Genomic DNA, 288,358 nt, shown 5'->3' with positions numbered 1-288,358 from the left:
GAAAGTACCTGGCACAATACATAGTGGGTGCTGCCATCAGGTGGAATTCATGCTTCTGTCTCCCGCCCTCCTACTTCCCTAGATACCTTCACAATATAGCTCCAATCACACTAATTGCCCTAACTTCAGTGTGACTGTGGCATAGTTATATGCTGGGCTCCTGAGTGGTGGGCTCCAGGCAGGACCCCGTGATAGCGCCCAGTACACACATGGTGTTCAGGCAGTGCTCTTATTTTATTTTATTTATTTATTTATTTATTTGCGGTACGTGGGCCTCTCACTGTTGTGGCATCTCCCGTTGCGGAGCACAGGCTCCGGACGCGCAGGCTCAGCGGCCATGGCTCACGGGCCCAGCCGCTCCGCGGCACGTGGGATCTTCCCGGACCGGGGCACGAACCCGTGTCCCCTGCATCGGCAGGCGGACTCTCAACCACTGCGCCCCCAGGGAAGCCCAGTGCTCTTATTTTTATACCTTTGGGATGTAGGGTTGCATATCAGTTTAGAACATAACTCTGCAGCCTGAGTTCAAATCCGGTCTCTGCCACTTACTAGCTGGGCAATCTCAGGCCAGTTGCTTAACTTCTCTGTGCCTCAGCCTCCTCATTTGTAAAATGGGCATAATGATGGCACCTTCTTCCTAAGGTTGTTGTGGGATTGAAATAAGGTAAGAATTATAAAGGGCACATGATACAAGCTACAGGAGTGTTTTGTCAAATGAGATTTATTGACCACCTTCCCTGCCCAGAGAAGCTCACCATCCACCTGCTGGCCCCCGTGCAGGCCTTGTGCAGAAACTGTCCTGTTCAGGGAAGTCCCTTCTGACCCTGTATCTGTTTTCTTATAGGATGGGGAGGGAGCTGAGCTCCAGAAGAGGCCGGGTGAACGCCTTGGCTTGGTCACTGGTCCTTGCCTCCCACCCCACCCGTGAGCACTGGTCAGAAGCCAGGGCCTGCAGCTCCTTCCCTGCGCTGGTTTTCTCGCGAGTGGGGGCTGGGCTGGGCTAGACAAACTGCTTCTCATGGCTCAGGAAGAGACCGTCAGGCAGGGGACACACTGGTGACCGCCCAGTGGTCAGCACAAAGGTGGCTGCGGGAGGAGCTTCCTCTCTAGGAGGAAGGGAGAAGGTCAGTGGCCCACATCCGGCCCTGCCCATTCCTCCCAGATGCTGTGGAAAGATGTCCTAGCCACTTCGTCATTGCTGGGCGGGGTCTTTCCTTCACACTGGGGCAGGCCCCTTGGAGGACCCTGGTCTGCAGGGCTGGGCCCACACTCACAGGCACACAATGCCCCACTCGCCACACACACACATACGCACAGTCCCGGGGCTGTGGGATGAAGCGACCAGTTGTCGACTTGGCCGTCTGCTTGACATTCCACTGGGCTGTCCCAGGCTGCAAGGCCCCACTGTCCGGATGCAAAATGGGCTGTTGGGAGTGATGGCTTAGCTGTCAGTGTTCATTGCCCAAGAGGTCAAGGTCATGGGTCAATCCTCAGATAGGACCATGGATTTCCTTCTCTCCCATAGTCACAGACGTCACCCTGCACCAGAGCTTGCTCTCTCAAACATGTGTAACATGTCCAAAAGGGATCAGCTCATGACTCAGCAGAAAGAGAAAACTGTGTCTTCTTGCTGCTGCCCACTGGCTGGGGGTGGGCTATTCCAAGCATCATCTTCACAGGGGACCTTTGGATGCTGGGATGCAGGCTATCTAAGAAGGTCATCTCACTAGGACCACTGTGGTTCCCCTTTATCCAATGTAGCAACAGTGGCTTTGGGACACATAGAGACCAGCTCCAAGATTCCAGAGATGGTTCCTTTGTGGTAGGGGTGGGCATTTCCTGCTCTGCACACTGGGAGGGGACCCCCGAGGAGACATGAGTGCCTTATCTCCAGGGGAGAGGCAGTTCTGGGCAAGGGGCTCTTTCTGAGATCTTTGCTGGGAAGATCATGGTTTTCCTGGCAGGCCCAGGCACAGCTCAGCCCTGTGTTCACGTGGAGGCTTCATGCAGGTCTCCTGAGTCTGAGACTTTATGCTTCTTCAGGGCCCTCTGAACTTGATCAAGGAAAAAATGCAAACTAGAAGAGCAAATGCTAGAACAAAGATGCCGTGGGAGATGGTGAGCTCTATCCATCCGTCTGTCTATCCACCCATCCCTCTGCTCAGCACCCACGATAAGCCAGGCTTCGCGATGGGTGCTGGAGATCCAGAAGAGAGGAAGCCATGATCCTTACTTTCAAATTGTTTTCCAGTGAGGAAGACAACATTGATTAGGATAGAAGTACCTGGGAGCCCTGCCTGAAATGGCTCAAACAACAAGGAAAACTTATCTCACGTGGCAAGAGGGCCAGAGGAAGGAGGCTCTGTGATTGGTCAATTTAGGGACTCAATGGTGTCACTGAGAATTTAGATTTTTTAAAAATTTTCCACCTGCCTACCCTCCAAGTGCCTGCCAGTTCACCTCATGGTGTCAAAGTGGCTGCCACACGTCCATGTACTACAGGCCAATACTGTAAACTACTGAAGTGTAAGAGGAACAGTTTCTTCTTGCATCCCTTTTTAAGAGAGAGGAGACCTTTCCCATAAACCCCAGCAGAAATTGCCTTCAACTCTCATTGGCTGGCATTTCATCACCTGCCCAAACTCAAGTTAATCTCTGAAAAGGGTTGACCACACCAGGCTTAGGTGAATCAGGGTTTACCCCTGAAGTGGAGATCCCTTCCTTAGGGAGGATGGCTATCCCACCAGAACTGGGGTTCTCTTTACCGAGAAGAAGGAGAAGCTGGCTACACATAGTACCTGTTGGTAACCAGAAGAAAAATCCCAGCGTTTTGTGTTTCTTCCCCCACCCCGTGAGCAGCTTGGGAAACCCATCCCTGCCTTTCTCAGCCCCCTGATCTGTTTGTTTTTCCCTCTAGACTGACTGCTTGGCCACAAACTGCTCTTTGTTTGTTGTTAAAACTTGGCCATGTGAAAACTTCCTGCCATGGCGTTCTTTCTCCCCATCTCAGTCTTACAACACACACATGCGCGCGCGCACACACACACACACACACACACACACACACACACACACACAATCTAGGTGTCCACTGAATTACTCTAAATCCTACATCTACATGAGGAACATGCCTGTTCTGGTGCATTGCCCCCTCCCCAGTACAGACACCACCATTCATTTCTGACAAGGTTTGCACAAGTCGGCATCTTTGAACCTCCATTTCTTCATCAACAACTCACAGCCAAAGACTGGACTTGATCTAATGCAAAGGAGAAACGACATCTAACCTCATGTGCTCTATGGGGCCCATCCAGAAGGAAGATGATTATGGGACAGCATTCAGGGAGGGAGGCCGCTTATCCAGTTGCGTCCGTAGCAAGCACCGAAAGGAATCTCAGTGGTAAAATATTTTGCTCCATCCAGCCCAGAGACAGTGCATGGCAGCTGGACATTGCGGGGAAAACCCAAAGATTTGTTGTGAATGACTCAACCTTTACCTCATTGCCGTAAGCATAGAGAGACACCATGCTAGATACAGTCCTTGGGAGGCCACTGCTCCCTTTTGGTTCCCTGTCACAGCAAGTCTAAGAGAACCTTCCTGTGGCAGCCAAGCACACTAAATACAAAAATCAAGTCCCTGATGCAGACTTGCTCACTGTGTATAGCAGGACCTATGCCTACTCCGGGACCTCCCCTTGCTCACTCCCACTAGCTGCCTTAGCTACAGCCACCCTGGCCTTCTTGCTGTTCTTTAAATGTGCCAGGCTTGTTCCCTCTCCCTCAAATGCCCTCCTCCTAACTTAGCTCAGAAGCCAGCTTTTCAGAGAAATCTTCCTTGAACACCTAGATAAGGAAGTCCCTTCCTCCTTTGTTTGATTTACTTTAATTGCATTATAGCTGATCAGAAGATACTTTCTTTATAGATTTACTTCTTTATTATCTACCACCACCACCCCCACTAGAATAGAAGTCCTATGAGGGCCAGACCCTGGACTGTCTTGGTCCCAACCCTATCCTGGAACACAGAGCCTGGCCTGTAGATAGTGGTCAACGATGAATTAATTAATGATGTTCCAGCCCAGGCCACTTTTCTGGGATGAAATGAACAACAACAACAACAACAAAGAATAAATGTAAACCTCCTTCCAAAGTGCCTGATAGAGATTAGCTACAACGATAGTCTCCTCACCCCGCAATGCTGATCACGCAGGAGTGAGCTGACAGAAAGAAGCAGGTGGAAGACTTTCTCGTAAATGCTTCTCCTTCTCCTCTAAGGGTGATTGCACTTCAGGAGGCTTGAGAAAGAGAAAATGATGGGAGGACGTGTGAAGGAAGCATCTCTAATGATAATGATGCCTACACACTCCAGGCACTATGCTGTGTAACACACAGATCAGTGTGCCCATTTTACAGATGAGAACTCTGAGGCTCATGAAGGTCAAGAGACTTGTTCAAGGTCCTTGAACTAGTAGAAGGTGGAGTTGAGGTTGTACATTAGCAATCATTGCCATTCCCTCCTCTCCCTAGTCCTAGGCAACCACTACTCTATTTTCTGCCTCTATGGATTTTTCTGTTCTATCCATTTCATATAAATGGAATCATTCAATAGATGGTGTTTTGTGATTGGTTTCTTCTATTCAGCAGGATATTTTCAAGGCTCACCATGTTATAGCACGCATTGGTACATTTTTTTTTTAGTAAATTTATTTTTGACTGCATTGGGTCTTCGTTGCAGCGCGCGGGCTTCTCACTGTGGCTTCTCTTGTTGCGGAGCACAGGCTCTAGAGTGCAGGCTCAGTAGTTGTGGCGCACGGGCTTAGTTGCTCCGCAGCACGTGGGATCTTCCCGGACTAGGGATTGAACCCATGTCCCCTGCATTGGTAGGCAGATTCTTTACCACTGCACCACCAGGGAAGTACCACCTGGTACTTCTTTTTCTGATGGCCTAATGACCACATTCATTTATCCATTCACCAGTTGGTGGACTCTGAGTTGTTTCCAGCTTTCCACTCTTATGAATAATGCTGCTTAGAACATTCCTATGTAAGTTTCTGCATAGACATATGTTTCAGTTCTCTTGCATAAACACCCAGGAGTGTAATTGCTGAGTCATACGATAACCCTATGTTTAACATTTTGAGGAATATTCAGAGTGTTTTCCAAAGCAGCTGCACCATTTTATGTTCCCACCAGCAGTTTAGGAGGGTTACAGTGCATGAGGGATGCCAGGTGCTCTCGTATTACTGTTGAAATATATGGTTGACTAGAGTCTCCTGAATTTTGAGGTTCTACAAGGTAAGAACCCCCAGCATGACTTTTATTTTTGTTTGGTTGTCTCTCCACTCCACCTGCCTTCTTACGTTCCTCTTTGCCCTAATCGCTAACTCTCCCCCAATCCTGTTTTCCCCACGGTTCTCACCTGTGCCCTGCTCATACACCACGCGGTGACTGAAGGCCCTGGTGGACCAGAGATGAGGCCAGGTTTCATGAGAACAGCCATGGGCACAGACCATGGCCAGAGTGGGAGGAGAGAAGCTGAGAACCCCACTTCCTGGGGAACCCTTGAACTTGGCAGTGGAAACACTTGGGATAGCAGGCCAAGGCACCACATGGGAATTATTTCAAATGTACAATTTTATTTTTTATATTTTTTAATTAATTTTTATTGGAGTCTAGTTGCTTTACAATGTTGTGTTAGTTTCTGCTGTACAGCAAAGTGAATCAGCTATACGTATACATATATTCACTCTTTTTTTAGATTTCCTTCCCTTTTAGGTCACCACAGATCGTTGAGTAGAGTTCCCTGTGCTGTACAGTAGGGTCTCATTAGTCACCTATTTTATACATAGTCGTGTATATACATCAAGCCCAATCCCCCAATTCATCCCACCTCTCTCTCCCCCCACCTTGGTAACCATAAGTTTGTTCTCTATATCTGTGTCTCTATTTTTGCTTTGCCAATAAGTTCACCTGTACCATTTTTCTAGATTCCACAAACAAACGATATTTGTTTTTCTCTTTCTGACTTACTTCACTCTATATGACAATCTCTAGGTCCATCCACGTCTCTGCAATGGCATTATTTCATTCCTTTTTATGGCTGAGTAATGTTCCATTATATATATGGACCACATCTTCTTTATCCATTCCTCTGTCCATGGACATTTAGGTTGTTTCCGTGGCCTGGCTGTTCTGAATAGTGATGCAATGAACATTGGGGGTGCATGCATCCTTTTGAATTATGGTTTTCTCCGGATATATGCCTAGGAGCGGGATTAAAATGTACATTAAAATCAAAATCACTAAGATTTCAGCTAAGAGCTTGAAACTTTTTCTGTGTACATTTGTGATATTTTGAAGCTGGGTATTTGTTGGCTGGGGGTGGGTGGGGAGGTGGAAAGAGAAAAGTCCTTTCCCACATCTTCCCTGGGGTATCTCAGCAAGGTCACAGCACTGTCCAGGGCTGAAAAGTGTGGAGAAGGGCTGGCCCTGGGGTGGGTGGGATGGAGAGGGTATGATTTAGAGAGGTCCTGGTCCCAGTGACCAGTCCCCAATAATGTTCTGCTCTGTCTCTGGGGCATTAATGCTGCCTCCTCCAGGAAGTCCTTTGATCCTACTCCCCAAAGAACTTTCTGGAAAAAGAGGGGACCACGTTAGGAGGCCATGCACTCTCTCCCTTGCTGAACAGGCCCCACTCAGGGATGGACACTGGGTGTGCAGGATCCACCTATGTGACACAGGCCACCTCTTTTTTCCCCTCTGGAAAGTTCACAGTGAGAATCCAGGACCCAAGTAGGCGAGGAGCCCTTCGGTTCAGGCAGTGGAAGAAGTGGCCCAGGAGTGTCTGGGATATTTCATTGCCGAGCAGAGCCAGTGAAGGGAAATATTCCCAGAGCCTGTCTGAGGAAAACCATTCACTAAGCACCATCAGGAGCTTACTACGAAGTTCCTCGGTCCAGTATGTGTCCAAGGATGCTGACACATTGCTGACTCAACGTGATGACTCGAAAGGTCTAGTTTACGGCCGCCCTGGGTGAGCCCTTCTGGGGCTCCAGGTGCCTGTGTCCTGTGGGTCTAAGTGGCTCCAGGTGTCAGCAGCACCAGGCAAAGTTAGCCCTGGGATTCTAGGTGAAGGTGGCCCTGGCTAATGGTAACCTCTGATTCTAGGCATCGGTGGCCCTGTTTATGACCCTAGGAGGTGGTGGCTCTAGATGTTGGTAACCAGGGGCAATCTGGGTGCTGGTGACCCTGTGGCATTAGTGATGGAGACCCCATGGCTCTAGGTGCTGGCAGCCGCTGGCACTAGGTGACCAATGAGTCTGTGGGCATTAACCTGGGCTGGTTGGAGAAGAAGAGAAAAGGAGCTTGGCCAGGATCGCCCCATGCTCCTGGGGTGCAGCTCCTGAGCCTGCATGGTTAAGCCCTCGGCCGGCCGCGGCTGCTTCTGAGCTGAGCGATCTGGAAGCACTTCGTAAGGGACAGGCCCCGCGCACAAGTTAGTTATTATAAGCCACTGATGGGGCGGAGCCGGGGGGATCCCAACCAGCAGTCTCCACACTGACCGGCAGCTGAACCCAGGCTGGGCTCCCTGCCCTGGAAGCAGGGCAATGCCTGGGGACGGACGGTCCCGTGTCCTCTCGGCCTGGCCCCGTGGGAGCCTGAGGCTACCTCCCAGTGGGCTCTGTCGAGGTACAGGAAGGGGCCGCTGCTGAGGAAGGTGGGATCCAGCAGGTCTGGGCAGGTCTGTTCTGCCGAGGCCGGGCCCTCTCCCGGGTGGCTGGGACGCCCCAGAGCGGGCAGGCAAGCACGTCCGAGCGCAGGCCCCTGCCCGGGAGGCCCGGCTAATGACCCCGCGCATTCCGGCCTGCATGGGCCCGAGAATTGGCTGAGGGCAGGCCCATTAGCTGGAATTCTCCCAATGCTCACACATCAGAGTGGAAGGTGGGGGAGAAGTGAAAACTTGAAAAAGAGCTAATTATCGCTTTTATCAGAGCGGGTGGGTTGATGGGTCCTGCCCCAGGGCAGCTGGGGCTGCATTAAAGATTAAACGCCAGGTAGGGGGGAGTGGAGCTCGTCATTCCACAGGAGGGAGGCCGCCCTATGGAGACCTGGTGGCAGGCGGCAGCCTTAGATCTGTCAGCCGAGCCCTCCGTCCCAGCGCCCACCATGGCCACATTCCACCAGGGGACCCCCGCGGCGCCCGGCGCTTCCGCCCCTGCGGGGAGTGCAGCTGAGGTCCACATCTGCTTCCTCAAGGGATGAGGGGTCGGGGCCAGCCTAATTATCCAATTGGTAGGTTTCCTGGCCCCTGTCTTAGGGGGACTTAAATGATTCCTGCACATCACCCAGTGACCTTAAGTGTAGAACCTACATTGGGATTATATGAGCCTGGCAAGGACTCAGGGTCAGGGAGTCTGACCCTCCTCGTTATTACAGAGCAGGAACCCAAGGCCCAGAGAAGTAAAGGGACTCAGCACTCAGGCAGCCGTGTGGTTAGTCCCATGGGGTGGTAAGTCCCTTAAGGATGGGGGCTACATCTTTAATTCTCCTCTTTATACCTAAAGTATTGAGGCTAAGGGAACTGGGGTTATTAACTTAGAGTAATCAAGGCCAGGGTGACTTCATTATGCCACTGAACCCAACAGTGTTTCGAACACCATGGGTGTTCAATGAGCATTTGTTGCTTGTGTGGATGATAAAAAGTTTGCACCTAAGGAGCATAATGATCATTTGGAGAATTCTGCAAATCTTCAGAGCCAATTCACTGGCCATGAAGAATGGATGTAGGTGAGAACCATGGTCTGGAGTCACCAGGACAAACCAAGGCACAGTGGGGAGCGGGTTGCTGAGTGCCACAGGCAGACGGACTATAGGCAGGTGGTGTCGAGGCAGCCAGCTGTGCCAATCCAGCTGGGCTAGTCTTCACTATGTGTGTCTTGACAAAGATGTCCACTAAGCCATCTCCGCCCCCACGGAGACCCTGGAAGCATGATGTCCATTATCCGGCTCCACTAGGGATCCACAGCCCTGTTTGGCCAACTGGGCCCTGAGGAGATGCCCTTGCCCAGGAGAATGAATTAGGCTCCTTGCTTCTTTCTCTTTTCCCAGCCTCTAGAAGCCAGAGCATCTCCAGTTTGATTTCTTCAGGCTTCTAACCTCAACTTCAAATTTGATGCTGTTCTCACCTCTGCGCATGGTGAGCAAATCCCACAAATGATGTGTAGGTCAAGACGGGTCCAAGTCAAAGAGGCCCTGGCCTTCCCAGCATTTCCCATACACTGTCCCACTGACCTAGTCTAGACGGGGCTAGTAGATCCCCTAGAAATGCCAGGTGAGGGGAATGAATGAGTCTGAGCAAGAATAAATAGAAAGGATCTGGGGTTCATAAAGGACCACAAGCTGAAACTACACTGGCCACACGGATGTTCTGAGTCAAACCAACAGGACGCTGGAGTGCCAGGAAAGATTTGAAGGTAGCAACCTGCTCTTCACCATCAGGTGCTTCTTAAGAAAGCTCAGGTAGTCCTGGCCCGTATAACCCTGCATGCATCTTCAACAGACCACTTACCACAGTGCTAATCAATCTGTTGATTAATTGTATGCGTATTTGATTATCTATCTACAGCCTCCACTAAACTGTAAACTCCATGACTACTAAGACTTTTTGTTCACCTCTGAACCCCCAGCACCTGGCTTGGCACATCGCAAGACTGAAAAATATGTATCGGACAGAGGGGAAGAGAGAGGGAGAGAAGAAGAAAGGGAAGAACTTTTTCAGGAATTGAGATGGATGAGAGTCAGGCCTTGTTTACAAGGAGCTCACAGTCCAGTGGGGGAGAGAAAGAGAGAGGTGGACACACAGTTGCCCACAGTGAAGGGTGATTGGTGCAAGAAAAGAAAAAGCAGTCTGATGGTGGGGGGGGGTGGCTAAGAGGAGAGAGTGATTCACTCTGGGGAGCGTTGGAAGTTTATAATTGAGTCTTTAGGGCTGAGCAGGACTGAGTCAGGTGGACACAGGGAGGAGAGTCATTCTCAGCAGGACTGGATGGCAAAGGCACAGAGGTGGGAAAACGGGCCACATTCAGGGAGAGGTGAAGTGGCTCAGCTGAATGGGGCGTGGGGCACTTTGAGCAGGGCCCAGAGGCCTGGACCGGGAGCGCGGGAGGGCGGGGAAGGGCTGAGGAGCTCGCCTGGAGATGAATAACCAAGATTTCCAAGCAGGGGTGTGAAATGTCCACCTACCAAGAAACCCTGAGGACTGGAATGCACCTTCACTAAAAACAGAGACCATTTCATTTAGAGCCAAGAAAGCTCTGGGGTCCCTGAAGCCCCTGCAGAGAGCGGCCCTCTGGCCCACGGGAGCAGAGCACAAAGAAGGACTGGGACCTGGTGGCAGGGCGAGACGGGGCCACCTGTGAGGACGTTTCCAGTGGAAAGGCTGTTGGGATGAGTGGAATGGGAGATATTTCCTGGCAATTTTCCCCCTGGTGTTCTCTACAGGCAAGCTGAGGTCCTCCGGACTGAACTGATGGACTGGGACAGGAGAAGGTTTGAGGGCCCCAGACGAGATCCCACCCTTGCTCAGGTACCCACGGGAAGCCTCTCAGCTCTTGGGGCAGCACAGCTGGGAACTCTGCAGAGGGTGGGGAAATCAGAGCGCAGTGTCTCCACTCTGCACATTGGATTGAGTTCTGGTTCAGTCACCTTCCACCTGTGACCTTGGCAAGGTGGTCTTCACCTCTCTGAGCCTTGGTTTCCTCATCTGCAAAAGATAGATGATAAGCCTCTATCTACCCTGTGAACTACGATTGGGGGGGCGGGGTCAACAAAGGAAGAAGAGCCATGGGAGATGCTTTGTAAGTGGGAACGCCCTACACAAAAGCCAGCTGTGGGGCTTCCCTGGGGGCGCAGTGGTTGAGAGTCCGCCTGCCGATGCAGGGGACACGGGTTCGTGCCCCGGTCCGGGAAGATCCCACATGCCGCGGAGCGGCTGGGCCCGTGAGCCATGGTCGCTGAGGCTGCGCGTCCGGAGTCTGTGTTCCGCAGCGGGAGAGGCCTCAACAGTGAGAGGCCCGCGTACCGCAAAAAAAAAAAAAAAGTCAGCTGTGATCATGAACATGTCACACCTGAGTCACAGAGCAGGGACAACCCAGACCTGGAAGGTCAGGGCTCTGCACCCAGGTCTGCTAGGGGCTGGGCCTAGCCAGAGAGAGCCCCGGACTCCACTGGGGGCCCTCCTTCTGTCTCTCGTTGTCAAATGCTCTGCAACGGAGACCGACCAACCTGAGTTCCCATTCTGCTTTTCCCCTTCTAGCTGTGTGACCTTGGGCAAGGCACTTCCTATCTCTGTGCCTCGGTTTCCTCACCTGTACAGCCGTGACAGGAGTGTCTACCCCAGGGGGCGGTTGTGGGAATTAAAGGCCGTGGCCAGACTGCAGGCTCTGAAAGCACTCACCGGAGTGGTTGTTTGTCTTCTTATCCTCCTCATCGTGCTCAGCCCCCTCCCATTCCTCCGCGCCCACTTTTGTCACTTCCTGGGAGCCTCCCTAGTGTTCCCTGTGGCCGGTCAGATCCCCGGAGCTTGGGCCTGAGGAAGGCAGTGGTGAGGTCTGAGAAGATCTGAGAGGAGAAGCCGCACCAGTGGCCGAAGGAGCTGGACCCCAGAGTGAGGGCCGGGCCCAGTGGTTTTGCTGGGAACTTCCCAGGTGCAGAATTTCACAACTCTGGGACACTTCTCAGACGGAGTGACCAAGACACAGTCCTCAGTGTGGTTCTATCTGTCTCGGGACACTGGGCTGAGAGTCTCCCCCAGGGCAATGGGGCCAAGATTCTAAGACATCCGGTTCCCCGGTGTCCTGAGCGCAGCCCACAGAGGGGTTGCTCCTCCTGGGCCCCCACCCCCCACCCCTGCCAACTCCAGCCGCATCTCTGATCAGCAGGAATCCGGGAAAGCCCACCTGGGCGACTCACAGACCTGCATTCTTCCTCCCAAAGCTTCCTCCTGCTGGGCAGCCCTTGCCTCTCGTGGAGCACTTTAGGCAGAGCTGGGAAACCACAAAAATGTTAAGCCGAGATGAAGGGACGTAACGGGCTCTAATCTGAGTTGACAGTAGTGTTATTAGCCAGCCAAGGGCTGCGGGAGCAGCGGGATAGCAGCGAGGGGAGGGGAGAGAGAGGAGGAACGGGGACAAAAGACAGACAGCAGACACAGGCAGGACCTCAGGGATGGAGACTCCGGCGGGGCCGAGGTGGTGTGAGAGGGGCTGCCCAGGAGACTGGGGCACAGTCTTCTAGCAATAGCAATGGTGATGATGATGATGATAATAATAATAGCAGCTATTGCTTCTTTAGAGCTGCAATGAGCCGGACTCCGTTCCACGCTCTCATATCCACGAATGTAATCCTCACGATGTAGGTGTTAGTATTACTGCCCTGTTTTGACCGTGTAAAAATGATGGAACAGAGAGGTCCATCATCAATAAAGAACACCCATCCTAAGCGCAAGGCTGGGGTCTGGCTGCTCACAGAGGCCTTCTTCTTCCGTCTAAAGGTCAAACGTCAAAGGCCGAGCTCAGGAGTCAGTGAGATGCTAGCTGTGTGGGACCCTTCTGTCCAGGGTTTGGAACAGAAGAAAGGACACGCGCTCATAACCACCACCCAGGCCTGAATGATGCGGGCCAAGTGAGTGCCAGGGAGAGGAGGGACCAGGAACACAGAGGTCAGAGGTCTTCATTAGCCCTTAGGAGTCAGAGGTCAGAGGTCCATGTAGCCAACCAGGGGCTGGAGGCCATGACCAGTGACGGCTGGCTGAACTCTGACAAGGCCAGGTCGAAGCGGTGGGTCAAGATGTGACTCCCACTTTCTACCGTGGAGAGAGGGGACATGGTCACCAACATGGCTTCCCTGGGGTCAAGGCTCTTCCTCTCTGGCCCCCAGCCACCGGGGGAGACATGCTGAGCCCCCTCCTGAGGGACGCACTTCCTGTTGGGCTGAGGCCGTCCTGCCCCACGGGGCCTGATTCTGAAGCAAACACCTCTAAGTGAGCAGTGTACCACCCCCACCCCCACCCCCGCCATCCTGCATCTAGATGGAGTCAGCTCCTGACCATCTGGCCTCCCTGGGAATCAGATGTTCACAATTTTATTGGTGTCATCAGGGGTTCTACATCCAGGACACAAAGAAGGTTTCAGTTATGCTTAGTGGGCTCACTGAGTTGGAGGAAATGGTCTTCCTCCTGTTGCAGGGACGGGCTAAGCAGACAAGCAGAGAACATTTGAGATACGGGAGCTCTGCTTCAGGGCCTGTAAGGGGCTAAGAGGCCGCTGGGGGGGGCGGGGTCAAAGCCTGATCATGTGACCTCATGAAGGCTCCTTAACCCTTGCACGCCTCAGCGTCCTTATCTGGAAAATGGGGGTAGTGATCTTAGTACCTCGCTCCTGGGAGGATGGTTGTCAGCGCGTTATCCGTGCTCATAGCACTGGTTCTCATTTGCTATGCTATGTACCGCCTTGAGCCTGAGGCTGGGAGGGGATTCCGTCCCTTCTCTTCCCAGCCTGGGGAGGTTTCTTGGTCTGTGACGGGAAATGAAACAACCTGGGCAGCTGTCCCCTGCGTCAGACCGTCTGGACCTGTTTGGGTGCTGTGTCTTAGGCGGGGTGGATTCCAGAAGATCCAAGGCCTCCCCCTGCACAATGTGCCCTGAGTTTAGGCCTTCTCTCTGCCTTCCTGCCCCAGGGCTGGGTGCATGTAAACCGTAACATGCTGCAGCAGTGCCAGGAGTTCCTGCCACCATGGGACCCCTAGATGCCCAGGAATATGTCAGAGTCAGCGGCAGCATGAGGGCCCCCTCTCCCCAGCCCCTGCCAACGGCAGCGACTATAACCGGGGAATAATAACAGCAGTGGCTACCGCGCATCAAGCACATCCCGCGTGCCAGTCGCTTTCTAGAGACACCCTCTAACGCTCCTGATGACCCTGCAAGTTGGTTTGTATCACCCCATGCCGTAACCTTCCCGCTGACACCTGCATCCCCCTCCCTCTCAAACTCCTCACCTGGCCAAGACCCCATTAAACTTCAGGCTGGAGCTGGGCTATCACTCCTTTGGGAAGCCTTGTCTCACTTCCCCTTGGCCAGGTCTGCTCACAACCCCGACTCAGGGGTCCCATCAGCAGCCTGTTCTTACCCTTTGTTAACCCTCATTACGCTTTATTTTTATTCCGTTTTTAATTTTATTTATTTGGGGGTAAGCAATGCATTCACATGATTCGAAATCCAAAAGCCACAACAAGAGATACAGTGGAAAGTTGTCCTGCTCTCCTATCCCTGTTCCCCAGCCACTGAGTTCAGCCGCCTGAGGCCCAGGGCTGTCAGTTTCATCACACCAAACAGTGATGACTTGTTTATCTGTCTTCTGTCCTTTAGGACCAGGGACTAGGCCTGTCTTGTTAACTGCTTCGTTCCCAGGGCCCGGCACAGTGCCTGGCATATAGTAAAAGTTCTATGTATATAATCGCTCGCTCTCTCTGAGAGATATCTATACAGACTTTTCTGTTGTTTTGCTTTGTTTTCATGAATGAGGCTCAGAGAAGAAAGTTAACTTGGCTGCTTGGCTCTAACTCCCAAGACAGTGCTCACCCAGGGACTCTGTTTACCTGACTTTTGTTTTATGGCCTCACCGTGCGGCTTATGGGATTTTAGCTCCCAGACCGGGGGTTGAAGCCAGGCTCTCGGCAGTGAGAGCACGGAGTCCCTAACCACTGGACCTCCAGGGAATTCCCTGTTTATCTGACTTTTAGAGGCCACCTGTCCCTTCTTCTTGGACTTTTGACCATCCTGTGAAATGATTTCATTTTTTAAGTTCAATTTTTTAATTGGAACAGAAATAGTACCCCTCGATAAGTTATCACAGAACAAAGAGCCATGTTTCAGGAAACAGGGCATCATCATACTTCAGAAGTCTCCCTGGTCCTGCCCAATCCCGGCCCCAGTGTTGTAGCCCCAGGATGTCATTGCTGCCGTGGCTGCTTACCTTGGGCCTCAGTCTCCTCTTCTGTAAAATGGGAAGGGACCCATTAGGTCTGAAGTTCTATGGATTTTTATGTCTTCCCTGTCTTTACCCCTTCCAGCTGATGCTGTTTTATGCCAGCACTAAATGAAATGATAGCTGTGAAAGTCTTTTGATTAAAGCTAATATTTGATACCAAGGCAACACATGCATGATGTGGGTCAGGACAGTTTTCTCCTCGTCAGTCAATCTGGCCAGGTTCCTAGCTCTGGCCCCGGTCAAGGGTCAAGCACACACAGCCATAGGTCCTCTGAAGAGCTGGAGGGAGAGGCAGGAGGGAGAAATTCATCCTGGGGAAGCAGGTAGAGCTGAGTGGTGAGGACCACGTTGGGGAAGGTGGGTTGGCCCATGCACCATCTTTACCAGGGGACCAGTGGACTGCTTTCCAGCTAGATTAGCTCATCCCCTGCCTGGGGATTCAGCAAGCAGCCCGCATCTTGTGGAAACTCCAGGTTCAGGCTTCTGCAGGGCCTTGTTCCTGGTGGTTGAGGCAGTCAGGGATTCTGGGGATGGGGTAGGGGAGGAAAGAGGGAGTGAGGGGAAGGAAAGGGAGAAGAGAAGAGAGCAGGGAGCATGGCTAGAGAGGAGTCAGTGTGTCAGGGAGGGACACGGTTCCAGGAAGCCTGTTATGGTAAGGTGCTGCTGGGGAGGGAAATGGAGAAGGGGCAACAGGACAGAGAGCAAGAGTCATAAATTCATTTGTTCATCTTTTCCTTCATTCATCCAATAAAACGAAGGATGCCAGTGTTGTGATAATTGCTAATCAAGATACAGGTATATGCAAAATGCTACGAAAATTTAAAGAAGGAGCAAATAACTCTTTGGGGGGGTTGCAGGAGTGGGAAAGTTAGGGGAGCAGGCAGATTTCACTGAAGATATTTAGGTCAAGCCATGAAGCAAGCGAAGGAGAAATCAGGCCCCAAGTCCTCCCCGGCTCTGTGGCCCATTTCTTCCCAGGCCTCCAAATCCCAGTCCAGCTGTTGCCCTCACTGGGTTTGAGTCTGAGCTCTGCTACGTGCTTGTTGTGTGACCTCAGGGAAGTGATCTAACCTCTCTGAACCTCCATTTTCTCAGCTGTAAAGTAGGGACGACGCCGACTTGGAGGGTAGTCATGAGATTCAAATATGACAGTGCGTGAGAGGCACTTTGAAGGGTGCCTGGCCCCTGTACAGCACATGCTCAGAATGATCTGCTGTTGATATTGTCAGTATCAGCAGTGGCAGCAGCTTCATTCCCCCAAGTCTGGGCCTCTGTCTTTGGGCGGAGAGGAAAGCAGAGGCTGTTCCCATCATCCCCCATCCCTGGCCCCCCTGGCCCTTGGGGAAATATGAGAAGCAGAGCTTGAGGATCTAATGTGTGCCCCCCGCGCCCCTTAATCCTTCCTGAACTTGGGGGGGTTGGGTGCGGGGTGGGGGGCGGCACCACTGTAACACCTGCACAGCTCTGACATCTCCTGCCTCTGGGCAGAGAAAGCAATTTCAGAAATGACATGTTGCCAACAAGCAGAAATCAGCTTCTGAATTAAAATGTGTCGGCGTCAGGTGACCCCAGGCTTGGAGGGCTGGCTGCACGAAGACAGCTGAGATTAGGGCCTGTCAGCCAGGGGAGGGGCTGTGCGGGAAGGGGTGCGGGGACCCCAGGGGCTACCGTTGGCCGCCCGGGATTTGTTCGGACAGGGGGGCAGGAATTTGGACACTGGGTCAGGTTCTCCTGCGGCTCTGACCAGCCACCACCTCGCAACTGTCTGCTCTCCGTGGTGGGGGGCGGGGTGGGAGTGCCCGGGCTCTGCTCCCCTGGGATGGCTCCAGCGTAAACACTCTAATGGGCCCGAGAGAGCCAGGGAGGAATGTGGGCCCCACAGCCCCTGGGGACTCGAGGACGGATGGGAGTAGAGGGGATAAGACACCCAAGAGGCTGTCAGCCTCAGCTCTGCAGGTATGCAGGGAGGAGAGAGAGGGAGAGGGAAGGAGAGGAAGATGAGAAGCAGGCGGCCCGAGGGAGAGGCAGGAAGATGCCACCAGTCAGGCTGAATCCTTGCAATTCCCCCATGCCGCCTGCTCCCTGGTGTCCAGGCCTTAGCGCAAACTGTGCTCTGCAATGTGGGAGAAGACGCATGAAGAGGCCGTTTAATTTTCAGCCCTGCTATTTATTGTAGGGCTTTGGGCATGGCAGGGAGCCTCTCTGAGCTTTAGTTTCCTCCTCTATAAAATGGGGTCGCGGTTGTATGTACCCCTAGGGTTGCCACATCAGTTAAATGAGATAATACATGGAGATGGCGTGAGGGTTTCCGTGTAGTCGGGCGCCTGTCACAGTGCTTAACCACTAGGGATCTCACTCCTTGTCTGTCTCTTTGTCTGTGACTCCGTGAAGGCCAGGCCTAAGTCTTGTCACCTCGGCACCCCGGCACGTTCCTGGCATACTCTTTAGGTGGCCAGTCAGTGTTCTCTGAGTGAGCATTTCCATGAAGGGACCAGGTGTGAGATGTGTAAGTAGGGTGGGAAATGAAAGGGGAGGGTCAGGGCTTCCCTGGTGGCGCAGTGGTTAACAGTCCGCCTGCAAATGCAGGGAACACAGGTTCGATCCCTTATCGGGAAGATTCCCACATGCCGCGGAGTAACTAAGCCCGTGCGCCATAACTACTGAGCCTGCACTCTAGAGCCCGCGAGCCACAACTTCTGAAGCCCACGCGCCTAGAGCCCGTGCCCCACAGCAAGAGAAGCCTCTGCGATGAGAAGCCCGAGCGCCGCAACGAAGAGTAGCCCCCGCTCGCCACAACTAGAGAAAGCCCGCGTGCAGCAACAAAGACCCAACGCAGCCAAAAATAAAGTAAATAAACTTCTTTTTTAAAAATAAAATAAGTGAAAGGGGAGGGTTGGGGTAGGCAGGGAACCCCACTGCCACTGTCCCTCCAGAATGTCCCACTCTGATCACAGGTCATCCCTCTGGCCTTTCTTCTATAGCAGAGCTTAGGCAGGACATGCTTGCTGGCCAGACGGTGACCATATCTCCCCAATGGAAATCGGACGTAGGGGATCATTCCACGTGTCTTTAGGAGTCATTGGGCAGTCATCAACCTTGGGCCCATCTGAGGAGCTGTAGGACTTGGGGTCACCACAGTCATGTTCCACAGCTCCGGGAACCCAGCAAGGACAGAGCGGGGCTGGCAGGGGTGAGGGGCCCACAGGGGCAGCAAAGAGGGAGGCTGAGGCACTGCTGAGCCTCTAAGGTGGAAGGCGGGTCAGGGAGGCTGGAGCAAGGCTGTCTCATGATTGCAAGAATGGAAATCTCCCTTCCTGACCCCCCACGAGAGCTACTCTAAACGCCTTCCCCACCTGCTACAGGAATTCCATCAGGAGAAGGCATGGCTTCTCCCCCCTGCTCAGAGCTAAGTCATCAGAGAAGAAACCCAGGAATTGGAGAAGATTCTAGAAGGCAGTGGGTATGAGCTCAGGCATGAAAAAGGCCTGAGTTTGAACCCCAGCTCTGCCACCCACTCAGTGAATGTTTCAAGCTCCTGGAACCTCCATTTCCTCATCTGTAGAATGGGGGTGGCAATTCTTACCCTGCAGGGTGATGGTGAAAATTAAAAGGAATGGTATGGTGGTAACAGAGAAGGAAAAGCTCTTCTTTACAGAAGAATACCAACGGAAAAATAGGCAAGGAATTATGGAATCAAAAAATCACCATTTGCAATTGATTTGGACAAGGATCACCAATGGATGCTGAAACTACTGGGTAAAGCGTTGCTGGGCAACGGGATGGTCCCAGAGTCTCCAAGCATCACCCTACAGATGAGTCATGAACCACAAAGGGAAAAAGGTAACTTTACATGGGAGAGACCTGGGGGAAACCACCTAAACCAAGTGATGAAATTCAGCATCACCAGTAATGTTGACAAATGGTGGCCCCTGACAGCATGCACAGAGAACGGTGCACACCACCAAGTAGACCTCTTGCCAAAATGTTTAACCAAAATCTAATCATAAGGAAACAATCAGACAAATCTCAGTTGAGAGACATTCTACAAGCCAGCCAGCCTGAACTCTTCAAAACATCAACGTCGTGAAAACAAAGAAGGCAAGGAGACTCTGCTAGATTAGAGGGGGCTAGAGAGACATGACAGCACATTCAGTGCCCGATTCTTGAGTGGATCCTGGATCAGGAAAAAAAGCTCTGAAGGATATTTCGAGGGACAATTAGGGCAGTTTGAATAAGGAGTGTGTGGTAGATAATATTGTGTCAATGTTAAATCTCTCAGATGTGATGACAGCCTTGTGATCCTTTTGGAGAATGTTCTGGTTTTTAGGAGATTGGTGATAAATTATTTGTGTCTTGGTGTCTGCAGTGTTCTCACAAATGGATCAACAATATATACATGTATTTCCCTCTCTCTCCCCCCCCGCCCCATCTACATAGGTGTGTATATATATATATATATATGTCTGCTCCTTGTGGCACCTCTGTCACTGCTCAGAACCAGCCCGTCTCTGGGCCCAGGAACACAGGGTAGAAGGAACACGTCAGAACAGGCACGCAGGTGGAAATGCAGGTGCCCTCACGGTTGGACTGCGAATCTCCTTCTGCCTGCCTCCCCGGAGACCCCGTGTGGATCCCAGCAGGCTGAAGAACCAGGGCAGGGCAGGGACGAGGCTTCTCTGCTGACCTTTGCTCTCAAAAGAGGCCTCCTCCCTCATCAGACCCCCAGGAGCAGCAGCTGGTTGGGGACATGCACTTGCACTTCCCAAAGCATGCTGGGAGGGCAGTGGCCAGGGAGGGACTCTGAGGCTGACAAGTAAATGACCAGAACCATTGCACGGCCGTGTGTCTCATTTCTCCTACGGAACCGTAAGTCCCTGAAGGCTCCTGCTCTGCCTTAACCTGCCCCACCCCAACCTGCATGGCTGGCCATAGGATGCGGGCACTAAAACTACTTGTCATCTCCAGGAGGGGACCCAGGCTCTGGCCTGGTCCAACCAGGTATATAACCTTGGGTGGGTCACCTCTTTCCTCTGGGCCTCAGCTTCCCCAGAATCCATAGAATGGGATGACCCACCCCCGTGCTACATACTTCTGAGGGGAGGCAAGAACTCATACTTCGGAGGCCAGCAGCTCTGTGTTCTAATCCTGAGACCAAAGCTTGCCAGTGGCATTCGGGAGCCTTCACACCTCATAGCCTCCGTTTCCCTGACCATGAGATGGGCATGGTCGTGTCCAATACGCAGAGTTATTGCAATAAAGCGAGACAAAATAGGTACAAATAGCTGACACGTGGTTTATTGGTTTATTGTCTCTCTCTCTCCCGCTGGAGTGGCAGCCCCACGAGGCAGGGACTTGGTCTCCTTCACTGCTGCACCCCAGCACCGGGGGTGGTGGCTGGTCCTCAGTAGGAGCTCCCTAAACCATCGCTGACTGAATGGATGAACAGAACAGGTGCTCGATATACGATAGGTCTGGTTGTGATTCTAAAATGTGCTGAGACAAAAGCTTTTGAAGTTCATGGTTGTTGAGAAAGGAAATTCTGGGAAGCAAGCAATAATCTTCAGGGCTGGCATGGGTGTCTCTGTCGCTCTGTCAGCCAGTGGAGGACGCCAGGGAAGCTGGGCTTATCTGGACCAGGGGCAGACATGATGTGCCCACAAGAGCCAGGCGGCAGCACGCACAAGTGAGGTGGGAGGTACCTAGCAAACTGGGGAGCCCCCGTGCATCCTGTCTGATAGGGGTCCCTCTCTCTAGCTGACTGCGGCCAAGGTGGGAATGCAGGACCAATTTGCCAGTGCAGCTGATTTCACAAGAGAAGCCAGAAAGCCAATTGAAGACAAATCATGTTTAAAAGAAGAACCCAGATGAGAGCAAACAAAGCCCATCTGTGGGCTGGCAGGGGCCCTGTGTGGTAACCCAGCCCGCTCAGGCGGTGTGGGCAGAAGGAGGGAGGGCCCAGTGGTGGGGCCCCTGGAGTGGCGTCTACGGGGTCCTCATCTCTCCAGGCCTCTCAGGCAGTCCCAGCCTCTGAGACAGAGGACATGCTGACATGCTGCCGAGATCCAAAAGGCAGGGTCGCACACAGCCAGGGAAGCAGCCGCATCCCTGGGTTCTTGGACTCGGGGTGGATCCAGACTTGGGGCTCCCAGGCTCTGGGTAAGTCAGCTCCCATAATCTGGCCCAGGTTAACGTTCAATAAATATTCACTGAAAGAACCTCTTCAGTGTGACTTTGAACACAGCCCTCCATCTCTGGGCCGCATCTTGTATAATGGGCACAGTTACGTAGCCGCCCCTACCTCACAGGGATAATGGGGAAATCAAGTGAGATTAAAGGGACGAAAGTGTTTCCAAAGATCAAAAGTGCTTTACAGATGCAAAGTGTGGTCGTCCTTGTCATCATTATTACCATGAGCAAGACAAGTTTGGCCAGAGCAGAAGAGGGGGCCTGGGACCCAGAAGAGCAGAGAATTTACAACGACTTTACAAGGAGGGTCCGGATCAAGCCCATCAGAGCTCTTGTGCAGAGGGGATGCTGCTCACGAGCTCTGGGACAGTCCCGGTCAAGGGACACGGAGCCCACAAGACCTTCTCCCCGGCCACCTGGTGTCCAGCTGGGTGGGCGCCCCAGTCAGGGCAGCTGCATCTCCCCAGATAGACGGCTTCCAGCAGAATACACAAGCCCCAGAGCGGCTGCCCATAAAACATAGAAACTATATAAATAACATAAATATTTTCTCATATCTCTTAGCTATATAAATTATTCTCTTTTGCCCTAAAAACTATATATGCGAGGTAGACAAAAAAAATACCCTGTGAGTGTTTCCCTTAAAGTTGTAGAAGGAGAGGTCCGTGGTCACTGGTCCCAGGGGCCCCAGCGGGGCTGAGGTGGACCTTTGGGGGCAATTGGAAGAGAAAGGGGTGGGAACAGGGAAGCAGAAGAGGGGAGATGGCTGCACAGGGAAGACCTCACAGGCCGAGGGGCCCTCAGAGCCTGACCCGTGCCCTTGGCCTGGTCAGTGTTAGTGGCCAACTGTGGCCACAGTCCCTCAGAGGCTACCCTTTATCTTCCTGCCACCCCGACACTGCCAGCCATGGACTTGGGATGCAGACGGCATGTTGGTGGACTGGGCGCCCTCTTCCTGCTGCCTTATGCCTAGGGCTGAGCCAGGGTGGAGGCAGGGTTGGGGTCTCAGAGGAGGAGGATAGAGGGGGCTGGCAGAGAGAAAGTCCCCTTGCGATTGGGGGGCGGAAGAAACTAGGGAAACAGCCCTCTGTCCTTTTTCTCTTCCTGCCAAGATGTGGGCCAGCTGCTTGGGTCAGCAAAGTCACTCTCGGGAGGGGCCTCAGGTCAATTTGGCTTCTCATCAGAGCCTCTGCTGCCAAAGATCCTTCCAGCATCCCTCCGGAGGCTGCCTGATTCACCGAAGACGGGGCAGCCTCTCCTCACCCTTGGAGATCACGGGGAGCCGCGGGGGCTTCCTCCTGGGCCTTGCACAGATGGTGTCTCAGCATTCGGCTGATTCTGAAGAGTTTCCTGTCTCAGCAAAGGGTCAGCAACTCTGGGTTCCGGGAGAAAGGAAGCTGACAGAGGGCGCGGCAGGGCCAGCAAAGCAGCCAAGGGCATCCCGAAGGAGGTCACTTCCTCCCGGCTGGCATCGGGCTCTGCTCTGGGAAAGCACACAGCTTCCAGCAAAGTGACCCCTGCAAGGTCTTGATCCTGAACCAGAGAGGTATGTGTCCCTGAATGAGAGCCCTCAGCCTGGCAGATCCAAGGGGTGTGCATGCATGTGGGGGGGGGGTGCCTGTGTGCACCCGTGTGTATGTACCATCCTCTCTCTCCTCCCTCTCAGGGCCTCAGTAGGCAGCAATGGAAAGGTCCACAGCATCAGAGGGAATTAGCAGTCACTTCTCTTCCTCAGGTAAGAGCCAAAGTGGGGGACCATTAGTAAATGAAGGGGTCCCCCAAGGCGCCAGGCTTAGCAAAGACTTTCCCACGCCTATAACGCTAGCCCTGGTAAAAATCTGAGTTAGATGAGTAGCTGTGAGTGTACAAACGTAACCGAATCAGAACTCATAAACCAAGTCTTGTGTATCACGAATGCCAGCTGCACTGGGGCCTCACAGCACAAGTGGACCCCGGTCACACTTACAGCTGGACTGACCCATCCCAGGCAGACTCCGGCCTTTGCTTCTGACTGACCCTGCCTCCCTGAGCCTTCCTGGCCCAGAAGCTCACCTCCCAACATCTTGCTGGCTTTAGGCCACTAATCCCAGGAATCGAGATGGCGGGATGCACCTCCTCTCCTCTCCAAAACCTCAGTCCTGCCCTTCTCTTGGCCTCCCTTATTTCCCTCCACATCCTTCCCACTCTGCCCTCCCGCTCCAAGTCCTCAACAAGGCTGGGGACCCTTGGGTTCAGGGGTGGGGCTCCCACCTTTCGAGTCGAGGGAGGGGAAGGCTGATGGGGCCCAGTGGGGAGAGGAACACATGTGCACTGGCATGTACATGGGTGAGTGCATGCACGCTGCGTGCACCTGCCCAGCGGGGCTGGCTGGACATCTGGGTGGCCTCGAGGTGGCCCGGTGCCATGCGAGGTCCTGGCAGAGTCCAGCTGCCACACTGGGCAGGGGGCCTAATGCTTACAGGTGTACACAAGCTCCTCCTGCACGCACTGCTGGCACTCCACGTAGCAACACCACTGCACCTGGCAGTGGCAGGAGAAGGCCACCAGGCGGCTCTGGGTGTCATAGCCCCGCCCGCAGCACAGGCTGCTGCAGCTGGCCTCCCGGGAGCACACCCTGCCCGCTGTGCCGGGCGAGTACTTGCTGGGCCGGCAGAAGCTGGGTGAGTCCTCCATGTAGACCAGGTCCCCGGGCCGTGGGGCCGGGCCCCTGGTGGAGCTGCCTGCTCTGGCCGGTGCCCACAGCTCCAGGCGGCCCAAGGCCTCGTTGGTGGCGCTGGACACCTTGACGGCTGAGTCGTGGCGCAGCTTTAACACCTGGCCTGTCTCGCGGAACGGGGAGAGCTGCTTCCAGCAGGTGCGCACGGCGCAGGAGCCCGACACGCCGTGGCACTTACACGTGGTCCTGAGGCCACTCTTCACGGCCTGCGAGGAGAGGCGGAAGGGAGGCGTGGTCAGAGACCCGGGCCCACAGACCCCAGAGCACCAACCCTGGCTGGGAAGCAACAGGAGGATGGGAAAGAGACAGGGGAAGGTCCCCATGGGGGGCGCAGATAAGACTCTAGCTGGCCCACGTGGCACCTTAGTGAAAACTAGCTCTAGGCGCCCCTTCCTCTGGGCAGAGACGGTCCTCACATCTTGGTAAGAGCAGTGTGGGCCGGATGTTAGCCCCAGCTCCTCCCCTGGCCCAAAGTCCTTGTGGAGCAGACAGCTTGCACAACTGAACACAGCAGCCCTGGTTTACACAAACTCAGTGATAAGGAAACAGAACACAGAACTCAATTTCTTAAAGAAATGGAGGCCTAGCCTCTCCCAGCTTTCTGGTCCGAGTAGACCTAGATAGCTTTTACCCTCCCGCCCTCCCACTACTGTGTGACCTCAGCCAAGTTCCTTCCCCTCTCTGGGCCTCCTCTGTCTTCTCATCTGTAAAATGGAGAAGGGACAGGGGTTGTACCAGGTCAGTTTTCAAACTACCTTGGCTTCTAGGACCTCCAGGAAGGCCAGTGCTTGGAATGGAGACCCTTCTCCAAACACGTTTCTGCCTCACCAAGGCCCCATCCTGAGCCAAGCTCCCACCTGCTGCCCAGCCGACAGTGATGTCCAGGATCCTTCCCTACTTCTTGGTACCTGGTAATGGTCCAGAATGGATGCCCAAGGAATGTTGGTTGCAAGGATGAGGTTCATCCTGGGCCAGCTCTGTGCGTGTGCTGGGGGCAGGGCGGATAATGGCCTCCTAGAGACCTCGCTCCGCAGCCCTGCACTCTGGCTGGGAAGGGCTTGGGTCACCCGGGAACGTGCTCACCTTGATGCCCACGTGGGTGTTGTGGGCATCTACCCGTGCCCGCAGGTCTTTGCTTCCTCTCTTGGGCCCCAGGAAGTTGTTCAGGAATTTGGTGCTGTACTTGAGGTTGTCGCCGCACACGCCCCACTGCCAGGCCTGCCGGCTCTCCAGGCCCGGAGAGTCATCACAGGTGCAACGCTCCATGCGCCCGGCGCTGCAGGCCCGGGCCAGAGTGTGCGTGAGGGCGGCCGAGGACACCGCGTACAGGAAGGCCGTCTCCTTGAAACCTGGGCCGGGCCCCGGGAGGATCGGGAGGGAGGAGGAGAGTGGGCTCAGGGGCTGTCTGCTGCCCTCTGAGGATACAGTGGGTGGTGGGGCCACTGTGGCGAGCAGGATGAAGGGCCTGTGAACCTGAGGGCACAGCTCAGGGCAGCCTCCCTGTCACCTGCACTTTAAACTCAGCATGCAAGTTGCTGTTTAAATGGAACTTCCAATTCCCAAGGGAGTGTGTGCCCAGGTTCTAAGGGCAGCAGGACAGGGGCTTCTCCTTCTACTAAACAGGTGAGAACACAGATGCAGAGAGAAGTGACACGGGCATCTGGCGAGTGGCGAAGGGGGTTAAACCATTGATCTTGACTCCAAGCTGATGTGTGAGCAAGTTGGACCACCCCGTTTCTGAGCCCCTGATCCTCTGAAATATGCTTCCTGATGCCTCCCAATGTCACCCTCTGCTACCTACTGGGGAGTCGACCCAATGACTGAGTGACCTCGGGTCTCCCACCTGACTGGTCCCAAACCAACCATCCACCCACTTCCAGGACAATCACAGCGCTTGCACTATGGGGTGCAGCCCAGAGCTGCACTACCTTCTACCTGCTCTCTGATATACCCGGGGTGCTTGTGACACTGAGGTGGGGGGGGCATCAGCTCTGCCCAGACGCTCCCAGCCACGGGGAACAGTTGCCTGAAAGAGGGTGGGCTGCTCTGATGCACCATCGCTCCATTTTTTGTCAAAAGCCCATTGATGCTTGGTGATAGTCACAGGATGACCTTTTCCCCCACTTGGGCTGAATGCTTTCTGAGGGAAGATGGGGTCTTGCTCGGCTCCATATCTCCAGCATCCAGCACAGTGCCTGGCTCACTGAGAGCCTCACCAGATGCTTAGTGAAATGATGGCCAAGTGGAGACATGGGGCGGGCAGGGAGGGAGGGAGGGAGCGTGGGAATGGAAGGGAGGGAGGGAGGGAGCGTGGGAATGGAAGGGAGGGAGGGAAGCATGGACTGATGCTTATGATCAACAAAGAAGCAGGTGAGTCAATGAACAAATGAAGTCTGTTGTTGGCCTGTGTCATGTCACTTGGCCAGCTATTAACTGCCATCCCTCCTTATCTGCTCTCATACCTTTGTGAGTGTGAGTGTGTGTGAGTGTGAGTGTGTGTGTGAGTGTGAGTGAGTGTGTGAGAGTGTGAGTGTGTGTGTGTGTGTGTGTGTGTATGGAGGCTGAGGGAAGGGACTGGGGGACCACCCATCTCATCTGTGGGCCCTTCCAGGAATGGGTTGTGCTCCTCCTCTCCTCTCTTGTGTCCTCCTTGCTCCCCTGCCCCCGCCGAACAGGGAAAAGCTAGGGCTCATTAGCTCCAGGACCCTTCTTACTCAGGACCGCGCTGGGCTCGTAAGGGCAACGTGGTCTTGGGAATGTTGGAGTGGGAAAGGCATCCTCCTCCTCACCAACCCTCCTCCCTCCCAGCCCTCCTCCCCCCAGCCCTCCTCCCCCCAGCCCTCCTCCGTCCCAGCCCTCCTCCCCGCAGCCCTCCTCCTCCCAGCCCGCCTCCCTACCTCTCTTGAGCAGCCCCGTCCTCCCCTCTAGGCTGCAGTTCCAGCGCTCATGCCGGAACTGGAACTGGCACTCGAGCAGGCTGAGGTGTGCGGCATCCTGCAGGGTCTCAGCCAGGCCTGGCTCCCGCCGGCAGAGCTGCTTCTGCCGGCGGGACAGCTTCAGGAGGTCACACTGCTTCAGGTGGGCCCCACCCTGTGCTGGGGCAGGGGCGGTGCCCAGACCCGGGAAGGGTGTCAGGACCTCCCGCCCGGTTAGGCTAGAGGGAGCAAGAGAGAAGGGAGACCAGTGACCCTTGGGTCGTGACAGGGGAGGAGGAAGGATGACAGTCTCTAAGAATGTGGGGCAGGTGAGTGGAAGGGCCTTCCTGGGGGCTGCACTATTCGCCCCTCTAGGAGGGAGGCTGGCCCCATGGGGTCATGCCCCCATTTTACAGAGCAGGAAACCAAGGTGCTTATAACAAGAGCTAGTGCAAGATCTCAAACCCAAGTTTTCCAGAAGCCAAAGTCTCTGCTCTTCTTACCCACCTTATTCCCCAAACTTGCCCAATCAGAAAAATCATCTGAGGTGCTTATTAAAAATACAGATGCCCAGGATCTATACTTAGCAATTCTGCTTCTCTTGGTCTGGAATAGGACCTGGGAATCTGTATATTTTCCACATTCCCTGGGCAGCTTTGGGGATCAAACATTGTACATAGCATTGGCTGCTGCCTGGTTTGTATGTTCCTAAGAGGGGCAGGCAGAGGGATGTCGACAGTAAGAAGACGTCCAGCCAATTTCCCTGGTATTCCTCTCTCCCTTACATTAGGTTGTTGCCCAAGTAATGCCATGCCAACCTAACTTGTTTCCATAATCCCCAGAGAGATCTTTAACCATCTGGCCACTCCATGCCTGTTACAAAAAGATACTTAGGGAATACCTGAATGGATGGAACGGTGGAAGGATGGAGAGATGAAGGGAGGAAGGAAGGATGGGTGGATGGACTGACAAGTGGATGAAGTTGAAGGAAGTATATTTTCATCAGGCCACCAGCTCCAGACTCTTTGCTCTACTATATCTGAAGTCCACGGATGCTGACGTCAGGCTGCCACGTTCCAGTGGCCCGTCACTTCCTAGCTGTGTAACCTAGAAGCACTGATTTTCTCCTCTGGAAAATGGAAAGTGTGATCCTCGCTACCTCCTGGGGCTGCTGGGAGGATTATTTGAAAAGTTACTAACCACAGGGCCTGGGACTTGCTGTTTCACTTTCCTGCTAGCTGGAGTTTCTCAAAACTCTTTCCTCTTGCAAGATGTTTTACTCTCTAAGCTGGGCAGAGTCTTCCCTTTGTACAGATAAGGAAACAAAGGTTTTACAAAGAGGCAGTGACTAACTTGAGTCTTACAGCAGATCAGCAGCAAGGTGGGGACTACAGTGATTTTTTTTTTTTTTTTTTTTTTGGCTGTGCCCCGCGGCATCGTAGTTCCCCCACCATGGATCGAACCCATGCCCTCTGGACTACAAATAGAGCTCACCCTCCCTCCGCCCAGAAGCGGTCCATGAGATGTTTCTCCCAGTTCAAAATATATGCTGTCCTGTACCCTGGCGGCCCTCGGAGTGGGTGAAATATACATCATTCTGGCACCCAGGCTGGAGGAAGCAGCCCCTTTCTGGAATTTGCTGGCCTTGTGGCCGTGGTAAAAGATCAAAGGTGGAACGAGGCGATGGCTCTTAAAGCTCCTGCTTGGATGGGGCCCTTGTCACTTGTGTGGCCAGGTCTGGGCTGCACCCCATCGTGCTCAAGGGCCCCCAGCCAAGGCAAGCCCTGTGGCCAAGCCCTGAGTGGTCAGAGAGGCGCACATCCCACAGAGCCAAGGGCGCGGCTCTCCTGTTTGGAGCCACCTGCCCCAGCCAGGACATCTGGCTGGATGCCACACCTTCCCCGTCCACCCCAGGGAGGGTGTGGGTCCTGGCCGGGTCCCAGCTGCCCCCAGAAAGTGCCCGTAGATCCCAAATCCATCAGGTGCAGCCAACCCAGTGTGGAGCAAATCTCGGAAACCCCCGAGCAGAGACAGATGCTATCGGGCTCCTCCTGGCCCAGCCTGGCCCTGGGCTCCCCTCCCAGACAGGGTGAGGGCAGGGACCCGTTAATCATTAATCTGGGGGCAAATGGGTAAATTTCCAGTCCACCAGGTCTACACCCAAACCCCTCCCTGCAGTCTGGCAGGAAACCCTTAGAGCTTGACCCTTGGCAGGTCCAGAGCAGAACCCAATGTCAACTCCAGCCCAGGAGACCCCACCCTGACTGACTTCCGGTGTGGAGGGCAGCTTGGGGGCTGCAGGAGCAAAGGGTGCAGCAGCCATCTAGCCCCTCAAATGTCTTCCTCCCCACACCAGGGACTGGTGTGAGGGGCAACTTCTGTTCATGCAGTTCTTGTGTTTCCCTTGTAGTAGTGATTAACAGATGAGAGAACGAGCAGGGAATGATGGGAATTTTGGCCAACAGGACAGCAGATCCTTCAAGGATCAAATTCCATTATAAGAACAATAGCTATTATTTTTATATCATTATAGCTATATTATATAATATATAATGTATAATTTATATTCTATTATATAATATTATTTACCACGGGGTTTTTTTTGGCCATGCCATGTGGCTTGTGGGGTCTTAATCCCCTGACCAGGGATTGAACCCAGGCCCAACAGTGAAAGTGCCAAGTCTTAACCACTGGACCATCAGGGAACTCCCTTAGCTACCACATTCTGAGTGCTTATTACTAAGCCCTTTAAATTACTCTTTCAGACACCTGTTGGGTTGGCTGCCTACCTGTTCCTTCTATCTACATGGTTACCCTGTCGGCCATTTTATACCATATGATCTTGCTGCTCTGGCCTGCTGATTGGACCACTGAGGATCACATGACCCAAGCTGGGCCAATCAGTTCTTTCTCTGGAAATTTGGAATTTGACTTAAGAGAGCATACATTTGCTCTCTCTCTTTCTTTGACTTAAGACAGCATACAGTTGTTTTCTCTTTCTTTGAGCTTGTAACTCAAGAGATAGAAAGCTGGTCCAAAGAGAGAGAAAAAGAGTGAACCAAACCCATAGAGAGGAACAGAGGTGAAAATGGGAGGGAGAATTGGGGGAGCTTTTCAGCCCCTGGCCCCAGAGTCTCCCTGTGGTCATCTCTGTTCTTACTTGAGACACTCCTATCTGTAGAACAATGTCAAGGCTGAGAGTCAGTTTGTCTAATTAAGGGTGCCGTCCCTGGTCACCACCTTCTGACAGCTGTGGAGTACCAGCACACCCTACGCTGCACTTGTGAGCCAGGCTCGGCAAACACATTTTCCTCCCATCAACAGGCCACTATTTTTTTAATTTCGTGTAATAGACCCTGTGATTGATGGCCCCAGGAGTCCAGTATAAAGTCGGTTAATTTTATTAGCAGTAATGACACTTAGTAGCGATTAATGGTCAGGAAAGGCAGCCAACCGCACAGGAGCTTCAGGCCATACTGGGCCCTGGTCTGCCCAGGGCTGCTCTCCAAAAAGGCCCCCTCACACTGCCTCAGGGGCCCCCATAGGACCTAGGAAGACAACCGAGAGACATACCAGGACCCAGTTTCCCTTTCATTTGTTTTCTATGTTGCACTCTGGGACCATTTTTTCTTTGAAGAAATAGTGGCAGGACATCAAACTTAGAAAATACCTCAACTGATTTCCTTAAACAGTGCTAGTAAATGCTCTGACACATGCCCTGTGGCTGCCATGGCATCTGCTAGAGACGGTTTCTTCTTGGACCTCAGAAGAATTCTAGGTGTTGCAGGTTCCAATCGGTTCCGGGGTCCGTGGGCATGATCTGTTCCCATTGAAGAAATCATTCTATCTGGCACTCCAAGCCTGAGAACCCCACCCACCAAGCCCTTCTGCAAAAATCTCTACATGTTAGTTGCATCTTGAGGGTAAGATGTACAACCAGAGAAGATCGAGTGAGCTTTGTTGAGCCTAAGGTAATCCAGACAAAATCTGGGGTTTTAATGAAGATACCTCCCCATGGTCAGGTGGGACGCTATCAGTCAAGCAAGCGAGCGCTGTTCTGGACTGAAGAGCAGAGGACAAATAACCTGTAAACTTGCTGATTACCCTTCTGGGCTGAGGGATAAGAGCACCTGCAGGCTCCTGCCTGACTCAAGTGCCCCTGAGCCACCTGGGACCAACCCTTCCCCATCAGTTGCACCTGCTTTGGCCCAGCTGGTCTGTCTCCCCAGTTCCTGTTTCCTGTCGGGCTCTCCCAGGTTGACTTCCAGCCTCTTTTGTCCCATTAGGAAAGCAACCACCCCACGTGACCGTCTCCGTTCACCTCCCTTCTTTGCCCCCAGCCTGTGCCCCTCTGTCCTTTGCACCCTCAGCCCATGGCCCTTGGTGGTCAGGTCGATAAGACTGGAAGCCCCCACCTTCACACAATGAGATGCCTTTGGCTTTGACCCCAGAGCCTCCCCAGCCACTTCCCAGGCCACCACATCTCCCTCCAAAGTGGGAAAAGTCATGGGTGCCCCTCCGGACTTCATCTCACATCCCGCGCCCCCAGACCCCCTCTGTCCATGCCTGGTCTTCCCCGCCCATGCCTTCTTTCACCCTGCGCAAGGCTCACACCATCCAGTTTTGGCTAAAGCTGCCCCATCTGGGATGACCTTGAAGGAAGCAAAAGTAGGTTCTCCCAGGCTTTGGGGAAGCCTCCCAGGAGACTGCTTTGGTCTATGGTCAACAGGACACCAGGGACCAGCGAAGCCCTGAGCAGAACTAGAGTTCACCCTGGAATGATCACCCAGCACTTGCTAGAGTGTGGGGACCAAAGGACCTCAGGCCCCCAAGGCTGTTCTGGCCCGGGTAGTCTGGTCCCAGGTCTGCCCTCACTCACTGGTGACCCCAGGGATGTCCACTCACCCCCTGAGCTCATTCTATCTAACAAATACACCTTGACTAGTGGGAGAGCATGACTGGAGCTTCAGTTCAAATCCCACCTCCGCCTCTTACTAGCTGTTCTACCTTGGGCAAGGCACTTCACCTCTCTGTGCCTGATCTGTGAAATGCAGATAATCACAGGACCTGTTTCACATGCTTGTTGTGAGGATTAAATGAATGAACATCTGTAGAGCTCTTAGAACAGTATCTGGCACACGGTAAGCTCCAGGTAAGTGTCATTCTTAAGCATCTACTACGTGCCAGGTGCTGTGCTGGGTGCTGGGACACACACTCATAACCTCAAGGAGCTCACAGTCTGGAGGGAACTTGGCTGGATTCAGAGCACTGCAAACTCTCCCCAGACCCCAAGGGGCAGGGAAGGAGAAGGCTCTGAACCAGCCCAAGTCCCAGAGGAACAATAGCTGCTCAGGGACCTGGATCAGATCTCCTAACACCATCTGGGTAAGACCCTGACCTCAGCCAGTCCCCTCCTGCCTGCAGTGGGAGGCCCGGGGTGGAGAGGTGGCTGAAGGAAGCTCTTGGGAGCTCTCTGGAGAAGGCTCGGCAGGTGTAGAGCACTTCCCATCACCTGGGGGTGCCCAGGTTCTGTTCTCCCACCCCCACCCCCATCCCTGTTTCTGCTCGAGAGGGTCTGATGGTTCCAGAGGAGACCGCCCCTGGGATGTGGGTGGGTGAGCAGGTGGGTGGCACAGGACAAGACTGGCGGTTCCCAGGACACCAGGTAATGCCAGCCTGTCTGGACACTTAGCTGGAGGGACCAGGAGCTTTTCCTGGCACCAGGGCTGGTGCCAACTGCAGGCAGCTACCTGGGAACCAGGAAAGCCTTGCCCTGCCTGGAGCATTGGCCTTGGCCCCGCAAAACCCTATTAGATGCTCCGATAACAGGCTTCCTCCGCTGCAGGGCCATTTGCATGGTAAGTGCACCTTTTGTGCTTTCATCTCAAATATCTCAGCCCACCTCTCCCGCCCTCACTAAATCCCCCTACACACACACACACACACACACACACACACACACACACTGACACTTACACTCCCCACCCCCACCTGCCCTCTCCAGTCCCCACCTCTTCCCAGCAGGGGAGAGTTAGTGAGGACAGTGTCTGGCCCAGGAAAAGAGGGCACATGGCTCCGGGCAGTCCTTCTTCAGACAGGGGGCCCCCTCCACACCCCTGGCTCCTCTCCCCTCCTCCCGTCATCTGAGGGGCCCCGAGGTTTACTCTGCTGAGAAGCACATCCCTCTCTCCATCCTTCAGACTCCTCTCTCCTTGACAAGACTCACTGTCACCTCATACGTCCTCCATGAGGATGTCCTTACTGAGCAGCCTTAATGGCAAATTTGGCAGGTACCGTTTCCCACTTTTCCTCCAACTCCCCCTCCCCCATCCCTTCACTCACTCTTTTATTTAAATATCAATATTGAGCATCAGCTTCAGGCCACAGAAGACCAAAACAAACCAGACTGCTCACTACATCCCTGTCCGGGTCTCAGCCTTCCTTTCCTCCCCACCTCTTAGCCTCAGAACCCACCTTGAGGACTGAATCAGCACACCTCCCCGCCCCCCACCAGCCCACCCCTGGCTCAGAGAGAAAAGAGACTGGCCCAGCTGTGGGCTTTATCTCTCCCAGAACAGCTCCACTTCCTGTTTTGCAGCCGCCCACTGGGCTGCCTGCTGAGGATGGCATCGTGGAGACGGGTGCGCAGGAGCTAAGTGGGCAGCAAGCAGGCCGCCCAACAGGCTTGCTTTGCATCTCAACAATCTTGGGTATTTAGAGCCTGGCTGGTGCAACATCTGTGGAGGAAATGCTTCCCCCTTCCTCCTCCTGTCTTCCTGCCACTCCGCTCAGGCTCAGGCTGAAGCTGAGGAGGGGAAGTCTGTCCCTGGCATGGATGGATCAGGTGGCACAGTGACCATGGAGGGTACCAAAGTCACTCCTGTGCAAAGGAAGCCCTCCCCTTCACAAGTCTGGGATGATAAGCATCTCCCCCACTTCCCTGGCTGGGTCCAAATGTACACCACTTGAGTCATGATATTCTAGGGCTGGGGAAACCCTTCAGGATCACCCAGTCCAGAAATTTTGCCCTGATGGCTTCTGGGAGGTACCTCAGAGGCTTCTGCAGTGCAGGCAGGAAGGCAAGAGGTTTGCCAAGTATGCAAGTCTCTGCTTTGATCTGTCTGGTGCCCTGGAAGTTCATGTAAGATTCTTGTCCAAGATGATCCACTGAATTAGTGGCAGGGCTGGGGCTGCACCCCCGGTCTCCCGATTGCTTCCATCAAGATTGGCGGTCTCTGCTTTCAGTTTTAATGTAACACTTCAGGGAAGCAAAAGCAGCCTTCACCATGGTAAATGTCTACGGTGATCGGAACGCAAGGCTGGTAGGATTGAAGGGAAGGAAGGCTGGTCAGGACTCCTCTGGCCCCCTGAGCAGCTGAAAGGAGAGAGGACCCTGGTCTAAAACTCAGTTTCTTTTCAGCCAAGAGTCAGAAATAAAGCTTGGAGCAGTGGCCTGCCAACTCATATTGAAGTGTGAGAGTCTGATATAACAATGCCAGTACCTGAGAACATACTTTGCTAGACAGAGGAAGCTCAAAGGAGAGAGTGTGGGATCAGGAAGAGAAGAGAGAAAAGGGAAGTCTGGGGTGAGGAAAGGAAGGGGAGGAGAGGAGGGGGGCTGGAAGCCTTAAGATAAGCTTCCCCAGCTTCTTGGGTTCACAGGCCCAGCCCTGACCCAGGGGAGGAGTCGTTTAGGGGACACAGCATGGGGACGGCAGGGAAAGGCAAGTAGTCGCTGAGGCCGTATCATCTTGGGGCAGCCAACGCCCACACCCAGCTCTGCCCCGACCATGGGATCCTGGCTCATGGGCTGGCCAACTTTGGCCAAGTTTTTTTTTTTTTTTTTAGCGGTACGCGGGCCTCTCACTGTTGTGGCCTCTCCCATTGCGGAGCACAGGGTCTGGACGCGCAGGGCTCACGGGCCCAGCCACTCCGCAGCATGTGGGATCTTCCCGGACCGGGGCACGAACCCGTGTCCCCTGCATCGGCAGGCGGACTCTCAACCACTGTGCCACCAGGGAAGCACTGGCCAAGTTTTTTTAACCATGATAAGTTGACCAACTAACCAGCTTGGCAGTCTCTTGGGTGGTCATCCTTATTCCTGTGGACAGGCAGGCTCAGGCTGGGCTGTGGGCCCTGGGAGGGCCTGGCCCCTGGTGAATGCCTTGTGTGTGATCACCCTGTGATGTGGACAATTCCACTGTTTACATATGCTCTTGGAGGAGATGTCCCATGCTGCAGATTCCATTTGTCCTCCTGCAGGTCCCAGGGATGGCTCATGCCCCTCCACACCCCTCCCCTCAGTCCTAAGGATAGCAGGAACCTCCAGCCTGGTCAAGGAGCCACTCCCTGAGTATGCCTAGTGAGGGCCCGAGTGGTCAGGACAGCCCGAGGGTATAGATGGAGTTATAAATGGCTTCCCTGAGAATACAGCAGGGTCCTCCAGAGCAGGACCAGGACAACTTCCCACCTTGGAATCTCCTGGATGCAGAGCCAACCAGGGTTGGATCAAAGGGCCCCTCCCCTCATGCCAGGCCATGCTCTTCCTTGTCTTCCTGCCATGGCTAACTCAGTCCAACCTCCATGCCTTTCTTCATGTTGTAATTGCTACCTGGGTTGCCTTTCCCGGTCTAAAAGCCCTCGTGGATCCCCTGGACTCTTATAACCACAGCCTTTTTCAACACTTGACTCAAAAATGCAGGGAATGGGAAAGGTGATCCTGAGGCCCTATTCAGCTCTAGTAGCCTAAGATGCTTGTCTGCCTCTTCCAGGAAGTCCTCCTTACTTGCCAGCCCCATCCCACTCTAACCATCCAACTTCTTTGTCTTCTCCCAGTTTTTCGGATGTAGTACCATTAGTTCTGCACGGCTCACTTATTTTCTTCCTCCTCAGGGCTGTATAGACAGTCTCTCCAAATAGGCCGTAACCCCCTTGGCAGAGGTCCTGGTTTCTCATCCCCTGAGGCACCCCCATCCCCAACCCAGGCACCTGCTGACTGCATACATCCCTCAGGTGTTAACTGCCAGGCAGAGTATAGCTCCAGGCTCTCCCTCAGTCCCCTCCACTCCCAGGTCTAAACCACTGGCCTCCCTGCCGTCTCACTCCCAGGCTGCAGGGGTTACCTAATATCCCCCCAACCTCACCACCAAACCTTCCCAAGCTCAAGCCTCGAAGGCTCTGGAAGGGCGTGGCTCTGGAGGGGCGTGGCTCTGGAGAAACTTCCCTGTGGCCATGCCTGCCTCAGCCCTCAAACTGGGATCTGGACCGACCCAGATCTCAGGGCAGTCTGGCCTCGGTCAGTCAGACCCTGACTCCTCTGACCAGCTTAGCCCCTATGGGGACAGGGAGAGCCAGGCTGCTTCGCTCTGAACCCCAGTTTCCGGGGATAAGCTGTGCTTGGGCAGCCAGAGCCTCCCTCTGATACACAGTGAGAACTCGGTCCAGGTCTTTCTTTAAAACTCAATGTACCCAACCTCTCGCGATGACACGTGACAGGTTCACAAAATTTTATCCAAGATTCTGGACTCCAGAAATCTCCGACAACTACAATTTTGGGGTACAGCTGTGGCGAACTCGTATGGCAGCAAGACTTGACCTGAACCAAAGTGAGAATATTTATGGTCTATATTTATCCCAACACGTAGATGTTTTTCCTGCAAAAATAATCGTGTCCGATTACTGGGGGCCGCCCTATACCTTGCTAGGGATATGATGTTATACGTGGTATGCGTATTGTATTATCTTGCTAAAATTGAAAACTCCTGAAATCTGAAACACATCTGGCCTCAAAGGGATTGTCACTATGGGGAAAGCAGACCTTCTCTGCTCTTGCCCTAAAACTAGTCTCTTTGGAATTTCCAAGACAGACTGAACATGGTGGTTTGATTTTCTCTTGACTCTTTGAGACTCTTCACCCTCTCTCTTCAGTCTCTCCAGTGAGAGGGTCTGGGCTTGAGGTGTCTGCCCCACCCCCAGCTCATCTCTGCTGCCCCCAGGATTCCCATGGAAGGCCAGGTGTGGTTGACTTCCAGAGTCTGATGGGGGCTAGTGCCTGCTCTCTGCTTTGCTTCCCACTCCTATGCTGACAGAGGCCGGGTCGTGGCCAAGCAGCATGTGCCTGAGAGGGCCATGCAGAAAGAGCAAACATGATGGGGCAGAGAGGGAGGTTCTGGGGGCGAGGAAGGGTCAGCAAAAGGGAGAGGGGACTGCCCACCCTGACACTCACTGTGGACCAGGAAGCAATGCTAGGGACCGTGGGTGGAGTCAACCAACAACAGGGCCCCAAGACTTCCACTTAAAGGGCTCTATGCACGAATCGGAGACGTGAGCACATAAAAAATTAGGTAACAAACCAAGAGTTGAAGACATGCAGTGCGAGAGATACCTACGACGTACGCCAAGTGAGAGATGTAGGCTACGGGGTGGAGGGCTCAGAGGGTCAGAGCTGCCCAGGGGAAGGCAGGCCTCAGCTGGTAGTCAACAGGAGCAGGAGGCAGGGTTGAAGAGGTTGGCTCCGGGTTCTGACAGACTAGAATTCAAATCTAGGTGCTGCCCGCCACTGGCTCTGTGACTGTGGGCAAGGCACTTGGCCTCTCTGAGCTTCCCCCCACACCCCCACTCACCTGTAAATGAGGATAATTCCACCAGCATTTACCTCCTGGGATGTCACAATGGTTAAATGAGATTATGCACATAAAGGGCTGCATATAGGAAGGATTCAAATTATATAACGACTGGATAAAGATGAAGAGAGGAAGGAACAGATGTCAAAAAGATACTCCTTAACCTGGGATGCTCTAAGATGGGCCACTAGATTTCCTGGACTCCATACATGTGGAGAGCATTTCAGCACTTTTATATACATAAAACCCTCATAACGACCCTACAAGGTAAGGATAAGCCCATTTTATAGATGGGAAAACTGAGGTCAGAGCAGTTAACTGACTTGCTCTGGGTCACAACTAGTAAGTGGTTGGCTGGAGGATTTGAACTCGATCTGTGTGATTACAAGTCTAGCGCTCCTTACACTATAGCAGGGCATTAGGCTGGCTCCCATCCTGCTCAGGCTGATGCCAGGGTGAGGGTCTCCCTCACAGCACCTGGCCCACCTCCTCCTGAGCCCAACTTCTACCTGAGCACACAAGCCTAAAGGCACCAGGACCTCTCTTCCTTAGGAGATTCCAGCCCAGGTGTCCCCCAGACCCCTTGCTTCTCTCTCCTCTGTTTCCTCCCCACTCAGCCTCAGAAACTCCACCACCGGCCACTGAGGAGGCTGGTTTGACCCCAGCTCTAGAGCCCAGCTCCTCATGGGTTACAGCTGAGCCCAGAGACAAGCTAGCCTAAATTCCTTCCCCCAATACAATGATTCTTATCAGTGATGTTTGGCTTGCAATCTACCACCCCAAAGCAGTAAAATTTCTTTTACCCTTTCTTCCCTCCAACCGTGTTTTTCTCAGGACCCAGTCAATTCCTAAAACTGTTTTTAAAAAAACATCCAAATACATAAAACACTTAGGAATAATTTTTTAAATGTTTGCAAGACCTATACACTGAAAATTACAAAACACTGCTGAAAGAAATCTTAAAAGCCCCCAAAAGAGAGATATGGGCAGTTTATAAACCTGAAGACTCAATATTGTTAGAATGCCAATCATCTATAAGTTGATTTATAGATGCAATGCAATCCCAGTCAAAATCCCAGCAGTGCTTCCTGCAGATAGTGACAAGTTGATACTAAAATTTATGTGGAAATACAAAGGATCTAGAGTAGCCAAAACAATTTTGAAAAAGGACAGAACTTATAGCACTTGGTTTCAAGACTTACCATACAGCTACAGTATCAAGACTGTGGCATTGGCCTAAAGATACACTTATGGAATAGAGAGTCCAGAAATAAGCCCTCATATATTGGGTCAATTAATTTGCAACAAAGATGACGATGAAAAAAGGATCATCTTCTTGACAAATGGTGCTGGAACAAGTGGATATCTACATGGAAAACAATAAACTTCAACATTTACCTCACACCATCCACAAATATTAACCCCAAAAGAATCATAGATCCGAGTGTAAAAGCTAAAACTAGGAAGTTTCTAGAAGAACACATAGGAGGAAATCTTTGCAGCCTCTAATAGGCAGAGATTTCTTGGATGAGACACACAAAAAGCACAAACCATACAAGAAAAAGTTCAAAAGTTGTACTTCATCACAATTAAAATCTTCTGTTCTTCATAAGATAACAATAAGAAAATGAAAAGGCAAGCTACAGACAGGGAAAAAATATTGCCAATACTTTCTGACAAAGGACTTATATCCAAAACATGTAAAGAACTCTTACAACTCAATAAGACAAATAACCCAATGAAAAAGACATTCAAATGACCATATGATCCAAATATCCAGTCCTAGATATGTATTCAAGAGAAATAAAAACATATGTCCACAAAAAGGGATGTACATGAATGTTCATAGCAGCTTTATTTGGAATAGCCCCAAACTGGAAACGATCCAGATGTCCATCAACTGGTAAATGAATAAACAAATTGCAGTACATGCATGCAGTGGAATACTACTCAGCAGGAAAAAAGGAATGTGCTACCGATACATTCAACAACGTGGATGAATCTCAAAAAATTATTTTGAGCAAAAGAATTCATACACAAAAGGCTATATACCATATGATTCCATTTATATGAAACTCTACAACGGGGGCAGCTGGTGGGAGAGTGCTGACTGCAAAGGAGCACAAGGGATCCTTTGGGATGATGGCACTGTTCCATACAGCAATTGTGGTGGTGGTTACACAGGGTATACATTTGTTAAAACCCAAACCGTGGGGGCTTCCCTGGTGGCGCAGTGGTTGAGAGTCCACCTGCCGATGCAGGGGACATGGGTTCGTGCCCCAGTCTGGGAGGATCCCACGTGCCGTGGAGCGGCTGGGCCCCTGAGCCATGGCTGCTGAGCCTGCGCGTCCAGAGCCTGTGCTCCGTAACGGGAGAGGCCGCAACAGTGAGAGCCGCGCGTACCACAAAAAAACCCCCAAAAAAACCCAAACCGTGCACTTAGAATACATGCATTTTATTGCATGTAATGTTGATTTGGAAAAAAAATTAAGGTTGTGTTTTTCTTCTTCACAATGATGACACTTCCACAACCTAAGAAGATGGTTAGAACCCTAGCAACCACCAAGAGTGAGCCTGTACTGAGCACTTAGTATGTGCCAGGCACCCTACCAGGCCCTTTCATTCATTGTCTGAATTAAGCCTCACACCAGCCTTTAGGATGGGTATTATCATCACCCAAAGCTCAGACAGGTTAAGACATGTGCCTGGAGTCACACAGCTAGCAAGAGGCAAAACCAGGATTCAAACTAAGTTCTAGATGACTCAAAAGCCTGTGCTTTCATAAACGGATGTGTACCATCCCTAGATAGGAAAGAAACCCAAACAGGGCAGAGGTCACACATTTAAAAAGCACCATCAAAGTCAACTACGATTTTAAAAGCTGCATCCGCAGGAACTATTTCTAGATACAAAACTCACTGAGATGACTTTTGACAAGGCCTAACATACACCCAGCTCATCACATAATACAGTGAGTGTTCATTTCTAAAACACCACAGAACTTAAGATTTGCAGAATTCCCAAGCCATTTGAGCCAAGACATGAGCTCGTGAGTAATCCTAGACTTCCAAGCCAGGACCAGCTGGTTAGGGAACATTAGGACCTCCAGATGCTAAAGACCTTGAAGGCAAGTGACTCGATCGTGGACAACACTGAGAGTGGTCCAGAGCCAGGACAAACCTGGTCCACCTTCCATCCCACTGTCATCGTGCCATCCTCTGGGAGCCCACCTGATACCCGAGCAGGGCTCAGTGCATCCTATCTCACTGCTGAGGACAGAGGAGAATGCTGTGACCTCACCCATCCCACTACAGCCAAGAATCTGACAGATTTAACCAAGTAGGGGCGGGGGCAACCCTCTACCTCCTCACCCTCTGCAGCTCCTTTGCAGCTGCAGCTCTCCTGGGTGACCACACAGTATTAGCTCTAGTGGCTAATACTCTCTGTAGAACAAAGAGTCCAGATTGGCGGCAGGACCTGGTTTCTATCCTGCCTCTCCCACTAGCTTGCTGTGCGACATAGCGTGAGTCACTGAAACTTTCTCACCCTCAGTTTCCTTTCGGGAACTATTTACACCCATCCTGTATACCTCAAGAATGGGTCTGAGGATTAGATGGCAGAGGGGCTGAACAAGAAAATTATCTGTAAACTGCAATACTAGTTACGTTATTATCGGCATCACCAGAATTAGGTGCTAGGCTCAAGCAAAAGCACCAGAAGCAGTTGCTGGCTCACTGATTTGGGGATGACGGTTCCTTCATCTGAAAAATAGGAATAATAATACATGACCTGCTTGAAGCAGGGAGTTAGACCAGAGAAACTTTGGGGGTCACTTCCAACTCTAAAGCCTGACTCTATGATCTTAAAAACCCCAAGAAGATTGGCCTCACCTGCTCTCCTGATGTCTGAATTTTCTTTTATCAGGATGCCAAAACACTTGATCTTATAATCAGAAATGAGACTTCAGATGCAAATGACCTAGAGGGGGGAGAAGCACATTGCCTCACATTCTCACTACAGTGTTATAGATTCCTTCCAGAGAGCGAATTCGGATAGTACGATGGAAAACCTGGCCTAACTGAGTCGTGAAAGGGCTTCCTCAGTGAGAATTCGGGCTGCATCCTGTCTGTTCTCTGAGACCAAACACAACAGCACAAAACCCCAGTTTTAGCTTATTCTCTGAACATTTTTCCTCCTCCCCAGACTGGGGTGGTGGTGGCTTGAGTGTGTTTTGCCAGCTCTGTCCAGGGGGGCTCACGACTTGGAAGAGGTTCCCTCTCAGCCCCAACCCATGCCTGATCCACCATCTCCCTTTTCATTTCCAAGACTGCCCCCTTGCTCACGGTCCTCAAATTCTAAACCTGTGCACTGCCACAAACTCCTTTCCCTTCCAACCACACCAGGCTGGGTGATTCCAGCTTCCTGGAGCCCCTCTCCTCCCATCTCATCTGGCCCTTGCCCCATCCTCAACCTCTAAACCCAAGCAAACACAAGGATTGTGAAAATGAGCTGATATCCAAGAGGATGCAGGCACCATTTGTCCACACCCCTCTCCTGCCCCCACTCTCCATTCCAGCTCAGAAACCCCTGCTGGGGCTGGAATATCAAGACACTGTATCTCCTTAATAATTAGTAACATTAGTTGAGCATTTACTATGTGCCAGACCCTGTTCTAAGTGCTTTACATGTACTAACTCACATGATCCTCATATGAAATAAGCACTATTATTCTCATTTTAAGGATAAGAAACTGAGGTACAGAAAGGTTAAGTGACTTGGCCAAGAGCACACAGCTAGCAAGCAGATGGATTGGGGATTGAGCCCAGAGTCTGTGCCCTATAACCATTTTATCCTGTCTGCTGAGGCAGGAGCAGTGCCTTTTCAAGACTGAAATCATTGGGAAACGAACATGAATGCACAGTGCTCTTGAAGTGGATAGAGAGGCTCAGTCATATCAAGTTTAGCCCCTTCTCTGTACAAAAGGGAACAATGAGGCCAGAGACTAAGTGATCTTCCCAAGTCACCAGCAAGCTGAGCCCTGAGCTAGGGTCTGGGCTGATGCCACCTGCTATATATTTCAGGAGCGGCCACTGCCCACAGCCAAGGCATGTTTTAACCAGGGGTCATGACCTGGAAATTAGCCCACAGCCCTTATTCCAGCCTGTGCAGGACCTCTCAGACCCTCTCAGACCCTTATTCGCCCCCCCCCCCCCGCCAGGTCCTTAAGAGCAGTCTCTGGCAGGTCACTTGCTTGGTGGTTTTTGTTTTTTGGTTTTTGTTTGTTTGTTTTTGCCTTTGCTGGGGTCAGACTGTAAACCTCATCTTGATTTGGGGTGAGGATCACAAAAAGTGCCATGATTTAAAGTAAGAGACTGTATATATTTAGAACAGGCTTTGGGTGGAGGTCAGGAAAGTCCCTTCACACCCACGACCCCATCTCCCACCCCAAGTCCCTGCAATTCAGGGTCAGAGAAGGAGGGACAATTGCCCTGTAACTTGCTCTCCAAACACTGCCCACTCCCACCCATTCTCTCCCCAGTTGTCACCCCCAACTCTGACCCTCCTTTTCCAATCATGTATACCGCCTCCCCTCTTACTCTCTTCGTCATTCTCCTGAGAAGTCACCCGACGCCAGGTCTGAGATTTGGTTGGGTTTCCCCCACAGACGGTTCCCTCCCGCTCTCCAGCTGACACTCCCCACGGTCCGCAGGTTCCCCCATCCCTCTTGGATCAGCGCGATCCCCTCCCCCAGCCTCGGTAAAAACCCACCCCACCCAGCCAGCCAGCCCTCCGGGTCTCCGCTCTGCGGGGCGAAGGCAGAGGGTCGGGAGGGAGCCCCAGGCAAGGACGGGTGGCTGGACAGAGCCCAGGATGGGGGCGGACAGGGCACCGAGTGAGGATCCGAGAGGGCATCCGAGCGCGGGAGGGACGCCTTGGACAGGCAGGGACAGGGAGCCCCGGGGAGGACGGGGACAAGGTGCGAAACGCCTGCAGAGTCCGGGAGCTTGGGTGGGGGTCTGAGACCCGGCCGAGTGGGCGGGATGAGGTCTCGGACAGGACGGGGTGAGAAGAGCGGCGGTGAAGGGGACCAGAGCTCGGACGCTAGAAGGTGGGATCCGGGTCCGAGTCGGGGAAGCCAGAGAAGGAGTTCTGGGCGCGAACTCCGACCCCGAGATGGGGCTGGGTATCACCGGGGCTAAGGTCTGAGTTCGAGATCCCGCCGGGGCCAGGGCCAGCGGAAGGGAAAAGTTGGCCTTGCTGCAGCGGGAGGAGGGGAAGGCAGGCGGGCCGGGGCGCGGCGGGCACTGACCCGAAGTAGGCGGCGGCGGCGGCGGCGGGCAGCGCCAGCAGGCAGAGCGCGGCCAGGGCCAGCGCGGGCGGGGGGCGCATGATGCCGGCGGCGCGGCGCCCTGTCGCATCTCCTCGCGCCGCTCCGCGCTAGCAGCGCCGCCACCAGCCGCCCGCGGGGCTTTAAACCCCGGAGGGGCGGAGCGGGCGGGCGGACAGGAGCGGCGCTGGCTGCGCACCCCCGCAGGCGGCGAGCCCCCCGCCTCATTGGCCCCGCCGGCTTGCCCCGCCCCGTCGCGGGTGGGGCCACCGCCCCGGGTCCGCCCCCGCCCCGCCCCCAGCTCCCGCGCCCACCCTCCCCAGGTGAGAGCTCACCTGACGCTGTGCGGGCCTGGAGACGCGGCGGCTGAACGTGAAGGTCCCGCGCCTGGAGAGGCGAAGATGGGGGTACGAGCCGGGGACCAGGGAGTTTTTGCCCCTCCGGGCGGGGTGCAGGCACACGCAGGATACCTTCCCCCAAAGAACAAGGGGGCGTAGAAGGAGGGAGGCGCCTGGAGTCTGAGCAGAAGTAGTGTCTCGTCCGCTCTCTAGACGGGCCGGTGCGGGTCCCTCTGCCCAGGCTCCACGACTCCGAAGGCAGGGCCGGCTGTGGATGCAGAGCCGCTCTTCCAGAGCAGGAGGAATGCACGTCTAACGGCAAAAGGAGTCCTGGTTGGGGCGGGGGGGGGGGTCCCTTGGTCAGAGCGGAGTGGGGAAAAGGGAGCCCAGTTTCTAAACAGGAGACTGTCAGGGAGGACGTCTCAGTGAGCATTTGCTGATGTTCATGGAACAAAAGTGCAGATCCTCTGGTCAGTGGGGGCAGGCAGAGCCAGGATGGGGGTGGGAGAGGAACCTGCTTTCTTCCAAAGAGTGTAGACGCCAGAACTTCTGTCAGACAGGGTGGAGATGTCCAGTGTTGGGCCATAAAGCTCTGTCTTGCTTATTCTTTTTTAAAGTTTAACCCCAATTCCTGCAGCGAAGGTGCAGTGATCAAGGCAGTGTGTGGCACCCATCTAGGAGGGAGGCATACAACAAATGGCCCAAGCAAGATTTAATATGTTTTTGAGAGTCTTGAACTCTGGGTCAAATCAAGCAAAACAAAATAGAACTTGCACTGAATGTCAAGATCTGCATGTAAAGTTTCCAAAAAATCAACCATGCATGCAGAACATCAGGTGACAGTGACCTTGGCTTTGTGAACACAAAGGCGCTGGGAGACTGGTGGGAAGACGGGAGCTGCAATATTAACAGAGGAAGCCCCCAGCCATAGTGAGCCTCTCTGGGCTCAGTTCCCCTGTCCAATGAGGGGAGTGATTAGCTAATGAATGATCTTTAACAACTCTGACAGCGATATCGCATCTCATGGTTCTGTTTATTGAGGCACAATGTCCAGTGTGGTGGCCAGAGACATGAATTCAAATCATGTAAATTATGAACCTCAGATATGAAATGAGGATGACGATAAATATCTCACAGGATTTTTGTGCAAATAAGAGTGATGCCATGGGAGTTCCCTGGAGGTCCAGTGGTTAGGACTCCATGCTTTCACTGCCAAGGGCGCAGGTTCAATCCCTGGTCGGGGAACTAAAATCCTGCAAGCAGCGTGGTACGGCCAAAAAAGAAAAGAAAAAAAAAGAGTGATGCCAAATGCCTAGCAGGTGCTGGCACTCAATATCAGGGGTTGTTATAACTGCAGGTATGACCAGTGGTGTGCTGCATTGCGGGGTGGGTGGGAGTCTGATTTATATCATTTGCAGATTCCCGTGCTGCAAATATTGCCACCGTGGCTGATTTCAAGCTACCAATGTGGCATCATCCTTGATCTAAGGAGTTAGGAAGAGATTTGCACAGGTGGCTCCACAAGCCAGTCCAAACCAGCTCCAGCACACAACTAGTAAGACCTTGAACCAGGCTCAACGAGGCTCAGAGGAGGGGAGGCCAAGCTGGACCAGTGTGAGTCAGAGAGGAAAAAGAGCCCCACCAGGCGCCAGCCACCCCAATGGGCACCTGAGTTCAGGCAGGTGAGGAGGGAGCTGCCCCAGCTGCCCCTCCTGTCCTCATGCCCATGGGCACCCACCATACACACAAGTACACACAAGCATGCACATGCCTGGAGGGGGGGGCGAGGAGGGGGAGGCACATTCTCCCACAGTGATGCATTTTCAATGTTTCATAAAAGTTACATGTTGACATCTGACAGTTAAAGCTGTGATGCAGGGAAATTGGAGAAAACACCAAAGATTCACCGGAGACATTAGTGGTTGGATGGTGAGATACACATGGAAATATCCAGAAGGAAGTTCTTTTTAAAAACATTTTATTTTAAGTATAGTTGATTTACAATTTTGTGTTGAGTTCCACTGTACAGCGAAGTGATTCAGTTATACGTATATATGCATTCTTTTGCATATTCTTTTCCATTATGGTTTATCACAAGATATTGAAATAGTTCCCCATGCTATACAATAGGACCTTATTGTTTATCCATTCTATATGTAATAGTCTGCACCTGCTCATCCCAAACTCAGAAGGAAGTTCTTGAGCCTCCACCAGCCAATGGTGTGAACCCCACCCTTGGGTCCAGCATGTCTCACTGAAGCCTCAAGCCTCCTGAGAGGTTAGGGCAATCATTATTCCCATTGCACAGATGAGTTAAGTGAAGCTCAGGAAGATTAAGTATCTGGTGCTTGTGACCCAGCTGTAAGTAGTGGAAGCAAGAGTTAAGCCCAGCCCCAGTGGGTCGGTCACACTGCTTGTCACTCATGATTGGCCACGGCTGGCTGAGGGCCACCCAGGCATAGCCTGACTCACAGTGGCCTTTGCATAATTCTTCCTTACAGACCATCATGTACCTCCTAAGTGCCAATCATCATTAAGGGGCTCTAGTCTGGAGGAGGAGATGATGGTGAAAACAGATTATCTCCACAGTTGTGATATTGTGGGACCCCTGAGGAAAGACACAAGGATCAGCCCTCAGGACTTACAGCCTGGGCCATAATGATTTGTTCCTCACACCTCCCGCTCTGCCCCGTGAGCTCCTCAATGGGGGGTGGGGGGAGGGGGGAGGGTGAGTTTTACTTCTTTCTGTATCTCCAGGGCCTGACACAGGGCCTAGCCCTTAGTAGGTACTCAGGTAATGTGTGTTGTCGTCAGCTTGTAACTTAGGTCTAAGGCCTTTTATAGGGTTGCAGAGATAGAAAGTGTTATTCTGACAAAATGCATGCTCACAGAAACACCCCCTCCCATGCCCAGACACATGCTCCATCACATACACACACACACACACACACACCTTGACACTCTACAACACAAGTCCAGGCATTCAGTGACACACAGACTCCCCCATACCTCCCCCGTGGCTGTCTAAATTCCTAGGCAGACCCACAGCTGCTCCCGGACCTACACGTTCACACAGGTATGCAAGAGAAGCATTCTTAGACATCCACATGCAGCTACCTGTCTCCAAGAACCAGCCCAAGGCAGCCACGGCTTGGGGATGGAGTTCTCCTGGCCCCCTGCGCACGCAAGCGCACATACACACACACCATGGAGGTCACAAATGAGTGATCTGAAAGGCTTGTGTAGGCTGTATCAAATCCAGCTCCAGGCCTCTTCATCCTCCCCGCAAACCTGCCCCCAGACCAGGCCACCCTGCCTGAAGCAGACCCCCAGGAGCCATTCATCCTTGTCTGGCCCCAGGTCCCCCAGAGCTCCAAAGTCAAGCCCAGGCCCCAGGCAGAGCCCGGCACTCACACAATCCTCTGTGCTCACCACCAGGCTGTGAGCAAGTGGAAATGAGGGATTCCAGGCTGGCTATCTCTCTCTAATCACCCTCAGGGCTGCACCGGAAATGGACTCAACCCAACAGGAAGTGGGGCAAGTGATACCCAGTGGCTCGGAGGGAAGGTACCAGTGCCCAAGCCAAGCCCGAGGCATGGCTGCTCAGGGGAGCTGGTGCTGGGGAGGACCCAACCGGACAGGTGTGGGTGCGCTCACTTGTCCCTCTGCCTGGGCTCCCCCACTCCCTGTGACCTAGCTTTCTGTGCTATGGCCTCAATGTAACCAGTTCTGTTCTGACCACTCCCATCCGTCCTACCCCAGCACATCTGAACTGGCCTTAACTCTCACTCTCTCTCTGATTTGGTTCCAGGGGGCCATGAGGTATCACATGGGGCATCAGTGTCCCCCCTTTACAGATAGGACACTGGAGCTCAGAAAGGTAAGTAATTTCCTCAGCATTATGGAACTGATCGGCACTTGGTGGCTGGGTACTTGATCTTTCCAGAACATCAGACTGAAATAGGACTGAAACTAAGTGGGGAAAGTGGGCCACAGAATTCCACACGTGGGAGACACAACTATGCTTGAAAACAGCCAAAAAGATGGGAGAGAAGGATACGAAGATATTACTTTTTTGTGGGTGCCTTGGAGGTTGCGAGTGTGTGTTAAAAATGTTTTTATCCTCTTTGTATTTTCCAATTTTCTATCGCAAGCATATTTAACATTTATAATGAAATTTTTTTTTCTTAAATGTGGGAGGGAACAAAGACACAAGAATAAATCTCTAATGGTAGAACTTTTTTTTTCCCCCATTTTTTGGCCACACCATGAGGCATGTGGGATCTTAGCTCCCCAACCAGGGATCGAACCCAGGCCCCCTGCATTGGAAGCGCAGAGTCTCAACCACTGGACCGCCAGGGAAGTCCCTCTAATGGTAGAACTTTAAGCATTGGCAGGAAAAATATTTGGGAGGGGAACCGGGAAGGTATTCCTGGACATTCTCCTATGGCATCCATCTACCTATTCTTCTATAGGAAGGGCTCCTGTCCTCTCTTGGGGAGCTTGTGCTATAGCTGGCAGGGCACACCTCACCCATGGCAATTCCAATTCGAGCCCTTCTTACCTCTGTTCCTTCCTCCCTTCCTAGCCTTCTTTGCTCCTGAACTATGCTCTGAGTGGAGGTTGTGTTGTATGGAAGGTGGTATGACGCTTCCTTGCACCTCCGCCCCTGCTTCAGGCCCTTCTCCAGCCTTGATTCAACCGCATCTTTTTTTTTGGCCACACCATACAGCATGCAGGGTTTTAGTTCCCCGACCAAGGATAGAACCCGTGCCCCCTGCATTGGGAGCATGGAGTCTTAACCACTGGACCACCAGGGAAGTCCCATAACAGCATCTTTGAGCTTGACCGAGGAAGACTGAATGCGGAGGTAGGTAGAGAAATGGCTATCTGGATGGACAACCCCAATTTCAAACAGCCTGCTCCATTGTCCCCAAAAGTGAACTCAGAACCGTCAGGTGACATATATGCCTGTGCTCTGCCTGGGTACTGGGCTCACCATGAATATACATACCCACCCCCTGGGTTCCCACTTCCAGAAGCATTAGAACACAGTGAGACGACCGGGCAAGCAGCACGGAGCAGCATGCTTTCTGCCTTCGACTACTGAGAATCCACTCCAGAGCTATCCCACTGGCAAAGCGCTAATGAAAGACTCTACTTTTGGGTGTTTTATAACAGAAAGGTGTTCCGGACAAGCCACGGCTACTAACACGGCTCAAAAGAAAGAAAACAAGGAAGGAAGGAAGGGTACGAGGAGGGCAAGAAAAACAACTTTCTTAGGAAATAGAAATGAGAAATCATCCAGAATTTACTATCAATAATATTCTGAAGATCCGACTCTGAACAGAGGCACACTTCACGTATTCTTTTTGTATAGTATGTTTTCATCTGAGTAACTTCTTGCTTCTGAAAGGGAAGGGTGAGAGGAAAGCGTTCCCATCTTGTTCAGAATGTTCAGCTGGTGCCTGGAGGAATGCAATCCATTGCATTAGTTCTAGAAGGTGTCCATCACAGACCACCTTCTCCAGGTCACATTTGCACAACCACAGGTACACATGAGTTTGCAGGAAGTGCTCACTAACAAAGTCTTACTAGTAGACAGTTGGACCACAGCATGTTTTCCTAAACTCAATGTGTGTGTTCAATGGCCCAGCCAGAGGTCTTCCTTCAAACTGGGGAGAGGCTCAAATCTTAATTTATCTCTGGGAAACAGTAAGCTCAGGCTTAACTCCTCACACACAAGTGCACACACACACACATACACACGAGTGACTAACTCCATTTTACTACAAAATTTCCTTTTCATAGAAAGTATGATTATATACTAGTCAATTTAACAAACTTTGACTGTCTGATGTTAAGACCTGGGAGTAAGAGATGATGAACCAGGTCCTGTCCTTGAGGAGCACAGAGTTTTTTGGGAAAGACGTCCATAAGTACATACAGCATTTTGACATTTCTATATCAGTATAAGCCGTTATTGAGTACTTACTACGTGCCAAGCATTGTTATAAATCCTATAGGAATATTAACTCATTTTATCCTCGGAACATTTTACAGATGAAGAAACTGAGGCACAGGGAGGTTAAGTAACTGCCCAGCTAGTAAGCTTGGGATTAGAAACCAGGGAGCCAGTATGTGTTTCACCACCGAACTGCAGCAAAGAGAAGGAACTGCCAAATGAGATGGGAACCAGGCAAGAGGACGAGCCATTCATTGTTCCAGGGAAGGTATGCCTGGGACAATACTGAGATGTAGTGATAGTTGAGCAGGATCTTGCAGAGTGACTTTTTTTCAGTCCATGTTTCTTCACTTTGCCAAATGGTACAATCCATCCTAATTTGCCACATAAATGTTTGAGAAGGAATCAAGTTTTACCACTGGTTGTCATTATAATTCTAAGAGATGATCCTGTGGAGAATCCCTTTGCTATTCTGAGTTCACCTTTGGAGTGAGAAGTAGATTGAAAGGGTGTTGGGGACTTTAGAATAGGAAGTAGGAAATGCCTTTGAGACTTGCTGAACGTTGTCCCTCTGTGTTATTGACTCTGGAATCTCATTTTTAGCCCCCAGCTCCAATGTCAAAGTGTCCCCCGGTCTCTCCTTCTCTGGATTTTGCACCCAGGTTGTGCCTACATGTCTCCTCATGACCAGGCATTGTGTCCACTATGACCTGGATGTAATACAACGAGTCTCCAATAGGGGTCGCTGACCACAACGGGATGGACACCTGCAGTTGAGCGGAGAGAACCCTGGGTCCTAACTTAACTTTGTCCTGTGACCTCGGTTTCCTCATCCATCAAATGGACATAACGCTCCCTGTCTGTCTCCCTCACACAACAGTGGTGAGAAATGTGAGGATGAACGTGGACACCTTCCAGTGTCATTCAGAAGAGGCAGCTCCTGTCTGACTTTCTCACAGCTCCGGTCTAGATGATTTCAAAAACCCAGTCATTCCGCAACTATCTGTTCAGCATTACTCATTGTGCCAGCGCCATACAGAATCCAGAAGTCATTTCTACCTTTGCATAAAAGGACTTCGAGGGCTTCCCTGGTGGCGCAGTGGTTGAGAGTCCGCCTGCCGATGCCAGGGGACACGGGTTCGTACCCCGGTCCGGGAGGGTCCCACATGCCGCGGAGCGGCTGGGCCCGTGAGCCATGGCCGCTGAGCCTGCGCGTCCGGAGCCTGTGCTCCGCAACGGAAGAGGCCACAACAGTGAGAGGCCCGCGTACCGCAAAAAAAAAAAGGACTTCGAGTAAAAGTTTAAAGCAAACTGTAATCCTGACGGCGAGGGGTGGGCAGTAAAAGCAGCATCCGCCGTCCTGGGAAAGATCATGGAGTGTGAAATGGCAGGACATCTACTTGTCCTGGACACCTACTGTGGTTGGAAGTCTCTCCCACCCAATAACTCGTCTCTTCTTCCCATAACCCAGAAAACAGAGGCACAGAAAAGGGAAGTGACCGGCCCCCAAATATGGATTCCAGGAACCTCCCTGCCAGCTAATCCCAGAAAGTGGGGTGGGAAGGAGCAGTGCGGGAAGACGAGTGACCCGAGAAGGCTGGGAGGGACGGAGAAGGGAGGACTTTCCTGTTCTGACCCCCTGGCCAGGCAGACGGAGCCGAGGGCGGCCGCGGCTGCCAGCCTTCTGCAGGAGCGCCCCCTGCTGCTCAGCGGTGCCGCCCGTTGCGGAGGCAGCCGGTGGAGGACGATGCTCCGCGCTGGAAGGGCTGTTCTCTAGGCGAGCCGAGACGCCCCCAGAGTAGAGAGCAGGGAGGACCCGGAGGAGTCGCCCCAACCTCTTCACTTTGCACATGGCACGCGAAGCTCGGAGGAGGAAGTGACTTGCTCAAGGGCTCTCAGCGAGCCAGCAGGAGGCGGGTCTCTCAGATGTCCTGCCTGACACCGCAGAGCCCATCTCCCCTCCTCTCCTACTTCGAGTTCCTGAGCCCAGAGGGCGCCTCCCTCCATGCACTGCGCCTGGCCAGCCCCCCCCCCCCCACCCATTCCTCCTCTCCAGTCCCTACCCGCCCCGCAAGCCCATCTCCTCCAGGAACCCTCCGGCACTGCAGCCCCAGAACTCTCCCTTCTCCGAAGCCCTATTGCCTCCAGGGGCCGCGATGACTTTCAATTCGGAGACATGGCTTTGTCAGGCAGTTGGCACGGTCTTGGGAACCATAAATGAGGCCTCTTTCTTTGGAATTCTCTACTCACCTCCCCGCCAGCCTCTCCCCACGCAGAAGTGCCTGGTATAGGGCTGAACTCACTGGGTGATGAATGTTGATGAACGTCTTTTTCTTCTTCCCACTGCAAAGCAGCCCAGCAGTATCTGTAGCCCTGGACAGCCAGGATGCCTGTGCTGGCATTGGGGCTCTCCTTCTGAGCCAGTGACCTTGGGCAAGTCACTTGAAATCTCTCAGAGCCCTGGTTTTCCCGACTGTAAAATCAGGCAGGGATAAAGCTATTCTTTGGGCTGGTTGTGAGGATTAAATGAGGTAACGTGTACAGTGTGCCTGGAACATTGTAGGTGCTCAATAATTGGCAAGGTTGATCAGTCAGGCTTCCAAGGAGCCTTAGCTTGGTCTCTCTGGCCTCATCCTTCTTCTAGCTGGAATCCTCTTTCCTAGATGTGAACCTTCCAACCCTAAGCTCCCCACCTCCTGTCCGCTGTTGTAAGCGGCATCAGGGAAGGGGACACACAGTGGCTATGTAAGGATCATAGGAAAGGAGGGTGCTGTTGGAAGACAGAAAAGGCTACACAGTGGGGGGTAGTCAAGTCACACTGCCAGGCTGATGCTTCTACTAACAAGGCTCTCAGGTACCTGGGTCTGCCTCTCTCGCTCCCCTCTTTGTGCTGGCTTCCTCCCCCTGCACTCTTTCTAAACAGGTCTTTCTGCTTCTGCTTCTATTAACTCCTCGTTCCTGTTTCTCTCAGAACTTACAGCCTGCACATGGCTCATCATGACTGCTGTGACACCCCCATGGTGCCACGGCCATTCAGCTCTGGGGCCCAGTGGCATCTGCCATGTATCCTAACACATGTCTGAGGGGAAAAGGGGGACCCCACACTGGCACTTCCGGGATCTGTCAAAGGCTGTGGCCAGTTGTGAACTGGCTGCCCAAGGGTCAGGCAGCCACACCTGGTCCAGTTGGCTGTGGTCGTGGGGACAGGGTATCTGCTGCAAGCATGGCCACCAACATAGTTGCATGAATAAATATTCAATAGACACTGTTATTATTAATAATAACAATAATAATAGAAACTCATGGAAATTCATTTGAAATTCATTAGTAAAGGAAACAACCTCTTGTGAGCTGTTCTAGGTGGTGAACAATTCCCTCTACCTGCACAGACCTCATGCCATATTATCTGTTCTGTACACCCAGACTTTATGGACTGCATCTGCTTGAAGCTTGATATACTCATATGCTTGTTACAACAAATACTGCTCCAGGAAGCAGTCCCAGGGTCCCCAAACTTGACCGAGGCTATTGAGAGGACTTTCCCCTTTCCCCAAATGATCTTTGATGTTATTTTAAAAATGAATTTGTGATGTGAAAAAAAAAAAGGCAGTCCCTGCTCTACATCTTCCCTTGGGCTCACCCAAGGAGCTCCAGACTCTTCCTTTCCTCTCCCTCCTTCCCTTCCCTCCCTCCTCCCCAGTTATGAGGTCCTGCCCCAGCAACCAGAGCAAAAGCCTGCACCTTCAGCCAGGAATCTCTGAGAGGAGACAGCAGGACAGGGGGACAGTGAGGGCTTTCACTCCCTGTTGCCCCTCTGATGAGTGCTGGGAGCAATGAGATGGGGCAGAAAATGTTCCTCCACTTCCAACACCTGCTCACTCCCTTGGGCGGAGGTCTCAAGGAAGATGTGATGTACGTGTGGGAAAGGCTGGCAGGACGCTGCCCAGCCACCATGAAGTCCCCCCGAATGATTTAGAAACAGCTATTTCCTCCTCCAGGCATTTTATTTCCAACTGTCAGAAATCGTCACTGCAGATATGCCTGTGATGCGGATGGTGCCCTCCTATGTGGGGTACCCTTTTGCAGTGCACAACCTGAGCAGTTGTACATGGCAGTCCTAACGGTGTATACCCGATCGTCCTCTGCCCCATGAGTGGGAAACTGGGCCTTGCTGACCATTAGCTATCTATCCCCCCAAACATTCCTCCATACCCATTCCGAGCGGGGTCACCACCACCTTTCTGTGTACCTAGCCCCAGCCCTTTGGAGTCACCCCTCACTCCCTGGCTTCAGATTGAGGTGGACCTGGATGCACGTCCCCGTTCCAGCACTTACTAGGACTGTGACCTTGGCTAGGTCACACAGCCTCCCTGGGCCACAAGTCCCTTATTTGTTGTTGTTGTTGTTTTGGCCATGCTGTGTGGCTTGTGGGATCTTAGTTCCCCGACCAGTGATCAAACCTGGACCCAGAGTTCTAATCCCTGGACCACCAGGGAATTCCCACAAGTCCCTTATTTGTGAAGTGAGAGTGGTGCCAGGTCTCATGTGGGGCTTTACTGAGGATTAGATGGGACAGCAAATGAAACCCACCAAGACCAGGGCTCGGCGCCTGCTGAGTCCCCAACATTAATCCCGCTCCCCAAATTTCCCCATTTACACTCCAAACTCTGGCCAAGGAAGAGCATCAGTATCTGGCTAAATGGGTAGGTTATCTCTGTAGCCCTGTCGTTGCTGGTGGAGTTCGATTATCCAAGTTAAGGGGTGTAAGAGCAAAACAGATGATATGTGAAATACTTGCAAGAATCCTAGACTGGGTTCTTCCCGAAGTGAAGGTTACTGAAATCCTTACCCCTGAATTTCTGTATTTGCACATCTGACTCTATTTATCCCAGGGAGTTACTGAGCAGCACACCTTCACGTTAGAAGGACACAGCTCAGCGGGTGGCTTCCAACCAAGACATCAACCAACCTGTGGCCCTGGGCACCTCTGCTCCCCTCCAGCCTGGCTCACCAGGGAGGCTGATCACCTTCCACCGTGGAGGAATTGCCCTAACATATTGAGTATTTATCAGGTGTCAGGCACTGTGCTAATTCATTTCACTATCTTATTTACTCCTCCCAATTTCTTCAGAAATTGACTTTACAGTGATCACCTGAACTGTTTTTTTTTTTTTTAAAGGGCTTCAAATGCTTGGCTTTTTATTTATTTATTTTTGGCTGTGTTGGGTCTTCATTTCTGTGCGAGGGCTTTCTCTAGTTGCGGCAAGCGGGGGCCACGCTTCGTCGCGGTGCGCGGGCCTCTCACTATCGCGGCCTCTCTTGTTGCGGAGCACAGGCTCCAGACGCGCAGGCTCAGTAGTTGCGGCACACGGGCCTAGTTGCTCCACGGCATGTGGGATCTTCCCAGACCAGGGCTCGAACCCATGTCCTCTGCATTAGCAGGCAGATTCCCAACCACTGCGCCACCAGGGAAGCCCTGAACTGTTTTTAATCATTGACATTTGCAGTATTACATACTTTTCTTCCTCTCATGAAAAAGATAAAACACAAAGATATACAAAACGTGTCCTTGTTCTTTGCCCTTAAAACTCCATAGAAATGCAGAGAACAACCTCAGACTTCCTCTGGGTACATCCCTAGAAACCAGACTCTTCATTCAGAGTAGTTCAAAAACTACCACCGGTTCCGAGGAATGCAGCTCGTGTCCCTGGGAGCCCCAGGTGGAATTCGCCACGCCCTGTTCCCTGTGCATCTTCTTGTGCTTCCCTCCTGGAAAGGAGATGAGGGTTTACTAGCTGAGGCAAATTTCAGGATCTGTGGTGAGCTGTTACACCAACTGCCCCTAACCACCGCCCCACGCCCGGCAACACTCATTGTCTGCGCCTCACCAGCTGCTGTTCCTAGAAGCCCCAGCAGGTGTCACTGTGACCCCGGCCATCCTCACAGGCCCCGGTTCTGGGTCGGTGCACACACACGTTTGTGGCCTGGGGGACTCTCAGAGGTGGGACCTCACCGCTAAGGAGTCCCACAGGGAGGGTCTTGTCCCAGAGAGAAGGGCCCTGTCTCTGCTTCACTCTTTTCCAGGACCATTTTAGGGAAGGGCTGTGGTTCAGTGAAGGTTCAACCTCATGGTCAAGGGGCTGAGGGTGCAGAGGGTGGAGAGTGAAGGGCACAGAGGGGATCTAGACCCTCCTCCCTTCCCTCCAACCCAGCGGGATCTCTTCTTCCATTGCATTAGGAGAGTGTCCCCCCCACCAAGCCCCCTCCCCACTTCAACCTCCCTGACCACCAGCCCCGAGCTTTGGGGACTAATCTTGGTGACTGCTGAGGGCCCCTCAGGATCAGGAATCACTATATTGATGAGGAGCTAGAAGGCACAAAGAGGGCTGTAGGTCAGGGAGGCTTCCTGGAGGAGGTGAGTGTGGACCCAAGAGATTAATTCATGGCTCTGCCCCACATTGAGAACAAGGGAGATGAGGGGCCAATCTGGGGGATTCAGTACTGTCTTGGGGGAGAAATGCCGATGGGTGAGTTCATCAGTGGCCATTTGGGGAGATGTTTCTGGGGTCAGGGTGGGCTTCTCTCCCCCCACAAGTCAGAGAAGCAGGAGCCACAGAATAAGAGGGTGTGAGGGGATGGGAGAAGCTGGGCAGGAGTTATAAGGGGAAAACAGGACGCTAAGCTGTGAAAGCGGAGAGGGAGACTTTCCTTCGAGGCTAAAACTGGGTCCTGTGAATGGGGGAGGGGTGTGACAGCCCAGGGAGTGGGAGGGGGCAGGGAGGAAGGACTAAACCCCGTGCCCAGCCTTTAGAACAGCACTGAGCCACCAGGGGTGTTTGCTTCCTTGAGCCCTTGGCCTTTCTTGGAATAGAAAGTCAGTGACAAGCCAGGGAGATGGGCTTTTCCACGAAAGACTCTCAACACCTCCCGTTGTAAAACCCAACCAGAGGACTTCCCTGGTGGCGCAGTGGTTAAGAATCCATCTGCCAATGCAGGGGACACGGGTTCAAGCCCTGGTCCAGAAAGACCCCCCCCATGCCGCGGAGCAACTAAGCCCATGTGTCACAGCTACTGAGCCTGTGCTCTAGAGCCCGTGCACCACAACTACTGCAGCCCGCACGCCTAGAGCCTGTGCTCTGCAACAAGAGAAGCCACCGCAATGAGAATTCCGCGTGCGGTAATGAAGAGTAGCCCCCGCGCGCCGCAAGTAGAGAAAGTCTGCGGGCAGCAATGAAGACCCAACACAGCCAACAGTAAATAAACAAGCAAACAAATAAATAAAAATTTATTTACAAAAGAAACCCAACCAGACCTCAGAGGGCCCAGCAGAACTTCCCGGATCCCCTAACGGCCCATCTCTCCACCCCTAACCCTAACCCGCCTGCCCTCCCCCAGAGGCCCTCAGGCAATCAGTACTAGTCACCACCCACCCCTCCAGCCACTGAGCAGGACACCACCAACCCCCTACACCCACACCCCATTCTCCCCTCTGAGAGTTTGCAAGTTTGCCCTTTTGGTTATCACCTCATGGAGATTTGGCCCTTCTGGAAACAAGTCTTGACACCTGGGGTGGGGCCTGGCCCCGGGTGGATGAGGACAGGAAAGAAGAGAACCAGGAAAAACACACGCTTCAGTAGGAACAAGATGCAAAAGAAGTTGGAGGAAGAGCAAGCCTTCGCACCAGGAGCCGCAGCAGACCGCTTCTAGTGAGCAGTCTCACCCGCCTGCTTTCTCCAGGAGTCCTGTTTTCCTGGACACTGCCTCGCATGGAAAACATCTCAATGCAGACACATATGCAGAGTAAGAGATTCCTTTGAAGATGCAGCGACTTCTCCATTTTGTGCAGAACTGGCCTCTGCTGAGCTATTTCACTCCCTCATTCACTCCCCGGGGGCCAACTCTGAGGGGCAGCAGGGGATGCAGGGCTGCCCACTGCCCGGGGCAGGAAACAGGTGTTGGAGCCCAGGCAAGCCTCCGGCAGTGCCCCTGATATTCAAACAGAACTTCCCAGACGCCCAGCTGGGAGGTTGGGGCGGGCTGGCTAGCTGTGTCTTTCCAGCACTAACACTTTGATGCTTCGAAGGGGGTTGGGAAGGCTCACAGGACTAGAACTCAGACCTTAGCGGCTTCCGGGGGAGCAGAAGAAACCCCTCCTCCTCTAATTTGACTGCTACACGAAGCAACAGATATGGCAGCCTGTTTTCAGGGGGGCACAAGAACACAATGTTGAAGGAACCCTTATACCACGGAGCCCACACTCAAGTCCATCACGACCGGTCGGGCCTTCAGATGAGCTGCCAGGCGCACCTAGCAGAGGGTGCCCTGGTCTCATTTACTGGCAGCCCTTGGGCTGAGCGCACCACGCACAACCCTCACGGTTGACATCCATCGATTGACCGCCGGGGCCTCGTGTTGCCAGCGGCCCTCACCCTCCATTTACCCCCGTGGCTGTGTGGCAGACTCCTCATGGAAACAGACGCAGTCACCAACTGACCAGGCTGCAAAGACACTGTCCCCAGGTGCCAAGGCACAGCCTAGGGCAGCCTGTTCCCACGTGGGATCTGTGACAAGGACCAAAGGGCCAGAGTGCAGGCAGGGGGACTTGTCAGCCCCCCAGCCTACCCTTCGAAGTCCCCGGTTGAGGATTCCCAGACACCTGGACACCCCCAGGCACTAAGGGCCCACCCTGAGCCCACAGAATACTGTGACCTGCCTTGTCGGATTCCCCCAGTAACCCCATCCCGATGCCACCGGCCCTGCCAGCTTCCTGGGGACCCTGGCTGGTGAGTTTCACCCCGGAGGTGGCTGTGGCATTTTGGTGGCCAGGGCCACCGCCTTCCCGAGTCCTTTTCCGTTGCTCTGTAGCCCAATCTCGTTCATCCATAACCCTCAGGAGCGGGTGGCAGGGCTGGGGGCGACAGGGGCTCTCTCCAGGCAGCGGCGGGGGCGGGGCCGGGGGCTCCCCTAACTGCAGAGGCTAGCCTTACACACCCAGCAACACATGTCCCCCTTTATGGACAGGGCTTTCTCTCCTTGCTTAAAGGCAACTGTGAAAAGAGCAGGGCTGATTCTAGCTGCCTAGCCGTCTCCTGGCAACAGGCCTGGCAGGAGGTCTTTCTTTCTCCACCCCCCCACCTCCCTTCTCTCCTCCACCCCCCACCCCTTTCTTTCCCCCCTGTGTCTTGTGTTGTGTATCATTAAAACTTCCCTCCCAGCCACTTCGCAGCCAACAACCAGGCCCTTCTGGGGCCAGTTCCCTTGGGGCAGCTCAGCCAGCCGGGCCCTGGGGGTGGGGGACCTGAGGGGTCAAGCCCCCAGAGAAGAGCCTTTGTGTTCTGGAACCAAGGCTTAAACTCAATTTGGCAACCTTCCGCATGTTCACGAGAGCAGCCACTAGAACTGCCTCCACCCAGGCACCTCTCCCTTCTCTCCTCTCCTCCCTCCTTCCCTCCCAGGGCTCCGTCTCTCCTGTTAGTGCCTTAAGCCTGCCAGTAGGGCCCCTGGGCACTGCCCAGCCCTGCTAGAGCCTCACCGGGCTGGACACCAACAACCCCTCACCTAGAAGGACAGTCCCAGCCACAGGCCTGCAGCCAGCGCTGGCCAGTGTCCTAGTCCGCCCTGAAAGCGGCAGGAACGCAAAGGGTGGTGGTCGCGGGAATCATGGGGAAGGGGGCCATCCAGTCCATGATGTCAGGACCAGAAGGACTCCTCACTTGGCCACTGTAGTCTAGAGGGACACCGGGACCCAGAGAGGGTAAGTGCCTTGCCAAGGACACACAGCCCACTGGGGAAGGCTGAGGCCGCGGCCCTGGTTTCTGGTCTCCCTCTTCTGTAGCTCTTTACACCCCTTACGGGAGGGAAACGGGCGGCTCTCTGAGGCCGACGCACCTTCTGGGGCTTGATCTGCTTCCTCAAGTCCTTCTGGCTCCCCCATACAGAGAGCCTCTGTCAGGCCTGGACTGGAGACTCGGCTTCCCCCTCCACTCCTCCCCCAACGGGAGTATCTGGGTCACCAAGGCCTGGTGCCGGGCCACCCCGTCATCCAACACATTCGTAAGGCTGGACGGCCGGCCCCAAGGCTCCTATCTGATACCTCAAGGCAGGGATGATGCTGGGGTGGTTCTCAGCTCACAGCAGGGGTAGCTGCCACTGAGGACTCCAGTGCCCTCCCATTCTGCCAGCTTCTGGAGCTAGGTCACCCCCCGGGGCCCTGGCCAATCATCAGGTGCCGGCCCCTAAGGTGCCCTGACCACACAGTGGGATTTGCTGGGCACCCTGAGTGCAAGCGCTCAGCTCCGTTGTCCCCACGATCCAGTGTTTTCCAGAATCCAGGCATTTCCATGCCGCCTTCACTTCACGGGTGTTCTGCTATTACCACTTTTCTTTAAATTCATTTGCTTTCCTTTTAATAACTTCAATTACAGAGGAAACTTTAGATCACTATGATTTTCAACAATTTCTTTCTAACCAGAGGCTACGCCCCTCCAAAGACTGAACGTGTGACCTTCTCTCTTTATTACAAAGGGACCTCAGTAAGCGTTGCTTTAGCACCAGACAGACTCTCTCCTCCCTCGACAATAATCAGGAGGAGTGAAGGGAACCGGGATAGGAAATGTGAATAGATGAGATTTCTCACGTGTGACTCCACGTGATTTAACACCACGCTTCATCTCGTGGGGCATCCATGGTCCTCTCCGGCCTCTGAGAAACATTACCATTAGCCATGAAAATGCTCTTGAAATTCTAGCCTTTGGCCAAACTGTATTTCAGACTTTCTTAAATTCTGGAGCAGAAAAAAAAAAAAGAAAAAAAGATAAGAGAAAAGAAAGTAAAAGAAAAATATTTTGGTTATGCCACGTTCTCTGATTTGGGTTTCAGAAAATGATTTCTCCTCTTAGCACCACCCTCTTAAATATGTAGAACAAAAGGCAGAGGGGAGACGGTCAAACTCGGGGTAGGTAAGGAGGACGCGCGGAAGGAAGCCTTTCGGACCACGCAAAGCAGGGAAGCTGGGAACATCACCGTGGTCACCATCAGCCTTAAATCAGGAGACGGTCTGGTCAAGATTTTGCCACTTGTTTGGTCACAAGTTAATAATAAGTTTTGGGGAACCAGCATTTGTGGTCAACTGTATGCCCCCAGCTCTTGGGGTAAATTATGCCATTTGACCCTGTGAGCTGTGGTATTAGGACATGTACCCATTTGCCAGATAAGGAAACAGGCGCACAGGAGTCTAAATAACTTGCCCAAAGTCACAGCTAAGCAGTAGAGACAGGGTTGGAAACTGCCCTTGTCTGATCACAGAGCCCATGCATCCCCACAGTACTATTCTGACACCCTCTCCCCCAACCCGAGGCCATCTGGCCAGTGCGGACAGACCCGAGGAGATCCTGGCCCCTCAGATAAAAGGGTGAGTCTGATGCGCAGAGGCCTGAAAACGGTGCGTAGAAAGTAGAACCCAGCTCTCTGTTCACAGATGAGTCTTCCGCCAGCCCCTCCGAGCAGCCCCAGAAAGTGGTGCATGGATGTGTGGGAGGGGGGAGCCTGAGGAGGCCAGCGACTGTAGGGCCGAGATCACAGGTGGAGGAGGAGAGAGTGTGGAAGGGAGGCAGGGGAGTTGCTGCAGCTTGTTTTTCTTTTTTTAAAAAGTGAAGATATAATTCGCACACCGTGAAATCCACCAGTTTACAGTATACCATTCAGTGGCTTTTGGTATATTCAGTAAGTTGTGCAAACATCACCATTATCTAATCCAAAACATTTCATCACCTCTAAAAGATACTCTATACCCATTAGCAGTCAAGCTGCAGTTTCTTAAGGAAAAGGAAAAGGCAACACCAGATGGAACGCTATTCCGGATTAGTTTTAAGCCCCACCTCAACCCTACACACCCTCCCTTTTGTTGTTTCCTTCTTCCCCCAAGCCATCTCCGAGTGAGTCTCCCAGCTCCAGGCTCCAATTGCAACCTCATTCCCAACCAGACTAAACCCCCAAACCAAGAAAAAGAAAACCAACCAGCCCTTAAATTAAAGCAACTCAATTTGTAAGTCAATGAACAACACTTTACCTAACTGCCCTATGCCAGACACTATGGGCAGGAGGATACAGAATTCAGTTAGAAGGACTTTGGGTGCAAGTAACAGCCTGAAGTAGCCTAAACAACAAGGAAAATATGTTATTTCACATAACAAGAATTTCTGAGGCAGGACTCCCCTGGGGTCAGCTAATATGTCAGCAATGGTGTCAGAGACCCAGCTTCTTTCTCTCTTTTTCTTCTTTTCTTCCTCTGCTAGTCAGCCTCATCCTCAGGCAGCTTCCCTCATGGCACAGAATGGCTGCTGCAGCTCCAGACATCACACCCAGACACAATAATGTCCAAAAACAGGAAAAAGGGACATGTCTTAGTATCATTTTAAGAGCCCCAGAAAACTTAGGGCAGAAAAGTTTTTGTACCCTCCAGCAGACCTCCCCTCATGTCTCATTAGCCTAAACCAGGCCCCGTGCCTGCCCTTAAACAAATCCCTGGCAAGGGGAATGGGTGTCCATGATTGGCTTAGATGAATCAGAATTTAACCACTGAGCCAGGCTGGGGAGCCAAAACAAACTGGGGACCCTTGCCAGCCTGGAGCAAGAGGCCACCAGCAGTGTGGGCTACACTACAGCCTAAATAGAAGTCTTTGCCTTTGAGAGGCTCAAGAAAGAGCAGCTGACTGTCACAGAGGAATGGAAGGGGCACTTACCCATCACTTAACATGTCCCAGGTGCCATTTCTGACACTGCAGGAATCACTCCACTGAACAATCAACAGCCCTTTGAAGCAGGTGTTATTACACCCATTTTGCAGGTGAGGAAACAGGCTCAGAGAGGGTAGGTAATGTGCTCAGTGTCACACAGTTGAGAGGCAGCACTGGGATTCATTGGGGTTGTGGTGGTGCCATGAGATCTGGGCTCTAAGACCACCACTCAGACAGAGGGTCTCTCCAGACAGATATATGAAACTCCATTCAAGCCTTACCTGGAAGCCAAGGCAACTGAGCAGAGGAGGTGGGCTATGCCAGGTGTGGAACAATGCCAGACAGGTGCCCCTGGTCTGCCCAAGGACTCGCCTACACCTGTGCCAGCCACAGCTACCTGTTCCTGGGTACCTGCTGGTGAGGCAGCTCTGACCCCATTGCGAGCTCACTGGATCCACATCCACATGTCCAGGCTCCTTGGACCCAGAGCCAATGGTTGGGCCCATGTGAGTTTCCAGCAATGGCTGCTACTGGCTGCATTGTTTTGTGGGGAAGGTAATTAGCTGGCAGAACTCTGGAGGGTGCAAACCAGGATTTGACCAGAAATTTCTGTGTCATCTCCAAGGATAACAGCAGGCATTAGGCTTGCTCTATCCCATCTCCCTAATGGGCCCCCACAAAAGTCTCCCCACGAAGATGCCGGAGATGAAAAGAATCTTCACATCTCTTACCTTGGTTTAAAGGAAATATTTATTTGATCTTCTGTTGGAAAACTGTGTCTCCCACAGATGGCAAGGCCTGGACAGTTTTTGGTCATCAGCGCTTACCCTGTGCTCTATGAAAATGTGTTGAATGAATGAGCCATCCCCCCACTCTGTGCACATAGAGCACCTACTGTGCTCCTGGGGTCCCCTTGAGGATGGACCATTCCTCCCCCAGAGCTTGGCCTCAGGCTTTGCCCACAGCAGGCGGAAAGTATGTGTTTGTGGGTGATGGGAAAAACGGAAACACTTTCCTGCCCTGAAGCCCAGGTGAAAGGGGGCCACAGCCTGGCTGAGGTTGGAGACGGAAGAAAGCAGAGATGGTTCCTGGGTTGCATCTGGGGCTCCCCTTCCTGGTTATGTCTCACCCACTGGGGAATGGAAAGAACACTGGGACCAAGAGAGACTACGTCAGCCACGCACAGACAGCCACGCAGAGGTCTGGCTCGACTTCCTCAAGGAAGAAGCACTTCCCCGGGCAGGAATGGGCCTTGGGTTAGAGCCCCAAGGCCTCAGGCAGGCCCGTCATGTCTGGGTGTGGGCTCAGGGCTTGGAGGCAAAGGCAGAATAATGAAGGATGGAAAAAGACCGAAGAGTTGGAAGAAACGGAAAGTGGGGGAGGGAAAGAGGGGGCAGAGATGGGGGCTGGCAGCACGAGGCCCACCAAGCCCCAGGTGTCCTGTGTTGTGGTAACTTCCCGACAGGCTGCCAACCCCTGATCTCAGCCCGCTTGGGGCAGTGCAGGTGTCATCTGAGGGGGAAGCAGGTGCCAAAGCCGGAGTAGGGTAGCTAGGGGGGAGTGGCGAATTCTAGGTGCCAAGATCTCAAGATGGGGACCCCAAAGGGCCATAAGGAGCTCAGACAATGGTCCCCCATCTGAGGCCTCAGCCGCTGCCTCCCCCCTTACTCCCTCAGCCAGTCATCGGCGGCGTTTATTAGGGGCCTGGGCCAGATCCCGCTCTGGGTGTTGGGCCTTCAGCAGAACTGAGATTTTCGAGTAGGAAAGAGACAACATTAAATGGGCAACTTAACAGACACATTCAATATGGAATATATGAAATACAAGGTCAGTGTTTAGGGCTATGCAGAAAAATAAAGTGGAGTAAGAGGCCCAGAGGAACAAGGTGGGGGAGCAGCTAGGAGGATGGGGCTGAGGGTCTCGCCGAAAAGGAGATTTTGAGGTGGGTCTCAAGTTGGGGTGTCAAACAAGATTTTCCTGAACAAATCCTTCTGGCAGAGGCTCCTGGGCGCCTGAGGAGCTGCTTAGCTGAGGCTGACAGGAGCAGAAAAAGCAACCCAAGACAGCCACTTACTCCTCAGCCCCTAAGAGGAGAAGAAAGAAACCCAGTATTTATTATTCGCCATCCTCAGTCTGGCGTTCTGTCAGCACGGTTCTCATTTAACGCTGACAACTCCCTATGAGATATAAAGTATTGTCTCCACCTCGGATGGCACAGAGGAGGCTCAGAGATAACAGGCAGCTGGCCAGGGGTGCCCCCAGCCCATTTTTCTGTTGTCCCCTCCTTTCTAAAGGACTTTGACCCCAAATCCCTTTCCAAAATGCCCTTGGGGAACTAGAGATGACTAAGACAGGAGGAACTACTGGGACAGGGAAAACCCCTTACCGCCCCACAGGTGGCACCTGTGATCTTGGGGTGCTGGTGGGCCAGGCCAGGAAGGACTCAGTGACATCACCCTGCCGTTTGCAGCCTTCCGTGTCTCGACACAACGTTGAGGCAGCTGCACGGAACCCGCCTGATGCCCAGGAGTGGGAGCCCGGGGCCTCACATCACCCCGCCCGCGCCCGCGTCCTGCATCTCCGGCGTCCTGCGTCTGTGGCGCGGCCCACTCTCCCAGGGGAGCCACCTGGGTGGGGAGGAGAGGGGAGCCTGAAGCCACGCACACCTTATCCCCAGCTAAGCTCGGGGATTGCGAAGTAGATTAAAAGCATTCACTCACGAGGATGCCTACTTAACCGGGATCCCCAAAGATCCGGGCTGCTCACCGACAAAGGCTCCGGCTCCCAGCCCGCCGGGTCGGGGGCGGGGCGGAGCCACCTTCCTCGCCTGCAGACTTCCTGCCTTATTATCAGCACCGCCGCCAGGGGGCGCGCCGGGGCCGGGAGACCGAGAGGCTAGTGGGCTCCGGGTCGCCTTTGTGCGTTCGGTTGGCGTTTGTTGCTCACCTATGTGCTTACCCAGTGCACGCTTCCGGCATTTCCAGGACGCTGCCTCTACACTGGGCGGTTTAAAGAAATCTCGTTTGATTAATTCCTGCGCCACCACCCACGCTGTGGACCACCTGCCTCCTGGTTGCCCTCTCCGGTTGTCTAGCTTTCTTTCTAGTGGCCTCCAAGGAGAACCTCGCTTGAAACCGTTCTGCGGCTCCTGTAGCTCTTGGGGTAAAGTTAAAAGCCCCTCTCTCGGTCGGAGTCCGTGGAGGGAGCTCCCACGCGCCCCCTTCATGCTGTTCCCCGCGGGAGTCGCGAGGTTGCAGACCTTCCGCACTTGCTGCTTCCCCCGCCCGCAGCAGCTTTGCCCTCTCCCCTCACCCTCCCCAGGCTGGTCTGGGCTCCTGGCTCCTGGGCCCCAGCAGCCTTCGGGCAAGTTTCGAGCAAAAGTGAAGCGCACAGCGCTGGATCGAAGATGTCCTCCTCCTCCCTCCCCGCGATAGACGGGTAGCCCGCTGCGGGCGGGGATAAGGCTGGCTGCCCCGTCCTTTGTCTCGGCGGTGCCTCCGCAGGGGGCCCGGTTGAGCGGCGCTGAATACACAGCGGCCGACTGCTTGCCCCGGGGGAGCGCACGTAAAAGGGAACCTCGGGGCAGCTAGAGAGGTGGAGGTGGGGGGCGGTCACTCGGTCGGTCTGAGGTCCCGGACACTCACACAACACAGAGTGCTTCCCACGTGCCACCCCTCAGCCCCCAGGTCCCTTTCAAGAGGCCACCCTCCCACTCAGGCGGAGGCCTCGGGGTCCAACGCCCGGGAGCCTCCACCTCACCCGCCCTGGCTGGCCTTGGAGTGAATTTAACCCTTTCCCCACCGCGTGCAACCCTTCGTGCGGTTCGAGTGCCCATGGGAGAGGGCGTTTCCGTTCGTGACACTTGGCTCTGGGGTGCCCTCCCCCTCCTGGGCAGGGACCATTCCTGTGTTCCCACTGGCAGCGTTGGGCCGGCAGGAGGAAGGAAATTAAGCCTGTGTTGAAGGAAGGACGCCTGGCAGGGGAGGGAAAGGCTCAGGAATCCCCTCTTCTGGGGAGCTTTCAAATGGGGGGAAACCCCCACACAGTTTCCATTCTCCAGGGCGCCTTGCCCGGCCGCTAGCAGGTTCCCACATCGCCCCATCCAGTCCGGCCGCTAGCAGGTTCCCACATCGCCCCATCTAGTCCTCTCCTTCTTCACTTCCTCAGTGTGAGGCTAGCAAAAGTCTGGGACTCCACCCTACCACCCACTTGTGTCCCTGTCTCTCTTCCATTCTCTGCCCCATGCTCAGGATCGGGATCTCCGGGTGCTGGAGAAGGCATCAGGATAAACGCATCCCTTCGGGGAAAGGCCAGCCTTGCCTACACAGCCCAGGGCCACTGGCCAGGCGAGCCAACCCCCCACCCCACCTGCAGCCTCGGGCATCTCCTGCCCCCACCTCCCAGGCTGGCACCTACGGAATTTGGGGACCCAGAAATGACCCCGAAGAGATCATCTAGTCCATCCCCCACCTGCCTCCTGGCCACCCTGAATCTGCAGTGGTGTCTTGGTGGCCAGGGAAAGGTAGCCCTCCTCAGCTCTCAGAAAAACTGACAGGCAGGATTGGAGTTCCAGCGGGCACGTCTGATCAGAAAACCAGCTGAGAGCCCCCGTTGGGGAGGACAGAGCTCCGGGTAGGACTTAGGGTGTGTGTGGAGGGCTCTCTACCCCTAGAGTCGGGGCCCTGAGGCTCCGCAGTCAGGGAAAATGGCAAACCCTCCGCAACCCCCTTTCCAGGTGAATCAGAAATACGGCACACCAGAATCAGCCCGCCACGGGGCCATCTCTGAAGGTCCCCATCTCTGCAGCCTCCACCCCGTCTGCTGTCCAGGGCAGGTTGGGGTTTTCTCTTCGCCTTGTTCATCCTTCCCCATCTCTGCCTCTCCCTCCCCTCTTCTTCCCCTTCTTTCTCCGTGGGCTCCCTCTGCTAGTCTCTCCTCCCTCTCCTCTCTCTCTCTCTTTCTCTCTCAGGCCCTCGCTTGTGCTCTCTCTCTTTTTTCACTACTCTGTCTCTCCCTTTTCTCCCCTTCCCTCCCCTCCTCTCTTTCATCTCCCCCCCACCCCCCCTCCAGTCGAACACCGGGCTAGGAACGCGGCAGAAGCTGTGACAAGCCCAGGCGGCTCTCCCGACCCTCGATGCCCCCGGGCCAGTTTTCCAAGCTCCCCGCGCCCATCACAGCCTTGTGCGGAGAGGGCTCTCGGGATGGGCAGGGGCAGTGGGTTCAAGCTATGGGCACGGGTGGCCCAGATCAAAGGCTAGGAATGTCTGGCCCTGGCGTGGACTTCCTCCAGCCATGACCCCATCTGGCAGAGGGCCTGCCACTCCCAGCCTTGCAGCACTGGGGGTCAGCTCATTTGCTGCCCCTTCTGCCACAGTTCTGGGAGTCACTGCCCTCAATCCCTCTTACTGCCCTCGCTTTCTTTGCCCCAGGCCCAGGGATGATGCTCCAGCACCCATCCCTCGCCTGGGGTGCCTCTGGGGGCCTTGAGTGGCCTGGGAGCAGGGCTGCGGGGCAGGTGCCCAGGTGACAGAGGTCAAGGCCCCCCAAATCTGGCTTCCGTCTCAGCACCACTTAAGGCAGACCTAATTCCTTGACTCTGGAGAGGGAGAAGAGAGAAAGAACCCACGGAGGCCTTGGAAGGACTTCTTTCCTATGGCGAGGGGTGGGGTATTGGGATACATTTGGTGTCCACACAGGAAAGGGGGACGTTATCACCAAACCCCAGGTTGGAGCCCAGGGCCTCAGGCAGGAGAGTTGGGCAGGGAAGGGGGTCTCGATGGCAAGGAGGTCCTCCGAGGACCCCAGCTGCTCCCTATTGGGGCTACTGCGTTTCACGCGCCCCAAACTGTTCATCCACAAGATCCAAACGGGACCGCGGGTCGTCCTTCTGACCTGAGCCTGAGGCCGGGCCTGAACCCCTCTAGGAGGAGAAAGTGACCCGGCTCCCCGCGCAGGAAATGCAACTGGCTGCTGGTGTCAGTTGCAGGAAATGCAAAGGCAGCAGGAGGTCCCGATACCGATCTGATCCCTGACAAAAGACTCAAATGACACTCGGCTCTGTCCCCCGGCGCCGCCCGCAGCCAGACCTTCGAGCCTCCGCGGACCCTTCTGCGCGCCTCTCGGATACCCGGGAAGCGACCTCCCGCGGCTGGGTCGCGTGGCCGGCCCGCTCGCGGGCTCGGGAGGCTGGGAGGGGTTGCATTTTCCAACCCCCTCCGAGACCCTCGGATCCTGTCCTGCCCGAGCGAAGCTTCTGGAAACATCCCTGTGCTTTCTACTCTCGATTCCTCATAGGCCCAAGTCCCAAGAGGTCACGGTCTCCCGAGAGAAAAGGAGCCACCCATCAATACCCACGCCAACCTGGCACCACGTGAACGCCCCAGTCACAGCCCCGGCTCCCTAAACCTGGCTGGCGGGGGGCCGCGGCGGTCCCGCGCCAGCAGAGGGTCCAACGTGCCGTGTCCCCCCAAGTTCCCACTGTGTCCGGGGTGCGGGCTTTGCCCAAGTTTGCTGGGCGATGCCCTTCCCAGAGCCCGACTCGTGGGCCGGGCGGGAGGGGCGCGTGATTGACAGGCTGAACTACAGACTCATCTCTTACCTTAGGCCGCGGGCGCTGATTGGCTGCTCGCTGACATCCTCAAACCCGGCTGCTCCGCGCTGGGCTCGGGAGGGGGGCAGCTGCGGGTGGAGGTGCGCTTCTGACAAGCCCGAAAGTCATTTCCAATCTCAAGTGGACTTTGTTCCAACTATTGGGGGCGTCGCTCCCCCTCTTCATGGTCGCGGGCAAACTTCCTCCTCGGCGCCGCTTCTAATGGAGCCCCACCTGCTCGGGCTGCTCCTCGGCCTCCTGCTCTGTGGCACCAGGGTCCTCGCCGGCTACCCAATTTGGTGGTAAGACTCGCCTCTTATCTGCCCGCGGCCAGATTTCTCCGCGGAGCCCCAGGGAGGTGGGGGGCGCTAGCTGGGGGTGGGCTGCGGCAGGGCTGGGGCTCCTTTCTTCTTACCTCCCTCCAGCACCCCGACTCGCCCACCTCCCTGGATTTTCTGCTGGTGTCGCCTTCAGAATCCAACTCCTGGTTTCTCTGATAATCACCATTTTCCCTGCTACTCGCTGCAGAGGCTGGAGGACTTTCCCCGTCTCAGAATGTCTCTTATTCTTAGATCCTAACCCTCCACCCGTCCCAGTCTGGGGGCCCCGAAGACCCTCCATTTGCTTGCAGTTGGCTTTCTGGAAATCCAGCGATGTCCCTGGGGCCCAGCCACTCCTCTTCTCCATTTTGGGGTCTTCATGGGCAAAATCATCCTGTTCCTTCATTGCCACCCTCACCTCCTCCGGCGCCTCCCTCAGGAGATTTCCCCACAATAACCCCCCTGTGCCTTCAGATTTTAGACCCCAGTCGCTTCAGGGATCCCCCAGGGCAGGGGGGTGGGGGGTGGATTTCATCAGATTCTCCCCACTCTGCTCTAGATGAATCTGGAGCCTCAGAAGTGAATATGGTATTTGCTGATCCGAGATGCCATTGAATTCAGATTTAATTCATTTCTTGCTTGTCCATCCTGGCAAAAGCGGGGCTTCTTGAAAATGTAGTTGTTTGGGAGGGGGTGGGTTTGTTCTTTGACCAAAAACCCAATTCTCCATGTCAAATTCGTTCCTTTTGGAAAAACCCGAGGACCGAGGAGAAAGGGAGAGAGGGAGAGGAGGATCCCGGTCCCCGAGAAATGTGGATACAAAAGACATTTTTAGTAAATAAGGCTGGGAAACCAGGCGCGGTGTTTTGGCGGGGGCCGGGTGGGGGGCTGTGCGTGTGTGGGGGAACTGGCCGTGGAGTAAACAGCCCTTTGGGAGCCCCAGTTCCAGGGAGTCCCCTTGTTTTCCAAGCGGCCTCATCGACACCCAGCAGGTCCCAGAGGCCAGAGGGGAAAGACACACTGAAACCAGTTCTCTAAATTACACCCCGCCTCTCCTCAGTCTCCAGCCCCCTGCATTCCGGAAAACTTTAATTAAAGAATCTTCCCCTCCTGGATGTAGGAGAGGCTCGGCCAGGGGGTTGGGGGGGGGTGTGGAAGGTGAGGAGGAAGAATTTGGGATCTGTGAGTTAGCAGAGGGACTGTGGCCCTGGAATGAAAGTCAGAGAGGAGTGCCACCTGCGTGTCCCCCTTTCCCTTAACCACCCTTTGCCCAGCTTGGGATAGGGGGAGCAGAGCAAGGAGATTTGGGGCCACACCCCGAGTCTGCCTGCAGCTGTTTGGGGGTGGCAGCATTTGTGTCTGGGTGTTTGGGGGGGTCAGGATGGGAATAAGAGCAGGGTATGGCCAAGGGTCTCCATTTAGAGGGTACTGAGAGTTGCTCCCAGGACAGACATCCAAGGGGAGGTCTTTCTTCTGCCCAGCCCTTCCTTCCCCGTGGCGATGGGCTGGCCTGAGGCCTCCTGTACATAAAGAAGTCCCCAGGGTGGCCGGGGCAGCCAGGGATGCCAGGTTGGGGACTTTGCCAGTTGCGAGGAAGGCTGCTGCAGAAACCAATCCTGCCCCCCTGGCCCTTCCCGACCCTCTTCCCATCCCCTGCCCAAGGCCATGCTGTTCTCTTCTTTCACAGGGACCTTGGGGGTGGGCGGGGAGGGTGGGAAGAGAGGGCTTGGAGCCCCATAGGCTGCAGGAACCAAGGGGGGAAGACCAGCTTCCCCTATCCTATGAACTGGACAAGAGCACTTCCGGGGTCAATGCTGGTGGCTGGGGGGTCTGCTGTGTAATGGTGTATTGGGGAGCATCCCGATAGGGACCACCCAATAGCAAGATGTTGGAAAAACCTGGAAAGCCAGGACATTGGCCCTAACATAACGCTGGACACATGGCTTGTTTGGGGTTGGCGGGGACAGGGATGCTGCTTTGTCTGAGCTGTGTGTGTGTGTGTGTGTGTGTGTGTGTGTGTGTGTGTAGGTCTCTGACCCTAAGGAGTGTCATCTGTACACTAGTGTGCCTCTGTGTGAAGGAGTGTCTGTACCTGCAACTGGATGACTGTGGACGTGAACTTGTGTGAGACGTGCCTGAGGGTCCCATGGCCCGTGACAGGGTGTACTGTGTATCTGCACACAAGTGTCAGCAAGTGGTTGATTCTATGTGAGCGTGTGTGTATGAGACAGAGAAAGTCTAGAAGTATCTATGCCCATGTAAAGGTCAGCACCTGTGTCTGCTTATGACACCACATGACTATGTTCATGACCAGGCATGTAAGCGGTGTGTGTGTGTGCGAGTGCGTCTGCATGCGCGCGCGTCTGCATGCGTGCACGTGTCTTCATGATTGTATGAGGGGAGAGCTCCACAGATGTCTCTGTGCATGGATATCAGTGCTCATGGCCATGAGCTGATTGTGAGTATGAGTGTGGCGAGGGCTATGTCTGAGTTTGCCTGTGACCCTGTCCTCAAGTGCTAGTGACCATGGCTGGGCCCATGGCTATGGATAGGTTCGCAGACATATGACCTGTAAGTGTGAACGACATCCCAAACTTGGGTGCTTGGTGGGCGTCCATGGTCCTGGAGGGACAGTCCAGCAGACACAGACAAGGGTCTAATGAGGAAGCTGCAAGGGCCACAGTGACCTGGGATCCAGGGCTGGGCAGCATGGAGAAGGGGGACGGCGCAGAGCCTTCTTTGGCACAAGCTCATCCTGTCTGTCTGAGGACTGTGGTCACCAGCCCTCCCCTCTTACACCGTTTGTCTTTGGGCTTGGAGCTAGGGTGGTGGGTGTCATGTTCTCAGGGCCGGGGCAGGGGGCCAGGGCTGGGACAGTGACAGTAGAGTAGAGGGGCCTCAGATTCCTATTCCTGCTCTGCCCCCAGGGCAGCCAGATACCAGTTCTTTAGCCCATCACGGCCTGCGCTCTTTGGCCCTCCCAGCTCACACATTCCCTAGGAGAGACTTTAGGGGGAAATAGTTCAGCTGGGATTTCTGCCCCCATCACCCCTCAAGGAAGGCACCCCCATCCCAAGCGTTCTGTGCTGCTCAGGCCCCAGCCCTGAGAGAAGGTAGACCAGAAGCCTGAGCTACAAGGGGCCTCAGACAGAGGCTCATGGAAGGAAGAGACACGTTCCAGGGCCTCGCAGCCAGGTAGTGGCGGAGCTGGGACAGGAAGCAGTGGCAGCAGCATTGATTTCTAATTCTTCTTGTCAGTCCCAGTTAGCGCCTGGTAGAGGAACTTGTCTTTCTTTTCCTTCCTGGGGGAAAAATGAACGATCTTATTAGGGCCCAGCCTAGTACTGCTGCATTCCGGAGGCAGAGGCCCTGATGGAAGGGGCCTGTGCTGGGGGTCGGGAGCCCACCTCTGTGGGACACATCCCTCTGGGTCTCTGTTTCCTTACTCAGGAATCACCAGCCTGCCCCTGCTTCACAGCTTGGGTGAAAGTGCTCCGCAGAAGTCAAGGGCAGTGAGCTGGGCAATAACAGCTGAGTTCTCTCTCCGCCATCCTGGGAGCCATTTCCCCACTCGAGCACTTGCCCTAAGCCCTGCCTCAGTTTCCCCATCTGTCCGATGTCCCGCTGCCTCCCCCACCCACTCCCACCTCCACCCGCCTTTCAGAGGCTTGTGAACATGTTCAGTCAAACCCCGTGGGGGTCAGTGGGCTGGGCCCAGGGAGGCACCTGGAGACTGCGGGGGAGGAAGGCCCCAGGCCAGGTGTTAACACTTGTAACAGGCAGGAATTACAGCTGGCTGGGGCTGGGGCTGGCGAGGAGCTGAGCTGGCTGGAGGCTGTTGATCCCACAGACAGACAGACAGACAGATGGGCAGATACCAGATCGGATGGCCAGGCTTTAACCGGGTGGTCTCTCCCTTCCAGGGCAGGCCTTACCCTGGGGGGATGTGGTGGGGAAATTAATCCAGGTCTCTTGGAAGTGAGTTAACAGCCCTCCTGCCCACCCCACCCCCCATTGTGGGCGGGGCTTGCTGTCCAAAGGGAGCAAAATTGGTTACTGATCTGTTTGTCTTCTGATGGGGCCACATTTTCCCTAAAAAACAAAAACAAAAACAAACCAAACAAACAAACAACGACAAAACGCAGGTCAAATGTTACTCTAATACCAGGAGCCTGGAGCTGAGTTATGTTCTTGGAAGAACCTGCTTTAATATGTGGGGTGGAAGGTATGGGGGGTGGGAAGGGGTAGCAGTCGGGGAAAATTCTCCCAGAATCTCAGAGCATTTTATCAACAGCTCTGTGGCCATGAGGTGAGGGATGGGTAGTATCTGGGCCCTGAGCATCTCCCTCACCCCAGGTATCCTGAGGGGCTCTGGTCTGGGGAGGGCCTAGGACAGCTGCCTGGTGGAAAGAACTTTTGCGGGGAGGTCAAGAGAGGCAGGAGCTGGACTGCAGTGCCAAGTCCTTTAGTGGGCATGCTCCCCTCCCTTCCTGCAGCTTTCCCAGTGGCAAACCCGGCCAGGCCCTGCCAGCACCCACACCCTGTGGCATCTAGGTGCTTGCTCAATCCCTGGTGCAGGTGGAGAAACTGAGGCAGACAGAGAGGGCCCTAGGTAGAAATCCCCAAAGAATAGACGCAGCCAAGCAGGTATCTCCCATCCTTCCCACTACAGAACTTAATGCTAACAAACCTGAATGGTACTCAGGCAGATGTAGGATGGAGAAGGTGTTATGGCCCAAGCGGGCGAAGGGAGCTATGAGCTTGGGGTTTTCTCTAGACTTTGAATAGCTCTCTCCTGGGTCTGGGCAGGAGACAAGGAGCTTGGGGTTGGGGCAGGAGAGGTGACTCTTCTCAGAGGATGTAGCTATCGGACGCTTCCAGGGAGCGTGGGAAAAACCAAGACCTTTCTGGCTTCAGAATGTGGTCAGCCCAGGGGTTGAGGAGGACCTGGTCTTCTAGCCTTTTCTGCCCACCCTGCCATGAGCCACAGGATCCTTCTAAAGCCACCAAGGGGGGAAAGGACAGTCTCTACTCCCTGTCCCTAGCTGGGGGAGGAGGTTAGCCTGACCCCTTCCTCACAGGTTAGTGCCATCCTGATGCTACAGCTACACGTTCATGTTACTTGGGTGCCAGGAAGTGGGTAGAGCTTGAATGGAGGGACCTGTGTCTGGGTGTGGCGTTTACCAGTGACTGGCTGTGTGACCCAGGAAGAGGCCCTTTCCTCTTCTGTGCTTTAAGCCCTGTCCTCCCTCTGGGCTTCATTTTTCTTGAGCAGCCTGAGGGATGCCTTCTGCCTCTTGGAGTCTACAGGGCTATGACAGGGAGCTGATTCACGGCCGTGAAGCAGGGAGCTCCAGGTGGCCCCAGTGCCACTACCCCCGGGAGCCTATCTCCCCCAACTCTCCCTCGCCATTCAGACAGTCAGAGCCTGCCTTAAGCAGCCCAGCCCTTTCGTTCTGCAGCCCCATCTGACCTACATCCCAAAGCTGGCTGCCCCACTACTGCCAAGCCTGCCTGCTTGCACCCCCAAACCTCATTTCCCCCAAACACTCACGTTCCTCTGGAGCCAGGCTGCCTACGTTCACGTTCACACGCTGGGTAACCTAGGGCAAGTTCACCTCTCCGAGCCTCAGTTTCCCCATCTGTAAAATGAGAACAGTGACTGTTTCTACCTCACAGGGCTGTTGTGAAGATTAAATGAGTGAGTACACATAAAGCTCCCTAAATAATGCCCGGCATACCGGAAGTACTATATACATATTATTTTCACCCCCTGTGCACAAGCTATTTTGACTCCTTTAAGTCCTGGATCTAAACTTGCCTCTTCTAAGAAGTCCTCCCAGGTTGGCCCCACGTGGCTCTGTTTTCTCCTTATCCTCAGAGGCAGCTTGCCCTGTTATACTTGGTACTGGTGACCATGAGCCTGTGGCTTTATACTTAACCTGAGGAAGTTAGGCTGGGCTAACCTAAGCTCAGCTGTTTGCCTGCCCAGGAAAGGGGTGGGTAGAGAGGGCACTGTAGTCTCCCCTAACCCTCCTCCCATCCTACAGTTTGCTGGACTCTTGCAGCCACTGCCATTTCCAGCTGAGCCACCTTGGGCTAGGCCAGGGAGGGGTAGGGGAGGCAGGTTCACGGCAGGGGGGTTGGGAGGGGGGGAGTGGCACTGGGGCCGCCTGGAGCAGCCCGAGCAGAAGTTACTCCTCCAGGAGCTGAGAGATGATTCAGAAGGTGATTTATAGACGGAAGGCAGAAAGCTTGGCTCCTGGCAGAGGCCTGCTGCTTAATTACATTCTTTGGGGGGTGGAGGTATGAGTGGGGCAGCAGCAGGGGAGCACCTTCTACTCCCTCCCCCTCCAGATCTTGTCCCTGTAGCTGCCCCAACTCCAAGCAGGGTCCCTTGGTCTCATGCTGCTAGAGAGGGAATTCCCTGTTCTCAAGAGAGACTAGGCCGGGGGGCAGGAAGAGCTTCTGGGGGTCAAGGGGGTGGAGAAAAAGGGAAGAGGCCGGAGTCCCAGCTCCTGGGACTCCTGCAGGGGAGTCTGGGATGCAGAGGGGGCTGGAGATCACTTGGTCTCCTCCCTGCTCCTGGGCAGGTGAATAGCTAACCCACCTGGGCAGAGGGTTTCTAGAATCTTCCTGAGGGTGCAACCCCATACTTTCCCCCCAGTGGCCTATCCTACAGCTGCTTCAGGCTTCTTCCTTCAAGTTGGCTTCATTTCTGTTGCTTGGTTCTCAGTGGGCTGGGGGCTGGGGATCTGGCTCTGTGCTCAGAGACTGAAACCCAGTTCTTCGGCGTTAGGCAACCTGTGGTACGTGGCACAGTGGCCGCCTTAGATCCAGAAGGTTCTCCAGGCAGGGTCAGCCTTGCATCGGAGGGAGAGAAACTTTCTTATCCTCACATTAAACTAATGTCTCAGGGAGTTGCCACAATTCAACTGCTAAAGCTAAAATCACTTCTGTGCCGCTAACAAGCAGTCCCCGTTCTGTCGGTTACCGGCTGTGGTGATGTCTGGGTTCCCTCTATGAACACTGACCCGTGCGGCAACCAGCCTGACATCTCTCCACTGTTCCTCAGTTCCCATGCAGCCTCCATCACAGCTTTGAAACCCCCAAACTCCGCCTCTAGTTCTTGAGGCCAGCAAGGTGTGTGTCGGGGGCAGGGGGTAGGGAAGCCCAGGCCGATGGAGTCTGTTTAGCGTGCACAGCCGGGAGGAGTTGGCAGGGGTCAGGATGGGGACACTAGACAGCTCTCTGGTTCCCCCTGAGGCGAGCCTTCTCAAAATGGCCTCATTATGTGTGTGGAGTGAATTCCAGAAATGTCAGGCACACCCATACATCTAGGGGAAGTATGTTGGGAGACAAGAGGGGGCAGTGTGGGGCGGTGGGAGGTTTCTGGGCAGGGAGTTAGGAAACCTGAGACCCGGCTCTGCCACTGGTTGCAGTGTGACATTAGGCAAGTCCCTTCACTGTTCTTGACTCAGTAAATAGGGGAGTTGAACAAGCTGCTGGCCTTGGACTTCCAGCTATTCGGATTATCTGTGTCTGGTACGTGGGTGGGGGCGGTCACTTGAGAGCTGACCTCAGGGCAGTGTGGGGAGGACTGAGCCCAAAACTTTATACTCAAACAGCTGTGAGGTCATGGATGAGTCTCTAACCTCCCCGGGCCTCGGTTCTCTCATCTGCAAAATGGGCCATGATAAGGCTATTAAGAGCTTCAGAGGAATACTCTTTACGAAAGCCCTTGAGAAACAGGAAGTTCTTTCCAGAGAAGCTCTCTATCATTGCTGGTCCTACCAGAAAAGAGGAGTAAGAGCCAGCCCCTAGTCAAAGGGTGCTAAGGATGGACCTGGCAGGATCCTCTGAGTCTTTGAGCTTGAGATTTGGTATTTCCAGCAGAGGAGGAAGGAATGGGAGCCGGACAGGGGAGTTCTCAGCTCCTTCCTGAGGGGGTCTTGAGGTTCAGTGGGGAACACCAAGGGGAGAGAGCAGAGGTCGGAGGTCAAGTGGCCACAGGGCATGCCCAGGTTCACCCGAACTAGTGCAGAGATCACAGGCCTGACCTGGGCTTAGCCAGGTGTAGGATTTCTAAGCAGGGACACAGTGGTGGGAGATGGGAGTAGAGGTTAGGAGGAGGAAGGGGAAAGGGCCAGGAGCTGGAAAGGGCTCTTCTGAGGTCTGTGGCCGTCAGGAAATCCAATCACCTGGATGGGCACCAGCAAACTGGGAAACCATTCACTCAAGCTAGGCTGGAAAAACAGGAAGGACCGTGTGTGTGTGTGTGTGTGTGTGTGTGTTGTGTGTGTGCGCGTGCCTCTCTCTCTCTCTCTCTCTCTCTCTCTCTCTCTCTCTCTCTCTCTCTCTCTCTCTCTCTCTCTCTCTCTCTCTCTCTCTCTCTCTCTCTCTCTCTCTCTCTCGGTGGTGAGGGGGATGGGAGCAACAGGACCAAACGCCCTGCCCCTGGGCACAGAGTCCCACTTATCTGCCAGAGCCAGCTGGGCCAGCGAGGAAAACCAATCTCTCCTCGCAGGGCCCATTGGGAATGCAAATAGGGGCTGCGGCAGCGGGAGTGAGCCAGCCTCCTGCATCCTGTCCGGCTCACCACGAATCTCCCTAACCTGGCTTTCTGAGGCTGTCTCTCCCCTGCTCTAAAACCTCCCATGGTTCCCCACTCCTTGTCTGGCACCGAGGCTCCCTAGGCTTGGCCTCCACCCATATCAGCTGTACCTTTCTTAATCCCCCACGAGCCTCCCAACATCCCTCTGTGCCTGTTCATGGAAATGCTTCGCCACCTCCTCTCTCCCCTCCCCACACGCAACTGCTGAAATTCCATTTTGCTTTCCAGACCCAGACCAAAATCCTCTTCCTTTGGGAAGCCCTCCTAGATTCCCGAACCATTGCCCTGCAAGCAGGGAATATGTCATCACTCCCTTCCCTCCCCACCTCCCCCCAGCCATGCCATGTATTCCCACCACCTTCTCCCACGGGCTGTGGGCGTCTTCTGCTCCTCTACCAGACTACAGATACCTTTTAGCCGCCTCGTGCTCTCCTCCCCCAGTGCCGAGCATATGGTGGGGGTCAGTAAACAAAAACACAGCTCTGTGCTGCATGTAAAGGCAAGCGGGCAAAAGAGGTTCTAAAGAGAGCCAGCTGCACACGGTGAATCACGACAGTGCCGTGAGCGGACTGGAGGAGCAGAATGAATTAAAACCTCGTCCCTGGGTGTGACCCGGGGTTCAGGGCTCCGAGCACAGTGCTTCTGCTGACTTTGAAAGGCAGCTGAAACTGATTCCCATTGCTCAGCTCAGGCCCCACGTGGCTAACAGCCCCTAGGTTCAGAGGGTACCCAAGAGGATGGGACCCTGATCTGAGTAGGCTGCCGTCCCAGAAGCTGAGGTGCACCTTGTCTCCGTGGGCTCAGTTCCCCTGGGGTTATTTTTTCCATCCCAGCTCCATTTGCAAATGTTTCCTATCCGTGCCATATTTCTCCCTCACAGCTCACACGATGCTTAGGTGTCTGAGTCTTTAGCTTAAAAATCCCATTCGGTGGGACTTGTTTCCCTATCCAGGCGTGGGTCAGTATGTTTGTTAATGGTGTGTATGTGCCGGTCCCTATACACCCATCATGATTTAGAACGAAACCCTGCCCATTTTACAGATGAGGACTCAGGTCACAAAGCCTGTGCTCTGAACCCAGGCTCTGTTGGGCCCAAAGCTTTTTCCTTCTACCACCATTCAGACTCAAAAGTGGATTTCTTGGGAATTCCCTGGCAGTCCAGTGGTTAGGATTCCACGCTTCCACTGCAGGGGACCCGGATTCGAGCCCTGGTTGGGGAATTAAGATCCTGCAATCCGGCATGGCCAAAAAAAAAAAAAAAAAAAAGTGGACTTCTTACATGCGGCAGGAATTTACTTATTCATATTCTATGTTGGTTCTCAAAGGATGGCTTTGAGTCAAGATCACATTTGACCTTCAACTTGAAAGCTGCTGCTTTGTGTTTGTTGATACTATTTCTGAACCTCTGGGAGGTCTCTTATTTGGGGACATGTGCAAGTCACTGGCAAGCTTTCCACATCTACGAAACTGGCAGTAGTGGCGCTGTGACTGTTTTGTTGCCTGGGTGGGAGTGGAGGGAGGGTGGCCTTGGGCAAGTCACTACTTCCCGGGCCTTCGTTTTCTCACCTGTGAAATAGGAAGACGGTAGAGTCATGACCTCTCACCCCTCACATTACTTCCAGCTGTAAGATTTCTCATTCTACTTAATCCCTTATGCTCCTTTGCATCCAGCCCCCATCACACATACCAGAAAACAATAGGACAGAATCCTCTTTCTTGCCCCAAACAATTCTTGTGTTAGTATCTCTGATATAGATGATTTTTTACTTGACCTTTATACTTCAATATTCACCTTGATCTCTCTCTGAGGAGCTAGGATGATTCCTCCTTGCAGTTAAAGTATGTTTCCCTTTCTGTCCTGACTGTGAGAAAACTAAGTCAAACGTGAGCTCAGTCCTTGCACCTGTATTGACCTTGACTTGGTGTATTTGTCATCTTTTTCACCTTAATCCTGATTTTCTATTTTCATTTTATTATTCAATCCCATGTGTTTTTTTTGTTTTTTGGGTTTTTTTTTTTTTGCGGTACGCGGGCCTCTCACTGTTGTGGCCTCTCCCGTTGCGGAGCACAGGCTCCGGACACGCAGGCTCAGCGGCCATGGCTCACGGGCCCAGCCGCTCCGCGGCATGTGGGATCTTCCCAGACCGGGGCATGAACCCGTGTCCCCTGCATCGGCAGACAGACTCTCAACCACTGCGCCACCAGGGAAGCCCCCAATCCCATGTGTTTTGTGTTATAAATTCCTTGAGGGCAGGCACTGTCTCCACACCACTGTCTTCTCTGTGACTGGCAAGTACGTAGTAGTTGCTCAATAAATATTTGTTGCCTTTGGAATTTGTTGCCTCAGGCACTTCAAATCCTTCTGGAAAGAGGCAAGGCATACATAAATTTAAAATATTGCTATATCAGAGAGCTGGCCCTCACTGGATTGTTTTGGGTTGCAGGAATTCTGATCAGTTTCTTTCTGTTTCTTTATCGTCAGAGTGTCCTCCAAGTCTACAGAAGCTTTTTCTTTGGGGAAGTCACCATCTTTTCTTTTCTCCATGATCTTCTTCATCCTAAACTTGAAGCTGATACACAATTTTCCTCTTGGGAAGCTCTCTTATTTCTGGCCAATGATTGTGCTTTCCTCTTTCCCTGTCTCCCTTCACCCCTGGTTCCTCCCACCTTCCTTTGCCCTGGAAGGCAGCCAGTGCTATTGAGGCCATTCTGCAGGTGACGGGATGCCCTGGTAGCATCCACCCTGTCTCTCCAGCTGGGCTGCTCCCACCTCCCGCCCCCCAGCCATCGTGAGAACTGCTGTCACTGTGGGCACAGGTGGGAAGGAAGAGAGAGGCCCTGCCGAACATCACACACAGCCCTCGCTGCCAGCCAGGCCCTTCCCATCAGCAAAACCCTAGCGGGGCACTGGCTTGACCTGGGAGGTGCTAAGCCCCCATCAGTGGGGGGAGCTTCAAGGAGGGACAGAGAATGGCTGGCGAAGGGGGGCCAGGCTGGCCTCACCCATCCGCCAGCAAGGTGTCCTCTTAGCCTCTCACCTCCTCTCTGCTTCTGCACCTCTGGGACCACCCTCCTCAGCCCCTAGACTTCAGGAAGGAGAGTGCTGAACCACAGGCCGGGTGGTCCTCCATCCTAACTGAAGCTTCTGCAGGAGAGACTCTGCAGCCTTCCTCAGCTATCAGTAAGGAAGGAGTCTATGACCTTGGCACTGTCCTTGAAGCTAAAAGAGCCCCATGAGATTGGCATCTTCATCCCCATTTAATCTGTGAGAAAATGGAGACTCTCAGAGCCCAAGCAAGGAGCTGGGAAGCAAGTGGGGAGGCAGGATTTAACGTCCAGCTAATAATTTATTGTGTATGGTGTGTGCTGAGGGAACACAGCACACACTTGAACTCATCCTCCCAACATCCTCGGGAGGCAGATACTCTTGCTATCCCCATTCTACAGATGAGGAAACTGAGGTCCTGAGGAATCCACTCCATTGCCCAAGGCTCCACAGCTGGCAAACCCCAGAGCCCCAACCATGACACAAACTGCCTGGAGCCGAGCTCGCCAGGCTTCACAGCCTGTGACACAACATCTCAACAGTCAGGAAGTTCCTCCTTAGGTCTGACTGCAGTCTTTCCTGACTTAGTCCAAGCCCAGATTCTCTCATTTGGTCTCCTGGGGTCATGAGCTTCATCGTAGATTTTCAGCTTGACTCAAGGACCAGGATGCATTGCTCACTGAGTCTTCCTTTTTCCAGAACAATCCCTCCCAGATGACCCAGTCTCCTGCACACCTTTAACCATCTTGTTCTCCTTCTGATCTCTCTCCAGCGTCTCTACGTCCTTTTGCCAGTGCTGTGACTCATAGCACAGCTGTTAGAACAGGGCAAAGGGGTCCTGCCAGGCCCTTCAATTTAGACGGCTCCACCCTGGTGTCCTAAGGCTGCACCCCTCCCCGCAGGGCAAGGAATCTGGGGCCCAAGGGGTCATACCCACACCACCTCACCCCCAGCCATGCTCTGGGTACTCCGAAGTATCTGCAAGGCACCCTGAAGAGCCTGGCTTCAGTGGCTGTGAGTCTACTTCTGGGCTGGGCGGACCTCTGCCTGGGGTTCATCCTATCAGGTCAGGCCATGCTGCTGGTGTGTGTGCCCCGAGGCATGAGAGTGGTAAAGGAGAGGCCGTTTGCAGGGCCTGTGAACGGAGCCTGGCGGTTCAGTCGGGGTGACCAGTGTGGATGAAGCAGGGATGAGGGGGCTGCTGGCTGTGAGCTGGGGGCTGGTTCTCTCCATGTCACTTTCTAGCTCAGAACGCCGTGGAGAACCTAGCCTTCCAGGTGGTGAATAAGACGATAGAATTTTTTTTAGCTTATTATTGAAGAATACCTAAAGAAAAGTACATGAATTATAAGTGTACAGCTCATCGAGTTGGATAGAATATATATATATATTTTAATTGAAGTATAATTAATTTACAATGTTGTGTTCGTTTCAAGTATACCACAAAGTGATTCAGTTATACATATATATATATATATTCTTTTCAGATTCTTTTCCATTATAGGTTATGAAAAGATATTGAGTATAATTCCCTGTGTTATACAGTAGGTCCCTGTTGTTTACCTATTTTATATATAGAAAAGATATTTTATTTAACAGTTTGTTAACCTGACATGAAATTTTTAAATATTGGGCACCTGGTGGATGAGGCTTCCTTTAGTACTCTCACCCCAGGTCCTGTAAGTGTTCCAGCCAGACCTGGGGACTTGGACAGGAAACGGGGTTCCCCGGGGTCTGACTAGCACAGAAGCTGGAAGAAGCCCTGCTTTCTCCATCTCTGCATCATCTTATCATCTTTCTCCATTTCTGCATCATCTTCCTACCTTAGTAGGCTGACTTCCTTCTACATCAACACTTCTACCTCCCTTGCAGTCTGTGGTCACCTCTTAGCTTCAAATCCCTTTTGATAAACTGGGACCTTGTCTTACACAGTCTTGGCCTCAAAGGATTTTCCTTCATAGTTGGTCAGTTTTGTCTTCTTTCTTTATTTATCTGTTTAATAAAGACATATAATCCAGGCTGGATTATATTCATTTTTTCTCTTTCTGATTTTTAAAAAAATATTTACTTATTTATTTATTTTCTTTCTCTTTTTTTTTTTTTTTGTCTGTGTCGGGTCTTAGTTGCGGCAAGTGGGATCTTCGCTGAGGCATGCGGGATCTTTCACTGTGGAGTGGGCTTCTCTCTAGTTGTGGCACGCGGGCTCCAGAGTGTGTGGGCTCTGTAGTTTGCGACACGTGGTCTCTCTAGTTGAGGCATGCGGGCTCAGTAGTTGTGGTGTGTGCGGGCTTAACTTCCCTGTGGCATGTAGGATCTTAGTTCCCCGGCCAGGGATTGAACCTGCGTCACCTGCATTGGAAGGTGGATTCTTTACCACTGGACCACCAGGGAAGTCCCAGTTTTGTCTTTTTTTTTTTTTTTTAAATTTATTTTGGCTGCATTGGGTCTTCGTTGCTGTGCACAGGCTTTTCTCTAGTTGTGGCGAGCAGGGGCTACTCTTCATTGAGATACATGGGCTTCTCACTGTGGTGGCTTCCCTGTTGCAGAGCATGGGCTCTAGGCGTGTGGGCTTCAGTAGTTGTGGTACTTGGGTTCAGTAGTTGTGGCACTTGGGCTCAGTAGTTGTGGCACATGGGCTTTGTTGCTCCGCAGCATGTGGGATCTTCCCAGACCAGGGCTCGAACCCGTGTCCCCTGCATTGTCAGGCAGATTCTTAACCACTGCACCACCAGGGAAGCTCCCAGTTTTGTCATTTTTAAATGGCCCAACAGAAGAGCATTCAACCAGCAGGTCTGACTGTGATGTTCCACCCTCTTTTTTTTTCTTTTTTAATTAAAATTTTTTCTTTACTTCTTTTTAAAAAAAATTTTATTGAAATATAGTTGAGGGCTTCCCTGGTGGCGCAGTGGTTGAGAGTCCGCCTGCCGATGCAGGGGACACGGGTTCGTGCCCCGGTCCGGGAAGATCCCACATGCCGCGGAGCGGCTGGGCCCGTGAGCCATGGCTGCTGAGCCTGCGCGTCCGGAGCCTGTGCTCCACAACGGGAGAGGCCACAACAGTGAGAGGCCCGCGTACCGCAAAAAAAAAACCCCAAAAAACAAAAAGACATATAGTTGATTTACAATGTTGTGTTAGTTTCAGGTGGTGTTCCACCCTCTTTAGCACGGCCTGTGAAACCCGGAATGATCTCGCCCCTTCCTGGCTCTCCACCCTAACTCACCTCCCACCACCACATCCTCACCCTATGACCTACTTTCACTGCACAGGCGAGAGCCTGGACGTTGGGTGACAGCAGTCCTGGGCTCTAGATCGTTCTGCCTTTAATATCTTGGTGACCTGAACCTGTCTGAGCCTCAGCTTTCTCTCTGTAAAACGAGGAGTAAAGGGTGAGGTAACACATGAGAGACTTAGTATAGTGTCTGCTGTCCACCCTTTGCCATCAATGTTGCTTTATCATTTGGGTTGTTCTTACACTACCTCCCACCTCCAGGCCTTTGCGTTTGCCCCACCTTCTTTGGAATGACTTCTGTGAACTCCCCTTCGTTCTTCAAAGCACAGTCCAGGCACCACCTTCTCTGTGCTTCCTTCTTTCACACCTGGCCCCAGCTCAGCCCCTTCCGGGTGTATCCGTTTCATTGATTAGACTGTGAGCGCCCCGCAGGCAGGACCGGGTCTCCATCACCTCTGCGCCCACATCACAAGGATAGCGCGGGGCACACATTGCATCCTCTATGACGGGTGGTAGGATGAAGGGACACCATTGAGAGTCACCTGCCAGTTGCAGGCTCAGTCTGCAGCCCCAGCTAGATTCCCATTGCCTCTGTGAGGCCCTCCTAGGAAGACATGGGGCCCCTGTCACTAGTTACCTCTTCACGTGCATCTGGCTTGTCTTCCCAACTAGAGGGTCAGCCCCTTGAGGGCATGATTCTGCTCTGTATTTCTTCATATCCCAAGTGAGCCCCACACGTCATCCTGAATATTGCAGGAGCACAGCTGGTAATAGTATTGGTTGGTTGGCTAATGCTCCGGGCTCCTTCCCAGGCAAGCTTGAGTCCAGGCTCAGCTGGTTCCCACTCTCTGGGACAGTTTTCCCCTCACTCTGTGATTTCCCAGAGAGTCCAGCTCTGAGCTTCTAGCGTCTGTGCTGGAAGGCAGCATGGTGTTCCAGGAAGAGGAGTCAACCCGGCCTTGATGTGAATCTCAGAAGTGCTACTTAATAGCTCTGGAACTTTGGGTTGTTAAAAAAAAAAGTGAGCCTCAATTTGTTCATCTGTAAAATGGGAGCAAAGATTCCGATCTCAGGGCAGTTGTGAGGAAGAAATGAAATAGTACTCAGGAACTGAGTTAAAGATGAAGAAGTATTAAATGAATTAAGGATGTTCTGAAGTCATTCCAATGTATCAAGGGTCATAAGATATTCTATCCCAGACCAGGCTTCTTTGGAATAGGAAGATCTGAATTCCTTCCAACACAGGAAAGGCCATACTCAGGGAAAGCTGTACACTTCGTGGCTGTTGGAGTTTTTTCGGGGGGGGTCCTAGGACTGGTCTGTGTAGGTTTAATGTGTCCCTAGTTAATAGCTAGACACTGGCCATTTCAGCCCTGCTAAGCACAGTGAGAAAGTTTGACTGGGGTACCAGGCGGCCTGGGTGGGATGCAGGCTGACCCAGGGATGGCAGTCACTGTACACTTCCAACCTTTAGGGGAGAAGAGCCTGCTGGACCATAGGAAGGAAGGGGAGGAAACCAAAGCACAGAGTGGCCACATAATGCTTTTTGTTCTTAAAAACATTTTTGATTGCAGACTGATACCAAATGTTTTTTTATGATGTGACGCTTGATGCACATGAGAGAGTGAGCATACCATAAATACAGGATATAATAACAAGATAAAAACAACCTGGGCCTTACCACACCTCTGAAGAACCAGAATATGATCAAGGTCATTGCATCTATCTGTGGGGTTCTCCCCGTCCCATCCCCGTATCTCCCTCCAGGCATGATCACATTCTGAATTTTGTATATTTATTCTATCACTTTATTATTTTTTTAATTTTTATTTCTTTATTTAATTTTGGTTGCTTTGGGTCTTTGTTGCTGCATGTGGGCTTTCTTTAGTTGTGGCGAGCAGGGGCTACTCTTTGTTGTGGTGCACGGGCTTCTCACTGTGGTGGCTTCTCTTGTTGCAGAGCATGGGATTCAGTAGTTGTGGAGCGCAGGCATCAGTAGTTTTGGCACGTGGGCTCAGTAGTTGTGGTTTGCGGGCTCCAGAGCACAGGCTCTGTAATTGTGGCTCACGGGCTTAGTGGCTCCGCAGCACGTGGGATCTTCCCAGACCAGAGGTGGAACCCACGTCTTCTGCATTGGCAGGCAGATTCTTAACCACTGCGCCACCAGGGAAGTCATTATTCCATCACTTTAAAATAATAGTTATTCCAGCTAGGAATGCCTAGACAATATATATTTTTTGTTTATTTTATTTTATTAATTTTTTTATTGAAGTATAGTTGATTTACAGTGTTGTGTTAGTTTCAAGTGTACAGCAAAGCGATTCATTATATGTGTGTGTGTGTGTGTGTGTGTGTGTGTGTGTGTGTGTGTGTGTGTGTATTGGGTTGGCCAAAAAGTTCGCTAGGGTTTTTATCATAAGATGTTTTTCTGTTCCATCTCCTGTCAGTGGGCGAGTGTCTTGAGGTGCACATGAGGGAGAGTAGCTCTCTGGGAGGGGTACCTACCCAGGAGTAGAAATTTGGGGCTGCAGGACGTGTGAAAGTTCTACTTTGCAAGCTGATGCTAAACTGTTTTCCAAAGAAGTTGTGCCCATCTGCACTCTCATGTTTGCTCTACATTTTCACTGACACTTGAACTCGAGTGAGTTCACTCTTGTCAGTCTGGCAGCTGTAGAATGTGGTCTGTGGTCTTCGTTGGCAGAGGTGGGACTGCTTTAAGGTCCCAGAGTTGGGAGAAGCAGAGGCAGGGCTGGGACCCCGGGGATCATGTCAACACATAAAAATGTGCATTTGGGGGAATTCCCCGGTGGTCCAGTGGTTAGGACTCTACTGCTTTCACTGCCAGGGCCCGGGTTCAATCTCTGATCAGGGAACTAAGATCCCACAAGCCGCACGGTGCAGCCAGAAAAGAAATGTGCATTTGGAGGAACATATGGCCACGGCTGGTGTGTCTGGTGGACATCCTCCCCGACCGCCGGCTCCTCACGTTTTCGGCCCAAGGGCCAGAGGGCGCCACTGGCCATTTGGTGGCAGGGGCAAAAGTAGCTAACAGAGCTCCAGCCTTCACTTCCCCGGCTCACCTCTACCCCCCACCATCTTCCCCTTCGTACCCTCACTGGGCGTGAACGCCCTGCCCAGTATTCAGAGATAAGGCCACTCTTCCCAGGAGTCCCCATCCCATCAGCCCCACCAGAGCCAGGGCACATTTTCCTCCTGGCCCCCTCTCTGCCCTTCTGTCCCAATGGGCCACCCTGCCTGAGTTACAGCAATAGCATCTCTCAGGTGCCAGTTTATGCTTTTTTTTTTTTTTTTTGCGGTACGCGGGCCTCTCACTGCTGTGGCCTCTGTGGCCTCTCCCGTTGCGGAGCACAGGCTCCGGACGCGCAGGCTCAATGGCCATGGCTCACGGGCCCAGCCGCTCCGCGGCATGTGGGATCCTCCCGGACCGGGGCACGAACCTGCGTCCCCTGCATCGGCAGGCGGACTCTCAACCACTGCGCCACCAGGGAAGCCCTATGCCATTGTTTTCTTTTGGCTGTGCTGTGCAACTTGCGGGATCTTAGTTCCAAGCGTGGAGTCCTAACTACTGGACTGCCAGGGCATTCCCTCAGGTGCCTTTTCAGGGAATACCAGCAGGTGACCTTCTTCCCCCAAGCCTTCATCCAAGCGCTGCGACTCCCTCCTGAAAGAAAAGCCATGAGCTCTTCAGTGCACATCAGAAACCAGATGCGGCTGCCATCACCTACTAGCATCTCTGTCCTCACTGTTTGGTCCTTATTCATCCTCCCTTCCTGCCCTGGAGCAAAATGCTACTTCCTCCTCGGGCCTCCATTATAAAGATAAAGGGGTCTTAGGACCCCTTTCCTGACCAAAAAATTCTTTTCCATCACTCCTCCATCTGGCCATGACCTTCCTGGAATTTTTCAAAATCCCGTTCAGAGCTGTCACCTTCCTGGGAATCTTCCCAGTCTAACTTCCACCCTCTCTCCCAGGTCTTCTGCACACCTTTCGGGTCAGAGCAGGAAGCTGCAAACTGTGTTTCTTACACCAGTCCCACGGAATCCTGCTGAGGAGGGCTTTTGGTGTCAAATAAATTTGGGAGGTGCCACCTGCTACTTCCAGCCTCTAGGTGTTTGTGGTGCTCATTAGCATATTAGCATCTTGTATTAGCAACACAGAGAGGCCTGCAGGCATGATCCTTGTTTTCATTTGTTTAGTCTGTTTTCCAAAAATATTGACTCTCTCAAGTAACAACTTACTACCTGTTTGGAAAATGTGATCTAGGAGATTCTCCTGTCCCTTTTAGTGTCAGTTTGTCCTTGTGGTCTTATTCATCTCAGCAATTGGGCTATGATTCCTCTGACTTTTAAAAATCATTCTGTGTGAACTAGTTCAGTCCAGAGCACCCATCCCAGAGGGTCTTGAGTTGAATGAATGCATGAATGGTTGAATGAAGCAATCAGCTAATCAACTGATCAATTTAGCTGAATCCCCTTTCCTGTGAGGCTGGCAGAAACCAGGCCCAGCTGATCTTTGTACCCTGGGGACATGGGTCTCTCTGGCCAGTGTCAGACCCTTCCCACAGTATTTCTACAAAGCCTAACCCCATCACGCTGGTAGAATGCATCTCTTACATTAGGTCTCCTATAGTTTTCGTTTTAGGCATCTGTCTCCCTATGAATCTGGGAGCCTCTGCAGGGCAAGGACCATGTCACACACACCTCTCTGTATTCCCACGAACGGGTGCTCGGTCCCCACCTGCTGAGTAATGAAGCTTTCCACCAACCTCTTCCAGAGAGCCGGTAGAGCACTGTGGTTAAGGCTGAAGGCTCTGGAGTCAGGCTGGATGCGCTCCAGACTACCTGGGTAACCTCCAGCAAACTACGTAATCTCTGCAGTTCAATTTCCCTCCCCCGGTGAAGGTGATGATAACAGTACCCTCCTCACAGGGTCGCTGGGAGGATTAAATGAGTTAATACGTGTAAAGTACATGAACTAGTACCTGGCATGGAGATGGCACTGGTCTGGGTTAGCACTTGTAACAATAGCAACTACCATCCATTATGCCAGGGATCGTGATAAGGGCTTTACCTACATCCTTTCGATGACTCCTCCCTCCAGTCTCTTTGAAGTAGGTGATGTTTACAATTTTCCACCTCATGCACTGGTGGTAGCAAAGGGACCAGGACTCAGGTCAGCCAGATCGACCCGTAGTAGGCGGCGCTGCTCTCCACTCGGGGATTGGGCGTCTCCTCTACCTCTTTTCACCTATAATTAACCCTAATGAGAACCTGACTTGTCCTCTAGGCTTTCCAATAAGACGGAAATCCATCGCAGGGTTGGGGTTTACGTGTACGCATGCGCATAACAGAGCACGTTCGCGCGAGAACGAGAGAGGCCGCGGTTGTTGCCAGCACTTTCGTGGCTGACCCAGAAAGACCAAGATACTGAGGCAGGACTTTGAGACTACACAGCGGAAAGTCACCCGTGAGTCAGCAGTGCTGCCGAAAAGGCAGAGAGGTCCTGGAATTGCTTGGTATCACCGCCCCCAGCACCTCGCCGCGGGCCCCGGGTGAGCCTGGGAAATGTTCGCAGGCAGGACGCCTGTGGTGGCGTTGACCCGGTTTGGTTATCCTGGTGAAAGATGGAAAGATTCCTGAGGGTTATAAAGGGGCACCCGGATTTGCGGGGGAGGGGGCGCATCTCCCCGACTTCTGAAATGAGCAACCTGGAGTCCCCTTCCGCACGTGGCAGCTGGGCTTCTCAGACCCCGGAGGCGGACTCCATTCTTCCCCAGCGGTCGCGGGGTTGACCGTCCTCCTCTTTCCGCGCTGGCCAGGGCTTTGTTCTAGCACCTTCCCCGGTCTGGCCGCACAACAGAAGTGAGAAGTGGGGGCTTCGGGAGAGGGGCTGAAGCTGGTTATGCGAACCAGGAGATTTAAGATGCACATGCCAGAGGCTGTTTCTCTTGGAGCAGAGAAGGTTGGGGGACTTCATTCCAGGCAGGTGAGCGGCTGCTGCCTCAACACCTGAGCACAGGTCATGGGGGCCCAAATGGCGGCCGGAGGGCTGGCGGTGCAGTGAGCGGGGGAGATCTCCCACCAGCTGTCATGAGGCAAAGGCACCCCCGAATGGAAGCAGCCAGTGGGTCTGGCAGAGGGAGTGAGAGAAGGGGGTGCTGAGATCTTCCCGGCCTGGAAAGAAAAGGGAATTCCCAGGGATCCCTCTACTGACTGGGCTAGCAAAAGCTTGAGTCTGGTAAGGTGTCAGCTTTTAGATTTTTATCCTCTCCACATGGTGCAGTGTGTTTGTTCTGTGAACAAAGGAGAATCTGAATTCCCTGAAGGCTTGGAAGCACCCCCTTCCCCCAGTTGGCTGAGTTGCCCAGCACCTCAGCTTCTGGGACCCCAAGTGAACTCCCCCATCGGGGCCATGGAGCCTCCTGGGGGCCTTTGTTTTGTTCCAGCTTCCCCCAGCGTTCCTTCCAGCTCTGAGGGACCCCTTTCTAGCGGGGCAGCCCTGTGTAGGGCCCGGGCCTCTTTCAGGTCCATAGGGGGTCCCCACTTCCCTGACTATGGTATCTAAACTCATCAGCTGGGACCTCAAGCCCTGGCCTCCTCCCTCTTTGCTCCTCGGGTTTCAGTGTTTTGAGTCACATCACTGTCTCAGAAGTGCCCTTCCTCTTCCTTTTCTGTCATAAAGATCTACCCCAGAGCACAGCCCTTTGAGGTCTTGTGGATTACCCGCACCCATCCCACTCTGCGTGTTCCTTCCATCTCCACCAGGACGGTCCGTGTGCTGGCTGGTCCTCTCTTCCTGTGCACGTGGCCTGCCCGTTCCGTTTTACCCTCCTCCAGGTCAAGGACGTGACACTGTCCTGTGCCCAGTTCCGTACAGAGCACACAGTGGGTGCTGAACCAATGCGTTCTGCTTGAATGAACTGGTCATCACCAGTGGGTGGAACCTCCACAGTGCAGCAAAGTAGCAACAGTACAGGATTTGGGGTCAGACAGACAAGGGTCAAACCCCACCGCCACTTACTGGCTTATGGTGCCCTGTCTGAACCTCAGTTTCCTCATTTGTAAAGAGACAGTATTTACCTCCCAGGGCTGTTGTGAGGATTCACTGAGATGCCATTGATGCTTTGCAAACTGGAAGGTGCTGGAACATGTGTCATCTACCCTGACCTCTCTTGGAAGAGGTCCTGAATTCATGTGTCCTGTCTCACACACAAACCTCTTCAGCCCTCAGATGGAGGTCTCCTCTCCCCGGGGAAGCCTTGAGTGTGGGTCTGGCCTTGTCTGAGATACAGAGAAGTAAAGCTGGAGTGTGGAAGATGCATGACAACATTCAAAGGAAGAAAGATCAATAGGCAGGGGCCCCTACATTTGAATTTATAGGGCTGTAAATCCAGGGAGCAGCCTGAGTAGCCCCCTCCCCCTCAGCCTTCCACCAGCACACTCCATACAGACCTTGTCCTAACGTTTCACCTCATTGCTCTAGTGGCCAACTCAGCACCACCATATCCTAGCTGTGTGACCACAGACAAGTTACTTAGCCTCTCTGAACCCATGTCAGATGGGGATAATAATAACCTCATAGGGTTCTTTGGCAAATTAAAATATATGTTCTATGTTAAGAGCTTTACATGGCTCCTGGCACTAGTCAGGGCTCAATAAATGTTAGCTATTATTAGTAATAATAATAACCATTCTGAGTGCCCCAGTAAATTGGTCCCCTCACTACCTTACACAGTTCAGTAAATTATTTCCTCATGACCTTATTAACCACTCACATTATCTTATGCACCACTGGGTATGCACCTGTAAAAGCCTTCCGCTTTATTTTATTTACAGCTCTGCATGTCCCCATTACATCTCTCTGTTTTGTGGCTACCTTCTCCTGTCTGTGGTACTCAGGCCTTCTCTTAGCCCAGGTGATTTATGAAGGACCCTTAACTGGAGCTAATTGCTATGATATTTTTCCCCTCATGTTGAACACACATCCTATTAGTAGAGAAATTGGTAATTAATTTTTAATTTTTTTTTACTTTAAATGTCTGCTGTGTGTGTGTGTGTTTGTGAGAGAGAGAGAGAGAGAGAGAGAGAGACTGATTTTATCCTTTCTGTCCAAAGTGTATTTCCCCTGGAAGAAATACTTTTGTAACAAATGTGACTAGGAACACAGGACTGAAAATATGGAAATTGCCTGTGGCACCAGCACTCGTGCAGGGATGCAGCTGGTCTGGTGGGACAACGGCGTATGCAGTGAGCAGAGGTGAGGGAGGGGAAAGTGAGGACAGACCGAGAGGAGGCATGTGGACAGGAGGGCTCCACCATGGACGTGTGGAGAGAAAGCACTGCCGGTGAGATATGAGTGGGGAACTGGAAATCCTAGACAAAAACAAAGTAGCTGTGGTCAAGAACAAAGAAAGATGGGGAAGAAAGGAGGAGAAAGGCCTTGGTACCTTGAACCCCAAGAGTGTTTGGTGGCGTCCTGCATTTCTGCAGAGAGAATTTCCACTTAACAGACATATATCCCACCACTGCAAGGCTAAGAAAAGGACACAGGATTGAAGGCTTGGGTGGGAGGTCACTAGATGAGGCTGTAGGAGGAAACGATTCTTTTGAAATATACTTTCTATCTTGTCTTTTTCCAGTGCATGTTAGCGTGTGTTTTGTAATGCACCTGACAGGTGAGCATGGTGGCAGGCTGGCGTGCGATTTAGACCTAATGTATGTAAATGGGGGGGCATGCCCAAACACTTTTTACTGATGTGTTGCCGGATCCAAAAAGTTTTGCTTCCGTTCCCATAAAGATGGAGATCTGTTGGGAGGCCAGGAGAGAGACGATGAGGGAGAGCTGCTTCATGAGAGGATGTGGACAAAACCGTGGTTGTAAAGGATGGGTTAGTGCTGGCGCAGGAGGAGGTAGGACCCCTGGGGATGGATGGCAGAGGGCTGAGGAGGCCCAGCTATGCCCCCGCCCGACCCCCGGTGACCACTGGCAGGTTCTGAGCCTTGTCTGTGACCGAGGACAGTGTTTCTCCTCCATCTTGCCTCCTCTTTTATTTTTTTGGTCCCCGCCCGACCAGGGATCCAACCGGTGCCCCGTGCAGCAGAAGCGTGGAGTCTTAAACACTGGACCACCAGGGAGGCCCCTTGTGTCCTCCTCTTATAATGGAGGAAGGGAGGCTACCACAGAGAGGAGGGGGCACCCAGACCAATTAAATCCCTTTCTCTGGGGATGGGGCCCCAGCATCAGTAGTTTTAAACTCCCCCGGGGCCATGTGACATGCAGCCAGGGTTGAGAGCCGGTGACCCACCCCTCTGAGTGCTGGAACATTTAAAGGTCCTGCATGGGTCTGCGGTAGACTCGAATATGACTCCTAATAGGTGCTGAGTAGATGCTTGCAAAACTCAGGCGCCTGTGGCGAGGGGGCCCTTGAGAAGAAAGGACAGGGGGAGTGAGTGCAACGACACTGCAGAGGAATTGGCGGCGGGACTCCGGGACTGATGAATTTGGAGGGGCGCAGAGGAAGATGTTGAGGCTCGCTCGGGCTGCCTCGCCTGAGGATGGGGATGGGGCCGGGAGGGAGGGGCAGGCACCGCTTTGAACTTGCGTGGAGCCTCCCTAAACAGAGCTGGGGGTGGGGTAGGAGTCCAGGTGCCGGGCAGGGCTGTTTCCCACCTGCGCGTGCTCAGCGCCGTGGGGGGACCAGGCTCAAGGAAGCGCTCCTGGGAACGCGGTGGAAGTACCCGCCCTGAAAGGCGGGGAGTGGACGGCGCCTTGACCGCCCAGCGATGGCGCAGCGCCCCCCCACCCGCCCCGTCGGGTGCACCTGCTGCCGCAGGGGCCATGGCGGGTCCGGAGACTCGGCCACCCTCCGTGCTCGGGGCGGGCGAGGCCAGGTGCGAGCCCCGCGCGGGTCGTGTCCAGAAGTCCCCACGAATTAGTTGGAGTTTATGTTCCTTCTAACTTTTATTATGAAAATTGTTAATCAGGAAAACAGAAAAAATAATTCCAGGAGCACCCACGTGCACACCTCCTAGTTCAAGTGTTTTTCATTTTGCCGTAATTGCTCCCCCTCCCCTTTCTCTCCTCCCTCCCCGCCCCCCATCCCCTACAGTGTTTGGTTTGCTGAACCATTTCAAAGTTATAGTCATCATGACTCCACCTCTGCGTTTTACAATGTAAGGATGACGCCTATGACCACATACCATTATCGCACTTAACCCAATTATTAATGATTCCTAATGGTTCACATTTCCCCAGTTATCCTCAAAATGCCTTCATGGCTAGGATTTTCAAACCAGTTTCCAGTTATTTGATTGTTCTGTCTCATAAGTTTATTTTAATCCAAAACATCCCTCCCCTCCTTCCCCCAACACACACGCACACACACGCACACACACACACATGCGCACACACACACACACACTTTTTAAAAGTAACTCGGACTTTGGAGAGCTCAGGCCCGTAGCCTTGTGAATTTGTCTGGTCGCTTCCCCATAGTGTCATTTGGTTTGTTCCTCTATCCCTCGTGTTTCCTGATAGCTGAAAGTTGCTTCTAAAGGCTTGTGGAGATTCAGGTTACACATCTTTGGCCAGAGAACTTTCCAGGGTATGCTGGATACCTCACATTGCATCATCTTATACCGTGCTGTTGTCACACTCTGGAGGAGGTTTTTAACGATCCAGCTTCCTGGACTCCTCCCCTGAGAGTCTGATTCAGCAGGGCTGGCTTTGGAGCCCAGCTGTCTGTATTTTTCAAAACCACTGCAAGTGATCTGAGTCCCGTAGTGCCATGGCCGCACCCACGAAGAGCAGCCAGCTGGTGAAATCATGCTCTTGGTCCTCCAGAAGGCGTGGTGTGAGGGAGTGTGGGTGGGATGGTCGAGGCAGGTGAAGTCCTCAGGGCCCCAGCCCTCACCAGGGCAGGTGGTCCTTGCTGTCTGGGTGTGAGGCAGGGTGGGTGGGCACGCCGGCCCCGGTCAGGGAGGAGCACGGGCTACCTGGGGCAGTGCCCAGGCTCAGCTGGGAGCTCATGCAACACCAGGGGTGCCCCAGGCACCACAGGGCCTGACCTACCATGAATATTTGTTGAGTTGAAGACATAGGGCTTTCAGAGGAGCCCTAGGGAGCCACTGTGAGAGTGAACTCCCAGCCAAGCAGCTCTGATTTCCAGGTTCCCTCCTGGGCTTCTTCCTAAGATTCAGATAAAGGATCTCCAGACAGTGGAAGCAGAGGCTGTGTGATAAGGCCCAGAGGACCAGTGCGGCCGTCACCTGCCCTCAGCTTGTCCTGGTGGCAGCCTGTGGGATTTGGGGGAGGTGAGGAGGTTGGGGTAGTCAGGTGGAGCCGCTCAGTGTGGCGGAAGGAGGAGGTGTGCTGGGCCTGTTGGTGAACAAGCACTCTGCCCGCCCAACCTACAAAAACGAAAGAAATGGTTCCTCCTCTCAAAAAACTGTTTTAGTGGAAAAACACAGTGTCAGTGGACGATTCAATGGAAAGTGTCTGAGTTTCCCTCTGAGGTATATATAAGAACTGGGAAATACCCAGAGGGAACAGTTTAAACTGGACACATTAAGAGGGGCTTTTAAAATTGGATCTTGATGGATGAATAGGAGCCCAAAGTAATAAATAAGAGGGCTGATGGGCTTCCCTGGTGGCGCAGTGGTTGAGAATCTGCCTGCTAATGCAGGGGACACGGGTTTGAGCCCTGGTCTGGGATGATCCCACATGCCGCAGAGCAACTAGTCCCGTGTGCCACAACTACTGAGCCCACGCGCCACATCTACTGAAGCCCACGCGCTCTAGAGCCTGTGCTCGGCAACAAGAGAAGCCCGCGCACTGCAACAAAGAGTAGCCCCCGCTTGCCGCAACTAGAGAAAGCCCGCGCGCAGCAATGAGGACCCAACGCAGCCAAAAATAATAAATAAATAAAAATAAATAAATTTATCAAAAACAAAAAGAAAGAAGAAGGAACTGCGTGGTGGAAGGGAAGCAGAGTTGTGGCTGGGGGCATCTCAGGCCTGGACTGTGCTCCCTGCACTGTCTCAAGCCTGGAGGTACCCTGGGCAAGTCTGGGCTTCAGCTGGAACTGGACCAGATAGCGGCCAAGGTCCCACCAACCTGGACACTGTGCGGCCTGGTACTGTGATAGAGTAACTAAGGCCTGTGGCCGCTCACAGAAGGCTTTATAAAGCCTCTCTAGGGCATCTCATGTCCCTCCCCCGCCCCGCCTCCTCCATCTAGCAAGAGACGGCAGGGGAACCTTCTCAGGCGGACACTCTCATTCCCCAGGCTTTTATCAAGCATCTACCTTTGTACCCAGTGAGCACCCCAGAGACCTGGTCCCACCGTGGTTTCTAGAACGCTCAGCGCCTCTCAAGTTGCTAAGGCTGGACTCGTTTGAAGAGAAGCCATTTGGCAGAAGTATCCTGAACCCCAAGCCAGTCATTTAACGTCTTCAGGCCCCAGCTGCCTCCGCTGTGAAACAGCATAACCACCTGTGCGGGTCTGGGGGCAGAGACTGGGCCGCAGCTTCCAGCTCTGAAGGGTCAGGACTCAACAAGTGTGACGTGTTTTGTTTTGTTTTAATTATTTTATTTATTTATTTTTGGCTGTGTTGGGTCTTCGTTGCTGCGTGCAGGCTTTCTCTTGTTGCGGCGAGCGGGGGCTACTCTTCGTTGTGGTGCGCAGGCTTCTCATTGTGGTGGCTTCTCTTGTTGTGGAGCACGGGCTTAGGTGCTCCACGGCATGTGGGATCTTCCCGGACCAGGACTTGAACCCGTGTCCCCTGCATGGGCAGGCGGATTCTTTTTTTTTTTTTTTTTTTTTGCGGTACGCGGGCCTCTCACTGTTGTGGCCTCTCCTATTGCGGAGCACAGGCTCCAGACGCGCAGGCCCAGCGGCCATAGCTCACAGGCCCAGCTACTCCGCGGCATGTGGGCTCTTCCTGGACCGGGGCACGAACCCGTGTCCCCCGCATCGGCAGGCGGACTCTCAGCCACTGCGCCCCCAGGGAAGCCCGTGACATGGTTTAAAGGGCTCGCCTGTGAGTTCCAAAGTGCTCGAGGAAGCCGGTGCACTTGGGAGTGCGTCCCTCTGTGTCACCTGGAAACATTGTCCGCCAGGGGTCTTGGTGCCCCTCGGGAGACCCTTTGGGGGTCTGAGGAGTGAGGCCCTGGGCCCCCTTTCGCTTCTCTCTGGACACCCACCTGGGCTCAGGCCTAGTCTTCCCAGGCTAATACCTGCCTGAAGGAAGAGGCCGAGAGCTCGTATGTCCTCTCCGTGCGAGGAGGACACAGCCCTGAGGACCCAAGCTGGAGCTGCTGACGGGCCAGAGAGGCAGGAGCCCCTCCCCCTTCTCCAAGGCCTCTGTCCCCCTGCTTCCTCTCAGTTCTCACCCTCTCTTCCTCCTCCCCAGGTCTGACCATCCCGCCCTGTGCCACCCCCCTCCCCCTGCAATTTGCCTGAAGGGGTCGATCCCTCTCTCTTACCTCCTCCCCTTCTCCACTCTGATCAACTCCACTTTCCTATGAAATTGAGAAGGCAAAAAAAAACCCTAACGCTCACAACACAACAAAAAACAGGTTTCAACATTTTACAGGTTTCAACATTTTTCAGGCCGCCTTGTCACATCTTATCAGATCAGCCAGGAGCCTCAGGCCAGGCACTCTGGGAGCCGCTTTGGAGAACAGAAGCTGTAACATTCCAGCCGAGGCCCTGCCCCACCCTCTGCACCCCTCTCTTCCCTCCCCCCTCCCCATCTTCTCCCCAAAGAAACGTCCCACAGGGCCCGCCCCTCCCTTTTACTGGGAACTCTGCAAGACCTTGGCTTTGAGTGTCCCCCCACTCGCTTCTCTCCCTTCCACGGCTGTGGCCCCTCTGAGCTCTCAGGTGGTCTGAGGTGCCCACTTGGTCCTGAAAGGTGGCTTCTAGAAGTTGGGCAGCAGAGGGGAGTTGTCATAGCCACTCACAGAGTGCACAAGTGGCCACTTGGCCAGTAGGGCCCTGAGTTGTGCTGGAGAGTTTAGGGCACCGTGGCCAGTCCTCAGGGGCTGCTGCCAATGGGAGGGAACGGCTTTTCACTTTGGTTCCATTTGGGGGGGGGATGCGTGGGTTTTGTCACCCATGGCGATGCGGACTGCTGGCCTGGAATACCCCCTTTCCCCCACATTCACACCAGTACAGATCCAGGAAGTGCTGACCGAAGTCCAAAGGGCCAGATTTCAGCCAAAACAACCTGAGGGAGCGACCCAGATCCTGGGTCCCAGGGCGAGCGGGACGAGCTCCCCGGGGTGGAGTGGGGGGCAGGCTGGGAGGTCCCACTGTGAGCACGGAGAGGTACCTCCACCCCACCCCGCAGGAGGACAGGGCTGTGAACTGAAGGCTTAGGATGCATCACCCAGGGAGGAGGGTGGGGACAAAAGTGGAAGAGGGAAGGAGCAGAGGAGAGGAAGGAAGGAAGGGCGTGGTGACTCGCTCTGTCCAAGTCTATTGGCTGCACGTCTCCTGCTCAGGAATACCTGCAAGAAAACAGACCCGGGTGCTTGGTGCCCGTGTTGGCAGAGCCCAGCCCGACCAGCCTGCCTCCTGCCGGGTTTTGAAAAGCCCTCTCCACCTCTTGGCCTGAAGTTCTAGCCCCCCTGGTGTGAGGGCCCTGTCTCCACCCTCGTGCCTCCTCCCTCCCTCCCTTGGCACATGGCATCCACCGCCGCCACCATGAGGCTCCCCGATTGTCTCACCCTTTTTCTGGGTGCCCCCTGGGGGAGACCAGGCCTCGAGTACTATTCAACTGTTAGCTCCGGGACGGATTCCCAGATCTGAACTTCTAGCCTTGCTCTTTCCCTTGGGCTCCAGCTCTGCACCCCCGGTGCTGTCTGGACCTGGGTGCCTGCAGGTCTCACCAGCCCCACAAACTTCCTCTATTTTCCCCAGACTGCTTTGCCTCTTACGTCCCCTTTCTCGGTTGACGGCATCTCCATCTTTCTGGTCATCCTGGCTCAAAATCTTGGTCATCCTTTCCTCCTTCCTGTTGTTTCCATGTGACCCATCCTTACTCACTGCTTCTGTTTTTTTTTTTTTTTTTAATTTATTTAATTTATTTTTATGGCTGTGTCGGGTCTTAGTTGGGGTGCACGGGCTCTGTAGTGTGTGGCCTGCGAGCTCAGCAGGTGTGGTATGCAGGTCTTAGTTGCCCCGCAGCATGTGGGATCTTAGGTTGGGATCGAACCCACGTCTCTTGCATTGGAAGGCGGATTCTTAACCACTGCACCACCAGGGAAGTCCCTTCCTCTCTGCTTCTAAGGCCACTGTCCTGAGACCCAGAGCCACAGGCCCTGCTAAACTAAATGGGAGGTGCTCGGGCCCCAGGCCAAAGAGGTCACCCCTGACCCCTGAAACCTGTTCCCCTGGGGGACTGTAATACGCAGACAGGCCTGAGACTCTCCTTAGCATAGAGTGTCACCCCGGCCACCTCACCCCCACTCCTCTCCCAGTCTTGGGTCTCTTAGTGCCCACCCGCTGGACCCATTCTGCAGTTAGACGTTGTCTAATAGGTTAATATTCCAAAGCCCAGCTCAGGAATCTTCAATGACTGCTCATGTCGCCAGAGTAAAACTTGGCACTTGGGGCCCCCTTCCCCTCCTCTGCTCCTTTGTAAGGTCCCTGGACTCCAGATGGGGTGGGCCCACCGCCGTTCTCTCCCACCTCTTGCCTGGGGGCTCTTCCCGGGCACCCCAGCTCCCCCTGGGGGAGCCCCAGCCATCCTTCGCCAGCTCAGTGCCTGCCAGTGTGCTTCATGGTCACCACTGCCTGGGACTCGCTCGCCCCTCTTCCGGGATGCCCCCACTCTTACCATGTGCTTTCTGGCATGAGGGTTACTCGGGTGCTAAGCTACAGGTGGCTGGGGACCCTTTGTCACTCATGGCACCCAGACCTAGTAGGTGCTGGACAAACGCTTGTTGGTCTGTAACTGACAGATGCCTCCTGGTCTGGGTGCCCCATGGGTGTGGCTCAGTTCATCTCCATGTTTCCAGTGCTTGGCACTCGGCCCCATTCAGTGGTCACTTAAATGTGTGTTGAGTGAATAGGTGGGGAATGAATTTGTTTACCAAGGGAAGGCTTTAACCTACTCTGCTAAGGGCAGGCACCTCTATGCACTCCACATGTTTACTGCTCTTGGGGTCAGGTTCTTGCAGTTGCTTCTTCAGTGACTCCTCTCTGGACCTTGGGTCCCAGCTCAGTGTGTGGATGCTTTCTACCCTCACCCTTCCCTTCCTGTGTATAAACAAGGGTGGCCCTGTAGCTCTTCTTGGGACACATGAGAACCAGAGGACCCATCCATGCCTACTGAGTGAATGGACCAGCTGCTGACGGGAAAGGTCCAGGGAGATGTTGATGAAAGGCACCTGCTGGGGTATCTAGGCCCGCTCTGAGGACTACGGGACCACGTGAGCCCTTTGGACTCAGAAGCAACTCCCTCCCCTTGGCTCGTACTGAGATGGGTTCAGGGTTGGGTTGGGTTGGGAGGGTGTAGAGCTGTGCTTAGCACCCGTGGGGCCCACATGTGCTCCAGGGAGGATAAGCGGATGGGTAGAAAAAAGTGGGAGCTTGTGACCCTTGACCTAAGGCCCTCCTCTTGCTTTGTCACAAGCTCCCTGCCAAAGCACCGGGGTGAGTGGCCCTTGCCATCGTGTTTAAGCTCTTTGGAAGTTCTAGGAGTTGGGTGCATCAGGGCCCACTAGGCCCTGCCCTCCCCTACCGCACTGGGTACATGTGCCCCTGAACTTGTCAGGCTCCCCTCATGATGTCCACCAGCCCTGAGTGGCCTCTTGAGCTAAGTAGAAAGGTAGTAACCTTGAGTTCCAAGGCCAATGCTGGATCTTTACTTTCTGCCCATTTTCAAGATCTTCTTTCCCGTTCTGGAAGTTTCCATCTTGCCCCAGGCCAGGGTTGGGCCCCTCTGGACCCAGGAACAGGAAGGCCATCTGTCCAGTACTGTCCAGGAGCCAGCTGGTAGAGCACCAAGCACTGGGCTATTGTTTCCAGAAACACGGTGGTCACTCTGGAGGAAAGAGACAAAGGACCACAAAGGAGGTGGTTCTGATTCCTCCCTTTTTCCATCTCCTTCCCTTCCTCCTGAACTCATGGCAGTCAGCTTAGGAGGCACCGGTTCTTTGGGTCAGCATCTTCAGGTGGCCTGTCTGGGGCTAGCAGAGATGGTCAGTCCTCGCCGTTGGAAAAGGTGAGGCCGAGAGGACCATGACTCCAAGAAAGGCATGACCAGGGGAGGCTTGGCCACGGAGCTCACGCTGAGACTGGAGAGCAGAGGTGGGGACCCCGGAGCCTTTCCCTGGGCCGCACCCTTGGATCCACCTTCCACAGCCCCGCCCATATGTGACTGTGTGACCTGGGAAAATAACAAACTCTCTCTGGGTCTCAGTCTTCCCATCCAGGGGAGGAAGGGATTAGATAAGACCAGTGGTTCTCAGACTGTATCCTGCAGAGGGGCCACAGGTGAGAGCAAGGGGAAGGTCAAGGGATAGGTCTCTGGGCCCCTGCCCTTCTTTTTTTTTTTTCCTTCAATTTAACCATTTTTAAGTGTACAAATCAGTGGCATCAAGTAGGTTTGCAATGTTGTCCAACCATCACCACTGTTTCCAGAACTTTTCATCGTCCCAAACAGAAACTCATACTCATTAAGCTGTGACTTCCCCTCCCAGCCCCCAGCTACCGCTAACCTACTCTTGGTCACTGTGCATTTGCCTGTTCTTGGTACCTCATGTAAGTGGAATCATACTATATCTGTCCTTCTGTGTCTGGCTTGTTTCACTTGGTATAATGTTGTCAGGGTTCATCCATGTTGTAGCCTGTATCAGAGCATCATCCTTTTTTGTGGCTGAATAATATTCCACTGTGTGGATTTACCATGTTTTGTTATCCATTCATCTGCGGATGGACACTCAGGTTGTTTCCACCTTTTGGCTGTTGCGAATAGTGCTGCCATGAACGCTGGTGTACAAGTATCGCTTGGATCCCTGCTTTCAATTCTCCAGGATCTATACCCAGGAGTGGAATTGCTGGGTCATATGATGATTCTATCTTTAGCTTTTTGACGAAGAGTCCCTCTTTTTATCTGTTTTATGTACCAGGGAGGGTGGGGGGAGGATGTATATTAGGAAAAAATGGCTAACAAATAAGAAACACCCTAAACTAGATGACTCCTGAGGCCCCTCCAATCTCTCAAATACTATAATGTTGGAAGAGTCGAAGGTCAAAAATGTAGGAAAGTGTGAGTGCAGGGGAGGGCACCTGGCTGGGTGTAGGGCTCCAACCCACGTGGCTCGTTAAGGGGAGCAGGGCGGGGACAGCACGTGGTCCCTGCCGGCAGGTCATTGCTGGGTGGACGGCAGAGTCTGTGGGTCCACCGCGCCACGGTCACTGAACAGGCTGCGCCGCGCGGGACCCTTGTAGGCCTCTCACTATATGCTGTGTGCCTAGGCTGGCTCAGCACTGAGGTGGCCTGTGCTCACCATGCAGGCCCACCTTCAGCTTCTGGAGGCCGAAGGCGCTGAGCGGGGCGTTGAATGGCTTGATGGGGCTGGGAGGCTGATTAGACCGTGCATGGCATTTAAGCCTGGCCTGTTTGGAGAGGGGGTTTCATCCTCAGAGGTCAACATCGAGGCCTCTGGAGCAGCCTGTCGCTGGCTGGCACCTGCCACCCATCCGCCTGGCTGCCTGTGTCTGTCCTCGGCCCAGCTGGGCAGTGGGTGGTTGGGCGGAGGATGAACTGTCCTTAGGGGAGGGTGGCAGGGCCCTTGGGCTGGGCAGGGCCAGGAGCTGGGTATAAATAGGCCTGGCGGTGCCCTCCCCCCTCCCCCTCACCAGCTGCCAGTGCCAGGCAGGTCCCCACCTCCCTTGGGAGCCCAGCCACTCTCTCGGGTCCTAAACGTAGGAACTTCCTCAGCGGAACTGAGGAATCTTGTCCTGTATGTAGGTGGAACCTCCGGATGCCTGGAAGCCTGGGGAGTTTGGCTGCAAGACTGGGGGTGGATCAGACTGGCCTTTGGGGAAGGAGTCGTTCTTTTATTCCTCCCCTGGAGAATCAGCGAGTACCTGGCATGGGCCTGGCCCTTTGGTCGGCCAAGTGTGCTTGTGTGGGTGCTTGTGTGTATGCGTGTGTGTGTCTGTGTGTCTGGTATGGTGAGAGGTGTTGGTGGGGGATGGGAGGAGATGCAACACAACCTCTATCCTCAGGGAACTCACACTAGCACAGCCAGATGGAATTGGAAACAAGTCAGTTCAGCCCTTTGAGATAAGGTCTGAGTGAAGTAGAGGAGAAACAGAGGGAGGAGAGGTTACTTCTGTCTGGGGGCCCGCGAAATCCTTCAGAATGGAGGCGGCCCAGGAACTGGAGGTTGAAGGATGGGTAAGATGTTTGCCGGGGACTTGGGCAGTGGAGAGGCGGATGGCGGGCGCTAGTCAGCCAGCAGGCCACTCCCACTTGGGTGCGAAGAACTGAGGGGCATGAGGCTCACCGTGTGGCCTCCTCCAGGGGAACATGCACTTCGCTGGTGGGGACAAAAGGAGCTGTGAGTCAAGTTAACGCATCTGTGGTGGTGGAATCTCAGACATGCGCATGTGTGGGTAGGAGGCTCACCGGTCGGGTGGCAGGGCGTATTTGGGGGAGGGCAGCTCTCCTGCAGAAATCCATCCCACGGCCACAGCCCCATTGGCCCCAGCACCAGCCCTCAGAGCTAAACCCCCATCCCTAGAGGCCCTTGCTCATCACCGGCAGGACGTCCAGATCTGAGCTGAAACCCTTGAACGGAGCATCCTGGAAAGGTCCCTATGCCCTTGCCCTTTGGGTTAACTTTAACACTCGGCCAGATCACAGATGTCCTTTCAGCCACGCTGGTTAGGACTGAGCTTCCGGGAAAGGGGCCAGCCTTGCATCCTTCCCAGTGATGGATGGGAAGGGGCTCTGAAAATTCCGATGTGTTCTGTCAAGTCAGGGATGGGAGGGCTGAGAAATGAGGTTGATGACGTAGCAGGGGACAAAGTGCTGGGGACAGCCCCTAAACACATGGTAACCACCATGACCACCGCGACTTGAGGGCTTCCTATGTGCCAGGGACTTTCTATCCTTTATCCCTCCCATTATGTCTATTTAACAGGTGAAGAAACTGAGGCACGAGGGGTTAAGTAAACTGCTTGAGATCAGCAGCTCGGAAACAGCAGAGCTGGATTTGAATGCAGGCAGCCTGGTTCCAGGTGCACGATGGACCTGGACAGCAGGAAGGAGACAGGGTTTGGTGGGAGGAGGGAAAAGAACTCATCGTCTCTGAGGCTGGGAGTTATTCTTGGAGGATATCATCCCTGGAGTCAGACAAATCTATGGTTGCCCAACTTCTCTGCCTCAGTTTCCTCATCTGTAAAACCGAGATGACAGTACCCACGTCATAGAGCTCTTGTTGAGGATTAAGCGACATGATATCTGTGAAGCGCCTGGCATACACGTGCTAAATAAGTGGTTGTCGTGATGATCGCTAGTGTTGAATGCGACTACAGAGGAAAGGAAATCTGCTTGGTCAGAGGAGAGAGTGCAACTGTCCAGGAGGAAGGATTCACAGTCAAGGGCTTGGTGCCCCGGAGGGGAGCGCAGGGGACCGTGGCATCTCCCTACTGGGAGATGTTTGGGGGACGGCTCTGGCCTTTGCAGCCAACCAAGCCCTGCCGGCCAGTGTGTAGGGCTTGGGCATTTTGCTGGACTGGGTAGGCCCACCTGGGACCCACTGGGGTGGGGATGCTGGTGAAATGAGGGAGCAGGGAGCCACTTGGAGGGCTGGGATCAGGGGCAGCCTCACGGAGTGGAAATGAAGAGCCAGCCGGGGCTTCCCCCCAGCCCAGGGCCCCCCCCACCCCCCGCAGCGGCACCAGCCGCACCTGGCTCCGTGCATCTGGCTGTGTGGCCTTGAGCAAGCTGCTTCTCTCTGTGGGCCTCTGCTTTCTGATCTGTATAATGGGCTTTGTGCTCTCTAAAGGCATCTCTTGTAGGTTCTTATTCTGATCCAGCTTAAGGTGCCCAGGCCTGCAGAAGTGCCAACGGGTGTAGGGCAAAGGCCACTAGAGGGCAGGGAAGGAGGAGAGGGACAGAGGATGTGGAAGGAGTAAAGGAAGGAGCCCTGGGGCCCTGGTGTGGTTGGTAAGCAGACCAGTAAATGGGGGACGACATGGGACAGAGCCCCCTGGTGCCAGAGGTGATTGTGACACAGGCCTGACCAGGTTGGAGTTTGCAGTGGGTCCAGGAGGCCAGGTTGAAGGAGCGCGTGGGCTCCTCAAGGTCAGTCCATCCCTCTAGAGACAGGCATGGATGGAGCTGCCTTTTGGGGGGAGACCGGGGAGGGCTCTGGCCGAAGGGGAGGGACACGGAGGCTGGGCAGTTGGTGCCAGGTCTCCCCATGATGCTCTGGGACACTCAGGGACCAGGCCGGGTATGAGGAGGTGGCAGAGAATCGCCAAATTCCTTTAGAGGGGTCCTCAAGGCCCACACTCAGAACCAAACCCAGGTGAGGCCATGGGGCTACCTGGCAGCGACCTCCATCCGGCCCCAGCTCCCCTCTCCAGCTGTCTGCATATAGGGCTTTGGGGCCTAAACGTCAGAGGAGGGAGTGGGAAAGGCATGGCCTTCTTCCCTTCCTCCCATGATGGCCCAATGCTGAGTCATCTGCACTGAACCCTGGCTCGGTTTCTCTATCCGGTGGTTGCAGTGCCCCTGGGGCAGCTGCAGGGCAGGCCTGGATGTGCTGGTTAAGAGCACGTGGAGAGGCAGCCTGAGCTGGGGCGGGAGGCTCACCTCTGCTGCTGCACAGTCCTGCAGACTTGGGCAGTTTACTAAGCTCCCTGGCCTCAGTTTCCTTGTCTATGAAATGGGATGTTGACGATGATAATGAAGTTCCTACTTCACAGACTTGCTGTGAGGTTTCCATAAGGTAAGACATGAGCACTCAGAACCGGTCCAGCACATAATAAATGCTAGGTGTTTGATTATCATTATTATCACAGTAACCAGTTTATAACTGTAAACAGGGCAGGGGCAGGAGAGGGCAACCTGCAAAGCCCTGTCAGATGCTGTGTGTGTCTTGGTGCGCATCAGGGGGCTCTGGGCTGACCTGCTCTATCACTCAGGTCCAGTCTTAAGGCCCAGGGTGCAGACGGGCCAGGCCTGCAGTCACTCCCACCCCTCAGGACCCAGGCAGGCACCGCAGAAGGCAGGGTGGTCCGTGGTTAGCCCCACCTAGACTGACAGACTACTGACTGAAAAATGAGGGACATTAGAGTGACGTGATTTGATCAAGGTCACTTGCATTGGATGGGGGGAGTACGATCTGAGGTCTTCTCCCTCCTGACCCTGAGCTAGACTTTCATGAAACAAAGCCAAGCTCCAATCTCTGGTCAGAAAAGAGATGGTGCTCCAGAAACTTCTAGGGAGCTGCAAAGATGGTCACAGAGGCCCTGGCGGACAAAGACCTGGGGAGAGACACTGGGAGGCTCTGGGCTGGGCAGGCATCGTCCCAGGGAAGAGGCTGAGAGGCATGGCCACAGGTGGTATGTGTGTGTATGTGTATGTATGAGTGCAAGCTTGCACACGTGCAAGCTCCCTGCTAGGACTGAGGCTTCTCTACTTCCTGCTTTCTCTGAGATGTGATGGGGATCAAGCCAGCTCCTGCCATCTTCATCTCCGTAGATTTTGTTTCCTTCTGATGGATCATTGAAAGTCTCCATGTGGCCCTAGAAACTGAAACTCCCAACCTGACCTCTCCCCATCAGGGAAACTGGCCCAGAGCCTGGGAGGGACTTGACCTGGGCCTCTAATACCATCTTTCCATCCAGGGTTCTTTTCATAGTATTGCATTGCTCCCAGGTGCCCCTGCAAACTGGAAATGCCCATGGCAGAGGGCCGACTCCCTGGATCAGAGCTCTGCTCTTCAAGGGACAGTATACACGCCAGGTCGAAGGTAGTGCGTTCAGATGCCAGGTTTCTCAGGGCCATGGCTTCAGGCTCACAGGCCCTCCATGGCTCCACCTACCCTGAGTACTCACGGAGAAGAAACGATGCCCACAGTGGGCCGCGTGCTTTGTGCCTGCAGTGCCACTGCCTTCTGTCTGCCTGCAGGTCCCTGGCCCTGGGCCAGCAGTACACATCCCTGGGCTCACAGCCCCTGCTCTGCGGCTCCATCCCAGGCCTGGTCCCCAAGCAACTGCGCTTCTGCCGCAATTACATCGAAATCATGCCCAGCGTGGCCGAGGGCGTGAAGCTGGGCATCCAGGAGTGCCAGCACCAGTTCCGGGGCCGCCGCTGGAACTGCACCACCATTGACGACAGCCTGGCCATCTTCGGGCCCGTCCTCGACAAAGGTACCGTCTCTGGGTGGGTAGGAGGTGTGCGGGGAGGTGGGGGGAGGGCATCAGGGCACAGTCACTCTTCCACATCAGGGCGTCTCAGCTCTGAGCCCAGGGTCACCAGGGGAGGGCGATAAAGCTGGTCACGACCGGCGGCCTCCACAGAAATTGGGCCAGGTCCCTCTCTGGCCTGACCCAGGCTGTTGTCGGTGGTTGCCACACCTTCCCAGGTGCTGCTGGGGGCTGGGCAGCCTTGAGATCCCATCCCGAGATCCTAGGGTAGGCTAGGAGGCTGCAGCCTTCCTTTCCTCCTGGCCGGCACAGAGGGTGGCCCCAGGCTTTGATGTGGACTTTCGTGACGTTTTCCCAATGCTGTGTTAAGTGCTATGTAAATCTAGTTTTGGGGTGGGGTGAGAGCATTGTCCCCCTTAGGTCCCTCCCATGTAGAAAATTCTGGAGTCCAGGAAGCTGCCTCGTGCTGGTGGCACTGCATTGCCCCCAGGTGCTTCCGTGGGAAGCTTCAGCTGGTCCCCATGCCCCTGATAGCTGGATATGCCCACGGATTGTGGTGGGGCTAGAGGGTGTGCTGGCTTTTGGGTAACTTGCATCTTGCAACCTGTGAGTCGCATTGGCTGTGTCGCAAATGAATGGGATTCACATTACTCGACTTTGAACATGAAGGCACTGGGAGAGAGGCATGAGAGGCACAACTGCTCCCAAGAAGGGGATTTTGGGGCTGGTGAGTTCTGGGCTGAAGTTGGGCTACTATTTGAGCAATCGCAGTGTCTAGGAATGTAATGACCCAGCTGGCCTCCCGGGAGCTACCATTCCTTTTCCTCAGCAACTTGAACCCTCCTCCGACCACCACCAGGGCTTTGACACCCAAACAGGTGAACCGGGCCCTCCCTCCTTTTAGAAGAGTTGCATTTACAGACAGAAAGGAAAGGGATCTGAGAACCAGCTGGACCTGGGGAAGGGTTGGGGGGGAGTGGCAGGGAATGAGTGGGGCGAAGCTGAACCCCCATTTTAGAGTGGAGTCCCCCTTTACTGTGTCTCAGGTGCACCTCGTAAGTCCGACCTACAGGCTATTGTCATGGGACAGAAGGGCAATTAGCGAATCAATGGGTGATGATTCCGCTTACGCTTCTATTACCAAAGCTAATTATTCCTTGTTTACATAAAAGGTTTGGCCTCCAATTGGGGCCAAGTGGCGGTGGTTTGCAGGTTTGCATTTCAAACCTGATCTTGCCGGCGTGTCAGTCTCCTCGCCTTCCGGTGCCCCACCTCGGGCCAGGTAGTGCTTAATCAAACAGCCTGGCGTCTAGACGCGCTCCCCAAAGCAAGACTCACCTTCTGATTGCTCTTCCCCGCGCGGGACGTTAGCCTGTGAAAACCGGGTCTCTGAGCTTATTATCCCTTCACGTCTGTGTTTAACGTTTTAAATCACCGTTGTAGGTTCTAGGACTTGCCTACATCTCGAAATTGCAAGAGGGCAGTTTTGTGTGGGGGGAGGGAGAGAAGGTGTCAGAGACACTGGGAATCTGAGGGAAGCTCTGCGGTCTCCGGGAGGAAGGCCCCCGCATGCACGCGCGCCCCAGCGCCCAGAGCCCGGCGGGAACGGGTTCGAACGCAGCTCTAGGCTCCACGCTCGGGCCCCGCTTCTGGCGAGTCCCGCACCCCTGCCGTGTGGGCCGCCAGGGTAGACCTCTGCCCACGGCTTTGAGACCCAGGGTGGCAGGGAGGCGGTCTGCTCCGGGGCGCGCATCTTCCGCGGACGCCGGGGACCGACTCCCCGGGGATGGCCCGCCCGGAGCGGAGGCCGGGGCGGGGCTGCACCCGGGCGCGGGGGGCGCAGGGGTCAGCGGCCGGAAGGCGAGGCTGCGACGGCGGGGTGCGGGCGGCGGGGGATCGCGGTCCCCGGGTGGGGCGGGCGGCCCGGAGGGGCTTAGGCGGCTTGAAAAGGGGCCCGAGAGCCGCCCCCCACCGCGCGGCCCATCCCCGCGCCCGCTGCGGCCGCCGAGCCATTCACACGCCCTCTGGCCATTCGGCGCGGCGCGGGGGCGGGGGGCGCCGCTTCAATGGGGATTTCGCGGGCCGGCGCCGGGGCCGGGGGCGCGGCCCGGCCGCGGGAGCCGCCCGTTGCTACGCGGTGGCGGCCGGCCCGGCGGCCCGGGCCCGGCGGCCGCATTATGCGGGTAATGCGGTGTGACACCGCGCGAACAAAGGCGGATTGAGCGGCCCAGCGGGCCCCGCCGGACGGGGACCAGCACAGCAGGGCTGTCAGCGCCGCTCCCAGGCTAATCCCCGCCCCGCCCCCGCCGCCCCCGCGTCCCCGGGGCTGGGAACCGAGCGCGGCCCGGGGCCCGGGCGCCGCCGCCGCCGCGAGAGGCCGCGGGCCGGCCGGAAGCGCGGCGCTCGCCCTCGGCGCCCCCGGCCCCCGGGTCGCTGAGGGGTGGGCAGCCGGGGTCGGAGCCGGGGCGCAGCGCCTCAGGCCTCGGCCGCGCCGTGTCGCAGTCGGCGCTGGCTGCGCGGGTCCACTGCCCAGGCGGGGACCGCTCCCACTCCCCGCCGGCCTGCTCGGGAAGGGGGAGGCACCCTCCTCTGCAGGTGGCCCACGAGGGCCCCGGGGCCTCTGAAGAGATGGCAGTGGCCACGAGGGGTTACCAGGCTCCCTCGTACGCCGAGCTGCCCTCAGCGCTCAGGACCAGAGCCACAGCCCAGGAAAGGAGGCATCCAGGCCAGCAGCCCGGCGTTTTGCAACCTGCCTGGCCTTGGGCAGGTCACCTCCCTGCTCTGGGTTCCTCACCAGTAAGGAGAGAGATGGTTGGACTGCAGGTCTTTCAGGCCTTTGCCTCCCTAGTTGTCAATGTCTGTATCTGCTAAATGGGCCTGTAATAAGACTTTCTGCCTCCCAGGGGTGAGAGGATTAAATGGGGTAAAGCACACGAAGGGCAGAATCTGGTGCAAACCCAGCACTCAAAGGTAGTTATCATTATAATGATGTCGGCGGGGTTGGGGAGGCACCCTGAGAATCTCTTCTTTCTCTTTGCTGTACCCTGGGACAGAAGCAGGGAAGTGCCCTGTGTCCCTCCATCCTCCCGGGAGGGGCTTGGCCTTCTCAGTCCAAAACCTTGGCTTTGTCTGGGTGGAGGACAGGAGAATGGAAGGGGGAAGCTGACATGCTGACCACTGCACTCCTGGTCAGGAACTCTGGTGGCAGAGGGAAGTTGTACCCACCTGCCAGAGTTGCCTTTCCACCCCTGTTTCTAACAGGCTCCACTCTGCCAGCTGTTAAAGCCCTGGGTTAATCAGTTAGCAGCTCTGGGCCTCAGTTTGTTCATCTGTAAACTGGGGATACCCACTAGGGGCTAGGCCAACCAAAGAGGAAAAGGCACTTCTTCTCCCTTGGGGCTGCAGAGCCCCCTTTCGCAGCTGGGGAGGTCAGGGCAGGGCAACCGCGTCCCAGGGCCCGGCCTGAGCAGCGCCTCCCAATGCCTTCCCCACAGCCACCCGCGAATCGGCCTTCGTGCACGCCATCGCCTCAGCCGGCGTGGCCTTCGCCGTCACACGCTCCTGTGCCGAGGGCACCTCCACCATCTGTGGCTGCGACTCGCATCATAAAGGGCCGCCTGGAGAAGGCTGGAAGTGGGGAGGCTGCAGCGAGGACGCCGACTTCGGGGTGCTTGTGTCCCGGGAGTTCGCGGACGCACGTGAGAACAGGCCGGACGCGCGCTCGGCCATGAACAAGCACAACAACGAGGCTGGCCGCACGGTGAGCCCTGGCCGCCCTCACCCCAGCCCTGCCCAAGACCCCTTTTCCGGACCTGTCCCTGCCCCTCCCTGTGGCCCTTGTGCATTCCTGGCTCCCTGCTCTCCTCTTTCCCCCTCCTTTCTCCTCGGACTGCTCCGGGTCCCCACCCCCACCCCACCCTGGGGATGCGGCAGCCCGCCAGCGCAGGTACCAGCCAGCCCATCCGGTGCACTTCAGCTGCCTGTGTAGGGCTGTGAGACCCATGGACCTGGCTTTGAATTCAGCCTCCATCCTTTCTTATGGTTGCTTGACCTAGGGCTAGTCACTTAAGCTCCCAGCCAGTTTCCCTATCTGTTACATGGGAATAACAATTCTTATTTTCTAGGGCTTTGAGAAGTGGATGTGATTTCTGCCAGTGCTTGGGGTGTGAAGGGGAGGGAAACAAGGTCATCATCCTTCAGGTCTGAGCCTCAGTCCCCAGTCAGTTCTCACCCTGGCATGGTGTAGGAATAGAGAAGGCTTCAGCGATGGGGGTGGGTGGGTCAGAGTGGGAGGGCCTGGGTGTGCTCCCAGGTGGGGTCAGTCTGGGGACCAGCTGCTACTCGTCCTCTTTCTAGACCATCCTGGACCACATGCACCTCAAGTGCAAGTGCCACGGGCTGTCGGGCAGCTGTGAGGTGAAGACCTGCTGGTGGGCCCAGCCCGACTTCCGCGCCATCGGGGACTTCCTCAAGGACAAGTACGACAGCGCCTCGGAGATGGTGGTGGAGAAGCACCGGGAGTCCCGTGGCTGGGTGGAGACCCTCCGCGCCAAGTACGCGCTCTTCAAGCCGCCCACCGAGAGGGACCTGGTCTACTACGAGAACTCCCCCAACTTTTGCGAGCCCAACCCCGAGACGGGCTCCTTCGGCACCAGGGACCGGACTTGCAATGTCACCTCCCACGGCATCGATGGCTGCGACCTGCTCTGCTGCGGCCGTGGCCACAACACAAGGACGGAGAAGCGGAAGGAGAAATGCCACTGCATCTTCCACTGGTGCTGCTACGTGAGCTGCCAGGAGTGTATCCGCATCTACGATGTGCACACCTGCAAGTAGGGAGCCAGGTAGGGTGGCCCGGTGGGGAGGCTGGGGTGCCTTGATGCAGGGCACTGGGTTTGGCTGTCTCCTCTTCTTGGCAACCCTGTTCTGTTTCTGGGCGGTCCAGGACACGTTTCCAAAGCCAAGGTAGGAAGCCAGGATTTCCCAAGCTTCAGTGGGAACGGTCCTTGGGCAGTGTCTTGGTGGATTACACAAAGCACAGATAATAACCAAGTGTGTACACACGAGGCTGCAATTGATTAAATTTGTGTACAAGTTAGTAAGTAAATTAGGAGCCAGGTCAATTTTTCGCACAGCCACTAGCTATCATTATTGAACATCTGTGGAGCCAGAGGAGGGACTGTGGGGTTGGAGGCTGGGACGCCCGACTTCTGGTCTTGACTGTGCTTCTAACTTCCTGTTCTTTCACTTCTTTGGGCCTCAGGTTTCTTACTGTAAAGTGAGGGGGTTAAAATACTTGAAATAGCAGGCCAAAAAGTCTCTTGTGCCCCTGAGGCAGAGTCGTTTTGCATCCACCTTGAACTTAGAGGGCAGGTTTTTGTGCAAGCGTTAACTCCTACCATCCTCAAGGAGGTGGGCGGGAGGAAGCGGTGTATAAGCCCATATCCCGGCAGATCTGAAGCTTGGGTGGAGCGGGGCACACTCTCACCGTGTTTATGGACGGTGATGGGGAGGAGGAAGGAGTCAAGCTCAGAGTGATGGTGGTGAGTAATCAAGGGATCAAAGGCTGGTGGATTAGGCTCCCACGCTCCCCAGAGGTGGCCTGCGCGGGAGACACTCTTGCCCGGCCCTCGGGTCCATAGGTCCCCAGGACAGGTCAAGATTGGCGTGTGGTGGTCCTAGTCTTGGAGGGTCTCTAAGGCCCAAGGGAGGGTTTCTCCCCTTTCTCTGCCCTGAGAAGGGGCCTGATCTACAGGGGTCCGAGCCCTGGTCCAGCTTCCACCACTCGCCCACCTTGTGACCCAAACAAGACCATCTCCTCATCTGTCATCCTCCCCAGAGGTGCCGTGAGGAACAAAGTGAAGGACACTGGAGACGGTGCTTGAACTGTTGTGAAGGACTCCCCTGCCTGGGTCATCGCTGCCTGGGGCTGTGTCAGCGAGGGCACCCCACTGGGCGATGCGGTCCCACACAGGGCGGGACTGGGGGAGGGGTCGGACTTCTGTGCTGCATGGAGGGACCTCACGTGCTGGGGAGAGCTCTGCTGGAGGGGTGGCTCAGCCAGTCTGGGAAGCCCCTCTGTGTAGCTCAGGTTCCGTCCTGGCAGGGGCAGAGTCTGGGAAGACAGCAGGAGGTACCACTTTCCTTGGTGTCTGAATAAAAGCAGTGTGGGGAGTGGAAAGAGGACAGAGGCGGTTCTACCTCCACCACTTCCCAGCTGGAAGCCCAGTTTCCTCATCTGTACAGCAGTGGTGATGATGTGGGCCTAGCAGAATTTTCCTGCGGTTCAAGCAAGCCAGCAGATGTGAATGCTCGTCTGAATAGGGTGCTAACAGAAAGTGATAAATGCCATGAGAGCCAGGACATGAGGGCAGTCATCGTGCAAGGAAACGGTGTCATCACTTGGGCAGTTTCATCTACTGCTTTTCAAAACGGTGGAAGAGAAGTCAGTGGATAAGAGAGAACGCCCAGGCTCCCTGTGGCTTGTCAGGTGGAAGGAATGTTTGAAACCTGCGGTGCTTCCTTCCTCTGATGTTCACTCTGGCCAGAGGCAACAGTGTCCCCGCTGTCAAGCAGGACACGGCTCTGGCCATTCTGAGAGGAGGCTGGGGGGAAATCGGAATTTCGGAACACTAGCCCTGGAGGGGGCACAGAGGGCCGTTTGTCTAGCCTGCCCATTGCACAGATAAGGACACTGAGCCCAGGGCTCTGCCTCCAGAAAGGCCCCATATGTGGGTCCTGCAGAGGCCGCAGCGGCAGCAGCCCAGGCCCCGGCAGTGGCTCTACGGGGCTCCAGGGTGTCACAGCTCTGTTCCAGCACCTCCCCTCCCCTCCCCTCCCCTCCGTGAGCAGCCGAGAGAAGCCATCTGCCAGGTGGGAAGGAGATGCTGGGTTTGCCCTCAGTGTCCATAAAAATCCCCCGCCTGCGATCTGATACTGATCGTAAGAAGAGGCAACCCTCTCCATCAGCCTTCTGTTCCCCGTTTCTGAGACAGAATGGCATTGCCCCCAGTCTTATGGAAAGTACTACGTGGATGTGGTTTCAACATGCCACACCCAGGTAGAGGGTGGCCCCCCGGGCCCTCATATATGGACACTCTGGAGTCCTTGCTCTGGGACAAGTGGAGAATCATCCCCCAGTGTGGTGCCTTTCTGACAAACACTCAGTTTGGTGAGTGATTTGGGGCAAGTTGTTTTGCCTCCGAGCCCCAGTTCCCTCACCTGTGGACTAGAGGTCATCCATACAGACAGCCCTGGCACAGGGTCCAAGGAAGCAGCAAAAGATTCCAAGGCTGAGTGGAGCTGACCTCCAAGGGCGACTTTCCCCCAGGCCTGCTGCTGGTCTGGAGCCACAGGCTGAGACCAGTTACCTTTCCTGTCCTTTCATCCACACCGACACTCTGCAGGCAAGATGAGAACTTTGGAGACAGGCTGGCAGGGACTTCAGGGAACAGAGCCTGCAGCCTTCCTCTTGGCTGCACTGTCTCCAGTGCAGGTGGGAGAGAGAAGGGCGCCCCAGAGCAGGACGTGTACCCTCCACACTCTCGGGGAGGAGCCCCAGTCAAGATGCTTTATGCCACAGGAAGGCCAGAGTCCTGGGCCTTCCTTGTGGGGAAACCTCTTTCCATTGCTTGTAGATTTTGTCCGGTGTCTCAGGCTAACCACTGATTTCCTACCTTACGAGTTCCAGGTTTATTCCTTGTTATTCAGATTCTGTGAGCACAGTAAGCTGGAAAGGGCTCTGCGTGAGAGTCAGGTGGTCTGGCTGACCCCAAGTCCTGGGTCTGTCACTATCTTGCAGCGAGACTTTGGACGTGTCCTTTTAATCTTGCTGAGTCTGTTTCTCTCCATGTAAAAGTCTACTGGCCAAGGAGTTGGGGTTGATTGGGAACACCCGTCAGAGCCCTTTGGGCTTAAATCCTTTGTGACATGTAAATACAAATACAAATGAAGAAAACGTACACATCGGTGCTCCTATGAGAAGGAATTATTCATAATGTAATGGATTATCTTCTGTTTGGACAGCTTGATACAGAAACACAGTGTACAGGAGTTTATGAAGCTGGGAATTGGGCCCTAGATCTGCAAGGTTTCTTCCAGTCTCTATGCAAGACAGGTTCCTATGTCAGTCTCGTTACCTGCTACTGGGCTTCCTGTTGCCCAAGCCCCAGCTAGAGGGTGGAGAGGTAGGATGTGGATCCCAGCGTGTAGACGCTGAAGCTCTACTGCTCTGTAGCTCCCACGCCCTTCCTCAGTGGTAGACCCCAGGTAGCGGAGGGAGCATGGAACAGCCACTGGAGTCTCCTGTTACCTCCAAGTTCAAGAGAAATGCTGAGACACCTGATCAGCAGCCTCTGAGCTTTGCACCCTGTGGGTGGTCTCTCTGGGAAAATAATCATGTTCCTAATTCTTCCTCTTTACTTTCCAAAGGGCACTGGGAACGGGTGAAGCGTGTGGCTGGGCAGATTCACCGAAGTCCTCTGGGAAGCGGGACCCAGAGCCGGGCTCAGCCCTCAGCATCAGACAGCAAGGAATCCGGACTGTTGCCAGATGCACGTGTGGTAAATTACCTGGATCCAACCCGCCCGCTGCCTGGGAGGCCTCCCTCCCTTCTCTCTCATCTTAAGTTTCTCACCCTACTCTGGATGGTATGTGGTTTTTAAAGAAGGGGCTTTCTTTTTAGTTCTCTAGGGTCTGATAGGAACAGACCCGAGGCTTATCTTTGCACATATTAAAGAAAATAAAAATGGAAAAAAAAAAACCCCACAGAAAACCACTTCTACTCCAACAGAACAGGCTGGGCTCATGTGAGCGCTCTGCCTGGTGGTAAAGACATCAACGTGGGCAAGATTCTGTTTCCCAGCTGCTTCTTCTGGTGACATTCCAAGATGCCTGCGAGGTGAGAGTTAGGAAGTAGGACAAAGCCCTGCAGTCTCCTTTTCTCTGTCTACTCCCATTCAAATCTGATAGACTTTCACATTCTGATAAAAGCCATAGGTTTAGCTGGGATCAAGTGGTAGGGAGGCCCAAGGCAATCGTTAGAGTCAGGTTTTGAGTTTGAAGAACCGGGAGTTCCAGGCGGCCTGGTAAAGCTGTTTGAAGAGCAGCGGTATGTTCTTCTCAGTCCCATTTTCTCTGTAACCCTGTTCTGCACGAGAGGCTCTTGGGAACTGCAGTCAGATCTCAAAAATCTTTTTCTACCATTCTGCAGTTTCCACCATTAACGCAGTACTTTTTTTTTTTTTTTTTCTGTAGTGAACGTTGTAAATAGGTTATGTGTGTGGGGCAAGCCTCCTCTAGCTCCAATGGCTTCCTGAAGAAAGTGGTATCTTTAAAGGGGCCATTCTGTCCCTCCCAGCCCTGCTCACCTGCAGATTCTCCATAAAAACAAACTCCAGGTTGAGCAGTTGGACTGTAGGTCACCTTAGTATAAATTAGACAAAGGGTCAGAGGGAGAGTAGCAGTATATTCCTGAAGTTCCAATGTTGTGGCTAGTAGATGGGGAGGATACCGATGATTCCTTCGTTTCCTCTCCTATAAGGACACGTCGTCCTGCATCCTTGTCTTTCGTTGGCCTGCGTGAGGAAACAGAAATGCAGAGTTCCTTCACACAGGTCTTCCGGCCTCACCTGTATGCTGACAGCATCAATCCGTGCAGACACCAAGGATCAGCATTAGGTGTTCAAAGTGGGGCAAGCCGTCACTTGCTCCCTTGGGTAAAGCATCTCACAGCTGAGTCCTCCTTGATCCACACGGGTCCTCTGGAGTGTCCTAGAGGAAGCGAGCACAGTGGAGGCAAACGGGTCTGATGGTACGAGTCAGTGCAACAGCTCTGCCTTAAGAGTCAGAAAGAAGAGATGCAGCAGGGGCACAGTACAGAACACAGTGATTTCTTCCTCTTCCCCCTTCTCTCTTTGCCTAACACTGACCTAAGGTACCAGGTCAAGCCATCTTCCTATGTGCTCAGGCAGGTTCGCCAAGACGACTGGCTAGAAGCCATGCCTGCACTCTTGAATCTGCTGGCAGTGAGCCCTGCTAAAAAGATACACATCCCATCCCCTCTAGAGAGTCTGAAATGCCCCTCCCCATCTCAGACTGAAGTTTTAAATCATGTCAACCAGATAATGCTTGCTTTATGTGAGAATTCTTTCAGCAGAATGGATACAAATTTTCAAAACAGTCTTTTCATATCTATGTATTCTGTATTAAAAGTGATAAAGTCATGTTTCTGGGGCGTATTCAAGTAGCTGACAAGTAATTATTTAATAATAGTACATTGAGTGCATTGTAATTATTCTCGCCATAGTCAGGTAATAGTATCCAACAGAAATTTCCTACCAACCTGCTGTATCCAAAGTTTTGTAAAAAGTTGTAGAAGTTGTTGATCTTTTTGATTTTATATTCAAAAAGTCTCTTTTTATAAATATTATTTATTATACAATGTATATACCTTTGAGTTAACTAAGATTATATATTATATAAATATATATATATTTGGAGAAAATATATTTCATCATGCAGTTTTTTTCTGTTAAGTCATTAAAGAGAAGGTAAACAAACTTAAAACGGATACATTGTACAATGTGTGGAGTTTCCAGATTAATGCTTAGGAGGTCAAGAATATGAGATTCTGAATGTGGTTGCCTCCACTTTCACTCTGAAATTAGTGGCCCAAATTAAGGTAATTTCCTTTGTTTTCTAAGCAAGATCATCTGAGACGTCATGGACAGTAAGTCTGATCTACTAAAGGACTTTCTTACAGGCTTACTTTGTTCTAAATCAGCTTCTAACAAAGAAAGAATTTCCAGTTTTAGAAGTCAGCAATTGGGGCAGTAATTCACCTCATACACCCCAGCACTTCCAATGCACAAATTAATGTCACAAACACTGAGATACGGCTCGAGGCCCACAGACCATGGGGTTGGCCACCGACTTAATCCCTTTCTAACCCATGTTTTCAACTCCATTTATTGGGAAAATAGGATTTGCTTTACTGAAAATGAAACTTGAGTGGACATGGCTCTCCCCTGCTAGTTCCACTTGAGAGCTAAGCTTTGGAAAGGGTAGGTTGGCGGGAAAGAAGAAATGGTGTGCCCTGGGCTCTGGAACAGGTGTCGTTTGAAGGTTTAGATCTGTTTGGGCAGAACAGACCCACTAGTGGGCATGCTCTTGGGAAGGCCATTCTCTCCGTGGACTGAGGCTCCTAGAGGACTCACCTGAAGCTAATAGGTAACGCCTTTTCATCAATGAGATGCTGTAGCTCAGTCTTATGACCACAGGCAATCCTTTGGTCTTCAGACCTACCCATAAAATGTCACCTTCGGTTTACTTGGCACAGCAAAAATGTTTTCTCTTCCTTTTTCTTTCTCCTGATTTACCTTTAGTAGGAGTAAGTAAATTCATCTCACGTCACAGAAAAAACAACAGAAAAATAGAGGGGTCTGCCTTGTGCGGTGGAGATGGGCTGCCTGTGCTCTAACCTTAGATTAGGGATGGCTACTAGAAGTTCATGAACTTGCTTTTGCCCGTGACATGTCTTTATTTAGTACCTGAAAAGCTCAAATCACAAAAATGGTGGTTTCGGCTGTGCAATGAATCGGACGTGGAAAGGATACAGATCTCCCCGTCTCATGGAGCTGCTCATCTTTGTATTTCACTTTTACATGAAGCTAATACTCATCTACCCCAGTATTTTGGGCACTTCTTTTTTACCCTATAAAATCGCCAAATATTTAAATGGCCCCTGGTCACACTCACCAAGGCCATTGGTAATCCTTTCTATGATTAATTATATTCTATGATTTAAGAGAATACAGTTTATAGCAGTGCTTGAACATTTAGTTTCTCCATAAGCATGAATACTATTAAACATCTAAAAACAAGAGGAAGATCCGCCCCCCCCAAAAAAAATCCAAAAGAAAGAAAAGAATATAATGGGAATCATTGTTATCTTTCAAAGCAGTATTATTTTATGAAGAAAGAAGGGAAGGGAAGTGTGTGAGAGAGTTCAAGGATGAGGGGATGAGGAACAAATAAAGGCAGAAGGAAGAAGCAAGGCTAGGGGAACGATGATGGTGAGATTATTCTAGGTGCGTCAGATGGTGGTGTCCAACGAGCCAACGGTGTATCCACACCGGCCCTGGGGATGTGGAAGTGTGCTAATGTGCGTGGCTCACCTACACGCACACACAAGTGAACTTACTTCAGCAAAATTATGGCTGCTATAGTGTCATCATTTCTCCTAGCTCAACAGAGGACTTTCTAGGAGGCAAAAAATGATCTTACCATTAATCTTATACTCCCCAAATGGAGTGACAGGGTCAGCTGTGTGGAGAAAATTTCAGCTGGGAAAATTTCCAACCTGAATCCCCCTTGCAAACTGTCTCCGCTCCTTGGGATTCTTGCCAATCGCAGGCGCCATCTTCTGCGTCTTAATGTCACGGTGTCCACACAGCACACGCCCTCTGTGGGCCCAGCTCCAAGACCCAGTCTCGGCACTGCTTGCCAGCTGAAGAGAAACTTTGGATCATTTTGCAATAACTTCTGAAATCTACATGCTTTTTCGAACTCTCGTACACACCTTTCCCAGTCACTTCTTTGAAGAGGCTTATGGATCAAGTTGCCAGGCAAGGAAGATGAAATCTTGCTTTTTCCTTCTGTGTTTGGGCTGGGTCGGTGGTTTATAGCTGACTCAGTGCTTCAGCAAGTCTGTTTACCAGGATTTGATTATTATACACACTTAAATCTGCTTCAAGACTTGTTGCTGAAACTTAGGGAGGCTGTTCACTGTAGTTTTTAGGATATGAAAAAGCCTTAAAGTAAAACAAATTTCAGGTTTGACCTTCATTATCCAGGTTTTCTGTGTTACATTAAAAAAAAAAAGGTGTTTCAGGGAAGTTGTACAACTTTAGAAAGGATAAAAGAACCTCCTTTTCTGAGGTTTTAATTACATCTGATAAAAAGTAGCCTGCTAACAGTTCATCCACAGAAGAAGAAATCTAAGGCAGCAGGTAGTGGAGTCTCCTTTGCTTCATCACCAGGCCGTGCTGTAAGCTCGAACGCTCTCTGCCCAGCATCGGCTTTGAAGAGTTCCGGGATGGCTTTAAGACGTTCTCAAGGCTACGCAGGGACCAGGTGACCTCAGGGTCCTCCTCCCAGGAGGGTGTGGACAGCTCCTGGGGAGCTGACCCTGCTGTTGGAGGAGCCCTGAGGTTGACCTCTCCCCACAAGCCTTGCTGATTTTCTGGGTGGCTTTTACTCCTAACCCGAGCCACCTCTAAGGATCAGGGTTTAGGCTGAAAGATCTGATAGCTCAGAAACATGCAAATGGATGAAGGATACCAAAACGAACCATGTGAAGAAATCTCACTGAGAGTGTTTGAGTCCCTTGGCTTGTACGTATCATAGGAAGGAGTAATTCTACTTGAGAAACAATTTTCCCTTCCGGTTTATTACTAACCCGCTTATGGCTTTGGTACACTTCAGTTTTCTAGTAAAGGGAAATAAGTAAAAGAGGTATAAAGATTCTTATTGTGCACTAACTTTATAAAATATGCTATCAATCTGTATTTCCTTTATTTATTTATTTTTACATCTTTATTGGAGTATAACTGCTTTACAATGGTGTGTTAGTTTCTGCTTTATAACAAAGTGAATCAGTTATACATATACATATGTTCCCCATATCTCTTCCCTCTTGCGTCTCCCTCCCTCCCACCCTCCCTATCCCACCCCTCTAGGTGGTCACAAAGCACGGAGCTGATCTCCCTGTGCTATGCGGCTGTTTCCCACTAGCTATCTATTTTACATTTGGTAGTGTATATATGGCCATGCCACTCTCTCACGTCGTCCCAGCTTGCCCTTCCCCCTCCCCATATCCTCAAGTCCATTCTCTAGTAGGTCTCTGTATTTCCTTTAAATTAACTATATTTTCTGAATGATTAAAATCAGAGATTTTAAAATAAAAATCATCCATCTCCTTACACTAGTTAAAACAAGGAGGGGCTTTTCTGATCCCTTTCTTCATACACTCATATCAGTTATGTATATTGTTTTGTACAAAATATTTGGTCTACAGAATGTTTTCAAGTATATGTACTCTTTATTGCATTCCTTCATTTGCATTAAACAATATTTATATTTTTTCAATATAGTTTTGGACAAAACACAAAGACATTAACCTTATTTAACAAGACACATAAGTTAATACAATGTGTGCTGCTTTCATGGGAAGAGAAAAAAGAGGCAAGATCTAAAACAGATAAGGGAATCCAGGATATTGGCCACCAGCAATCACAGAATTTCACAATACAATCCACCTAAAAAAAACACAACAAAACAGCCACAAAATAAGCTAGGGATGAAAACCCAAAAGAAAGTAGTTGTGACATACAAGTCTACCGAAAATATACAGAGAGCAAGACCTAGAGATAATTTACCTTCTACCATGGGGACAGATGACATAGCTACACCCAAGTACCTGATGCGTGACAAGCCTTACAGGTGGTGTTAGGTACCTTCAGGTGGCTCCTGATTGCTTGTCCTAGAAGTTTAAGCAGCAACGGAGAGAGAGTGGCATGTTCCACAAGTCTCCTCACCAAACATGACGACCTGATAAAATGTCTTCAAACTCGGCTTACACCACCGTCCTCCTTCTCTTTGGAAGAAGTGCATAGTGGGGAAAGGAAACGTCTTCAGTGTATTGGAATGGATGTTAAAAGACTGAGGGGAGAGGACTAGAAAGTGGTTTATTTTTTCTGGAAAATAGTGTTTTATTTATGCTAGGTAGTACAGATAATTTAAAGGAAGGATACATTCTAAGTAAGTCATTAAGCTAAGGAAAAAGGAAAAGTGGTGATACTAGATAAGCCTTTAATATTAAACTAAGGGGTTGACCCATTCAGAGTTGGACACTAATGAGTGCTGAGAGGGTTTTAAGTTACTTTCATGACGCCTTTCTGTTTAGGGGTGTGTGCTTTTTCCATACACATCTCTCACAAGCTGTTAACAACATCTACCAAATGGTAATGATTAGCATATCTCTTGCCACAGAGCAAATTACTTATATTAAGGGGGTGTCACAGCCAACATGGTAATAATCTGACTTTCTGTTAAGAAAGATCTCCTGACTGCAACTTGGAAACATCTCTGAAAATGACTGAGAACAGCATCTTAGAAATTCAAAGCCCTGTTTCTTTAGGCAAAGATAACCAGGCTTCCGGGAGAACCTTTAACCGTATATCCAATTACCTTTAGTGTTAGCACAAGGAAGTTACAAAATAATCCCTTTGAACCCATACCTCTATTCACTGCTCCTGGTTTACATGTAGAAAGTCTTCCTTCTACTCCGTGAACTGCTGTGTTGCAACATCGTTGCGTTTATTGAGAGTTTTTGGCTGACGGTGGTGGTAGGGAGCTTAGAATGTGTAGTGTTCACAAGCACAGTATGTTTCCCACGTTTAAAGACTGAGCAAGAAGGAATCGGCTTGCACGGAAAGGTGAGCACAGCATATTCTAAAGCAAATCTATACCTTCCACGAAACTGGGTATCTCAACAGCACAAGGAAGCGAGTTTCACTGCACTCATCATGCAGAGCGAGCACGTGTTGAAGGTAGGGAACGTTTCACTTTGTCCAGTATCTTGAGTAAGTCGAGTGAAGATCCCAGGCCACCTTCACCTTGGTCCCTTTCCTTGGTCACTTTGTATCTGAAAATAGTTCATTTTCAAACTCGAGGGGGCTACTGAAAAAGACATATCCAAAACACAAAAAACAGATGACGGTCTGCAAAAAGCCGTTCATCACAAAACCACACTAAAAGCTTCTTAGTGGCTTGTCTACATTTTTCACTATGTATTTGCTATTAGATGAGCATTTCACAAAAGAAAGTGGTTATGCTCCATGCAATTTAAAAGCAGGTTCCAATAAATATGTACCACTGAGCTTTTTCCTGCCTTGTGACAAGGAAGTTTTGCAAAGCAGGACAGGGAGAGCAAACCAAAAGTACAACCCATTTCCTTGCTTGGTCTCCTAGACCTACAACACAGCCAAGAATTCTAATAAATGGAAACAAAGTTGTCCAAGAGAGGTTGAGAATTCAAATTCACATGCACTGTACAGCAACTCTTAGAATAGGCACATGGGTTTAAAAGAGTGGGAAGTCTGGCTGGCGGTCTTAAGTGTCGCATGTACTTACGCTCCTTCTTCTCTCAAGAGGGCCAAGAATTTTCTCACACGGTATTCAGGATCCATCTAAACACATCAGAAGAAATAAAGACAACGGGTTAGTGGTGCCTTCTAATAACGATGCACTTACTTCATGCCAAGAAAATGATCGGGTTTATACTTCCTTAGCGCTTTGCTGAGTCACAGAAATGTGTTACCTCCTCCTTGACCAGTATTCTGATACACAGCAAAGCAGACTGTGTCACTCAAGGGAAGTGAATGGGATTTCCCAGCATAGAGAATCGCCATGCACGAGGTTGCGAATGACCCAGCTGGTCATCCACAGGCACCTCAGTTGAGCGCTCCCTTAGCTAGCACCGGGTGAGGAGGCAGCACTGAGAGGCACCAAGTGTGAGACCGGGGCTGCCCATTCATGGGGGTGCACACGGCATCCAATCCACAGGGTTCATCGAAGGCATCAAAGTAAGACCAAAACTGAAGAAACCAATTGGTGTTGATTAAGCAACTAGAAAATAGCTTATTAACTCTATATAATGGACACTTGAGCTTTTCTTAGCCTTGGTCTCTCTTGCGTAGTTTCTTCTTTGCAATTAATGAAAAAAATTGTGCTGAAACTAAAAAAAAAAAGAACAGTGGGGCTGATTCCTCTGACATGCTCTCTGGATAATCCGGGTCTCTTGTGACTGAGAACCACATTGTGAGTCTAAAAAAAAGATGGGGGAGTTAGTTCTGGCTCAGGTTGTAGGTTCAGGTTGTTATTATTAATTATCCCTACTCATTTTCATTTCATATTCATATTTCTACTAATTTGTTTAATTATATTCTCATTGGTCCACCAGAGATGTGAAGTAATCTAAAAAATGATCATTAGAAACATCTTTAATGGGGCTCCCCTGGTGGCGCAGTGGTTAAGAATCCGCCTGGCCAATGCAGGGGACATGGGTTCGAGCCCTGGTCCGGGAAGATCCCACATGCTGCGGAGCAACGAAGCCCGTGCGCCACAAATACTGAGCCTGTGCTCTAGAGCCCACGTGCCACAACTACCGAGCCCGCGTGCCACAACCACTGAAGCCTGCGCGCCTAGAGCCTGTGCTCCACAACAAGAGAAGCCACCGCAATGAAAAGCCCGCGCACTGCAACGAAGAGTAGCCCCCACTCGCCACAACTAGAGAAAACCCTGCGTGCAGCAACGAAAACCCAATGCAGCCAAAAATAAACAAATTTATAAAAATTTAATTCCTTAGGATTAATTTTTATTGTAAGAAACACAATAAATTTTTATTGTAAGAAACACACCTAACTTTTAAAAAATGTTCCAGGGCAAGGAGTCTGTTTCCCAAGAGGGAACTCCCTGCCCTCCAGGAATAGCTTTCAAATGCTCAGTGCAGCTGTGGGTAAATGTGCAATTGGACTCCCCCCTCCAACCACTATTTTTTCTTTTTTTAAGATTTCTTCTCTTCTATCCCAGAAAAACATCTGAACAGAAGTTTCAAATGTATCAAAGTTAAGAGGTCAGACTACAAAGGACTAAGAAAAAGTGTGAATATTTAACAAGAGAAACATTTTTCCTCTTTGGGAATAGAATTACATATGAGTCAATTGTCAAGTTCTTTAAAAAAAAATGGAACTGGCTGGAGTTCCGCTGTAGTCAGTACTTGCAGGTCTTTGCCCATTAAATATATTTAATATGTGTGAGCAAGGACTTACTGACTTGCCTGTAGCTATGGAATTAAAAGTCAAGAGAAAGGGAGGAAAAAAGTAATCTAGATAAATGACTTTATTCCCTCAGGTGACATCCAGTCAGAGCAGATCCTCAGCACTGTGCAAGTTTTAACAGAATTGTGTATAGTGAACAGAGAGGTAACATGACTTACATTCTGCTAAACTACATGCCTCTTCACTTAGGCTCGGTCTCTCTAAGGCAGATCTAAAGAGAATTCACTCAGCTGCACCAAATCCATTTGATGTGAAGGGGTTCAAACTCAGAGGCCTATGAAGTGTCAGTCGCTGAAGATTAGGCCTGAGTGCCCCACTCTCACTTTCCACCCCACATACAGAGGAAGCATTAACTTGATCACTGACCGGTGGGCATCAAAGGAAGAGGAAGGGGTAGGGATTGGGGAGAAAAACCCACATAGTTTCTTCTATGCAATTATTGAAAAAAAATTGTGCTGAAACTTAAAAATTGAAGAGTAGAGCTGACTATCTGACAAATTTATCTTTTCCAAGGAAAGAGCCAATGTATATGCACCTTTACCAAGAATAATCCTAAGCAAAGTGGTTTGTCTGTAACTTTAATTTACTGCTCAAAATGAAAAATAAATAAATTGGCTTTAAAAGCGTCCAGCTGAAAGTTCAGTAAATTAAACTTTAGGTTTCTGAAAGCTACAATTTTATTTTAAAATAAGTTTACCGGACTTCCCTGGTGGCGCAGTGGTTAAGAATCCGCCTGCCAATGCAGGGGACACGGGTTCGAGCCCTGGTCCAGGAAGATCCCACATGCCATGGAGCAACTAAGCCCGTGTGCCACAAATACTGAGCCTGTGCTCTAGAGCCCACAAGCCACAACTACTGAGCCCATGTGCCACAGCTCCTGAAGCCCATGTGCCTAGAGCCCGTGTTCCACAGCAAGAGAAGCCACCGCAATGAGAAGCCCACGCACCACAACAAAGAGTAGCCCCTGCTCGCCACAACTAGAGAAAGCCTGCGCACAGCAATGAAGACCCAATGCAGCCAAAATTAAATAAAAATAAAATAAATAAATTTATATAAAAAAAAGAAATTCACCAGCAAAGATTAAAAAGCATTTGTTTCGTGATTCCAATTTGTTATTGGTCCAAGAGCCTATTTCAGAAGTAAGTGAAACTTAAATTTCACCTCATCCACCCACAGCTCGCACTGCTGGAAGAGCAGGACTGAGCATAATACATGACTCTCAGAATGCAGCCAGCCTGTCCACCTAAGACCTGGGAGAGATTCATTCAACGGAAGTTTACTGAGTGCCCAACTATGTGTCCAGTTCTGTTCCAGGAGCTGTGGATTTAGTAGGGAGTGACAGCCAAGGTCCCTGAACTCACAAAGCTTGGAAGTGATTTATTATCTAACTAGTATGTCAGATAAGGACAAAAAGACACAGGATGTGCACACGGAGGGGTGGAGTTACAAAAAGAAGAAAGGGAAGTTGCCCGTAGACGTGAGAAAGTCCCAAAGAGGTTTCATCTGTTTTTGCCCAGGCAGTAGCCAGGGGCTTAGTTTTCTATGTGATCCTGGAAGCTTCAACCCTACAGTAGTTTGCATAAAATTTCTAGGAGCCCTGCCAGGGGAGAATATACACAGCTTAAGTCTAATCTGTACACTCAATTACCTTGTCCCTTGAAACTGTCTCCCAGGCCCCTTTTGGTGTCTGTGCGTCGCTTCCTGACCTCTGATGGACAACGCCATCCCACCCCCCGACCCCTGTAGATAACTGGCTGTGACCCTGCATAACTCATGGACAAACCGGTGGGACACTCAGGACCCTCACCTCTAAAATGAGGGGGCAGCAGAACAATTGTTCTTTTAAGTCCTTTCTAGTTCGAAGATCTAGTGACTCCCTAAATTAAAACTTAAAGTAACTCTATATTCTTTTCTTCTATTTTTGAATTTTAAGAAGTAGGAAAGAAAAGTACCAATAAGTTATTGTTTGATCTCAGAAGCAGGCTACTAACACCAACCTGATTCTGGAAATAATATAAAAGAATTATAATTTAAAACCTCAGCGAGAGGGAATGATAAAAACTCTTGGGATATATCGTGAAGCTTCTATGTCTGAACCATACGGAGAAGCAAGCATCTTACCTGTAGGGACATCTCGATCAACATTAGTAACTTCTTGATTCCTATCCACACCTTCTTCCCTTTGACTTGCTGTGCAATTGTGGTGCGTTCTTTATCCCTGAAGTTGCCCAACAGCTACAAAAACAACAAAAAAAAACGAAAGCACTTCTGTAAGTGCATCAACAACATTAGTTAATTCCCACATTTACCCTTAAAAGAACAGTGATAAGAACTACCTAACTGGTTCAAGCTGACAGAATTCTCTCATATTTTAAAATCTAACCTGACTTGCCTGAGATCCATTAGCTGCAATCATGAAAATGAAAACTGGTATCCTAAGCTCTGTTTTCTTACGGACCTTGATTATAATTTAGAGATATATTTGCTGGGGGAAAAATAGCTCCAATCCATAATAAATATCAGTTAAAATTTTTAACATTCCTTTCTAGGAAAAATCTGTTATGTGTCAAAGCAGACTAAATTTAATTCTCTTACTCAACCCCAGCACAAAAACTGCTCAAACAGGTAAGCTGGAAACATTTATCATACAGATAGTTTCTATTTTGTTGGGAATATGCCCCAATTGTATGGGTCTTGAGGATTTTAAGAAGCCTTCCTGGGCTTCCCTGGTGGCGCAGTGGTTGAGAGTCCGCCTGCCGGTGCAGGGGACACGGGTTCGTGCCCCAGTCCGGGAGGATCCCACATGCCGCGGAGCGGCTGGGCCCGTGAGCCATGGCTGCTGAGCCTGCGCATCTGGAGCCTGTGCTCCGCGACGGGAAAGGCCACAACAGTGAGAGGCCCGCGTACCGCAAAAAAAAAAAAAACAAAACAAAAAGAAGCCTTCCTGACTCACTGCTGAACAAGTCACTAGATAATATTTTCTAACACCTCATCAAGTCATTTGTGCACATTGATATTAATCAAAAGTTTAATAAAGGATATATATTTTTTTAAATTAAAGACTATGTTATCCTCAAAAAAATATTTCCACATTATGAACTTGTTAATAAAGGGGTTGCTTTTACTTCTATAGCTTTTTTCAAGTTTCTAAGGCTTTAACCATTGCTCTAATTTATTAAATGCAAGTAAATGGGCTGAAAGCAACTATGAATAACTGAATTTTCTATTTCTTGATTACTCTCCTCCCTCGCCCCATTCCAAGTTTCTGGTCCATGTAATCTATATGCATTAGTGATGCTGGGCACAAAGTAATTCACTCCTGGCAGTTTGTATGCTGCTTCCACCAAGGAATGAGGAATTACTTCACTCTCACTTATATTTATCTCTTCTTCCTCTAATTCCTGAAAATGACTGCAGGTGTATCCCAGGTTCCGTGTTCTAGGTTAACACAGAAACTAAACACCAGGTGCGATGTCTGGGGCACCCTTAGCATTAATCCAGCCTCAATTCCTTTCTTTGAACGGTGTGCACTCCACTGGCTCATTCTCACCTCCAAAGCCTCTAGCAGCTGCTCTCCTGTGGCAATGTTGGGCACATGGATGGTGGTGCTGAAGGCGTTAAGCATTTCCATCTCCTGAAGGACATCTTTGCGGCTTGTGGTCCCAATGATAAGAAGCTTGCGGCCCTGATCATAGGGAGAAAATGTGTTAAAACACATGCGAAACGACTGATTAGGAAACTAGAGTAAGCCTGAACAATATCCATTTATTTAATCGCAGAAATGCAAATGATTAGGCAAAAGAGAAGGAAAAAAATTCAGAATTGTCCTCTTGAAAACCCTTCTTTTTGGGGCCGTGCTGCGCGGCATGTGGGATCTTAGTTTCTGCCTGCAGTGGAAGCGCAGAGTCTTAACCACTAGACCGCCAAGGAAGTCCCTTGAAAATCTTAAAAAAATGTATCAACAACATGATTCAGAAAGAGCAACACTTTCTTCAGCATGTGGTTCAGAAAGAGGCAACTGTTCTTTCTCCTTATCCATATCAATAACATCATCGATCAGTAAATCAGGAAGATACACAAACCAAACAGCAAGATACCTGAGTATATGTTTGTAATTCATTTTTCACAGCCAACATAGTATCAATATATGTATGGTTGGGAAAAAAATGAAATGAATGAATGGAAACCCCATGCCACCCACTTAGCAAGGCTTTATTACGGTTTTTAGGAGAGGTAGGATAATAATAATAGCTTACATTTATGCAGCAGTTAACTGTGAAAGGCATGGTGCTAAGTGCTTTACATAATTGTCTCACTTAATATCTTTAATTTCTTTTTAATTTTTAACCCCAAAATATACAAGGCATGTTAAAACTATAGCAGGCCTAGGCCACCATTCCTGATTCCCTCTCTCCAGAAGCAACCATTTTCTACTCTCTTAGTTTTTCTTCTTGTATTTACTTCCTTATCTTTAAATAACAATGGTACACTATTATTTTGATTTTTCTTTTCAGCTCTAAATATTATTTCCTGAATTCCTATTATGGAAGAGGGAGAGTTAATATTAATTTTGCACAGCCCCCCACCCCAATATGTCCTTTTTCTCATCCTTCCAATTATTTCACAGTCTTTAGTTACATCTATATTCAGTATTTATTATGATTATAAAAATATGATTTACAGCTAAGCCATGTAGTGTACTATTAAATTTCCTTTCTTGGGCAACATTTTGTTTTTATTAGAGTTAATAATTGCCATTCCCCCCCCCCAACCCCTTTGCTTAGTTTATCAAATACTTACCACAAGTTCATCCCAAACAAATACAGACACGGATATCATACCAATATGTTCACACATGTTAGGGAATTTTAAAGTTTTGGCTGTTTTTTCTCAAAGACATTCCCCTCCTGGAGTCCTCTGTTCTCAAAGTTCAATCTGAACTGACTGTTCTCTAGGCCTGCTGCACAGCTGTAGCCCTAGAACTTTCTTCTCTCCTCTGTTAGATCCCCTGTCTCCTCACCTTCCTTTGTTTTTTCATTTATTCTCTCTTTCCATGGTACATATACTTCAAAAGCTTCCTGAGAAAGGGTGTATGGGAGGTAAAAATTTTAAGACCTGGAAATGCCTTTATTCCACCCTTAATACTGTACACTTTATACTTGATAGTTTGGCTAGGTATAGAGAACAAGGTTAGAAACAATTTTCCCCACAGAATTTTCAAGGCATTGTTCTATTGTCTTTTAATTTTCAGTACTGCTGACTAGAAGACTGATGCCATTCTGATTTTCTGACTCATTGTTTCTAACTTTTAAAAATAAATACAATTTTAAAAGAATCTTTTCTTTATCCGTATGTTCTATAAGTTATGAACCTTGAGATAAGTCACTCTTTCTTGTTTACTGAATGTTTCTTTTTTTTAAAAATTACATCCTGTTATATTTCATGGATACTACCTTATTTTAGATCTCTGTGAATACTACACATTTTAAAAAATGTTTTCTTCTTTTCTCTGCTTTGTCTCCTGTGAGTTCCTTTTTCTTTTCTTTCCTTTTTTTTTTTTTTCTTATTTGTTCATTGGTGGTTTTCTTCAAGTGTCTGGTGATTGTTGGATTACTATTCATACTTAAGAGTTAAACTAGTGACTGGAAGCTCTGAGAGCTTCATGATAGGATGATAAGACTTGGCTGATTACTGGGCGTCTCTCAAAGGTCAGGATGTGTACATTTTCCCCGGAGAATCTTCCAGTCTCCTTCCTGAGGGTTATGGAGACTAGTTCCCAACATACTGCATGGGAGTCGATGGGGGAAGGAGTCTGGGTGCCTCACCACTCAATATGGAGACTTCCATTTACTCCTATTTGCAGTATGGCACCTCTTTAGATCAATCTCTCATTCAGTGTCCATTATAATCCTAAGAATTAAGTATGAGCATTATCTCTATTTTACTGATGAAGCTACTGAGTCTTATAGATTTAACTAATTTGTTCACGGTCTAATAACTAATAAATGATGGAGCCAGGAATGGAAACCAGATCCAGAATCCAAAATTGTATACTGCCTTTTTTCACGAAGAAAAACACGTTTTAAAAATGTTTACTCAGAAAATGGAAGAGGAATGGATTTTAAACTATGTCACTAGATTTATGATACACACTCATTCCACAGATAAGCCTTTAATACAATTAAACCTTTCACAGATCTTAGAAGCCAGGGCATTAAAATAAATGAGAAAATTTAAAAATTATGTGAAAATTAAATTAAATGTACGAAAAGATTTTAAGAAATTGAAGATCAGATGCCAAAACAATTTCAATTGGGGTTTTGTAAATATTAAACCACTATTGCTAATAAGGTGTGCTAGCCTTCCTCAGTCTTACTGATTGCTTTTGTCCATCTGTTGTGCCAAGAATGGATGATGCACCAACATAAACAAAGGCCTACCAAAGAAACAAGGTTGAGGCTTTCTGGTATAATTAGTAACTGGCATACCAAATGCCTGTGCAAAGACTGTGAGAGAGAAGTATACCTCTGAAGTATACACTTAAAGGGTAATCATTGTTATTATTCAAGAAACCCACTAGCTAAAAATCAAACACATTGTCAACAGACCTTTACCAAGCTCCTGGATGAATACGGAACAGACCTTGTATATACAGAGAGACAGATACAAAACAGATCATTATAATACAATACGGAAAGGTAGAGGTATTGCACATAGAATGTCATGGTAGAGGGAAGAAACGTGTGGCAGAGAAACATCTTCTTTTTCTCTGGAGGAGACAATATCTGAACTGAGTCTTAAGGAGTGAGTGGGGTGATTAGGAGATGAAGGGGAAGGACATCCAAGCCAGAAGGAGCAGAAACAGATAAATCCAAAGGCAAAAAAACAAAAACAAAAACTGGGGTGCTGGGGTAATTACGAACACATAAAGACATATAAGCTTCTACTATGGAACAGAAAAGTGGTGCATTTACACTCGAACTATTTTTCAACTATTTTAAAATTCTGTTTGTAAACTTAGGAACATATCCTTGAAGGCTCATAGATGCCAAAAGCCGCATAGGCTGGTATATCTTCATTACAATTAAAGATAACTGTTACTGTGCTTTTTTCCTTAGGTTTTTAATGTTCCAGAGTCCATAATTCAAACCCCCTCATCTTGCCCCTCTCTTACAGAGGACAACACTGGCCCTAGAAGAATGGCTTCTTACCCATTCCCAAAGGCTGGAATTGCCATTTTCCTAGTGAAACTTTGTCTTATGTTACCAGTGACTATGCTCTCCAGAGTGTTAAGACTGGGAAATGTAGAGCAACTTATAATGGAGATGTTAACTTATGTTCTGCTTTTCTTCTTGTTTAACAGGACTGCAAACACTGCAGAGAGGTCATGACCCAGGGAAGTTCAGGCCTTGACTTGTTGGCATCATCTTTAAGAAAACACTGAAAACATTACCAAATAATTAAATTGTGCTGGGTCATTCTGTATATTAATTAGTGGTAATACTCGTGAGGACGCTTTACCATGAAAAACCAGCTCTGAATATATTATCATAAATCACACTGGAGAACATTTTGGAGAAAACGTTGCCAGCAGCATGAAATGAGAAGGCCAGCTTTAAAAATAAAAGTAGAGCTTAACCCAGAAAGAGAAATCCAACTACTAGTGGCTACTAGTCTGAGTCTATAACGCCAAAACATGCCCCTTGATGGAAAGAAAAAAAGCTGAGCGACAACTTACTTGGAAAAAATTGTTCCCAGCATACTCTTCACTGAGATTTTCTAGTCCTGATGCAATAAAGAAAAGGCCTAAATAAAACGACTATCTGCCAATCGGATTATGATAAACATTGTTCCAAGGTTAAATAAGTATTAGTTAACTAATTCTTAGTACCATAAGAAGCAACTCAGGTGAAAACATTACCATGAAAAAGGCAGGGCTCAGTCAGGTGTTGATCCTTCAGAAAAACCACTTCTTTACATGATGAAGAATGAGCCAAGTACTAAGCAGTATCTAAGCCTTTTGCCACACAAAGGACTAACCAGATAATCCACACCCTTTCATAGGTCCTGCCCATTGATTGGCCCCAATAAACTGATTTGCAACAAAAGTTCATGTGGAAGAAAGCTTTTTTTTCCCTCCCTTAAATAAAAATGCCACCAATATAATACTGCAGTGAAATGGAAGGGCTGATTTTAACCTGCTAACAAAAGTAAAGTCAGTTATGCAGTAAAGAAAGGCCAATTATTTCCATATCATTCAATGCTGAGCAAGGGCAATACACCCTTGCTAAGAAGAATGAACTGTGAACAACTGGAAACCCTGAAATGGATTAAGAAGTGAGTGTGCCGGGGGCCTTAAACTTTATTTTCTCGTTGTTAGAATTTGAGGCTTTTGTAAACAAAAGTGAAATTTTTCAGAATTCAGAATTTATAAGCCAAGTTAAAGATAAAATAGGTTAGTTGATCAGACCATTAACATGAATTGACTCTGTTCAGGTATTTATGGAATTATGAGATTCAGTTTGTGCCTCTAAAGTGAGAACAATCTGGCTGGGGAGACCAAGTAAATATTCAGGGACCACTGCCAAGTAACACACCAGCAAACACCAATGAATAATGGCTGAGGGGACACAGCTTATGGGCACAGCTTCACTGGCATGGGGTCATCCGGGAAGATTCCTACAGTATCATAGAGACACTGATGAAGAGGAGGCCCTGGAGGAGAAGGGACAGGCCTTCCATGCTCCTAATTCCCATGTGGGTGGTGGAGGCAGCTGAGCCAGAGCCCTCAGGGCTGAAAACGAAGTCTTTTTAGAGAGATGGGGAGTAGGCAGCGGACAAAAGGAAGACTCAGAATGCCAAACTAGAAAGGAGATTTAGTATAAAAAGCAACAGGAAACTAAAGAAGGTGCTGGAGGAGGAAGAACTGTGATGACGAGAAAGATGATCCCAGCAGCTTCATGCCGGGCAGTCCAGCAGCCTGTGAGGGGGCTGCTGTGGGAAAGACGGCTCTGAGAAAGGGTCTCAGAGTGAGCGCACCTGGGAAGGGTCGGCGCCTCATCATCAGTGATGCACACATGTGCCTTCCATTTCAACGCAAGCCCAGGGTGGGCAGAAAGCAAGGGAGGAGAGGCAAGTCCCCTGATGGACAGGTGGCTTGGTACCATACAAAAAGTACAGGCTCCACCATTCATAGCTGAGTGATTTGGGCTAGATTACTGAACTTCTCAGCACCTGTTTCATCCTTAACCATAAAAACGGGATTAAAAATCCTACCTACTTGTCAGAGTAGAGCATGAGGTGAGAATGTGTGGGAGAGGGAGGCCTTTGCCATCACTGTCAGAGGAGGCAGGAGTGAAAGGAAGTGAGTGCTTGAACGATGGTCTTGAGAGGAACCTGAAAAACTGTCCTCTGCCTGGGATGTCAGGAATCTATGACATCGGGCTGGGTGGGCGAGCAGTGGGGCACCTGAGAATTCCTCTCTTCCCAACAATGCACGGCACTGGCCACAAACGATGCCCAGAGAGTGCATTCTCCCAGAAGGCCAAGATTCACTCTGCGTTAGGGGGAGATGAGCGCGCCGATCTTCAGCTTAACGACAGTTAGTCAAGGCCCAGACGAGGCCTGAAGCTAAAGATCAAACGCCCCTCAGAAGCAGCCGTGACAGCAGGTTGAGGGTGAGGGGCCTCGGTGAGAGGCAGGGACTCTGAGGAAGAAATCAGCTCAGGGCAGAGGATGTGAAGCTTTTCTGGTAAGAGGTGCTTCAGTTTGTCACACTAGCTTCATTCTTGAAATGGGAGTAATGTCTGATATTTTAACTTAGTTTGTTATTATTCAGTGCAGATTAAATAAAAAATTCTATCCACCATAGAGCTTATACAACTTTACCACTGCATTTATTTGCAAGTCTGAATCTTGTTTCTAGCTTGTCAGCTCCCTGGGGGCGGGGCCATGTTTTATTCATCTCTGTCCTTGCAGGTCTTTAGCACAGCATGCCTGGCACACAGAAGATACTCTGATGTTCCCTCTACCTAGAATGCTCTTCCCTTATACATCCACATGGTTCTCTGCCTCAAAGTCAGGGCTCTGCTCCGGTGTCACCTTTCCCACAAGGCCCACCCCCCCCCACCCCCGCTTCATCTCCCTTTATCCTGCTCTTCCCCCCCACAGTAGGATCACCTCTTAACATACTATATACTTTACTCATTTACTGTCTTTACTTATGTATTCTATTTATTGCTGGTCTTCCCTCATAAGGACAGGACTTGTGCCTGTTTGGTTTCACTGATGGATCCAGGGCTAGCATAGTGCCTTGAACATAGTGACAGGTTGATACATTTGTGTTGAATGAATGAATGGTGATCTCAGTGTAGGTTTCAAGGGCTGCAGATCACTCCTTCCTTGTTACACGTCTCTTCTGGCCCTGAATAATGCACACTATACCAAATGTTCAACAGGAAAATAACTACCATTTCAGAGTCTATACATCTGAGCCCCAAGATAACAAGTCAACAAGTTTTAAAGAAAACAATCCAGAATGATCAGCATGTATGCTTCATTTACAACATAACTAGATGCAAAGGATGTCATACCGCTTTCTTTTAGCTAATCAATTGATCGTCAATAGTTAAGCTATTCATAACTATTCATAATACAGACTTCTCTGACAGAGAAAAGATAAGACTCATTAGAAGCCATTAATTTAAGCTAGCGAGATAACTATCATTAAGCATCTCCTACAACTCTTGGTTTCCCCAAATCAAGGGAAAAATCTGACTACTATTAAAAACAACCAGAAGTCTGGACAGCGAAAGGAGAGGAATGGGGCCTCTTTGCATATCCTGCATGCATTTGATTTCTCACGCTCAAACGTCTGTAACTTCTTTTTTTGGTAGTTAAATGTTTAAGTTGAATACCAAAGGAAGGATGTTTCAAATAAATCATGTTACAACTAGGCAGACAACTACATTGAAACTCTCCATTAGATTTTACCCTGAAGCAAATTCTTGGCCTACTGTCTTTGTAACCATCCTCCTGGTGCTGTAGGCAGGACAGAGGACAATAAAGAGGGGGAATTCATAATACATATTGAATATGAAATGAGGAACTTCACCCCAAATAATTTTTTAAAATTACTATAGGCAAGAGCAGACCACTCTGAGATATTACAGAATATTCTAGTACCAGTTTGTGAAAAAGACATGGAATCATCAGATTTTATACTCGGAGCAGCTCTGAAAGCTTGCCTAGTTCTCTCCTCCTCCCTCTCCTCTCCTGGCTATTTTGTAGGTGAGAAACGGGGGTAAGATTTTACATCCAGGGAGGGAGCTGAAACCAGAGTTCAGGCCTCACCGATATTCCCACTATGCTTTGCTGTCCACTCTTTTTTTTTTTTTTTTTTTTGCAGTACGCGGGCCTCTCACTGTTGTGGTCTCTCCCATTGCGGAGCACAGGCTCTGGACGCGCAGGCCCAGCGGCCATGGCTCACAGGCCCAGCCGCTCCGCGGCATGTGGGATCCTCCCGGACCAGGGCACGAACCCGTGTCCCCTGCATCAGCAGGCGGACTCTCAACCACTGAGCCACCAGGGAAGCCCTGCTGTCCATTCTTATTTGTGTAATTTTTAACTTATATCAGCAATGGCTGATCTCTTAATTATGAGTTAGATATATCACCTAGAAATTACGACCTCTGAGCTCTTAGGAGAAAAGGTTAAATAAATTAAGAAAATAAAGACGTACTGATGTACGGTATTCTTAGTGCCCAGTTTTGTAGCTGCTCTCTCATTAGAAACGTAACTAAGATGATCACTGACTCATCAGCAAATCCAAACTCTTCCACCTGGCACCCACAGTACACTTTCCCTCCCTCCCTCCGCTTTTAGCTGAGATGCCCAAAAATGACCCCTGTGCTCTGATCAGTTCAATTCTCTTCTTCTTTCTCATTTAACTTCTACCTCTGTGATTTTTATCCATAGCATTCCTCTTTATTAAAATGTTTTCCAGAGTTTTCTACCAGTTCGCAATTATCCCTTATGTTCAAGATATTTCAGAACTTGTCTTCTCTCCACATTCTGCCCTCCTTTAACCCTACACAACCCAGTTTGCTCCTTCAGGCTCCACCCTCTCTGAGCATGGATTCAATGTGCCCAGTAAAAACACCTCATTTATCTGGAGGCCAATTTACTGAACAATTTCAACTATCTAGAACATAGCCAAGAACCAAGATACATGCAAAATTCTCTAACTTCTAGAACTGAAAAAACAATAAATTGAGGTTCAAGTGACTACTCACAGGTAGTACCAACTTATCCACTGGGCACAGCGGGCACAGGGGCAAGGGCCCACAAAAATATTCTAATTTCTTCTAAAATCAGAAGAAAAATAAAAGAACTTTCAGGTTGAGGAAAATGTTTTAAATTCCAACAGTTGGAAAATAAAAGTTTAACATTTTCTTTATGAAGAAAGGGATCCACGGAATTCACGACATGGCCCTGCTGGCAGGAAGCTCCTCCGCCTCTCATCAGAGTCTAGTTGCTCTCACTTTACAGACAACTCAAGGGTCCTGGAGGTTGCCTTTCTTAGCTCACAGCTAAGAAGCAGCAAATTAGACGAGGGGGAATTGTCAGAGGCAGGCAGACTGACACAACTGACTTGAATTCCTCAAGTAAAAGCTGATAGCAAAACCATTAAAAACAAGAAAAAGTACAACAAACTCAAAAAAACAGGGCACACTAGGTCTACTTAATGACTCCCAGGGCAGAGTCCTCTACATTCCAATAGTTCTTGCATAATCGCCATGTGATTATGGTTTGTAATGAAGATCCTTATTCATTGACGTAGTGTTTATAATACTTCGCTTCAGACACCAAAGATGTATGTAGCATTTCTTTCCTTTTAAAAAAGGCTAAAGTATAACAGCAATTAATATTTAAAGAGGTTCAGCTTCAGTCATTTCGGAAAAATGAAGCCTTTGATTTCTTACTAATTCCTATTCTTCCCTCCAGTGAAACTGAAGATGCCATATGAAGCCTAAGGTAAGTAACTGTACACAAAACGTATCCTTAAATTCCCAAGTATCAGTTCGTATGTAAATAATAAAAATGTGCTAGTTCTGGCGCAGGCATATCCTTCACCATCTCTGCCCACTGCTGCAGAGCTGGAATTCCTCAGCACAGCATAATGGTCCTGATCAATCTCCCTTTTACTCATCTTTCAAGACCAGGATCAAGAACTACTGTTTGTGAAATACTTGCAGATTTTCTCGGGTAAAATGGACCATACTTTCCTCCATAGTCCACTGGAACCCACATAAGTTATAAAACTTAACTATTTACATCATCATGTTTACACATCTTTCTCCCTCACTGGATTGTGTCAGGGACACTAGTTGGCCTGCATACAAAGAAGAAGAAAAATACCCCTCCTAGGTGGATGAATTAGAAAAAAGCAGTCATCTAGGTATATGTAGCCACCCTTGTCCCCATCTCCTAAAGCCCCAGCACCTTATATGAGTAAAAAGGCACCCCTTTTCCTCTTCCTCAGGCTAGGGTTGCCAGATAAAGCCCTGAGTATAGGTATGTCCCAAACAATGCATGGGATATACTTACACTAAAAGATTATTTGGTGACTTTCTGAAATTCAGATTTAACTTGGCATCCTATATCCTCATCTACTAAATGTGGCAACCCTACTCAGCTGGGCAGTTACAGCCCACGTCAGGGTACACGGCTCACAGGGCGACTGGAGTGTGGGCTGGATGTTAACCCCCACTTGCCAGTTGACCTTGTGCACAGCTTGTGCCCAAACTGCGCAACTGAATAGGTGGTCCTGGATTATGAGCTCTTTGAGGGCAGGTAGCATGTCTTACTCATCTTTGTTATTTCTATAGTACAGAACAAAAGTTTATGAAATGTACATCCTAATAAAAGCATATAGAAAGAAATATTTCAAACTTGCATTTCAAAAGAAATATTTTTGGATAGAAAGAAACTTCTCATCTCCGTTCCATGAAGCTTAGTAGAACTGTCACCATCTATCCTGGTCAACCTTGGTCACATTGGCATTCAACCATCGTTAAGTTCAGCCTGGAAGCACAGCACTGAGCTGTGTCCAAGGACAACCGTGAGAGTCAGGAGGCACTTACATACACACTTTTACTTGCAGGACCACAGAGTATCTTACAGACCAGACCTTAAATTAAATCAGCCTTAAAGAAAAAACAAGGCTAACAAAATATATTGCATACAGACAAGCTTAGATACAAAGGTAGATTCATTTAACGGTTATTGTTAGTCAAGCAGCAACTTAGTTGCAAAGGACTGGAATTTTGAGAGTTATACTGCTGAGTTAAAAATAAAAATGCCTGGGCTTCCTTGGTGGCACAGTGGTTGAGAGTCCGCCTGCCGATGCAGGGAACACGGGTTTGTTCCCCCATCTGGGAGGATCCCACATGCTAGGCCCGTGAGCCATGGCCGCTGAGCCTGCGCGTCCGGAGCCTGTGCTCTGCAACGGGAGAGGCCACAAAAGTGAGAGGCCCACGTACCACACACAAAAAAATAATAAAAAATAAAAACGACTGTATACACATTAAGTTTTTATTTTTCCTGATTATAAAGTAACAAATGCTTATTGTAGAAAATGTATAAAATATAAGAAATTATAAAGCAGAAAAACCCACCTACGATCTACCATCTAAGAGCAGTTGTCTTTAAGATGGAGAAATAATAGAACTTCCGTTAACTTTTGTTTTTCTCTTCATTCTTTTCAAAAATTCCTTTTTTGTATATTTTAAAATGAACATCAGCTAATAGAATAATAAATGCATTAAAATATTGGGAGGATGAGCTCAAACTTTATTTTCAAAATTTTGAGGCAATCACAGAAAACAATTTTGGCATATTTCCTCCAGTCCTTTTTTCTTCATAACTGAAATCACACTTGGAGAATAACTGAGGATTAAGTGGAAGGTGATTTGATCCTTAGGCAGGCAGTTTCTGACACGGGCCCACTTTATATAGATAATGGATCACTAGCAGGGCGGCCACCAAGCTTTTCATCTCCCTGCTCTGGCTGGTATTTCTCCCTGTCCTCCCTTCCCATTATTACTCCTTACTTGGGGAACTGGCACCCTTCTTCTACCTGCTCCAGGGCTGGCCCCAGCAGGGTCTGTAGGAGCCCGATGGCTGGCAGCTAGAGGGAAAGGAAGCTGTCATTCCTGCTGACATTTCTAGGGCTGGCTTCTTCCGTAGCAGCCACCTGGAGCCTAGCTCCTTTGATATGGGTTGGTTACTTTGTTGGTTTTACATATTTTTTGTGTGAGGAAAGACAGAGTCAGAATTTTCTTTAAAGTGAATAATAAACTAACAATTGAGTTGTGATCTGCAGTTTACAAAGAACTATAATCAACATTTATCTTATTTAATTCTCACGATCTAAATATTAGTTAAATATTACTACTGTTCCCATTTTACTATGAGAAAATTGAGGCTCAGAAATTAAGTGACTGAATTCAAGTTCACGTCTTCTAATTCTAACTCCTGAGCTCTTATTTACGCTGCCAATGCCATTCTACATGTAGACTCACCATCTTCAAGATATCCATTCAACAAATATCATCATCTATGTAGCCTAAATAGGTCTGCAAAGAGAGAGAGAGGGGAAGAGAAGAAGAGAGGAAGAGAGGGAGGAAGGAAGGGAGGAAGGAAGGAAGAGGAGAAAGGGAAGGGAGGGAGGGGGGAGGGAGGGAGGAAGGAAGGGGGGGAGGAAGGAAGGGGGGGAGGAAGGAAGGAAGGAAGGAAGGGGAGGAAGAGAGAAAGAGAAAGAAAGAAGGGAAGGGAGGGTCTAGGCAGATTGTCTGGAGCTTTCCTTATGAAAAGCACTCTTGACATTTGCCATTCCCCAATGTGAGAGGTAAGCAGGATTGTCAAGATGAAAACGTGGTTACAGACCAAGCTGTGACGTGAAAAGATCAAGGCCTTGTTCCATCTACATTCCAATAACTATCAGGAATACTGACAGATTGTTTTGGACCCTCTGTAAGGTTCCCCTTATTGGTTCTTCTCACCCAATAGTTGTTATGTCATATAGTATAAACCCTTACGGATCTTCAAAGATCTGTGTATTTGTTTTGGGGAAAGGTAGGTAGAAGAGAAGCTGTGAAATGCTATCCTGTTCCACCTTGGATTAGAAAAAGAGGTGAACTTTAGTCACAAGCAACAGGTAGCTACAGGGAAAAAGGAAGGAGGGCCAGTCCCTGGAGGCTAAGGACAAGTGTAATGGGTAGTGTACTTGGGATCCCACAATGGCCACAAGCCCTGGCTCTCTCTCTACTCCTCACGCTGTTGAACTCTGAAATTCCTGTTTCTACTTCATTCTCCCTTTTATAATAGGGATCTCCAATCCCCAGACCAGAGTATTTGTCTTAGGACTCAGGAAGCTTCTAAATTTCAGTGAATGGGCGATGGGGAAGCAGGGTGCCTTTACTTCTTTTTCCAGTATTGCAAATGAGAGAAGTTGAACCTGGGCATTCCAACTTGAAACACTGAACTCACTTTCCATGGAAATTTGCTATATACAGTTACATTCTTTAGTTTTCCTATCTTAAATGCTAAAGAGGTTCTGTGGACTATCTAAAGGCACCTCTTTTCTTAAAACAACAGCTGGGAAATACATTTCTAGTTCTATACAACAGCCTTAATAAAATACTAAACCCCTAAGAACTTTGAAACATTAAGAAAACAGGAAGAAACAGAATCTTAGATGTCAACCCCTAGGCTCCAAGCAATGGGAACATTCAAATCACGCAAGAGAAACATTCATCCTTTTTTAAGGATAGGACTTTATAAACTGATTCTTTACAAATGACATTCTCTGTGGAAACAGCATACTCTTACTTCTCAGTAACTCTATGCTTTTCACAATCAGGCATTAATACCTTATATCTGTGCAGCCCGCAGGTTTACATAGAACTTACATTATGTGAGTTGGCCGTCACTGTGGTAGGTAAGGAGGAATTATCTTCATTTTACAGATGAAGAAATAGACACAAAGGTATTAAGGGACTAGTTCAAGACTAAAATGCCAGGGCTGTGCTAAGACTCAAACTCAGGTTTTCTGACTCCAAGTCCAATACAATGAGTAAGTTGTGCAGAGAGGATACTCATAACTAGATTCATGGCCTCATGGAACATTATGATGGTATAACCAACACTTTTCTAATGCTGATGTCAAGTCACAGTAATATATTTAAGGCAGTGAGAGGATATTTTGTCTCAGCACCATTAGCATTTTTCTATGATTAAAATGTAGATATTTAATTTTGAGCTACCTGAAAATGGTGTATGTGTGTATATATATTTATCTTATAATTTTTTGCATTAATTAATACATATTTTAGATGTGCTCTACTGAAAAAAACAAAAAGCCCTATTTTGAAAACATGGTTTTATTTAGCAGATATCTGCAGCAATGTTTCATGAAAGGACTCACCAAATTTCTTTCACTGTTTTTTCTTTTTTTTTTTAACATCTTTATTGGAGTATAATTGCTTTAAAATGGTATGCTAGTTTCTGCTTTATAACAAAGTGAATCAGTTATACATATATATATGTTCCCATATCTCTTCCCTCTTGCGTCTCCCTCCCTCCTACCCTCCCTATCCCACCCCTCTAGGTGGTCACAAAGCACCGAGCTGATCTCCCTGTGCTGTGCGGCTGCTTCCCACTAGCTATCTATTTTACATTTGGTAGTGTATATATGTCCATGCCACTCTTTCACTTTGTCACAGCTTACCCTTCCCCCTCCCCATATCCTCAAGTCCATTCTCTAGTAGGTCTGTGTCTTTATTCCTGTCTTACCCTTAAGTGTCCATCAACAGATGAATGGATAAAGAAGATGTGGCACATATATACAATGGAATATTACTCAGCAATAAAAAGAAACGAAATTGAGTTATTTGTAGTGAGGTGGATGGACCTAGAGTCTGTCCTACAGAGTGAGGTAAGTCAGGAAGAGAAAAACAAATACCATATGCTAACACATATATATGGAATCTAAGGGAAAAAAAAAAGGTCTTTCACTGTTTTTTTGATGAACTTGAAATTGTTCTCTCTCTCTCTCTCTCTCTCTCTCTCTCTCTATATATATATATATATTCAATTTACATAGAACTTTCTGAGATAACCTAGTAAGTAAAGTACACTTTTAGAGAATTTTTTAAACTATAGTAGCCATCTAACGTCACTGACTTAATAAATGAGAAAACTGGGCTACTGAACAGTCAGTCATCACACAGATTTTTTATAAAGAAGTCTGATGCAGAAGTCACCACATCAGTGATTACAATTAATGTGTCTGGCAAAATTACTAAACCTCTCTCTTAAAGTGGTTATATATCTTCTTGAGTCATATTGTAGTCATTAGCCAGAGTTAATTTTGAACAGATAGACAGAGAGATATTCATGTTTAGGCCTGTGTGATTTGGAATCTCTTCCATTATTTGGTTATTTTGCTAAAGCAACCCAAAGACTGAACAGTTGCTTAATATCACCAAGACTCCTAATAACATATCCGAAGTAAGATTGCACTGAGATGTCATATAAGGATTACAGAAAAAGCAATCTTGTAGAGAGACTGGTGATCTTAAATTAAACCCATGGAGAAACAAATATGTCTGCCTGAGTTCCCATCAGGAATTTACTAACAGTCTTATTGTTAGTTATACCCTTCCCAGCTCTAAGCCCTACTTCTTTCTTATCAGGTAATATTCCTAAGTGCCAGAGCAGTAAGGAAGTAATTTTTTTCAACAACTTTATTTTTCAGCTAAAATTCTGACAACTGTCAGGTCCAAGTTCTACTTCAGTAATATTGCTATTAATTTAGAGTGATCTTCTTTTGTAAAAGTTTACAGTTTCCAAAGAATTTTCCAGCTGGCATGCTGCGAATGAATTATAAGTGTTCTAAGATACCAACTCTCGTCAGCCCTCCTTGGGAAGGCTGGTGGCACTTGGCGTGGCTGCATCTCTGGCCAGCTGTGAATGGCCTCATCCACTTACCCAAGTACATCATCAGATGTTATCATTTTCTACATGCCATGATATGAAAAAGGCTGGGAAGCACTGAAGTGAAAAAGGAGTGGTTCTCCATTAGTTACAAGGTTATTCTGGTACATATGGATGAAGTCTTCCAAACTGATTTGCAAAAGTGTCAGGTAAACATTAAAGCAGTCAGGTTAATGGGCTTAACTACTCTCACACTTGTTGAGGAAACTGGAAGTCATGTCATTTTACAGCTGAGGAGTTCCTTTTCAGGCACTTTGTCTCCCAAAAAGAAAAAAAAAGAAGGTGCCAGAAGAGACCTATGAGGAAAATCATAAAGCCGCTGGTGCTGCAGTTTCCAGGAAGATTTACCTGGCCTCACTGCATTACTACTGCCTCTTCCTTGACACGAAGACTAAGGCTTTCATCCTCCTGATCCTGAAAGGCACATTCCCTTCGACTTCCATAAATCTGCAAAGCTTGAAAAGAGCCCCAGTGTCATCAAGCAAAAGAGCCGGCTTTAGGAATCTCACTGGAAGGAGGGGTGTCTTCAAGCCTCTCACTGCTAAGCCGGACATTTCCTAACACTGGACAAATTGTACGTCCAGCTCAGGGAGGGTGAACTGCAGTGGTCTTTTACCCTCCAAGCCAATTGTTAGCTTTTCACAAGAATCAGCAGGGAAGCACATGTGAAACCTCTGTGGTGATGGTGAGCACCCCCATGCCTTGTGTGACTCTGCATGTAGATGAAGCAGGCTGGGAGCTTTCTTAGCTACTGCTGCTGAGTTCTCAGAGCAGCCCTTTTCTGCGGCGTGGCTCCCTGCTGGGACAGCCCTTTTCAATTTTTCTATCCCCCCTCGATCTCTTCTCCTGCAGAACACAGGGAAACTTGATTGAAATAAAGACTTAGGGAACATGTTTTATTTTCTCCTGTTCAATCCATTTTAGAAAAGCTTTTAATTGGTTTTAAAAAGATGCTAAACAAAATGTGATGATGTTTTTCAGTCTTCATGAACTACAGATACCACTTTTTATACTTTCAAAGGGCTAATAAATCAATCATGAAATTAACTCTCCAGCTAAATTTAAAGCAAATCCACTGAATACTAGGTTCATTAAAAATCTATGCATTAACTTGGAAAAATTTAAAATTCAAAGAAAATTATCCTAGTAACTGAAATCTGACTTGAATTTTTAGTCCTACACTGAAAATCCAAGACCAAAGCAATCACAAAGGGAAAAAAGGAAGGCTTGTGAACCAGTTTTAATAAGCCAATTTACAATGAGGGAGGGGAGATGGGGGAGGGGAAGAAGTAGAAAAAAAGAATATCTTGATACATAACAACATAGTACCCCTGAAGGGATTCTTTTATTTGAGCATGTGCACACATGCACATACAATTTTTCTATGTGAAAGCTGAATTACAACAAATGCAAAACTAAGGATTCTGTGACTGATATGATTACTGTATTGTATGCATGTACAGTTTCTCTTTTGAAAGAAAAATGCCTACAACTTTTCTGTTTTCTTGACAGTGATAAAATAATAGCTTTCTACCAGTCTATGCATCTCTACAACATTCAGATTCATATACATTTAATATTTAATTGAAAACATCTGAAAAACCTACATGATAATGGTTTGGTAAAGTGAATGCTTCTACTTTAGAATGACAAATAGTCTTGACCCTGGATCAGCCTGAAAAATTTTCCCTTATTGTCCTGAGAGAATACAAACTAATTTAAAAAAGCAAGGTGGTACAGAGAAAGCATATTTTTATTTTGTTAAATATATGCCAACTAGAAATATTTTAAATGTTACCTTCTTCTGCCACTGATTCACTTATACAGCAGGTCATCTAGCAGTCCAGGTCAGAGTCACCAAATTCTGATTAAGGACAGGCTGGTATTCTCTTAAAAGAGAATCCCCACCATTTCCAATCACTAAGGCAACTAGATCTATCTTCTACTTCTTACATGCTCCTATATCCTTCCTTTCCAATCCTTAGAGAAATTCATTCCACAGCCCTTTTTTAAGGATTCAACTCCTGTTTCTAAGATTTTTTCCAATCTGGGCCATGTATGTTGTATGCTCACTCCTTACCTCTAGCTCTGCATGGAATCCTCCTTTCACCATTTAAGCTTCTGACACTATCTATCTATGTATCTATCTATCTATGTATCTATCTATTGTAACCATTTTATCAAGATGTAACTCATATAACACACGGTTCACTGACTTAAAGTGTACAATTCAATGGTTTTTAGTAGATTGCACGGATATGTGCAACCATCACTGGAATCAATTTTAGAATGTATTCATCATCCCCCAAAGAAACCCCGCACCCATTATCAGTCACCTCTCATTCTCCCTATCCACCCCTCCAGTCCTAGGCAACCACTGATCTGTTTTCTATCTCTATAGATTTGCCAGTTCTGGACATTTCATATAAATGGATTCATACAATATGTAGTTGTTTGTGACTGGCTTCTTTTGTTTAGCATGTTTTCAAGGTTCATCCATGTTATAGCATGTATTAGTACTTCATTTCTTTTAAATGCCAAATAATACTCCACTGTATGTATATACCATAGTTTATTTTACTTGATGAACATTTGGGTTGTTTCCACTTTTTGGCTATTATGAATAATGTTGCTATGAATATTCATGTACAAGCTTTTGTGTGGATATATATTTTCATTTCTTTGGGGTATATACCTAGAAATAGAATTGCTGGGTCATATGGTAACACTATCTTTAACTTTTTGAGTGCTAGACTGTTTTTCAAAGGCTGCACAATTTACCTATTCCCACCAACAGTGTATAAGGATTCTAATTTCTCCATATGCATATCAATACTTGTTATTATCTGACTTTTTGATTATGGTAATCCTAGCTGATATAAAGTGATATCTCACTGTGGCTTTGATTTGCATTTCCCTGATGGCTAATGATGTTGAGTATCTTTTTGTGTTATTGGCCATTTGAACTTTACTTATTTTTGAATGTTTTCACTTTAGTCATATCTTGCCAAATATAAACTACAGCAATACTAAATACTCAATCCCACCAAAATGAGGGGACACTCAAAAAATATTTAAAAGTTTATATATATGTGTGTGTGTGTGTGTGTGTGTGTGTGTGTGTATATATATATATATATATATTTGAATAAGTTATTCATGAAGCATATCTGTATAAACCTCAGTGCCAGATGCTGTAAGATTTAAAAGCATAAGATAATGTTCCTTTCCTCAAGGGTGTTAACAATTATTTTTATAAAACAAAAAGTTATTCCTAAGTCTTTATTCAAGATTTTGCAAATCATTTGTCAATATGTTCTATTTATTTCTATTAGTATCTATTTTGGATTACAAATAATTCTCAGGGGATGTCTCTGTTTAAATCCATGTGTATAGTATTTAACAATGTAAAGGGATAAGCAGTTCAAAAAGTACCATTGAAAAATTATTCTTTCTTCTCTCAAATGGCTTGTAGCATAAATTATTTTTAGCTAAAAACCTGAATATTATAAGAAGTAAATTTTAATACCTGGGAAAAGTCTCCTAATCTTATAATTTTTTAAATGCTGATTTCATAAAAAGGATTTTTTTTGTGTGTGATATATATATTTTAAAAATTTATTTATTGGGGTTATTTTTATTCTAGAAACTTTAGATATATCTATATACATTAAAAATTTTTTTAACATCTTTATTGGAATGTAATTGCTTTACAATGGTGTGTTAGTTTCTGCTTTATAACTATATACATATTTTTTGAAGGAATCAGAAAAGAAAAAAATTCTCACTTCTCTAATTTCAGCTTCAATATAAGCTAAAACTCCAACTCCTGGGAATAACAGTTTACAGAAAAATGATTTGAAAAAATCCTTTCACCGTGCAAATATGTAGTAAATTTTCAAGGTTGTTGTATGTTTCTTTTCACTAGTTTAGGGAAATAAAAAAAAACCCTAGAAAGTCAAGACAAGTCCTTTACCTTTAGGCCTAACACATACACACATATAATTTTAACTGTTAAATTAAATATTAGATTCACCAGCTTAACACTAAATATTTTCCATACAGCTTAGTTTATATCTCTAACTTCAAATATGAGATTCCCATACAGACATTAAGATGTTTTTTTAAGTTAGTGCTTCACCCCTTTGTATCTGCCTTTGATTGGCATTTCTTCAAGGTTACAACATGCAGAATCAACCAAGAGAATTCATGTCTCATGTCATAGCCAAACATGCTCTGGCAGCCTCTACATAATTAACATATTTAACCAACCCTCATAGGTTAGTTTAAATGTGTTAACCTATCAAAATCACCAGTCTCCAACAGCCACATGAGTAAAAACTACAACCACATGAACCAAGGTTCTGGCTATAAACTCACTCTTCAAAACTGCCACATTACACAAGAAAAATAACTCAAGCTCATCCTTAAAAACTAAAAACAAAACAAAACTCCCTACAGGATGTAAATTACCCCAAATACAAATTCTTAGGAAAACTTATGAAACGAAAAACAAAACAAATGGGAACATGTGTTTAATCCCCTTCGACATTACTATCATGTATTAACATCTCTCATGGGAAACGGAGGGAAGCAGGGATGTGTAATATGGTGGTGAAGTTATAAAGCAACACAGAATACTAACTGAAACTGGGATTTTGAGATCTTCAGAAAAAGAACAGAAAATTTCTCTGATTAAGAAAAGTGATTAAGAAAATCATTTACCTTAAGGCAGAAGGCCAGACCAGACAACCTTTCAAAATCTCTTCAACAAGAAAATTTTATATGTTTATGATAATCTGCTTATTTAGAGAGTGCACCGTTGTATAATTTACTGGAGAAACTCTGTGAAAATGTTCCTTATATTATTTTTACCTGAGGAGGCGCCTTTTTCAGTAACACAAGAAGAGCCTGTAATACCAGATTAGAAAATCGAGGGCCAATAGGGACATAATCTGGAAGAGAAACATTGCTATGTTTAGGGATTCGATATACATATGCACATATTCCAAACATTCTGATTTTTCTGCATAAAGAGTCCTGGGGGGTGGTGGTGGGATGAACTGGGAGATTGGGATTGACATATATACACCAATATGTATAAAATTGATAATCAATAAGAACCTGCTGTATAAAAATAAGATAAAATAAAATTCCAAAAAAAAGAGTAAACACAGTCCTAAATAACAGTCATGCAACTAACGATAACAAGACAAAATATCTACAGTAACTTAAATGCTTAAAATAGTACGTAAGAACTCGTATCTGTAAATTTTTAAAAAGCATCTAAATATCCATTTTGAGTTCGTGCAGACATCTCTGTCTGATATTCAGAGACAGTTTTTTTTTTTTAAAAGAGGGAAAAAAAATCCCCAGGAGTATTTACTAAACATTTCCAAGAAGTTACTGCAAGCCATGGTAATACAGTGAGTACACAGGCAACAAAACATGATACTAGAAAATGGGTAGAGGAGGAAATGGCAAGTAATAAGAATGTAAGTAAGGTACTTCAATACAACTGAAATGATGGTAAAGCCACTAAGATTGGTCCACAGATGGTGAAGAACAGTGAACTTCTCAAATAACTTTCTACCTGTTAAAACTTCTACCCATCCTTCAAGATTTGACACTAATGCCACCCGCTTTGCTTTCTCTGCATGTTGCACATGCACCCTTGCCCTGTGCTTAGAGCTGCCTTCAGGCATCAGCCCTCTGAAGTCAAAAGTGATCCTCCCCTTTCTGAATATCCAGAACACATGGCACATTCTACTTTGTATTAATTTTTGCCAATGTATGTCATAATGACAGCATCTTACTACTTATTTTTCTGAAACCCTAATAATTCTAGCACAGTGGTAAGGGCTCAGCAAATGCTTACTGAATAAATGAACAAATAAGTACGGATAATAACTATTCATACAAGTGAAAATATACTCAGAGGGCACACATTCCTGACATAGTACTGTTGCTATGACCACACATCTCAATTGTGTTTAGATAAAGGACTTTACACAGAGCTATGAGTATGTGCCTAAAAGCTTTTAAAGAAATAATCCCAGAAACTGAGCTGAAGTGTATCAAAAATAGCAGACCCAAAACCCAGGTCACTAGATAAAACTATTGATTTAAGAAGACCTCATAGATATACCTGCTTTGCTTTGTAATAAACATTGCCTTAGGAAACAGGAAAATAAAGAAGTAATAGAGGATGTAACACAAGTCTGAAAATCATGGGAAAAACGTAGTAAGAACAGTTAACGTGAAATCATTACTACACCATTATGGACCCCTTAATGAAGAAGGGGTTAGTTAACCAGGTGTTGGCAGTATTTTCAGATATTTATTAAGTTACCAGGTAGGTTCAATTTCAATCAAGTTTATTATAGCATCCTGAGCCATTGTTACAATGAATTTATTCCAGATTTATCTATTTTTTTGCAATGAAATAAAATGTAAGAGTAATAACACTGTTCTGGCATTTATTTGTAGAATACCTCTTACGAGCTGAGTACAGGGACTGTTTTATTCATCTTTGTATTCTGTAGGAGTGCACTTAAACGTAGGAGATGTTTAATAGGTATTTTAAAAAATTACTGTAGAGCACTGTTAACTTTCAGAATGTTTTCAACTTTCACAATATTATCTCATTTTTGTCTTTACAATTACTCTGTGGGATGAGTAAGGAAGAGAATACAGTCTCTTTTTTATGTGAGCAGAAACTGATGTACAAAGAGATTACAACTTCTGCCCCAAGTGTTACAGCTAACCTGTAGATTTCACTCCAGCCCTAAACCCTTCTTTCCTTAGTTCTGTCAAAGTTCACAAATGGAATCCCTAAGCTACAGGCAGCTCAGAAATAGTATACAGCAAATATATCCATCAACGAAAATTACTAATCATTTATTATGGGCAGGGAACTCTGTGGAAGATACAAAATAATATGAGACATGGGCCCTTATAGGAAAGTAGTTTATAATGCAGCTACGGTCATAAGGCATATTTAACATGAATACCATTGTTGACTTCAGATATAAGCGATAGTGTTATATTTCCTTATTAGACAAAGAAAGGTATTTCTATTGCCCTATAGATTATAAACACCTGTATTTTCTCTTGTAATTTGTGAGACATTAGCTGTAATGCGGCAAGGATAGTACGATGGCAAAAGTCATGACTCACCAAGCAGTCTCTCAATGTCATCCACAACCACACAACTGAGCTGGGATTTATATGCATCATCAAAGATCTAGAAGAAAGCAAAACCATTTATTATCTCACTGCCCTCCATAATTATGACAATTTCCAAGAAGATAAAATTTAGCTAATTCCTGACCAATGCTCAAACAAAACACAGTAAAACACCCAATATTTCTGACTACACAAAACTAGAATTTAATAGAGCTTCAGAACTTGAGGAGTTCTTACAATTTTAAAAAATTAATTAATTTATTTATTTTTGGCTGTGTTGGGTCTTCGTTGCTGTGTGTGGGCTTTCTCTAGTTGTGGTGAGCAGGGGCTACTCTTCGTTGAGGTGTGTGGGCTTCTCATTGCGATGACTTTTGTTGCTGTGGAGCACGGGCTCTAGGCACGCAGGCTTCAGTAGTTGTGGCTCGGGGGCTCTAGAGTGCGGTCTCAGTAGTTGTGGCGCACGGGCTTAGTTGCTCTGCGGCATGTGGGATCTTCCCGGATCAGGGATAGAACCTGGGTCCCCTGCACTGGCAGGCGGATTCTTAACCACTGCCCCATCAGGGAAGCCCAAGAGTTCTTACAATTTAAAAGGGAGGAAACTGAGGCCCAAAGCAGTTAAATGACTTGCCCAAGATGTCACAGCTGGATCATGGCTGAGCAAGGGCAGGGTAATGCTGCTTTCAGCTCTAAGAGCTGGATGTGTCACATTGGGGCGTGCTGAGGAACAGCTGGAATTAATCAACTGACAAATCCATCAAGTTTATCATAATGGTCTCTCCTATCTATGTCAGAAGCATGACTTCAGTGTTATGACTCAAGAGCTAGATGGAGCCACAGGGATGTGCAGGGTAGAACTGAATATCATTTTATTATCTATAAGAATTGTGGCCTGTCAAACAGGAATAACACAGAAAGCAGAGAATTCTGTCAACTCAAATCAGACCACAGCAACCAAAGTGTTTACAAAAGAATTAAAGCTGGTATAAAGGATCAGATAGATGCATGTTAGAACTAGACAAAAGATAACAGGACATTATCTTAAGATAACCAAAGAAATGCAAATTAAGCAAACAGTGAAGGAAGCTGTTATATGCTGGCAAGGATGTAGCAATTTCAAGCCAGACAGAAGAATTAATTTATGTATAAATTTAATGTAAGTGCTCAAGGCCTTGAGACCAGCCTTTTTGTAAATGTTGGGCATTCCTATTCCAGTGACCATAACTGGGGCTCAGTGATCCCACTGGTGTCATCTGTAAGAATTAATTCCTGTATCCCAGCCTAATCTGATTGATAAGTAACCTCAGTGCACCAAGATGGTAACCACGCCTCTCCCAAGTTTGTTTGTAGTAGCACAATATTCCTTACTGGGTATCTTTTAACTATAGAAGATTAAGAATTAGGTATAGAAATAAAGTAAATTAAACCTAAAATATTAATCTTTTTCATATTAAGTTTAAAGACAATCTGTGAATAGTTGGTCTTTAAACTTCTGTAACAATTAACTTACCATGTTAGATTAACAGATTAGCCTTGCTAGTTCAATTTAAAATATGCAGTTGAATAATTAATTTTGATAAACTTTTATGTTGGAAGGTAAAATATAACTTTAATAGCCCTCCAAATGGTAATGGTAATCTGAGATTCACCATAGTTATATTATTAGTTTTAATTTATTACTAAGTAAATGTACTTATAGATTTACTTTGAAATTTAGAATGTTTTGTTTGTTAAACAACTGAAGTACGTCAAAGAGAAAATAAAATATTTTAAATGTGTAAATATTGTTTAAAATATTTAAAGAAATTTGTTATAAAAGTCTCTTTTTGAACTACCTTTTACTAGACTTACAAATAGAATAAAAGAAGTGGACTTAATTTATTTTTATTTATTATGTATTTATTTATTTTAATTGTTTTTATTTTTGGCTGTATTGGGTCTGCGTTGCTGCGCGTGGGCTTTCTCTAGTTGCAGCGAGCAGGGGGGCTACTCTTCATTGTGTTGCGCGGGTTTCTCATTGTTGTGGCTTCTCTTGTTGCACAGCACGGGCTCTAGGCTCGTGGGCTTCAGTAGTTGTGGCGCACAGGCTCTAGAGTGCAGGCTCAGTAGTTGTGGAGCACAGGCTTAGTTGCTCCCCGGCATGTGGGATCTTCCTGGGCCAGGGATCGAACCCGTGTCCCCTGCATTGACAGGCGGATTCTTAACCACTGCACCACCAGGGAAGCCCCAGGGGTGGACCTTTTTAAAGTTTAAGTTTTCTTTTGTGTTGAAATACTGGATTTTAAATTATATAATTTTAATATGTTGAATTTTAATTTTTTAGACCTCAAATTAGCTACACATGGTCTTTTCTATGCTCAAAAGTCGCCCTCAGAGATGCAAAAACAACAAAAACAAAAGCAAAATAATAACTCATGTTGACAATCTAGATGGTAAGTTCCTCCCCAACATACTGTGTATATATATATACATATTTTCTTTTTTTTGTATATTATTTAAGGTAGGAATTGTCTTCCTCAGTATTATGTTTTCAGGATCTGATGCCTCACTGGTGCCTAATAAATGTTTGCTGTATGCATGCATGAAAGAATGCCTCTGTTGCTTTGCTTTGCACCATCCCCCATACCCCTCAGTCACCCTCCCACATTGTATCAAAATCTCACCTAGCCTTTCGTCCTTAGCTACCTGTCTCCTCACTGGACTGTGAGGTGGAAAAAGAACTTTATTCATGTTATCCTCAGTACCCAGCATAGAAGAGTATTTAATAATAATATTTGCTCAGTGGATTCAATGGTTGAAACAACACAAGTTCTAACTCCATCTTGCCGTAAGTCACTTGTTTCTCTTCTCCTTTGGTATAGCATTTTGTATATTGTGTATATATTAACGGATTCATTGTATTCTTCCCTATATTACACTAGATTTTAAGCCCTGTGAAGGCAAGTACTATTGTATTTATCTCTGTATCCACATCACTTCATATAATGCCTTATCAGAAAGTAATCAATAAATATTTACTGAAGGAATAAATTTAAATTTATGCATTAAATTCAAGTAGAAATACCAAGTAAGTAGTTGGAGATGTAAGATTGAAGTCAGGGTATGGACATCACCCTCAGGGCAATGACTGCTGAAACCATGAGAGAGGCATGTGATCTTCAAGGAGAAATGGTAGAACTAGAAGAATAAAGAGCTAAGGACTGAATCTTGGAGTGTTGTTCTATGCATTCATTCAACAAATATTTTTGAATTCCTATTATGTGTCAAGCACTAATGAAGGCAATGGAAAGAGTAATGAGTAAGGTCACATGTAACTATAATAAAGCATGGCATCACGATGTTGGAGGAAATACAAGATGATGTGCTGGTATACAGCACGGGAGCGGTGGTAGTCCTTGGGGATACCCTACACATCCTGGTTCTCTCTCTGGCACATGGTAGGATTGTACTTCCTTACCCCCTCTTAAGTTAGGGATGATTATGGGGTTTGCTTTGGGTAGTAAAATGTGAGTACAGAGTATATCACTTTCTGAAAGGAGCTTTAAGAGCCACTGCTTGATTCATCATACATCCTTTATCCTGCCTTGGCTATCATGGAATCGCATATGAGATGGAGTCTCTATTACCTATTAGCTTGAATCTCTGAGAAACTATGGCAGAGTTTCCCCTCTGAGTCATGACGGACATGTAATGTGGGCAAGAAATAAATTTTGTGTTAAGCCCCTGAGATTTTCAGCGTTGTTCATTATCGCAGCATAACTTAGCCTATTGTTACTGATAAGAGCTTATGGAGTCAACGATGGTCTCCTAAATTTAGGAAGTGACATTTAAGCTGAGACCTGAAGGATGAACAGTGCAGTAAAAAACAGGAAAGAAAGTGTTCTAAGCAGAGTGTACTGATTATTACGAGGCACAGAGATGAGAAAATTTAGGAGCACTGCAGGAACTAACATACAGTCAATAAGAATTAAAATGAAGAGGTGTCAGCGTTGGTGCTGTGTGTATGGGGAGTGGTGGGTGAGAGATGAAGCAGAAGGGAAATGGAAGAGACAATGGAAAAGTTTAGAAGCAGTTCCACTGTGGTTCTTTGCTCTTTTTTGAAAACTGGACCATATAGCAGCCAATGTGGTATCCTGTGAACTCCGGTGATTTTAAGAAGTCACTGAAAAAAATGCTTGGCTCTTTAAAACATTTGTTCAGAATTCTACTAAGGGCTCTGATGCAAGCATATCATTCTGTCTGACAGGCTGTAATATCGTGGATTAAAGCCACAGGGGCCCAAGACATCATGGACTGGCTACTTGCATTAGTTTTACACTTTCCCTGAATCAGCCCTTCTCCCTTCTTAAAGCTTACAGGGCTACAGGAACCTTATTCAGGACTCTGCTGGGGTCTAAACTGATGATAAATTTATATGCAGTCTCACTAACTTATCTCAGATACTGTGATTCACAAAGCATTACAAATCACTTCACAGCTGACCACATGGGTTACCTATAACATTTTAGAAGAAAAATATCTAGAGCAGTCTTTAATTTAGTTTTTTTTACAGACAGCTCTTAATGTACTAATTACTACCACGGGGATAGGAGTACTCACAGCAAACTCTCTTAACAACATACTAACCATGACAAACGCTATGCAATTCCAGTTGTAATCTGACCAGTTTCAGTTAACTCTGCTTTAATTTAAATACACACACACACCTTTCACTTCTTACACACACACTCTTTTCCTTATGTAGTCACGAGTGTAATATAAGGTCATCACTCTTTCCCTGAATCCATGTTTCTGCCTAGTCTCCTCAGCCTCTTCCATTCTTGGCTTCCTGGCCCAATGCTAAATAAGGAGATACTCAGATTCCACTGGCAAATATATGCGTTTAGCTGCCAGACTAAAATCTAAGTGAGATATTTACATACTGAGCTGGGAAGTTCTACCATAACTTTAGGTAGATAAACCCAAAAAGGAGGAGAGGTACAAGAAGGAAAGATGAAAGAAAAGTAAAATTGTACAAACTGCCGCAGCTCGAATTGAAGAACTGAAGTGCCAAACTTGCCGTCAGTAACAGCACACAGCAAATACACAGCGCCTGCTCCAGACCAAACGCCCAAACAACATTTAGCCAGGCGGGCTGAAGCTGGGGCTACTAGTGGTATCTTACAGACTCTTTAAAAAATTAACTTAAATTTTGATCCTTTCATTTAGTAAGATGAAAGTATGATGCTCAAGTCTTTTCTTGCTGAAGAGGTTATCAGAAGGGGATCATAGAAGTTATCATGCAAAGCAGGACACTTGAAAGGTGGGAGTTGTTAATAATCATGCTGGAACAACAGGTAAAAACCATGATTGCACACAGCACATTGGAGTGTACGGCCATCCTAGTTCTATCAGGGAGTTTCCTGTAGAGCAGGTAAAATTAGCAGAATAGACGTATTCTTAGAGTCAGGTGAGAAGTCTGAAAGAGAAGGCTAAAGAAACAGAATGGAAGAACGGAAGAAAGGAAAAGTGTGGAAAAGAGTGTCAATAGTCAACAGGGAAAAAATGAGAGGTCTATTCTAGAAGATGAAGAACGTCTCTAGAAAACAGAGTTCCATAGTCTATCTCTAGCTGTGGACATAATGAGGTTGTCATCGTTAAACTCTCTGGTGCCTCCACTGTTGGGTGCAAAGGCAGGTGTAGTGGGTCATGAGAGACAACGTGGAATGTGTGGGGCCTGGGACTGCAGCAAAGGCATGCTGGAGGCCCTGTGAGAGGAGGTGTGGGGCTCCTGCTGCCAAGGGTTTAGGGGCAGGTCTGTTATGGTCCTGAAGGACACAGCAAGCTCTCAAGGCACAGAGCCCACTCCTGGAATCTTCAGACAAGCTGGGAGCCACCTGTGTGCAGGGGAGGGGCAGCAGCTGCAGACGCTGGAGTCTACACGAATACAAATGGGAACACGCCAGCATTAGCTCCATGTTAATCCCAGCCTTTCAGAATCACAAACCACAGCAAAGCGTGTACTAAGTAGATTCTGTCCTCCTTTTTCTATAACCTCTTTAGCGCTCTGAGGTAAGTGAAGCCAAATTTTCAGGTTCTTTGGGGGCTGTAAGAGCTCATCTCAGTTCTGAAGTGGCTAGCATGAAGTACCTAGTTAGTAGAAATCTGATGACAGTAGGAATTTGATGACTTAGAAAATCTCTAATGTAGTAAATCTGTCAGCAATTAGTTGAAAGAATACTCTAATCATATTTGGTAGCACATAAAAACGTAAATGAGCAAATTCAAATTGGTGCTATCAGTAATAATCTCTAGTTTCTAAAAATAACTTGGGAGCAGACCAAGCAAACATTAGTTGTCTTCTAATGAAACTGCCTCAGGAAGTGGACCTAAACTTTTGGCAAAGCACTCAAGCTTCCTGGAATGACCTTAAAATCCCTTATTTGTTCTCCCTGCTTTTCAGGAAAAATTCTTAAATTTTCACATGACATGAGCGACAGAGTGGGGTATTTTTAATAATATAAAAAGGCACAAGATCTGAAAGTTAAATTCCACTATAGAGCTACATACACCATCTTCCTTTGTGTGCCGAACAGATACAAACGTCAAAAGACAGAGTGTATTAAACAAAAACAACAAGTGCTCGTCCCCCAGCAGTACAGGGACCTGTAGTCACTTCCGGGGTGTCCACTTCTCTCAGTTAATGCATGCACAATCTTCAACAAATCAGCTACATGATATATTAGGATGTTAACCAAAAACATCCAAATTCTGTTGCTTAGTAACTGCTGTCAAAAGATCCAATTTCCAGCTCTGCTCTTTGTATGGACTAAACCATGAAAAGAGGAGGATTAGGCACCATGATTCTGTTCTGTGCAGACTACAATTTGCAGTGGGATTTACAGGAGGATATTCAAAGAAGATTATTTCTTTCTTGCAAAGCTAGTGGAAAGGAAAATTTCTTCCATTAATTTTCAGTCCTTTTAAAAACAAGACTATATTATGCTATTAATGGGTATAGTTTTATAAATCACTAATTTTCTACTTAATTTTGTTCAAACAATGTAGTCACATCGGATTGTTCTATTTCACCTCTGTACTGATTGTATACTCGGAAAGCACCAACATTAGGTAATTAGTTAAAATCAAATTCTACTGCTTTGTTCTTTTGTTCATTTAATGCCATTAACAGAACTAGTAAAATAGGGGTTTTTTTTTAAGTATAGATGCAAAAATGGATAAAGGAATGAAAATTTTTAAACAGAATAAAGTTGGGGAAACAAAAATAAAATGGGGGAGAAGAGAAAGATCTGTGAACACTTCAAATATCTTAATGGAACACATAGTATCCCCCCCAGAATGTAAGGATAATACTTCATACAGACTTTGCTAGTATTGAGGAGTTTATCTATGGAGAAAGGATTTATTAAGGAGATTAAGTATAAGGTGAATTTTAAATTAATTGAGAATAAACTACTTTCATATATTTTAGCACCATCTGTATGTGAATAAGAATACCTTAGTTGCAATTAAATCTTAGATACTCATTAAAGCAAGCCTAATGGCCCTCTCTACTAACAAAAACTCATCTCTTGGTTTAAGTAATAAAATGGTATATAAAGATATTCTATGACTTAAGTGTTCAGACCACCTCTCTCTAAGAAAAATTAATGTGTTATAATATTTCTGAGTTTCACAAACTATTGCCATTGCAAAACATTTTGAAAAATCTTTAAAACTGAGGATCTAGTCATTAAAATGTAGGTGAATAAATGATTTTAATGCCAATCTTTTACCTATCAAATTTGCAAAAAATATATATATATTTTTAACATCTTTATTGGAGTATAATTGTTTTACAATGTTATGTTAGTTTCTGCAAAAAATATTTTAACAACATCAAGTTCGGGCAAGAGCCCAAGGAAACTGACATTCTTATATGATGGGGCCGCAAGTGTAAATTAGCACAACTTTCTTAAGAGGTGGGCTTTATAAACATTAGTATTTTTACATAAGTTTTAATAGCAATACTTATAAAAATTTGAAAACCATTAATATTTTTACCTTAGCAATCTCAATTCTGAGAATTTATCTTAAAGAAATAACCAGAAATGTATGTGCAATAATAATAAGTAAAAACAACCACTATACTTTACTGAGCACATATTATATCCCAAGGCACTATGTGATACCGTACATAAATCACCATCTCATTTAATTCTCATAACAACCCAATGAGGCAGCTATTAATATTATCTTCATTTGGTAGATGAGAAAACAGAGGCTTATATGTTAAGTGACTATAAGAGCTGGTAAGAGCAGTGGAGCTGGGATTCAAATTCAGGTCTATTTGAAACCTAAGTCCAAATTCTCAGCCAGTAAATCAGGATGCTACTCTCAGAAAAATGTAATAAGAAAATGGGGGCAGTGATTGGGAGTTCTACAGAATATTGTTTATAATTGTGAAAAAACCTGGAAACAACATAAATGTTCAACAAAAAAGCAATGTTTAAATGGATATTATACAGCTATTAATTTAACATAATATTGAGATACATTTAATGACAATGAAAAAATTTCATATTAAGTGAAAGAACCAGGTTTAAAACAGTATGTCCAATGTGATCCCCAATATATGTGTGTGTGTATGTGTATCTGAGTAGAGAAGAAAATAGAAGGACAAATATGGGCTTTATTTTCTTCTGTATCCTTTTCTGCATTTTCTAAATTATTTTTGAAATTGGGAAAAGCTACATTTTGGGGGTGGGAGGGAAGCACTTAAAAGGAAAGAAATGTCTTCTCCCTAATGATAAAGAATTATAAATTATTTGTGCTTTGAAAAAAAAATCTTTCCATCGTCACACTAAAAAAAAAGAAGGGAAGAGAACAATGGTGGGAGGGAGACTAGAACTACTAAAGAATGGCATTAATATTTCATTTTCAAAAGCAAACTGGAAGACTTAGCACCTTTAGATGGGTTTGAGCCCTCAGGCTTTTGTCAATCTATCATTAGGCAACAATGTGAAAACTATTTGCAGGGAAAGATTTTGCAGTATTTCTAATATATTTCTAAGACACCTGTGCTTCATTCTTTTCTCTGTTCTGTTCTTTAGTCACAAGGAATAATATTTTTCCCCAAGGAAAACCCAAAAAGTCTTAATATGAATTTATTATACTGTTGAAGCAGAAATGATTTTTGTAACTTTAAGGGTACAAGGATGATCCAGACAGTGAATCATGAATCCAAACCATTTCAAGTAAGCTTGTATAGACACTTATTTTTATACACCTTAGCCTTCTACTCATCTGAAACCCTACCTTGAAAGGCTTCAACAATTTAAAGATTAAATCATAAGTTATTAAGCCATTAATTTAACCATTTAAGCCTCTAAAATCAGCACATATTACCTTCCCCCCCTCAAGTCAATTTGCAAGAGATTGAAATAATAAAAATGATAATATCTCACACTTGCAAAGCAGCTTTGATGTGCAGGAGCCTAAAATACTTCAAAAAAAAACTTTATAGAAAAAACCAGGACCATCCACCCACATCTCAGAGTACATGTGAGGTAGAAGCTGGCAGCTGGTAGAAAGCAGTGGAGTAATTTACCATATGCACAGAAGACGACTACTTTGAACAAGTATAAGGAATAGATGGAGTTAGGAAAATAGAATCAGCTGTTCAATTAAATGCTAAGTTCAATGGCCACCAATTCCAAAGGCTATTTAAATTTTCAACAAAAGCGGTTTAAAGGTTCCCTTTAAAGGGAAAAAGACCAAAAAATAAAGAAAAGCAACCCCTACCTACATTAGGGAGGTTACTGGTCCTAGTGATTCTGTCCAGATTTTCCTGGGAAGGATAGATACTACAGGTCTCACTTCAGACACAGAATAAACAGACTATGATATTTAAGTTCTTGTATCTACAACATTTCCCTCGCTTTCACACTCAACTTCAAAGACCTTACGCAGAATATTTACCTTGACGTTTTGGTGTGGAATCCTGTTCCAAGCTCCGCCTCCTCTATCCATTTCAAGCAATCTACACAAATGATTTTCTGCTACCTGCATAAACATGAGACTAACTTCTCAAACTTATATTTTTTGGGAGTCTGCTTTTGAAAGAATGTATTTTCCTCTTCAATCTCTTCCCTAAAGAAAAACTAAGGTAATTCTATCCTACATCTTTATAAAGTGAGGGCCTAAGAACAAGGTAAAAGAACATCTGAGCTGTCTTTACTAGGCAGCAAGCCCATTCTCAAGATTCTTTCCCCTCATTCTGATTTTCTCACATCTCTTTAACTTACAGTAAGTTCTTATTTATAAAAGATCAAGCATGAAAAAAAGGATTTAAGTAAAATAAATACTTCAACTAAATATATAAAAAATAATCTTTCTTCACTGTCTGGGAGTACGCAAAATCAGAATATCAATGGAAATTAAGTGAGGTGAAACAGGCATTAAGAGTGTTCAGCATTGATTTTTGTTGTTTTTCTTTTCTGTTTTTAATGAGCAACCACCTACTATCCTAAATGCCTTACATGGTACCTGCCTGAATGTAAGAGCGATGAACCAGACGATCTTAGAGTTCTTTCAGTGCTAGGATTCTATGTTGTTCTAACTTTCACCAGTGGTTCAAAGCAGCTGTATTAAGAAGGTGACAAATGGCACTTGGAGAAAGGCAAAAAGACAAGGACCGCACTAAGTCTGCCAAGCAGACTGATTACTATCTAATATACCACCATCTTTCTGTAGGGGTTTTGAGAATATCTTTCCAATGATACACCTCTGTTCTTTCCCAAACTATACAGTCAATTTAATTGACCCTAGTCTGACTTTATACATTGATGAAAGAACTTAAAAATTCCTAAATGAATTTGCTCCACTCTACTCAAACAATCTTAACTGTGATCTTTCAATCAAGTCAATACAAACTTAAGAAATGAAAATTAATCATAATACACACTAAACAAAGCATAATTTGGAAGATAAGGATACTCTAATAAAAATGCATTACGAAGTTAAATACTATGTCTAAAACAGTTGCTGTTTCCCACCAAATTCTGCTGATAATTTAATTCTACTTGAGAAGAACATAACTGCCATGGCATATATATATACACACACAAGGACAGATATATATGTACATGTGTACGTACACACGCACACGCGCGTGCACACACATCTAAGAGATAGGAAATTAAAATGAAAGTAAAAATCCTGATACCTTCTTCATGGCCTGACACTTGGCTGTCTCAGAAAAGCCAATCATCTTATCAGGAGAACAGATCTTGATGAAGGGGAAGTTGGATTCCTCTGCGATCTTTGCAGCCAAAGCAGTCTTCCCACTGTGAGGAGGACCTGCATAACAATACGAGCAAGTCAGGGGAAAAAAGCCAACCTAAGCAAAGAGGAATAAAACAAGTTTAAACTTTTATCCACAATGTACTGAGGCCTCAACTAGTTGCTCATTAACATTTCCTGACACAATTTCACGGCAGACATGTTTTCTCTTATTTATTAGCAACTAAATTTAATGAACTGATTAGCACTTCTCAAAAGTATACTGAAATATATTCCTTCTTTCTTTCTCACATAACCTTAATCTTTCAAACTTCTGGCTAAATATACAAAATGCAAGCGTTTTGCTTCTTTAAAAAGAAAGAGAATGCATTCGAATGCATATCAGTACCTATGTTACTAGTTCTATCAAATCATTTGTCTGACAAAAAAATACAATCTTCTTAGGAGGTGATATTAGGGGCAGAGAAAACTGCCTTATTAGAAGCAAACGTGACTTAAAGAGCTAGGAAACTAAAGACTCAGGTCTTCTCATGAAAGCAACCAAAGCTACTTACTTATATTTAGACATCTCCTCCTTCCATTCTGTGTAATAAAAGATGTGCCCCTCTTCCAACCATAAATTGACCAATCATTCTTTCCCATCTTCTCAGGAACCTGACATTATTATTATTTTTTTTAATTTTATTTTTTATACAGCAGGTTCTTATTAGTTATCCATTTTATACATATTAGTGTATACATGTCAATCCCAAGCTCCCAATTTATCACACACACACACACACACACACACACACACCACTTTCCCCCTTGGTGTCCATACATTTGTTCTCTACATCTGTGAGGAACCTGACATTATTGACTGTACCCTCTCCCCTATATGTTCCACCCCTCCCTCTTCCCTGGAGCCTTACCAACGGCATTTAAACATGCTCTAGTCTACTGACAGTTTAATAAACAAAACAAAAAAAACCTCTTTCTTGACTTCACTACTCTCAACACTACTCTGCCTTCTCCCTTCGAAATGGAACCTCCCTAAATAATCATTTACACCAGCTGCCTTCACTCTTCACCTTCCATTCATCCTCAAACAAACGCTATGGCTTCCATTGCCATTACATGGGACAGGCTCCCATCAGGGTCACCAATGACCTCCACGTCGCCAAATCCAACACTTTATCTGTTGGCCTCTCAGGAATATTTGATACAACTGATAACTCTCCTCTTTATTTATTTTTCTTTTTTTCATAATCAATTTTTATTGGAGTATAGCTGCTTTACAATGTTGTGTTAGTTTCTACTGTACAGCAAAGTGAATCAGCTATACCTCTCTTCCTTCCTTAAATACTTTTCTTGGCTTCTGTGACAGCACATTCTCTTTTTCCCTCCTCTTACCTCTCTGGTTATTTTTGCTCAATCTCCTTTGTCAACTCTTCCTGCTCTACTTAGTCCTTAAATGTTGACACACCTCAGAGATTAGTCCTAGGCCCCCCATTTCTTCTCAACCTACCCTTTCTGTAAGTGACTTCATCCACACCCATGGATTCAACAACAGTCTACATACTGACAACTCATGAATGTATACTGCCAGCGAGACCTCTCTTCTAAGCACTAGACCCACATATCCAGTGCGCTACTCAACATTTCCCATTCAATTATCCTACAGGAACCATGAACTTAATGTGTCCAAAACTGAACTCATGATCTTTCTTTCTGAAATGTACTTCTCCACTAGCGTTCCCAGTCTTAGTAAACAATAGCATTTACCAGCCGTGAATACCAGAAACCTGGGGATCATGTTTGATCTCTCCCCATTTTCAATCTACTTACTATTTCTAAGCTTCAGCTTCCTTATCTACAAAATAGGGATAACAGCAGCATCTGCCCCCACAGGATTGAAGTGTGGTTTAAATGAGAAAGTATATGTAAAGTGCTAGTAGACTGACTGGCAAATAGTTAAGAGTTCAAAGAATGTTAGCTTAATTATGCTTAATAATTAATTAATCATTATTATAATTATCATAAAGTCTCTTTTATTCTCCCTCCTAAATATTTCTCAAAAGGGTCTACATAACTCCATCTCTCCTACCACTACAGTACTTCAAACCATAATCAGCTCTCATTAAAACTAATGCAACTGCTTCTCACCATTGGTCTTTCCTGTGTATTTTCGCCACTCTAATCCTTTCTCTATCACAAAGCAGTCATGACGTTTTGAAAATATAAATCTGATCATGTCACTTCACTGCTTAAAATCCTACAAATGGCTCCCCACTGCCCCCTGGACAGAGTCTAAATCCTTAACATGGTCTACAAGGCTTTGCACGAACTGGCTCCTGTCTAATTCTTCAGTCTCATGTCTTAGCCAATCTCCCTTTCTGGTTCAGTCTCCTTCCAGCCCAGGGCTTTTTCACACGCTGGTCCCTCTGTTTAGAACATCTTCCGCAGTTACTATGCACGCCCAGCTTCTCCTCGTCCTTTAGGTCTTGGCTGAATGTGTTTCTCTCAGGGAGCCCCCACCCCTAGCCCTTTGGAAGGGGCTGGATTCCCCTGTCATGTGGACTCACTGAACTTTTCTGTTGTTCTACTAATTATAACTATAAAAAATAATTGGTAGAATGTCCTTCCTTTTTTGTCTACTTGGTAAAATCCTAACTGATCCACAAAATCTAAATTGAACACTTTCTTTGACCACCCCTGGGCAAAATGACTTGCATTCACATACCCTTACACACATACATGGTAGTTAGGTATTTGTTTACATGGTTTTTTTCATGACCAGACTCAACTCTGTGAATGTCTTTGTGTCTCCAGCAACCAGTTCAATGCCTAAGACACAGTAAATACTCAGTGAATATTTTTTTAATTGAATTGAATATTATGTGGTATCATAGAGTCTATTAAGTAACATAGAAATTTAGATACAATCTTATAAGAAAACTAGTTGCTATCATTCATTAGTAACATTCTAACCCAAGAAGATTTAAATTTGTGCACAATATCGGAACACAGAATGGATTGCTATTTTCAAATCATGAACAGGTTTAGAACTGAAAATAATTCATTTTTCTGGAATGTGCTAAATGGCTTTGTAAAAGTGCTTCTTTTTCTTTTTTCAGCTTTTGATGCTATCACATCATTTTTTCTCACCTTCCAGAAGGACGCTAACCAATGGTGTGCGGTCACTGTTTTTAGTCTGTTGGACCAGCAGCTCCCCATCTTCTAGAACTCGAGTAACTGGATCACCCCATTTGATGATACCATTCATAATGTAACTTGCATAATCCTCTTGGTTTGTGCCAAATGCCTATGAAGGAAAAGGACAGTTTAAAGCATTTTCAGCATCAGTATTAAAAATTAAATATTTAAAGGTATAAAGGATGAGTAATAATTCCTACATGCTAGGGCTATAGCAATATCCCATATTAATATAAAAAGCCTGAAAAGAAAAAAAAAACTTTTATAATTTCTCATTTAACTTTTTACCCAATTGGAGCAAAAACTGCTTCACGTGACTTAATGGAATAAAAAATATATTTAGGCTCAGATTCTGTGAGGGCTCAAGCCCTCGCAATCCCTGAGAAAGGGTATGTTCCAACGTGCTTGTTTCTATAAGGAGTACATGGGTTGTGGCCTTCTGTCAAGAGCAAAGAGAAAGAGAGAATATGGATTTAGAAATTAGAAACAGTTGGCTCAGCACACAAAGATACTATCCTAACACTGACTGTAGGTGTCAGATATTAAAATGGAAATATGAAATGGTAATGAGGAGATCTTGTCCACATACGCTTGGTGGTAGGGGGTATAAGTCGAATCGCACCAAAAGGTAAGTGTGTGTGTAAATGTAAGATTTAGAACGAGCTAGAAATGAGCAGAGGTAATGAAGATTGAAGGGTTAGGGAAAGGAAAGAAAAGCAATTGCTATATATAATCATTTCATTTGTACTATATATGGGGGCATAAATCACAACCCTTTTCATTTTCAACTTCTAATCTCAAATTGTAACGCTCATCAAACCAGCTACCAAAAGTAGTTAAAAACTTTAGTACTTATTTACTTAATTGAATAGCATTTCCACAAGGTTAACAGGAGAAAAAATGAGTAGGAAAATATAACCCAATGTAATATAAAGCTCATATAGCTTGACAATTTCTAATTTAAAAAAATTATCACAATCCTAAAGTCAAATTTTCACTCCCCAATGTATGGAATAACTTTAACAGTTCTTTAGAACTTGCACCTAACAGAAAGTCATCTTTTGTAATACTGTTTATAAACAGTATACAGTGGTCTCATCACTCTATTACTTTGCCACCAAATCATTTTTCAGACCACTCTTTGGTCCTTGCATACACTAGTGCTTTGATTCCTGAGTACAGAGTAAAGTTCTTATTCCCTGGTCTGAATATGGTAAATGCAGTGGCTGTGTAAAAAGTTATAAAGGAAGAGCCTAATAAATACTGGTTGGAAGGCTGTTGTAGGAAATATGTAGATTGGCTGGCTTTTGTCTAACAGAGCTGAGATACGTGAACCAGAAAACAGTGACCCTCCCAAGCTATATAATATGTATGAGTCATCCTTACTTATCCTGTCATTTCAGTTTTTGTTTTATCCCCCAGACCCCTGGAATAAATAAAAGTTACTGCTTACTTAACTAAGTTATGTTAGTTGCCCCTTTCCTTGTAGCCAAATTACCTGCCTTGAAAAAATTTTAAGATAGATCAGTTAGGCTGGGCTCTAATATTTTTGGTAACTATTACAAATAATAACAGCAAAAGATTAAACCATTTCCACTGCTGAGTAACTTTTGAAAAGTCAGTTAAAAGTCAGAATAGTCATAAAAAAGCAGACAGGGGGCTCCCCTGGTGGCATAGTGGTTAAGAATCCGCCTGCCAATGCAGGGGACACAGGTTTGAGCCCTGGTCTGGGAAGATCCCACATGCCACAGAGCAACTAAGCCTGTGCGCCACCATTACTGAGCCTGCGCTCTAGAGCCTGTGTGCCGCAACTACTGAAGCCAGTGAGCCACAACTACTGAGCCCGCGAGCCACAACTACTGAGCCCGCGAGCCACAACTACTGAAGCCCACGTGCCTAGAGCCCATGCTCTGCAACAAGAGAAGTCACCACAATGAAAAGCCCGCACACCACAACGAAGAGAGTAGCCCCCGCTCGCTACAACTAGAGAAAGCCCACACGCAGCAACAAAGACCCAACGCAGCCAAAAATAAATAAATAAATAAATTAATTAATTTTTTAAAAAAGCAGATGGGCTAAAACAAGTTGATTTTTGTCTTTAAAGGAGATACTTGCAACAAATAATTATTATCAAGGATATATAAAGAACTTATACAGATCAAATAAAAATAAACAATACAACAGAAAAATAGGCAAAACACATGAATGGCATCTCACAGAAGATACTCATATGGCCAATAAACATATGGAGAAATACTTCACAGGTAATCAGTGAAATGAAAATCAAGACCAAAATGTGATCCCATTTTACATCCAACTGAATGGCAAAAAGTAAGTCTGACAATACCAAGTGTTATATAGGATGCAGAGAACAGGATCTCTTTTACATTATTGGGGGAAGTGTTTATTGGTTCAACCACTGAAAAAAACAGCTTTAAAGTCTTAGTTTGAATTGTACATTCATATACCCAGCAACCCAGCAATTTAATTCCTAAACATATATCTAGGAGAAACTCATTCAAGAATGCTTTAGCAGCAGTTGTTTGTAATAACAAAAAACTGGTAATGTTCCAACTGCCCATTGACAGGAAAACAGACAAATTGTGTTAGTCACACAATGGAAGGCTATCCAGCAATGAAAATAAATGAGGCATAGCACAATCATATAGATGACTTGATAATAAAATACATAATAAAATAGCAAGTCTCAAAAAATCAATACATACCATATTTTATTTTACACGCTGTAGACTAATGACAGTATGTCATGAATTAAAGATTAAGGTTAATCCAATTCTGTGCACCCAAGGTCCATTGAAGAAAGAAAAACAACATACACACCTTTTTAAGGTTCTACAATTTGTTTTTGTATTAATATAGGACTCCAAGTAATGGTTACTCAAACATGAGTGGTTGTTTTATAGAAAAATGGGTTAATGACCTTATAATGTATTCTAAAACTCCAACTATGACTACTGAGTTTTGAGTATATTTTAAGAAAATTGACACCTTTTTAAAAAAGGGCACTGAAAATGGTTAAAAGTTTTAGAAACTATAGCAGTTAGAGGAACTGGAGGTATTGAGCAAGAAAAAGGGATGCCTTGGAGGAGGGTGGGGAAAGGGAGAGAGAAAGGAGATGAGAATTACTTTTAAACATAATAACTAACATATGAAGGATGGATGAATTAGGATGAATTTAGGTTTCCGTAGCTTCAGATTATATAAGAACTAATGAGAAAACTATTTCTAGTTCAAAACAATTTAAGAATAATTAGAAAGTCTCAAAATTGAATGGTCTGCCTTACAAGATGGTGAGCTCCCTATCATGAGAAATATTTCAGTAAGTCTTGGTTAATTACCCAGCCATCAGAGTTACTGAACAGATGTTTCTTATATTGGACAGTTCCAGTACTGAGATTTTATGATTTTTTAAAAACTACACGTGATATAACCTTCCAAAATATTGAGTAAAATGGCACTTATTTTTCCCCTGAATTATTATTATTATTTTTGGCTTATACATCACTCAGTATTCATACTCACTGGTTTGATATCATTCTCCAAAGAAGCAAGGAAGTCTCCTCTTGTCACCTGCAGGCTCTCTGCTTTCTCCATGTCCACTTCCACTTTAGTACTGGCCTGATTAGAAATGAAAACAAAACGTTAAGGACTTCCAAGATTTAAGAATATTTTCAGCCTAAGAATATAACACCTGAGGATATAAAAGGCATATTTCCACAGACAAAAAAAATCTCTCTCAAATTCACAAACATACATACACACACACACACCTACATATACATATATTATGCCTTTTGCCTGAACAACTCCACTTCTAGGTGTTTATCCCATGAATATACTCACAAATGTGCACAAAGTTATATGTACCAGGATATCTACTAGAGTAATTTGTAATAGCCGAAGACTGGAAGCAAATTAAATGTCCATGAAGAGGGTACCAGTCAAGTAAATTATCACATATCTTTACCAAAGGACACTGGATAGAGTTTTTTTTTGTTTTTATTTTTCAAAATGAGGCACGAGGAGGAGAAACTATATAGAGAGGGTCTCTAGAAACAGTGGTTTTCATCCTCAGCTGCCTATCAGAATAACGCCTAGAGTCTTTAAAGATATACACACACACACCCCTACATACTTATACAGATGCCCAGCCCCACCCTGCAGGATTTTGATTTAAAAGGTCCAGCAGAGGGTCCATGCATTTACATTTTTATAAAGTGCACAGGTGGTTCTGATGCTCAACCAGGTTTGTGAACCATTATCCTAGGAGACCAAGGACCTACAACTTTGATTTTTACTCATACTCTCTGCTTGAGAATCTATGTGCCAGCTCCAAATATTCTGCTTATTGCACCTGAAGCTACCACTTAGAACAGACATCTGGAGAAGCATCAAGGCCTTTATCAGCACTTGGAGCTGCCTGGACCTGATGAATGATTGAGATACCAACACACTTTTTAACGTGACTGGGCTCACTCCCAATAGCACAAGGCAAGTGAGTCTAATTTTTAAAATGGTACTATGGGCTTTAAAAAAACATATCTTCAAAAAAATCTGACTACAAAACCAAAGCATGTTAAGCAGTATCAACCTTCCAAAGGTTATTATAAAATATGAGTCATGTTCCTTTAGGAATGGACTGCTGAGACAAATAAAATGACAAACATTCTGTAAAACTCAGCCTTATGGGACAAAAAGAACTCTGTCAGAAAACTAGATCAAGATGGCAAACAGAACACTTTTATTTGTCTCCCTTCCTGCCCCAAATCCCATGAAATGACAGAAAGTGAGAGAGAATGGTTAAAAAGCATGGAACATGTATCTGGAAGTTTTAACACTGATCTAAGAGGAGTCTCAGAAGGAAAGAAGAGAAAGAATGATAGAGAAAAAAACAATAAAAGACAGAAGAAAAAAAATTTCTCCGGCTGAAGAGAGGTGTATCTTTGCAATTTAAAGGTTTCAATGAGTGATCAGGGTAAATGAAAAGAAACCCACATCTGTCTAGACACAGTGTTGTAAACTATCAGAACACCGAAGGTGAAGAGAAATTTCTAGAACCTTTTTGAGAGACAAAAACAGGTCACCTGTAAAAGGAACCAGAATAAACACTAGAAACTAGAAGACAATGCAACCATGTCTTCAAAAATCCATCTGGCTATCTATCTATCCTAGAAAATGATTCTCGTATGTACACAGGGAGGCACAGGCAAGCATCTTCATAACAGTGTTATGAAATACTATTATGATTTCCTTTTAGAGTGAAACTGAATTCAAATGACAGAAACATATAGCAATATGAAGGGAAAATCTTGTCTATCTTTCAGCATTTGCTGAAAAAAATGACAGATTTCAGGACTGCAGCTGGTATGAACCTTGCATTTTTACTACTAAGAAAGGACTCACCCAATGGATTAAAGTGAATTAAGATGGCTGGGGGACAGTTATTTTAGAACAATTTGTTTTTAGACACTCCAGGAATTTCAGAAGTCACATAATTGTAAGTAATCAATACTACAATGATAAACCTTTCATACCTATTCATTAAAATAAGTTTAAGGACTTCTCTTGGCCAACTTTTACTATTTTACTATTTTGTCAAAATCTCAAAATGTTATTTAAAAAAATCTACAATTCTGAATTTTTATTCATTCAGAAAACCTTTTCTTATTTGTCTGAATTAGTGTGATTTTTTCTGCATTTTATTTATAACAGCTAATCAATATGGAAGAGGCAACATCTTTCAGCTTATACCTGCAGAAACTAATAAACTTGTATTTCAACACTAGCAAATATCCAGTGGTCACACTTAAATTTCATAACCTTTTAAATCTGACCTTTCAAAGTTCTTATCATTCCTCTTAAATTAAGGGTAGAATGACCTTAATCATTCAAAATTCTACAGAAAATAAAAAAGAATTTTATTGAAATTCTGAAAACATAAATCAGCTGATTCAGTTATAAAGTGTGTGTGTGTGTTTGTGTGTGTGTGTGTCCTCAATTTATTTCCTTACAACATATTAGAGCAGAAGAAATTTGTGTTATCTTCTCTACCTGAAGCAGAAATTCCTTTCAAGCTAAAAACAACCAAATGTCACATGAATTTTAGTTGACCACAAACATGGATTCAAGCACAAATGACATGCACATCAGGTGTTCATGACTGGATTTTCCACTTGCTTCAAAAAACCTGAAAGAACAGTTTAACAGGGAAGACTTGTTTAGTTTATTTCACCTGACTTTGTTTAAACCTAATTCTTTTGAAAAGGAAGCAAAATAACACTAATAATGGCTTTTTTCTTGGCCATGCCAGTAGACTTGCGGGATCTCAGTTCCCCGACCAGGGATTGAACCCAGGTCCTGGCAGTGAGAGCACCGAATCCTAACCACTGGACTGCCAGGGAATTCCCAATAATGGCTTTTTATAATACAAACAAAGAACATCATAATAAACAGATGAATGTTGTGTATAAGTTCTACACCAACTGAGGCGCTTCCACAAACAGTATTTGATTTCATTTTTACAAAAACTTGATGAAATAGGTAGTTATTTCCCCTTGACAAATCAGAAACAAAAAAAGTGGGAAGAACTGTAACACATAACCACACCTTCTGACTACAAAACTTGTGATTTTTCCACCGTTTCTCATTGCCTCGTGTGTAAATAAATCCAATACATGCTTAAAGAAAGCACGTTTCTTGACAATGGCTTAGAGACACTTTGGGATAAGATTATTGTGATAAAAATGACAAATGACTAAATAGGATAAAAAATCCAGTGGCTAATGCATATGAAAAATCTGATACCTAATAAACTAGCTATTGTGGATTATAGTATCAAGAAGCACTGATGTGGTCTGAGGTGAAAGATCGGTATGGTGGGGAGCAATTTTCACATCATTTATACAATTTTTCTTGAAGTCACCATCACTTTTTCTAAGACATTTCTTACGACAAGGAGAAAGAATGGATGAATGAAATGAATGGGTCCATTCTATAAAGGACCCAATACTGTATTTCCACACTATCCAGTCCTTTGGCATTCTCAATTTTTTTTTGTTTTGTTTTAATGCAGTAGTACTAGTATCCTCCTCCCCACTGGGCCTCCGGTATTTTAAAGAGGTTTACCATCTTGTCTAAAGTGGCCTCTTCCATTATGGCATTCTTGAGCTAGAACAAAGTCAGTTCCATCATGTAGGGGTATTATGGCTTATAGATAGAGTTTGATACAGAATACATATTTACTAATTTAAAAAATATTTACTAAACAGCTACCATATTCTCAGTATTAAGACCTATATGAAATACTGTGGGAGATTCAGAAATGAATAAGATGTGGACTTAAAGTCTACAACAGGGGTTGACAAACTTTTTCTGTAAAGGGACAGATAGTAAATATTTTAGGCTTTGTGGGCCATGCAGTCTCTTTTGCAAATACTCAACTCTGCCATTGTAGCATGAAAGCAGCCACAGACAATACATAAATGAACAAGGGTGGCTGTGTTCCAAAAAAACTTTATTTATAAAAACTGGTGGTTGGCTGGATACGGCCCATGGGCCACAATTTACCGACCCTTGGTTTAAAACCATTGCCAGGGTATACCCGAATAAAACATACTCAACCTGACTGTTCAGGCTTTTACTATTTCCTGTGTGAATTGTTATACAAGTTCCCCTCTCTTGTCTTATGTCACCAACTTCACTCCCCTAAATACTCCACTCGACAAAGCTGCCAGAGTGAGCTTATGTTTTAACACTATGTCACTGCTATTCTTAAAACTCTTCAATGGCTTAGCACTACTCACAGAAAAGAAGTCCATACTTCTTAGCACAGTATAAAAGGCTCTTTGTGCTCCATCCCCTGCTTTAGCCTCCTGACTTATCCCCCACGTCTCTTTCTACCTCCCCTTCCCTACCTTTTATGCTGCAGCAGTACTGAATTACTGTAACACACCATGCTGTTTGTGTGTCTCTGTTCCTTTGCATATTTGTTCTTTCTACCTAAAATGCCTGACTCCATCAGGAAACATATCCACCCAGAAATTCCTCTGTGAAGGCTCCTCTCACCCGACAAGCTGACCACACCTGACACCTTTTCACTTCCTTACCCCGTATGTACTTTCTATTACTGCATGTGGCGGATTAGACTGTGAGCTGCTCAAGGGTAGGCAATTGGAGCATTAACCCCTAGTACAGTGTCTGGCACACACTAGGCTAGATAAATCCACTGATCAAAAGTCAACAGAAGGTATTGTAAATGATGCGCTACTATTTCTTTTTTTTTTTTGGCCACACTGTGTGGCTTGCGGGATCTTAGTTTCCCCACCAGGGATTGAACCTGGGCCACCGCAGTGAAACCACCAAGTCCTAACTACTGGACCGCCAGGGAATTTCCGATACACTACTAGTTCAAGAAGGAACAGAACATACCATTCTTGAAAGGGAGAATGAGAAAAAGTTTGAAGAAAGTGGTGGTACATGAGCCAGGTATTGAAAAGATAAGTAAACATAGAGGGTAAACGTTCTCAGTGAAGAAAAAAAAAAAAGAGGTAACAGCAGAGAAGTAGAAAAATACATTAATATCTGATGACTGGTAAATATTCAATATTTTAGTTTGGCTAAAGTGTATGGAGGGTTTCCCTGGTGGCGCAGTGGTTGAGAGTCCGCCTGCCAATGCAGGGGACACAGGTTTGAGCCCTGGTCTGGGAAGATCCCACATGCTGCGGAGCGGCTAAGCCCATGAGCCACAACTACTGAAGCCCATGAGCCTAGAGACCGTGCTCCGCAACAAGAGAGGCCACCATAATGAGAAGCCTGGGCACCAAAACAGAGAGTCCCCGCTCGCTGCAACTAGAGAAAGACCGTGTGCAGCAATGAAGACTCAACGCAGCCAAATATAAAATAAATAAATAAATAAATTTATAAAGTGTATGGAGAATAACTGGGAACACATCAGGAAAGGCCAATTTAGGGTCAGATCTAAGAGGACCTTAAAGACCAGACTAAGACTTCTGTACTTTGTTCTGTAGATCATGGTGAGTCACTGAAAGTTTCTGAAGAATAGAATGGTGTGAAACAGGAAGGTTAATCAAACAGAAGACAGGTGGTGGCAATGAGAACTGAAAGATACTGCCAAGATAGAACTGACAAAATTTGGCAAATAACTTGATATAGGACACAACAGAGTGGTAGAAATCTTGGAGTTTTAAGCTTGGGAAATTGGGATAAACAGGGAAGTAGGAGCAGGAAGGAAAGTAGTAAGAAAAAACAACAACAAAAAAGTGAATTTGGTTTTGGAATATTAAATTTGAGACCTGATAACATATCCAGGTAGAGGTATTTGGTATAAATCTGAAAGTGAGAGAAAGATACTTTCAAGAGATGAGACATAAATTTGGGAGTCATCTAACTACAGGTGATAAGTAAAACCTGAAGAGAAGCGATGGTAAAGGATCAAATGCACTTTATCAAATTTTATTTACCAAAATGAAAGTATCCTTTGTATTTCTACCAAAGTATCAATAACATTATTGTATTAATTTGCAAACATATCCATTTCCCTGACTCTCTACTCCTTGTGGGAAAAGGTCGTGCTTTATTATCTTTGTGTCTCCTGCTTAATACCTTGAAAATAGCAGGTATTCAATACATTTACTTAATGAAGCAGCCCCCGTAATTCTAGCATGTAGAAAATCCAACTTCCTATGTCATGATACAAGTCAACACAGCACAAATTTTTAAAAAATTCTTCAAAATCTTCATCTTCACATGTCTGTATCAAATGGTGGCAACCTAAGGTAAATGGGTCAGTGGTTACCATGGGGCAGATGCTACCATTATCTTTTTTCCAACTACTCGGAAGATTTAGCAGTTGACAATTAATCCCTATACCTTTTACCATGTCTATTCTCCATCAAAAGTCAGTATTACCCTAGTCCTTAGTATGCTTAAAAGGAAAGAGAAAGAATACTGGCATGGTATTTACAGGGCTGCAGACTCCTAATATATGGTAGTTGATTTCACTGACCTTTATGTGTCTGTTCATAGCAGTGGACTGCGCTGCTCGCACCAGACCCTCGAGCTCAGCACCGCTGAAGTTCTTGGTCTCTACGGCCAGTTCTTTTATGTCTACATCAGCAGAGAGCAACTGATGCCCTCTCATCCTTGCTGTGTGGATGTGAAGAATCTGGAGTCGGCCTTTCTCATCTGGTAAGCCTGATAAAATTGAAAATAAAATAGACATTATTATAATCTTAATGTTTTTCTTATAGGTACTCAAGCGTGTAAATACCTGCTTCTGATATACAATTTTTCTAACAAATATTAAGTTATATGACTTTGCTCCTGCTAATGAACTCTAATTACACTCCCCTCCCCCAATCAGTGACAGATCTATTTACCTATCTCCATTTTAACTTCCAGTCTTCCAGGTCGAAGGAGAGCCTCATCTATGAGATCTGGTCTGTTGGTCATTCCTGAGCACAGTTGTTAAAACAACAAACAAATTATCAGAATTCAAAAATAAGATAAAATGCCCCTTCAGTATGTGTAAGAATAGCATTTTCCCTGACAAGCTAAGAGGACATTTTATAAAAGTCAAATAGAAAAGCAATCATTTTCAAAAATATCATTTGTTCTCGACCTAATGAAAATACCTGGGGACTTTGCTTTAGTATTTCACTACTGTACAGGCCAGTGGAATATAAATGTAATGAAATCTTCACATATTTAAAAAGAAAATTTTAGGTTCAGAGAAGGTAAGTAAACTATCAAAGTGAGAGAGGGGCAATGTGAACATGATCTGTCTGACCCCAACATCCCTTCTCTTTTTTGTAGGCCAATGGTTTTCAACCTTCATAAACGGCAGAATTATTGTTTTGTTTTGTTTTCAAAGTCATCTTAAGAAGAACTTCAGTACATAAAGCAGTTAAAAAGATAAGTTATAATAGGGATGCATGATCTGAAGCTCAAACCCTGGCCGTACAGACCCTGAAGTAGCTCTGAGGACTCCTGGAGGCCTACAGGACCCAGTTTGAAAACCACTGCATTACATCGTGCAGCCTTTTTCACCTGTTAACTATAAGTTTAAAGCCATGAGTTGGGACTTCCCTGGTGGTCCAGTGGTTAAGAATCCGCCTTCCAATGCAGGGGACGCGGGTTCGATCCCTGGTCGGGGAACTAAGATCCCACATGCCACAACTAGAGAGAAGCCCATGTGCCGCAACGAAGAGCCCGCGTGCCGCAACGAAAGATCCCACATGCCACAACTAAGACCCGACGCAGCCAAAAATAATAAAAAATAAATTTAAAAAAAGAGGAGTTTTATTAAAAGAAAAAAAAAAGCCATGAGTCACTAAAACCCATTTTTCATTTGTCCTATTAAGGCTAGACATTAAAATAGTGAAATTCTTCAATATCACTTGATTCTAATTTGGAAACACTGGCAAAATAGTATAATTACAAGCTACACAAATCTGAATTCAGAACCTAAGTATCTAATGTTTTTGAAATCATAGTACCTTTTTTTTTTAAACCAAGCAAACATACCAATGACTAAGATGTTGTTTAGTTGCTCTACCCCATCAATTTTGGACAGCAACTGGTTGACGACAGTGTCATGAACTCCTGTGCTACCAGCCATGCTCCCTCTCTGTTTGCAGATGGCATCAATTTCATCAAAGATGATGATGTGCAAACCACTGTTAGCACCAAGCTAGTGAAAGAAATAACATTAAAGATCATAATTTGAATATATTATTAAACAAACTAATCAAAAGAGCAAAACAAAGCTTTTGCGCTTTTTGACTAATAAATGTAGCCAGTATAATCATGATTGCTGCCCTCTCAAAGGTGTTGGAACTGCAGTCTCAGAATTCTGCAAAGTGAAAAGGCATTCCAGAACCTCATATTTAATAGACATAAAACGAAAACACACATTATATACTGATGAAAATGAATAGTCCATCATAACTAACTATTCATTCACACACATTTCTTATCTCACTCTTTGAAAGAAGAACTGTCAAGCATTTCTTAGGTCAATGAACGGCAGCTCCCTCCCATTTTCCCTGAGTTTTGGTGAGAGGATAGCCCCCAAAGCAGTAAGTTTAATATTTGTCACACTATATAGCTGAAGAGTAACTCCACACAGAGGTAGACTGGGAATTGGGCAAATGGGAGAAGATACTGAACTTGATTCATATTCAGTTATATCGTATGAAAACAGATTGCTTCTTCTGAACAGTAAAGTGAGAACAGAGACAAAGTTTATAAAAAGAACATGGTCAAGCAGATGCTGTTTCTTCTACATAGTGATTTGTTTTACTTTGTCAGATATAGAGTTATCATTAAAAGAAATCAGTTTATATATTTTGAACTTTTAATAGATGCAAATACTTTTAAATGCCAATAGTTCACTAGGTTAAGTTAACATGGACCTTCTAGCAATTTATATTTAAGTAATTAAGCCTCTTGTTAGGAACCAAAGGGGGAAGTGCATTGCAGAGATTTTTTTTTTTTTTTAACAAAAACCATTAGGGATTAGCAAAACAAAACAGGTGAAAATGAACATAACCTAAATATGACAACATACGGATGGTATAAATGATGGGCATAATGAGATTCAAGATTAGATATGGTTGGTATTCACTAAAACTCTGGCAAGGATATCATTTTTTTTTTAAATAGACTTAAAAATTTTACTATGAAAGTATTAGATGTTAACTGAGCAAAAGTTATAAAACAAATAGAAATAAGTTAAAAATAAACTATATTATGTTGCTTAAAGATAAATGCTGTTAATGCAGATTTATTTGTTTTAATTTTATTTTAATTAAAAATTGGAAACTCACTGCATCTTGCATTCTCTTGAACATTAACTGTTTTTTAAAAACAATTTAAAATTGTTATTTTGGGTTCTAATTGCAAAATACATGATCACTATAGAAAACTTGGAAAAAATACCAAAAGATGTAAAGAAATCTCAATCATCCAAAATTCAACTAGCTAGAAATAACTGATATTATTAATTTGGTACTACATAAAAAGTTTGTATCTCTTTTTTCCAGCCCAGATATTATCTTAAGCCCTTTCCCATGTCTATAAATACAGCTATACATTATGAGTTTTAATGGCTCCATAATATTTCATCATATGACTGGTTTCACAATTTAATTCCCCTACTCCACATTAATTCTTTACTGTCACATATTTAACAATTTCTAAGTTTTTAGTATCAAGAAGTTGTTGCAATGAACTTTTTTTTTTTTTAAAGAAGATATTGGGGGTAGGAGTTTATTAATTTATTTATTTTTGCTGTGTTGGGTCTCGGTTTCTGTGCGAGGGCTTTCTCTAGTTTTGGCAAGTGGGGGCCACTCTTCATCGCGGTGCACGGGCCTCTCATTACCACGGCCTCTCTTGCCGCGGAGCACAGGCTCCAGACACGCAGGCTCAGTAGTTGTGGCTCACGGGCCTAGTTGCTCCGCGGCATGTGGGATCCTCCCAGACCAGGGCTCCAACTCGTGTCCCCTGCGTTAGCAGGCAGATTCTCAACGACTGCGCCACCAGGGAAGCCCGCAATGAACATTTTTATACTTAAATCTTTGACAATATGTATGATTACTTCATGAAGGCAAATTGTTATGTTAAAAGGTGTTTTGAGTATTTTAATGCTCTTGAAATAGGCTTTCAAATATTTTTCTAGAAAGGTTTTTATCATTTTGTAACAATCCTACCATCGTATATGACAGTGACTATCTTGGTATATCCTCGAAAGTAATGAATACTAGAAATTTTTTAAAGTAGTTATCAACTTGATGTATGAATAATGGTATTTTTCAATCATTTTAAATTGGCATTTGTCTAATTACTGACGAGGCTAGCACTTTTTAAAATCATTTTTTTTTACCACTGATAATTTTTCTCTTATTTCTTCATGTCCTCTGTACATTTTTCTGTTGGGATTTAATAATTTTTATTGATTTATAAAAATTATTTATATATTAAGGGTATTATTATATTTGTTATAAACATTTTATCCCAGTTTGCTATTTGTCTTTTAATTTTATTTATGGTATATTTTTGATAAATGGAAGGGTTTTAAAAAATGTATTTTTACTATTTAAACAGCCAACATTATCAATTTTTATTTTTATGATGTTTTCCATTACTTTTATCCTTAAAATCCTCTCCCATTACAGACACTGGTAGTCACCTACATTTTCTTCTCTTGTAAATTTTTACTTTACATATAATTCTTTAGTCTATCTGGAATTTTATTTTTGTATATGGTACAAGTGAAGTAAGAATCCAAGTAATTCTTCAAAGAGTTAACTAACTGATCCAATATTGTTGACTAAATAAACTTTTCTTCATTGACTGAGATGCCATTTCTATCAGGCTTTATATTTTCATATGTGCTAGACTATTTCCAGCCTATACTATGGACCATAGCAGTGGTTTGGGCAAGCTCTTACCCTCCACACGTTCTTCTTCTTTTTTATAACTGTCTTGGCTACTTTCAACCATGTTTACTTCCTGACGATTATTAGAATCATTCTACTAGAGCAAAAACAACTTTCTCCAATGAAAAACAAACAAAAAAAGTAAAAAATAAACAAAAAAGCCAAGCTTTGATTGGAATTAGATTCAATCTCTAAATCAGTTTAGGAAGTACTAATATCTTTATAGCACATTCAGTTCTTAAGAATATGTCTCCAATTATTCAAGTCTTTTACATCTCCCAATAAAGTTTTGTACTTTTTGTCATACTAATTCATTCATAACATTCCTAACTATTTATGTTTTTTGGTTGCAGTTGTGCATGGGATTTTTACATTATATTTCAAAAACAGTATATATGAAGAAATATTAATTTTTGTATATTTATTTTATATCTGGCTACTTAACTTTCTTCTAACATCTAAGTTTTTTTAGTTGATTCTTTTGAATTTTCTAAGTAGACAATCATATTACCTGCAAATACAACTTTGTGTCCTCCTAAATCACAGGTACACTTGTTTTGGGGTGTGAGAAATTATTCCTGAACAAAGACATGCAGAAGGAGAAAGAGAGGGCCTAACAGATAAGAATTTAGAAGCATGCAGGGCCACTTGAGCAAACGGCTAAAAGGCAATCCAGGCCCTATAAAAGGGATAATAAAATTTACCTAACGTGAGAAACAAAAGTTATAGTACTATCACAACAGGGAGCAGGCCTTTCTATTGAACTCTCTCTCTCTCTCTGTCCCTCTCACACACACACACATACACACACACACACACACACACACACACACACTTGCAAAAGCAGAATGCTCTTTATGTAAGATGATTTTAATCCTGACTTTAGGATGGAAACGGAGAAATACGTAGTTGGAAGGTCAGTGAGAAACAATGGTATGTAAATGAGGTAAACAGAATCTGTAAGAGAGTTTTGGTGATGGGAGTAGTGATGACTAAAAAGCCAAGTCCTAGGTTTGGTTACTGCCTGCAAGTAGAAGGGGAAGTAACAGCAAAGGTAAGAAATTATCTTGTAGTTATGATAAGAAAGCTGTAGAAGGGAAAAGATGGAAGGGAAAAATTTTTTTTTAAGTTTCTACCATAAGAAGATTAAAGAGTTAACAGGACATCTAATTAGAAATGTCCTCCAGAGAATAAGATATAAACTGAACAAAACAGGTGAGAAAGATAGATCTGGTAAAGAAGAGTATAGTAGCAAACTAGATTCTGTAAGAAGATGAATCATATAATTAAGCTGGAGGCATATAAAAGCAAGACAGATTCTGGGCTACAACACCAGAAGATGACTCCAATAAAGGCAACCCAAAGGAAAAAGGATCAAGCAAACATGACAAAGATAAAAGATGAAATGTTACATCAGAAGTAGGAAGAAAAACAGTTCTAAAAATGACCTGAAGGAAATTGGATTGGATCTAAAACACATCTGAATATATATTAAAAAAAATAAAAAACAGATAAAACACTGTATGATCAAGCAATTCCACTCCTTGGTTTATAGCAGCTCTACTCATAACTGCCCCAAACTAGAACCAACCCAAATGCACTCTAGTGGGTGAGTGAATAAACAAACTATGGTACATCCATAAGATGGAATACTACTCAACAGTAGAAAGGGATGTTTGATACATGCGACAACTTGGATGAATCTCAAAGGCAATATGATGAGTGAAAGAAGCCAGTCTGAAAAAGAAGAAACTGGTCATAGTTACATACTATGATCCCATTTATATGACACTGGAAAAGACAAAAGTATAGGGATGGAAAACAGATCAGTAGTTACCAGGAGTTATTAGCAAAGGGACAGCATGAGGGAATTTTGGGGGGTGATGTAAATGTTCTGCATGTAGATTTTGGTGGTGGTTACATGAAACTATACACATGTTAAAATCTATAAAATGGTACACCAGAAAAGTTAGTTCTACTTCATAATAATAAACAAAAAATAGATACAGTATCTTATAATACTTACATTTTATTATTCACTATTTGGAGTACTGTTCATTCTTTAATGCATTCTTATGCAAGATGATACTCATGTGTTCATTAAGGTTCCAAAATTTAACTAAGTTTCATTATATTTTTTCCTGAACATAACTTACAAATTGTTCTCTTTCCACAATTGTTTTAAAACTAAATTAAAACCTGAAAAAATTAACTTTATTTCTCAATTACTGTCATAATTATTGAACAGATGTCTGATAAGTGATAGCTTGTTGCTTAAAAAAATTTCAACACCAAAAACTATTCACCTTTCCATCTGTAGAGAAGACAGAGAATGAAGAATTGGAACTACAACCTTAGCTTTGCCAAACACTTCTATATAGTAGAGCATTAATACTTGCTGTCTTCAAAGAAAAACTAGGACACTCCTGTCTGTGACTAAGAAGCTGTGAGATTCTACATTATTTTTAGAAAACATTTTTATTCAAAGTTGTCTGTCAATACAGCATAAAACAAAAAGCTGTTATAATGTATGAATTTTGCTATCAATGTGCCTTACGTTACCACTGGAATCATTATTCCTTCTCAGTCGAACCTCAAAAATCATCTATGTGGAAGGGAAGCCAGAGACAATAAGGATACTGTGCTTGATTTAATGATCACAGGAGCAATCTTCCCTAACCATAATTCAGTACAATTCTGACCTTTTCAGAACCTTGCTAATCTTACGACTTGTCATCAGGTCCCTTCCGCCAACCTACTGAGTATGATAACATCAATTTCTACAGGTGTGTTACTTAAATAAAGGCAAGTTCTTACTGCAATAAATTAAGAATCAGGTAAGGAAGATGTCAAGATTAATGTTCACAGATTAATATAGCTGAATTATCAATAAACCCTTTACCAAAGAGTTTAAAGTTCCACAATGCAATTCTCTTCAACTCACTGACTTCTAGCTCTGTTCTTACCATTTGCAAAGTCTTCCCCCATAGAAACAGAGCTGATGCTGTTGAGCCCCTGGCAACAGCCTTGGAAAATGGCTGTTCTATATTTAGCTAGTTTGACCTATATGCAAGTGTTCATCTTTGTCAGCCTGGACTGTCCAGAATCACAGAGGTGATGCTTTTCTTTATTATGTAACACATATATACTCTCCATGGGGTCATTAACCGAATATACCAAGCCTTTCTGGATGTAAGGATTGAGAAAAGTATATCAGAAAAAGCTGGCTATGATTAATATCTACCTAGAAATTCTTTGCCAACTCAGTTTTATTATTAATAGTGTCATACTTAAACTGTCTGCAAGTTTAAAAACAGCACCAAAGATACCTATGCAGCCATGTGGAAACTATCACAACAAATTTTATAAAATGCTTCTCACCTGCACCTAATAATTTAATCCTCAGTATACCATTAGGGTCCACTTGAAAAACAATTTCAGTTTTTAATTTTCACTGTTAAGCAGTTTTAACTATTTATAAAGATTGATATCTCATGACTACGTTTTTTCTAGAAGTATTCCACAGGAACAAAATGGAAAATATATTTTTTTAAAAACAGAAAAAAAACCTCACTCTATCTTGCAATTACTGTATGGGTCCACTGGATCTTTTCATAAATCTAAGATATATTATACTATTTCAAAATTCTAGAAATTATGTCATCATTACTCATGTGGGAAGATCCCACATGCTGTGGAGCAAATAAGCCCATGCGCCACAACTACTCAGCCTGCACTCTAGAGCCCGCAAGCCGCAACCACTGAAGCCCATGAGCCTATAGCCCGGGCTTCACAACAAGAGAAGCCACTGCAATGAGAAGCCCACGCACTGCAAGGAAAAGTAGCCCGTGCTCGCCACAACTAGAGAAAGCCCACATGCAGTAACGAAGACCCAATGCAGCCATAAATAAATAAAGTTAAAACGATACTTTAAAAAAATTAGATTGGGGCTTCCGTGGTGGCACAGTGGTTGAGAGTCCGCCTGCAGATGCAGGGGACGCGGGTTCGTGCCCCAGTCCGGGAGGATCCCACATGCCGCGGAGCGGCTGGGCCCGTGGGCCATGGCCGCTGGGCCTGCACGTCTGGAGCCTGTTCTCCGCAACGGGAGAGGCCACAGTGGTGAGAGGCCCGCGTACCGCAAAAAAAAAAAAAAAAAAAAAATTAGATTGGCCATTCTAAAAGGTGTATACAAATCTAAAAATAAAAATATTTTGCAATTATGGAGTGCCTGGTGTCCATCCCGTCTTCAACAAAATTATAAGCCAAAGATTTTTTTAAAAACTCTTCAAGTATTGTCTTGACGACGCAAGTAGAAGAACAAGAAGTAATGATAAGCTATAATCTATGAGAGATGTATTTGAAATGTAGAATCAGTGTACAACTTCACGCATGACAACTGATGAACAATTAGTTACATACAGAGGCTCCTGCGCATTTTGGGTATATATCTATCGATCAATCAGTAGATATCTTCAAACCCAGGAAAATATGGAATAAAAATTTGGTTTGCTATATTTAAGCTCTATTAAATATTTTAATAGTCTCTGCTTCCCTTTATTTTTGTTTGTAAGTGATCTGTAATCAACTTAAAAACAATTTTTAAAAAGAAGTTCTTTCAACCCAGATAGTAAATGGTAATGACTATTTTTCTTGGTATTCTGAGAGGTAAAAAGATATCTGAAACAAAAAATATTGTAGTATTAGGAACGAATTGTAAAACCGAATTGGTTCTGGGACTGTCTGAAGAGTTGAGATCAGTTATTAGACTTGCAATAATATACCAGGATGCAATGGAGCTGAGATGGCTAGAGATCTGAATATGAACAAGAACTTAATGGGATACAGGGAAGCAGGGGAGAAAACCACCTTGTGTAAAACTGAAATGATTAAGCACCCAACAAGTAGATTTGAAGCAGCAGAAGGGTTGTTATAAAGGCAATGTTTAAAATTTATTTTTACCATCAACAAAAATAAAAAGTAGGAAATGACAGGATAAATTAGATTTAATAAAGCTTACTAGATTAAAAAATAGATATTATGTTTCTGGGTGTTATGCATATTGATCCATGTAAGTCTGTTATTTATTTTAATGTCTAAGATGATATTCCATTTCCTACTGAGAAGAATCAAGATGTTTCTAGCTTTCCCCCCATTGCATATAGTGCGGCAATCAACATTCTGGTACATGTCATTTGGTGCACAAGTGCAAGAGTATTTCTCTAGGGTAGAACTTGAAGTAGAACTTGAAGTAGGGTTGAAGTAGAACTCATGGGTCATGAGGTTTGTGCATCTTCATTTTTGTAAGATGTCAAATTAATCCGCACAATATTACTATTTTTCTAATTTATACTATGACTAGTAATGTATATGAAGCCCTGTTTCTCCATAACCTCATCAACTTCTGGCATTATTGGTCTTTGTAAATTTTATCAGGTTGTTTATAAGGTGATTTCTCTTTTATTATGCATTTTCCTGAGCATTGTTTCATCTGCTTATCGTCAGTTGGGTTCTTCCTCTGAGAAATTGCCTATTCATATCCTTTGCCAGTTTTTTAAAAAAATTGTGGTGTTTGTCTTTTTCTTACTTATTATACAGGAGTTATTACAGAGAATTTATTATAGAGGAATACCAATTTTTTGTGGATTATATGGGTTGCAAATATCTCTTCTAGTTTGAGACATTTGTATCCAGTGTAATTTGTCAGAGAGAATTTTCTTTATATTAATGTAGCCAAATAAACTTTTTTTCTTTTATGGATTTAATTTCTATATCTTATTAAGAAATTCTTCCCTAGCCTCAATTCTTAATGCCTTTCCCTAGTTTTCTTCTAAAAATTTTCTCTTAAGTTTTAGTTTTGTTTTTTGCAAATCTATTTTGTAATTCTGTATGAAGTGAGACAGGGACTGCATTTTATCTTTTTCCAAACAGAGAGCCAATGATCTCAGTCCCATCTTGGAACAGTATATCATTTCCCCTCTGATTTGTATTGCCACTTTTCACGTAACAACTTCTTCCTGTGTTCCTCTATTTCCATGGTCTGTTTTTTCATGAATATATAAAATTGTTTCAATTACTATAGGTTTCCAGTAAGTCTTGATATCTGAATAAGTAACTTTTCATTATTCTCCAAAATTTTCATGACTCTTCAAGCATCCAAAAAAAAAAAAAAGTCAAATTCCAAAAAAGTCCTGTTAGACTTGACTGGAAAAGCACTGAACTTACAGATTAATATGGGCAGAACTGTCATTTTTATGATAATGTCAGGATTCCCATGTGAAAATGTTCTATCTTACCATTTATTAGCTCTTGAAAAAAGATTTTCAAAAATGTTTATAATTTTCTCCTTTAACGTTCCTGTTAGATTTAATCCTAGTTATCTTATCATTCTGAATGCTATTCTAAGTGAAATCTTTTTAAAAGTTACGTTTTCGGTATCTTCACATTTTCTTCGAGTCTTGTTATTCCTTTCTTGCCTTCTAAAGTATTTGAGTTTTCTTTATTCCTTCCCCCACTCCTCCCTCATGCCTTGGAAAAGCTTGAGAACTATAAACAATTTTCACATAAACATTTACTGAAGTTTTATGTTAATTAATATGTCTAACTTCTTCCCAAATAATACAAGGATCTTACATGGATTCAACCCACTTCCCACATGTTTTGTTCCATATTTTAGTTCTATCCTTAAAAAGATATATTGATCATCATTATTATTTTGTACAGTGAATCCTTCTTAAATTTAACCTCTTTTAAACGTTTTTATTGTGGAATATGACATACATAGAGGGAAAGTTCCACAAATGTGAATGTATGTCTGAAGGAACTGTCACAAAATGAACATCCATGTAACCATAACAAGACGCAGAAGAGTGCCAGCATCCTGGCAGTGCCTCCTCACCACCCTTCCCCAACATCCCTCCCCTCCATGCCCCAAAGGCAACCACAATCTGATTTTTAAGGTAATTATTTCTCACTTTCCTTTATAGTTTTACCAACTTAGAAGCATGCATCATTAAACACTGTACTTTAGTTGAGCTGTATATAAATGGAATCATATAGTATATATGATCCTTTCTTGTGTTTTCTTTTGCTCAACATTTGTTAGATTCACAACTGTGTACAGCCAGTCTATTTTTATTACAATACAGTACTTTATTGTATATTTACATGACAATGTAAATTCTAAGTTGACAGCTATTCTCTTAAAAAATGACATTCAACTGATTTCTGATTTTTGTCATTTCTGTTGAGAAGACAGCTGCCAGCTAATTGCTGTTTACTGGAAGGTAATCCTTTTTTTTTCTCTAGCTGCTTTTAAGATTTCTCTCTCTCTCCTTTTTTTATTTTCAGCCATTTAACAATGATTATAAGTGTAGAATTCTTCAGTATTTCTTTTGCTTGAGGTTTATATCACTGCTAGAATCCATGGACTGATGTTCTTCACCCATTTTAGAAAGTTCTAAACCCTTTTCTCTTCAAATACTGCTTTTGCCCCATCGTCTTTCTCCTGACTTTCTGGAAATTTAAATTGTGCACTAGACTTTCTTGTGGTATTTATCTCTCTTCATTCCTTTCATCCTTTGTCTGTAGTTATTTTTGTCTAACATCTTTCAGTTCACTAATTCTCTCTTTAGATGTGTCTAATCTGTTGTTTAAACTTGAGTTAATTTACTGAATTTCTCATTCCCAGAATTTCCATTTGATTTTTTTTAACAGTTTCTAGTGCTCTGCCAAAATTTTCAATCTTGTTTCTCTTTGAATGTAATAAGTATACTTATTTTAAAAGTCTGTATCTGAGAATTCCAGTATCTTGAGGCCCAATTTCTATCATCTTTTGTTTCTCTTTCTTCATGTTGTTTATGTCTTTGTGTATCTGATTGCTTTTGATTATAAGCCAGGCACTGCATTTGCAAACTATAGAAATAGTTTATGGCCTTGCATGATACTACCTTCCACCAGGAAGGATCTACAATTCTGCCAAATGTCTGGGGGCACTAGTGGTTTAGGAACCCTCAGCCTAATTTTAGAGAATGACATGACTCAAAGCTGATCTGTAGCCTCTGTAACAGCATGTCTGCTTCTGGTTAACGCTTGCTCCTATGGTGTAGCCCTTCAGAGTCCCAACTCAAAATGAGGCATGTTCATCAGACGTCCCCTCTTTGTGGGCCATAGGCTCTAATCTCTGTCCCCCTTATACCCACTAGCCCATCAAGAGGGCTGCATAGCTGTTTAGCAGCTCCCTCCAGAAATGGCTAATTTCTCCAGAGGAACAGTGACCCCCATAAACTGGGACCTTTTTTTCTGGGCCTCCATTCTCCCCCTAGATCTTGTAAGCTCTCTGATACCTCCAAGCACATTAAAAAAAAAAAAAAATTAAACATTTTGTTGAGCTTTTCCAGTAGTCTTCAGTGGCAGGCATGATTCAGATTACCTAATCTGCCACAACTAGAAGTAGAAGTTCCAGATTTTATCTACATTTTTACCAATTTCATTGCTCACCATTGTTTCTCGCATCCACTGCTTTCCTTCTGGGTTCAATTTTCTTCATTCTCAAATATATCCTGCTTCACATTCTTCCAACAAGCTTCTGTGACTAGTTAATTCTATTAGACTTTGTCTGAAAAAATATCTTCATTTCATCTTATTCCTGAATGAGAATTAAGCTGGGTATAAAATTTTAAGTTGACAGTTATTTTTACTTAGCTCTGTGAAGATATTCTTCCACTCTTTTCTGGTCTCTCTTGCTGTTGTTAAAAAGTTTACTGTCAACATAATGGATATTCCTTTGGATGTCATCATCATTTCTTTTTTGTTGATACTAAGACATTTCTCTTTTTTTCTTTGGCATTCTCCAGTTTTACTACAATGCATCTAGACATAAATTTCTACTTATCCCATTTGGGCTCATGGTGCTACATGAATCTAAGTATTTATGTTTATTAATTCTAGAACATTCTCAGCCATTCTATCTTTGAATATTGCCTCTACACTATTCTTTCTATTTGGACTTCTCATTTTAACTCTGTTATCTCAATTTCTCTTTCATATTTTCCATCTCTCTATCTCTCTGTGCTACATTCTGGGTGATTTCTTTAGATCTATTCTACTGTTCATCACTTCTCTCCTCAGCTGAAACTACTGCTTATGTTTAACCTAGTTGCTGAGTTTAAAATTTTGATGATGACATTTTCCATTTATTGGAGCTATTTTAGCTTCCCCTGTGAGAATCTCTTGTGGCCTGGCTTTGTTGGAGTATCCCTTGGGGTGTGCTTATATCTAACAACCCTATGTGTTAACATTGACCCAGGATTCATTTTAAAATTAATTTCTCAATTTTGGGGCCCCAGACTACATAGTGGGGTGTTTGTGTGTGTGTGTGTGTGTGTGTGTGTGTGTGTGTGTGTGTTTTCAAATCCTAAACATGAGTTAAAGATCCATGGGTTAGAATTCCCATGGTAGATTCCTCATCTCCCACTCTAGAACCCAGGCAAATAGTTAAAAGGTTTTGTTATTTCTCTGTGCTGGTAGGGAAATATTTTCTAGTCATGCTTTTCATTGATGACAGAGCTGCTTTGAAGGTTCCAGTTCCTAGGCCACACCTTAAGTAAGTTCAAGGACTCATTTTATGTCCCCTATTGGATGATAAAACCCAAATGCACACATTACCAGAACCAAAAGCTGCAGCTCATTATCTTTACTACTCTAGTTTTCAGTTTTCTTTTGATTTCTGAAGACTTCCTTTTCTTTCCTGAGAGCTCAATTGTGCATTTGAAATTATTTTAGCTGGATTATATTTTATCCAGCTTTTGAAGATTTTTGTAGAAGGAAGATTTTCAGGTTACCTAGTCTACTGTATTGCCAGAACCAGAAATCCCACAATACTGTTTTTAAACTTTCCTTTAATGAAACAAATATATTAATACTAGTATATTAGTCAAAGTTTTCCAGAGAAACAGAATCAATAGATCTATAGATCTAGTCTATCTATTCTATTGGTACCTGAAAAAAAAAAAGAATATATATATATATATATATATATATATAAAATCTATCTACCCATCTATCTATCTAGAGATTAAATGTAAGGAGCTGGCTAACATAATTATGTAGGCTGACAAGTCCCAAGTTCTGCAGCTGGCAAACTGGAGACACAGAGAGCTAATGGTGTAGTTCCAGTCCAAAGGCCTACAAGCTTGACAGCCAGGAAGAGGTGTTTCAGTTTGAGTCTGAAGGCAGGAAAAAACTGATATTCCAGGTCAGGCAGTAGGAAATTCCCTCTTACTCAAGGGAAGGTAAGCCTTTTTGTTCTATTCAGGCCTTCAACGGATTGGATGGCATATTAGGGACAGTCTACAGATTCAAATGGTAAACACAACCCACCCAGAATAATGTTTAACCGATGTCCGGGCACCCTGAGGCCCAGGCAAATTAGCACAAAATTAACCATCACAATTAGTAAACTCTGGCTTGATTTTTAGTTAATTTTATTTTTTTCTAAGACCCCAATCAAGTTCTCCTTTGAGACCTAACAACTTATACCTGTCACTACAGCTGAGTTAAGTCAGTGGTAAGTAAACTAGCTTTCTGCACATGAACCTTACACATACTTAATTCTACAAGTCTCTTTATGGATTTAATTTCTCTCTTTTAGGATAAATGAGTTCAAGTCTCTGGAAGTAATGTGGAATAAAAGTGTCACTTAAATACATATTCATGATCTGTTTTGCAAAACCTTTGGCTCATATAATCATCTATCTTTGTATTATGAACATGTGGATATTGACATCTGCTCACAACATGTAAATCTCCCATAATCCCAGTTCAGTGACATAACTCGGTTCAAAATAAATTTTATCTGCAATTTCTTCAAACTATAAATCACAGCAACAAGTCTTCCACCATAACTCTGGGTTTCAATCATCATATAAGTGATAACAAACTTTCACTAAATTGTACTTATGTTAACATTACCCTCCTTTGCTCCTCTTCAGCATCAGCAAAGAGTTTACGAATGTTAGCCTCTGATTCTCCCACATATTTGTTGAGGATTTCCGGCCCATTGACCACTTTAGGCTCTCTTGCATTCAACATCTTGCCAATCTGTCGAGCCAAGAGAGTCTTACCACAACCTGGAGGCCCATATAACAGGATGCCTTTAACATGTTTGCAACCTAAAAAGGAAAAGAAAACAGTCTTACATCAACTAACTAAAATCCAAGTAAGACATCAAAGTTTTCTTTCTTCTTCACATGAATGTCAGGAAGAATACAGCAATAGCATTAACATATATTAATACCTAGGTGCTATGAACAGAACAAGAATGAACTGAAGATCTTTTTAAAATAGAAAATCCACAAACAATTCCTACACCAATACCAAAAGTTGAGGGGGAAAGCTGCCAATTAAAGGTCTTTGGAAAAGTATATTTGAATTATCATTAAGAACGAATACTTTTAACTCTGAAAATGTCTCTTTGACCTAAATACCTAATTAGGAAATATTACTTCTTTTTCATTATCCTTTACTTTAAAGCCAGGGGGAAAAAAGATCTGTTTTTAGGCAAGTTTAACCCAACACAGATCTATTATGATACGACAGGCTACGGAAACTGTATCTTAGTCAAAGAAATTACAGGTCTACCTGTCAATACAAGCACTTGAAGAAAGGGTAGACATGTCTGAGTTGGGTGGGTATAGAGCAATCCATAGGATCCAGATGGATGTTACAGACTTTGTGGATGAAGTCGAATGCCCTATTTCACGTGACTATGCCAAGTGAGAAACGTGTTTTCTCAGAGCCACCAGGATGAAAATGAAACTGAAGCTTTACGAGAATAGTATTCAATTCTTTTCTAGGCAACCATTGCTAAATGCCTTAAAGGTATCATTAACGATAGCAAAATAGCAAGACTAATGATTTAGACTCCCTGGGATTTCTTTAGCCCACTCTACACAAGCATTTACTCCATTTCTTAAGATTAAGATGAAATTTGGTTTCTGTTTACTCACTCTAGGAATTCTCACCTATTTAAGTTTCACACTTAAGATGCATGACTCTTTACTTATGCGTTTTTTTCTTTATACTACACCAAAAAAGCACTCTGTGAAATAATGAATTCTTAGATTTCAAGCGTTACACTCAAAACTACAGGTGAACAAGAAAATTTCTGGAAATGGGATACAGTGTATTTTTATGGAAAATGTCCTCATTTGGAACAAAAGCCTTAAAAAATTATATCTTTAAGAAAAATTACGACAATACATCAAATGACTCAATAAAGGAAACCACAAGATTCAACCAACTCTACTAGAAATTTTAGATTCTGAGGAGGAAGATATTTTGGGTTGCCAGTACAGCCATTGCTTCTATCTTTGTTTCAAAAAAAGACTCCCTTTTAAATCCTTAAAAGTAATGAGATCTGTGCTTCTGGTTAGACTTGTAGAGACAGGGGGAACTTAGTGGAAACCCTTAAAGGCTTAGATTCTTAACCCTTCTCATCACAGAGTAAATTCCTGTCCTAAGAACTGTGGCCCAGGGACTTCCCTGGTGGCTCAGTGGTTAAGAATCCGCCTGCCAGTGCAGGGGACACGGGTTCGATCCCTGGGCCAGGAAGATCCCGCATGCTGTGGAGCAACTACGCCCGTGTGCCACAACTACTGAGCTCGTGCTCTAGAGCCCGTGAGCCACAACTACTGAGCCTGTGTTCCACAACTATTGAAGTCCACGTGCCTAGAGCCCGTGCTCTGCAACAAGAGAAGCCACCGCAATGGGAAGCCCGGGCACCACAATGAAGAGTAGCCCCCACTCACTGCAACTAGAGAAGGCCCGCGTGCAGCAACAAAGACCCAATGCAGCCAAAAATAAATAAATTAAATTAAAAAAAAGAACTGTGGCCCATAAAATGTCTTTGCCCTTGTCCCACCCTTGGGGCATGAGGGGTAAGGAGATAAGGGGATAAGCCTTGAGCTTCTCCTAGAGGCCAACACCACCAGGCACTGTCAGCATCCAAGCCACTGGGACACATCTGATGAGGACTTTGGAACCTGGCTCCTAGCCTTCCTCTCCAAACCAACTGCTACTATCTTGATTTGAAACTATTTGTATAAACCATTAAAGAGGCAGGTGGTGGTGGAGGGAGTGAAACAGGCACAAGGAGGGGAGAGCCAGGAAGGATAAAATGAAGACTTGCTAAGTACCTACAAAGTACCAGCCCTTAGCCACATCTCTCCAGTCTCAACCTTCTCCAAGTTTATCAGCTTCCTTCTAACCACACTTCCTTCCATATTAAGCCATGCTTTCTTTCAAAGACTCTCACCTCCTCAGCATTCTTATACTTCTGTTATACCTACCCTATGAACCCTGAACACAATATGGCTTTACTGCACCTAAACATTGGCCAGAGCATGACCAGAGAAAATTACACCACTGTGCTGACTGATATCCTAACAGTCTCATGCTATCTGATTTCAGTTCTACTCTCACTGCTTTCTCAATATTGCATGCCACCCCTTACCTGTTTCTGTTCATCTCCCATATCTCCTTAGTTATTATCCAGACTTCACTGTTCTCTTCTCAAGCACTACCCATGCCATTAATTCTTAGAGATGATCTAGTTTCCTACTTTTCATATTAAAAAAAAAAAAAAAAAAGACTATCAGGTATGAACTCCCTTCAGCTCCCTGCTTCTTTTTTTCTCTTTTTGGCCCCCCTCTTTTTTTAAACACTGCAAATTTATTATTTCACAGTTCTTTAAGTCAGCAGTTTGGGTGGGTTTGGGTGGCTCTGCTCCATTTTTCATAAGACTGAAATCAAGGTGTGGGCCAATGGGGCTCTGGGAAGAATCCACTTCCAAGTTTACGTGGGTTGTTGACAGAATCTATTTTCTTGTGACTGTAAGACTGAGATCCCTCTTTCTTTGCTGGCTGTCAGCTAGGGGTCAGGTTGATCTTTTCTCCTAGAGGCTGCCTACTTTCCTTTTGACACTTTCCATGTGTTCCCCCTCCAGCAAGTGACTGAGTTTCTCTTATGCTTCAGTTCTCTTCAGCTTCTCTTTCTGACACATCTCTCTGCCTCTTCTGCCTTAAACTACCTTATGTGATTATGTTGGGCCCACCCAGATATTTCAGGTTAATCTCCCTATCTTTTGATGAGGTTATTAGTAATCTTAATTACATCTCCAACCCCCCTTCACATCCCTGCTTCTTTATCTACAAATTTATCTGCAGGCATCTCTTTTCTCAACCTCAGCATCAGTTCTCAAAGAAGGAGCTTCCTTCCTCTTCTCCAAAGTTTAAATTGCAAATATTTGTTTATATACTTTCTTTTCTCTTAAGACTATAAACTATTCAAGGGCAGGTACTGTCTCATCAATCCTCAATTGCAGACACCCAGCCTAATGCCTAGTACATAATATGTACTCAATAAATGGCTGAATAAGTAAATTATTGATTCTTTTCCTAAAAAACTCAGAGAAAATGGGGGGATAGAAGATGGTTTTTAAAAATTATTTGAAGCTCTTAAATTATGAACAGTATGTACTTTCATGGCTGAACTAATTTAAATACCTAAAAAACACCTTTGCAATGACTGCGACTTACAAATTTAGCAAGACAAACTACATAATACATAAATACTAGATTTTTAACTCTGTAACTCTGTTTTTGTATGTGGGAAATGCTCAATTTAATGTGTTTTGAATTAAATTGACTCAGATGTCATAAAATAAATAACCCACAAAATATTACCATGAAGCTTGAAAGATAAAATGCATATCCGTGGAACTTATATATAATACAGATCTGTGAAATTACAGAATCTATTCAATATAACATCAGTAAGAATGTCATAGAAACTCTAGTCTGCATGAGAACCATAATTCCTTTAGGCTGTCAAGAAAGCACATCAAAAATATACAATGGGGCTTCCCTGGTGGCGCAGTGGTTGAGAGTCCACCTGCCGATGCAGGGGACACGGGTTCGTGCCCTGGTCCGGGAAGATCCCACATGCTGCGGAGCGGCTGGACCCGTGAGCCATGGCCGCTGAGCCTGCGTGTCTGAAGCCTGTGCTCCGCAACCGGAGAGGCCACAACAGTGAGAGGCCCGCGTACCGCAAAAAAAAAAAAAAAAAAAAAAAAAAAATATATATATATATATATATATATATATACAATGACGTGAAGATTTTCAAAATCCACTTCCACAAAGGAAGCAGTTACTTGAATAAGCAGTGGAAATGGGACTTTGTTATTCGTATTATTATCATAGCCTTTCTGACTTATTAAATAAGCATTGGTCTCTAATTTAAATGAGTCATAAAAACTCTGCATAAGTAATTCCATTCTACAAAAGTGTACTAAGCTCCTGTTTGGACTAGGCACGAAACTAGGTGTTTGGGATACAAACATGAAAAAGGCAGTCCCTACCTGCAGGGCATTTCTGATTTAGTAGGAAAGACAAATAAAAATAGGTTATCTACAATATAACATGACATTATCAGAGATGTGCATGAAATGTTTTTTGGAACCTAGCCAAGAGAGACTGATTCTGCTAGAGTGATGGCAGAAAATTAGGGATGGACACAGGGGAAGAGGTAACATACAGTCTGGGTCTTGAAGGCCAGTTCGAGGTTCATGGTTGGGCAAGTGAAGGGAAATGGCACCCTAAAGAGAGAGATTAGCATTAGATTAGACATGGCAGTATGGACCTAGAAGCTGTCCTCTCAGAACAACCAGTTATCACCTTCTGTGGCTGGGAGCCTTGGAGGTGAGTGCCTGAGTAAGGGGGATGACAAGTTCCCAACTAAGGAAGGCCTTGACACCAAGCCCGGGAGTTTTTGTTTTGTAAAAACCCAGTGTTTTTTAATCAGGGAGGATACATAATGAGATGTGTGTTTAAAAACTAACCGGCGGTGGAGTAGACGAAGGACTAGAGAACAAAGATCAGAGGGTGGGAGTCTAGTTGGAGGTATGTTCTTAACCTTTTTCTGGGGACACTGCCTCACTGGCTGGCTCTGGATTTTTGCCAATTAAGTTTTCCTTTTCCTATCCCTCCAAGTCCCTCCAAGCACATGAACAACTGGGTCCAGAGGCCTCAGAAGGCTGCCTCCCTACTGATACCCCAGCTTTCCCCTGAGCTTCTCCAGGACATTAAGGCCTAGCTCTGATGCTGGGGAGCCTCTGATCTCTGGCTGCTGGACTGTCTGACTGCGAGCTGTACTGTTCCTTTTTTTTTTTCCCTTTATGTCTTACATGCCCCCTCACTACTCAGAGATCAGTTCCCTGGGTTAGGGAACTACATAGCAAAGGGCAGGCACAGAAGAATGAGAAATCAGTGGAACTGACTTGTTTAAAATGTCATATTCTCTCATTCTATCTCTCATTTTCTTTCCCATGGAATAGTCTAATGGACCTGCCCAGAAAAAATGCCCATGTACAAAAATTTGCATGCAATTTTGAGAAGATTTTTTGATCCTCTGGGGTCCAATCATGAAATTCAAATTAAAATCCCTGAATGTACTACTGAAATAATCCAGACAAGAGACCAGGAATGGAAAGAGGTAATAATCTTAAGAAATAGTAGTAGGAAAAGAATGGAAGAGAGGAGAGATATTCATCAGAACTTAGAGACCAAATGAAAATAAGAAAAAGAGGAAGAGTCAAGGATGACCTTAAGGCATCTAGCCTGGGGGCACATGGGAAAAATGATAGTAATCTCAGAAAACAACCAAGAGGTTAGCAAGAGGAAATCATAACTTTGTTTTTGGCTATAAGGCATTTGAGATTCAGGCAGTAATGTCCATTAAGAAAGACTTGTTGAAAGCTCAGAGAAGATATCAAAACTACTGGTTCGATATTTTTGAATGCCCGCTCTGGGCACATGAAAAGCCTCAAAAAGCTTTAAGCAGAGGAATGTGACAATAGGGACAAATGCTCCAGAGACAAAGGATGAGGCCTGGAAAGAGAACATCAGATTTAAAAATCAGAAAGTTCATGCTGATCTGGGTCAGATCATTTTGGGTTGTGGTAGGAGAAGGAAGCTAAGTAGCATAAGCAAGAACAGACAGAGATCACACTTTCAGGAACTCTGGCAACAAAGAGTAGGGATTTAAGGAGACAACTGCAAGGAAACTTCTTCTGAGACTAGTTAAGTAAAGAGAAGAAGAAGAAGAAGTAAGAAGAAGTAAGCTGTTGGGTTCTGTTTACTATGTGAAGTAGGGGGCTTAGGTCATCTACAAAATGCGGGATGAGGAGATGATATTGGGAAACATGGTAAAGGTTTGGAAAGAACGTGGGGAATTGGGAAAATGTGTGGGGAAATGTGCTTGAGCAGACAGATGCCATTGGGTAAGTGAGCTCAGCATACGAAATTCAGGTTACTGAGGGACTCTCCTCTTTGCTGTAATTATATAAGCAACTTACAGTTAGGTAAGGTAGGTTCTTACTCAATTATATAAATATAAATTTTATCAAAGCTGGCATAAGAATATTGACTTTTTTGGTTTTAAACATCTCTTTTTTTCAAAACTGAATCTTAAGGTTTAGCAACACAAGGTAAAGTATTAATTTAATTTGAAGTTTATTATCTAATTTTAGCTAGAGTCTATTATCTAATTTTTGCTCAAGTCTATTATCTAATTTTCCATCCAAAAAAATCCAAAACTATCACATGGCCTGTTTTCAACATTCTCCCTCCATTCTCCACCAAGTTTGAGGCTTTAGTCTTCATTTCTAAGTCATTCGCACCTTTTCTCCTTCCTCCATAACTCATATAAGTAATAACTAATGTGGGCTAATAGTATAATCACATATAGTGCCAAAGCAGTTCTTCTCTTCATTTCCTGAGTTCAGTTATTTAACTGCTCCTGTTAATCATCTTCCTAAAAATAACTAATTTTTATTTGGATGAGGCAAAACATAACAACTCTTGGTTACAGTAACATAAAGGAAGGTGGTAGTGAAAAGTGTAATTCAAAATGGCCAAAAATGGCTTTATATATTTGGTTTTGGAATTTTAAGTTGCTAATTATATTTGAATATAGGAGTAAATGAAGTTCTGGGATATCATGTTCTTTGATTCATTCAACAAATGCTACATTTGGAGGTGGGAAGATGAAGCAGTTCTCTTCTGATTATTTCTATTTTCTCAGTGAAATAAAGATTCCAGGTCATCAGCTGCTGGTGAGGATGGAAGGATGGAAGAGGTGGTGTTGGATGTTTGAGAAGAATGGAGAGGAACCAGTCATCTCAGAGAGTAGGTGAGGAAACTGATGAGACTAAGGAAATACATCCCTTCTCGGCCTTTCGGCTAAGTCCAAGTGTAGATTAAGTAAATACAGAAGGAATGCAAGGAAATACTGACTCCAAGAAATACTGAGGGCTCGCTTGAGATTTGGTTCTTAAATTTAAAGTGAGGTCTAATACCATGATTTTGTGTTTTTCTTAAGCCATATTTAAGTCTGGGTACTGATACAGAGTAAGCAGGTAGCTGAGAAACACCTGACATATACAAGATGAGGAGCAAGGCTGTTAAGGGTGTACGTGAGGAGGGTGAAGGTGATAGACCATGGAATCTAAGCTGGGTAAAGACGACAAAAAGGCTGGGAAGTGACAGAGTAAATTAACTGGAAGGTCCCCATGTCAAACTTGCTGGAGTTGGGGTAAGGGCTATGCTAGAAGAAAGCAAGGAAAAAACGGGAGGTGGCTAGAGAGCAAGATGCTTAAAACTGAGATCCCCGAAGTAGTGGTTATTAGTGATGGTGCAGTCTTGGGTATGACCAAAGAGTGAGCAGCTGAGATGGAGTGAAAGAAAAGTTAAATGGAAATGAGAACTCCAAAGAACTGTGAAGACAGACTGTTGAACAAATCACCAACAAGGATACTGAAGTCGCCAATGACACACAGATAAATAAAGCAAACAATGAAGATTACAGTTAGAGCAACAAGTAAGCCAGACAACTTCTTTGTCTGGCTCCCCTGTTCATTCGTCTCTAGCAGGGCTACTCTTGTTCTCTTCCATTTTGTTCTCCATATGTTAGGGACAATGAAAAGTATTAATATCTATTAATATATCATTATGTAATAGCTATTAATAACAGTACAAATAATGTAAAACACCAAAGAAATAAACATAGCAAATGGTAACGCCATTGTTTACTAAGGATTTAAGTGAACATGACACTGGAACCTCACTATAAGACTACATTCTGTAAATAATTTAGTATAAGGCTTGTTTGTATCTCATTCTAGAGCCCTTGTCATAAAGTATTTTTAATGATTTCCTAAAATATGAACCGCAAAGCTGCATTTCAATTATATTTCACAACAGATATTTGTCAAATGGATGAAAGTATGACTTGTGGTCAGGTGCCAGATAGGTGAGGACTGATTGGATTAAGTGCATTAGGAAATAAATCAAGTGAAAAAAATCTCTAGAGAACATTAAAAATTACTAACTAAGAGTCCCATTTTTCTGACCAGTGATTCTCAGACTTAGATTTCCAAAACTAGCTAAACAACTTCGTTTTTAAAAAATATCTGGAGATTAGTGTTGTCATTGGGTTGCTTAGTTTTTAATTTGCAAGGTAAAGATTTCTTAAACAAAAATATCAAACCTGGCATCTTCTATCAGCACCACTTCATATAAGAAAATATACTGTAATATCAAAAGGTAGGGTGGACATAATCTCAGAATAAAGGACAGTTTTTTGTATTAAATAAATTCAAAAGTGGGGGCTCTGGAGTCAGCTTGCCTGGATTCAAGTCCTGGTTCTTCCACTTACTAACTGTAAATAATAGCAACTACCTCAGAAGATTATTATGAAGGTTAAGTATAATGCACATAAGGCACTTAGAATACTTCCTGCCACATAGGAAGATCTCGTAAATATTGGCTTAATAAATATTAACTTATTTTTTATCACCTTGCTATAGAGGAGTGATGAAATGGAACCAGACTCCCAACTGTTAATGTGAGAATTAGATCATTGTTAGGTGACCGTAAAGCTTGAAAATAAGTGACAATCTTGCTTGTGAAATTCTTTCTCAGACTATTGTGACCATCTGGCCCCTTAGGCACTTTATCTAAAACACGAGTGTCACTTGGACACTGCAAATTATAGTACCCATTCCTTTGATGAATCTCAAACTCCAAATTAACACTGTAGTAAATGAGTCGTAACACAGCAGTTTCACAAAGATTTTACTAGTGTTCAGTAGAGCAGGATTCTCTGTAGCTCTAGTCTCTCTCTTCCAGGTGGATTACTATCAGAGTCAATCCTGCCTGCTTCTCTTATGCCTTAGGCAGAATTCAATTCACACCTATTTCTCAAGCCTTCCAACTTCATTTAGGGTCAAGATGTAGCTCCATCCATAAAAACCAAGCTACCACAACTATCAGTTCCATGTGTACACATCCTTCTATCATCTTTCTCCCCAACCTGTTCTATTACAATAAATATTTCTTTTCCAAAGTTCCCCTTATCCTCCCAATTGCACCCACTCTCATAGCCCTTAACTACCAGATATTAGAAAGCTGCCTCTCCTCTTTCTTACGGGGGCACACACCTCACTCTGCTAGCACCCACCTGGGATGATTTGGTTCTATTGAGAGGAACTGGGGCTATTTCTGGGTTCTTCACCCAAAAGGTCATTTGCAATGCTAGATTACCACTGCCCATCCTTTGCCTCTTAGTTTGAGGTAGATTAGTATGATATGCACTTCTCACCTTAATTCTAACTACCACTCTCTGCCAGTTGAATTAGCAATTCTCCAACAATGTAAAAATTTGCAGCCCCAGGTATTGATATTCACTGATACTGATATTCAGTGATTATAATCATACAAATTTTGGTGGAGAGAACTTTAGGAGGCTTTAAGTGTGTGCTATGAATAGCTTGAAATGATTTTTGACCCAGAAGTCTAAATATAATAAGAACTTATCCATTATAATAAGGCTTATGTAGCCCCTCTGATGAAAATACATGAAAATATGTATGAGACGTAATATACTAATTGTAATCTCTTTTCTTAAAATAGCTCAATGAAAAATACGTAGCCTATTTCTGCAGTAAAATGAATAAATAGTAATGTTTATAATCTTTCAAATATTATCCATAAAAGTGACAAATTTGTATTTGCTAATCTCTTCAATTTTAAAAAGCAGTGAATTTTCTTTGCTTTCCTGAGATTATATCAAAGGCAAGCTGCACTGAGGAAAAACTGTCAGTCAACTTTTAGGTATCCAAAAGAGGAAAACATTACAGCAAACACTAACTTTACACAAGAGTAAGCAGAATAATAATAAATTAGGAGGAATGTCTGTCAAATTAGCATCAGGATAAAGAGTGTTTAATTTATTTTGTGGGAACATGATCTATAAAGAGAGAGAAGTGTGAAGTGGGTTTTGTGATGTTTAAAGGGGAATCCCAAGTAGCTTCCAGTTCAAATGCAGACAGATTTGCCAAGTTTGCCAAAATAGGGAGGCTATCAACAGACTAACAGCAAGTCAGGACATATTCACAAGCCTTGCAAGCCTCTCTCTGCAGTTGTACAAACCAGATTTGAATGCTTATTTTTAAATCATGCATGCACTTGCAGAAAACACAATCACAAATTAACATCAATATTTAATCTTTTAAAGTTTGCATAATTCTAACTTCTCCTAGAATTATGAGTATTTTCTTAGTTCTATTCAACTTCTCATTTTAGTAGTACAATATGATTATTTACACTAAGAAACAGTTTTCCAACCATGCAATGAGGACCTGGAGAATAGCTTCCATCAACTCATAATATAGGAGGGCTTTTTGTTTGTTTGTTTCAAAGATCGTCAGTCAGCCTCTAAAACGAGTTATCTATATTTGCTTAGCTGGGCACTTAGCAAATCTTTAAGAAAAGGAGATACTTAAGACTAAAAACACAACTTCTGACCCCATTTGAGCAGTCAGGTCTTTGATCGTCTAATCTCTGGGTATCATTTTGTCCAGCAGAGACCTGCTGTTGCCCCATCAACTTTAAAATGCCAAGAGCACCTTGAGTTCCGTTATGATAAAGTGGAAAAGGCCTGTGCCCTAAGCACCAAGCATCTATGCAGGATGCCTACCACCCAACTAGTCTATATCCAAATTAGTCACCTGAGATTCACTATAGATCCTCTCATTAGATAGCCTAGAACTAAAGATGGGGTATGTGTAGTAACTCTCCAAACTAATCTTTGCTGACACCCCCATCTGTTTTTTACTCCCTCAGAGGGTGTGGCCTGGTATTTCACAAATTCTTGATGACAAAGATCATGCTTCTACTATAGCAGGTCCTGCCTTGCTGCCATCTGGCAGCATGTACTTTATTAGTTTCAGAATTTTACAGCTTTTCCTTTCCTCTTTTTTTCCCTCTGTCTCTTAGCTTTAAACCCATTTTACTTGCAGTCCCCAATGGAGCCTCTTAAAATGCAGATTTTCAAGCACTACTCCTAGAAATTTGAATTCATTAAGTCTGGAGTGGAGCTGGGGAAGCTATTTAACAAGCACCTTCCAGGTGACTGTAATGCAGGCCAGAGGACACTTTGAGAAACATCATTCATAGTTATAACTGACACTACATTAAGCTGCCTTCTAAGAGTTCTTAGGTTTTTATTTTATTTAGTGTATATGTTCTATAGCATTAATTAAATCATAAACTAATAAGGATATTTTTTTATTCCTCGACAAGTTGTAGCTGTTGAAGAGCAAAGAGCTATTCTAACAAGATAAAAGTTACCAAGAATAAATGTAAGGGACTTCCTTGGCAGTCCAGTGGTTAAGACTCCATGCTTCCACTGCAGGGGGCACAGGTTCAAACCCTGGTCTGGGAACTAAGATCCCACATGTCACGAGGCGTGGCCAAAAAATTAAAAATTAAAAAAAATAAATAAATGCGGGACTTCCCTGGTGGCGCAGTGGTTAAGAATCTGCCTGCCAATGCAGGGGACATGGGTTCGATCCCTGGTCCAGGAAGATCCCACATGCTGCGGAGCAACTAAGCCCGTGCACCACAACTACTGAGCCTGTGCTCTAGAGCCCGTGAGCCACAACTACTGAGACCACGTGCCACAACTACTGAAGCCTGTGTACCTAGAGCCCGTGCTCCGCAACAAGAGAAGTCACTGCAATGAGAAGTCCGCGCACTGTAACAAAGAGTAGCCCCCACTCGCCACAACTAGAGAAAGCCTGCGCACAGCAACGAAGACCCAACGCAGCCAAAAATAAATAATTTTTAAAAAGAATAAATGTAAGATTTCTACACTTGAGTACAATTGGGGGAGATATGGTTTTGTGAGAGATGACTTGGGCGTTTTACTCAACAATAAAGTCGGTATGAGTCAAGATAGAATGTGGATGTCAAAAATGTTAATGCAATTTCATCCTGCATTGAAAGGAGATTGATGTTTTGAACAAAGGATGGATAGTTCTGGTCTACGGCATGCCACGGACTACACTTGCAGTACTCGAAGTACTCCACTGATTTCTGAGTTTCACAACTTAAAGCAAACATAAACAGATGTTAAAGTTCAGAGAAATGAGAATAGAATGCTAGAGGAATAAAAATTAAGTTATAAAAGAGTTTACTAGAAGAACCAATCAAGCTGGGAGTTTTAGCTTAGGGAAAACATGAATCTGAGGAGAGTTTAGTTCTGGACAGAATAGCTTTCTTCACATACCTAAAGGGCTTTCACAGGGAAGCAGGATTATCCTTGTTCTGTATAGTCTTGGGGAAGAACTAGGGTTTGCAGAGAAGCTACAAGGACATGTATTTCATCTTAAGTTAAGGAAGACTCAAATCAACAGCTGTCCAAAAAATGGAACGCAGTGTTCAGAAAGAATGAGTTTCCTGTTATTGAAGGAATTCAAGCTTAGCCTAAAGAACTTGGCAGAAGTTATTCAGCAGAAATGGAGAGAAAATGTAAACAAAAGACAAGTATGTGAATTAAATGACTTTTAAGATCCCTTGCAATGCTGAGATTCTATAATTCCTTTGATATTCTGATAGAAACAGCTAGTTTTGCAAAGATAGGAATATTTAAAATAAATATTCCAGGATGGGAACAAAGGAGACCGAAGGCTAGTAAGACAATAAAGAAGCTATTGCTGTAATTCAAGTGTAATTTACTGAAGCTATGAAAAAGATAAGAGGAATGATCCAAAAAACAAAGCAGAAACGAAATTAGAAGCTGTCAATAATGGATTTGAAAAAAATGCATGCACACATGAATAGAGCCAACTGATCTTTGACAAATAATCAAAGGCAATACAATGGGGCAAAAATAGTCTTTTCAAGAAAGTGGTGCTAGAACAATTGGACATCAACATGCAAAAAAAAAAAAATTGATACAGACTTTATACCCTTCACAAAAATTAATGCAAAATCGCTCAAAGACCTAAATGTAAAACGCAAAACTACAAAACTAAATGTAAAATGCAAAAACTACAAAAGTATAAAACTTCTAGAAGATAAAGCATGACCTTGGGTCTAGATGACCTTGGGTATGGCAGTTCCTTTTTTTTTTTTTTTTTTTTTTGTGGTACGCAGGCCTCTTACTGCTGTGGCCTCTAGTTGCAGAGCACAGGCTCCGGAGGCGCAGGCTCAGCGGCCATGGCTCACGGGCCCAACTGCTCCGCGGCATGTGGGATCTTCCCAGACCGGGGCACAAACCCGTGTCCCCTGCATCGGCAGGCGGACTCTCAACCACTGCGCCACCAGGGAAGCCCCTGGCAGTTCCTTTTTAGATACAACACCAAAGGCAAAATCCATGAAAGAAAGAATTGATAAGCTGGACTTCATTAAAATAAAAAACTTCTGCTCTATTAAGAACAATGTCAAGAGAATGAGAACACAAGCCACAGAATGGGAGAAAATATTTACAAAAGACACAACTGATAAAGCATTATTATCCAAAATACACAAAGAATGGGACTTCCCTGGTGGCACAGTGGTTAAGAATCCGGCTGCCAATGCAGGGGACATGGGTTCGATCCCTAGTCCGGGAAGATCCCACATGCTGCAAAGCAACTCAGCCCATGTGCCACAACTACTGAGCCACACTCTAGAGCCCGTGAGTCACAACTACTGAAGCCCACGTGTGTAGAGCCCATGCTCCTCAATAAGAGAAGCTACCACAATGAGAAGCCCACGCACAGCAACGAAGAGTAGCCCCCACTCACTGCAACTAGAGAAAGCCCGTGCACAGCAACGAAGACCCAATGCAGCCAAAATAAAATGAATTTAACAAAAACAAACAAAAGAACCCAAAATACACAAAGAACTCTTAAAACTCAACAATAAGAAAACAACCCAATTAAAAAGTGGGCCAAAGACCTTACAGACACTTTACCAAATAAGATAAACAGATGGCAAATAAGCATATGAAAAGATGCTCTACATAATATGTCATCAGAGAAATGCAAATTAAAACAACAGTGAGATATCACTATACCTATTTGAGTGGCCAAAACCCAGAAGACTGACAACACTAAGTGCTGGTAAGGCTATGGAGCACTGGGATTCTCATTCATTGTTGGTGGGAATGCAAAGTAGTACCGGCACTTTGGAAGACAGTTTGGCAGCTTCTTACGATCCTAAACATATTCTTTCCATTTGATCCAGCAATCGCTCTCCTTGGTGTTTACCCAAAGGCGTTGAAAACACATCTAAACTAAAACCTGCACACAGATGTTTACAGGAGCTTTATTCATAACTGCAAAACTTGGAAGCAACCACAATGTCCTTCAGTAGGTGAACGAATAAATAAACTGTGGAACATCCAGACAATGGAATATTATTCAGGACCAAAAAGGAATGAGGTATCAAGCGACAAAAAGACATGAAGAAACCTTAACTGCAAATTACTAATCCAAAAGGGCTACTATATGACATTCTGGGAAAGACAAAACTATGGACACAGTAAAAAGATCAGTGGTTGCCAGGGGTGAGTGGGCGTGGCACAGAGTATGTTTAGGGCAGTGAAAATACTCTGTATGATACTATAATGATGGATACACATCATTATATATTTGTTCAGACTCAGAGAATGTACAACACCAAGAGTAAACTGTAAGGTAAACTGTGGACCTGTGTGTGATTATGACATGTCAAAGTAGGTTCATCAGTTGTAACAAAGGTACCACTTTGGTGGAGGATGGTGATAATGGGGGAGGCTGTGCATGTGTGGGAACAGGAAATCTCTGTCTTTTCCCCTCTATTTTCCTGTGAGCCTAAAACTGCTCTAAAAAAAAAAAGTCAATTAAAACATGCATACAAAGCAAAAATGATATGACTGATAAGGGATTAATATCCAACATAAACAAACAGTTCATACAACTCAACATCAAAAAAAAAAAAGACAAGCCGACTGAAAAATGGGCAGAAGAACTGAATAGACATTTTTCCAAAGAGGAAATGCAGATGGCCAACAAGCACATGAAAAGATGCTCAACATAGCTAATCATCAGGGAAATGCAAATCAGAACCACAAAGAGGTATCACCTCACACCTGTCAGAACGGCTATCATCAAAAAGAACACAAATAACATGTTGGTGAGGATGTGAAGAAAAGGGAACCCTTGTACACTGTTGGTGGCAATGTAAATTGGTGCAGCTACTGTGGAAAACAGTATGGTGGTTTCTCAAAAAACTAAAAATAGAACTACCATATGACCCAGCAACTCCACTCCTGGGTATATATCCAAAAAAAACGAAAACACTAATTTAAAAAGATAAATGCACCCCAACATTCCTAGCAGCATTATTTACAACTGCCAAGATATGGAAGGAACCTAAGTGTCCATCAACAGATGAATGGATAAAGAAGATGTTGTGTGTGTGTGTATGTGTGTGTGTGTGTATGCACACACATACATACACAATGGAATACTACTCAGCCATAAAAAACAACGAAGTTTTGCCATTTGCAGCAACATGGATGGATTTGCAGGGCATCATGCTAAGTGAAATCAGTCAGACTGAGAAAGGCAAATACTGTATGATATCACTTATATGTGGAATCTAAAAAATACAACTAGTGAATATAACAAAAAAGAAGCAGACTCACAGATATAGAGAACAAACTAGTGGTTACCAGTGGAGAGGGAGGGGAGGAGTAATACAGGGGCAGAGGAGTGGGAGGTACAAACTATTGGGTATAAGATAGGCTCAAAGATGTATTATACGACATGGGGAATATAGCCAATATTTTGTAATAACTGTAAACAGAAAATAACCTTTAAAACTGTAGTAAAAATGTGTAGAAAAATAAAAATAATAAAAAGTAAAAAAAAAAAAGCATGCAAAGCAAAGGAAAAAGGGGAGAAAACATGACTCCAAGGACCTAGAAAATAAAGGTAACTGGGAAGACAGAACTATTTGTGGGATGGGGAAAAAATGTTTAATAAATGTAACAAAGTTTTGAACATTTCAAGAATTCACTTCAGTAAGAATTCTAATGGGAGATGGTGAAAGCATCTGGAGATACAGTCATACATTACATACATCTAAAAATCACCACTAAATGCTTGGATAACCTTTTATAAGCCTCCGGAAAATAGTGAAGCTTATTCTAGAGAATGGGTAGTGTGGCTTCACATCCAAGTTGTGAAATCTAGAAAGGAAACCTAATAGTAAATCAACTCATTTAAAATGCTGAATCAAGAAGCCTAAAGAGCACCAGACTGGGAGTAAGGCAACCTGCATCCTAGCCCCTACTGTGACTCTAGCTTAAATAAATTGTTTACCCTCCTGGGGCCCCAAAATCCTCATCTATGAAATAAGAATGACATAAGCTTTTAAATAAGCTTTTCTCAAACTGGCGTTCCTTGAAACATTAATAGTTATATCTTTATGTCCGTATGTTTGTTAAGTAAGTTTAAGTAAATTTGGAAAATGTCAGACTAGATAATTTCTATGGTCTGCTGCTCTAACATGGTGTAATTCTGATCCAAATATATAGTTACCTTAATGAATTTAAATCTAATGTATATACAGATATACTATTTGCTTTTGATTATCTCATAGAGAGGAGTATCAACGAATGTAAAATGGGTGACAATCCTTTTGAGAAAATTTCATACCTCGACAGTGGCGATTGAGAGCAGAAAGCAAAGAGTCTAATAACAAGAGGGACAAAAACTGAGAAAGGACTGGATAATTAACGTAATAAATGTAAATAATGCTTTTCATTCTGTTTGTCTATCCTTCTAAATGATCTTTTCCTTCAAATTCTTAGACAAGGTGCTAAGAACAGAATTACCCAACTACAGGTTCAACCCATTTGATTTTTTAAAAATTCATTTTTAGGCAAAATGGAGAAAAGGATTCAATATTTTGACTGTGGCAATAAACTATCATCTTTATGTTACACACAGTGTCTCACCTGGAGCCATTACTACATATAAGACAAATATGAATTTTGAATGGCTGAGTTCTATATCATTTAGTATGACATATGGTCAGCCTTCTGTAGCCAGATAAAGAAAGATCAGACTACAGAGAATTTTTAACACAATAAAGTGGGTCTTCCTATCTCCCTTTTTCTAAGCTTTCACAGCTACAGTTGGTTGCCTAAATGAAGGGTTATGTTCTGGGCAGTTTTTTGCTAACATTATTGTTAATTCTTTCTTCCACTTCCCTTCCTACAACAACCTATTCTCTATAGTGTCTATCAAGATGGTTGTTGTTTTTCTAAGTCAGTATACCACATACAAGAAGAAACTGATGAGATTTATAGAAGGAAGTGATAGAGCATTTATCAGCTCTCCTCTGATGGAATGTGATAAAAAGTAAATATAAATCAGCCAAAGTATGAGTTCACAAACAAAGAAAACATATTTCTAGGTGTTCCCTTGACTACCTTATCAACAAACACTGTTCAAAATAGGTAATTACAAAATAGCATATGAGGATAATCTAAGGCGTAAACTATTTTGAACAGCAACAAAAGTTTAAGATAAGGATTTGATTAAAGGGAATAGATTAAATATTTTTGTCTTTCATAAAATTACTTTTTGGCAATATAATCATACCAACCACCATCTACATAGTACCTTGCTCACTGTGAACACTATGTTAGAAAATTTATACACATTAATGCTATACTGACAATAAACATACAAAGTAAATAATTTTGCAGGTGAGGGTACCAAGACTCAGAGAGTCTAGGGCCCAGGGCCCTTAAATATTAAGAGGCCCAGGACCATACAAGTGACAAGTGGTAATGGTAGACTCAAAGCGAGCCTTGTTTTGGCATACCCAAGAGCCTTCTTACTGCTGAGGAAGAGATGCTAATTTACCAGTACAGGGCTTATCTGGATACAATTTTGCTAATACTATTTATCTTAAAAAAAAAAAGTTATCTACCTGTTCTTTCTTGGAAAAAAGCTCATGACACACTATTAAGTAGAGAAAAAAGTTACAGAAAAATGACTAGTATGATCCTATCTAAACAGAAAAATAACCTATACATGAGTACAGACAATCAAAAATACATATGTGTATAAATGCCTAAGCAAAATACTTTCCCCCTTCTTATTTCTGTAGTCTAGTTCCATCTGGGGCCAATAAAAGAGGTCTTTCCTAGATTAAGAAGGAATCTCAGGGGATCAATGCAGATTTAGTAACTTTTTAAGACATGGCTCAAGTCTTTACTCCTTGAGTAAAGTGCATCAGCAGTGCATCTGCTGCTTCCTCATATTGCCTACTTCGTTAATTTGGTTCACAATGTGCCTTATACTTTACACAACACTGCTCTGCGGGACTTCCCTGGTGGTCCAGTGGTAAAGAATCCACCTGACAATGCAGGGGATGCGGGTTCGATCCCTGGTCGGGTAACTAAGATCCCACGTGCCGCAGGGCAACTAAGCCCACGCAACACAATTACTGAGCTCATGGTCCTCAACTAGGGAGCCCGCGTGCAGCAAATTACAGAGCCCGTGCGCTCTGGAGCCTGCACAACACAACTAGAGAGAGAAAACCCACACGCCACAACTAGAGAGAAGCCCGCGCGCCGCAGTGAACGATCCTATATGCTTCAACGAAGATCCCATGTGCCGCAACTAAGACCCATCGCAGCCAAAAATAAATAAATAATAAATAAATCTTAAAAAAAAATACTGCTCTGGGATGTGCAAATATAGTGTTAGTCCCAAATACACTGTAAGCATCTTGAGGGCAGGACTTGGGTCTAACCAACTAAAGTGTTCCACAACTGAGATTAATCAAGTTCTCGGCGTTTATTCTTTTCCTGAAAATTTATACTATGAGCCAGGCACCAGCACAGGAGCAGAACATACACTAGTAACCAAATAAACAAGGTCTCTTCCTTACTGAATTTATATTTTGCTTGTGGGGGGTAGGGGCATGCAGGGGGCTGGAATATATGTAATAAGCAGTTATGCTACAAGGTAATAATGCATAAAAGAACACATGGAATTACTGGAACACCTAGGAGGACACTAAAGTAAAAGCATTCTGAAAAAAGTGAGATCAAAGCTGAGGCCTAAAGGATAAACAGAAGTTGGATAAAAAGATGGTGAAAAAGTACCCTCGGATATAGAGGTAAGAAACAGTAGCATGGCAAATTAGACGAACTGAAAATAGCACAGGTTGGCTGGAACCCAGAGCATGGGAGAGGGGGCAGAGGCTGAAAGAAAGGGTGGGAAAGTCTGGCAGGGGGCAGACCACATAGGGCTTGTAAGCCATGGATGGAGTTAAGGAGAGCTACTAAAGAGTTTTAACCAGTGGAGTGACAGGATCAGACTTGCCTTTTTATAAAAATCGCTCCAGTTACAGTGTGGAGAATGGATTAGGGAAGGGCAAGGCTGAAGGCTTAAGGAGCAATTCAGGCAAGAGATAATGGTGGCCTGAAGGAAGGCAGTGGCAGGGGAGATGGAGAGAACTGGACAGATTTGAGATTCTGAGAAGACTGCAGCACTGACAGGAAATGGGAGGTGAGGGAAAGAGACGAGTTAAAGAGGGCACCCAGATTCTCAGCTAGAGCATCGCCTGAGCTAGAAAACAGAAGTATGTTTAGGGAGGATGGAGGGGGCAGTTGAATGAGTTTGACTGTGAATTTACTGTATGATCATGAGATAGCTAAGAGGTTATGCTGCTAAGAGCTCTAAGTTAAGACTGTGATGGAATATGCATATTTGAGAGTTAATGGCATAAAGACACTAATTTAACCTGTGGAAATGGATGTGATCAATTTGGGGGAGAACAATTACAGAGTGAGGAAAAGAGTAGCTCTAAGACAGACTCCTGAGGAACTCCACTGTAAAGGACACAAAAGAGACTGAGAAGGGACACCCAGAGAGGTAAAAGGAAGATCAGAAATCCTTGGAGGGAGAAAAATCAAGTAATGAGATTATTTCAAGAAAGAGTGTTCCACAGTGTGTTTCTTAAATGTGTGTAGACTGACTGAAGCTCTCCTTCAGTAAAAGTAAATATCAGCAATTCTTCCTTCTATCCTCAATTCAGCTTCCAGCTTCTTTTTGTGGTGATGAAAATATGTGCAATGATTATTCTCCACTCCCCCCAAATGAGGTCCTCCTGATTTTCTTATTTCTAACATTTCCTCACTGAGACATGAGTCTCACCTCCAATTTTGTCACCACAGTAAATAATGACCAAACTCTGCCAATTTCATCTTTGTAATTGTTTTCACATCTTTTCTTCCCTTTCCATTCCCACTGTCACCGCCCTAATCCAGGTTCTAAGTACCATACAACTGGACAATTATGGTCTACTGGTCTCCCACTTCCTCTCTAGAGCAATGCTTTTCACATAGAATAACCATATTAATTATTTAAAATATTAACTTTAATTGCTTTATGCCACTGCTGAAAATTCCCCAATGATTTCCCATTATAATTGTTCACAAATTTCATTCATTTAGCAAATATTTATGTAGGGTAGTACTTCTCAAACTACCTATGCTAAGGTCCTGTTGTTTTTCTTTTTCTTTGAAGTTTTCAATCCATTGCAGACCAATATTGTAAAATGCAATAAAAAACGTTGTGGTAATGTTAAATTCCTAAAAAAAGTTTCTAAATTCTTGTTTTCAATTTTGGTATTTATCTTATCGTGGACTGGTAACAACAGTTCATGGTCCAGCAGTGATCTGTAGACCATATTCCAAACAGCCCCAGTGTTGATAATACATGGATAAAAAGACATTACAGTTCTGCCTTCAATGCATGCACTCAATGCAGGCAATTCTGCAATTCAGGGGAGACATTTTTGATTGTCACACAGGAGGAAGGAGGGAACTACTGGCATTGAGTGAATAGAGCCCAGAGATGCTGCTAAACATCCTATAATGAACAGGATATACCCCTTCCAACAAAGAATTATCCAGCCTAAAATGTCAAAAATGTCAAGGTTGAGAAACTCTGCTTTACAAGTGTAATGCAAATGAATAATTAGAAGACATTAAGAACAGAGCTATACACCCGAGAACTTGCAGTGTGTTTCACTGGCATAGTTTCACCCATTGTTGGAGCCCATTGGGCTGGCCAGCCTCCCGCCTCTCCACCAGTGTGTCACGCATTCCTTCCGCATCTACCTACTTGAAAGCAACCCTCCGTGATGAGGATGGGGTGGTGGTCCACAGAGTCCAGTGCCAAGAGGGAAAACCGTGTGGCTGACAGGGTCTTGGTGCTCTGGCCGGGTGTCAGGCCTGAGCCTCTGAGGTGGGAGAGCCGAGTTCAGGACATTGGACCACCAGAGACCTCCCAGCCCCATGTAATATCAATCAGCGAGAGCTCTCCCAGAGATCTCCATTTCAACTCTAAGACCCAGCTCCACTCAACGACCAGCAAGCTCCAGTGCTGGACACCCCATGCCAAACCATTAGCAGGACAGGAACACAACCCCACCCATTAGCAGAGAGGCTGCCTAAAATCATAATAAGTTCACAGACACCCCAAAATACACCACCAGACGCAGTCCTGCCCACCAGAAAGACAAGATCCAGCCTCATCTACCAGAACACAGCCATCAGTCCCCTCCACCAGGAAGCCTACACAACCCACTGAACCAACCTTACCCACTGGGGGCAGACATCAAATACAACAGGAACTACGAACCTGCAGCCTGTGAAAAGGAGACCCCAAACACAGTACGTTAAGCAAAATGAGAAGACAGAGAAATACACAGCAGATAAAGGAGCAACGTAAAAACCCACTACACCAAACAAATGAAGAGGAAATAGGCAGTCTACCTGAAAAAGAATTCAGGGTAATGATAGTAAAGATGATCCAAAATCTTGGAAACAATGGAGAAAATACAAGAAACGTTTAACAAGGACCTAGAAGAACTAAAGAGCAAACCATGATGAACAACACAATAAATGAAATTATAAGTTCTCTAGAAAGAATCAATAGCAGAATAACTGAGGCAGAAGAACAGATAAGTGACCTGGAAGATAAAATAGTGGAAATAACTACCACAGAGCAGAATAAAGATAAAAGAATGATAAGAATTGAGGACAGTCTCAGAGACCTCTGGGACAACATTAAACTCACCAACATTCGAGTTATAGGGGTCCCAGAAGAAAAAGAGAAAAAGAAAGGGACTGAGAAAAAATTTGAAGAGATTATAGTTGAAAACTTCCCTAACACAGGAAAGGAAATAGTCAATCAAGTCCAGGAAGCACAGAAAGTTCCATACAGGATAAATCCAAGGAGAAACACGCCAACACATATTAATCAAACTATCAAAAATTAAATACAAAGAAAAAATATTAAAAGCAGCAAGGGAAAAGCAACAATGACATACAAGGGAATCCCCATAAGGTTAACAGCTAATCTTTCAGCAGAAACTCTGCAAGCCAGAAGGGAGTGGCAGGACATATTTAAAGTGATGAAAGGGACAAACCTACAACCAAGATTACTCTACCCAGCAAGGATCTCATTCAGATTCAATGGAGAAACTAAAACCTTTACAGACAAGCAAAAGCTAAGAGAATCCAGCACCACCAAACCAGCTTTACAACAAATGCTAAAGGAACTTCTCTAGACAGGAAACAGAAGAGAAAGAAAAGACCTACAATAACAAATGCAAAACAATTAAGAAAATGGTAATAGGAACATACATATCAATAGTTACCTTAAATGTAAATGGATTAAATGCTCCAACCAAAAGACAGAGACTGGCTGAATGGATACAAAAACAAGACCCTTATATATGCTGTCTACAAAAGACCCACGTCAGACCTATGGACACACGCAGACTGAAAGTGAGGGGACAGAAAAAGATATTCCATGAAAATGGAAATCAAAAGAAAGCTGGAGTAGCAATATTCATATAAGATAAAATAGACTTTAAAATAAAGAATGTTACAAGAGACAAGGAAGGACACTAAATAATGATCAAGGGATCAATCCAAGAAGAAGATATAACAATTGTAAATATTTATGCACCCAAAACAGGAACACCTCAATACATAAGGCAACTGCTAACAGCTAAAAAAGAGGAAATCGACAGTAACACAATAACAGTGGGGGACTTTAACATCTCACTTATACCAATGGACAGATCATCCAGACAGAAAATGAATAAGGAAACACAAGCTTTAAATGACACAACAGAGCAGATAGATTTAATTGATATTTATAGCACATTCCACCCAAAAGTGGCAGAATACACTTTCTTATCAAGTGCACATGGAACATTCTCCAGGACAGATCACATCTTGGGTCACAAATCAAGCCTCGGTAAATTTAAGAAAACTGAAATCATATCAGGCATCTCAACACTATAAGATTAGAAATCAATTACAGGGTAAAAGAATGAAAAAAACACAAACACATGGAGGCTAAACAATACGTTACTAAACAACCAAGAGATCACTGAAGAAATCAAAGAGGAAATCAAAAAATACCTAAAGACAAATTACAACGAAAATACGACAATCTAAAACCTATGGTATGCACTAAAAGCAGTTCTAAGAGGGAAGTTTATAGCAATACAAGCCTACCTCAAGAAACAAGAAAAATCTCAAATAAACAATCTAACCTTACACCTAAAGGAACTAGATACCTAAAGGAACTAGGGAAAGAAGAACAAACAAAACCCAAAGTTAGCAGAACGAAAGAAATCATAAAGATCAGAGCAGAAAGAAATGAAATAGAAACAAAGAAAACGATAGCAAAGATCAATAAAACTAAAAGCTGGTTCTTTGAGAAGATAAACAAAATTGATAGGGCTTCCCTGGTGGCACAGCGGTTGAGAGTCCGCCTGCCGATGCAGGGGACGCGGGTTCGTGCCCTTGTCCGGGAAGATCCCACATACCACGGAGCGGCTGGGCTCCTGAGCCATGGCCACTGAGCCTGCGCTTCCGGAGCCTGTGCTCCGCAACGGGAGAGGCCACAACAGTGAGAGGCCCACGTACCACAAAAAAAAAAAAAAAAAAAAAAAAAAATTGATAAACCATTAGCCAGACTCATCAAGAAAAAGAGGGAGGACTCAAATCAATAAAATTAGAAATGAAAAAGGAGAAGTTAGAACGGACACTACAGAAACACAAAGCATCATAAGAGAATACAACAAGCAATTCTCTGCCAATAAAATGAACAACCTGGAAGAATGGACAAGTTCTTAGAAAGGTATAACCTTCCAAGACTGAACCAGGAAGAAACAGAAAATATGAATAGACCAGTTACAAGTAATGAAGTTGAAACTGTGATTAAAAATCCTCCAACAAACAAAAGTCCAGGACCAGATGGCTTCATAGGTGAATTCTATCAAACATTTAGAGAAGACCTAACACCCATCCTTCTCAAACTCTTCCAAAAAATTGCAGAGGAAGGAACACTCCCAAACTCATTCTATAAGACCACCATCACCCTGATACCAAAACCAGACAAATATACTACAAAAAAAGAAAATTACAGGCCAATATCACTGATGAATATAAAATCCTCAACAAAATACTAGCAAACAGAATCCAACAACACATTAAAAGGATCATGCACCATGATCAAGTGGGATTTATCCCAGGGATGCAAGGAATCTTCAATATACAAAAACCAATCAATGTGATACACCATATTAGCAAATTCAAGGATAAAACCCATATGATCATCTCAATAGATGCAGAAAAAGCTTTTGACAAAATTCAACACCCATTTATGATAAAAACTCTCCAGAAAGTGGGCATAGAGGGAACCTACCTCAACATAATAAAGGCCATATACGACAAACCCACAGCAAACTCCGTTCTCAATGGTGAAAAACTGAATGCATTTCCTCTAAGATCAGGAACAGGACAAGGATGTCCACTATTGCCACTATTACTCAACATAGTTTAGGAAGTCCTAGCGACGGCAATCAGAGAAGAAAAAGAAATAAAAGGAATACAAGTTGGAAAAGAAGAAGTAAAACTGTCACTGTGTGCACATGACATGATACTATACATAGAGAATCCTAAAGATGCCACCAGAAAACTACTAGAGCTAATCAATGAATTTGGTAAAGTTACACGATACAAAATTAATGCACAGAAATCTCTTGCATTCCCATACACTAACAACAAAAGGTCAGAAAGAGAAATTAAGGAAACAATCCCAGTCACCACTGCAACAAAAAGAATAAAATACCTATGACACAAACAGATGGAGAGATATACCATGTTCTTGAATTGGAAGAATCAATATTGTGAAAATGACTATACTACCCAAAGCAATCTACAGATTCAATGCAATTGCTATAAAATTACCAGTGGCATTTTTTACAGAACTAAAACAGAAAATCTTAAAATTTGTATGGAGACACAAAAGACCCCGAACAGCCAAAGCAGTCTTGAGGGAAAAAAACGGAGCTGGAGGAATCAGACTCCCTGACTTCAGACTATACTACAAAGCTACAGTAATCAAGACAATATGGTACTGGCACAAAAACAGAAATATAGATCAATGGAACAGGATAGAAAGCCCAGAGATAAACCCACGCACCTATGGTCAACTAATCTATGACAAAGGAGGCAAGGATATACAATGGAGAAAAGACAGTCTCTTCAATAAGCGGTGCTGGGAAAACTGGACAGCTACATGTAAAAGAATGAAATTAGAACACTCCCTAACACCATACACAAAAATAAACTCAGAATGGATTAGACACCTAAATGTAAGACCGGACACTGTAAAACTCTTAGAGGAAAACATAGGAAGAACGCTCTTTGACATAAATCACAGCAAGATCTTTTTTGATCCACCTCCTAGAGTAATGGAAATAAAAACAAAAATTAACAAATGGGACCAAATGAAACTTAAAAGCTTTTGCACAGCAAAGGAAACTACAAACAAGACGAAAAGACAACACTCAGAATGGGAGAAAATATTTGCAAATGAATCAACGGACAAAGGATTAATCTCCAAAATATATAAACAGCTCATGCAGCTCAACATTAAAAAAACAAACAACCCAATCCAAAAATGGGCAGAAGACCTAAATAGACATTTCTCCAAAGAAGACATACAGATGGCCAAGAAGCACATGAAAAGCTGCTCAACGTCACTAAATATTAGAGAAATTCAAATCAAAACTACAATGAGGTATCACCTCACACCAGTTAGAATGGGCATCATCAGAAAATCTACAAACAAATGCTGGAGAGGGTGTGGAGAAAAGGGAACCCTCTTGCACTGCTGGTGGGAATGTAAATTGATACAGCCACTGTGGAGAGTAGTATGGAGGTTCCTTAAAAAATGAAAAATAGAATTACCATATGACCTAGCAATCCCACTACTGGGCATATACCCAGAGAAAACCATAATTCAAAAAGACACATGCACCCCAATCTTCCTTACAGCACTATTTACAATAGCCAGGTCTAAATGCCCACTGACAGATGAATGGATAAAGAAGAAGTGGTACATATATACAATGGACTATTACTCAGCCATAAAAAGGAACGAAATTGGGTCATGCGTAGAGACGTGGATGGATCTAGAGACTGTCATACAGGGTAAAGTAAGTCAGAAAGAGAAAAACACATATTGTATATTAACGTGTATATCTGTAACCTAGAAAAATGGTCCAGGTGAACTGGTTTGCAGGGCAGAAATAGAGACACAGATGTTGAGAAGAAACATATGGACACCAAGGGGGAAAGCGGGGGCTGGGGTGGTGGTGGTGGGATGAATTGGGAGATTGGGATTGACATGTATACAGTGATGTGTATAAAATAGACAACTAATAAGAACCTGCTGTATAAAAAATAAAATTTTTTTAAAAAAAGGAATCCTAATTGAGACAGTTTGTCCACTCAAATTTTAAAACCCAAACAGATAGAGATCTTTATGCTTTCAGTCAATACCCTCACTGCCTTGAGAGAAATCTGAGATTTTATAAAATACCTCTACTCTTAAAAAGAAAAAAGGGAAGAAGGAGGGGTTGGGGGGAAGGGGGAGAAGCAGGAGGGGGAAAAAGAAGAGGAGGAGAAGGAGATGAAAAGGAGGAGGACAAAGAGGAAGGAGGAGAGGTAGTTTAACTCTTTAGCAGAGGAAGAGAGGCCAGAGAAGTTTAAACAGTTGTCTGATATCTAAATGCAAAGGTCAGATTTCTGTAGTTATTAACTATCTCTATATATTAACTATCTCTATATATACTCAATATGTAGAATTCTACCAGATCACTAAAGTACTGGATAATTTCTGAGTTCGAAGGCTGTCATTTATAAGTGCATATAGGAAATGGTAGGGGGTGAGGCCAGACCTATAGAGCTTCAGTGTTTTAATAATTCCTCCCTTCCTTTTCACCCCCAAACCTATTTTGTCTAAGTTCTCACAACCTTTACATACATGGAAAGCTTTGTAAATTTCCTTGAGAATTAATTCAGGAAGAAAGGCAAACATGGAACACATATCATGGAACACATATCATGGAACACATATCATGGAACACATATCATAGGATATTCTCTGACATAAAATTCAAGGCTTTATTGACTACTTGATTCTTAGATCTCTTCAATATCTGGAGAGGCAGTTCAGAATATAGACCCTGGAACCAGACATCCTGATTTCCAAACCCAGTTCTGCCAATTAATAGTTGTACAAACTTAGTGAGTCATTTCCTTTACCTCTTTTTCTCCTGGTTCCTGGACCAGGAGAACCAAGTTCTAGTCCTAGTTCTGCCTGTGACTTGCTTAGTGACCTTGGGGCACAGTTTCTGCATCTGTACAGAGAAGGAGTCAGGGGACTGTAGTAGATCAGTTCTCAACCAAGGGTGATTTTGCCCCCAGGGGATGTTTGACAATGTCTGGAGATACTTCTGGTTGTCACCACTAGGGGTGAGATGGGGAGTGTTACTTGGCATATAGTGGGTAGAGGCCAGTGATGCTGCTAAACATCCTACAATGCAAAGGACAGCCAGCACCCCATGACAATTATCCGGCTCAAAATGTCAGTGGTGTCACAGTTGCAAAACCCTTGGCTCCAGCTCCCTCAAAGACCACCACAGAGGTCCCCAAGAAGTGGGGCTGAGAAAGCCCATTTTAACGGTTTTATGTTATGGGTTTTCATGAGAAAAGAACAATGTAAGAGTTAACAGCATGGGACTTTCCTGGTGGTCCAGTGGCTAAGACTCTGGGCTCCCAACGTAGGGGGCCCAGGTTTGACCCCTGGTCAGGGAACTAGATCCCACATGCCGCATCTAAAGATCCCTCATGCCGAAATGCAGATCCCACATGCCGCAACTAAGACCCGGCACAGCCAAATAAATAAATAGAAAAAAAAAAAGAGTTAACGGCATGGACTCTGAGGCCAGACTGCCTGAGTTCAAATGTGACTCCACCACTTACTAACTATATGTCTTGGACCAATTACTCAACCTTTCTGACACTCAGTTTCCTTCTCCATAAAATGGGGACAATATAGTATCTACCTCATAAGGTTGTTGTGAGGATTAAGTAAGTTAATATATGTAAAGCATTTAGAAGGGTGCTGGCCCTATATAGGTATTAGCTAACATCATCATCACCACCTAAATATGGGGATAAAATGGAAAAAAACACCAACCATTTCACTTTGGGAGTCACATGAGTTAGGTTCCTCAGTGGAAAGGTTTTGAAGGCTGAACAAATTCAAGCACAGTTCCTCACACTGTCAGAAACTCTGCTCTCCCTCCTTCCCATCTCCCACTCTTTCCTCTCTAATGCTTTCGCGGCTGCTTAAGCACTCAGATGCAAATGTTCTCACGGTTTGGAGGCAATACAAACTACTTGTACCCATTCTATAATGCAAAAAGTAATTGGAGGAGGTAGTTTGTTACACACCAAGAAATTGTTTTTATCTTTTAGTAGAAAAGGACAGGCACGTCTGCCTATGCTCTGTAAGGAGCTGCAATTAAAGCCCTCGGGATCCAGGCCTCACCCTCTTCTCCACTGAAACCTCATGAAAGGAGTGGGTCATATCCGTCCCCCTGCTCCTTTGCTGTGCTGTCAGGGGAGCCGCCACAAGACAGAAACAGCCTGTGATAGTACCTTTTTGTTTGTTTTTTAATTACACAAGTAGAAATATAATATCCCAGTTAAACATTCAGAGAAGGGGTACACAGAGTGAAAGAACAAAAATCTCCCTCTATGTCCATCCTAAATTCCCTTTCACAGAAGTAAACAATTTTTTCAATTTAATGAGTCCATATGGACTTCTGTAATGCATCTGCTTCAGATTTTTTAAATTACTAAAACATATCTGTACATTTAGAGCTATACCATTTTAAGATTCGCCTCCCTCTATTTCATAATGAGGATGGGAGGATGCAGCATAGTTTATTTAATCATTTCCTTACTGGTGGACATTTAGGTAAAAACTTAGACTTCAACTTCATAGTGACCCGATTATTGATTTATAAGTAACTCAACTGTAGTTGCCAGCAAATCTAATCCATTGGTGATTCTACAGAGAGCTCTGCCTCCCCAAAAGAAAGAAATCACTCTAAAAGTCTGTTTATAAATAAAAAATGCCAACTGAATTTACATATAATTTGACTCTGAGATATAAGCACAACTACATTATTTCTATTCAAATGTAAGTAAATTTAACCTGAAAAATTAAAACCAATGGAAAAATTAATTCAAGGTTAAATTTTTCAGCTTATTAAAAGGCACCCATAGTATTTTTAGGTTGTCTGCTTTATTTCTATATCCTGCTCTAGAGATTCTGGAAATCACATGATCATAAGGCCATTTTCTTCTTCTAATTAAAAAAAAAAAAAGATAAATTCCCCAACCTGAGTTAGAATTAGTAAATTATTACATTCTTCATATTCAAGTATCATCTATAAGTACTCTGTGGAAAAGCAGAAAGGGTAAGTTTTGCATCTCTGACTAGTGAGCAATTGCTTTCTTTTCCTTTCTTAATAAATTACAGGCAGACTTGAACAGATGTCAGGTTGGCATTCAAAACCTAAAATATAGCTGAAAAGCAAGTTATGACTAATACAAGGAAAAAAGATGAATGTCAGGAAGCTTCATTTTTTTTTTTTTTTTTTTTTCAAATTTCAGATAAGCTCTTTAGCCTTAGGGTTCCTTTTACAGAGCCCTGGAGTTCGGTAAGATGTCTTAACCACCATGTAAATTGCAATCTCTCCTCATGAGTTGGGGGTGTGAAAATGCATTTTAAGAGTGTCAGTGTTTATGTTAATCTTAGCAAGAACTCCCTCTCTCCCAAATATGGCATGTACAAAACCGTAGTGCCCTTTCTTCCACTGTATTTTATTTGCACTGTTCTTAGCATGTGAAAGATGTCTGCATGTGACTGAAAGGCTCCTTATCTTCTCCGCAGCTCTACTCACAGAGTAACTGCAGTTTCACTTGTGATATCAGAAATGAGTTACTTTCCTCTAGAATTTCAAAAGAAACCTTAAAAATACAGATTGAAAATGGGCTTAAAGAGGGAGGCACAAAAAGGGGGACCAAAAAGAACAGTGTCAGTTTCAAAGAAAGGGCATACAAAACTCTAACCAGTGGCTTTCCTCCCCACTGGTCAGCCTGCAATATCTACAAGGTACAGGTCCACCCAAAGACAGGACAAGGCTTGAGGCCTTTAAGTCTCTACACTCTTTTCCTTTCAGCTCTAATACAGATAACTTCTGCCAAAGCCCCTTTCCTTGGATACATGTGAACCTAGTCCTAAAATTATATTACAATTCTTTAATTCTTTAACAATTATTTCACTGTTCTTTGAAAAAAAATTGTTACTGTTGTTTTGCTCTGACATTTATAGTTTAGAGGTAACTTGCCAGGGATGCCAAAAAATGAAGTTTCTCTGTGGAAACTATCTTTTCCAACAAAAGAGCTACAATGAGAACTGAGGTAATCAATTATTTATCCAGAGCACTATGCACAAAACTGCACACAAGGGAATAAGCGTGGTCAACGTCTGAAGAGGAGTACATGCATATGCCATCGACACCTGGGTGCACCCAAGGACTGCTGAGTTTATTCACCCATACTTCCAGATGCTGGTTTTTGATGCCCACATTTCTATCCTGGGACCCAAAAGGTACTTCTATATTATCCCACAAAGGATTTAAGGTCTTTCCTAACTTAACGGCTATCATTGTAGGCATTAGAGGATATTCTAACTAAATTGCTGAGGGTATCTGCTAAGTGCAAGGTTTAGGTCTAGTTTTCCTTGCTAATGCTTTCATGTGCTTTCAAGGAAGAGCCGCCCCATGTGGGTTTGGGTGAGTCCAACTGCTCCAGACAAAGAAAAAGTTAGTTACACTGATTAAATACTTACACTGATTAAAACAAGAACAACAAAAGTCTAAACTAATATCCCCCCAAAGTAATCCCTTTTCATACTTCTGCATATGACCTTTCTTCCATTCTCTATAGGGCTGGCTGTATGTGACTTCTTCTTTTCCCTTTTAAGGCCTTCCTTGACTTTAATTCTATAAAAATGTTACAACAAAAACAGGAAGTACTTGAATGCATTTCAAGAGAGAAACTAACATTTTGGAAACTCTAGGACACTTATTTCATGGGTATTACCTCATCTGATCCCTATATTTTCTGCATAAATGTGTGCCTCTGGTTAGTCCTTTAGTCTCTCTGTATCTCACTGGCAACATTCTGTATTACCTAAGGTATATTTGCAGTTTTCAAAAGCAACATGAAGTTTTTCAAGCAAAAGGAAAGAACTATATTACTTACAATTCTCAGTCTCATAAACACAATGACAGAAGATAATTCTAAATTTATCACTTTGTGAACTTGAAACTTTGATATATAGGCAAAAAGATTCATTTAGTTAAGATTCCTGTTTACAAAGTAGACATAACTCTAGGCTCCATGGTAAAAACAATGATTTGGTCTCAAGCCAAAAGTAAAAATGTTCTCTGCTTAAACAAAATAAAATAGTCCCATAACCTATGTTAATTATTCTTTTCTAATCCCTATTTTTTTTCCATTTGAATTGATTTAACCAATCATATCCAGTGTCCAGTGAGATCTCACAACCATATAGGTTGACGATTTAGTTAACAGAGAGAATGAGGAAAAAAATTAGCCAATTTTGTTTCCACCCGGCAGGGTAAAAGAATACAGGATATATATAAAAAAGGACACATGTAATGTCATTTTATTTATTTATTTATTTTTAATTAATTAATTTATTTTTGGCTGTGTTGGGTCTTCGCTGCTGCGCGCAGGCTTTCTCTATTTGCAGCAAGTGGGGGCTACTCTTCGTTGCGGTGCGCGGGCTTCTCACTGCGGTGGCTTCTCTTGCTGCGGAGCACGGGCTCTAGGTGTACGGGATTCAGTAGTTGCGGCGCACGGGCTTAGTTGCTCTGTGGCATGTGGGATCTTCCCGGACCAGGGATCGAACCCGTGTCCCCTGCATTGGCAGGCGGATTCTTAACCACTGCGCCACCAGGGAAGTCCCTGTAATGTCATTTTAAATTAAATGTAGCAATCTGTTCTTTTATATACCTTCATCAAAGCCCAATGAGAACTTTAAAATCACACTGCACTTAGAAGGCAATGAAATATTCTATTATGTAATTCCCCCAAAATTCAAACGAAAAAAGAACATTCTATTGGAAAATAAGGAATGATACGTGCACAGCAAGAGAATTATTTTTCAGCCATTTTACCATAAAATAAAGTAGCATAAGGACACTGAGAATCTTAATTCAGAATAAAGAAAAAAATGTCTTTCAGTTCAGCTCAAAAGCCAATGTACCTTTAGACTTAATGTCTTTTAAATCAAATTGATAACACAAGCTTCTGGATAGCAAAATGCCATAAAGCAAAAAAAATTTACTACATTAAAATAAGAACTCATTTATGCCTAACTAAGTCAGTATAAAAGTATTAGAAAAGTAAATCCATAAAAAAAGGTTCTGGGGATTTCCCTGGTGGTGCAGTGGTTGGGAGTCTGTCTGCCAGTGCAGGGGACACGGGTTCGAGCCCTGGCCTGGGAAGATCCCACATGCCGCAGAGCAGCTGAGCCCATGTGCCACAACTACTGAGCCTGCACTCTAGAGCCCATGAGCCACAACTACGGAGCCCACGTGCCACAACTACTGAAGCCCGTGCAGCTGGAGTCTGTGCTCCACAATAAGAGAAGCCAATGCAACAAGTAGCCCACGCACTGCAACTAGAGAAAGCCCAAGCACAGCAACGAAGACCCAATGCAGCTATAAATAAATAAATAAATAAAATATAGTAATTCTTTGTTTGCCTAAAATAAGTTAATGGTTAATGTTCCAATTAAATAAAAGATTTATTTAAAAAAAAGGTTCTGGGTAGTAGTACTCACCAACAAAACCGAAATTCAAGGTCCTTGGTCAAAAAGCACATTAACAACAACAAAAAGCATACTATATAATTCAACTAATTTCAATATGGATTGCAAAAACAGATTAAAGTCACTCAGAAATCCCAAATCTGTTTTTTTTTTTTTTTTTTTTTGCGGTACGTGGGCCTCTCACTGTTGTGGCCTCTCCCATCGCGGAGCACAGGCTCCGGACGCACAGGCTCAGTGGCCATGGCTCACGGGCCCGGCCACTCCGCGGCATGTGGGATCTTCCCAGACCGGGGCACGAACCCGTGTCCCCTGCATCGGCAGGCGGACTTTCAACCATGCGCCACCAGGGAAGCCCCCAAACCTGTTTTGATTTAATTTCAAACTCTTCAACAGCTGGCAGAGTCACAAATTGACTGAAATGAGTTTACTCCTTTACGTGTTATCTCCTCAACCTCAGACAGAGGCCCTAATGAGCAGGGTTTGGATAATGCACAAACAGGAACCTAGTATCTGAATAACTGAATCCTCAAAAGTTTCTAAACCGTGAGAAAATACTTATACTATAATTAAAAGATATAACTTATAGAGGCAGTAATTTTTCTACTTGTTGGCTGAAGAGTATACATGCTCAAAGAAACAATCATTAGACTATTTCTATATGGGGCTCAGGCTTGAAAACTAGTAAAAATATTCCACGAGAATAACTTAGAACATTTGGAATTACCCTTTAATCTCTGCTTATACCCCAAGTATACTTAAACAATATTTCCATGTCTTTATTTAAAAGTTTTATGGATTTATTGTGCCTCAAAATACACATTACCAAGATAGTGAACTACCATACTTTTAACTATTTTCCAAATTAAAATTCTGTTTTTTATGGACTTGGCCTTTGTATCTTTCAGATAAAAAAGTATGCTATTGCCATTTCAAGGTGTATAAAACTCAGGTGATGAGGGTCTCTGTCATTTTCGCTTAATCCAAATCCAAACTCGACCTTTAGCCAGTGAACAGGTGTGTGCTGTGCCTGTAATTTATCAGAGTGAGCAACCAGGCAGAAAAGCTACCAACAATAGGAGGTTGATAGAACCAAGCACTTAGTGCCTGGAAAGCAGTTCTTATCCCCACCATGATGAATGTACTTTTATCTCCCAGTAGCAATTTAAAGATAAAGAATGATGGAGGTGAAGGGAGTAATACATTTGTATTCCTTCAGTTTTTTTGGATACTGTTTTTAATACTAATAGTCTTCCAGAAGCTGTTATGTTATAAATTCCTTTCTCAGATATTCTGTTGCTCACATTCCAATCCAACCTATGATATGGATATGAAAACAGTCATGACAGCATTTCCACCAGGGCAAATAAAGCCATTTCACACACACAGATAAATTAAATAAACCTTCAAGAAAAAAGTGATAAATGACTAGTGCATTTCTTTGTATGCAACATGGAAATTCCAATGTCTATCCTGCATCTGTCCTTTTGCACAAATTTAAAACATGTCAAGTATCCATTTACTAGGTATGAAGATGCACCAACTGGGTAATAAAACAGTACAATAAGAAGAAACAACAGCTAATATTAGAACAATGCCCATAGTCTAATCGGTAATGACTATTCAGCAGGGTAAATCTGACCTCTAGTGAATCTTTACAGTCAGATGAAATCTCTAAATATGACCTATTAAAAGATTCATAAATATATAAATAAAATGAAATTTATAAATATGTCCTATAGAAAAACATACTTGAATACATAAAATCAAGCAACCACAAATATTTCTATGATTTCCCCATAAAATTAAAATGTAATTTAAAAAATCCTAATACTTCAAAGTTTTTTTTTTTTAACTTTTTTTTTTAAGTTAAAAATACTTTGTCGGGTCTGAAAAATAATTTCAAAACATTACTGAAAAGAGACTATCACATCCATTTTTTAAAAAAACAATACAAGATTTTATCAAAATTTCCTTTTTAAACTCACCCATCTGCTCCACAATCTCTGGAGGAAATACCCGGGAAGCAAACGCTCGTCGAAAAATATCTGAGAATTCCTTGTCCAGACCTCCTATTCCCATTTTTTCAAAGTTCCAGTCAGGATTGATAATAGACTGGCGATTTTCCTTGGTTTTAGCTTTGCCTATGTCAAACAAAGATAATCAAATGTGAGACAAGAACTTCATCACTAAATGTAAAAAGATAGAACTCCCTGGGTATCCTCAGTGAATAAAGAAAAGCTACCCTTATACAAAGATGAACAACATGCTCTTAGCTGATTTCTAAGAAGGATGAGTTTTGCTATATTCACTACTTTGTCTGGTCCCCATTTAGGGTCAGTAAAACACTTTCAAAATGACTAGCTAAACTCATGCTGTAGTCAATCCGTGGAGTCTGGTCTTATTAACCTCTAATCCTAACCAAGTTAACTAACTTGGTTGATTAGAAGAAATCAACCATGTGCATGTCTGATGAAGAAAACACTAGTTGCCAGAAATGCAAATGAAATCTAGCAGTCCCTCAAGGCTCCTAGAGCAAGATTTTAAGATACATATATTTATCTAGACTTAAGTATATAATTGGGAATATAACCCCTCAGTCTGAAAAGATGCACTAAGTTTGATGCCTTATTTTTGCTTTTTCTTCATTTGCACACAAAAGTCTAAAATCATCCTAAAGTCTTTCATGATTTCAAAATTCATGTTTTCAAATTCTTTCGCAAATGAAAATTATCTAACTTAAATGTCATAGTGCCCCCTAAAGTAACTCAAGAGAACCACATTAACTATCTCAAACACAAAGAATAAAAGTGCCTTAGTACATTCCACTATAAACAAAAGAAAGAAATATTATAGTTTTTTTTAAATTAGGGGATAAAAGGTCACATTAGAAAAAGTTTACCCTAGATGCTATTTGTATGGTTAGTTTTGTGGACTTAAACATTTCCTTTATGAAGCTATCAAAAATATTTTTCTTACACTCTACTGCCCTCTTGTGGTCAAATTTCCTGCATGTTAAATCACTACACAATTTTACTTTCCAATGGAAAAAAAATTATCAATTACACCTTTGCATGAATTACTTAGAAATATCCACATTGTACGAAAGTCATGCGACTCTCTTGGGATAATATACCTTAACGAAATGTGTACAGAATATGATATACAAAGAAATCACTCCAGAAATGTATTGGATCAATAATAGGAGATTATGATATATCCTACATCCATGAAACAATATGTATAGTCATTAAAAATTATATTGTAGAAGTGTATTTATTAAGATGCTTGAAATATGTTAAGCAAAAAAGAACAAATTATAAAACAGTATGAAAATATAATCAACTTTAAAAATTTTAGAGTGTGTTATTTTTGAGTATCCACATTTCATGAGCTAAATATTTTATTTTATAATTAAGAAAAAACAGTAAGGGAGGAATGATAATTTATGGATCAAGAGAAAGGCCACATATTCGAAGTTAAATGACTTTGGATATAATGGTGTGCAACCATTGAAAATCATCTACCTTGTACTGGGTTAGACATCACATAGTTAAGTCAACCAAAAATAAGAATTACTACATAATTAACAGCATCATTATTCTGGTGAGTTACTATTTTTAGAGATCTTCATTATTTTAATATAATAAAAGTAGGGCTAACGTACAAGAGTAGGACTGAACTATGAATCTGTTGGAAAGATGCTCTTTACCTGTACATTCATCATTTAACTCAATCAGTAACGGATGTGATGCTAGTACTACATTTAACACACAACCAGCTGAGGGACATCCTACAAAATAAGTGACCAGCTCTCAAGGTCGTGAAAGACAATGAAAGACTGAGGAACTGTCAGAGACTGGAGAAGACTATGGAAACTAACCCACTAAACGCAATGTGGAATCCCGAGTTAGATCCTGGAACAGAAAAAGAACATAATGAAAAAACTGGTGAAATCCAAATAAAGTCTGTAGTTTGGTTAGTAGCAATGGAACCACGTTAATTTAGTTTTGGTAGCTGTACTATGGTTATTTAAGATCTAACATCAGGGGCTTCCCTGGTGGCACAGTGGTTGAGAATCCGCCTGCCAATGTAGGGGACACGGGTTCGATCCCTGGTCCGGGAAGATCCCACATGCCCCAGAGCAACTAAGCCTGTGTGCCACAACTACTGAGCCTGCACTCTAGAGTCCGTGAGCCACAACTACTGAGCCCACGTGCTGCAGCTACTGAAGCCCATCCGCCTAGAGCTCACGTTCCACAACGAGAGAAGCCACCACAATGAGAAGCCCGCTCACTGCAACGAAGAGTAGCCCCCGCTCGCCGCAACTAGAGAAAGCCTGCGCGCAGCAACGAAGACCCAATGCAGCCAAAATAAAATAAAATAAAATAAAAAGATCTAACATCAGAGGAAGCTGGTGAAGGGTATACAGGAACTTTCTGAACTATTTTTTATGGAACCTCTGTAAGCCTGAACTTACCTCAATATTAAAAGTTTAAAAATTAATTTTATCTGTATCTTTTCCCTTATTTTTAATGTAGTTACTAGGAAATTAAAAATGACATACATGGCTCACATTATATTTCTATTGGACAACACTGACCTAGTGAAGGTTTTAAATTCTTTTCTACATCATCACATTTGACAGATATGACACTCCATGATTTTGTGATAAGCCTTCTCAAGGGAGGTGTCCCTATTCTCCTTCCCTGCTTAAAAATCACTGTAGTTGAGTCACATAACAGAGATAGTCCCACTTTACTCAGAATCCTCTAAAAACTGTAAATCTTACCAATAAGATTGAGTGATGAATTTTCTGCTTTTTCAAATGCAACTTGACTGTTTCCAACAACCAGTCCTACTTCAATCTGTATAGAAAGACAGTAATTAGTAGTTAGTCTAATAGCAGACTTCTGGACTTCTCAAAGCAAGGCAGAAAACAAAGGGGAAATGAGGTCTCTCTGAGCAAAGTAAATCTTCCAAACTATCAGCTAAGTTACATTTATTTCTGTCATAACTACCTTCTATTATTCCTATTTTATTTCAACACATATATTTTTGATAACACCTGTCTTATTATTTATTTACAATAAATATCACTTGCATTCAACCAGAATTACAAGTATATATACAAATTTCAAATTACTATTAGATCTGCAAATAAGTATATTTTACACTATATTTTAATAAATATGCTGGCTAGAAAAGCAATTTTTTCCCCTACTATCTTAAAAGAAAGAGCGCATAATATAAAAGAAATCACTGAGGGAGAGAATGGCTAGGAAAATTATATTAACTTGCATAATGCACATCATAAAGATTATTAAAAATACCTTTTGTCTTTTACCTGTCGCAGGCTCTCCCTTCAGGATGCTAGGATCCATGGCTTCAATGTCTTTTACCAGTAAGCCAAAAAGCTTTTCATTGAAGCTAAACACAAGCTATGTAGAAAAGAAGGGGAGAAAAATCACTTCACGATTCAATGGCTTGATTCTCACATCATCATCAATGTTTTCCAAATGCAGGCAAGCAGCTTTCTCTTGTATATCACCACGAGCAAACTACCCACATAACCAATGAGAGGTAACCACTCGTTACCATAACCAACTAACATTTATTGAGTATTTGCTGTGTGCCAAACAAACATTACAGGAGGTTGTGTAACTAATACTCACAAAGTCTCTTGCAAACAAAGTATTCCTCAGTTTTACTAGGAAGGAAGCTGAGATCCAGAGAGGGGCTAAACAATGGGACCTAGAGTCACAGTAAACGACAGTGCCAGGATGTAAGCCTGGGTGTGTGACTCTAAAATAATGCTTTTCTACAACCAATACAAAGTGCCTGCCATTCGAGTGCAGAGACAGCTTCTGAATGGTCGTTCATTCACCAAATATTTATTGAGTACCTTCTACAAGCTAGGCCCTCTTCTAGGTACCGGCATATAACAAAAATATAATAAACAAAGCTGACTGTCAATCCTGCCACTACTAATTACTACGAATGAGAATAAATACTAAGAAAAATGATTTGAAGTAAGATGTTTACTTCTTCTCTGTATTATGGAGGATTTTGTTTCATGGGTTGATAGACATCTGCATGTTACTGGGTTTTAAATTATTACAAATACCAAAGCATTTTCTATTAAAATACAAAAGCTAAAGGAGAAGGTAAAAACAATGAAGTTTAGTCAGGCAATTTGAGCACAACTATCAGTCAGAAAGTGTAGGAATCCAGAAGGACTACGGAAAAGCCCCCAAAACAATGGACGGGTAAGTCAACAAATTATCAGCTAATCTCTGCCATCCTGGGGAGCCTCCTCAATCCATCTAATCCAAAGTAGCAGCCCAGTGGCTCTCCAGTGCATCATCCCATTTTACTGACATCAAAGTACTAAACAGTACGTGGCATTTCTTATTTTCTGTCTTTCCCAACTAGAAAGTAAGCTCTATGAGGGTAGGAATTCTGTTTATTTTGTTCACTGCAGATCCACCGGGATACTAAAATAGTATGTATTGAACACATACTGGGTGTTCAATAAGCATTTGATTAATTAATTGATCAACTGACGAATAGGTTCTTGTCTCAGCTACAACCCTGGCTGAGAAGGTCATGGACCTTCGCTGGACCTAAATAAAATTCCTCATTTGCAAAATGAGGTTAGACAAGATAACCTCTGAGATTCATTCCAATTCTAGTACTTTTAAAAACCATAATAAATGCTCTACATCCTTTTCCTGTCTACCAGTAATTGAGTTTACACTTGTAAAAGTTTGATATTATGATGTATGGTGTATGTATGTATGTACTCTCAAATCATTAGAGTCTCATTTCTCCAGCTAATGACACTCCATTCACTCCCACAGGTCTTTCCTTCTACCACTTCTCTCATTCCCCATCTTACAGACCTTCCCACGTGAGAGACGCAGAGACAGTCTACATAACTCGTTACAGATCAGAATTCTATAAGCTGGGATTCTCAAACTTTTTGGTCTCAGGATCCTTTTATATATAAGCCTAAACATTTTTGAGGACCCCCAAAATTTTGTTTATATGGATTATATCTCTTGATAGTCACTGTATTAGAAATTAGAACAAGAAACTTATTTTTCAAAAAACAATTAAGTACATTATGTGTTAATAACATATTTTTAATTTGTTAAAAAAAATCCCTCCATTTTCCAAAATAAAAAATATAAATGGGAAGAGTGGCACTGTGACATTTTCGTGAATCTCTTTAATTTCTTGCTTAATGGAAGACTGATGGACACTCATGTCTGCTTCAGCAGTCAGTGTGCTATGCTATACCCATCACACAGTCTACAACACTCCACTGTAGACTTGTGAGAGAATAAGAGGAAAAGGGCACATAATGTCTTGATATTATTATGAAAATAGTTTTGACTTCGCAAACCCCTTGAAAGGGCCTCAGGGACCCCCACAGGTCTCTGGACCACAGTTTGAGAACAGCTGCTACTAAGCTATGGGAGGAGGAAGGAATTAGGAATGATTAAGAAAAGTCATAGAAAACGAGACAAATGTAATGGTGAGGTCAAAAGAGCAATGATTATTTACGTGTACAAAGAGCAATTTATGAACTCATACATTTTTTAACTAAAATTTTAAAAGAACAGAATTTCTTCCTAGGAGGTTAAACAATATGATATTAACTGAAGTCCAAAAAAAGGGAGCAATGTAAATATCATTTTCAAGAAAAGAAAATCTGGGTTTCAAAAGCTCCATGAAAAAAACTAAGTATATATATATATACACATATACATACACACACACACAATTTTCTTAAGATTCTCAAAGAAGTTCATAACCAAAAAAGTTAAGAATTACTTTTCTACAGAAATATATCAGTAAAAGAGAAAGACATCCAGAGACAAATGTCCCACAATAAGAAGAAATGAGACATGTATGTCTATAGTATTTCCAAATTTACAGAAGGAAAAGCTGCTGTAATTATATATGACACTAACCTAAAAGCTACTTTAGAATTTTTCTGAACAGACTGCTAGAGGTTCAGCAAACATATTTCCCTCACTTTTTATCATTCATCTTAGATATAGCTGTTCACATGCAAAGCTCCTCTCAGTTTTTAAAAAACAGAATTAATTTTCCACAACTGCAGAGATTAGAATTTCTAGAAATGAAAGAAAATTTAAAACTACCTGTTGTCCCACTGAGAATGCCTGGTTGTTGAACTGCTGAATAAATTCTGCGGCCATCTTGTCAGTATCATAAGGGTTAGAGTCGATACTTTTTTTCTGCAGGAAATCAATTTCGATGGTCATTGTGCCAATACATTGTTTGGCTTTGTCAAATGTATACAAGAACACTAGAGAAAAAAAGAAGCATTTTTTAAATCACAGAGACACCAAATACTTGCTGTGCTTCAAGTAACTAAAAGTTTCATATAAATGAATTATAACAGAACTTGACCAAAAGGGGATTTTACATGGCCTTCACTGGAGAGACACATAAGCACAGATTTTTTTAAAATAAGAATAACCACTAGAGATGTTCTTCCCTCTGACTTAATTAGAACATACTGAACAGCACTGTCCTATACTTCTACCCCTCACCTGACTCTTCTAGGGAAATCACAGCCCTCCCTACACAGCCTCTGCATCTTCCTCCTTCTCATTAAACAAAGGACAAAATGACAGTGGGAAGTCCCAGTGGAGTTGGCATAACATACTGTTTCCAAACAAGATTTTTGTTTGACACAAGGAAGAGCTAAGGTGAGAGGTGTGTGAGCTCTTTTGCCCTAACAAATTAGGATGTAGGACACACACACACACAAAAACCTTGAGGAAAAAAAAAATGTTTACTAGAGGGATTTCCTCCAGAGCAACAGAGTGTAACATTTCTTTTTTTAATACTACAGAAATATTTACTGAGCACCTATGATATGCAGGGAACTACAGTAAGTTCTACATGTATAACAGGACAAAGGCCAGGTTTTTAGCTCTTCTTTGTATTAACAGCACCCAACAGTGCCTGTAGGATGCTTAATATATTCATGAACTGTTTAAATGAAACAACAGCAGCAAAATACCTATCGTCTCCATGCTAATAACAAAGGAGGCAAGACAAAGGGACTTTGGAGTCTGTGTGCTTCAACAGAGTCTGTTAGTAACTAGAAGACTCTTCTGTGCCTTGATTTGTCGGTAAAATAAGACTGCCTAGATAAATCTTTATGGTCCTTTCATACTCAATTTCTGTTCTAAACTTATCTCTTACAGTCTAACCACTTGAAGAATGTAAAAGGATTTTCTGTAAATCCTCTGAATGAAATTGCTTGAGTAATCATATTTTTATATTTTGGTTTGCCATAATAAAGGAGACACACATATTTTAAAGACAAACATTTCAAAAGCAAAATAACAAAGAAAGCCAGGGTGAGGGTTGGGAAATTCACCGAAGATTGAAGAATAAGTTCAAATCTCAGCTGAAAGTTTCAGAATACTCTCTGACCTCCACTTCTGGGTGTTTTGTTCTTTAACATTTCCTAGAAAGTACAGGTTACATTCTGAGTACCTTTCATGAGCAAGAGAGCTTAGTTATTTCCCAAATAATGAAGATATTTATGGGATGAAATAATGTGAAAAGGAATAAGTTGATTCAGCAATTCCATTTCTGGGTGTCTATCCCAGAAAGACTCTTGAACATTTGTCTAAAAAGAGATTTATAGGGCTTCCCTGGTGGCGCAGTGGTTGAGAGTCCGCCTGCTGATGCAGGGGACGCGGGTTTGTGCCCCAGTCCGGGAAGATCCCACATGCCGTGGAGCGGCTGGGCCCATGAGCCACGGCCGCTGAGCCTGCGCGTCCGGAGCCTGTGCTCCGCAACGGGAGAGGCCACAACAGTGAGAGGCCCGCGTACCGCAAAAAAAAAAAAAAAAGAGATTTATAGGGAGGTTCACTGCAGCATTATTTCTAATAGTCAAACACTTAAAAAATGCTGATCAGTAGGGAAATGATTAATAAAATGTGGCATATTCATAATGTGGAATAATGTATAGCAATTAAAATTAAAACTTGATGTATATTTAATAAACACAGATGGTCCATTAAAACATAATATTGAGTGAAAAAAGTACACTTCAGAAAGATGTGCACAATATAATACCATTTTGTGCATTAAAGACTCCAAAACAATTCCATAATGTCATAATGCATATATATGTATGCATATATATACATATATGCATTTATACACGTGTATATATACATGTGTACATCATCCTTATATCAAGAACTTTGAATAAGTGTATTAAAATATCATCATCACTGACTATAGTTTTCAAATGCATTTTAATTTAAGGTCAATGTTCCTCAACAGAAAAGACCAAACTGTTATAATTTCAAATGCTAGAACAGTACCATGGACAGTTTCATAGGCAGCACCATGGCCAGCACCATCATCAGCCCCAAAGGGACAGATGCCCTGAAGGTTTCAACCAGAAGCAAAGGGCCAGAAGGTTGAGAATGTTTTCTTATTTTATGATTAATAGCATTTTAATGTCAGACTAATAAAAAATATTTTTATAAACAAAAGAATTATAGCTAATGCTTTGAATAAACAGACATTACAAAGACAGGTAATGGGCAAAAAACATGTGCTAATTGAACATCAGTCTGCAGTACTTAAAATATGGCATTTCCAGATGGAAAGAAGACAATGATTCTTCTAAGAAGATTTAGTCTGAGGACTAAAATCATTGACTTGACTAAAAAAAATGTCTCCTTGCAGACAGAACTCCTGTTCAGAATCTTTGAATTAGCACTCCCCTTCATACCAACTTCCTACCCTTTCTTTGCCTACATCTCTACTTACACTGAACCAGCTTTCTATCTTTATGCTACATCATGACATCACTCAGGGCCCCAAATCCTTCCTTGCCTCATGCTTACTCCACCTTAGTCCCACCTGAACACTTAGTTTTATAATTTTGCCCATTAGGTCTGTTTGAGTTGCCTTTTAAAGAACTGACTTTACAATCAAGATAAGCATTTCTGGTAGCAGGAGAATGCTTTAAACACAATTCAGGCCACAAAACACATTTCTCATTTCATCTTGAATTTTCACTTCTTCACAACAGAATTTATCTGCATTAAAAGTTAAATTTACGCACACTCCACTCTATATTTAGAAAAGTTTAAGGAAATTAGAAACCTAAGCTACTTACACACCCATTTTCTCATTAGATTTAACAAGTGTTCATTTTTATTTCTGTCACTGTCCACAAATAGGGAACCCTGGCTTCAGGAACTGACCTACTTCCCTTTGGCACCAAACTCCTCCACTGTCTCAGCTTCACACTATGCTTCAGGTGAGGCAGTGATAGTTAAGGGAATTACTTATGTCAGTGTTTCCAAAAATGTGGCTGATAAGAGCTACTTAAGGGTGATTGTTAAAAACACAGATTCATGGGGCTTCCCTGGTGGCGCAGTGGTTGAGAGTCTGCCCGCCGATGCAGGGGACGCGGGTTCGTGCCCCAGTCCAGGAAGATCCCACATGCCGCGGAGCGGCTGGGCCCGTGAGCCATGGCCGCTGAGCCTGCGCGTCCAAAGCCTGTGCTCCGCAACGGGAGAGGCCACAACAGTGAGAGGCCCACGTACCGCAAAAAAAAAAAAAAAACACAGATTCATGAATCAGACTTCCCAAGGGAGGGGCCTGGGAATCTTTTTCTTTTTTAAAAAACAAACTCCCTAGGTGTTTCTCTGAGGTAAGTTTAGAAAGCACTAATTATGCAACTACCAGCTACCTATATCTAAAGTAATTTCCTTTATTTTCACCCCAAGTCAAAAAATTGTCTCTCTCATCCTACTTCTGCAAAGAAAAGGCCAAATAAAGATATTCCCAATATTTAAGTTCCCTCTAACTCAGAAAAAAAAAAAAGTATAAGTTGCCATGTTCCTAAATGAGGAACAAGATATTCTCTCCTTCCACTTTACCAACTTCTCTTCTCAGGCATCTCGACTACAGACAAACCTCGTAATGTGTTCCAAGCAACTGCTTTCAGTATTTGTTTTCTTTCAACCAGTTTAAAGTTAATATATCTTTGAATATCTTCAAAAGCATTGGATCTAGAGGATCTGAATGTGAATCTGAACATTCCCACACATCTTCCTAAAACCCCGTGGAAACAAAAAGGTGAACAAATAATGCTACATACGTCCATACCTTCAGCATTACTTGGAGACAGAGAATACCATGAAACTCAAATTACTTGAAAGTAGAGAAATATGTAACAAAATTAGACAGAGCTCCCATTGAGGAAATAAAGGAGAAGGGAGAGCACTACATAGAGAAAATATAGAGAAAATCACCCCTCGAAAGAGAAAGTCCAACACCAAAAGCCAAAACACTACACACAGGTTTGGGACTTGGTAGTCCATGACTCCAGGTACAGGGAAAGGACCTGAAAGTAAGTAGTACTGGAAGTGGCAGCATCAAAGAACCACTGGAAAGAATCAGATAAATAGAGAAGGGATGGTGTCCTTTGAGATGTGGCAATGAAGGGAAGAAGGCAGTAAGAGAGGAAAATTAAGGATCATGCAGAAACCAAAGAGAAATAAGCTATGCCAACCAACCTCTCTACCTCCCCCTCCACCTCACCATTATTCCTTATTAAAGAAACTGCACTTCTCTGCACTAACAGAAAAGAATGCTCTTGCACTAGTAATTTTGTCTACAAATCATGTGAAACAGAAAAAAATAACTCCACAAAGTTACTGTAAAGAAAATATAATAACAAAATATTGTAGCATTTCAGCTCATGAAGCATCTTCCCTAAAAAGATCAACTATGAAATAGAAAATGTATGTAACATTTTAAACTAAATTAAGTATCCTCAAATAAGTATTCAGACATATAACAAAACACCTAAAATCAGAAGTTTAAAAACTAAGACCAGAAATAGACAAATAAAAGAAATGCAATGACAGCTTATCAAACACAGGAAAGAAATTGAGGAAAAAGACAAACTACTCAGAAGTGAATAATAAATTACAAAGTGCCCATGGGAGAACAGATTCAAATTAATATTTAATAAGAGGCAGTGAATAAAGACAGGAAAATAACCAAGGTAGTAAAAATAAGGCAAAGAAAGAATTTGCAAAGAACAGAGAGAAAGTAGTTGAAATGGAAGACAGGCTGATAAGGCCTAAAATACATTTATAATTGGAGCTCCTGAGAAGAAAATCAAAACAACTGGGCCAGAACTAATACTTAAAACCATAATCTAAGAAAATTCTCTGGAAATAGAGAAAACTTAAATCTACATATTGAAACAAAGCATTGTATACCTGGGTTGTTGATCCTAAATGACCAATTCCAAGAAATATCCTAATTAAGGATATTAGAATTTAAAGACAGAAAAACCCTCAGCGTTCCCAGGCAGAAAAATCAAATTCCTTATAAAGATAAGAAATTTAGACTGGCATCAGCCTTCTCAAGAGTTTCATACAAAGCAAAGCAATGCGATGCACTATTTTCAAGAAATTCAAGGGAAGAAAACAAGTCAAGAATTTTATATCCAGCCAAGCTGTCCTTAAGATATCAAAGGTATAAAAAAAATCAGTTTGAATATTCAAGAACTTAGTAAACACTGTACACATATATACTTCCTGGAGGGATCTACTCAATTTATCCAACTAAGTAGAAACTGGCAAAAGGACTGATCATGATCATTTAAGAGATTTAATTGCAGAGTTAAGGCTAAAACAAGTGTGGGGTCGTACGTGGAAGAATAGCATGAAAATACCATGCTCTTATAGACAGAAATCAACTAGCATGGTCGCTATAATTAGTGATACTGTACTGCATATTTGAATGTTGCTAAAAGAGTAGATCTTACAAGTTCTCAACACAAGAAAAAAAAGCTGTAACTATGTAAGGTGACAGATGTTAACTAGACTTATTGTGGTAAGCATTTCACAATGTATACAAAATATCAAATCATTATGTTGTATACCTGAACTAATATAATATGTCGATTATATTTCAATTTTTAAAAATTTGCTTCTTCCAGTAGAAAAAAAAAGAGAAGACTTAAAACTTGAAAAAAAAGAAAACAATTAACAAAATGGGAAGAGAAAGGGGAAGGCAGAATATTACAGTTAACTGTTGTATAGGTAATAGATGAGAGTCAAAGGATATCATTTAGAACGGACAGGACAGTTTTTTGAAAAGGTTAAGTAAGGAAAAAAAGAGGAAGTACTAAGGGCACTACGAGAGGTATAAGTGCAGATGTAATCACTAAAACAAAAATGTAAACATTCTTAAATACCAAAATAAATTTTAAAAAATAGCAAAGAGGTTGGTTCAAGATGGCGGAGTAGAAGAACATGCTCTCACTCCCTCTTCCGAGAACACCAGAATCACGACTAACTGCTGAAAAATCATTGACAGGAAGACAGTGGAACTCACCAAAATAGATACCCCACATGCAAAGACAAAGAAGAAGTCACAATGAGACGGTAGGAGGGGTGCTATCACAATAAAATCAAATCCCATAACTGCTGGGTGGGTGACTCACAAACTGGAGAACACTTATACCACAGAAGTCCAGCCACTGAAGTGATGGTTCTGAGCCACACAACAGGCTTCACAACCTGGGGGTTTGGCAACAGGAGGAGGAATTCCTAGAGAATCAGACTTTGAAGGCTAGTGGGATTTGACTGCAGGACTTCGGCAGGACTAGGGGAAACAGACACTCCACTCTTAGAGGGCACAAACTAGTGTGCACCTCGGGACCCAGGGGAAGGAGCAGTGACCTCATAGGAGAAAGAACCAGACCTACCTGCTAGTGTTGGAGGGTCTCCTGCAGAGGCAGGGGGCAGCTGTGGCTCACCGTGAGGACAAGGACACTGGAAGCAGAAGTTCTGGGAAGTACTCCTTGGCGTGAGCCCTCCCAGAGTCTGCCATTAGCCCCACCAAAGAGCCCGGGTAGGTTCCAGTCTTGGGTCGCCTCAGGCCAAACAACCAACAGGGAGGGAACCCAGCCCCAACCATCAGCAGACAAGCGGATTAAGGTTTTACTGAGCTCTGCCCACCAGAGCAACACCCAGCTCTACTCACCACCAGTCCCTCCCATCAGGAAACTTCCACAAGCCTCTTAGATAGCCTCATCCACCAGAGGGCAGAGAGCAGAAGCAAGAACTACAATCTTGCAGGCAGTGGAACAAAAACCACATTCACAGAAAGATAGACAAGATTAAAAGGCAGAGGGCTATGGACCAGATGAAGGAACAAGATAAAACCCCAGAAAAAGAATTCAGAATAATGATAGTGAAGATGATCCAGAACCTCGGAAAAAGAATGGAGGCAAAGATTGAGAAGATACAAGAAATGTTTAACAAAGACCTAGAAGAATTACAGAACAAACAAACAAAGATGAACAATACAATAACTGAAATGAAAACTACACTAGAAGGAATCAATAGCAGAATAACTGAGGCAGAAGAATGGATAAGTGACCTGGAAGATAGAATGGTGGAATCCATTGCTGCAGAACAGAATAAAGAAAAAAGAATGAAAAGAAATAAAGACAGCCTAAGAGACCTCTGGGACAACATTAAACACAACAACATTCACATTATAGGGGTCCCAGAAGGAGAAGAGAGAGAGAAAGGACCAGAGAAAATATTTGAAGAGATTATAGTCGAAAACTTCCCTAACATGGGAAAGGAAATAGCCACCCAAGTCCAGGAAGCACAGAGAGTCCCAGGCAGGAAAAACCCAAAGAGAAACACGCCAAGACACATAGTAATCAAACTGACAAAAATTAAAGACAAAGAAAAATTATTGAAAGCAACAAGGGAAAAACAACAAATAACATACAAGAGAATTCCCATAAAGTTAACAGCAGATTTCTCAGCAGAAACTCTACAAGCCAGAAGGGAGTGGCATGATATATTTAAAGTGATGAAAGGGAAGAACCTACAACCAAGATTATTCTACCTGGCAAGGATCTCATTCAGCTTTGACAGAGAAATCAAAAGCTTTACAGACAAGCAAATGCTAAGAGAATTCAGCACCACCAAACCAACTCTACAACAAATGCTAAAGGAACTTCTCTAAGTGGGAAACACAAGAGAAGAAAAGGACCTACAAAAACAAACCCGTAACAAATAAAAAAATGTTAATAGGAACATACATATTGATAATTACCTTAAACGTGAATGGATTAAATGCTCCAACCAAAAGACACAGGCTCGCTGGATGGATACAAAAACAAGACCCATATATATGCTGTCTACAAGAGACCCACTTCAGACCTAAGGACACATACAGACTGAAAGTGAGGGGATGGAAAAAGATATTCCATGCAAATGGAAATCAAAAGAAAGCTGGCGTAGCAATATTCATATCAGATAAAATAGACTTTAAAATAGAGAATGTTACAAGAGACAAGGAAGGACACTACGTAATGATCAAGGGATCAATCCAAGAAGAAGATATAACGATTATAAATATATATGCACCCAACATAGGAGAACCTCAATACATAAGGCAACTGCTGACAGATCTAAAAGAGGAAATCGACATTAACACAATAACAGTGGGGGACTTTAAAACCTCACTTACACCAATGGACAGATCATCGAAACAGAAAATTAATAAGGAAACACAAGCTTTAAATGACACAATAGACCAGATAGATTTACTTAATATTTATAGGACATTCCATCCAAAAACAGTAGATTATACTTTCTTCTCAAGTGTGCATGGAACATTCTCCAGGATAGATCACAACTTTGGTCACAAATCAAGCCTCAGTAAATTTAAGAAAACTGAAATCATATCAAGCATCTTTTCTGACCACAATGCTATGAGATTTGAAATCAATTACAGGGAATAAAACGTAAAAAACACAAGCACATGGTGGCTAAACAATATGTTACTAAATAACCAAGAGAACACTGAAAAAATCAAAAAATACCTAGAGACAAATGACAATGAAAACACGATGATCCAAAACCTATGGGATGCAGCAAAAGCAGTTCTAAGGGAAGTTTATAGCTATACAAGCCTACCTCAAGAAACAAGAAAAATCTCAAATAAACAATCTAACCTTACACGTAAAGGAACTATAGAAAGAACAAACAAAACCCAAAGTTAGCAGAATGAAAGAAATCACAAAGATCAGAGCAGAAATAAATGAAATAGAAACAAAGAAAACAATAGCAAAGATCAATAAAACTAAAAGCTGGTTCTTTAAGATAAACAAAACTGATAAACCATTTGCCAGACTCATCAAGAAAAAGAGGGAGAGGACTCAATTCAATAAAATTAGAAATGAAAATGGAGAAGTTACAACAGACACCGCAGAAATACAAAGCATCCTAAGAGATTACTACAAGCAACTTTATGCCAATAAAATGGACAACCTGGAAGAAATGGACAAATTCTTAGAAAGGTATAACCTTCCAAGACTGAACCAGGAAAAAACAGAAAATATGAACAGACCAATCACAAGTAATGAAATTGAAACTGTGATTAAAAATCTTCCAACAGGGGCTTCCCTGGTGGCGCAGCGGTTGAGAGTCCGCCTGCCGATGCAAGGGACGCGGGTTCGTGCCCCGGTCTGGGAAGATCCCACATGCCGCGGAGCGGCTGGGCCCGTGAGCCATGGTCGCTGAGCCTGCGTGTCCGGAGCCTGTGCTCCGCAACGGGAGAGGCCACAACAGTGACAGGCCCGCGTACCGCAAAAAAAAAAAAAAAAAAAAATCTTCCAACAAACAAAAATCCAGGACCAGATGGCTTCACAAGTGAATTCTATCAAACATGTAGAGAATAGCTAACACCAATCCTTCTCAAACTCTTCCAAAACATTGCAGAGGAAGGAAAACTCCCAAACTCATTCTACGAGGCCACCATCACCTTTATACCAAAACCAGACAAAGATACTACAAAAAAAGAAAATTACAGACCAATATCACTGATGAATATAGATGCTAAAATTCTCAAAATACTAGCAAACAGCATCCAACAACACATTAAAAGCATCATACACCATGATCAAGTGGATTTATCCCAGGGATGCAAGGAATCTTCAATATACACAAACCAATCAATGCGATATGCCATATTAACAAATTCAAGGATAAAAACCATATCTCAATAGATGCAGAAAAAGCTTTTGACAAAATTCAACACCCATTTATAATAAAAACTCTCCAGAAAGTGGGCATAGAGGGAACCTACCTCAACATCATAAAGGCCATATACAACAAACCCGCAGCAAACATCATTCTCAATGGTGAAAAACTGAAGGCATTTCCTCTAAGATCAGGAACAAGACAAGGATGTCCACTATCACCACTATTATTCAACATAGTTTTGGAAGTCTTAGACACAGCAATCAGAGAAGAAAAATAAATAAAAGGAATACAAATTGGATAAGAGTAAAACGGTCACTGTGTGCAGATGACATGATACTATACATAGAGAATCCTAAAGATGCCACCAGAAAACTACTAGAGCTAATCAATGAATTTGATAAGGTTGCAGGATACAAAATTAATGCACAGAAATCTCTTGCATTCCTATACACTAATGATGAAAAATCTGAAAGAGAAATTAAGGAAACAGTTCCATTTACCAATGCAATAAAAAGAATAAAATACCTAGGAATAAACCTACCTAAGGAGACAAACGACTTGTAATGCAGAAAATTATAAGACACTGATGAAAGAAATTGAAGGTGATATCAACAGATGGACAGATATACCATGTTCTTGGATTGGAAGAATCAATATTGTGAAAATGACCATACTACCCAAAGCAATCTACAGATTCAATGCAATCCCTATCAAATTACCAGTGGCATCTTTTACAGAACTAGAATAAAAAATCTTAAAATTTGTATGGAGACACAGAAGACCCCGAATAGCCAAAACAGTCTTGAGGGAAAAAAATGGAGCTGGAGGAATCAGACTCCCTGACTTCAGACTATACTACAAAGCTACAGTAATCAAGACAATATGGTACTGGCACAAAAACAGAAATATAGATCAATGGAACAGGACAGAAAGCCCAGAGATAAACCCACGCACCTATGGTCAACTAATCTATGACAAAGGAGGAAAGGATATACAATGGAGAAAAGACAGTCTCTTCAATAAGTGGTGCTGGGAAAACTGGACAGCTACATGTAAAAGAATGAAATTAGAACACTCCCTAACACCATACACAAAAATAAACTCAAAATGGGTTAGACACCTAAATGTAAGATCGGACACTATAAAACTCTCAGAGGAAAACATAGGAAGAACGCTCTTTGACATAAATCACAGCAAGATCTTTTTTGATCCACCTCCTAAAGTAATGGAAATAAAAACAAAAATAAACAAATGGGACCTAATGAAACTTAAAAGCTTTTGCACAGCAAAGGAAACCATAAACAAGACGAAAAGACAACCCTCAGAATCGGAGAAAATATTTGCAAATGCATCATCAGACAAAGGATTAATCTCCAAAATATATAAACAGCTCATGCAGCTCAATATTAAAAAAACAAACAACCCAATCCAAAAATGGGCAGAAGACCTAAATAGACATTTCTCCAAAGAAGACATACAGATGGCCAAGAAGCACATCACTAAGTATTAGAGAAATGCAAATCAAAACTACAATGAGGTATCACCTCACACCAGTTAGAATGGGCATCATCAGAAAATCTACAAACAACAAATGCTGGAGAGGGTATGGAGAAAAAGGAACCCTCTTACACTGTTGGTGGGAATGTGAGTTGATACAGCCACTATGGAGAACAGTATGGAGGTTCCTTAAAAAACTAAAAATAGAATTACCATATGACCCAGCAATCCCACTACTGGGCATATACCCAGAGAAAACCATAATTCAAAAAGACACATGCACCCCAATTTTCCTTACAGCACTATTTACAATAGCCAGGTCATGGAAGCAACCTAAATGCCCACTGACAGACGAATGGATAAAGAAAATATGGTACATATATACAATGGAATATTACTCAGCCATAAAAAGGAAAGGAATTGGGTCATTTATAGAGATGTGGATGCATCTGGAGACTGTCATACAGAGTTAAGTAAGTCAGAAAGAGCAAAACAAATATCGTATATTAACGCATATATGTGGAACCTAGAAAATGGTACAGATGAACCAGTTTGCAGAGCAGAAACTGAGACACAGATGTAGAGAACAAACGTATGGACACCAAGGGGGGAAGCGGCAGGGGGTGAGGGTTGTGGTGTGATGAATTGGGCGATTGGGATTGACATGTATACACTGATGTGTATAAAATGGATGACTAATAAGAAAAAATTAAAAGTAAACATAAAAAAAATAGCAAAGAGGACTCACCACATAAATACAACTAAAGCATAAAATGAAGGAATTGAGGGCTTCCCTGGTGGCGCAGTGGTTGAGAGTCCGCCTGCCGATGTGGGGGACGCAGGTTCGTGCCCCGGTCAGGGAGGATCCCACATGCCACAGAGGAGCTAGGCCTATGAGCCATGGCCACTGGGCCTGCGAGTCTGGAGCCTGTGCTCCGCAGCAGGAGAGGCCACAGCAGTGAGAGGCCCGCGTACCGCAAAAAAAATAAAAAATGAAGGAATAGAGAACAAAGCAGTCATATCAATAACTGAGAATGGGCTTAACAAACCTATTAAAAGAAAAAGATCTTCAAATTAGTTCATAAAGCAAAATCCAACTCTACGTTGTATACAACAGACACATCTAAAACAGTGATTCAAAACGGCTAAAAGTTAAGAGATGGGGAAAGGTATTTTGAGCAAATTAAAAACAATAAAAAAGCAGGGATTATGATCCTAATATCAAAATATAATTCAAAACACATTAAACAAGATTAAAAAGGATACTTTATAATGCAAAAAGGCATAATTCACAATAAAAATATAACAGTTATGAATATCTACATACCAAATAACACAGAAAGTACTGTGTAAAGTAGAAATGACAGGAGATGCAAGGAAAAGTAGAAAAACACTAATAATAGTAGATTTTAACACACCATTCTCAGTGCAAGACAGGTCAAGTGACCAAAAATAAGTAAGAATATAGAAGATCTAAACAGCAAGATCAATAAAGTAGAGCTTATGGATACACAGCAAACAGTACACGCTGATAACAGAGAATATATCTCCTCAGTGCACATGAACCATCTTCTTTCCATGTGCGTGTGTGTGTGTGTGATGAGAACACTTAAATCTACCCTATTAGCAAATTTTAACTATCCAACACAGTATTGTTAACTACTGTCATCACGCTGTAACTAGATCTCCAGAACTAATTTATCTTGCAAAACTGAAACATTGTACCCTGCGACCAACAACTCCCCGTTATACAAATGTATTCTTCAAAAATGTCACCATCGGGCTTCCCTGGTGGCACAGTGGTTGAAAGTCTGCCTGCCGATGCAGGGGACACGGGTTCATGCCCCGGTCCGGGAAGATCCCACATGCCGTGGAGCGGCTGGGCCCGTGAGCCATGGCCGCTGAGCCTGCACGTCCGGAGCCTGTGCTCCGCAACGGGAGAGGCCACAACAGTGAGAGGCCCGCGTACCACAAAAAAAAAAAAAAAAAGTCACCATCGTGAAAGGAAAGAAAACTGAACATTAGAGAAATGATGACTAAATGCAATACACGATCCTGAACTGGATCCCACACTGAAGGGGAAAAATACTATAAAGGAGATAATTGGGACAATTAACAAAATTGGAATATGAACTATAGATTAAAGTTTCAAAGTTTCCTGAATTTGATCACTATTACGAGCACATCTTTTTTCTTAAGAAACACACACTAAAGTATTAGAGGTAAAGAGGAATGATTTCTGCAACGTAACCTTAAATGTTCAGGAAAAAAATGGGTGTGTGCAGGGGTGTGTGTGTGTGTGTGTGTGTGTGTGTGTGTGTGTGTGTGTGTGTGTGTGTGTGTGTGTGTGTGTGTGTGTGTGTGTGTGTACGTACAGAGAGAGAGAGAGAGAGTAAGGACAGAGAGAAAAAATGATTTTAAAAAATGACAATTAGTGAATCTGGGTAAAAGTAGTACATAAGAATTCTCTGTATTATTTTTGTAACATTTCCATAAATATGATTTTTTTTTAGGTCTTAAAAGCTGGCAGAAAAAAAAGCTGACTTAATCACACTTGCATTTTCTTTTCTCCCCCTACTGAACCCATTAAGTTGACATGAAATTACCTGACAAAAAGACTCATACTCCATTTTCCCAACTTTGCCACAATGCCTAACTAACAATCCCAGTTTTTACTTATTAGCTCCTTAGTTTATAAACCACAAGTGGTTTAGTCTTTTTTTCCCCCTGAAGTCATAAGTTGCCTTCCATGCCCTTCCCTAATGAACTATGATGACTTTATAACACATTTCATTTTAAAAAGTGCATTGTTTTCTTAAGTATTGTCACCCTTTCTTCTCCTTACCCTAAATCATATTTATCTTTCCAAACAAAGACATTAGGAAACATATCTCAGTATACAGTAAAATGGAATCACCATGTAATACCAATTATTCCTCTTCAACATAACTTTGACTTTTAAAAAAATTTTCCATAGCCATAATTTCACCAAGTCCTATTCAGCTTAATTCTAGGCAAGTCAAATAACCTCCCAGCTATTTTCCTTCACTCCTGAATTCTCCTCACTCCTCACTAGACTCCACAATGATACTAGAATTTTCTAAAGGTAGGATTTTGTTGGGCTCGTTCAGAAATTCTCAGGAGCTCTAAGTGTCTTTGTGTAAAATCCAAAAATCTCAGTATGTACTTCTAGGCCCTCCACTAACTTCACACTCTACTCTAATCACTTAATACAATCCATTCAGGCAAATCATTTCAGTCAGACAAACATACTTATGAGCACTGCCTATGATTTGCTTGCTTCCAACTCAATGCCTTTTATTTATGTTATGTCTCATCTTAAGAGTCTTTCTTCCTTGTCTCTATCATGTCATGCTTTTCCCCTACTTCATAATCATGCTCAAAATTCCAGTGCCTAGAAAGATTTCTCTGGCTAATTTTCCAATCAATTCATCCACTCCTGCTCCATCTTAGCACTTTTACAAAGAGCTCCTAAAGGTAATATTTGTGCACAAATTTACCTTGTACATCTTCTGTGAGGTATGAACATGTGGATATTCCTTTCCCTACTAGACTGTAATTTCCAGATAGAATAACAAGTAGATAAAGAGGTAGGTTCCATAACGATTTACTTTCCATTCTCATAGACCTAACTGTAATATGGATGAAAGTGTAATGGCCTGAGAAGTAACAGAAAATTGTACAGATATCTATAACTATGAGAAAATCATAAAGAAAATCTACCTCAGGTAGCTAAAAAATATACCTACCTTCTATTTCTTGCCCAATAGAAAGTCCAGCCCATTTACGCTGTAAGATAAGAGAGACAAAAAGACACTTAACACAAAATCAATCAAAATTAGAGAAATGAGGAAAAGAGGATTTCTTTGCATTTCATTAACACGTTCCCAGACCAAAACATGGCTGTTAAGTGTTGAATTGTATCCCACAAAACAATATGTTGAAGTCTTAGCTCCCGACACCTGTGAATGTGACCATATTTGGAAATAGGGTCTTTGCAGATGATTATCAAGGTAAGATGAGGTCATATCGAATTAAGGTAGACCCTAACCCAATATGGCTTCCTTATAAGAAAAAGACACAGCATACGGGGAGAAAGTCATGTGACAATGAAGGCAGAGACTGAAGTGATATATCTACCAGTCAATGAACATCAAGGACTGTCTGCAACACCAGAAGCTAAGCACGGAACAGATTTTTCCCTAGTGCCTTCAGAGAGAGCCTGGCCCTGCTAACACCTTGACTTCACACTTCCAGCCTTCAGAACTGTGAGAGAATACATTTCTGTTGTTTTAAGCCACCCAGTTTGTGGTACTTTGTTACAGCCACCCTAGGAAACATATGCTATAGTTTATTTATGCCTGAACATCTATCCTCAAAACATATAAAGCTTGCCTTTTTACAGTAAAGCTGGCACCACTGAATAGGATGCTCCTTTGCACAATATAATGCTCCTGAAAGACTTCATAGTATCAGATATTCCAGCGTTCTAAATGTACTGTGGATAGTTATACTGTTTGATACAGTAGCACAAAAAGAAAGACGTTCAATTCATGAAAACTAAATTAAAACTTATCAGATAATCTATACTGAAACCCAAGCAGGGATTCAAATCATTAGATGGTCATGACTATTCTTTGTGTACTAGCCAAAAGAGTGTCAGGCATTTGGCTTTAGCTTCTCTCCAGTACTGACTGGCAAGAATGTATGGAAGCAGGACAGACTGTGTTCAGGCAGGAATTCAAGACTGGCTTGGTATAGATTCAAAATTAGCAGTTACTGACAAAACTCCAAAGAACAGTGAGAAAAATAATTTTTGACTGGAAATCAAAAGTTTGTCTACTCATCTGAACTTTGTGGATTTTGTGGTGGGTAGTTAAGAAGATGCTGCGTTTTGAATATGTGCAACAAGTGCTCTACCTTCCAGCTTTCTTACCACCTCTCCACCCTTCACCTCTCTCTTCTGTAGTACCCTATCCCACTTCTGGCCAACTGGAAATTTAGTAGCATACTGGTTAAGCCCAGACTTTGGGTCACAAAGCAGCCATAATTAGGTTCTACACCCAGAGACAGCCTCAAGGACGATAATAACAGTATCTATCATTTGGGGTTGTTAAGAGAATTAAACGAGTGAACACAGGCAAAAGCACTTAGAATAGCACTTGGCCTAGAGTAAATGTTGGGAAAATTTTTTTAAAGCAGAGACAAGGAAAAATAGTTAGAAACCCCATTTCTGGCCAGCAGAATCTCAAATGCAGCTCTGTAAAAGCTGGTTAACTCTAGAATATTCCAAACCTTTGATCTATAAGAAGCAAATGCGAAAGGTAGTCCTGATATTGGAGAGGCATCTGAACAGAGAAAAAGGGAACAGTGAGTGAACACTTCCCATAATTTTTGAGGGATTCAAGAGATCTTTAATAGTTCCCTAACAAGTGTTTGATCTCCTTCCCTAAACCTCCAGGTGTGGGAGGGCAGAAATCAATGCTTATTAGCATACTACAAGGAGGTAAAGGTTGCATTTGCATCGTTTAGGACTGGGGACCAGCAGCATGAGTAAGGTGACAAGGGAGGAAAGGATACAGACTCCTACTGGCGATGCTCCTACATTATATATTATGTGCCTGCAATAGTGCTAGGCAATTTCCCCTCCATAGAATCCACCAACGGTTATAAATGTAATCATAATCCTTTCACTTATTACAGAAGCCCAGCAAGTTAGGTTGTAATTTGAGATAACAGCTACTCATATCATATTCTTTAGCCTAACATCATTGCATTTTAAAATCACTATTAGATGTCAATTTCAGAAGTAAATGCTATTTTTATATATTTTATACATTTTCTGTTACCCCGTGAGCTAACATTAAAATAACTTGACACTTTGATAGTTGATATCACTGCAGAATTCTTTTAAATTAGGGGGAAAAAGTCAAGGCAATAAAAGGTAGACACAGTAAAAATTGGCAATTAAGAATATATCTTTTACTTCCTTACATAATACCTAGATGGTTTTCCTCAATATGAATCAATACAGTTACAGTGTGACACAGCTGGCTTTAAAATGAATTGATTCTTCTACGACTTTCAAGAATAGAAGAGAATAGATTCCTGAGTTACCTGAGGTAAGCTGAATGCAATGCTCCCTGGAACCACAGATGGGTGGGTCCTCAGTGTAAACGTGTACCTGTGGTTGGGGGAGGTCCTAACCATCACGTGCCTAAAGGACAGAAACACAGTCAATACTCCACATCAAAGGAAATAAAGAACATCAATTCCAAATGTGCTCATTTCCAACAAACGATGTTTGATGAGTACTGGGTGGAAACATGGCATTATATGAGTCCTGAAGAAACAGGACCACAAATTTCATTTCCAAAAATTGTCAGCAATTCAAAACGTTTTCCAGGAATAAGGACCACCTCAGGCCAAACAGACATCAAGCAGAATCAGGACCAAGTTCAAGAGAGTACCTACCATCCAAAACCTCAACGTCATTGCATTTCCAGTTTACATAAAACTGAAGACAGTAATTTACTTGATATTAAGTAAAAATTAGATGAATTTCCTCTCCTGAGACTTATTTCACATTCTAACTAGACTAAAGGAAGGAGAACCAAAGATAGAATAAAGCCAGGATATAGCAGTCAAAAAAAAAGTTAGTTTTTAGGACTATTCATTAAATCTCTTTGCAGATTCCCACAACAGGTTGAAATAGTAACAGCCTGTAATATTAAAAAGGTGGTAAAAATGAAAAATTTTCACAAAATGTATCAGCTTCCATACAGATATCAATATTTACTATTTCAAAGCATTTTGTGCTAATTCACCCTGCTCAGAAGTTACCTGTAAACAGATGAACTATAGTTATCTCATGGTCATCTCCTATACCAAGAAACTACCAAGGACTGTGTGTGAGATAGAAGCTTCAAACTCTGCTACAATAGCACTATCTTTTTAAAAGTTATCTTTTAGAATGCTATAATTTTTAAAATATTAATGGTTAATGTTTCTAATGTTTCTAAAATATTAATGGTTAATGTTTCTATTCTATATGGTTAATATTTCATATCGTTTTGTCAGTAGGACACAAGTTCCTTGTATCTACTATACTTTAAGTAACCCCCTCATGTGTACAGTGAACATCTAACACGTAAAAGTATTCCATAAGCATATTCTCACACTGATTGTCTGTAGTGCAGTTTATATGTAGAAAGTTCTATGTTCAACTTAGAATCACAGAATTTTTAGGACTGGAAACAATGTTAATACAATTATGTAGTATAGCCCTTTACTCTGAAGCGGAAAACCACAGATGATTAGCAGTTCTAACCCTGTGAAACTCATGTATTTCTCAGATAGCTTTAGAAACAGAAAAAGGCTCAGTTAAAATCCCACTTCCTTCCTCATTTCCCTAGTCTGCCTTCTGGAACAGCCCCTTCATGTCCTTATCTCCACCAACCTTAGAAGCACATGGACGGCAATGAACTTGGTAGCAGGGTACTTAGAAGTTCTGCCAATGGTGATGTGAATCAGTTAAAAATAAATGACAGTGAAAAATGCTTGTAAAGATTCTACAACTGTTGTGCATCTTCCAATTTTCATGTCTCTTGGATTATCATAGTAATAATGATCAAAACAGCTAATATTTATTGAGGACTTATTAATGTGGTAGACTCTGTTCTAAGTGCTTTATTTGTGTAACTCAATATTCACAAACACCCTGAGGAAGATAGTACCACCGTCCCCATTTTACAGATTAGGACACTGAGGCACAGTCAGGGTATATAACTTACCCATGGTCACCCAGTATATAATTGGCAGAACCATGATCCAAACTCAGACAATCTGACCCAAAGCCAAAAACCTAATGACTACGCTATATATGATTCATATATCCAGTATGTTTAGTTCTGCTAAGAAAACCAATGGAAAAATAAAGTCATATATAAAAAACTATGTATCATTTAGAAAACATTTATCAAAATTTGATACAGTAAATACATGACTCTTTCTCATCTCCCATTTTCCAATTCAGCAAGAGGAATTAAAAAAGTATACTCAAACGTTTCCCAAAATAAATTAATTAATTAAATACGGACTCTCTAGAAGTTTCTAAAATACCATTTAGCAGGTTAGAAGAAAACAAAGTCAGATACTCACTGGCCAGACTGGAAATCCTTTTCATTCACAACTGCACAGTTAGTTAAAGATAATTCATCTGTAGGACATCTTGCAGCTTGCATACTCTGTAAGAATCAATGATTAGGAAAATAAAATTAAGTCACCTTTTATTTTCTTAAAGAATATTTTATGCTTCCTTGTCCGCTATTCCCCATCACCTGTAGTAAACGCTTACTGTTTTTGACCCCTAACTCTGTGGTAACAATAAACCCTGCCTTTCGGAAACTGCTCCCTCCCCATTCCACGTGCTTCTGTGGGCCTGCCAATCACAGCACACGTGCAATCACACAGAGTACTATCCCATCCACGGGACTTTATATAGACAGGCGCTAGAAGACAGGCACTCTCCCTCGCATCACCACCACACGAAGGAAGCCTTTCTGCTCTAAAAGAAGAAAACTATCGCAGAGAAAGCAAAGGTGACAGAGACACAGACAGACACCTTGAGACTCAGACCTGACAACGAAGTTAAAACCCTTGAGACCAGTTCTGAAAGTTGGTTGAGTCAATAAACTCTTTTTTGCTCAAGCTTATTTGAGTTGGTTTTCCATTTCTTCCAAAAAAAAAAAAAAAAAGATTTTGACATAAAAATGCAATGATGTAAATTCAATACATTTGAAAAAGTATCTCCTCATAAGAGATCTCAAGTGGCTATGAACCATTTCTTCTATAGACTAAGAAAAGCTATCTTCCAAATACCTCCCAACAAAAATAATTACAGGTATATTTAAAATAAAATAGCAATTAACAGTCCTTTTGATCAACATTGATCAACAGCTGCTAGTAAAACATTCCTTCATATAATGTATGTAACCAATAATCCTTCCACCATCCTCTAGGGTTTCCTAGTTATTGAAATATGACACTCATAGTCTGTTTATGACTAACGTACTCACTCTTCAAACCTCAAGCCAAAGCTGATTCTTCTTAAATTTGTCTCCCAAATACAAATTTATAGAGGAAAATAAATTACTCTTTGCCTTGCTTTTGTTTTTAATAAAAGGCTAGTTTCAATACAGCTACCCCAGTTGTTCAGAGCAGTGGTCTCTAAAGTGGGGTATGTGCACCTGAAGGGTTTGCTGGATAATCCTTTGGGGTATAAGAAGAAAATATCAGTTCTTCTATTTATATTTATTTATACCCATTTTTATTAAAGATGAACCCCATGCTAAGTGTATATTCTGCCTTAAGATATAACCTAATGACACTAATAATATAACCTAATGACACTAATAAAGTCTTCATAATCTGCCAGGCCTTTAAAAATTCAGTATTCACAGCAAGAGATAAACTTCTCTAATTTTTCCACCTATGTTTAAAGTCACATCCTATTGAATCTAGCAATTCACAGCATTGTATTAAAGTTAAATAACTGTTGAAACTGCTAAGGTTTCCTGAGAGAAAAGACAAGAAGCTATGACCCACAGTAAAAATGACTAAAATGATACATGGAAAATAAAATGGTGACAAACTAGTATTCTTCTATTGGTAAAGATAGCCAAAATCTCTTAGAAAACTCTAAAGAGCTGAAGATATCAGGACATGTTATAGAGTGTAGGAGGTCTGCTATATAGTAGAATCAAAATATAGTTATTTCTTTCATCTTAGAAGATTTGCTAGGTAATTGCAAAACACACCAAGAACTACAATTTTGCGAGTCACTAAAGGAAAGATGTAGTGAAAAAGACACAGTCTAAACTATAAATGAAACAATACGCGTTATGGGAAAACTGTAACCACTGATGGAATGGCTGTTTTGACTGGAATAAAAAGAATAATTCCAGAATAAAGTTACAAAGACAGCACATTAAGTGAAAGTTGTTCACTGTTTCATTCACAGGTAAACTGTTGCTGCATACAAGTCAGAGCCAAAAGTGTGCACATGTCCTTCATGATGTCACTGAGGTCAACTTTATCAAAACAAGACCTTTACAATATAGAATCTTTCCTACACTCTGTAAAAGGCCAGGAAGCAGTGTAAAATCTTTTTTTTTTGGTAAACCATATAGGGATTCACTGGTTACCAAAAGGTAAAGTGCTACCAATAAGATATTAAAAAAAGAAAGAAAAAGAAAAGAAAAATTCACCTTGCTCCTACAAGATAAAAATGAACAAAAACAAAAAGTAAAAAATAACTTGTGCTAACGAATAGAGCACATTTCAAAAATGGTTACTTAGAAACATTTCCATTGCTAAGCGATTCTGCTATTGAAAACAATGTATATTACCTAAAAACAAGCAAGAAATAAAAACTCTCATATCTGCATGCTTTAAAAAGTTAGAAGCAAACTTTTCTAATCTTTAAAAAAATCATCTAAATGATTTTTCAATGATTTTTGAACCCATTTATTAGTACTATAAAAGTACAATACATTCTGATTAGTCTGCAAGAAAAATAGATGGAAATTTACCAACCACATTTCACACATTTCAATAAAACATTTCCATAAATGGTACACAATCTGGGGGAATTTCAAAAGTACAGCTAAATTTCCCCCATTCTTATCTATGCTTTGATGGCCATTAAAATCAAGTAACAAAAAACCCCTAAATTTAGGGCTTCCCTGGTGGCACAGTGGTTAGGAATACGCCTGCCAATGCAGGGGACATGGGTTTGAGCCCTGGTCTGAGAAGATCCCACACGCCACAGAGCAATTAAGCCCATGCGCCACCATTACTGAGCCTGTGCTCTAGAGTCCGCGAGCCACAACTACTGAGCCTGCGTGGCACAACTATTGAAGGCCGCGCGCCTAGAGCCCGTGCTCCGCAACAAGAGAAGACACCGCAATGAGAAGCCTGCACACTGCAATGAAGAGTAGCCCCCACTCGACACAACTAGAGAAAGCCTGCGCACAGCAACAAAGACCCAACACAGCCAAAAATAAATAAATAAATTTATTTTTTAAAAAAACCTGAATTTAGAAATAGACCTCTGAATAGCTGTATTACAAAATATTAAACCTAGATTTTAAAGAATAGTAAAGCATCACTTTGCTTTCTGAATTATTAATAAATAAAATTAAGAGAATTTTCTACAGTTCATCTTTAGCTCATCCTTCTTTTTTGTGTATGTTTTACTATGTATATAAACTATTAGTGTATCACTTAAAAATAAATAGGTATATATACTGGGGATATAGGATCAAAACATATTTTGTGTATGAGATCTATGAAATCACTAATTTAGAACATGACACAAATAAGGTCATAAGTTTGCTTTCCGAATGAGATAGTATTTTTGCCCATGGTCACCATTTGACCGGCCACCTGACCAAACTGTGCAGAACTTTGTTTCCTTCTTACCCTGGGGTCTCTCTCACATACAAGCTTCTTTCTTTTTTTTTTTTTTTCAATATTTTAACCCCGAGGCCCTGCAAAATCCAGAACTGCTTTCTATGACATTCAAGTTCTTTTTTTTTTATCCTATAAATTTATTTATTTTTGGCTGCACTGGGTCTTCGATACTACGCTCAGCCTTTCTCTAATTGTAGCGAGTGGGGGCTACTCTTCGTTGTGGTGCGCAGGCTTCTCGTTGCGATGGCTTCTCTTGTTGCAGGGCACAGGCTCTAGGTGTGTGGGCTTCAGTAGTTGTGGCTCGCAGGCTCTAGAGCGCAGGCTCAGTAGTTGTGGCACACGGGCTTAGCTGCTCCACGGCATGTGGGATCTTCCTGGACCAGGGCTCGAACCTGTGTCCCCTGCATTGGCAGGCGGATTCTTAACCACTGCACCACCAGGGAAGTCCCACTTCTTTCTCTTATATTCCTCTCTTCCCTAACTCTGAGCCCCTTGTCCAGCCAACTCCTACTTATTCTACAATTTCTCAGCTCAGACATTACATTTTCTAGAAGACCTTCCTAGATATCTTCTCCTCCTATAAGATAAAGGTCAAATGGAAGAACTTAACTGTATTTTTATTATCTGTTTACACTGCATAAAAGACATAAGGTTCTCAAGGACTGAGACTACATCTTGCTCGGATCTATGGTTCCCAGGGCTAAGACAGGGCATGGCACACAGTCAGTGCTCATTAAACATTTGTTGAATAAATGAACTTACAGATCAATACAATCTATCCCAACTTCAGAATAAACAATTCAAAGAACATGGACACAAAGGACATTTCAAGGTTACTTAGGAAGTGATATAATTTAAATAAAATTATCTAATAGTTCAAAATTACACAGAATTGATATAGCCAAAGTTATGTAAAAATTTACAAAATGCTAAGTTAACCTTTTCATTTGTAAACTTGTTTACTTGTCAAAGAGTTGGTGTCCTTTAAATAAGAGTGAAAAAATCTGTAAAAGTCATCTGGCTGGCCAACTAAAACAGATGCTGTGAGCAAACGGCCTCCCTACTGGAGTCTAGAAGCATCTGTGTTTTTATGGTAAGCCAAGCACGGTATCTCATTTTCTCATCAAAATATGAGACCCTATAAATAGTAGCTGTTTACTTATCACAATAATGCCAAGGGAACATTCCACAATTTTTCTAACACTGACCTTGCCTCTAGGAAACAATGATAAAAGCCCAGCCACGACGGCCACATAGCTATTATGAAATGAAAATACGAAACTGACAGGCAAATTTATATAAGTTTAGTTATCTGAGGTACTAGAATATTTAACTGTCTGAAGGCTATAAAATGTTTTCATTAACAACTTGAAATGTAAAAAATTATTAACTCATTGCTACGCAAAAGAATGAAAATCTCAACAAATTTTTAATGAAAACTTCAGCAGAAGTAATTATATCATTACTTTGAACCCTCTTGCACTGTTGGTGGGAATGTAAATTGATACAGCCATTATGCAGGTTCCTTAAAACACTAAAAATAGAACTACCATATGACCCAGCAATCCCACTACTGGGCATATACCCAGAGAAAACCATAATTCAAAAGACACATGCACCCCAATGTTCATTACAGCACTATTTCCAATAGCCAGGACATGGAAGCAACCTAAATGTCCATCAACAGAGGAATGGATAAAGAAGATGTGGTCCATATATACAATGGAATATTACTCAACCATAAAAAGGAATGAGGGCTTCCCTGGTGGCGCAGTGGTTGAGAGTCCGCCTGCCAATGCAGGGGACATGATTCATGCCCCAGTCCGGGAAGATCCCACGTGCTGCGGAGCGGCTAAGCCTGTGAGCCATGGCCGCTGGGCCTGCGCGTCCGGAGCCTGTGCTCCGCAGCAGGAGAGGCCACAACAGTGAGAGGCCCGCGTACCGCAAAAAAAAGGAATGAAATTGGGTCATCTGCAGAGACGTGGATGGACCTAAAGAGTATCATACAGAGTGAAGTAAGTCACAAAGAGAAAAAAAAAATATCGTATTAACACATATATGTGGAATCTAGGAAAATGGTAGAGATGATTTTTTTTTTAAAATAAATTTATTTATTTTTGGCTGCTTTGGTTCTTCGTTGCTGTGTGCGGCCGTCTCTAGCTGCAGCGAGCAGGGGTTATTCTCCGTTGCGGTGCATGGGCTTCTCACTGCAGTGGCTTCTCTTGTTGCGGAGCACGGGCTTTAGGTGCACAAGCTTCAGTAGTTGTGGCACGTGGGCTCCGTAGTTGTGGTGCACGGGCTTAGTTACTCCGCGGCATATGGGCTCTTCCCAGACCAGGGCTTGAACCAATGTCCCCTGCACTGGCAAGCGGACTCTTTAACCACTGCACCACCAGGGAAGCCCGATATAGATGATTTTATTTGCAAAGTAGAAACAGAGACACAGACATAGAGAACAAACGTATGGATACCAAGGGGGAAAGGGGGTTGGGTGGGATGAATTGGAAGATTAGGACTGACATATATACACTATTGATACTATGTATAAAATAGATTACTAATGAGAAACTACTGTTTAGCACAGGGAACTCTATTCAATGCTCTTTGGTGACCTAAATGGGAAGGAAATCCAAAAAAGAGGGGATATATGTGTACATATAGCTGATTCACTTTGCTGTACAGCAGAAACTAAAACATTGTAAAGCAACTATACTCCAGTGTAAATTTTAAAAATACTCCTTTCTTTTCCAATTACATATCTGCATGAGACAACAGATTGAATGCAGATGCAGATGTGTGAGAATTACAGCTGTCTTCTAAGTCAGAGATTTGCAAAAATGTAAAACAGTGCCACTCACTATTTTTTTTTTTTGCCTTGTAAACTGTAGTTATCTTTTCATAAAGATAGGTTCTTTTTTTTTAAACATCTTTATTGGAGTATACTTGCTTTAAAATGGTGTGTCAGCCTCTGCTTAAAGATAGGTTCTTTATGATAACCTGTAATGGGCTTTAATGTTATTTTTAAATGACTCCATCAATAAATATTAAAAAATTTTTTAAATATATAATCCTTATGCCAAAGGAAAAAAAAAGTTATATCATTACTTACGTGAGAGCCTTTAAAGTGCAGAAAGAGAACTGGCTTCTTCCCATCAAAAAGAAAAAAATTGGGCGGGGGGGGCAGGTAATCAGGACTCCTCTGGGCATCACTGCATAGTTTTCAAATTTAAATAACATACTTTCATCCAAAGGTCCACTTTAAAAATTGGATTTTTAAAATATATGCTTTATTGTTTACCAAAGAACTCAGTAGGGCAAAATAAATAGAAAAACCCAAAGCGTGTAGTACCTGATTATAAGACCTCATTACAGATAACTGCAACACTCATGAATCCATTGGTCTTCTCTGTGGTGCTTCAGGCCTAGGTTACATCTGTCTAGAGACACAAATTCCCCCACAGGAAAGGGAAGTAGGACAGAATATACGAACTTGCCCCAGAGCCAGCTCAGCTAACAAGTCTCACTCAATTTTGTGCTTCCTGAAAAATAACATTTTATAACTGCACTATTCAATAAGGTAACCACTAGACACATATGGTTATTAAAATTAAAACTAATTAAAATTTTAAAATTCAGGTGCACTAGTCACATTTCAAGTGCCACATGTGGCTATTAACTGTCACTGAAGAAAGTTTCATTAGATGGTGCTAGTCTAGAGCAGTGTGAGAAAGGCCATCAGTAATCCGTGTCTTCAGGCCTATGGAACCACTCTGCTATAAACTCCTGAAATAATAATTTCTATTAAAATTGTGAAGTCCTGTGGGACTAGAAGTGATGGACAGAAATAAGCTAAATTTGTGTGTCCTATAGTAATCTTGCAAAGAGCATGGAGGGATACCCTTCACATTATCCATCTCAAATCAGTAACTATTCACATAGGTGACATCCCTTAGGGCCTTAAAATTCCTTTCCAAACTTATATTGAAAAAGAAAAAAAAACCTGAGCTCCCATTTTGGTTTTTTGAGGGAAAAAAAAAACACAAAGGAAAATATAAAAGGCTGACAGCACTAAATAGTGGCAAAGATGTAATGCAGTTTCTTATAAGGTTAATGTGACCCAGCAGATCTACCCCTAGGTTTTAAGCAAAGAGAAATGAAAACATACAGCCACACAACGACTAGTACACAAACGGTCACAGCAACTTTATTCATAATAGTCAAAAGCTGAAATAACACGAAGATCTACCAACAGTTGAATGGATAAACAAATTGTGGCACAGCCATACAATGGAACACTACCCAGCAATTAAAAAGAAACTACCTACTGATATATGCAACAACATGAGTAAACCTCAAAAACATAATGCCAAGTAAAGCCAGATGCTTATATAATATAGGATGAACTCTTTTGCATCACCTTGTAATTACATGAAATCATAGAAGAAGCAAAATTAATCTAGAGTAACAACCACATACACACACACAATCAGTGATTGCCTGGGGCCGGGGTGAAATGAACAGCAGAAAAGCATGAAGTAATTTTTTGAGATAACAGAAATGTTCTATATCTTGATTGTATTTTATTGTATATAGGTTATACCTCAATAAAGTTGAGAAGTGATAGTCTGATTTTTTAATGGCTGGGCAATCACCAATAATTCCCATGTAAAGACAGTATAAATGTTCAAACTAGAAAACATAGTTCAGGTACAAGGTACATACACACATGCAACAAAGACCTAGACCTTGGTACATCTGTACTCAGGTAGGCCTACTGGAAAAGAAAGCCAACTAGGTCTGCAGAACAGATTCAGTCCTCTCCCCAACCAGTCCTCATCCAAGCTGTAGGAATAAACAGAACTAGGAGAATGGCCAGATCTACCTCTAAAGGCCAGTCTAAGGTTGCTGACCATATTGGCCTGCTAGTCCTGGGCACAGGATGTGAAAAGAGGAAGTATAAAACCTACAACTCCTGGCATGAATGTCCCATACTAACCATCAGATTGGCAATTCTTCCTCCTGAGAAAAGTAAGATTGTTTGTTTTCCCTGTAATAATTCTTCCACTAAGACGCAAGGGAATTTGATCTAAAGTTCTACTCTCCCTATGGGCAGGAATGGAAACAGGAGGACATAGGAATAAATGCACAACCACCCAAACATACACAAGAGAATTAAATGAAGTATTCTTATTCACTTGATATAGAGTAAATAATAAATCTCAGCTATTATTATGACCATCATAGAGATATTCAGTAAAGAATTATTTGTAATAGAAAAAAAAAATCACAGTCTAAAGCTAAATAAATGCCGTGAATAGGCGCATGGTTAAAAGTATCACAACTATGCAGCCATTTAAAAGGTCAAGGTACCTCTGTATGTACTGACAAGGGAAATGTCCACAATATAGAATTAAGTTTTAAAAAAGAAATAAAATAGCATGTAGAGTAAGTTTTTAATAAAAAAGATACACACTAAATTAGTTACCACTGAGGTGAAACAAGAAGGTATAAATGAAACACCTTCGCTTTTCACAATTCTGAATGGTTGGAACTGTTTTTTACAATAAACTGTTTTTTACAATAAATAACCCTTATCTTAGGAAAATAATTTTAAATATAGAGAACTTTTATGTACAAAGTTGTCCTCTACAGGATTACTTTAACGGTGATGAATTAGAAGCAAACTAAAAGTCCTATTTCAAAGTGATGGTCAATGAAAACTAAAACATATTCACTTAATTAAATATCATATCCTCATAATATTCAAATCACAGGATAGTATATGTATACATGTATATATATACATATATATATAAATTTTACTTTATAGTTTTATTTTTTTAAGTATAGCAAAGAAATTAAATAAAAACACACCAGGGCTTCCCTGGTGGCGCAGTGGTTGAGAGTCCGCCTGCCGATCCAGGGGACGCCAGTTCGTGCCCCGGTCCGGGAGGATCCCACATGCCGCGGAGTGGCTAGGGCCGTGAGCCTGTGCTCCGAAACGGGAGAGGCCACAACAGTGAGAGGCCAGCGTACCGCAAAAATAAATAAATAAATTAAAAATAAAAACACACCAAAATGTAAAAAACAATTGTGATTGGACAATGGGACTATGAGTGATTTATTTTCTTCCTTTCTGCATTTTCCAAGTTAAAAAATATAGATAGCTGCTATTTTACTACCCAAATTAAAATTTTTGTATTAAAGTTAATTGATGGTATATTTCATCAGACCTCTGTTTCTGCATAGACAGTGATGACCTCACACATTAGGAAAATAACTGGAAGGACATGCTTAATAAAAGGACACTGTCATTATTCATGAAATATAAGACATGGTCTCATAATTTGCTTATGTGTGTTTTTTCTTCATAATTAAACCATGTAGGTTAAATCTAATTCTCTTTGACTACAGTGTGGCAAAGATTTTTGTATATAAATTAAGAAAACATACTTTTTAATAAACTCTGTAAGAAATTACAAGATATGGTCTGAAACACAGAATCTTTTGATAGATATACAAAGAGTTAAAATTTTATTTATACTGGGCAGATTAACCAATGACTGAGCATCAAAATGAACACCAAGTCATAAGCCAGTTAACTAAATCCTTGGCTCTGTGAATAAATAATTTCCTCTCCAAGACTGCATTAACTTGGGAACATTCATTAATGCCTCAAAATACATTACTTTAAAATTTGGAGAAGTACTTGGTACAATAGTTAGCACATAATAGACACTCAATAAATATTTGTGGAATTAAAAAATTGGTAGGGCTTCCCTGGTGGCGCATTGGTTGAGAGTCCGCCTGCCGATGCAGGGGACACAGGTTCGTGCCCCGGTCTGGGAAGATCCCACATGCCGTGGAGCGGCTGGGCCCGTGAGCCATGGCCGCTGAGCCCGCGCATCCGGAGCCTGTGCTCCGCAACGGGAGAGGCCACAACAGTGAGAGGCCTGCGTACCGCAAAAAAAAAAAAAAAAAAAAAAAAAAATATCCAAGTAAATGTAGAGATATATGATGTCATTCTATGCAATGACTTAATACTGTAAGGATATCATCAACTCCAAATTAACCTATAAACTTAATGTAATTATAAGAAAATCCAATGGGACTTCAGCAAATTCAATCTAAACTGTAACTGGCAAAGTTTTATAAATGTAATAGGCAAAATGAGAAGGGAACAAAATTTTTTTTTAATTTGTGAAAGTAGCCAAGAAAAATTTCACAAAGAATGAGACTGGCCCTACTAGACATCAAAACATGCCGTACACAGTAATTAAAACAATTTAGTGGAATTCCCTGGTAGTCCAGTGGTTAGGCTCCACGCTTTCACTGCCGAGGGCCGGGGTTCAATCCCTGGTTGGGGAACTAAGATCCCGTGGCCAAAAAAAAAACTAAAAATAAAATAAAAATAAATAAAATAAAACAATGTATTGTAGTATTAGTACAGAAACAGTTCAATGGAGTAGAACAAACAATCCAGAAATAGAACCAGGTGAGAACTTGATATGTGAGATTTAGAATCAGTAGAGGAAAGCTGAACTATTCAATAAATGGCACTGAGGCGAATGATTATCCACTTGGTGGCTGGACTGGAGGAGAGTCAATAATAACAGCTAATGTGTTTTGAGAGCTTATTACACGCCAGGCGCTGTTTTAAAAGCTTTACACACCTGCAAACACCCGGCCCTCGCTCTAGCTAACATTTTTGTTTTCTCATAGGAAAATTACTTCTCTCTAAATGATTTTTAAAATATGACTCATTCTGAATTTTGTATACTTAGAAGATAAAAAAATCTAATTTTAAAGTGAATAAACTAAAGATTGTGTGTTTTAATCCTATAGCTACCTCTAATTTGATTCAAGCTCGTACTGTAGCTCCATTTGGTCACATTCAAGGATCACAGCATTCTATTCTTAACCTTACAGAAGCATCTTAAGGCACATATCTCAAAAGTATAAGGAGGTAGAATCCCTCATCTGTAGGTTTGATGGCAACCCGCCTATGCAGCCTTTGGTCTTTCGCCTCTTGGGTCACTGACAGTAAGCCTCTCTCATTCCAGAGGCAGGTCCACACCCCTCATAGTGACTTAAAAAGCAAAAGTTCCTTAATTCTCTTACCTCAAATTATCAACCTTTCTCTCTTCACTTTACAACCAAATTTCTCAAGTCTCCTTCCTTGCCTCCCATCTTCTCATCCTCTGGCAATCTTCTTTGAAATCCTCTCCAGCAACTACTTTACTGCAATGGCTCTTCCAAGTCACCAATGCCTTTCTAATTGAGAAATTCAGTGGTATCTCCCTCTCCTCAGTATTCATTTTAATTTGTTTCTCTGGCTGTCCTAACGTCATCATTAACCTTTCAATTCATTCAAATTCACAATTTCAAGGTCATTCTCCCCTTCACCATCCAATACACTCACGCACGTGCACACACATACATAAATTGGGGCCAAGACCTATTAATTCTACTTCTGCACTGTAACTTCCATTTGATTCCTCCCTTCCATCCTCACAACTGTTGATCTATTTCAGCCAACATCACCTCTCTCCTAAAAAAACTGCAATAACCTGATTGGTTTCCCTGACTCTAATTTCTCTTCTCCAATTCAATCTTCTGTCTGCCACCAGACATGACCTAAAACTAAAAATGTGATTCCTAAATAATAAAGCCCATGTATTGATACTTCATATTCCTAACTCCATACCTTTGTTTTATACTACCCCTTTTGCCTGAATTTCCTATTCCAAACCCCTTCCACCTATGGAATCTTACCCATCTTACAAAGCCAAGTCTATACAACTCTTTGTTTGGTTCCTAGTAAGACTGGGTATCTCCCATATCTCTATTATTTGTGCTTCTCCAACAGCCTTATCACTACTTATCACCAGCTGCCTTAAACTACTTAGTTGAGTACCACTATTCTAAGCTCTGGCATGCCTGTGCCACCCAGTATATGCAACGTTAGTTGAAGTGTTTATTAGCATTTTTTGAGATACACTTCTGCTATGGTTTGATGTTTGTCTTCCCAAAATCCATACGTTGACAACCTAATGCCCAAGGCGATGGTATTAGAAGGTGAGGCCTTTGGGAGGTGAGTAGGTCAAGAACCCCCATGAATGGGATTAGTACCTTTATAAAAGAGGGCCCAGAGAACTAGCTTGTCCCTTCCAGCAGGTGAGGATACAATGAGAAGTCTGTGACCCAGAAGAGGGCCCTCACTCAACCATGCTGGCACCCTGATCTTGGACTTCCAGTCTCTAAAACTGTGAGAAATAAATTTCTGTTGTTTATAAGCTACCCAGTCTCTGGTATTTTGTTACAGCAGCCCAAACAGACTAAGACAAGTTCATATAACATAAAATTCATCACTTTAAAGTGTACACTTCGGTGATTTTTAGTATATTCACTACATTGTGCAATTATCACCACTATCTAATTCCAGAACATTTCTAGCACTCCAGAAAGAAACCCTGTACCTATTAGCTATTTAATCCCCATTCTCCCCTGCCTCATCCCTTGGCAACCACTAATCTACATTCTCTTTCTATGGATTTGCCTATTCTGAACATTTCATATAAATAGAATCATACAATCTGTCATCTTTGTGATTGCTTCTTTCAATTAGCATAATATTTTCAAGATCATCTATGTTGTAGCAAGTGACAGCACTCCATTCCTTTTTGTGATCATATTCCACTGTATGGATAACCCACATTTGTTTTATCTATTCATTAGCTGATGGACATTGGGTTATTTCCACGTTTTGGCTATTATGAATAATGCTGCTATGAACATTCATGTACAAGTTTATGTATGAACATATATTTTCAACTCACTTGGTTATATAGCTAGGAGAATTGCTGGATCATTCTATGTTTAACTTTTTGAAGAACTGCCGAACTGTTTCCCACAATGGCTGCTCCATTTTACATTTCCACCAACAGTGTATGAGGGTCCCAAATTCTCTACACTGTCACCAACACTTTTTTTTTTTTAACTATAGCCATCCTAGTGGGTGTGAGGTAGTATCCCATTGTGGGATTTGATTTATATTTCTCTAATGACTATGATGCTGAACATCTTTTCATGTGCTTATTAGTCATTTTCACATCTTTTTTGGAGAAATATCTATTCAAATCCTCTGCCCATTTTAAAATAGAGTTTCTTTTTATTGTTGAGTTATAACGGTTCTTTATACATTCTGGATACTAGACCATTATCAGACATATGATTTATAAATATTTTCTCCCATTCTGTGGGTTGTCTCTTCACTTTCTTGATGCATGATAATTTTAAATTTTGATGAAATCTAATTTATCTATTTTTCCCTTTGGTGCTTGTGCTTTTTGTGTCGTATCTTTTTTTAAAAAATCACTGTTTAATGCAAGGTCATGCAGATTTTCACCTTTGTTTCCTTCTAAGAATTTTATAGATTTAGATCTTTGACCCATTCTGAGTTCATGTTTGTATGTGGTGTGAGGTAAGGGTCCAGGTTCATTCTTTTGCATGTAGATATCCAGTTGTCTCAGCATCACTTGTTAAAAAGACTATTCTTTCCCCACTGAATGGTCTTGGCCCTCTGTTGAAAATCAATTAACCATAAATGTATGGTTTTCTTCTGGACTCTCAATTCTATTCCACTGGTTTACATGACTATGTGACTATCCTTAGGCCAGTGCCATATCATCTTGATTACTGTACTTTATAATAAGTTTTGAAATCAGGAAGTGTGTCCTCCAACTTTACTCTTCTTTTTCTTTTTCAAATTGTTGTGGCTAAAATGGCTTTGCAACTCCATATGAATTTTAGGATCAGCTTGTCCACTTCTGGGAACAAAGCAGTTGGAATTTTGAAAGAGGCTGCACTGAATTTATAGATCAATTTTGGGAGTATTCCGATCCATGAACAGATTTTCATCTACGTTTCCTTCTAAGAAGATGTCTTTCCATGTATTTAGATCTTTAATTTCTTTCAATGTGTTTTATAGTTTTCAGTGTACAAATCTTACAATTCTTTGGTTAAACTTAGTCATAGGTATTTTGTTCTTTTTGATGCTATTGTAAATGGAACTGTTTTCTTAATTTTATTTTCAAATTGTTCATTGCTAGTGTATAGAAATGCAACTGATTTTTGTACATTGATCTTGTATCCTGCAACTTTATGGGATTCATTTTTTAGCTCTACGTTTTTTTCTTGTAAATTCTTTCATCTGTATATAGATATAATTTTCTTTCTTTCTAATTTGAATGCCTTTTTTACTCTTTTACTTAACTGCCCTATCTAGAACCTCCAAAATAGTGTTCAATAGAAGTGTAAGACAGCAGACATCCTTATCTTGTTCCTGATCTTAAAGGGGAAAGCTTTCAGTGTTCACCAGTAAGTATGATGTTAGCTGAGGGTTTCTGTGTTAGTTGAAATATATTTGTTGAACTGAATTTTGAGAGTGCCAACTCATAAGGTTGCTCTGAGAGTCTAACAAGAAAGGATCTGTGAAGGTGTTTTCAAAACTGTAAAATACCATTCATTCAATTTAAGATATTCTTATTTAGTAACTTAGTGTTCTTACTCTGAAAAGTTTATTCCAAATGTTCTTAAAGAAATCAAAACAATATTTGTGAAGCTTTTTTTTTTTTTTTATTCCCAACATCCTGATGAAAGTTTGGCACCTACGTTCTTTTGAAGGGTGAAGAAGGAGAGAAGAATTTTTGCAGAAGGAATCAGAACAAGGATCCCAGGCCTTAGAGCCTCTCCCCAGTCCCAACCCCTAAGTCCCACAGCTCTGGGCTCTTCCCTTAGCGAGACACAGGGCATTCAGGAAAGTAGAAAGTTAGAGATGCAAGACAGGCAAGAAGCAAGAGGCAGCATGGTACAGAAGGTGGAACACAAGTTTCAGTAGAAAAAGTTAGCTGTGATTTCAGTTGTTCAGAAAAAAAAAAGAAAGAAAAAAAGTGAGATACCCGAAAATATTAGAAAGTCTACTAAATTTCACATCTTCAAAGCTGCAAAATCTATTGATTTACATCCATATTAATCTAAATTGCTGATGTTAATCTGAGTCACTATAATTAAACATGCTAATAATTCATGATGCAAGTGCCTGTAATACTGAGAGGTTTCTCTGTTTAATAAACTCAGCTTGATAGTATAAGAATAATATAATGGTATTATTTATATTTTTTGGTTATTTAGAAATAATTATTTATAAATAATTGAGTAAAAGATTGGCTGTCGGAAGGCAAAAAGGAATTACTACCCTACGTTTGTTCAATGGAACAAATATTTAATGAATACCTATAATGTTCCAGGCACTGTGCTCTGTGCAGGAGATGTTCAATTAACAATGAAGTAGTGGCTACTTTTTATATTTTTTGAATACTGAATAAAAATAAAATATTTATTAAAAACGTAAGATATAAAATACCAAGAAACAATCACCATGTTCCTACCACCTAGTTTAAGGAAAAAAACATTACCACTTCTTTAAATCAACTTTTTATTAAAGAAAACACAGATACAGAAAAGTACACACATTGTGTTTGGCTCAAAGAATTTCTGCAAAGTGAACACACCCAGAGTAACCAACACCCAGTTAAAGAAAGAGAACATTACCAACATCCCATACTGCCTCCTCCTTACCACTAGCTCTTCACCCCCAACCACAGATAACTGCTATCTTGTTTCTACCACCAGAGATAGAAATCAGAGTTTAGCCTGTTGAAAACTTTATATAAATGGAATCATATAGCTTGTATTATTTTGTGTGTGACTTCTACCCATCAATATTATGATTGTTAACACTCATCCATTTTGTTGCATGTAGCAATAGTTCATTTTCCTTGCTTTTTACAATATATAATTATATGAATATACCACCATTATTTATCCATGAGTTGTTTCCAGTTTTTAATTATGAATACTGTCGCTAATAACATTACATGTCTTTTGAATAATATATGTATGCATTTCAATTGGATAGCTATACTCCCACCCCCACCCCCACATACACCCACTCCAGAAGAACTGCTGGATCACAAGCGTACATGCACACGCTCAACCTTAGGGAATTTTGCCTAAGGTATACAAAGTGATGTTTTGATATAAGTATACCTTGTGTAATGATTACCACAACAAGCTAATAAACATATCCATCACCTCACAAAGTTACTTCTGTGTGTGTGTGTATGGTAAGAACACTTAAGATCTACTGTCTTAGCACACTTCTTTGGCGGTCCAGTGGTTCAGACTCCACACTTCCAACACAGGCAGCGCAGGTTCGATCCCTTGTCAGGAACTAAGACCCCACAAGCCACCCAGCACGGCCAAAAAAAAAAAGAAAGAAAAAGAAAGATCTGCTGTCTTAGCAAATTTCAAGAATACAACATCTTTTAATTAACTGTAATTACCATGCTATCTAGCATTGCAAATATTTTCCATGGAAAGGTCTGTCAAGGTACCTAATTCTCCATACTGCACGAAATAACTTACGCTTTCTTAAACGTCTGAAAATTGGATACAGGTGAAGAAGGTATTAAAGGAAAGGTAAGACAATAACGCTGAAATCTAGAAATAACAAGGTTGAGTATACATTTGGAAGGAAATCTGGAGAAAAAAATCTCGAACAATTTGTTAAAGTAAATTGGAGAGCTCAAAATCCTAAGTCAATGGTCCTCAACTTTAGCATACACCATCTTCAGAACTGTTAAGGGATTGCAAGGGCCCCACCTCCAGTATTTCTAATTTAATCAACCTCTGTGGGGTAAGAGAATCTGCACTTTTAACAAGTTCTCAGGTGATGCTGATTAGCTAGTCTGCAGATTCCACTTTGGGAATCATTGCACTAAGAGAAATAAACTTCATAAAAACAGAAATAATGGCAGGTTCATTTCCTTCTATAATAGAAGAGAAGAAAATACGGAAAAGAGACTTCAATAATGCTCTTGGTCCATTTCATCCTTTAACTTGGTAAAACTTTATAGTTGTTTATTTTGATGCTTTATAAGTAGTAAATTGATTGGAAGTCTATATAAACAAAAAAGTTATCAGACTCAATATCTGCAGATCGAGAAAAGGACTGTATCGGAGGCCAGCAGCTATTTAAAGTTAGATCTATGCTATATTAATGACTTGGATAACAGAATAAACAACAGTATTCAATAGTTGGCAGAGAACATAACATTAAAATCTAACTACAGACACTGTCCAAAATGATAATTTACTAAGGTACACAGAAATAAACATTCCCCCATTCAACAATCATTTACTAAATAACACTTTCATGCCAGGCTTTGTTCTAAACAGTGGGATCTAAGTCTGCTATCATCTCAAAAAATTTTGTCAATATTATTCTCTAGGAGAAAAGTAACTAGGATAACTAAATCGTTTTAATCTCCGCACTCAGATTTTTTTTGGAAGACCCAGAATTAGTGATAAGTTTTATTTTCATTGCTTGTCAAACCAAGTAAGAAAATGTTTGCTCATATGCCCATAACACTAAAAACACTTTACACTTTTAAAAAATCCACCAGCGATGGGAATTCCCTGGCGCTCCAGTGGTTAGGACTCTGCGCTTTCACTGCCGAGGACCCGGGTTCAATCCCTCATGGGGGAACTAAGATCCCATAAGCCACTTGGTCAAAAATAAATTAATAACAAATTAAAAAATAATAATCCATCAGTGAAATCCTAAAATTCTCTTTAATATTTAGTGATTTTATAAAGAAGTGAATGTTGGGTTTCAAAAATGACAACTTATTTCTTACTTTAATAATTTTCCTATTTTCTCCATTACCAAAGATCTACATAGCTAGTGCAAAATACATCAGAATTTTAGCACTTCATTCCGAATTTAGCAAAGGACCAAAACACCCTGCATTACTCATAAACAGCTAATGCTAATTCATCTGATTGCAAATCTATAGGGCACAAAGTTGCAATAAATTATTAGCACTTTTTGCTTAATGGCAAAAAAAAACAGGAAAGAAAGGAGGGAGGGAAGAAAATCAGCTTATCAGCTTCCTAGAGTAATTCAGCTAAATTTTATTGAAATGATCTTTGTATCTGCCCGTATAAAATACTATAAAGAAAAATGTAAATCAATGGCAAAAGATAAATATAAAATTTTTTTTAAAGGAGGGATTAAGTTGCTCATAAACTTCATATGGAAAGGGCAAGAAATGCCAAATGAAGAAAAATGAGGGGGACTAACACTACCAGATAGCAAGAATAATTTTAAAGCTATGGTAATTAAAACAGTGGTATTGGTGCACATATAGACAAACAGAATAATGAAACAGAATAGAGTCTAGACTTACAGTGGATATAAAACAGAGGTAGCATTACAAATCAGTGGGAAAAAGGATGGAGTCAATACATGACATTGGGACAACTGGTTATACATATGGAAAAGATAAAATTAGCTTCCTAATTCACACCAAACACAAAAATAAATTCCAGATGAATCAAACACCAAAACCTTTTAAAAGAAAATCTTTCTAATTTCAAAGTGGGAAACGATCTGTTTTAAAACATACAAGTACACTACTTATAGAGGTTTAAAAAAATGGGTACTTATAACTAAAATAAAATTTAAATCTAAAACACTGCAAACATGAAAAGATCACCACTGAACAGCCCAAAAGAAAAAAAATGGGCAAAGGATATGCAAACGTAATTCACAGAAGAGGAAACTCCGAAGACCAATATGAAGAATGCTCAATCTCACTAGTAATCAGGAAAAAAATGCAAATTTAAACAATATTATTTTACCCCTATCATATTGTAAAAATTAAAATGTCTGCAATATTAAGTGCTGGAGAGGACATGAGTATCAGGTACTCATATACTGCTGGTAAGACTGCAAACTGTTATAACTAGGTAAAGATAAAGGTCACTGATCACCCAGCAATTCTATGTAGCTATTCTACATAGGGTACATGTCCACGTCTCTAGACATATACCTTAAAGAAACTGTTACACTCATATGTAAGGAGACATATACAAGAATGTGTGCACCAGGAGAAATAAAATTGAAAACCACCTAAATTGTCCTCTGATAAGAAAACAGATAATTGTGGTATATTTACAAAATAGAATACTACACAATAAACAGAATTAACTAGCTCTATGTAATTTCAACATGACTAAATCTCAATCACAATTTTAAATGAAAAAATGCACGCTGTAGAAGGAAATATACATTATGACACCACTATATACATTTTTAAAACACAAAAAGCAATATATTAGTTATGGGCACAAACATACGTAGATGTGAACAGAAAGGATTTATACCAACTTTAGGGTAGTGGTTACTTCTGGAAAAGGTCAGTGGAATCAAGAAGGGATACAAAGGGGATTCAATTGAATCTATAAGGTTTTATTTCTAAAAGTTAAAAGATATAGAGCAAATTTCACAGTATGTAAACTTCCCTGGTGGTGCAGTGGTTAAGAATCCGCCTGCCAATGCAGGGGACATGGATTCAATCCCTGGTCCGGGAAGATCCCACATACCGCGGAGCAACTAAGCCCAGGCGCCACAACTACTGAGCCTGCACTCTAGAGCCCGCGAGCCACAACTACTGAGCCCTCGTGCCACAACTATGGAAGCCCATGCGCCTAAAGCCTGTGCTCTGCAACAAGAGAAGCCACCGCAATGAGAAGCACGTGCACCGCAACGAAGAGCAGCCCCTGCTGGCCGCAACTAGAAAAAGCCCGCGCACAGCAACGAAGACCCAACGTAGCCAAAACTAAATAAATAAAATAAATTTTTTATAAAAAGAAGGGATACAAAGGGGATTCAACTGGATCTATAAGGTTTTATTTCTAAAAGATACAAAGCAAATATCACAATATGTAGACACAATCTGGATGATGGGCACATAGATATATGTATGTTATACTATTTTCTGTACTTTTCATCATGCTTGAAATCTCTTAAGGCGCATATGAATTATTCTTGTTTAAAGTGCATAGAGCTAGAAATAGTTATAGTCACACAAGGAATATTTAGTTTGCATCATAAAAAAAATAAGTTGAAAATGAGTTTAAATCACTAGGAAATTGAAGGCAGTGTAAGGTAGGTCTCAGAGCCCATTCAAGGGCATTAATACTGAAGTAGGATAAAGGACCTCATTAAGAGATTTTTACCTATACACATACCCAGAGTATGGACCCTTAAGAACAGCCTTATAGCAAGTGACTAGTGTATTGCCAATGTAGCTGTTTCCGAGGATTCACTGCTCTAACAATTCAAGAATTTTCAATAGTAAAATAATATACTTTCACCTTACACCTTTGCACCCTTACTTAAATACCTGAAAAAAGAATACATCCATCTTAAGCATAAATTCCTCTGGGTTTCAGAAAGGAGCTAGTTGATAGTGCTTAAAGAGTTCAATTTTATTTTCTAAAATGTATTGCATTTGAACATACTTTATAAAATCTCCACTAGAGTGATACACAAAAGCAATAACTACTGCATACAAGATTGCAGAGAGCTGATATGTTCCGGACAGTAAAACTCTTTTTTAGGAAATGGGACTACAAAACATTTTATATTATTTGTTTTGACTTGTGGTACTGCCCATGAGCTGTCCCCAATCTAGGACTTGTGTTCCAATCTGAAGGTTGGTCATTTGGTAAAGATGTCATTCACCCATAAAAATGTTATAAATGGTTAGGTTTCTGGACTAGGTTACAAAAACTTTTTCAATATACTGATACTAAATATACTAGCCTGACCTAGACAAACAGCCAGATTAGGTAAAACTTACCTCTAACATCCTTCTAAACCCCTTTCAACAGCTAAGAGAGTTCCCTCTCTTAGATTCCTATTTAACATCATCTTACTCCTATTTCTTAAAACAAATTACCTCCACTAGATGTAAGAATTTATGAAGAAAACAATCCCTTGGTTTTATTTTCATTAATGTATGTGTATTTTCAGAAAGGGACTGCTAAATTTCCAGTAAGTGAGATTTCTGGCAATTTTAAAAGAGAGAGTACAAAAAAGTTCAGGCACTGTGGAAAGCCTATCTTCTTCTCTTTCCTTTTTCTTCAGGAGTGGGGTGACAGTGGTAGTCTAAGGGGTCTGGAAAGCAACACCAAACAGAGAAGCTTTACTAAGGAGCTTCTCCCTGCCTAGAGTCAGCTCTCCTCAGCTATTAAGGCTACATTTCAGATTCTTTCCTCTGCTTCTGATTCCCTGATTCCAGAGCAATTGCAGCACGAGAGTTCTGAAAGACGGTGTGGAGGCCTAGGGCAGTGGCAGCCATCTGTACGTGGAGGTCTTTTATAAATAAGAGTCTATAGTCAATGTAAGTAATAAGAATTATAACTTTAGAATCTGATTTATTACTAGCAAAAATTTAAAACAGCTGAGAAAAACCTATTACCTAATTGAATCTTTTGAAAGGCCAAAAGGAACCAGATACGTTTAAATTAATTGATCGTGTTATAAAATGTATCCAACTTGTCATTCCATATTTTTCTCATATAATAAATACACTAAAACAATAATGACAAAAATTATTTTCTTTTAGGTTCTTTAGTTTTGAGATTAGGGGCTTCAAAGTATTTTAGGGATTAACCAATTTCTGATGACCTAGATGCTATATTGAATAACATCACACAGTTTATTCTTCAGTTTCCCAGATGGACTAAATATGATGCTTTCTTTTTTGGTCAGGAAAAGCAAAGGCCAAGATACACAGGTTACTAATGCTATCATCAGCAACACTGATACAAATCTTCAATAACAGAGTGAACATAAATACCGTTTACAAGCTGATGTCAGAATGCCAAAATTAACTAAACCAATCAAAAGCAGTAAAAACTCAAAATAGCTTTTCTCCCATAAAAAGAGAATTACAACAAGGCTGACTGTATTTGTTAAACATGGATAGGTAGTTGTTAGACAATTATGGCTATAGGAAGAAAAGATAAGACCACTCAAGATGGGCCAAAGGTGCTTAAATTTTCCGAAAGATAGAAGGTAGTTTTTCAAAATTAAACTTTGACAGCAGGCAAGTTCTAGGTAAAGTAAATCTACTCTTCTTTATACCCTTGCAACTAAGTTGATGAACTGACCTGAATTCAAATGCTAATCCTGCTTCTTGCTGGCTGTGAACCTGGCAAGTTACTAAGTCCCTCTCTCTGAGTAAAACAAAGTTAATACTACCTATCTTGCAGGGTGGTTTTGTCATGATTAAATGAGATACATTTGTAGCTAAGCAATGGTACCCAAAGCACTAACCCTAGGCCCCAGGCAGGTGCAAAGCACTGATGATAGTAAGTAAAAAACTAACATGGTCTCTGCTTTCATGGAAAGCAAAGTCTAGTGGTAGAGGCAATCACACTAATAAATTTTAAATGACAGACATAAATATCTAAGGAAAGGAATTCAGTTCTTCAAGAGCATATTAACAAAGGATCCTGACTTAGTGGGGGATCATCAGAACAGGCCTCCCTTGAGGAGCTGAGTGATCTATGAGTAAGAGGTAAATGGTTGGGAGCAGAACATCACAAAGAAAGGAAACACACATGCAAAGACCCTGTGGTAAGAGGTTCAAGGAACTGAAAGGCTTATATAACCTGAGCATAGAGAGTAAGGCAGTGAGTAGAGATGCAGGAGCAGAACCACAAAGGGCCTTCAAGGCCCAGTTAAGGATTTAGTCTTCTCCCAAAAGTAATGACTGTTACTGAGGGAGGGGTTTAAGTAGCAATGGGCACGGGAGGGAATAATCAATGTGGTGAATGGCATAAGGAGGCCACTCGGGAGCTTCCCGAAGTAGTCCAGGCCAGAAATGATAGTAGTTTGGGAAAAGGGGGTGGAAATGAAGTTGTAGAGAGGTTGACAGATTGGAGAGATTTTTAGGATGTTAAAATGACAGAACCCATGTGACTAGTCCAGTGGGTGTTTTGGATACAGTTTAAAGCAGTAATGCCCAACCCAGATTCTTTGGCCCTAATAATTAATAATACCCTTTTCTGAGGGGGGAAACAGAACTCAGTGATGAATTTTCCTTGAGGGCAGAGGATATGGTAAGAGACATAAGTATAAAGAATGACCCACTCGCCCCCTCCTCAGGTTTCCAGCTTATATAAGTGGAATGCATTGTGATGCCATTCACTGAAATAAGAAACCCTGTAAAAATACTAATTAGGTGGGCTAAGACCATGGGTTTGAATTTGAACAAGTTGAGTTTGAGGTGCCTTGATTTTAAATAGTCAGTTTGACATACTGATCTGAAACTTAAATGATAGGTCTGCACTGCGAGTAAGATACTGAGAATCGTTGGCATCTAGATAGTAGTTGAAGCTGGGCTTAGAAGAGATTGCCTGGGGAGAAAACAGAGTGAGGAGACAGCCTTGAGGAACATCTGCACTGAATAACAGAGTAGAGGAGGGTGAGTCTGCAAAAGAGCAGTCTGACTAAAAACAGGAGGGAGGCTGAAGCCAAGGGAAGAACATTTTCCATGAAGGAGGCAACGGTCAACAATGTCCAACGCTGTTGAGGCATCAAGTAAGACAAGGAATGAAAAATGTCAGTTAAGTTTAGGGGCACGTTTCAGTGGGATGATAGGGCCAGAAATCAGGCTGCAGTGGGTTGAGGCGTAGGTAGGTGGCAAGCAAATGGGAGACAAATAAATGGAGACAAGATTTCTAGCTGTAAAGTGGGAAGAGAAAAGGTGACAGCTGTGGGAGTGGAGGGAGGGTTTACGATGGGAGAAGCCTGAGTTTGTTAAGAGGGAGCAGGTGAATATAGAGGAATGGGGCTCCTTAGAAGCGGGGGAAAGAGAATCTGAAGCACATTTGGAGCAGCTGTAGATAAAAGGAGAGGCTGCAGGGAAAAGAAGAGAAACAGGCCTAATTATATGACCTTTAAGGTCTCTTCTCACTCTAGAATCTCCCGACTTAACAATTTCCTTTAGGGAGAACATTTGCGTGTATGCATAATCTATGCAAATTTATTCAAATATTCCAGTAGAAATAAATCAGTCAAGCACATCCTTATCCCCTAATGACGCAGTTAACGTCCCCAGGTTTATGACCAGTGTAATCTCTGGGCAGGATCCATCCCTCAGAGAGGTTTTTGCTCAACGCACACTGCAGTACACGCCAGAACAGGCCTTATCTCCCCTCGCCAAACCCATACTACCCCGCGATCTCAGAGGCTAAAGGAGGAAGTAAAATTTAAAACCCTGAAACTACAACATATCCTGCTGCATTCGAAACGGCTGTCATTCATAAAAGGAAAACGCGACACTCCAAATCCATCCCCACTCCAAGCTCAAGGCATTTCTGCCTGAGCCGGCAGTGACACGTCCCCCAGATGGCCGGGTTTCAACACTAAAAGTCATTTGCACCCCCTCTTCCTTTCTCAAGACCTTTTATTGTGAAGAACCAGAAATGGGTTCCTTCTGGTCCCTGTCATAGCCCTCGCCCCAATGCAGCAGACGGATCCCCCGCAGTTTTTCCAGAGGCGGCACCTAATAAGCCCTCGCAAGAGGGTGCGGAGAAACCCCTAGAGCCCTCAGACCGGCCTGGGACGGCCACGAGCCTGCCGCTAGCTTGAGAAGAGAGGGGGACAAGCCCCAAGGGATGTAAAGGGAGGATTAAGGGAGACCTAGGAGACCCGGGTAGCGAGGTGGTCTCCTCCCTCGAGCTTCTAACGGGGACGGAGTTTCTGAGGAGGGCTAATCCCCTGCCACCGCTCCCTCTTCCCAGCTTCTCTGGCCTGCCACCCCCCTTCACCGTCCCGTTTGCTCAGGCTCATTCCCCTCCCCTGGGGCTGTCTGGACCTCCAGTTACCCGTGAGCCAGGCACTCCCGCCTCGAACCGCGGCTCCTCGAACTGTACTCACCCGGCCCGCCATCTTCGCGGACACGTCCGGCTCCGCCGCTGCAGCCCGGCGCTCTGAAGAGCCCGCCCCCGCCGCGCGCGCACTCGCTGCCCGCTCTCGCGCAGGCGCGCAGCCGTCTAGACGCCGCGCACGCGCCCCGCCGCCCCCGCCCTGCAGTGCACGCGCGGGCTCGACGGCAGCCCGGGGCGGGCGGGGCGGTGGCGCCATTTTGAACGCGAGCTTCCGGGGCGGAGGGGCTTCTGGGTCTTTCACGTGTCTGCTGCCGACTTTGTCCAGAGCTCGTTTTGCGAATCTCATCACAACTGGCTGTTTGCGCCGGACTTTATAGGACGTATAGGACGTTGATGCTTTTAATCACTGAGCCCCTGCTTATCTCTGCCCTTTAATGGCCTTTTAACTTTATGCTTCCAGACCCACTTAAGTGTGAAAATGTACGTAAGAGCACCCAGCGCGGTTACTGGCCTTCGCCCCTGGAAAGATCAGTAATGTGTAGTTGGTTCTGAATTCAAATTCTGCGTGAATTCAGGCTTTTGTTTGTAGGCGGATGTGTTTCCTAGCTCCTGAAAGTGATGAGCCTTGGCATTTACATTTAGCTTATGTGTAGCCTGGAGAACTCAGGTTAAGATTTTCTTCAGGGGCTTCCCTGGTGGCGTAGTGGTTGCGAGTCCGCCTGCCGATGCGGGGGATGCGGGTTCGTGCCCCGGTCCGGGAGAATCCCACATGCTGCGGAGCGGGTAGGCCCGTGAGCCATGGCCGCTGGGCCTGCGCGTCCAGAGCCGGAGCCTGTGCTCCGCAGCGGGAGGGGCCGCAGCGGTGAGAGGCCCGTGTACCAAAAAAAAAAAAAGATTTTCCTCAAATGTGTAAGTGAATTGTGACTGTTTGTGTATCTTTATATATTAGTTTATTATTAAATATATTTATTAATAAAGGTAATTTGTGTCTAACAACTTTTGTCAATTCCCAGTGTTCATTTTAGACAATATATACACGGTGGAATTTGAATAAACTGTGCCCTAAATTCGGCCTTTTTTTTTTTGACCTTGATGTTTCCTTTCTACCATACCATTTCCTCAGAATAGATAATAATAACAGCTCTCTACAAGAGGAGAGTTTCTCCCAAATAGGGTCTCTGATGATCTTATTGCTTCTACTATCTTATATTTCTCTTTATATTTACACAAGACAATAATAAAAATTGATCAGATGTGTTACGTTTTCAACAGTTAATTAGAAAAAAATAGTTTTTTCCAATATGAGGAAAGGAAAGAAAGAATTAGAAGAGCTGGGCAGGCTTTAGCGATTTAAAATGGAAAACTAATAACAATAAGTGACCTGAAGATGGGCAGGGGGACAGAAGAAAAAGGTCAGGTAAGTTTCGTAAACTCTCACACTGTACCTGAGAACCAGAGTGTGCTGTTGGACAAATCAGATGTTAACTAAATCATCGATGGATCAGAGAGTTTATCAGGAAGGACAGGGAACTAGTTGAACTCTGATCTATTAACTTGGAAAAGCTATAAAAATAATTTAAATAGATTGGGGAGTTGGAAGATTCTCATCCTTTTCCTTTCTCTGCCACTAACTCCCCACCTCCCTTCACCTCTCTGAGCCCCAGTTTCCTTACTTGGAAAGTGAGAGGTGTAATTTGATGAGCTTAACAGGTTGTCTTACATTTTTTGATACTTTGAATCTATAAATCAAGAGATTTTGCCCAAATAATTACCAGATCCAGAAGATGACATTGGCTCTCAGTACAATGATCTGACGTTATTTTCAAGGCCAGAGAATAAGCAAACGTATTTACCACTGCTTTGTTGTCTTGTTTTGCTAGGTAAACTAGATTGCAGGTGAAAATGTCTTCAATCTCTACACCGAGGAGGAGTGTTTATCACGTAGGAAAGACAGGTTTGCTGGATGCTGGAGAGGTTCCACTGTGTCAGCTTACAAGCATATCTCTGCACGATAAGGGACTCTTTGTATCCTCTCACAAGTGGTATAAATTCATTAGAATCATGTGCACAGCCCTCTGCAGGGTCTACCAAAGAAATCATAAGAAGACATGAGCTGCTGCACTTGAGGTGCTTAGCATCCAGCTGGAGGGGAGACATTACCCCAGGTTGTCACATGCCTGTGCGTCCCATCTGTGCCTTGCTCTAATATTCAAGGTTGTCTTAGAAAGAGAGTGGAACTGATTCTGCATCCCCTTCTGAGCAATCCTTGCAATTATGGTTGATAGATAACAAATATTTTTGCTGCCCCAAATTCATTCCCCTTTTTTTCTGGTCACAGCTACCCTGGTTCATGCAGCCTTGAAAGCATTGTCAGTCAATGCACCCTGCTGTCCCCTGGCCTAGGAGGGAGCACAGAACCCAGGCTCAGTCAATCAGATGCTCTCTCCCAAGCAACTACAATCTGGACCATCCTGAGGAAGAAAGACAGAAAATAGCAAGAGCTGATTTACCCCAATGGTGATATTCTGAAAGGCCATCCACTAGTTATCTAGACCTGGAATTTACCTGATTTCTGTCTTTGGCAAAATCTGGTTGTCTCTCTTTGTCTTGATTTCTGTGACTTAATCAGTCTTTCCTTTCCTCAAAAAACAAAAAGCAAAACTAAACGAAACTCCTTCAGTTTGTCATTGATCCCTGAAATCCTTAATATACTTTCCTCTCACGGTGATGAGAAAATAGGTAAGACAGCCTTACAATGATTTAAATTTAACCTAAAGTGCAAATGTCTAAGGTCATTTTCTAAGGTCTGGAGGGATTTTTCGGGGTAGAGGAGGTTGGTGAGGTGAGACTAGGGATAGACTAAGAGAGGAAAAGGGGACTAGGTACCTGAAAGGTGAGGAGAGAAGATGACGACATGATGAAATGGAGATAACAGTGCCCAGGATAAAGAACAGTGAGGCACGTGGGGAGAGGGGTAAGGGTTTGACCAAGGTCAGCTCTTGCTGATTACAGCTACTATGTGACCCATTGTGATGGTTAATTTTATGTGTTAACTTGGCTGGGCCCCGGTGCCCAGATACTTGGTCAAATGTTATTCTGGATGTTTCCATGCGGGTATTTTGGGATGAGATTTACATTTAAATCAATGGACTTTGAGGAAAGCAGATTGCTCTCCATGAGGCCTCATCTAATCCACTGAAGGCCTGAATTGAACAAAAGGCTCATCTCCCCAGAGCAAGAGAGAATTCTCCAGCAGACTGCCTTTGGACTTGGACTGTAGCTCTTTCCTGAATCTCCAGCTTGCCAGCGTCCCCCATCAGATTTTTGGACTTGCCAAGCCTCCACAATCACATGAGTCAATTTCTTAAAATAAATCTCTCTATATATACACATCCTGTTGGTTCTGTTTCTCTGGAGAACCCTGACTAATACACTATGTTTCCTGTCAGTGACAAGGAAGTGATTCTAGACTTTTATGTAGTGAAACTTGGTATCACCTGTTGCTCCCTGTTAGGTATCGGGCATCTATAGGTGGAGGCCCAATTCGAAGTCTTGGAAACCCCATGGATATAATTCTATTGATATGTTCAAATTACGTCCAGTTAAACATCACTTAACAAGTGCTCCATTAGAATGGGGCTGAGTAACTTTGGGACATTCTGGTTGTAACAGTGATGCTTAACTAGGGGGAAGTAGATTTCTTCTGTGTTTTGAGGAGTGAGAGCAATAGTAAGCTACATAAAAGTGAACTGATTCACTGTTACCCAGTTTATTTAACAAAGCAATGTGATGTTTTGCTGATTTCCACAGTAGTCAAAGGAAAACTAACTTTAGTCTGTGGAAGCCTAGGGTTAAACAAATGGCACTGGGGATAGAAAGGAGTTTTAATCACTTCAAGGTGTAGGTTTCAAAGATCTTCCAACAGGACTGCATGCAGGAGTTTCGGGGAACAGCGCTGTGCATTGAATTCACCACTGCATTGTGACTGTCAGAGGGTATCCTCCAGGGGGGGTGTGTGTGTGTGTGTGACAAGGACCTGCACTGACCCCTTGCAGAAGATATCCCTGTGAAGCAGACAAAGGTGGTCTTAATAAATCCTTTGATACCCTCCTCCTCTTTCCCAAGTTCTTTCAGCAATAATAACCTAATATATTACTCTTTCCAGGAGTGTATGCAATTGAAGAGAACATTGCTGGGGAGCAATAAAAAAACAAATCTCTAAGGGCAAAATTTCAGTGACTGGGACATCTCTATGTGGACAGCGATCCTTATTCTTGCCCTTCCAATCATAACCCACAGGCCAGCCACCCATGTCCTCAGCCCAGGCTTTCAGAGAGCCCTGTTGAAAACTTGATATTATGGCCCCATCATAGCCAGTTTTAGGAAGATGCAGCTGCCATCTGTTTGTTTTCTGTCAGAGAAAACTAGTTCCCAAAAGGATGGATAAGGCTAGAGAACAGAGCATAATGGAGAAAGAATATAGAGTTCTTTTAAAAGAAGGAAGACCAGCTGATGCAATGCAGCCTTTTAGCTGCAGTCAGGTATTTTATTGTTGGGTTATTTATTTATTTATTTTGATGAGTATGTCTTTTCTCTTTGGAGGATCAAGGACAAACACCTATACTCACAAAAATCAATTCATTCTGGAAAGTCTCAGTGGGCAGAAGAGATGATAGAATCCTACGTGGAAAGGAATGAATGTTGCTATGGAAACCAGCTGATCCTTTAGTGCAAGCCCCAATGCACTTGCCAGGCTGCATAACCCTGCATAATAAACATCGTGGGTCCAGAGAGCTGCCTGCATCTCTTTGAAAAAGAATCATTCAGATACTGGTCTGATGAGCTTTTATGCATCGTGAGAGAAGGAAGTCACAGTCTCCTGGGACTGGCTGAGTTGCCTAGAACTTCAAGACACCAGAGGCCCACAAACCACATTGCGGGTGACTGTATTTTCTCCAGAGGACTCCTGAGAAAAAGTGAAGGGTGTCTTAAGGTTTCTCCTAAGGCCAAATTTACTGGAGAGGTTTGTTTCTAGGGCAAGGAGTATGTACAGCAGGACTTTCCAAGGGAGGGAAAATACATCTCTCCAGCAGGAGCATGACCAGAATAGAAGGATAAGTTTAGTGATACTTGAGGGGAGGTGGTCCCGGTATACTGTGTTGCATTTAAACTCTCTAAACTTAAATATATTCATGTGAGAACTGGATGAGGTAATTATCATACAGTACCTAATACATTAAGCACCTGACCCAGCAATTATAAGGCAAATACTAACTACCACTACCAAGAGTGCTAAAACTAATACTAATAACACTATTAACCAATTTTAAAGTCGAACGCAGAGGCAGGGAGCTATCTCCAAATAATATGCTTCTCAGGATGAAATTATCTCTCTGCTTCTCCCAAGAGCACTTTGTACTTTCCGTGCTGCACAAATAACATTATATTGATGAGAAGTGTTTTCTATTAAGAAAAAAAAAACCCACTCAATCAATATCACCATAAGCAATTTGTATTTATAGAGTTGCCAGAGTTTGAGCTTGTTAAATTTCCCCTGAGTACCAATCATGATTTCTATTATTCTATTACACTTCCTTCATAATTATCAAAATTTTGTATTTTTTAAAAAATAAGTTGTTTTGCCTTATAAAGTTAGTACAACATTTTCTCACAATCACTTAAAAAAAAAAATCACAACCTCAACTCCTGAATACAATCACTAGTAAGTTAGGTCTCTTTTCCTTCTAGCCTCCTCCTATGCATGCCCCATGGATATTCTTTTTTTTTTTTTTTTTTTGGCCAAACCAGTAGCATGCGAGATCTCAGTTCCCTAACGAGGGATTGAACCCGGGTCCCTGGCAGTGAAAGCATGAATCCTAACCACTAGACCACCAGGGAACTACCCCCATGCATGTTCTTATTAAAAAAATAAGCTCTTCCTCAGCTAACAATGTGGTTATGTCACTATAAACCATCATAAGTTGAAAATATCGTTATGTGGAAAATGCATTTAACACACCTTACCTACCTAGGCTGAGCCTAGCCTATTTTAAATATACTCAGAACACTTACATTAGCCTACATTTGGGCAAAATCATCTGACACGAAGCCTATTTTGAAATAAGGTGTTGAATATCTCATGTAATTTATTGGATACTGTACTGGAAGTGGAAAACAGAATGATTGTAAGGGTACAGAATGATTTTAAGTATATCAGTTGTTTACCATTGTGAACGTGTGCATGACCCACTGACCTTGTGGGAGCTGTGTGGCTTCGTGTTAGATGATTTTGCCCAAATGTATGGCATATCACTGGCCCAGAAAAAGATCAAAATCCAAAATTTGAACTATGGTTTCTACTGAATGTGTACTGCTTCCCCACCATTGTAAAGTCGAAAAATCATAAGTCAAAACTGTAAGTTGGGGGACTTCCCTGCTGGTGCAGTGGTTAAGAATCCGCCTGCCAATGCAGGGGACACGGGTTTGATCCCTGGTCCGGGAAGATCTCACATGCTGCAGAACAACTAAGTCCGTGCACCACAACTGCAGAGCCTGCACTCTAGAGCCCGCGAGCCACAACTACTGAAGCCCGTGCGCCTAGAGCCCGTGCTCCGGAACAAGAGAAACCACCGCAATAAGAAGCTCGCACACCATAACGAAGAATAGCCCCTGCTCGCAGCAACTGGAGAAAGCCCGCGCACAGCAACAAAGACCCAACACAGCCATAAATAAATAAATAAATAAATGGACCCTATTTTTTTTTTTTAAATTGTAAGTTGGGGACCATCTGTTTATATATATGAAATATATATGTATATATGAAACATATATATGTGTATGTATGTACCTACATAGTTGTAATCCTTTAGCAATTGAGTGCCATATGGACTGGGACTTTGTTTTATTCACAGGCTTGATGCAGCTCATGTGAAAATAATGCATATTCTCAGGCTGTGAAGGTTGGAGGCAAAAAGCTCTATTGTTATCAGCCTAAACATTGCTTCTGTAGGCACAAACAATGGTAGGTTAAAAAAAAAAATCTTATCTTTGCTGTTTCACCTTTTTTTCAGGTTATGATGACTCCATTCGAGCAAACAAACTTCATAGTTGCTGGCAAAACTTCTTTACATCTTTTCTTGCAAGTCATCAGGACATAAATAGATCGTTCATAGTACAGGAAATAAAAATACTAGTAAACATTTGGGGAAAAATAAACCAAGTAATCAAAGAATTGAAAATTAAACCAACATAAGATACTTTTTTTTTTTTTGGTTATCAAGTTAGTAAACAAAACAAAAACACTAAAAACCCTCTTTTTAAAAAGAGCTTACCTAATGATGAAGTAAGTAAATTTGGCTTTCACTTGGTTGATGGGAATGGAAATTTTTATAATGTACTCAGAAAATAGTTTGGCACGTAATATGTATCAAGAACCTTAACAATTTTAATGTTTTGACTGAGTGATTGAACTTTTGGAATTCTTTTTTTTTTAATTAGCAAGGAATGCAGGAAGGGAAAAAAATGTTAGCTGCAGTATAATTCATAAGAGAAAAAAAATTTTTAATCTAAATATTGAACTATGATGAAATACAAATTTGTACTCTAAAGCAAGTCAAGGAAAATTTAAACTTAAAGTATTTCCTCAGGAATTCCCTGGTGGTCCAGCGGTTAGGACTCCGAGCTTTCACTGCCGAGGGCCCAGGTTTGATCCCTGGTTGGGGAACTGAGATCCCACAACCTGCGTGGCGCGGCCAAAAAAAATTTTCTTTTTCTCTGCCCTTGGGCCTCCTCTCTCCCCTCTACTAGGGATTGTGTATCTGCGTTACACATTCACCAAACCTCCTTATCAGCAGAAATACCTGCTCAACCATAAATAGCAACATTCTCCTAGCATCACCAAGACAACTCCCCTCTCTGCTTAATTTTATAAGGGGCCACCGTGACCCATGACCCACTACTCGCTTTGTCCATGTAGATCTGGATTCTGTAAACTGTCAATAATATGTCATTTAGGGACTTCCCTGGTGGCGCAGTGGTTAAGAATCCACCTGCCAATGCAGGGGACACGGGTTCGATCCCTGGTCCGGGAAGATCCCAAATGCCTCGGAGCAACTAAGCCCTGGCGCCGCAGCTACTGAGCTTGCGCTCTAGAGGCCGCAAGCCACAACTACTGAGCCCTCGTGCTGCAACTACTGAAGCCTGTGTGCCTAGAGCCCACGTTCAGCAGCAAGAGAAGCCACCGCAATGAGAAGCCCGGGCACCGCAACAAAGAGTAGCCCCCAATCCCTGCAACTAGAGAAAGGCTGCACGCAGCAACAAAGACCTAATGCAGCCAAAAATAAATAAATAAATAAATTTATTTTAAAAACCTATAAAAAGTAATACGTCATTTAATGTACAGCCCCCTCTGTCTCAAAAAATTTATATAACTGTGCTTTGAACTTTAACGGGCAGAACAGTTCTTGGAGCTTTCTGAGGGGCTGTTCCTGGGTTATGATCCTTAATTTGGCTTTAATAAAATTGTCCATGTCTTTCTTAGATCAACCGATTAATTTTTTTCTTTGACAACTACATGAAAATGATTAAATAAATCAGAATATCCATATGATGGAATATCACACAGCTATCAAAAACTTTGTAAGAAAAATGTTAAACAATCTGGAAAATGCTCAAATTAAAATATTAAGTGAAAAAGACAAAATTGTACATATTCATAATCTGAACTATGTAAAAATTTCATGGAAAAATGACTGGAAAGGAATAAACCAAAATGGTAGCAGTGATTGCCTCTGGATGATAGGATGATGGGCAATTTTTTTCCTCCTCCTCCTCTTTTTCCTCTCTCTCTCTGGTGGGAAGTGTCTTTTTTTTTCATTATATTTTTTAAAATGACTTTTTTTATAGTTAGGAAAAAATATTATAATTTGAAAGGAGTCATGTAGAAAAACCTCTCATATGTACTTATATTTACCCTCATATATACAGTCATTGTGATCAGGAAAGCATTTGATTAAAAAGATTAAGGTATCAGACAGACCTAGGCTTAAAACTCTGCCCGGTTACTTAATTTTCCCCTTTGTAAAATGGGAATAATAGTAGATTCCAACTAACGCGGCTTTGTGGTCACGCAGGTTAAGTCCTTAACATATTTCCTGGCACATACCACGTTCAATAGATGTTAGTTTCTCTGTTTATGTACCATTAGGAACAGTTATGTACCATTTACGGGCGTTTGTAAACTTTTTAGTGAACCAAGTTGGCATTAGGGGGCTGAGTTATTGAGGGTATTTCTCAGGAATTGAGGACTGTGGTTTTGTGCTCCTGAACGCAGGTGCAGGTGGCTAGTATTTTCCCCAACTGTTGAAAACCTGTTCAAAAGCAGGGCGGCTGTCTAGCTTCAGACTGAACAGGAAACCTTCCTTATGCCTAATTTCGGTGTCTTGTCTGGATGTTTCCCACACAAAACAACGCCCCAAACTAGTTTCTAC

General features: G+C 44.5%; 3 protein-coding genes across 4 annotated transcripts; 1 reads left to right on the top strand and 2 right to left on the bottom strand.

The window, feature by feature from the left end:
* Positions 1 to 23,678: 23,678 nt before the first annotated feature.
* Positions 23,679 to 43,879, bottom strand: WNT9B (Wnt family member 9B; the record flags this gene model as incomplete). The annotated part of the gene is made up of 4 exons (XM_082678938.1): positions 43,794 to 43,879; positions 26,844 to 27,100; positions 25,030 to 25,295; positions 23,679 to 24,152 (listed from the first exon to the last, which is right to left on the bottom strand). Exons 1-4 carry the CDS (start codon positions 43,871 to 43,873, stop codon positions 23,679 to 23,681), a joined length of 1,077 nt encoding a protein of 358 aa, XP_082535064.1. The 5' UTR covers positions 43,874 to 43,879.
* Positions 43,880 to 69,659: 25,780 nt separating this feature from the next.
* On the top strand, positions 69,660 to 112,906 carry WNT3 (Wnt family member 3; the record flags this gene model as incomplete). Its single annotated transcript, XM_082678281.1, has 4 exons — positions 69,660 to 69,739; positions 107,832 to 108,073; positions 111,565 to 111,830; positions 112,427 to 112,906. The coding sequence occupies 4 exons, from the start codon at positions 69,660 to 69,662 to the stop codon at positions 112,904 to 112,906; spliced, it is 1,068 nt and encodes a 355-aa protein (XP_082534407.1).
* Positions 112,907 to 121,865: 8,959 nt separating this feature from the next.
* Positions 121,866 to 279,126, bottom strand: NSF (N-ethylmaleimide sensitive factor, vesicle fusing ATPase; the record flags this gene model as incomplete). Of its 2 annotated transcripts, none has more annotated exons than XM_082678888.1 (21): positions 121,866 to 123,776; positions 124,265 to 124,320; positions 128,092 to 128,205; positions 129,521 to 129,655; positions 149,905 to 149,984; positions 152,209 to 152,275; positions 163,421 to 163,554; positions 166,645 to 166,801; positions 170,236 to 170,331; positions 176,738 to 176,925; positions 177,111 to 177,185; positions 178,258 to 178,423; positions 192,141 to 192,340; positions 227,934 to 228,089; positions 230,738 to 230,813; positions 231,279 to 231,386; positions 234,120 to 234,286; positions 249,329 to 249,368; positions 251,697 to 251,796; positions 253,740 to 253,825; positions 278,920 to 278,983. In XM_082678888.1, 21 exons carry the CDS (start codon positions 278,929 to 278,931, stop codon positions 123,656 to 123,658), a joined length of 2,334 nt encoding a protein of 777 aa, XP_082535014.1. In that variant the 3' UTR covers positions 121,866 to 123,655. The 2 variants fall into 2 exon arrangements, with proteins under 2 accessions (XP_082535014.1, XP_082535013.1); XM_082678887.1 differs by having other exon boundaries at positions 123,676 to 123,811; positions 278,920 to 279,126.
* Positions 279,127 to 288,358: the final 9,232 nt, after the last annotated feature.

Source organism: Grampus griseus (genome assembly GCF_964374135.1).
Source record: "Grampus griseus genome assembly, chromosome: 20".
Taxonomy (NCBI): Eukaryota; Metazoa; Chordata; class Mammalia; order Artiodactyla; family Delphinidae; genus Grampus; species Grampus griseus.
Note: the sequence above shows the minus strand (reverse complement) of the source record. Positions and strands in the feature narration are given on the sequence as shown.